At 45.8% G+C, this 288,358-nt stretch overlaps 2 protein-coding genes and 1 long non-coding RNA gene across 4 annotated transcripts in view; 1 reads left to right on the forward strand and 2 right to left on the reverse strand.

Annotated features, from left to right (window-relative positions):
- Nucleotides 1-22,606: 22,606 nt before the first annotated feature.
- On the reverse strand, nt 22,607-172,689 carry LOC141046767 (uncharacterized). Its single transcript, XR_012219650.1, has 4 exons — nt 172,519-172,689; nt 110,396-110,426; nt 24,960-25,109; nt 22,607-22,831 (listed from the first exon to the last, which is right to left on the reverse strand). It is a non-coding gene; the product is annotated as an uncharacterized lncRNA (long non-coding RNA).
- Nucleotides 172,690-201,406: 28,717 nt separating this feature from the next.
- STXBP1 (syntaxin binding protein 1) lies at nt 201,407-278,693 on the forward strand. 2 transcript variants are annotated; one of them, XM_073590859.1, is made up of 20 exons: nt 201,407-201,531; nt 227,196-227,245; nt 227,571-227,652; nt 229,417-229,493; nt 238,639-238,717; nt 238,830-238,933; nt 239,672-239,820; nt 240,452-240,536; nt 241,362-241,492; nt 244,031-244,138; nt 244,227-244,287; nt 244,372-244,437; nt 246,917-246,997; nt 263,155-263,293; nt 263,411-263,520; nt 264,819-264,920; nt 265,410-265,495; nt 265,608-265,762; nt 270,571-270,705; nt 277,402-278,693. In XM_073590859.1, exons 1-19 carry the CDS (start codon nt 201,495-201,497, stop codon nt 270,678-270,680), a joined length of 1,812 nt encoding a protein of 603 aa, XP_073446960.1. In that variant the 5' UTR covers nt 201,407-201,494; the 3' UTR covers nt 270,681-270,705; nt 277,402-278,693. The 2 variants fall into 2 exon arrangements, with proteins under 2 accessions (XP_073446960.1, XP_073446961.1); XM_073590860.1 differs by lacking the exon at nt 270,571-270,705 and having other exon boundaries at nt 201,408-201,531.
- Nucleotides 278,694-280,383: 1,690 nt separating this feature from the next.
- Nucleotides 280,384-288,358, reverse strand: part of PRICKLE3 (prickle planar cell polarity protein 3) — a 36,832-nt gene continuing 28,857 nt past the window's right edge. Inside the window, exons 4-8 of the mRNA XM_073590861.1 lie at nt 288,320-288,358; nt 284,336-284,476; nt 283,966-284,169; nt 283,684-283,870; nt 280,384-282,005 (exon numbers count right to left, since the gene is read on the reverse strand). The exon at nt 288,320-288,358 is cut by the window's right edge and continues 75 nt beyond it. Of these exons, the coding sequence (XP_073446962.1) occupies nt 281,317-282,005; nt 283,684-283,870; nt 283,966-284,169; nt 284,336-284,476; nt 288,320-288,358 (1,260 nt within the window). The 3' untranslated portion in view covers nt 280,384-281,316. The remainder of the gene's footprint in view (nt 282,006-283,683; nt 283,871-283,965; nt 284,170-284,335; nt 284,477-288,319) is intronic.

The following is a 288,358-nucleotide window of genomic DNA, read 5'->3' on the forward strand; positions in this document are numbered from 1 at the left end:
TCTTAACTTGTATTGAATTTATTGTCTGTACATGTCCCCGCTTAATTGTAAAGTGCTGCGGAATATGTTGGCGCTATATAAATAAAAATTATTATTATTATTATTATTATTAACATTATATAAAAATGATGTGCAGCACTGAGCTGAAACTCACAGTAAATAAGCTGAACAGTGAAAATTATCAGTTATGGAAAGATAAAGTAGAGATGTTATGTAAGGGTGATTTATGGAAAGTAATCATTACAGATAGACCTGATGAAGATAATCAGACAAGGGATAGAAAGAATAGAGAAGCGAGAGCCACCATTAGCTTATTAGTGGATGATGCTCAATTAATACACAAGGAATGAGGATACAGCGAAAGGAATGTGGGACGCATTCAAAAAATTACATGAAAGATTCAGTTTAAATCACAAGTTATTTCTATTAAGAAAGGTTTACAGTATGAGATTGAGTGCAAATGACGACATGCAGAAGCACCTATTCTCAATGATGGAAGTAATATCACAGCTAAGGTCTATTGGTGAAGACATTAAAGAAAGTATTGTAGCAGCAATATTATTATGCAGTTTACCAGATTCGTATACAGCCTTAATAAATGCCCTAGAGACAAGACCTGGAAAAGACATCACATTAGATTTAGTGAAAACAAGATTAATAGATGAATATCAGAGAAGAAAAGAACAAACGAATGATTCTCCTACTGAAAAGGACAGTGGAAACGCTCTTAAAGCTACAGAATTTAAAAAACCCTATAATAAAGAGACAAGAGTATGTTTCAAATGTAAGAAAAAAGGTCATTTAAAGAAAAACTGTACCATATGGAAAGCAGAACAACAAAAATTACAACATAAAGAGCATACACAGAAAGTGAAAAACACAATTTCCGATTCATGTGAGAATAATTGGAATAGCACATTTAAAGTAACAGACAAGGAATCATCACTTGGTTTGTTTATTGATTCAGGAGCAACGAGTCATATGACGAGTGACAAGAATTTCTTCACTGATCTTGATTTAGATAAGAAAGAAGCCATTTATCTTGCAGATGGGAGCAAAAACAGGATTTTGGTTGCTTACCGTAAAATCTGTTTCTCGGAGCCTTCATTGGGGGACACAGGACCCATGGATTGTATGCTGCTGCCACTAGGAGGCTGACACTATCACATAAAAAAGTTAGCTCCTCTTCCGCAGTATAAACCCCACCGACTGGCGCTCAATTAATCAGTTAGTGAGAAAGCAGTAGGAGAGGCAATAGAATAGAGAACAGACAACTCAACTGTAACTATAATACAGAAAACAGAAGTTGTGAACATGGGAGGGTGCTGTGTCCCCCAATGAAGGCTCTGATAAACAGATTTTACGGTAAGCAACCAAAATCCTGTTTTCTCCATCGCTTCATTGGGGGACACAGGAACCATGGGACATCCCAAAGCAGTCCCTGGGGAGGGAAAAGCAAACTTCCATCAGATCAGCGGACTCACCACCGCTGCCTGCAAGATCCTTCTTCCTAGGCTGGCATCCACCGAAGCGTAGGTGTGGACCCTGTAAAACTTTGCAAACGTGTGGACCGAAGACCAGGTTGCAGCCTTACAAAGCTGTAGCGCGGAAGCCCTGTGGTGCACCGCCCAGGAAGCACCCACTGCCCGGGTGGAGTGACCTTTAACCCCAGGAGGGGGCACTCTGTTCTTGACCCGGTAAGCCTCCAAGATTGCCGATTTAATCCAGCGAGCAATAGTCGCCTTGGAGGCCGGCAAGCCCTTTCGTGCACCATCTGGGATGACGAAAAGGGAGTCTGTCTTCCAGAACACATCCGTTCTAGCCAAATAGACCTTCGTCACCCTGACCAGGTCTAACTTGTTTAAAGAGCGTTCCCGGGGATGTATTGGAGCCGGACAAAATGAAGGTAGAACGATGTCTTCATTCAGGTGGAAAGTAGAAACCACCTTGGGGAGGAAGGAAGGTCGGAGACCGCAGTACCACCTTATCCTGGTGAATCACCAAGAAAGGGGGTCGACAAGAAAGGGCCACCAATTCCGAGACGCGCCGGATGGAAGTAATGGCCACGAGAAAGGCCACTTTCCAGGAAAGAAAAGATAGAGAGACTTCCCTGAGAGTCTCAAAGGGGGACTTTGTAGGGCCTCTGTGACAAGATTGAGATCCCAGGGGTCCACGGGAGCTCGATATGGCGGTGTTGCATGAGCTGCCCCCTGCAGAAAAGTTCTGACCTGCGGGTGAGAGGACATCTTCCGGAAAAGAATGGAAAGTGCTGAAACTTGACCCTTTAGAGAACTAAGGGCAAGACCAGCATCCAGACCCGCCTGGAGGAATGCCAGAACCGAAGGAAGCGAAAATGACATAGGCGGAATCTGATCGGACTCGCACCAACCGAAATAGGCCTTCCATGTTCGATAGTATATCCTGGAAGACGATGGCTTCCTAGCCCGGGTCATGGTGTGAATAACCCGATCTGAAAAGCCTGACCCCTTCAGAACTGAGGTCTCAACGGCCACGCCATCAAATTGAGCTACTGAGAATTGGGGTGGCAAATCGGACCCTGAGACAGCAGATCTGGTCTGTCTGGAAGCCCCCAATGAAGTGATGGAGAAATAACCACAGAAGGTATAGCACAAGGTATGCTAAACTGTTCAAACAAGTTCGGACAAGATTCAAAGATACTTGTACAGGATGTGTTGTATGTTCCAAAATTGGAAGGCGGATTGTTATCTGTGAAGCGTTTAACAGCCAATGGACTCACTGTAAAATTCAAAGACAATGTGTGCAATTCTAACAGGAAACAAGGTGATAACCAATGTCAAGGCAGATGAACAATTATATAATCCTGACACCCCAAAGGAACAGATGTAGGTATGTACACAAGATCACAAGAACTGTATTCACATGTGGCATAGACGTCTAGGACACAGACACCCTGACAGTATAAGGGAACTACAAAGAAAAGAATTGACAAAAGATCTAAAGATATCAGATTGCTCAATTACCATGAGATGTGAATGTTGTATAAAATCTAAAGCCACAAGAATATCTATTCCAAAGGAAAGTGAGATGAAAAGCAGAAGACCACTTGATTTGGTGCATACTGATGTATGTGGACCCATGAAAGTGACTACATCAGGAGGAAATAGATACATGGTGACTTTCATAGATGACTACTCAAGATACACAGTCACATACTTAATTAAGAACAAAAATGACGTTTTTCATAAACTTGTAGACTATGTAACAAGGTCGCGTAACAAATTTCAAAGGAAGCCAATTGTCATCAGAAGTGATAATGGAGGTGAATTTACAGGTCACAAAATAGAAAACTACTTAAGACAAAATGGTATAGAACACCAGAAAACTGTTCCGTACACACCTTACTCAAGATAACTTGCTCAGTGAAGTTCACTTGTGCATCGGTGGATTCTCAGAAGATACACTCTGCTACTTTCGTTACCCGTGCATCTTGTCTTATAAACTTCCTGCATCCATTTTATTTCTAATTATATAGATTCAAGGTTCCACTTTTGTGCCATCGTAGTGGATCACAGCACATAATATTTATAAAATAATATTGCCGTCCAACTTCTTGGCAGAACAACACGGAGGTGTTTTTGCTGTGACTGGCAAATTAATGTCACCACACATATCCCTGCCACATCAAAAAACAATGGTCATACCAGAAGCGGCTGTAGCCATGGCTCTAGAAATTTGCTCCCACTTGCTATCCATCTTGTACATTTCCATAATGACTACCAAAAGAATTGACGTATGCAAAATGTTATGTCAGGAATGCACTACTAATATTAGGTACAGGGCACACCAGCACTGCCATTTTACCTCAGATATGATACAATCTAAGTAACTTATACCACCTAGTAATGCATCTGGACAAACAGCCCTGGCACCATTTATTTCCCGCCACAATCCAGCCCCGTAGAGATAGGAGCCATTTACGCCATACAGCATGCGCCATCTAGTGGCCGCAGCGTGTAATCGCACCACTTGTGTGGCGAACTATAGAAGTCTTAGCATTCATCTTCCTACTTGTTTTCTATAGAAAGCAGAGCAGGGTTATTTAAGCAGATGGCTGCTTCGTGTTGCTGTGACATAAATTTCTGTACGTCAGAGAATAGAATGGGAGGGCGGACATGATTATTCTGAGGAAATGGCACAAACAAGAGGCAGTGACGCAACATAAGGAGGCAGGAATGTCAGGAATGAAGTCAGATTTGGGGATGAGAACACGCTGTATGAGCCATGACAGCTCCTTGTAAGAATGCAGGGTGACATTTACTGAGATAAGACACACAATGGAGGAGATAAGTGTGAAACATAACTGAGATAGAGGGGAAAATAAAAGAGATAACCCTGAGATAAACACACCAAAATGGAAGCCCACATGAGGTGGCTGGTTGCCCATAGCAACATGAGTATAGTTTTCATTGTTCCGAATTCTGGTTGCTATGGGCAACACGGCCTTTTTACTCAGACCAGACCTGGAGAATTTTCGTTTGTGCGCTTTTATTTTTCCAGTCGTATAAGTTTGTTATTTTGCAAAATCATTTGTAGTTTTTTTAAAGACCCCATCTTTACCATATAACTTCCTGAAAAATTAGAAAAAAAAAAAAAAACATTACAAGTGAGGGGAAAAATAAAATTCTTCCATTGCGTTTTGTTCGCATACAGTATGTCCGTCCCTGGTAAGACCAACATCTTATATGGCTAAGTCCACACAAGCATATTTAGAAAATGGTCCATTTTTCCCCCAGACGATTTTTCATCCGTATTGTCGTTCGTCTTCATACAGCAGCAGTGAATAACATTTACAAGACCAGCTACAATTTCCTATATTAATAAATGCAATGTATCCGTAAAAATTTCAATGCTATACGGGTGATTTATACGAGATCCAATTGTATTTATTTTTTTGCACCCGTTGACATGAAAAGCCGAGCCCCATCCGAAATACGGACCAGACTGGAGTACGCTGTGATTTTTTTCTCGCTTTGACGACATTCGGTCAGGAGTTGTCCTCATAGGCAAAGAGCAAATCACTTTGCATGCCTCTGGTCCAGCGGCCATGTCAGTAGTCCATGGTCCCAGGACAGGACCGCTTCAACCTGCCTCCTACATGCCGGCATCCTCGGCTCCTCTTCTAATTAATATGCCTGGTGTGACATCATCGTTGCGCGCTGGACGTTGCACCAGGCATACTAATCAGAATAGATGCCAGCAGGTAGGAAGAGGTTCACTGAGCTCCCATCAACTAGCCATGGACTACTGACGTGGCCGCTAGGTCAGGGTCCTGCATACTTTTTGGAACGTTTCGGATATGTTCACACGTTGCGTTTTTTTTCTTTTGCAGAATACAATATGCGCTTTTTTACATGCATTTTTTTTGCAGTATTTTTACTTGCATGAAATTTCCCCCATTTATTTGAATGGGTGAAAATCACTTAAAGGGCTGGCATGCCGCGTTTTGACAAAAATGCAGTGAGGCTCAAAATATGAGATGGAATAAAAAATGGCAGTGTGTAAATGAGATTTCAGAAATCTCACTGATCATGGTGGTGCTATATTACACGTAGCAAACGCGTCATATGTGGACATACCCTAAGGGTATGTGCACACGTTGCGGATTCTGCTGCGGCTCCTCAGCGGATTTGGGCCTGCGGATCCACAGCAGATTCTCCTGCGGTGTACAGTACCATTATTTTCAATGTAAAATGAAAAACACTGCCTACATGCTGCGGAATTTTCCGCACAGATTTGCTGTTTTGAATCCGCAGCATGTCAATTCTTTTTGCGGATTCCGCTGCATTTTTACACCTCTTCCATTATAGGAATCCGCAGGTGTAAAAACGCAGGGGAAATCCACACAAAAACTGCAGAAAATCCGCAGTAAATCTGCACTAAATCCGCAGGTAAAATGCAGGTCAAAATCCACGCGGAAAAATCCGCAGCAGAATCCGCAACGTGTGCACATACCCTTAAACACTCTTCTAGCTCCCATTAATACTAGTGCCTCATCTCCAATAGTTCTTTTTACATTGACTGCCCATTATATGACAATTACAGCTAATCACTGGCCTCAGTGGTCTTGGTCCGTATGCCACTTGATGTAAGAGGCTGGGTGCAGAGGTCACGTGGGGTATTCATCTATGATGTCTGCAGCCAATGTAAACAAAAGCATCAGGGGGGTACCTGCAATGCAGGAGCTGCTGGGAGATAGAAATGGGCAGCATTTTGTTATTTTGGACAACTCCTATAAAGTTTAACCTATTTACTGTGTTTTTAGGGCTAAAAGACACACTTTCTAGCAAGAAAAAAATCTTGCTTAAAAGTACGTACATCTAGTAGTCCACAGTCTAAGGCCAGGGTCACACTTGCGAGTGTGATATGAGTCTCTCGCATCAATACCCGGCACTGCCGCCGGCACTTGGGACCATGTATTTCTATGCAGCCGCACACTCCCGTCCGAGTGCCGGTGGCAGTGCCGTGTATTGATGCGAGTTTCTCGCATTGCACTCACAAGTGTGACCCCAGCCTAAGGGAGATTGGCATTGCCAGATATCCTTCACTGTCTTCTTAAAAGATTGAGCAGAGTGATCATTGCAGGTACCATGCGGTGTTCATAGCTGCTCAGTTCTCACTCTCACACCTGCCACTGATATGCATGAGGGCAGGCAGCAAGAGAAGCTGAACACCACATGCACAATGCATCCAAATTGCCATCTTGAATTTAGCTCATAGACCGGAGTCACACTGGCGAGGAATACGGGCGAGTGAGAGGCGCTAAAAGCACGCATTAGACACAGACAAATGATTCTCTATGGGGTCACTCGCACCAGGCGTATATTTCTCATCCGTATTCTACGCTCCGTGCCAATCGCAGCATACAAGTATTGGTATGTGCACAAGTGGTAGGGAGGACGGAACAAGGTACAGTGGGGAAAAAAAGTATTTAGTTAGTCAGCAATAGTGCAAGTTCCACCACTTAAAAAGATGAGAGGCGTCTGTAATTTACATCATAGGTAGACCTCAACTATGGGAGACAAACTGAGAAAAAAAAATCCAGAAAATCACATTGTCTGTTTTTTTTTTCATTTTATTTGCATATTATGGTGGAAAATAAGTATTTGGTCAGAAACAAAATTTCATCTCAATACTTTGTGATATATCCTTTGTTGGCAATGACAGAGGTCAAACGTTTTCTGTAAGTCTTCACAAGGTTGCCACACACTGTTGTTGGTATGTTGGCCCATTCCTCCATGCAGATCTCCTCTAGAGCAGTGATGTTTTTGGCTTTTCGTTGGCAACACGGACTTTCAACTCCCTCCAAAGGTTTTCTATAGGGTTGAGATCTGGAGACTGGCTAGGCCACTCCAGGACCTTGAAATGCTTCTTACGAAGCCACTCCTTCGTTGCCCTGGCGGTGTGCTTTGGATCATTGTCATGTTGAAAGACCCAGCCACGTTTCATCTTCAATACCCTTGCTGATGGAAGGAGGTTTGCACTCAAAATCTCACGATACATGGCCCCATTCATTCCTTCATGTACACGGATCAGTCGTCCTGGCCCCTTTGCAGAGAAACAGCCCCAAAGCATGATGTTTCCACCACCATGCTTTACAGTAGGTATGGTGTTTGATGGATGCAACTCAGTATTCTTTTTCCTCCAAACACGACAAGTTGTGTTTCTACCAAACAGTTCCAGTTTGGTTTCATCAGACCATAGGACATTCTCCCAAAACTCCTCTGGATCATCCAAATGCTCTCTAGCAAACTTCAGACGGGCCCGGACATGTACAGGCTTAAGCAGTGGGACACGTCTGGCACTGCAGGATCTGAGTCCATGGTGGCGTAGTGTGTTACTTATGGTAGGCCTTGTTACATTGGTCCCAGCTCTCTGCAGTTCATTCACTAGGTCCCCCCGCGTGGTTCTGGGATTTTTGCTCACCGTTCTTGTGATCATTCTGACCCCACGGGGTGGGATTTTGCGTGGAGCACCAGATCGAGGGAGATTATCAGTGGTCTTGTATGTCTTCCATTTTCTAATTATTGCTCCCACAGTTGATTTCTTCACTCCAAGCTGGTTGGCTATTGCAGATTCAGTCTTTCCAGCCTGGTGCAGGGCTACAATTTTGTTTCTGGTGTCCTTTGACAGCTCTTTGGTCTTCACCATAGTGGAGTTTGGAGTCAGACTGTTTGAGGGTGTGCACAGGTGTCTTTTTATACTGATAACAAGTTTAAACAGGTGCCATTACTACAGGTAATGAGTGGAGGAAAAAGGAGACTCTTAAAGAAGAAGTTACAGGTCTGTGAGAGCCAGAAATCTTGATTGCTTGTTTCTGACCAAATACTTATTTTCCACCATAATATGCAAATAAAATGAAAAAAAAAAACAGACAATGTGATTTTCTGGATTTTTTTTTCTCAGTTTGTCTCCCATAGTTGAGGTCTACCTATGATGTAAATTACAGACGCCTCTCATCTTTTTAAGTGCTGGAACTTGCACTATTGCTGACTGACTAAATACTTTTTTTCCCCACTGTATGTAGGAAATGTGGCTCATGGAAGGAAAAGAAACAGAAATACACATAAAAGTAAAAGAAAAGACATCAAACCTACCAAGACTGCTCCTATCTCTATAATTTTCTGGACATCTATGGTGAGACAAGATTTAAATCAATAAAATTATCCTGTTAAGAAGTAATCAATGGAGTCTATAACTGTAAAATATATATATACTCACTATATTGTATGACCAATAGTAAATTAGGTGCTATTGGAGGTGATACCATCCACCATGTAAGAACTGGTATATAAACCTGGTTCAAAAAAAAAATATATGTGTCTGTGAGCAAACATTACAGTAGTGTGGGAATATTACAATGTATGACGATACTGTAACTAACCTGTAGATTTCAATGAGAAGGGGTAGTAGAGAAATATTCCAAACGAGATCATATATAGGATCTAACATGAACACAGTATACCCTTAGAACTAATTTAACCTTAGGCGTTATAATGTATATCATGTTGAGATTTACTCACTATTAGATAGTTTGATCTAAAATTCGTAAGTGCAACCATAAAAACATCATTAATAGAGTTGAGCGACTTTTGTTTTTTTAGGGTCGAGTTTCGTTTCGTGAAACCCGACTTTTCCAAAAGTCGGGTCGAGCAAGATCGGCCGATTATAGGGAAAAGTCGGGGTCGTCCCGAAACACGAAACCCAATGTAAGTCAATGGGGAATAAAAGTCGGCAGTGAGAGGAGGACAGGAAACACACCTACAGTGCCCATTTGAATGCCAAAAGCATCAATTCTTCTTACTTAAGCTTGTCAACCTTAATTAACTTCATAATACAAGTTACGCACTGAAAAATGGGGGTTATTTGGCTAAAGTTGTGGGGGGTAGGGCTGGCTCCAGGTTTTCATGTGCTTTGGGCGAAAGAGCGCCCCTTTAACACATACCACAACTCATCATGCTCCGATACGGCAGAGAAATAGCGGTATAGTACAATGAAAAATACTTCACTTTTTATATCTCATGACGAGGCCCATCTATTTCTCCATACAGAATCATTGGTCCCATATAATGTTTGAAACAGTATATGATGAGCTCCACATAATGCTACAGTATATGTTGGTCCCCATGGATGAAGCTCCACTGTCTTATGGGCTCAAATAATGCTCCAAACATAATGGGCCCCATTTCTAATGCTCTAGTGTATAATGGGCCCTGTAAATGCTGCTCCAGTGTCTGATGTCCACCTTTGGAATGTTCCAGTGTATGGTGGGCCCCATCTATCATTCTCCAGAGTATAGTGCTCCCCAAAAATTGCTGTCCCAACATTGAAAACAATCAAATAAGTTTCCTTGCTAGGGAATCCCTGTACTAGTCTGGACTCCTCGTCGTCCCCATCTTCCATCTCACTGCACAGTATTTCAACCTTGCAAGTGCTGTGATCCTGAGCAAGCAGGGGGGGCCCACTCGTTGACGACGGCACTGGCACAGGGCCCCTGATAGTACGGTGGTGTGTCTGATGGCGGGTGGGCCGAACCTGCACTTTCATCTGCAGCTTCCTCTTTGTCACCGTGTAAGATGGAACTGTATATGGGAAGGGTAACCTGAGTTTCATCAGGGTCAGATTCAGGCCGTGTAGCGTGCGAGGGGAATGTAGTGGTCTGGGTCAATGTACCAGCAGATTCATCGAGCAGTGGCTGGGCATCAGTGCACTTGTGTCGCCCCCAGGAGTACGGTCGCCACAGTGGCATTACCTTCCTCCTAGGGAGTGTGATGTCATGCTTGGGAGCAACGAAGGATCTCTCTAGCAGGTTAACTGATTGGGCGGCGTTATACCCACGAGTCATGACCTCCAAACAGCGTTCATGAAGGCAAAGTGTTTGTTTTACGTGGGCAGTATGGTTGCAAAGCTGAACCTTAAAGGAATGTCCAGAAGGGCACCACCAGGAGTGGAGCCTACGGTTAAATTCGACTCCACCTGGGAAACCTCAACCATGCCAGCTACAGAACAGATGCACACATTGCAAGCTTAATTCCGTTAACGAACGAGACTCCGTCATGCCCCGCGGTCCGAGTCCGGCTTACTAGAGGGACACGTGAGGCTCTGGCACATGAGATTGGCCAATAACTGGTGTGTCATGCCCTTACATGTCCGTGGCTGCATGTGCGCTACACTGAAAAGGCCAGCGTTTGTTGCTTACAGGTGCAGATAACCCGCTGAACAACGTTAGTGATGGGGATCACTGATTACAATTATTACCCGCGAACGATGATTTCCCAGTAAGTGCAGGTCAACCGCAGTTCCGGAATTAGGCCTAACCGTCATTCCTGAAAAAATGAAAAACTTACGTGTGCAAACCACAGGTGCTGTAGCTTGCTTAACAGCTCGCCAGCCGTTCTCACGCCCAGTATGGATTACACGTGATTGCACAAAGGTGAGAAAGGGTACCGTATCCCAGGATAACATGTATGGATAGCGTACACATTCAAAATATATGTCTATACATCAGGAGGCAGGCTCAGACGGTGTTAGGCCCAGTATGGCTTGCACGTGATTGCACAAAGGTGAGAAAGGGTACCGTATCCCTGGATAACATGTATGGATAGCGTACACATTCAAAATATATGTCTATACATCAGGAGGCAGGCTCAGACGGTGTCAGGCACAGTATGGATTTGACGGCCCAGACTACACAGCGGAGGAGCAGGGAGAGGTAAAGATTGCAAATGCTGGGGCCCTGCCCAAGCAAGGGGGGCCCACTCGTGGGCGTCGGTACTGGCACTGGGCCCCTCATAGTACGGCGGTGTGTCTGACGGCGGGTGTGCACCACCACCGTCAGAGACACTTGATTGCACTATGAGGGACCCTGTGCCAGTGCCCGCGCCCAAGAGTCGGCCTACCCACCTGTCCAGGGCAACGGCACTCGCACAGTGTCGTGCGCTAGGTGGTGACCCCGGCCATGGGGGGGGGAGGCAGCACAGTTAGGGAGTTTTAGAAAGTGGCATATGTTGATGTTGGACATTCAGCTGATGCAAAAGGCGAAATAGGTCAAGTCCCAGGAAGAGGTGGACCAAAGCAAGCCATTTTTCTGTCACCCTATGTGTCATTAGGGGAAGGTGGGACAAAATCCTTGGAAACCCATGCATGGTTCATTTTAATGAAGGTTAGATCATCCATATTTTGGGTTGACAGACGGGTCCTTTTTTCTGTCAGGATTGATCCAGCTGCACTGAAGACTCTTTCCGATAGCACACTTGCAGCTGGGCAAGCGAGCTCCTGTAAGGCATATTGTGCCAATTCAGGCCAGATGTCCAGTTTAGTGGCCCAGTAGTCAAAGGGGAATGACCTGTGTGGGAGAACATCGATATGGGAGGAAAAGTAGTTTGTAACCATAGTTGACAACTGCTGTCTCCTGTCACTTTCCATCGATGCAGTATTACCAGTTGTGTGAGCGGTCCGTGAAAAATCAGTCCACAACATTGTCATGAAACCCCTGTCTCCAACGCCACTTCTGCTGTATGCACCATGAACACCTCTGCCAAGCTGCCCCCAGCCCGTACGGCTCGTGTGAGAACCATCACCGCTGCTGTGTGCTGGGAATGCCTCAAGCAACCGATTTACCAGAGTTGCTTGTTTATTAGACAATATTAGGTCAAGGTTCTCCTGTGGCATGATGTTTTGTAATTTGCCTTTATAGCGTGGATCCAGGATGCTGGCCAACCAGTAGTCGCCATCGTTCATCATTTTTGCAATGCGGGGGTCCCTTTTTAGGATCTGCAAGGCATAATCTGACATGTGGGCCAATGTTCCCGGTGTCAATGATGCACTGCGAGTGCTGGGTGGAGGAGCACTTTCTGGAAAATCCACATCCCTCCAGTCACGCACAAACCCTGTACCAGACCTTGCCACGCCAACATTTTCACTTGCCCCACGAGATGCATCCTCCTTCCCTAAGTAATCATCCCCATCATCATCCTCCTCCTCCTCTTCTTCCTCCACCTCGTCCGGGAGAGGTCCCTGAGCAGACAATGGCTGAATGTCATCAAGGATTCCCTCCTCCTCTTCCTCCTCATCAACATTGGCTGCAGACGCCTGCTCCTTAAGGTGCGTCAAAGTTTGCATGAGCAGACGCATAAGTGGGATGCTCATGCTTAGGATGGCGTCGTCTGCGCTTACCAGCCGTATGCATTCCTCAAAACACTGAAGGACTTTACAGAGGTCTTTCAGCTTCGACCACTGCACACCTGTCAACTCCATGTCTGCTCTCAAAGTGCCTGGCCGTGTATCCTCCCACAAATGCATTATGGCCTGCCTCTGCTCGCACAGCCGCTCCACCATGTGCAGGGTGGAGTTCCACCTTGTTGCAATGTCGATAATGAGGCGGTGGTTGGGAAGGTGGAGCAATCGCTGCAGCTTCTGCATACGAACAGAGTGTACAGGCGACCGGCGGATGTGCGCGCACAGTCTTCGCACCTTCTGGAGCAGGGCTGTTAACTCCGGATAATTTTTGAGGAAGCACTGCACCACCAGGTTCAAGGTGTGAGCCAAGCAAGGTATGTGGCTGAGTTTTGAAAGGGCTATGGCTGCCACAAAATTACGGCCGTTATCACTAACTACCTTGCCTGCCTCAAGATGTACACTGCCCAGCCATGACTCAGTTTGTCGCTTCAAGTACTCGGCCAGCACCTCGGCGGTGTGTCTGTCGCCCAAACACATCATCTGCAACACAGCCTGCTGACTCTTTCCACTAGCTGCTCGATAAGGGGACACCTCGTGTGCAACAGTGGCAGCTGCAGATGGAGTGCTTGTACGACTGCGCTCTGTGGACGAGCTTTCGCTTCTGGAGGAGGAGGAGGAGGAGGGTCGAACGCCTACAGCCAACTGTTTCCTATACCGTGGGCTAGGCAGCACTGTCCCACCACCGCTGTCCCCTGTGGACCCTGCATCCACCACATTAACCCAGTGCGCAGTGATGGACACGTAACGGCCCTGGCCATGCCGACTGGACCATGCATCAGTTGTGAGGTGCACCTTTCCACTCACTGACTGCTTGAGTGCATGGACAATGCGGTCTTTTACATGATGGTGGAGGGCTGGGATGGCTTTGCGAGAGAAGAAGTGGCGACTGGGTAGGTCATAGCGTGGTACTGCATAGGCCATGAGTTCGCGGAAAGCTGCGCTTTCCACCAACCGATAGGGCATCATCTCAAACGAGATTAGTTTGGCAATGTGGGCGTTCAAACCCATTGTACGCAGATGAGAGACTGAGTACTTTCTTGACCTACTCATAGTGTCTGTGAGGGTGAGCTGGACTTGAGAGCTGCATATGGTGGAAGTAGCGGTGGACAGGGCAGACTGAGAGAGGGTTGATGATGGTGATGGAGTTGGTGTTCTTTCTGATGGCCTAGATTCAGTATTTCGTTGATATAACAGTGGGATTCCCTGACTGCTGTGGCCTTGCAACGACACCTCAACATTTGCTGCTGTGCTAACCGGTGGGCTTACAGTGGGGGAAACAATGTAGCGTTGTTGACTACCTTCTTTGTGATCAGTTGCACATGTGGCACTTGAGGTTTGGTGTTGTGTCCACGCTTGCAAGTGCATGCTGGTTAAATGTCTAAGCATGCAACTGGTATTCAAATTTTTCAGATTTTTCCCTTGGCTAAAGGTCTTTGCGCACTTCTTACAGATAACCTTGGCCTGATCATGAGGATTTTGTTCAAAAAAGTGCCACACTGCACTCTTCCTACTTTGGCAGACATTTTGCGGCCTAGCACGCTGTGATCTTTTGACCCTCTGGACAAGCTGTCCAGCAACTCTTTTGATTTTTGGAACCTGTCTTTGGAGTGCTCCGGGCCTGCCAGATAAGAGCTGTTGCGATGTCGATGTCTGCTGTGGATGCTCCTCCTCATCTGAGCTATTGGAAGCAGCACCCTCTTCCCCCAATGGATGCCAATCTGGGTCAACAACTGGGTCATCCATCACCTCCTCTTCTATGTCATGTGCACCTTCCTCTGTGTCACCGTGTATGGTGGTATAGTGTGCGGGAAGGGGCACCTGACTCTCATCAGGGTCAGAATCTGGCTCTGTACACTGCGAGGACAATGTAGTGCTCTGAGTGAATGTACCAGCAGAATCATCTATCAGCGGCTGTGCATCAGTGCACTCCATGTCAGATTCATCTTGGCCTGGGTAATTCACCATTTCACTTGATAATCCAGGCATGGTATGTGAAAACAGCTCCATGGAGTAATCAGTAGTATGGCCTGCGTCATCCTTCAATCTTGGTTGTGGTGAAGGACACAAGGAAAGGTGTGGTTCATGAACATGAGCCTCCAATGACGACTCAGTGCTTTTATTTTTTACAACTTCAGAAGAGGAGGCGATAGAGCTGGAGGCTGAGTCAGCAATGTAAGACAAAACTTTTTCCTGAAGCTCTGGCTTTAAAAGCGGTTTGCCAACTCCTAGAAAACTAAGCCTTCGAGGCCTTGTGGAGCCAGACGATGACGCAGGCTCAACACCTCCTGCATTCGGTCCTATTTTGCTTTTGCCACTACCATCAGATCCACCACCAACACCATCATTACCAGCTGCCAACCCCCGCCCAATTCCACGGCCTCTTCCACCAGCCTTCCTCATTTTTGGTAGAAATGTAGACAAAATCCAACAAACTATATAGTAATGTAAAACAAGGTACAAGGTGTCTATAGTACAGGGGAGATTTTGAATTTCTGCAGACACTTGTGGACACTGGACACTTTTGGATTGTGTGAGGCCCACTGAATATCAGAGCGCTATGTCACAGGCTCGATGGCACAGGTGTGAAAAAAGTGACTACAGGATAAGGGAGATTTTGAATTTCTGCAGACACTAGTGGACACTGGACACTTTTGGATTGTGTGAGGCCCACTGAATATCAGAGCGCTATGTCACAGGCTCGATGGCACAGGTGTGAAAAAAGTGACTACAGGATAAGGGAGATTTTGAATTTCTGTAGACACTAGTGGACACTGGACACTTTTGGATTGTGTGAGGCCCACTGAATATCAGAGCGCTATGTCACAGGCTCGATGGCACAGGTGTGAAAAAAGTGACTACAGGATAAGGGAGATTTTGAATTTCTGCAGACACTAGTGGACACTGGACACTTTTGGATTGTGTGAGGCCCACTGAATATCAGAGCGCTATGTCACAGGCTCGATGGCACAGGTGTGAAAAAAGTGACTACAGGATAAGGGAGATTTTGAATTTCTGCAGACACTAGTGGACACTGGACACTTTTAGATTGTGCGAGGCCCACTGAATATCAGAGCGCTATGTCACAGGCTCGATGGCACAGGTGTGAAAAAAGTGACTACAGGATAAGGGAAATTTTGAATTTCTGCAGACACTAGTGGACACTGGACACTTTTGGATTGTGTGAGGCCCACTGAATATCAGAGCGCTATGTCACAGGCTCGATGGCACAGGTGTGAAAAAAGTGACTACAGGATAAGGGAGATTTTGAATTTCTGCAGACACTTGTGGACACTGGACACTTTTGGATTGTGTGAGGCCCACTGAATATCAGAGCGCTATGTCACAGGCTCGATGGCACAGGTGTGAAAAAAGTGACTACAGGATAAGGGAGATTTTGAATTTCTGCAGACACTAGTGGACACTGGACACTTTTGGATTGTGTGAGGCCCACTGAATATCAGAGCGCTATGTCACAGGCTCGATGGCACAGGTGTGAAAAAAGTGACTACAGGATAAGGGAGATTTTGAATTTCTGCAGACACTAGTGGACACTGGACACTTTTAGATTGTGCGAGGCCCACTGAATATCAGAGCGCTATGTCACAGGCTCGATGGCACAGGTGTGAAAAAAGTGACTACAGGATAAGGGAGATTTTGAATTTCTGCAGACACTAGTGGACACTGGACACTTTTGAATTGTGTGAGGCCCACTGAATATCAGAGCGCTATGTCACAGGCTCGATGGCACAGGTGTGAAAAAAGTGACTACAGGATAAGGAAGATTTTGAATTTCTGCAGACACTAGTGGACACTGGACACTTTTGGATTGTGTGAGGCCCACTGACGCTGTATGGTGTGAAAAAATGCACGCTCAGTACCTCAGCAGGACAAAAAAAAAATTGGGATTGCTTTTAAAAAAGCAGTTTGCAGAGCAGTGGGTAAACAGCAATGCAGCTGTCAGGAAGCCTTAGAAGGCAGCCTAACAACCAACACCGCTGATCCACCACAATATAGCCTCCCCTTGCACTGCACACACAGTGACTGGTGTGTTGTACAGGCAAAATCGCTAGCAGCAGAAGCAGTTTTTTTTTCTTCTTCCCTGCCTAACGCTCTCCCTACAGAATCAGCAACCTCTCCCTATGCTAAGATCGGCAGAAGTAAGATGGCGGTCGGCGTGCACGCCCTTTTATAACCCCTGTGACGCCCACCAAAGCAAGCCAATCATCACTTGCATGCCCTTCTGAAAGATGGTGGTGACCCCTGTCTATGTCATCACGTTGCCCACAGTGTCCGTGGATCCTGATTGGCTGAAAAAGAGCGCAAAACAAACTTTTGAAACGCGACTTTGGCGCGTAAGTCGCCGACCTCGTGGCCGACCTCATCCTAGGGTCGGGTTTCGTTTCATGAAACCCGACTTTGCCAGAAGTCGGCGACTTTTGAAATTTTTCGACCCGTTTCGCTCAACTCTAATCATTAACCTTAGCGCACGCAAAAAAATGAATCTAGAATCAGCACCCCCCTTCCTGTGCATGTACTTTTATTAGCCTCATGAGGCCGTTACATTTGGATGTGACACGTGGCTTCACACAGCCATAATTTGGGGTTAGGCCACAAGCTCCTCATCCTCCTAGCCAAAAAAATTAGTTTAAGTGTAGCTAATGAGACCCTGTGTATCTGGCCAATTGCATATGCCACCATGGGTAGAACGCACACCCCAGAAGGCCCCATGCCTAGACTACTGTTAGAAAATGTGACCTCTCAAATATGTGAATTTTACAATATTTCCTGTCACATTGCAGTGGAAGATGTGATGAAACGCTGGCAAAGCATCCGGGACCAGTTCCGCCGGGAACGCCAGCCGCGGTCCAGGAGTGGGGATTCTGGATATGTCAAAAGAAAGTATATATACTATGACCGGCTGAACTTCCTCGCCCCAATTCTGGATCTGAGACCGTAAGTACATACCTCACACCACATTACACAAATACATTACACAAATACTTTACAGGGACAAAAATATTGATGTATTTTTGCCTCCGTTCTATTTCATAACAGAGCTCAATCCAACCTTACGGATCGAGGAACGGCCTCAGAGGCAGAGCCCATTATAGATCCTGTAGGGGATGAGGTGGCTGGCCCATCTTCTCCCCCTACAAGAAGGATGGCTGAAGATGAGGCATCACAAGACAACACAATGGCTGGCCTACACACAACACCACCAGGACGGTCTGCTGATGCCACATCACCCATCCTGGAAGAGCCGGGCAACTTGAGCAGCAGCCCAACTGCCCAGATCAGGTCCTCCCCACAGGCTGCTCTAACATCACGGCGAACAAGAAGAAGGCGCCAGGTCACTATTCAAGAGAGCAGGACCAATGTGGACACAGGGGTGCTCAATTATTTGTCTAGAGTAACTACAGATGATGGGGAGGAGGCCTATGCACGTAGCCTCACCCTTTATCTCCGTGCCCTTACCCGTGAGGTCCGGCTCTGTATTAGGGGATGTATTCAGATCCTGCTTGATGCAAGCACCCCCCCAATACCCCATATGAGGTTTTTGAATTTCTGGAGAGGTGGCAGCTCTCACCACGAAATTTAATGCGCATGAGACCATCCACACAGATGCTTGCTCAAGCAGGGTCCGAACAGCCCCTAATACGTGGGCCAACACCTCAACCCCTTCCTCCCCCTACCCAACCTTCTATTCCGCAGCCCCAAATGTTATCCTCAAGCCAACCCCACCAATATGGCCACTTGTACCCACCCAGTGTTGGAGGCTGGTCCCAACCTGGTTGGGGACGATCTGGCTATCTTGGTAGGTATGAGCCACGGGCCTACCAGAGCCAACAAGAAGCCCCTCACCATCATCATTGCTCTGGCCAGTATCCCCAACAGTCCCAGGAGGCAGGACAATTCCAGCATCATGGGCAACAGTATGGCCCCACACAGGGCGATGTTGGCCACAGTGTCCAGCAGCACCCACAGGCTGTTCTTGCACGTTCCCCTTCCCCAACCTATGAGGATTTATGATTCTGATGGGGGGAGATGTCCAGTGAGTTTTAACTGGTGCTCCTAATAGAAAGGAAAAAACAGGTGTTCTCCATCACCAACATTTAGAACATAATTTAACATTCACATTTTTAAGCAATGTTTTCCAAACATATGAAACAATCCATCATGACAGGCAACGCTACCTTACGCCTTTCAGACAGATATTACATGTGTGTACAAAAGAGAATATTTAAACGCGCTATACTGTAAAATGAAAGGATGAAAATACACTACTCACTTGCTAACGCCTAGGAAAGGCGTGCTGGTCTTAGTGAAGTAGTCACCTTTTTTGCTAGCAATCTCTCGTAAAAAAAATTCCAGGCGACCAGCATTCAGAATATCACGCTCTCTCTATGTCTTGACAAGTGAGTTTTGTATTTTCATCCTTTCCAGTATAGCATGCTTAAATATTATCTGTTCTACAGACAGGTAATATCTGTGTGAAAGCTGTGAGGTAGCCTTGCCTGTCATGGTGGAATCTTTCTATGATTGGATAACATTATGAGGAAATGTGAGTGTTATCTTGTAGCCTTTATTTTGGTGATGGAGATCACCTTTTGTTGGCAAATCTAGTTTAATCTAGTCATGCAGCAATGTTGTTATTGCCTAATCTTTGTTGGTGTTTTGTTATGTTATGTTAATTTGACAAAAAGTTAAAGAAGGCACAAAGGGTCATTTTGCCCATTGCCAAAATTTTCTTATGGCAATATTATGTTTGCCTTTAAGCAAAAAAAAAAAAAAAAAAAGGCAAAACTAAAAATTTGTCTACTCTAGTTAACGTCTCTGTGTGATTTTTCACAATCCCCCACAACATACTAACAGACACAAACCAATGCAGTGAAACACTCATAGAATCATAAGGGCTTGAGTAACATATATTTAGACACAATTAAAGAAACAAATTATAACATAGACACAGAATGCTCTTGCCAAGAAGTTGCCCCCTCAGGTGAGATAAAGTAATTAGTGAAAATATCACGCACTTTTAGGCCAGAGAGCGGTCTACGTTGAGGGTTCATAGGTGGTCTCACCCTGCGCACATTATCCGGCCTACGCACAACACCATCAGAGGAGGAACAATCATGTATCCTGGTGAAGTTATGCAGAACAACACAGGCTTTCACAACTTCATTCACATTTTGCTCACTCAACTGAATGGCAGACTGGAGTACCCGCCATTTGGCACAAAGAATCCCAAAGGAACACTCCACCAGTCGCCTAGCACGTGATAGGCGCAAGTTAAAAATTCTGCGCCTGTGGTCAAGGTTGCGCCGGGGATATGGCCTCATGACATTGCATGATAACTGAAAGGCCTCATCTGCCACAAGGACATAAGGGACTGATTGTTCGGGGGAGCCTGGTAGCTGGCGTGGTGGTGGTAGATCCAACTGGTTGGTGCGTAGCCGCCGAGCCATTATGGAAGTATTGAAGACTCTAGAGTCTCCCGTCCTTCCATAGGCCCCAATGTCAACAATTATAAACTTGTATTGAGGGTCTACCAGAGCCAACAATACAACAGAAAAGTATTGTTTATAATTGAAGAATTGGGAGCCAGAGTTTGGCGGCTTACGCACCCTGATATGTTTGCCATCCAGGGCCCCAATACAATTTGGAAACTGGCAGTCCTCCTCAAAGTCCCTTGATATCCTTAACCAGTCTTCCATTCTGGGCTCGGGCATGACCACTTGATGGAGTCTTGTCCAGATTTCTGTACATGTAGACCTCACTATGCCTGAAATGGTTGACTTTCCAATGAGAAACTCATGGTGGAGGGCGGCATAAGACAGGCCAGTGGACAGGAAGCTGTAGAACAACAGAAATAGTAAAGTTTAGAATGGCTAAAGTAAAAAAAAATCATTTACATGCCGACCAAACTTGTTAGGAAATGATAGAGAATAACACACACATATTTGGTGGCACAATGACTAAGTGATATGCAGGACATATTAGATGTAACATTCTGCTGTGTCAATTGAAACATATTTGGAGTAAGATGAGGGCATTAAACTTTGTCCAAGAAGGCCAAAAAACATAATTTAGCACACACATTATGAACATAGAGAATGTGGTTGTGTAGTACATACCGTATTGTGAGTAGAAGTCGCTCCTCTGCAGATATCGCTTTGCGCATCCTTGTGTCCTGAAAGGTTATCCCAGGGCGCACTGTCTCCAAGAGTCGATCAAATGTGGAAATGCTCATGCGACAGTACTGGTAAAATTTCTCCGGATGCTCCCGCAGAGAAGAATAGAGGCGGTGAAAATGACCTCTTGTGAGTCGTTGCCTCAAAAGTGGATGGACCCACATGCGTCTCCTCCTCCGCGGATCCACTATCACAGGATATGGTTGCCCAAAGCCCCGTGACAAAAGCCAGGTAAAGAGAACCTGCTCAGTTGTATTGAATCTCAGACCCTCTGCCATGCTGCACAAAGAACACCAACACACCTTGTGAAAGCAAGGTGACAAATGGACAGAATGTAGGCAGCCACCTGTTTCTGAGTATACAAAAACACATGGAGTAAAGACATCCACCAAGGATAATATAAAAAATAGTTTTATTCTGAAAAGTTAATAATATAGACAATGAAGTACATAAAGACGGGTCACATAATAAAAGAGCTCCATATGATAAGGAATTCAGGTACAGAAAAAACACACATGTAGCAATACTAACAGCAATGGAATGTGTATAATGGATATGCAGAGATAAGTAAAGTGCCAGTGCTTAAAGTCTTTCTTTCAGATATCCAGAGAATCCCACAAAGTGACCCCCTCACAGTAATAAACCATCACAACATAATAGCTCAAAATCTTAGTCTGGAGGCCACATAATGAAAAACCTGTTCAAAACCGCTTACCCATAGCTGATTAGTATGCCACACGTGTAGCCCCTACGCGCGTTTCGCGTGGGCTTCGTCGGGGGGCTGTGATGGCATGTTCTGTCCCACTCTCCCTTATATTACCCCATCACAGCTGTGGAGAGTCATCATAGATGGCGCATGTCATCACAACGGGACCCGGAGTTCGCGTCAATAAACGGTGCCAAAATGGCGGTGCGGCTCACCCAGAACAACTGGTGACGTCACTGAACCGCACACGTCATCAAACGGCGTCGGAAGTGGCACGCCGGTTATCTCAATGTGTAGGACATGCGCACTGATGATCTCCCAGAGCTGATCACCAGAACAACAGGTGAAGTCATCGGACCGCCCACATAATACAGCGGCACCTAAAGATGACGCATCCATCGTCTCAGGATATGCGTTCTACCCATCTGGCGGTGCAATCTAGCCACTGGAATCAAAAACAAATCCAAAGGCGCATCTCCAACAACAATACAGGAGATCTATACGCTATGAACCAATGCAATATTATATGCACCGCTAAACAAGATATAAAATATAATATTCACAAGACAGTAACGCATCAGTGCACAATTAGCCCAATCCAGACCATTATAGACACGAAAAACAAAAAATATATATATATGAGAAATAAAAAATAATAAATAATATAAAATATAAGTGTTATAGACATAAGTGTATAATACCATATGCACTAGAAACACGAGGTGAGAAAAACCTCAATATGTATGAATACAGCTTTTTTCACAAAACTATCTCGCAGGATTATACAATAAAAAAGTGAAAATCTGAAGTGAAAATATATATATATATATATATATATATACATACATATATATAATGTGAAGAAAATTCATTTAGAATATAAATCAATACCAAAAGTGAAGTGAAAACGTAAAAAGTGAAATACAAAAAAATTAAATATATTCAGACCACTATAAAATGGAAACTATACAAAATAGTGCAAAACTGGGAAAAAAAAAAAAAAAACCACATGTGTACATATATATATAGAAAGGTCGTGGATATATGGTCCAGGCGCTCCAACATGTGTGAAAGTCTTCTTCCCGAAACCGTTGCTCGATGTCAGGGGTCCAAGAGGGAGGATGCTCATAGATACTCATTCTCATATGGCAATAAACTATAAAAGACACAGAACATACAAAATAAAAATAAATCCAAAAAACACAAATATTATAAAAAGGAGGAAAAACTAATTTGCTCGTTTAAGCCTTTCGGTGTTACAGTGTCCAGAACTGCAATCCACTTGCATTCTCTCTGGGTGAGGAATCGCACCGCATCCCCACCTCTAATACCCAATTGGATACAGTCAATCCCATATATCTGCAAGTCATTTGGATTACAGTTATGTCTCAGTTTGAAGTGCCGGGGAAGCGACTTGAGTCCACCAACATCATCCACATCACGGGCGGCCATAATGTCCCTAACGTGTTCACGTGTCCTTACTCGTAACTCACGTGATGTTAATCCTACATATATTAGGTTACACTTGCACTTTGCGTAGTAAACAACATGTGTAGTTGTACATGTAATGAACATGTTGATGTTAAAGGTTTTAGAGCCGTCCGAAGATGTGAATGATGTGGCCCGTACATGGTTTTTACATGCCAGACAATTTTTACATGGAAAAAACCCCTTCCTCCTATCTGCATTTCCAAATAAGGATGGGGGCCTAGTCACATAGTGACTATTCACTAGCATGTCTTTAAGATTTCGACTACGACGGGCCGTCATTTGAGGCACCACTGGTAAATTTTTACTGAGAGTTTGGTCTGTCATAAGTATCGGCCAATGCTTTTTAAGGATCATCCGCATTGTTTCCCACTGTTGGTTTAATGTAGAAATAAACCTTAACCCGGCATCACATTCCTTTTTCTTATTCCGTGGAACTAAAAGATTCCTTCTCTCGGATTTCCTCGCTCTAGTATAACCTCTCTTAATACTCCGCCTGCTGTACCCACGCTCTTGAAATCTGTGCCCAAGGTCAATGGCCTGCTGCTCAAATAGGCTGTCCGATGAACAAATCCTCTGAGCCCGGAGAAATTGGCCTACTGGGATAGCCTTAATAGTTGAGCCCAGGTGTGCAGACGAGGCATGTAGTAATGCATTAACTGCAGTTTCTTTACGAAACATGTCTGTATGAACAGAACCATCAGAATGCACCCTGAGCTCAATATCTAAAAAGGATATCTTCTCATGATGGAAATTGTAGGTAAGCCTGATGTTGGAGTCGTTGCGATTCAGACCCCCCATAAATGAGTGTAGTTCATCAGTGGTACCCTGCCATATAAACAATATGTCGTCTATAAAGCGGAACCATCCAAGTATATTGGGAGAGGCATGTGCGCCGTCGCAAAACAAACCCCTCTCCCAAAAACCGAGAAAGAGGTTTGCATACGAGGGCGCACATGCCGCTCCCATTGCGGTACCACGCGTTTGTAAGTAATATCTATCCTTGAATGTAAAGAAATTATGGGTAAGAATGAACCGCAACAACTCCAACACCAGTCCCCTCAGGTCAGCATCCAAATTACTTGCCTCAAGATAAAATTGAGCAGCTCGTATACCATCTTCATGAGAAATGCTCGTATACAGAGACTCTACATCTGCCACCACAAATAGCATATCGGGTTCGAGGAATAGTCCATCAACACGTTTCAGGACGTCCATAGTGTCTCTGACATAGGAGGGCAAAGTCTCCACCTGTGGTTTAAGATAATATTCAATAAATTTACATATTGGGTCGCATAGCCCTCCTATGCCAGAGACAATAGGACGCCCAGGAGGTGAGATAGAGTCTTTGTGGACCTTGGGTAACAGATAGAACGTGGGCACAACAGGGAACCTTACAGACAGCCCATCAAGGATTTTCTTAGAGATGATTCCTCTCTCATGTGCAATCTCCAAAATATTAACCAAAGCACCCTTAAAGGAGACAAGCGGATTAGTTGTAAGTTGGGCATAAGTTTCCTTATCTTTGAGCTGTCTGAATGCTTCCCTCTCATATTTCTCTACCGGCCAGACCACCACATTCCCCCCCTTGTCCGCTGGTTTAATGACTACGTCACCCAGTTTTCTCAGGTCATTAAGAGCCTTCCTTTGTTGGTAAGATAAATTATCTCTTGCTCCATTGTTCTTAATTTTACGGAAATCCTCCACCACCAATCGTGTGAAGAGCTCCACCTGTGGACAAATAGACAAGGGAGGGAATGTGGTAGATCTGGGGCAGACTTGAGGAAAAGAGATACCTGAAATACCAGCAGTAGACTCTCTCTCCAATTCCTCCAATACTTCCAGGGCCTCTTGTTCTGATATTACCCCTCCCAAATCTTCAGAATTTCTGGAGTGAAGCTTTTTCAACACCAGCTTACGGGAAAATAGGTGTAAATCTTTTAGCGCTGTGAAGAAATTGAAATTGTTACATGGAGAAAAAGACAAACCCAACTCAAGAACTTCTATCTGCGTTTTAGTTAGAATATGTGGTGACAAGTTAATTACCTGCAAGGCATTAATTTTAGCTTTTTTATCAGCAGGAGGAGAGGATAAATTTTTACGTTTAGAATTGTTCTTAAAGCTACCCGACCGAGGGTCCTTGAAAAAGTCTCTTCTGTCCCACGGAATTTTTGAATGGTCAGAACCCTGAGGTCTTTCCTCAGTCGATAAGACAGATGAAAAGGAGACAGAACGTGTTCTAGACCGTGATCTAAAAGCTGAATTATTTTTGTTATTCCACCTATACATCCGACCATTTTGTGAATCAGCCACATCACGCTGATATTTCTTTGTCTTATTCTGTACTATCTCCTTTTCCCATTTGAGTGACTCTACATCTAATTCATTTTTATATCTCAACACTTCCTCTGGAGTGAGTTGTTGATTCATCTCATCCTGAACTACCTTGAGTTCTTCATCTAGTTCCTCCATTTTAGATTGATTAGATTTCGCTAATAATTCCATAAATGTTTTTGAACACAATAATGCTGCATCTTCCCATGATTTAATAAAAACCTCCTCATTTACAGGAAAGGAAGGGAAGACTTGAACTCTTAGTCCTCTCGGAATCAGACCACACGTGTTTCTGAGTGTCTAAATAGGGTGCAGGCTAATGATTTAAATTGTTTGCAGGCCTCAAAACCGTTAAATGTCCATTTTGCAAGGCTGCGAGAAAATCTCGCCATACGGATTGCATACGGATGCCACACGGATTACATACGGATGCAGACATGCGCAAAATACGCGACCTCACCTTGCTTACGGATGGCCTACGGAGCACTATTTAGGGGTCATTCATCCGTATTACGCATGTAAACTACGGACCGTATTTTGCGCAGGTTAGTGTGACTCCAGCCATAGGCTACTTTCACACTAGCGTCATGTGACGTACGTCGCAATGCGCCGTTTTGCAGAAAAAACACATCCTGCAAAGTTGCCCGCAGGATACGTTTTTTTCTCCATAGACTTGCATTAGCGACGCATTGCGACGTATGGCCACACGTCGCATCCATTGTGCGACGGATGCGTCGTGTTTTGGCGGCCGCGACGCACAAAAAAATGTTACATGTAACGTTTTTTGCTGCGTCGTGTCCGCCATTTTCAACCGCGCATGCGCGGCCGAAACTCCACCCCCTCCTCCCTGGACATTACAATGGGGCAGCGGATGCGTTGAAAAACTGCATCCGCTGCCCCCGTTGTGCAAATCTTTCACAACGTGCGTCGGTAAATCGGCCCGACGCATTGCGACGGGCCCGTACCGACGCTAGTGTGAAAGTCGCCTTAGCTCGAAAATTTCTTTAGCATTCCATGCCCATCAATGTAAGTACATGTTCACAAGTAGCCTCTTTGATGCTGTTTTTTTTTCTGTATGAAAAAAGCTAGCTATGGCCTCATAAAATGCAGAGGTTTTTTTTGTTGTTCTAACTCATTGTGATCTCAGTTGGGATAAAAACTGCAGCAAAAATGCTAAAAGAATTGACAATCATGCCTAAAAAAAGTATTACAGGACAAAAAGCGTAAAGAGAAAAAAAAAATCACTATGTGAATGAAATGTTAGAATTCTCATTTATTTTTCTGCTACTGTAAAATGCTGCTTTTTTCTTGCACACAAAAATGAATAAAATGGATCCAAAACGTAATGTGTGAATTAGCCCTAGGGCAGGATTGGAAGGTAAAAGTAATGTGCACTGTGTCTCCGCTACAATATTCAACTAATTCTGCTCTGATTAATATAATTTTCCTGCAGTTTTTATGTGTCTTCCCCAAATATTGATGTGTATTTGGTGAAGACTAGTCACTGTGTTTTTTTTTTAAATTTTTATGTATTTTTTAGATCAGAAATGCTGGTATCCAAAACAAAGTTGCAATATTACATGTATTTTTTTCAGACTCCCCATAGAAGCCTATAGGGAAAAAAACACACCAAAAAAACCACACAGTGCAACAGTATCCCTCGCACAGAGTTATCACCAAATCGCATCCACTTTGCTTGAACTGTTCAATACAACAAAATTTCTGCACAAAAGAATAAGAAAATCTCAGTGTTTAAACTATGTGGTTACGTGGCCCTTAGGATTATTTTAAAGTTAAGGATAACTATAGAAATATGCCAGACATAACTCCCTGCTATAGATGCTTCACTATTATGATTACTATGCTTCATTGTTGCTATCAATCCGACAATCGATCTGCTTCCTCCTCAGGTATGTGTTCTGACTGCTGCAATACCATAACCCATCTTTCCTGATCCCAATCACCCTCTATCTCTCTATTACTGGTATGTGTTCTGGCTGCTTTCTCACCTTATTTCCTTGATTCTAACACACAATTTGGCCTTATATGTCCATGTGAATCAATCTCCTTTTGCATTTTCTCTTCTGACTCCTAATTAATCGTCTCCTGTGTCCAGCCTTCCTGCTGCTCCTCCCTTCTGATCACACCTGGGCCTTTTCATGTGCTGTTAAGTTGCCATAAATTCAGAAGCACAGGGCTGTCTATTGTAAGGATAACTATAGAAATATGCCAGAAATGAGCCAGAAGTGACCAGAAGGTACGCCTAATCTCTGTTAAAATATGCAAATATTCTTTCTGTTAGCTCCACACTTACTCTTACCATGCTGAAATATGCTCTAATGATTTTGCTTCCATTACTCCTGACTCTCCTTCGCTATCCACAGACCCCAGCATCCTCTAACCAAGTAATAATCTCTCCTTTTTTATTGCCCCCCCACCTGACCTCCTCTGCTGACCTGCTGCTCAACCTGAGATCTCTCCTAATAACACACAAAACAAATTGCTTACTCTCCTCCCACCTGCTCTGCCTCTCCCTGCTTCTCCTCACTGCTGGCGACATATCTCCTAACCCTGGACCCCCAAAGCCCATACCTCCTATTATTACCCCCTTCTATCGTTCCCAAACCAGCACAAACACCAGAAATCTTTCCCACCTCAAATACGTGCCCTTGACGCCCACCACTCAGCTCCCTCTCTCTGGATCACTCTGGAATGCCCGCTCCATCTGCAATAAACTGCATATGATTCACAACATCTTTACCTCCCACAATTTTTTCTTTCTTGGCCTCACTGAAACATGGCTGACACTCTCCGACACTGCCTCCCCTGCTGCGCTATGCTATGGTGACCTCCACTTCACCCATACTCCTCACCCTGGCAACAGACATGGTGAAGGAGTGGGCCTTCTCTTTTCTTTCAATTGCATCTTCAACCCAATCCCACCTCTTCCCTCCCTTGTTGTCCCCTCTTTCAAAGCCCACTCTGTCCGCATCTACTCTCCCTACAACCTCCAAGTGGCTGTCATATACCAACCTCCAGGCCCAACCACTGCCTTCATTGACCAATTCTCTACCTGGCTCCTTCACTTTCTCTCTGCTGACATTCCCAACATCATCATGGGTGACTTCAACATCCCCATTGACACCCACCAGTCAGCAGCCTCAAAACTCCTGTCGCTCACTTCATCTTTTGGACTTACTCAGTGGTCCTCCTCAGACACCCACACAGACGGACATACATTAGACCTGGTCTTCACCCCTCCCTGCTCCCTATCTAACGTCACAACCTCCCCTCTCCCTCTATCTGACCACCATCTATTCACTTTCTCATCACTGTCCTCCTCACCTGTCACCCATGTCCAGCAACATGTGTATGCCCGCAGAAACCTTGCACATCTAGACACTCACATACTCTCTGACTCTATCCTACCACTGTCCTCCATATCTTCACTCCACGACACAGACACTGCCACTAGTTTCTACAATGCCACTCTTGCATCAGCCATCGACTCGGTCGCCCCTGTCATGCATAGCAGAGTGCGACGAATCAATAGACAACCCTGGCACAATAACACCACTAAAAAGCTTCGGCAAGTATCCAGAATTTCTGAACGGTGCTGGAAGAAAACGCATTCCCAAGACGACTTCACTGCACTCAAACAAGCAACACTTGCATTCAAATCAGCTCTCACCTCTGCTAAACAGGCCTACTTTACATCCCTTGTATCTTCCTTATCCCACAACCCCAAACAGTTGTTCAATACTTTTAACTCCCTCCTCCGCCCACCATTGCCCTCTCCAACCTCCCTAATCTCTGCTGAGGACTTCACCGCGCACTTCAAAAACAAGATAGCCCAAACACGGCAAGTCTTTATTATTCAGCCACCACAACCCCTTTGTATACCAGACCAATGCCCAAACCCCATAACCTCCTTATCCAACATCACCGAAGGGGAGCTTGCTCATCTTCTCTCCAAATCACACCTCACGACTTGTGCACTAGACCCCATCCCATCTCCTCCGCAACCTCGCCACCACTCTTATCCCATCCCTAACCCACCTCTTCAACTTACTTCCGGTACCTTCCCTTCTGTTTTCAAACATGCCACAATCACGCCTATCCTTAAAAAGCCAACTCTCGACCCAACAGCCATGTCCAGCTATCGCCCAATATCGCTGCTCCCATTTGCTTCTAAACTCCTGGAACAGCATGTCCACGCTGACCTTTCCTCCCACCTCTCATCTAACTTGCTCTTTGACAATCTGCAATCTGGTTTCCATCCCCATCATACCACTGAGACAGCCCTGACCAAAATTACCAACGACCTACTTACAGCCAAAGCTAACGGACAATACTCTGTACTCCTCCTTCTAGACCTGTCCTCTGCTTTCGACACAGTTGACCACTGCCTCCTACTACAGATCCTCTCCTCCTTTGGCATCAAAGACCTCACCCTATCCTGGATCTCCTCATACCTTTCCAACCACACATTCAGCATCTCCCACTCCCACACTACCTCCTCATCCCACCCTCTCTCTGTCGGAGTCCCCCAAGGCTCTGTTCTAGGACCCCTACTCTTCTCAATCTATACACTTGGCCTGGGGCAACTCAAAGTCCCATGGATTCCAATACCACCTTTATGCCGATGATACTCAGATCTACCTCTCTGGCCCAGACGTCACCTCTCTGCTGTCCAGAATCTTGGAGCGTCTATCAGCCATATCCTCCTTCTTCTCCTCTCACTTCCTCAAACTCAATGTAGACAAATCTGAACTGATCAACTTTCCCCCATCTCACAGATCTTGCTTACCCAACTTATCTATAACAATTGACGACATCACACTTTCCCCCGTACCAGAGGTCCGCTACCTCGGAGTAACCCTTGACTCTGCCCTGTCCTTCAAACCGCACATCCAAGCTCTCTCTATCTTCTGTCGCCTCCAGCTCAAAAGTATTTCCAGAATCCATCCCTTCCTCAACCCTCATTCTACTAAAATGCTTGTACATGCCCTCATCATCTCCCGCCTCGACTATTGCAACATCCTTTTCTGTGGCTTCCCTGCTAACACCCTTGCACCTCTCCAGTCCATCCTTAACTCTGCCGCCCGACTAATTCATCTCTCTCCTCGCTACTCCTCCGCTTCTCCCCTCTGCAAATCTCTTCACTGGCTCCCATTCCCTCAGCGTATCCAATTCAAATTACTAATACTGACCTACAAGGCCATCTATAACCTGTCTCCCCCATATGTCTCTGAACTAATCTCCCGATACCTTCCCTCACGTAATCTCCGGTCCTCTCAAGACCTCCTTCTCTCCTCCACACTTATTCGCTCCTCACCCAACCGCCTCCAAGACTTCTCCCGAATAGCCCCCATTGAATCATAGAATCATAGAATCATAGAATCGTAGAGTTGGAAGGGACCTCCTGGGCCATCTGGTCCAACCCCCTGCTCAAAGCAGGATTCGCTAAATCATCCCAGTCAGATGTCTGTCCAGCCTCTGTTTGAAGACTTCCATTGAAGGAGAACTCACCACTTCTCATGGCAGCCTGTTCCACTCATTGATCACTCTAACTGTCAAAAAGTTTTTTCTAATATCTAATCTGTGTCTCCTCCCATTCAGTTTCATCCCATTGCTTCTAGTCTTTCCTTGTGCAAATGAGAATAAAGTTGATCCTTCTACAATGTGACAGCCCTTTAGATATTTGTAGACAGCTATTAAGTCTCCTCTCAGTCTTCTCTTTTGCAAACTAAACATTCCCAAATCCTGCAACCTTTCCTCATAAGACAGGGTATCCAGACCGGTCACCATTCTGGTCGCTCTTTTCTGAACTTGCTCCAGTTTGTTGATGTCTTTTTTAAAATGTGGTGCCCAAAACTGGACACAATATTCCAGATGAGGTCTGACCAAAGAGGAGTAGAGGGAAATAATGACTTCACGTGATCTAGACTGTATGCTTCTGTTAATACATCCTAGAATTGCATTTGCCTTTTTTGCTGCTGCATCACACTGTTGACTCATATTCAGTCTGTGATCTATTAGTATACCCAAGTCTTTTTCACATGTGCTGTCACTTAGCCCTATTCCTCCCATTCTATATTTGCTTTTTTCATTTTTATTGCCCAGATGTAGTACTTTGCATTTCTCCCTGTTAAAAACCATTCTGTTAGTTGCTGCCCACTTCTCCAGTTTATTTAAATCTTTTTGAATCCTCTCTCTCTCTTCTCTAGTATTAGCTATCCCTCCTAGCTTTGTGTCATCAGCAAATTTAATCAGTTTACCCTCAATTCCTTCATCTAAATCGTTGATAAAGATGTTGAACAATACAGGGCCCAGGACAGAGCCCTGTGGTACCCCACTTGAGACATTCTTCCAACTGGATGTGCAGCCATTTACGACCACTCTTTGGGTCCGATCACTAAGCCAGTTATGAATCCACCTAACAGTTGCCTTGTCCATTCCATACTTAGTCATTTTTTCAATAAGGATTGTATGAGAGACTTTGTCAAATGCTTTGCTGAAGTCAAGATATACTATATCTACAGCATTTCCTTGATCCACCCAATCAGTGATACCATCATAGAAGGAAATTAAGTTAGTCTGACATGACTTATTAGTTACAAACCCATGCTGACTCTGTTTAATCACTTCATTCTTATCCAGGTATTGACATACATGTTGTTTAATAATTTGTTCAAAGATCTTTCCTGGTATAGAAGTCAGACTCACCGGCCTATAGTTGCCTGGGTCCACCTTCTTCCCCTTTTTGAAGATAGGAACAACATTTGCTCTTCTCCAGTCTTCTAGCACTTCTCCTGTTCTCCAAGAATTTTCAAAGATTATGGAGAGGGGTTCAAAAATTTCTTCTGCTATCTCCTTCAGTACTCTGGGGTGTAATTCATCTGGACCTGGAGACTTGAATTCATTTAGGTTAGCTAAGTGTTTCCTCACTATCTTTCTGTTTATAGATATCCTGGATTCTTCTATTCCCTTAATAGGACAGTGAATAACAGTTGATGTTACATTTCCTTTCTGAGAGAAAACAGATGCAAAATAGAAATTTAAAAGTTCAGTCTTCTCAACATCCTGTCTTACCATTTCATTATTTTCATCCTGTAAAAATCCTATAGCATCTTTGACTTTTCTTTTACTTTTGACATATCCCCAAAATCCTTTATTATTTCTTTTGACATCTCTTGCAAGCCTCAATTCATTTTCAGCTTTAGCTAATCTGATTTGTGCCCTGCAGGTTCTGCAGACAGCATTATATTCTTCTTTAGATATGCCTCCCTCTTTCCATTTTATAAACATTTTTTTCTTCCTTTTTAGCATGTGCTTAAGTTCTGTGTTTATCCATCCTGGTTTCCTTAAATGCTTCCTATTCTTCCCTCTTTTCGGAATTGTTAACAACTGTGCTTTGAGAATTTCATTTTTCAAGATTTCCCATCCTTCCTGGACATTTTTGTCTTTAAGGATATCCAGCCATTGGATCCCTCCAATTCTCTTTCTGAATCCCTTAAAATCCCTTGTTATGAGTTCATTTTCCCCTTCACCATTGAGGTCTGATGAACTCCCTCTTCTGGTGAAGGAAGGTAGTGAGGCTGATTACCAAGCACCTGAGCTGGGAGAGGATGACTGGGCGACGGGGATCTCTGACTGGATATAAGGCAGCCGACGCCCTTCTGCCTCGCTGGTGATTTCTCTGTGGAATTCTAGGAGACCAGTCTGATTCCTGCTCCTCAAAAGCTAAGTTTTCTGCTTTGCCTTTTTGCATTTGTGTTTTGGTTTTAGTTTGCCTTGCTTTTCTGGATTCTGCCATTCCCTGCTGGGGTGAGCTGAATTCCTTTTTGTCGGTTTGCTCTGTCTTCAGAAAATATCTGAGTACTGACATAGTCTTTTTGAAGCCTAGCATCTTCAGGGCCTTTTTCCCTGTCAGTCTGTTGGCTCTTATTTTGATAGGGTTTTTCGCGGATTGCAGACAGCACCCTTCCTATCCTGTCCTATCTAGTTAGCTTGGGCCCCATCATTTGCTCAGTCTATCTTTCTATCTGTGTTAGTGTTTTTTCTTCTTGCTTCACCGTCATTATATGTTGGGGGCTGCCTATTGCTTTGGGGTCTGCTCTGGGGCAGTTTAGATTTCCCTTTCTGTCTTTAGGCTAGGCAGTTCTCCGGCTGTGATCGAGGGGTCTAGGGCATCGTAGGAACCCCCCACGGCTACTGCTAGTTGTTGTTGATTGGTTCAGGGGTCTGCAATCCGATAGCTGCCAACTTCTCTGGTTTTCTGGACTTAGCTAGCATTTCTGTTTTTGCCTCCTACGGTGACTCATTCATAACACCCCATCCTCTGGAATTCTTTGCCCCAACACATCCGGCTATCAACCACACTCGGATCCTTCAGACGGAACCTGAAAACCCATCTCTTCAGGAAAGCTTACAGCCTGCAATGATCCCTGCTGTCTCCTCACCACTACAGGAGCTACCACCTTACCATCACTGGAGCTGCTGCAACCCCCCCAACCTACTGTCTCTTTCCCCACCATCCTGTAGAACGTAAGCCCGAAAGGGCAGGGTCTTCTTTCCCCTCTATATCAGTCTGTGATTGTTTGTTTACTGTAAGTGATATCTGTACTTTGTATGTTACCCCTTCTCATGTACAGCACCATGGAATCAATGGTGCTATATAAATAAATAATAATAATAATTCACATATTACACATTTTACAAATGAACTATAGGTGTCCAATCTCTTGGACCGCCACCAATCCTAAGAATGTATTAGCTGAATTATTGGTCTAGTGATACATCTCCTTTACTATTTATCCCTGCATAGTGGCATCCCAGACCACATCCTGTGCCAGTAACTACAGCTGGTCTCATTCGTAGTGATTGGACCACCATGATAAAGGCTCATTCAGACATTCGCATTATTTCCATCTCTGACCACAATTCATGGACTGGCTGACGATCTCTCGACCCGAGAGCTGTCACACTAGGGAGCCGTGGCCAGTCAGTGCTTTAGCGGTCTGTGATCTGACTGATTGGCAAGAACGGAGCCTTAACTCTGACGGCTGGCAGTGTGCGTGAAATTATTTTTCAAACCCCAACAGGGATGCCTCCTGCTGATCAAGGAGGGTCAGTCATAGATTGTAAGCTTGCGAGCAGGGCCCACATTCCTCTTGGTATCTGTTTAGATCTATGTGTTTATTGTTATGCTGTAATGACTATTGTATGTACAAGTCCCCTCTGAAATGTAAAGTGCTGCGGAATATGTAGGCGCTATAGAATTAAAATTATTATTATTATATGTGTATGACCATGTATAAGGTAAAGGGGGAGTGGAGCACTATAAGGCAATGGGGTACTGCAGCCCACCCTGTTTCTTTCCCTGATGTTACCATATTTTATATCCCCACACAGCGATTTATTTAGGGTTATTCCCATCATAAAATGTCAGGGGCTCACAGCTTGCCCTAGATGCCAGCTTCCTAAATCAGACCTATTACCTGGACTGTGGTCATACCGTTCTGTCACCCCTTTTTGGGATTCAATATCAGAGCTAATAACCAAATTATGGTGCACAGTAAAGCCGATGACTCCGTAGACGGCGATCCTGCACTCTTGGGATGGGCTGAAGAGGGAGGGAGGGGGAGAAAAGGGTCCCCCTAAACTTTTACACACTATACTGATTTTGGGGAAAAAAAACTAATCCTTAAACATTGGCTCAGCTCATCTGCCCCATTACTCTCTGACCTAGTAGTGCAATTACATCACTATGTGACGGTAGAGCAAGGGGATGCACTTATGAATAAAGAGACACAAGCAGGTAAATTTTTAACAAAATGGAGACAATTTATTGGTAAATTTTGCAGTACAGAAGAGAGACGGAAAATAATCGGATCTTCCACCTCAACAAGGTGGTACTTAATGGAGAGTCTTAGAGGCAGTCTAAGGTGCCTTCAAATACATGACTTAAGCCCCCTTTACATTTAGCGATGCACCAGCGATCCCGACAACGATATGACCCGTTCAGGATCGCTGGTGCATCGCTAAATGGTCGCTAGTGAGCTGCCAAACAGGCAGATCTCACCAGCGATGCAGCGACGCAGCAGCGGTCGTTACTTTCAGACGTGGCGATGACGTCCTTCCACCCGCGTCCACACGTCGCTTGTCAGAAGCAGCCGACGAGAAATGGACGTGGATGATCTCGCGCAATCAGCGATAGCCAGCGGGGGAGCCAGTCGGAGGTAAGTATCACACGTAGCGATATCGCTAGCAATATCGCTGCTGCGTCACAAAACCAGTGATGCTTTAGCGATATTGCTAGCGATATCGCTATGTGTAAAACCCCCTTAAAACTCCCAGGCTGGTTGTTGGGAAACCTCTAGTAGATGGGAGAGTGGTGAGTTAAGCGATGGATCTGGATAAGAGGCAAGATCAGAGGATTCCACCCCCCTTATCTTTTTCCATCCCCTTTCGTTTTTCTTTCTATGCCTTGATTTGTTATATAGGAAAGGGTGCATTATAAGGACAGTTTATCACTTCCATGAGATGGATGTTTTTGAATGTTCTCTCTCCTTATGCATGATTGGACGCTAATAGTCACGGTGATATTATTCCATTAAGTGCGAAAGTGAAATATTGCACTATTGTCTTGATAGTCATGATTGATGACATCTTCTTTATCTATGTTAATGTTAAAATTTTCAATAAAAATGTATATAAAAAAAAATGCCAGGGGCTGACATATCATTGGTGCAAGAAGTAAAGGGGCCCTTTTCTACCTCCAAAGCTGTAAAGGGGCCATATATTGTTCTTGCACAGGGGCCCTTTTCTGTCTGTGTCTGCCAGTGTAAAAAGCTATCAACTATCCAAAGAATGAGTGCTAAATTGCTGATCGATGGTGGTCCTGCAGTAGGACCTATACTGATCCCAAGAACGGACCTTTAAAAAATGCCCCGTCGGGATTGAGCATTCATTCTCTATGAGTGAGAAGGAGATAGCATGCCAATAGAAGATTTCTGACACTGTTTTGGGGCCTGTGGGGGTCCGATAGCTTTTGGATAGTTGGTACTTTTTAGTGATGGGAATAGCCCTGTAAATGTGATTAGTTCTTCATGCCACAAGGGAATGGCGCCCAGTCAGCATAAGGCAGCACATTGCTTATTGTGTACACAGTCCGCTAAAAACAATCTGTCTCATCCTCTCCTATAAAAAGCGATCACTAAAATATTCTACTTATTATGAACCAAGAACAGCTTCTACTTGGAGAAAATGTCCCGGTCACGCCATCTGCTCCTTTTACCAACAGAGAACTGGATCCGCTCCAGATAAAATACATTGAGGTTCTGTGTTTTGCACGGATGACACATACTGGACAGCACTCCGACTGTCTGCTAACAAAGAGGGTGAGCAAAAATGCTTCAAGCCGAAGCGTCGGAGAAATCAGCTGCCTTGTGATGAGCTATTGAGTATACATGGAAGCAATTAGCCATTTGGAAACCAGCGCCTTTCCTTTACTTAGTAAATGCAATTAATTGATGGAGCCATTGGGTTACATTATACTTCAAATGAATTTCCACCATTGAATAGTTACTTCTAAATTGGAGACCTGAATAACTATTAAATATATATTTCAATGTGAACTGTTATTTTGCAAACACTTTTTTTCCAAGATAAACAATCCCTTTAAATCTATGTTTCTGCAGTGAATTTGCAATAAAAATATACTAAGAAACTAATCAGAACAGAATATTGGAACTAAAAATGACACGATGATCAAACTTGTAATTCACTTTTTGACCTTGACTTGTGGACTTTATCGTAAGGCATAACCCGGTCACGCTTCTCAGCACAGTCTCCAATAGCAAATGTGTAGTGGAGGAGAAGCTGAGATACCGGAAACGTTGTACAAAACCTTTAGCAAAAGGGTCAGGAGAGGCGGCAATGGGCAACTCATGCAGGTCAGGGCAGGTGGAGGGAGGAAAGGCTGGGTTGGTAATGGGCCAGAAATAAGTAAAATAGTGCAATTTAGCAAATTACTCAGGAATGTTATAAAATTAATTCAGGGAACAGATTGGCACAGACAAGTTCTATGGCTTTATAGGCGATTGCATCATACTCACCAGGACAGACCCTTTACATGTAAAGTGATGTTAAGTGTATGGTGACCTCCCGACTATTAAGGTCCCCATATGATGGCTTCGGATGACAGTCTAATGTGTATAGGGGCACCGGCTGACTGATCAACGAGCAAGATGTCAAGCGGTGGGCGTGTGTTTTTTTTTGTTTCATTTCGGTTGTTTTAGCATCTAAGGAGGGGTTGTTGCATAGTGGACAATTCCTTTAAAACCATGAATTTATATGTATTGGGCATTCAGGAGCAATAGATGTCAACCAGTATTGATGGTATAGAGGTATCTGTAGTGTGACTAATATTAGTCAAATGGAGGAGACTGTTACCAAGAAAGTGAATTTCACTTCCTAGCTAAGAACAAATAACATAGTATTATAAAATGCACTTTTGTATATCCGATACAACAGTTTACATAACATGAGAAAATTCCTGATCTACAAATCATTCATTGCATCGTTGGTATGGAAGCGGCCAGAACAACATTGAAAAGCTCTGTAGCAAAGGCAGAGAATGAAGAAATTCTACTAAATAAGGAAAACTGCCGGCAGGCTCTGACTACATCAGAATAAGAACAATTTATTTTTAGTTTACCCCTTAACTGCACTATTTTTGGTGACAGGGGGATGACGATACAAGCGGTCCAAGACTGCAGAGAAATCCTGCGGAGTATATTAATAATGTTACTACTATGATTTCACTTATGTATTAATTCTAGTAGCTCAGTGGTTAGTTCTTTAGCCACTGGGGTCCTGGGTTCAAATCCCACCAAGGACAACATCTGCAAGGAGTTTCTATGTTCTACCCGTGTTTGTGTGGGTTTTCTCTGGTTTCACCGGTTTCCTCCCACATTCCAAAGACATACTGATAGGGAATCTAGATTGTGAGTCCCAATGGGGACAGCGATGGCAATGTCTGTAAAGTGTTGCGGAATATGATGGCAGTATATAAGTGAGTAAAATAAATAATACATAAAATCCCTGGACAGAACTAGAAAGCCATATGTTCACTTGGGGTTTATTACATTTCTCATCTAGATGGGACACTATGGCAGCTGCAGCACCTAAATTCCTAAAATGGACTGATTTAAAGTTCTCTATCAAAACTTTAATTGTTTTCCAAGGTTGTGAACACGTTTTTTTTGTAAATGAACAGATTAGTAGGAAAAGGTGACCATACACCTTCAGGCCATTTTGGCAGAAATAGCCCTAATCTAATGGGCATGTGTTTGGTCACTTTGAAAGATGAGCACTGTTGGGCCGGGGTCACACTAACCGACGCAAAATACGGTCAGTATTTTACATGCGTAATACAGGTGAATGGCCCCTAAATAGTGCTCCGTATGTCATCCGTAATCAAGGTGTGGTCGCGTATTTTGCGCATGTCAGCATCCGTATGTAATCCGTATGGCATCCGTATGGCGATTTTCTCGCAGGCTTGCAAAATGGACATATAATGGAGCCCTATGACAGGGTTTCTAGCAGAAACCAAAGAATAGATATAGACACATAGAATGTGTATATTTATATATATATATATATATATATATATATATATATATATATATATATATGTATTCTATGTGTCTATATCTTTTCTTTTGTTTCTTTATTAAACCTGTCAGTGTGAGTTTGCTGTATAGCGCACTGAATTGTCGGCATTGCTAAAAGACACCTGGCGCGTATTTCTCGCAAGTCACATGTGTGCTCCGTGTGTAATCCGTATTTTTTGCGCACCCATAGACTTGCATTGGCGTACTACGCTGACAATCGCAGCATGCTGCGAGTGGCACGGACCATAGAATACGGATGAGAAATATACGGCTGGTGCGAGGGACCCCATAGAGAATCATTGGTCCGTGTCTATTGCGTGCTTTTAGCGCCTCTCACTCGGCCGTATTCCTCGCCAGTGTGACCCCGGCCTTAGAAGTTTTCAGGGAGGGATACAGGAGAGTTGGAAAAGCTAGCAGTCAGACAATCAATCACTTGGCCTTTAGCTACTATGTGACTTGCTGATAATTGCGATGGTGAATAAATTGGATATTATATTGTCTTCATTAACATATAATAATAATAATCTTTATATAGCACTAACATATTACACAGCGCTTTACAGTTTGCACACATTATCATCACTGTCCCCGATGGGGCTCACAATCTAAATTCCCTATCAGTATGTCTTTGAAATGTGGGAAGAAACCGGAGTACCCGGAGGAAACCCACACAAACACGGGGAGAACATACAAACTCCTTGCAGATGTTGTCCTTGTGGGATGCAAACCCAGGACTCCAGCGCTGCAAGGCTGAAGTGCTATCCACTGAGCCACCGTGAACATATAAAGTAATATATAAAAAACACAACAAAACAGATTACAAATCATTTAAATTACAAGTAATTTAAGGCTCAGGAGAATCTATTAAAGCAGGGAGCTGGATTGGCACCAGTGCATTCTACCGATTTACCGAATCAGCTGTCATTTTAACAATCAGTGAGGATCAGCAACATCTCAACCAAATAACAACTTCATCTAAACTATTTTCCAGGACGTCCCTCCTGACAGCACAATGGAGGTTGTCCTTCCATCCTTATAGGGACAGGAAATACACAAGAAGTTAAAAGGACCCCTCTCACACCCCAGTGTTTTTCCTGTCCCTGTAAGGACGGGAACAGGAGAAGACGTGTAAGGTCAGAGAGGGAACTCCGGCACTTCCAGGATTACCTTGCAGGCTCAGGTTGATCGGGAGTCCAAGCTCTGCCTTCCCCCTGTCAAGTGGCCTGAGGCTGACACCCCCCCAAGGGGCGTTCCTCAGCTGTGTGTCCTCTCGAGCGGGGCTCTGGGACTTGGGGCCGCTTTCCTCCCAGCGGGGGCTCTCCAATGCCACCGCCGGCTGAAGACCGCCGCATCATTTCCGGGTGCCGCAGACATCGACTTCTGGTTGCGTTCCAGGCTGGGTTTAAGGGGCATGACCTGCCTGTGGCAGGAAAAACAGGAGTTAGTTAAACTTTGCTGTGCTTTACATTAGGGGGATACGGCACCAGTAGCTATGGCACCGACATCTAAGAGAACTGGCAAGTCCTCGGGAAAATCCAAGAAGTGCGCCATCTGTTCCGTTAAGCTACCAGAAGCATGGACTAAACAGCTATGTGATGGATGCACCCTTAAAGTTATTAAAGGCGAACAGGATTCCTTCTTAGCTGAAATGCGTACCATGGTCAGAGAGGAGGTTCAGGCCTCCATCTCACTTCTCCTACCTGCCCAGTCACCCAAACAGGGATCCCGTCCCAAGAGACCGAAGTGGGAGTTACAGCAATCCTCGGTTGAAGAGGTCCAGTCAATAAGTTCGGACCTTGAGGAAGAGGGTGAGATTACATTTGAACCTCCTGAGGTGGGGAAGAGGCACCTTTTTTCGTCAGAGAACACAGACAAGCTTCTGCGTGCTGTAAGGAACACAATGCAGATTGAGGAAACCCCTAAACCTCAGTCAATTCAGAACCAGATGTTTGGGGGCTTGAGAGCACGGATACGTCAAGTTTTCCCATTAAATGACCGCATCCGTGCGATGATTTTGGAGGAGTGGGAAGATGCAGAAAAGCGGCTGGTCATTCCTTGAGATTTCAGGCTCCGTCTACCATTTGAACCAGAGGATATTAGGACTTGGGATGAAATTACTAAGATCTATGTTCCGGTGGCCAGAGTATTGAAGAAGACTTCAATTCCCTTTTGAAGACTCTTCCAGCCTCAGAGAGTCCATGGACGGGAAAGCCAATGGACTCCTTAAGAGGGCTTGGGAGGCTTCAGCAGCAGTTATGAAAGCTAATATAGCTGCCACATTTGTTGCTAGATCCATGCACTTGTGGATTGATCAACTGGAGGACCAGTTAAAGGAGAAAGCTCCTAAGAGTGATAGCCTGGATATCCCCTTTTGAGACTCTCAACCGGGGTTTTAGCAGATGTTTCGGCAGAATCTGTACAGTTTGCGGCCAGAAATAACTCTTTGTCCAGTGCGGCTCGTAGAGCCATATGGATGAAGACCTGGTCCGGTGACTACCAATCAAAAAATAAATTGTGTGCCATACCTTTTTCAGGGTTAAAAGTGTTTGGACCGGTCCTAGATAATATTCTAGAGGAAACACTGTTCTAGAGAATGCTACTGAAAATAAGAAGGTTTCCTGCGGAAAAGTAAAAAAGATACTATCCCTTTCAGAGATCCCGCACTTCACATAGAGAGGAATATCGGGGGAAAGGGAAAATAGGTCATTGGGAAAACCCTAAAGGGGGGAAAAGAAGAGCCCCAATATCTCGCTCCGGACCAAGTTCCAGGAGCAGGAGGCAATGATGCCATACTCATGGGGGTGTCGCCTTGGAGAATTCTGATTCGTGGAGACTCATCTCTCAGAATCAGTGGGTCTTGAAGACCATATTCCAGGGGTATACCCTCGAGTTTGTCATTCCTCCCTCTGCAAGGTTCGTGGTCACAAATCCCCATTCCAAGACCTTCGTTTCCCCTATATGGACAGATGTAAGGGATCTGTTAAAGCCCCCGTCTTACATAGCGAGATCGCTAGCGAGATTGCTGTTGCATCACCGATTTTGTGACGCAACAGTGTTCTCACCTGCGATCTCGCTACCTGTGACACATAGCAGTGATCGGGCCCCTGCTGCGATGTCGCTGATCGTGCTCGAATGTCCCTGGGCCATTTTTTGATCGCTGGTGTCCTGCTTGCCAGCATGCATCACTGTGTTTGACAGGGACAACGACGAACAACCTCAATACTACAGGTCTGAGAGACAGGGTCACAACGACCGTTGTATCGTTCTGTATCGTTGCTACGTCGCTGTTGAGATCTGACTGTTTGACATCTCACCAGCGACCCGTAGCGACGCACCAGCGATCCCTACCAGGTCGCATCGTTGTCGGGATTGCTGGTGCGTCGCCAAGTGTGACGGTACCCTAAGATTAAACGTGGTGATCCCGGTTCCTTAACTAGAAGTGGGTTAGGGTCATTATTCAACCCTTTGCACGATAAGAAAACCATTGGGGGAGAGTCGCACCATTATAAATCTGAAACCTCTAAATCAGAGTATCAGTTACAAGAGATTCAGGATGGAGTCTCTAAAGACCACCATTCCTCTGATAGACCAAAATGCGGTAATGTGCACGATAGTACGCGCTCTTTAGGTCTATCATGTCCCTATTCACCCTCGCTCTCAAAAATTTCTGCGGGTTGCGCTAAAAATAAAAAACACCTGCTACCACTTTCAGTTTCGGGCTCTTCCTTTCAGTATGGCATCAAGCACATCGGTCTTTATGAAGCTGGTCGCCGAGATCGTGGCCTACCTAAGACAAAAAGGTGCAATCATTGTCGCATACTTGGACAAATTTTTCCTAATATCTCGTTCAACTTCCGAGCTAGAAGAGCAACTCAGCCTCGTGATTTCTACATTGGAAGATCTAGGTTGGATTCTGAACCGGGAGAAGTCGGACTTGCTACCTGGAACCAGGAAGAAGTTTCTAGGGGTTATTCTAGATTCCAGGCAAAGAATCTCTATATTGCCAGAAGAAAAGAAAGATGCAGTGAGGAACAAGATCTATCAACTTCTTCAGAGTTGAGTCTCCATAAGAACTGCGATGAGGGTCTTGAGTACATTAACAGCCTGCATATCGTGTATCAAATGGGGTCAGTTCCACATGAGGGGACTGCAGAGGGCGATCCTTTCAACATGGGACAGACAACAGACCTCTTTGGACAAAGAGATTCATCTTTCACCGGCACTAAAGTCATCACTGAAATGGTGGACCAGTTATATGAACATCAGTCAGGGAGTTCCCTGGATTCTGTCGCCATGCATGACTATCGTCACAGACGCCAGCAAGGAAAGATGGGGAGCCCATTTGGAAGGAAGATACCTTCAGGGAGGTTGGTCATCAAACATCAGGTCCCAATCCTAAAACTACAGAGAATTACGCGCGGTGTGGGAGATGCTGAAAAGAAGTCACTCACGTTTACAAGGTCGACATGTAAAGATCATGTCTGATAATGTAAGCAGTATCATTTCTTCGCCACCAGGGGGGCCCAAGGCATGGATCTCTTCAGAACCTGGCTGCACAGATCTTCGCCTGGGAAGAGAACAGCATTTGTTCAATATCAGCAGTGCATCTTGAAGGTTCCAGAAACACAGTGGCCGATTATTTGAGCAGACAAGAGATCTGAGCCACCGAGTGGGAGCTGAAGGAAGAGATATGTCGTCAGTGAGGAACTCCTCAGCTGGATCTCTTTGCAACATGGGGAAATGCCAAGGTGCAGAGATTCTACCCCCTCAATCCAGCAGACCACCCGGAAGGAATCTATGCCTTGAACCAGGTATGGGAAGGAGGTCTTCTATATGCCTTCCCCCCATTGCCATAATACCAAGAGTCCTCAAAAAGATCCAGGAGGAAGGAGCATGGGTGATACTGGTGGTATCATTTTGGCCCAGATGAAGTTGGTTTCCCTTGCTAAGGAAGATGGCTTGGGAAGACCCACTTAATTTACCGGCAACGGAAGATCTGCTCTCTCAGGGGCCAGTTCTGCATCCAAATCCAGAGAATCTGCAGTTATCATCGTGGATCCTGAAGGGAGATCTTAAGAACCAGAAGTCTCTCCGACCAGATATTCTCCATGATTGAGGCCAGCTGTAAACCCATTACGTGTGCGATCTACAGTGAGTTTTGGAAGAGGTTCTGTTTGGAATGTTGTAGCTCCTCTATAGACCAGTCCCAACCTAAAATCACTAAAATTCTTGATTTTCTCCAGGCTGGATTTAACAAAGGTTTGAGTCCAAGCACACTAAAAGTACAGATAGCGGCCCTAAGTATCTTTTTCGATTCCCTCTTGGTGTCTCATCCGTGCGTAGCATGTTTCTCTAAAGCCATCCAGAGGTTAAGGCCCACAATAAGAAGATCGGTTCCCCGTGGGATTTAAATCTATTTCTCAATGCTTTGTGCAAGGTCCCGTATGACATGGCAAAACTCACACTCAAAACAGTCTTTTTAGTGGCCATCACCTCAGCCAAAAGACTGGGTGAAATTCAGGCTCTGTCGATACAGAACCCCTATATTCAGATCTTTGAGGACCATATAATTCTAAAGCTTAACACTGGTTTTCTCCATAAAGTGGTTTCTCCCCAAAATTTAAATCAGGAAATAATACTGCCCTCATTTTGCCAGCACCCAAAGAACGCAAAAGAAAAATTCTTCCAGTCATTAGATGTCAGACGTATGGTTATTCACTACTTGGAAGCCACTCAGGAGTGGAGGCAGGCCACAAATTTATTTGTCCAATATGGCGGTAAAAATAGGGGAAAAAGGCGTCCAGGCATTCTTTAGCTAGATGGATAACATCTACCATCTCCTTAGTATACGAGGCCAAGAATTTAACTGTATCCGAGGGTCTTAGAACCCATTCCACCAGAGTGGTAGCAACCTCATGGGCTGAAAGGGCGGGTGCCTCGGTATAGCAGATCTGTAGAGCAGCCACCTGGTCTACGCTAAACACCTTCTAATAATAATAATAATAATAATCTTTATTTATATAGCGCCAACATATTCCACAGCGCTTTACAGTTTAACAGTTTAATCTTCTGTAAACAATACAACCTGGATATGTTGACAGGCAGCCAGATGGCCTTCGGCCGTAAGGTGCTGCATGCAGCAGTCCCACCCTAGTGAGATCTTCCTTTGGTATTCTCCTTCTTCTAGGAGGGACGTCTTGGAAAATGGGGTTTAGACCTACCAGTAATATTGTTTACAGGAGTCCATCCTGACAGCACTGGTAATTCCCTCCCTTAAATTTTGTATGTGTGATAATAAACTTGTACAGAATATCAATAAATAAGATTGCATTCATCCTGGTGTGGTACTTGGAAAATCACTGGGGTGTGGGTGTGTTAGGGGTCCTTTTAACCTCTCGTGTATTTCCTGTCTCTATAAGGATGGAAGGACAACCTCCATGGTGCTGTCAGGATGGACTCTTGGAAACAATATTACCGGTAGGTACAATCCTCGTTTTCACTACAGTCCTTATTTATTTTACATAGGGGGTATACTGTCTACATATAAAATATCTATTTTACCATTGGATAATCTGGGCTTTCCAAGCTCCTACAGTAATCGCTGTCTTGGTCTTTGAGATCGCATCACCTCCTTTTTCAAGCAATCTAAAAACATGACACTGAATTTGTATATTTGTATATTTGTATATTTGTATATTTTATACTGCCATGTTTGTATTTGACGACTTTATTTATTTGCAGTCACTTCTAAATTTGTATGGTGAACAGACATATCAGGCGAACTACAAGACTCCAGGCTCCTTTTGTAAAAATGTGATTTTGGAGTCACATTTTGTGCTAAGAAGGCTGTATGCCAATTTCCATGACTTGCTTCCAATTCTTATCCAGATTTTTTTTTTTGGTTGGGAGTTATTTTCACAGATCATGTTTTCCAGCTAACATTTAATGCTGCTATTATATGAGACTTCATGACACAGTACACAGCTGTCTGTGGTTTAGTTATGTCTATAATAAATGTGTCATTCTCATTGTACATATCTCATTTAATTTTATGTATAACCCTTTCTCACCAGTTAAGGTATCTTTAGAATGATGGATAGTCCTCCCGACTTCTCCATGCACATGCATGCTTGGTTTGTCTGAGCATACATGTGATTTCAATCTTGAGAGGGGAGTAAGCTGCTTCCAGGCATCTTTGGTGATGACTTATCTCATCTGGGTTGGGAGGAAATTCAACATGCCCAATACTTATCTCATTCAACATAATCTGTAAATGGAAAGTTTGGAAGCACCAATTGCCCGATCATGCAAAAATCTCTGGATTTGTATAATTTTGTTCTAATGTAAATGGGCACTGGTCTCATGGCTGCGACTGGGTTAACTACATCCTTCTCCCAACACTAGATGTGGAGCTATGGAATCAGTCGAGAGACCATGCTACATTGGTTCTTGAGAGGTACGAGCCCATGTAGTTGTGCCATTCTCGGCAAAACAATCCTTGGCTTTGTGGAGAGTAGTAGAACAAGACAGTAATTCTTTGGTGCTGCATATTAGTGATGATCGAGCACTAAAATGTTCTAGTACTCGCTACTGGAATCGAGCAGGTCAGACGCTCAGATGGGCTCTACTCGAGTAACGAGTATAACGGACATCAATGGGAAACTTGAGCATTTTTCCGGAAGACCCTAACAGGACGGCTGTGGGGTTGGGTGGAGGGGCAGAAAATCCCTGAAATGGCTTGAAACAGCCTTCAAATGGAATGGGAACAGCATAGGGAAGACGCTTGGATGCATCTCTGACTCCCAAGTCGCTGCTGGGAACAATGTTGTCAGTGTCACAGTTCCACCCCTCAGGGTGTCTGGGATGCAGTTATTGTCAGCTCTGCCGTCCAATCTGGTACAAGGGTGTGCTGAAGCTGTCAGTACTTTGATTGACAGCATGACCATCCATTCTGGTTCAGGGGCGTGCTGAGCTGTCAGTGTGTATATTGACAGCTCGACTAGCCAATCTGTGACTGGGAGGTGTCAGCTGTCTCAGGTGTTCACTATCCCGGGTAATTGCAATGCCTACTTAACTGAGCATCTTCTCCCAGACCACGGCCAGACATACATTCATCTTGTGAGGTTTGTGCTTTGTGCTTTCCTGTGCCTTGAGTTCTATATGCTTGATCTGTTGCCTGACCTTGGACTTCGTTCTGACCACCCGCCTGTTTAGCCCTTCAGCTCTGATCCGTTATCCTCCCGGTACTCTGGCCTTGGAACGCTACCTGACTATGCTTAGCCGTGAGAAGTGACTAGCGTAACATTCAAAGTATTACTCCAAAGATAAAATGGATTTTACAGGAAAAAATGTTAGGAAACATTCATTCCTGCATAATGACTTGTATAAAAGGCAAAATTAAAAGGAGAAAAAAAACTGCCTCCTCCACACTTTAATAGTCGGGCCATCTCTCACCATATTTCCCCGTTTTTTCTTACTACAGTACATGACATATTAGAGGGGGAAATAAAACTACACTAAAAGAAGAAATTATAAACCATATACTCTTTTTTTGCATGAGAAGGGGTGCATTAGAGTACACCAGAATAAAAGTGACATTTGAATTGGCTTTACATTCTGCTGCTGTCATCGGCCTCTGCATGCACCATCAGCAGCACGTCCACTTCCCCGTCCCTTACCGCATGCCTTGCGCATTTTAAATTAGGTATATGATATATGCCTGCAAACTTTTCCTTTATTGATAGAGAAAAGAAAATATGTAGCCCTGAAATGGACATTTGTTTTTAGATTTCAGTTGCAGTATACAGAAGCACTATAAGGGAATAAACCCTGCCTATATGCCTTTAATGCAAAACTATCCCTCCTCCACCAGCTATCCTTACACTGAATACAGGTAATATGGTTTTACTAGAGAAAGGACAGTATGTAACCCCAAAAAGGACTTTTAATTTAATGCTGCAGAAGTGGTGTACAAGTACTGCAATAGCAGTTAAATACTGCCTATATGCCTGCTCTAATCTAAGCTCTCCATCCTAGATTAACTAACTCTCCCTGAACTGCTTCCTGAAAACTGTGTGCCAAGGATCGTGTCTTATATAAGATGTGATGCAACCAGCCAATCAAAGTAATGCCAGTAGCCAACATGGCAGGCAATCCTCGCATGTTTATTGGCTGTCTAACAGCCACAATACATGTGGGTAGGGCACTGCACTCGAGTATCCGCAATACTCGATCGAGTAACAAGTGGTGGCAAGCACGCTCACTCAACACTACTATTTATAATTGTCAAAGACCAAAAACAAGATTTATATTCACCAGCAAACCCTACAGAGAAGAGTAGACTTGACTACATGTAAACCCTTATGCCACAGTTCTCAAAATTGGCGCACAGGGCTAGGAAAAGGAAAATTTACCTTCATTATTGGGTAGTAAGAGGCCAGCAACACCAAATCTGCAACCACAAGGAAGATGAAAAGTAAGTTCAAGAGCATGGTAGGATTGCAGAGACCGTCCACCCACTTCTGACTTTTAACAAAATTGACCCCTCCCATGATATGACACACTAAAGAATATACATTACATTATTCTATTTTGTATAGAGTAAGATACAGCTTTATTTTTTTTTTTTTGTATAACCCATTTCTTTAACCATAGAACTCATGAACATCCGGAATCCGAAACTGTATACACCACCGGACTCCAGGTGGGCAAGTCTATCTACAGCTCCATACTCTCCTAACAACAAAATTTTACCACCAGCTGTGACTTTATTCCATCTCACTAAAAATTATAAAATCATATCAGTACACGACTAACAGCATAGAAAATGTTTATAACGAGGGAGTGAGCGCTCCTTCAGCAGGTACCGGAGAAGGGGCTACAAAAACATGGGAAGGGGAATTTATAATAGTGTGTACCACTTTCAAACGAACCAGCAAGGAGTGGGGCTCCACACTTCTAACAACAACTTCTCACTACATCAGCCATGAGGGAAAAAGGGGGATTAGCAAATATAAAGAAGGGACAGGAAAAAGGGGGAAAAAGGCACATCGCCCGACATTGCCCAGAGCATCAGCAGTTAAGGACCCCTACCCTGTGCGGCTTGTGGTCCACAGGTCATCCAGGTAAAACAGAATGTAAAAAACAAAGCATGCTACATTTAAGAAAATCTTTTGTGACTAGTGTTGAGCATTCCGATACCGCAAGTATCGGGTATCGGCGGCCGATATTCACTGTATCGGAATTCCGATACTGAGTTCCGATACTTTTAGCATATCGAATACCGGAATCGGAAGTTCCCATAATGCTATGAGCCAGTTTGATTTGATTCAGCCAATGACAATCCTCAGAAGTGTGGGCACATCCTGTTAGGCATGTAGGCATGTTAACTAATGGCATGGCTGTGATTGGCTGCTGAAATGATGTCATGATGCACTATAAAAGCCGCCGCCATTTTGGGTTCACTCTGCTGTGAATTCAGTTAGGGACAGGCTGCTGTTCAAGACTCTGAGGGACAGTTAGAGATAGCGATTTTCAAAATCATATTGTGCTTTACCCAGGCTACATAATCAACCACTGTAGCTTTCTTTTGCCTTGCAGCAGTGTTCACAACTGTCTGCAAGGTCTGTGTGAGTGCAGCTCACGCTGTGTAGTGTGTCCTGCAGCCACGTCTGGTTGAAGGCCGCTTAGCGTGTGTCACTGCCTCATACATATTTTTCTGTTTTTGCTGCTCATTTTTCATTCTCCTATCAGTGTGCATCCATCCGTATCCATCTACATTGGTTGGTTGCAAACACTATAGGAGTAGAAAGCGGAGCCTCTCTGCAGCCTTTCAGTGCTAGTGCCCAGTTTTCTGCACTGTTCACGGCTGTCTGAGAGGTCTCTGTGTGTGAGTGCAGCTCACGCTGTTGTGTGTCCTGCAGCTACGTCTGGTTGTACGCCGCTCAGCGTGCGTCACTGCCTCACACATATTTTTATTTTATTGCAGCTCATTTTTCACTCTCCTATTAATGTGCATCCATCCGTATTCATATACGTTGGTTGCAAACACTATAGGAGTAGACAACGGAGCCTTTCTGCAGCCTTTCAGTGCTAGTGCCCACTTTTCTGCACTGTTCACGGCTGTCTGAGAGGTCTTTGTGTGTGAGTGCAGCTCACGCTGTAGTGTGTCCTACAGCTACGTCTGGTTGTAGGCCGCTCAGCGTGCGTCACTGCCTCACACATATTTTTGTTTTATTGCAGCTCATTTTTCATTCTCCTATTAGTGTGCATCCATCCGTATCCATCTACATTGGTTGGTTGCAAACACTATATAGGAGTAGATAGAGGAGCCTTTTTTCTAGCTTGTGCCATTCAGCCGCAGCCAGATTAGTATTACCCTATTTTTGGGAGCCTCATCTTTTGCATTGTAGGTTACCTTCCTGCATTGTAATAGCTCCAAAAAGTGATACTATCGCTTTCAAATCTTTGGTCACATCCTTTTTGTTTTTTTGAAAAAAACAAACAAAATAAAGTTCACCAAACACTACATTTGACAGTTGTGTAGGCCACATTAGTTCATATTAAAGTGTAGTCCACACACACACTTTATAAAATCAGTGTTTCTTATACCTGTTAGCAGCTGTTCAGGAATAAGCACACTAAGCCCCCCCTTGTACTTTTCTGCCTATCTTTATCAGTCTACCAAGATGAAGAAGGCAGGGAGTAAGGCACGTGGGTGTGGTGTTTCAGCAGGGAGAGGACGTGGGGATTCTGCAGGGAGAGGACGTGGGGATTCTGTGCCTGCTGCGGGCACCAGTGAGTCAGCATCCCCCAGTTTTACCAGGCAACAGTTCTTTATGCGCAGCTTTGTAGGACCTCGCTGTACCCCACTGCTGCGGGAGGAACAAATTGAAGCCGTTGTCGGATGGATGGAAGCTAACGCATCGACTTCAATGACTTCCACATCCACTCAGGGCCAGAGCACTGAAGAGCAACCATCTGTCTCTTTACCACCTGCCAAAGTGCCCAGGAAGTCAGAGAGCCCTGGACAGGAGCCATCACAGTCTCTACTTCTGTTCTCTGAATCTGTTGGCTTGGAAAGAGGGGGCCAGCCAAGCAGCATTCAAGAATGTGAAGAAGAGGGAGTATGCAGTGATGCGCAACTGCTTTGTCCCTCTGAATCTGAAGAGGCGGGTGGGCCAGTGCCTATGGTCAGCACACCTCAGTACGCATCAGATGATGACGAGACTCAGGTGCCACTTTCTGGTGAGTACGGTGCTGGCGAGACTACCCAGGAGAAGCAGGTGTTTGAAGAGGGGAGTGTAGATGATGAGGTCCTTGACCCATCATGGCATGAGGAACAGGAAGGTGGTGGGAGCAGCTCTGAGGAAGAGATTCCCCGAATGGCCAAAACAGTAGGGAGAGGGAGGGGGCAGACTTGGTTGCCTGTAGCCTCCACTTCGGCACCCGTTAGGAGCATTCCTCTTCCAAAAGCCAAAACGGGCGCTCCCAAGACTTGCAGTCGGTGGTCCTTTTTTGACACAGTTGCAGATGACATTTGGTTTGTCAAATGCAAGCTGTGTCATCAGAAAGTCAAAAGAGGAAAAAATGTCAGCAACCACAATACCACAAATATGTGGAAACATGTGCGGACCAAGTACGAGCTGGAGTTACACAGACACACTGAAGACGTAGGCCAACGTACAGCACCACCTACCACCTCTTCAGCTCGTGTTGGGGCCTCTTCCTCCAGCTCACACACAGCTGGTTCGGCTTCCTCACAGGATCGCCAAGGAAGAACCTCTGGCACTGTTGTCCAGAGACCCAGTGACATTCCACCCACAGCACCGTGTTCCCAGTCATCCTCACACTCCCAGGCCACTCTACAGCCATCGGTAGCACAGGCATGGGAGAAAAGGCGGCCATACTCGGCAAACCATCCCCGAGCACAGGCTCTGAATGCTGGCATTGACAAACTACTGGCCCTTGAAATGCTCTCATTCAGGCTGGTGGAACTGACACCTTCCGGAACTTCATGGCATTGGCAGTCCCACAATACACCGTGCCCAGCCGGTTTTATTTCAGCAGGCAAGCCGTCCCTGCCCTGCAAAAGCATGTGGAGGGAAAAATAAAACATGCGCTACTAAACGCCGTCAGTAGCAAGGTCCACCTGACCACCGATGCGTGGACCAGTAACCATGGACAGGGACGATACCTTTCCCTCACTGCCCATTGGGTCAATGTTGTGGAGCCGGGTACAGATCTGGAGAGTGGCGCTGTACGTGTTCTGCCAACTCCACGGATTGCAGGAATCCAGTCTGTACACATTGACTCCTCCTCCTACTCAAGTTCCTCAGAATCAGCGCTGCAGGAGCCTGTTACGACCGATATGAGCACAGCCGTGGCCAAACGTCAACAGGCCGTACTGAAATTAATTTCTTTGGGGAATCGAAGCCACACAGCGCAGGAGCTCTGGAATGCCATCAAGCAGAAGAGCGACGTGTGGTTTCTGCCAGCGAATCTCCAGCCAGGCTTGGTAGTGTGTGACAATGGCTGAAATCTGGTGGCAGCTCTGGGCCTAGGCAACCTCACTCACATCCCATGTCTGGCACATGTGCTGAACTTGGTCGTGCAGAGCTTTCTGAGGGACTATCCGGATCTTGATGCACTTCTGCACAAGGTCCGCATAGAGTGCGCTCACGTGCGGCGTTCCAGCACGGCAAGATCGCGCTTTGCAGCTCTGCAGCGCCGATTACGCCTTCCGGAACATCGCATCATATGTGACCTACCCACCAGGTGGAATTCAACGTTACATATGTTGGAGCAGTTGTGTGAACAGCAGGCAGCAGTAATGGAGTACCAGCTGCATCAGGCGCAAACAAGTCGCACTGTGCGCCGGTCACACTTCAGCACCACTGAGTAGGCCTCTATGAAGGACATCTGCCTCGTTTTGCGTGCCTTCGATGATTCCATGCAGATGGCGAGTGCAGATGATGCATTAGTCAGCATGACTGTCCCCCTTATCTGCCTGCTTCAAAACCACTGCAAGCACTAAGGGAGGAAGTTTTGGAAGAGGTGGAGGATGAGGAGTCACAAATGCCATCTGCTTCTGGACAGTCTGCGCTACGTGGTTCCTCACAAAGGCCTAGGCAGGGGACACTTTGTGAGGAGGAGGATGAGGAGGAGTCAGTGGAGGATGAAGACATCTCTCCAGGGGAGGGAGGCACACAATGCTCTAGTCAGTATGTACAGCGAGGGTGGGGTGATGCAGAGCAGGCAGAGATGACGCCTCAAGCAGGGGACAGCGTTTCTTGGGCAGTTGGGAGTCTGCAGCAAATGGTTGATTTCATGCTGCAGTGCTTGAAAAACGACCGCCGCATCGCCCACATTCTCAACACGGCTGATTATTGGGTGTACACCCTCCTAGATCCTCGCTACCGGGACAACTTACAAAGCCTCAACACCGTTGAACCGGGAGCGTAAAGTGCGGGAGTACCAAGACACACTGGTGCAGTCCATCATGTTCTCCATTCCACCCGAGAGCAGTGCTGCTAGTGCTTTACAAAGCAGCTCTGTGCGTCGAGGCAGTGGAGGAGGCTCTGCACAAAGAGGGAGCAGAGGCAGCGCCTCAGCACAAGACAAGACCAGTATGGCCCAAATGTGGCAAAGTTTTGTGTGTCCGCCACAAATGTCTACACCATCACAGACAGCTCCAGTCAGCAGGAGGCAACGTTTCTGTCAGATGGTGACAGACTACATGTCCTGCCCTGTCAGTGTACTCCCAGACGGCTCTTCCCCCTTCAAGTTTTGGGTCTCTAAGCTGGATACATGGCCAGAGCTTAGCCAGTATGCATTGGAGGTGCTGGCTTGCCCTGCTGCCAGTGTATTATCGGAACGCATCTTTAGTGCCGCAGGTGGTGTACTAACAGACCGTCGCACGCGACTATCCTCCGATAACGTTGACCGGCTTACTTTTACTTTTGTGCAGACGCCACTTCAGAGCAGCAACTGGCGGGGTTGGAGGCCAGGGTAAATACTAGAGACAGTGGAGCCAGAGGCCTAAGTGGAGCACGGTTACAATCAGTAGTAGTCTACAACCTATATAAAACTTGATGCAATTAGGCCTCAGCCTGCTGCATGATTGATCCTGGGCTTCAACACAGCCAGTTGTCGCTCGGAAGTGCTGTCCGCACAGAGAAAAACACTAGCTCCTGTGTTAGTGGGGTTCAGTAACGCCAGTTGCTCCCCTGCTGTGTGGACGGCAAAGTCTCCTGCTGCCTCCACATTGACACAACATCCGATTTTCTACTTGTTCCAAGTAGGCCTCAGCCTGCTGCATGATTGATCCTGGGCTTCAACACAGCCAGTTGTCGCTCGGAAGTGCTGTCCGCATGGAGAAAAACACTAACTCCTGTGTTAGTGGGGTTCAGTAACGTCAGCTGCTCCCCTGCTGTTTGGACGGCAATATCTCCTGCTGCCACCACATTCAAACTATATCACCTATAAAACTTGCTGCAATTAGGCCTCAGCCTGCTGCATGATTGATCCTGGGCTTCAACACAGCCAGTTGTCGCTCGGAAGTGCTGTCCGCACAGAGAAAAACACTAGCTCCTGTGTTTTAGTGGGGTTCAGTAACGTCAGCTGCTCCCCTGCTGTGTGGACGGCAAAGTCTCCTGCTGCCTCCACATTGACACAACATCCGATTTTCTACTTGTTCCAAGTAGGCCTCAGCCTGCTGCATGATTGATCCTGGGCTTCAACACAGCCAGTTGTTGCTCAGAAGTGCCGTCGGCACAGAGAAAAACACTAGCTCCTGTGTTAGTGGGGTTCAGTAACACCAGCTGCTCCCCTGCTGTGTGGACGGCACAGTCTCCAGCTGCCTCCACATTCAAACTACTACTGATTTTTAACCGTGCTCCACTTAGGCCTCTGGCTCCACTGCCTCTAGTATTTCCCCTGGCCTCCAACCCAGCCAGTTGCTGCTCAGAAGTGGCGTCTGCACAATCCACACTTGTTCCTGTGTTACTGGGGCTCAGTCACATCAGTTGATCCCCTGATGTGTGTCCGGCAATGTCTCCTGCTCTGTCCACATTCCTATTACTAGTAGTGGGAATGTGGACAGAGCAGGAGACATTGCCGGACACACATCAGGGGATCAACTTACGTGACTGAGCTCCAGTAACACAGGAACATGTGTGGATTGTGCAGACGCCACTTCTGAGCAGCAACTGGTGGGGTTGGAGGCCAGGGGAAATACTAGAGACAGTGGAGCCAGAGGCCTAAGTGGAGCACGGTTACAATCAGTAGTAGTCTACAACCTATATAAAACTTGCTGCAATTAGGCCTCAGCCTGCTGCATGATTGATCCTGGGCTTCAACACAGCCAGTTGTCGCTCGGAAGTGCTGTCCGCACAGAGAAAAACACTGGCTCCTGTGTTAGTGGGGTTCAGTAACGCCAGCTGCTCCCCTGCTGTGTGGACGGCAAAGTCTCCTGCTGCCTCCACATTGACACAACATTCGATTTTCTACTTGTTCCAAGTAGGCCTCAGCCTGCTGCATGATTGATCCTGGGCTTCAACACAGCCAGTTGTCGCTCGGAAGTGCTGTCCGCATGGAGAAAAACACTAGCTCCTGTGTTAGTGGGGTTCAGTAACGTCAGCTGCTCCCCTGCTGTGTGGACGGCAAAGTCTCCTGCTGCCTCCACATTGACACAACATCCGATTTTCTACTTGTTCCAAGTAGGCCTCTGTCTAATAGTAGTGGGAATGTGGACAGAGCAGGAGACATTGCCGGACACACATCAGGGGAACAGCTGACGTTACTGAACTCCAGTAACACAGGAACAAGTGTTGATTGTGCAGACGCCACTTCTGAGCAGCAACTGGCAGGGTTGGAGGCCAGGGGAAATACTAGAGACAGAGTGGAGCCAGAGGCCTAGTTGGAACACGTTTGAAATCAGTAGTAGTCTACAACAGATATTAAACTTGATGAAATTAGGCCTCAGCCTACACCCTGATTGACCTTGGGCTCCAACATCGCCAGTTGCTGCTCAGAAGTGTCTTTGGCACGGGTACTCCCTCCTGCCCATCCTGGTTCCAGCACGCCTGCTGTTTCCGGGGAGTGTCAAAGTCACTTTGCCACCAATACGTTGTCCTGTCGTGTTGCGGTCGGGTTAGCCGAGCCTATGGTGCCTGCAGTTTAGGTGCTTCCTATGTGGGCTGTGGGTTCTGGTAATAAAGGCTGGTTCCGTAGTGCCAATAGGACAAGCACCCCCTGTAGGACTGTGGGTTTCGGTAACTGCGGCCGGCTCGCGGCCTTGCAACTTTGTTTATCATGGGTACTTTCTGCTACCCATCCGGGTTCCAGCACCGTCAGCTGGTTCTCGGCAGTGCCTTTGGCCGAGGTGCCTCGTTCTCGGTATCCGAGTTCCAGCAACGTCTGCTGGTCCTTGGTAGTGCTTTGTAGCACAGGTACCTCCTGCTTAGTAACCATGTTCCATTCTCCGTCAGCTGGTCCACGGTTGTGCCATTGGCTCTTGTTCCTTCTGCTGCCCCTCTGGGTTCCAGCACCGTCAGCTGGTCCTCGCTAGTTCCATTTGCTCTTGCAGCTTCTGCTACCCATCCGGGTTCCAGCACCGTCAGCTGGTTCTCGGCAGTGTTTTTGGCACAGGTACTCCCTCCTGCCCAGCCTGGTTCCAGCACGCCTGCTGTTTCCGGGTAGTGTCAACATCACTTTGCCACCGACTCGTTGTCCTGTCGTGCTGCGGTCGGGTTAGCCGAGTCTATGGTGCCTGCAGTTTAGGTGCTTCCTATGTGGGCTGCGGGTTCTGGTAATAAAGGCTGGTTCCGTAGTGCCAATAGGACAAGCACCCCCTGTAGGACTGTGGGTTTCGGTAACTGCGGCCGTCTCGCGGCCTTGCAACTTTGTCTTTTTCATGGGTACCTTCTGCTACCCATCCGGGTTCCAGTACCATCAGCTGGTTCTCGGCAGTGCCTTTGGCCTAGCTGCCTCCTTCTCGGTATCCGAGTTCCAGCAACGTCTGCTGGTCCTTGGTAGTGCTTTCTAGCACAGGTACCTCCTGCTTAGTAACCATGTTCCAGCACCGTCAGCTGGTCCACGGTTGTGCCATTGGCTCTTGTTCCTTATGCTGCCCCTCCGGGTTCCAGCACCGTCAGCTGGTCCACGGTTGTGCCATTGGCTCTTGTTCCTTCTGCTGCCCCTCCGGGTTCCAGCACCGTCAGCTGGTCCTCGCTAGTTCCATTGGCTCTTGTAGCTTCTGCTACCCATCCTGGTTCCAGCACCGTCAGCTGGTTCTCGGCAGTGCCTTTGGCCTAGGTGCCTCCTTCTCTGTATCTGAGTTCCAGCAACGTCTGCTGGTCCTTGGTAGTGCTTTCTAGCACATTTACCTCCTGCTTAGTAACCGTGTTCCAGCACCGTCAGTTGGTCCACGGTTGTGCCATTGGCTCTTGTTCCTTCTGTTGCCCCTCCGGGTTCCAGCACCGTCAGCTGGTCCTCGCTAGTTCCATTTGCTCTTGTTCCTTCTGCTAACCATCCGGGTTCCAGTACCATCAGCTGGTTCTCAGCAGTTCCTCAGCCTTCTTGTACCTTCTGCTACTTTTCCAAGTTCGAGCTTGTGGAAATAGTTTTTGGTTCTCACTCTGGATCTCCCTGACGACGACCCTGAAGACGACGACCCTGAAGACCACACCGAAGAAGACCAAAAAGATGACCCTGAAGAAGATGACCAAGAGGACAAAGAACATGAAGACAACCACCAAGATGCAGAACAACAAGAGACAGAAGACCAAGTTGCAGAAAAACCAAAAGCAGAAGAACATTAAGCAAAAGACTAAAAATCAGAGCAAATGATATTATCTAAATTATAAGCAGAAGAAGACTAAGCAGTGTATGGGGGTGAGTCCGTTCCTCCTCGTGGTGCCCCTGGAAAATGCCTGCTGCTGCAGGCCAAACTGTACGCGGACAAATCCTGTTGTAAATCTTTTGTGACAGGCAGAACGGAAGGTGTAATCTTCAAACTTTTCTAGATAATAACTACAGGAATACCTGTCACAAATAAGAATATGATGAAGAAGAAGAATAGGAAGAAGATGAAGAAGTAGAATATGAAGAAGAATAATAGTTGAATAAGAAGAATATGAAGAATGTAAAAAAAGAATAATAGGAAGAAAGTGAAGAAGAAGAAGATGAATAAGGTGAAGAAGAAGTTGATGAAAAAGATGCTGCTGCTGAGGATGATGAAGGAGAAAGTGTGGGAGAAGTAAAAAAGAAGATGAAGCGCATGGAAGTAGTGAAACATACATATCTGACAAAATATAAAAGAGGTTAACATAGTCAATATCTTTGTAACTCCGAACGTCTTTAAAAAAAAAAAAATTATTCCTGCTATTCCATTTGATTGGGCTAAACCTCTATGGCTTTAATGTCTCCTCCACCTCCCCGAATACATTCTACATTATTATTAGTTGTTTTTCTTCATGTAGAATTAACCTACAAGGAAAGAAAGTTTTTTTTTTTATTCCGATATTTCGGTCCCATTGACTTGAATGGGACTTCTGGGATCGGAATCGGCGATACCCGATACTTTTGGATATCGGCCGATCCAATCCGATCCGATATTTTTCAATATCGGATGGTATCGCTCAACACTATTTGTGACACAAAATAGACTAGGGTGATGTCTAATCAAGTCCTGGTTTTAACCTTGCTGACGAGATAACTGAAGTCAATCCAGAGATGCAAGTCAAGGCAAAGAAGAGGATGAACTGAATCAGACGGCAATAAAAGGATACAGCGATAATACAGGAAAGAAGGTTACAGTCAAGAGCACTTTGACAAACTTAAATATAGGTGTGCTAAACTTAATATTTTAAGGAAGTCCTTAAGCATGGGACATTCGCCAGGTTGGAATTACAGAATGGTGGAGGAAGAAAGAGAAGCTTCCACTCTCATTTACACCCAATAACTGGGGCATCATGATTGTGATAGATTATTTTTAAGGTTCACTTTTGTGTTTTATATAAGCTAATCTACATTAAAAAAGTTGAAAAAACTATTTACATATATTGCCTTATTTTTTCTTGCTTTGATCCTGTTACAGCCTGTACTGTCTTTCACTTGCTTTTTGACAGACAGATCCATGTAACATCATTTTCTATATTGTGGGATGAGAATTGACTCTCAAAACCAAGTTGCAAGAGATTTACAGACACTCCACTGCAAATGGAAACATTCTTGTCTTCTTCTCCTAGCACAAATTAGTCTCCTTCAAAGACTAAGAAAAAACTAAAAACTCCTCACTAAATGGCATGAATTCCCACGGTTTGTAAGAAGAGTCTTCTGGACCATACAATACAAGCACTTTTTACCATTCTCGTTTCATGTCTCCCCTATTTCCATAGATTGTAGCTTGGGAGCAGGGCCCTCACTCCTCTTGGTATCTGATGAATTATGCTTTACTAGAGCTGAAGCAGCCGCACTCACAGGTGAATTGAAATAATAGTAAATTTATTTGGTTAATCACACTCTAAAGTATTACATTAGATTATGATTCAATAAGCGATATGTAATGTTTTGACCCAACCCTGGGTCTTTCTCAAGCATCGCTACAAGAGAAGTATACAAAAATTAGTGTGGATATTTTCCTTTACAATGAATTCCAGGGTCTTAACTCCATAGGTTGATAATATTTTGATTTAATATTATTTTTAACAAAGATCACTCCCCTTTTTTATGCCATATCCCACTCATTCCTTTCCTATATATAATACCTCATCCAATAGTTAGATGGAGAACCATGTACTCAATAAAACTGTTATTTTCACAACTTCAATAATAATGGATAGGTGATATCCTAAGAACCATACTTTTCTGGGAATGTCTGCTCACCTCTCACATACTCCCACAAAACTTAATTCTCTGTGCTTCCCTTTTATTTACTTATGTTACACATATTACCATGCTCCAATTGGATTGTTCTTGTGCTGTTGTCGTATTGTTTATGGTCCTCTAACAATATTTTTAATTATAGTAGTGTTGTTATACTTTGTATTTTGTATTCATTTTGTTTGCTTATATGACACACTAATTTTTGTATACTTCTCCTTTAGCAATGCTTGAGAAAGTGAAGCGATGGCCGGGGGACCACCACAATGTAGGGGGACTACAGTACAAAAGATGAGGTGCAAACAACAAAGGGTTAAATTTATTTACAGGCAAGGAATGCAGTGTTAGGAAAGTGTAAACAGGGGTATGCAATGACATAAAACAATTTACAAAAGTGATATTCTCTAGCTGGGCCGTACAAATGGCACAGAGCACCAACTATTACAGATCAGTGTATTTTTCAAAAGGCAAAACAATGCAATAAAGAAGATTATGCAGCTACTCTAACTGTAGCCTGACTGGCCGCTGCTACTTCGGCCGCACGGCTACCGTGCTCTGTCTATTGCAGCCTATCCTAAGCCCTAAAAATGTGCGCACACGGGGTTAACACTCACGGTAAAGTTGGTGTCTCAGTTCCTTCCTGGGGGCCCAATGCAGTTCTCTGCAAGATGATGCGATGTCCTCCCTGGAAGCTCTGTGCAAAGTGGTCCTGTCCTTGTGTGACGATTCCGAACCTGTTCTTAGAAACGGTGAACTCCCTCTTCTGAATTCCTTCCTTGTAGATCTTCGTGGCTCCTCGCAGTAACACAGGAAAATCTCCTTCGTTATCCCCAGAAGGGTATACACAATCCCACAAGTCAGTCAGTTCTAAGCTGCACGTTTTTCTCCTCATGTCAGTCTCCTGCAGACTCCCAGCTCCAAAACACTCTCTGGGAAAACAGCCCCTCCTCTCTCCATAGGTGGAAGAGCATACCAAAGAAGACTTTTGAAGGGTAGAATAGAATGTACCATCGCATCAGCCAGCGTGTCTCTTCTGTCAATAGCAATGTCAGCCCCTTACAAAAGACCCAGGGTTGGGTTGAAACGTTGCATATCGCTTATTGAATCATCATTTAATGTAATATTTTACAGTGTGGTGAATATTGTAAACCAAATAAATGTACTATTATTTGCATTCACCTGTGACTGCAGCTGTTTCAGTTCTATTGAAGCCTTGGATTATTCCAGTCCAGTCGGCACCCTCACCTTGCTGAGTGTGCACCTTCTCTATTATCTATTAAAATTATGCCTTACTGGCGTATGGGGCCCCAGGGGCAAGATTCACTCAGTAACTGAACCTGCGTTCTAGGACGAACGTTCAATTGAAATCTGTTGCTGTGCCAGACCTGCTTCCTGCACTGCAGTAGGAGCAGTCAGCCAATCAGATGCCAGCAGCTGACGTTGGCAGGCACTTCGGCGTATGACATCACTGTCATGTGCCTGCGCATGTAAGCCTCAGATGGTTGAGGAAGAAGACACTGCTGGCCTGCAGTCAGGTAAGGAGAACCTTTTTTTGTAGTGAAATCTGCAATATGGAGGTACAGGAGGAAGACATATGTGAGGGCAGGATGGAGACATATGGGGGGCAATATGGAGACATATAGGGAGCAGGTGAGACATATGGGGCCAAGGTAAGAGAACATATGGGGGGCAGAATGGGAGGACATATGGGAGGGTATTGGACGCATATAGTGAAGAAAATAATTATTTGATCCCTTGCAACATCGATCTGGGGCACCATGCAAAATCTCACCTCTTGGGGTATCCTTGATCATGAGGAAGGTGAGAGATTAGTCTAAAACTAAACGGGGGGAACTTGTTAATGATCTCAAGGCAGTTGGGACCACAGTCACCAACAAAACCATTGGTAACACATTACTCCGTAAAGATTTAAAATCCTGCAGTGCCTGCAAGGTCTCTCTGCTCAAGAAGGCACATGTGCAGACCCATCTGAAGATTGCCAATAAACACCTGGATGATTCTGTGAGTGATTGGGAGAAGGTGCTATGGTCAGATGACACAAAAATTGAGCTCTCTTCTGTATTAGCTCAACATGTTTGGAGGAAGAGAAATGCTGCCTATGACCCAAAGAACACCATCCCCATTGTCAAGCATGGAGGTAGAAACATTATGTTTTGGGGTTGTTTATCTGCTAAAGGCACAGGACTACTTCACCGCAACAATTGGAGAATGGATGGAACCATGTACTGTAAAATCCTGAGTGACAATCTCCTTCCCTCTGCCAGGACATTAAAAATGGGTCGTGGCTGGGTTTTCCAGCAAGACAATGACCCAAAACATACAGCCAAGGCAACAAAGGAGTGGCTCAAAAAGAAGCACATTAAGGTCACGGTAATTATTTCCTTCGCTGTATGGGGGGGCAGGATGGGAGGACATATGGGGACTGGATGGAGACACATGGGGCCATGATGGCAGGACACAAGGGGCCAGGAATGAGACACATGGAGGCCAGGATGGGGACGTTATTACAGGAAGGGACCAGGATGTAGGACATTATTACTGTAGGGGCTAATTAAGGTATATTATTAATACTGTGATGTATTTTATTTTAAACTGTCGCTTTTTTTCTTCATTTGGCGTAGTGTAGAAGTTGGGGAAAATGGGGAATGTGTGAAAGATAACTGTTATTTTCTGCAGAATTGAGTCCTGGCTGTAAGAAGTGATGGCAGTCTGCTCTAGATAAAGAAGAAAGCGAAGATTAATATCTTCAAATAAAGATATCACTGGTGAGTCAGTGTCTTACTTGTACACTACACTACACACTGACACTATATGCATAGCTCCTGTGCATAATGTCACCGGTGATCATTGTATTACCTGTGCACTGACACTATATACAGAGCTCCTGTGTATTATGTCACTGGTAATCACTGTATTATCTGTACATTATACACTATAGACAGAGCCCCTGTGTACAATGTCACCAGTGATTCCTGTATTACCTGTACACTGCCACTAGATACATACTATAGGTCCTGTGTATAATGTCACTGGGGAGTCATTATTACCTGTACACTGACACTATACACTGTATACTATGTACAGAGCTCCTGGGTATATTGGCACTTAGGATAATGATAGTATTGTGTGTTTTTTTTTAATGATCAGTATTGTAGTATTCAGTCACTATGTGGTTATAATATGTGGTCTGGTCATAGTGTTGTTGTATTTGTCCCTGCATGTGGTATTATTCGGTTGCTATGTGGTCGTAATATGTGGTCCAGCCACGGTGTGACGGTATTTGTCCCTTGTACCTGGTATTATTGGTCATTTAAAAAAAAAAATGTATGTGACACATTCCCTAAAACAAAAATAGCTAAATATATAGCTGTAAAAAGTATTGGGTATTTTAATAAATGTTTAATAGGTTAGAGTAGAGTATGACCATGCCAAAAGAGTCTACCTTGTTGTGGTGGCGGCTTAAAAAATCTTTTGGCCTAAACAAAAGTTGCTGACTATGTATGTGATATGGTGTTCCATGGGAACTTTTAAGTGTGATTGGTGAGCAGGTGGTGCAGAAGTGGAGTTTTTCCAAAAGTGGGTGGTGAGACTCTGGAAGGTTCAATCAAGGGCTGGAGCCAGGGCAGAGTCTCAAGGGACTGGAAATTTTGCTAGTATGGGACCCTCCTGAAATTCCTGTTGTCAACACTGTAATTATGTGTTTACTCTGTTACGTCTTTATTGTCTGTACAAGACCCCTCTGAAATGTAAAGTGCTGCAGAATATGTTGGTGCTATAGAAATAAAAATTATTAATATTCTAAATAAAAGAAGGTGTCATCTTGCATTTCTTCTAGTCCTTTCTCCACCCTTGCTCCTTCTTGACCATGAATCAGATCACTGGGTGCTCTCTGCTGATCAACGTGGAGCTCATCCTTCTCCATCAAAACAAAATTGGCCTTCAAAAATATAATTGTTCATTTCTCAGAAATCTTCTCACTGTCACTAAGCCATGCATGCCGGCCCTCTGGAAATCCTTATATCCACCAGCTATCTCCTAGTGGTTGCCCCCAGTTAGTGAGCTCACGCACCTATAATAATTGATAACATCCTTAACTGAAAACTTTTCAATTGTTGATAAAACTTGTTTTCTCTGGCTTTAGTATCTATTCTCCTACCCATCTGTGCTTCTTTCCCAACTTTAGTTCTCTCAGCTACATCTTACTACTGGGTCCAACACATTGTGAATAATGAATGAACAATTTTCTGGCTCTTGGGCCATGACTATTTCAATGTTATGTTTGCAATGCTGTTTTTTTAATTCAGTGTTTTTTTTCTTTTCCGAGTGAATTAACTTTTGTTATTGCTTATATCGTCAAATTGACTACAATGACATCCTATTTGATAAATGTTAGCCAGTGAGTCAACAAGAAATGTTGGAAGATTTTATCTCTGAAGAATAAAATATTGTGAATGGAGAGAATTCTCGTAAAAAAAAAAAATTAAATTGAAAAAAAAAGTTATAGACCTGCAATAGAAAGCTTGTATGGTCAACCTAGGGCTTGGGTATCTCTGCCAGAGCCATAGAAAATAAAAGGATGAAACTAGGGTGGAACTCGGAAGTACAAAATCTTCCAGATTTCATCCATGTGTCACGGATCCCTATAATCTTTAAAGGTGGAGTCTGATCTTCAAAACAGACACGCTCTGAATCTCATGGATTGGTTTTTAAAATTGATGTGTCATGTGTATAGATCAGTGAAACTCTATGGGTCCATGTGCTGTCCAAGAAAAAAAAGGATAGCGCTAGACCGTGTCACACGGATGTGTGAATGCAGCTTTAACCAACTATCTTCAAGTGCCCTTATATTGAAAACTAGCTGTGGTAAGAGGTAAGAGCTTGTTAGAGCATGGACATGTGGCTGTAAGGAGATGGAAAAGTGAAAAGACTGTAACGGTCACTGGCAAAGTGCTGTAGCGGAGATACATTTCACTGAGGCTATTAGTTTCAGTGATTTGAAATCCAGAAGTTTACTCCAGCACACTATGAGGGGTTAATCGGCCATTTTAAGGGCTGTTTTTTTTTGTGGTCAACCATAGAGCAGGTGGAAGGTTGTCTATCTTATCTCCACCCCAGTGTGTGGTCTGGGGTTCAAATAGTCGGCCTCCTGAGGCTTTTGGTGTTCAATGTGCCTGAAGAGGCTAACTTCAGAGAATTGTTCATGCTAATGTAGAGGAGAAACTGTGGATGCTGACAGGGCACCGGGTCCGGAACTGCTGGGGCCGAACCTACTGTTGCATGGGGGATGGAGATTGGAGACAGAGCAGACCCTCAACCTGTGCAGAAGGGGCATGACGAGCCGGGTAGGTATAAAAGGGTTGCGCGGGAAAAGATGGGGCTTCCCACCAGAGAGAGGAGTCAGATAGCATCGGCGCTGGGCTGCAAGGAAAGATAGGCGGCACAGCAGCAATTACACCCAGGTGCGGCAAGGACTCTCAGACCTCATCAGGCGTGCAAAGGAATGCACTCCGAGTGGAGGATTGCAGTGGATTCCTCTTTGCTGTGCTGCAGCATAATGGACTAGGTTTTCAGTGGGTAAGACTGGTGACCGCCTACTGCCACCAGAAGTGAGTCCAACTTGTTAGGCGGGGAAGCCGGAAGAACCCAGCACCAGCCTCAGCCGGCAACCAACCATCCAACCCAAGAATAGAGGAAGACAACCGAGTCACGCTAAGTGGAGTTGATATACTGATATAAACTGCCATTGTTTTTTAGCTACTCTTTCCCTTTGTATCCCTCAGCCTTTACATGTTTATTCCCTGTTGCTCCCTGCGAGGAGGTTACCCCTGTATCTATTAAACAAGAAGTTGTTATCCCTTGTTAACCCCTGCTCTGTGCCTACTGCATCCTAATGCCTGTGTTACATTTGACGTAATCGGCAATTATTAGCACGGGCCAGACCAGTAAAGCATAGCCTCATCTTTAAGTGAGAAATCGAGATGACCCAAGAGAAAGAGATGACCAGAGAAATCAAGACGACCTGAATAAGAGAGCCCGATCAAAGGAATGAAATTGGAGAGAGACAACCAGAGGAACTTCGGCAACTGTGATTTAAATTACAGTACAGAGGGGACTTGGGACCGCGCTTCAGGAAACGAAGGGACCAGAGTAAAGGCATCGCTGAAGCAACTAGTTGATAAGAGACTTGCGGCTACGGAGTAGCATTACTGACTACCGTTAGGGCCTGTACTGTGATTGTTACTTCCGACGTACTAAGTGACGATAGTGAAAAGCCCGTGACTGCCTGTGGTGCACTATAAACCAGGGTATTGGGACTAAGATGCCATTACCCATCATTGTTTGTTGCCTTGTAAGTTAGAGTTTTATTGTTACAATTTTTATAGGAACTTCCACCCTCAAAAGGGGTATACATTTCCAATTGTAGGGATTCACTCTCTCAGTTAGGAATTAGGCCTTAGGTAGCGTTCACACAGACAATGCAGTTTTGGTCCAAACGTGTGCAGCTTTTATTGCTTTCCACAGTTTGCACAGCACCAAAACAAACTCCTAAACATAAATCCCCAGCCTTGTCCAGGCGCTAACTATATAGAACAGCCTCTGGCTACTCATAAATGGTGACCAAACCCCCAACTCGATCAAACAAAACAGTTATTGTGCATCGCAACCACTGATACTTCCGGTTCTCTTCTCATGGCCTGTGCAGGCTCTTCACAGAGAGGCATTCTGGCTTTCCAACACTTTTTAGCTCCAAGACACATCCAGCCTGGTGCAAGCGGTCTGTCCATTCACCAGTTAACCCATTTTCCACTGCTACCCCAGCAGGTCTCTGTCAGCTACAGCGCACATCTTGGCTTGTGCCACAATGAATCTACTTCCTTCTTGAATGCACCTTGCAGGTGCTTCTAATCAAACACTGCAGAGCAGCTGAGATTTAACCCTGTCTTTCCCAGCTATGCTACAATTGTAAAATACTTCCCTGCATTTCAATAATTCCTCAAACCTTATTACTTATGTATCCTAATTACCGAAACTGTTGTGTTAGATAAATAAATAATTTTGGTTAAGTTACCACTGTGACCTCATTTTCTGTGCTGTTGCATCCGATCACTTGCTTACATGGCCCTATAACGTATAGACTACTGCGAGCCCATAAGATGCCTCCAAATGAGTTTGAGTTTATACCAATGTAATGATAAAGTAAGATATGTCTTCTCCGGAACATTCCAGAATCTTCCATTCTCTACCCACAGAGGAGACTTTTGCCTGTCAGCCCCTGTGATCCCCCTTCTTCACCCATGGCTCACACACTGTGCAGCTCTGTGTAATCTGAGATCCCAGTGAGGATTCCCCCTTCTCCCTCCTCCTTCCTCAGCTCACACACAAAACCAGTCTAACGTGAATTCCCAGTGTGAGCTCCTTCCTGCCTCATGGCGGGGGGTCACTTTGTCTCTGAAACATGTGCAGCTTCTCATTGACAGTAATGGGGATCTAATCATTTGGTCATAAAACGCGGCGCATTTATGGTAAAACCACGAAACTTACATTTCTGCAAAATGTGCTGACCCAGCATCCTAGCCCATGTTTTTCACGATTCCAGCGCCGTCAGAATCCAAGAAATGGATTTCTCCTAAATGGTGTGACATAATTACTGCATGTTTGGTCTTGAATTATTGCCTTTGACAGGCCGGAAAAGATGATACTATGTGCGTGTTTATACGAAGTACCCTCTGCGAAATATAGTTATTATAAGTTTGGTAGTCAGATTCTAACTCCAAGAGCAGGGGGAAGAACCATCACCAGACAGCCCCTTTTATGATGTCATGACCCAGAACTATAGAGACACTCACTCAGTTGGGAGGTCATTCGAGCTGGAGATACCATGCCAAAAGGACCTCAGATGAGTGGAGACGTTTGGCTCCACATTCTCCCCACATGGTTAGCCTAAGACCATCTAAGCACATGTAAGTGTTAATTTCTCTTTTTAAACCCGTTTATTTTATATTTGCATTGTACATATCTAATGTCTCAACTTTATAAATTCTTTTATCTCTGTAGTCACTGCCCGTCTTTTGGGAATAAATTATAACTTTATTAGTCTGTCTTCATGCTCTAAGATGAATTTACGTGCCTTTAAGATAATTACGCTACTGAATTAGGTTGGCTTCAAACCCCTCTATTAAGTTTATAAATTAATAAGATAAATTTGAAGCTGGTGGCGGCGAAGTGTGGTCTGGGTCCCATGTACTGCTGACTGTGACAGAAATAGATTTTATAAGCTAATTGGGTGGCTGTGGCCAGAGCATTTTATAATTACCTCAATGTAGCGTGCCAGGTGGCCAGACCTCATTGAAGCAGCTGGCCGGTGACCAATTACCCAGGTGTAGTTCCCTGACTGACTTGAGGGTAAGTGGGGAACCGGAGAGCTGCGAGTTCCAAAGTGGAACTGAAAAGTTTCGTGAAGTATTGTGGACAGTGGTGGGACAACCAAAATAAACCCCCCTGCGGTAAATTGTTAGGGCAAGACTAGCTTGCTGTTTTTTTATCACATGGTGCCAGCGGTGGGATAACTAAGATAAGCCACCCTGTGCCTGTGATAGCCATGTGTTGGCAGTATGTCGCATCCCTCTGCCTGTGACAAACAGGTGTCTGCGGCGGGATCGTGACATATTGGTGGCAGCGGTGGCATGAATATAGAGCATTAGTGATCTGGTTTTAGCAACATTCCTCTCACTAAAAACCTGCACGATTCCTACGGGGATCCTACATCATAGGTTTTGGAGAACAGACTCAGTGTTTACTAGTCCTGAGACAATTGTGTGTACTTGCGAGTATCCCCTCCCCCCTATTCGTTTTTCTTTCCTATCTTTTATTTGGCAATCATGCTACACGGAGAGCAGCCTATTATAAGCGGCTGAACAAGGACACCCTTATGGCCCTGTGCACGGCAAACCAGATTGATACCGCCGACAAAACCAGAGACCAGTTGATTGCTGAGCTGGTACAATGGGAGGCGAGCCTGGGCCCAGCGGATACAGAAGGTGGTGCTGCTGCAGAGGTTCAGCTGGTGCAGGACGGTCCTGACCGGTGATCAGGAAGTCGTGGACCGCTATCTGCAAATGGCCCTGCAACAGATATCCGCCGACGATACGGACAGGCGCCTACAGCTGATCCTGGCAGCTCAAGAGAGTGCTGAGCGCCAAGTGGAGGCCCAGAGAGCCGAGCGGGAGGCCCAATCTCAGAGAGCCCATGAACTGCAGCCAGTCCGGCTGAGGGAAACACCCTCCACAGCCTGGAGCAGTGAGCCTAGCAGCGCTCAGAGTCCTAAACCCCGACCAGAGCATTTTCCCGTGATGGAAAAGGACGGAGACTTGGACATGTTTCTGCGGGCCTTTGAGAAAGCCTGCAGACAGCACCAGCTGCCTATGGATCAATGGGCCAGGTACTTGACCCCAGGGCTAAAGGGCAAAGCCCTGGAGGCGTTTGCTTCTCTCCCGCAAGTGCACAATGACGATTATGATGCCATAAAGCAAGCCCTGATAGCCAAATATCGGCTAACACCTTAGGTTTACCGTAGAAAGTTCCGGAACCTCCAACGTGGCCCACATGACAGCCATGCTGATGTGGTGCAAGGACTCATGACCCACTTTGACCAGTGGATCCACGGACTGTCAGTGGACACCTTTGACCTGCTGAAAGACCTGATGATCAAAGACCAGTTCCTGCATCATTGCCCAGCTGAGGTCCGACAGTTCATCCTGGACTGAGAACCAACGTGTCATGATCTGCTTAGTTCATGGGATTAGGTAGTTCAGAGGTTAATCTGGACAGCCTCACTCTGAGATTCTGGGAGGCTTTTTATAGCCTCATTGTGGACTCATTCCTCATCGCTTATACTCAGATCCTTGGCCGAGTGTTTGTGACCCTGGTGTGCTTTGTGACTGTGATACTTTATGCTTGTTTGGCTTTAACCCGGTTCTGTCCCTGTTACAAGTTCTGCCTGTTCCTTTTGTATTGCGTTGCTATCTCTGTGTATGACTCATTGCCTACGTTCTGACTATTCTCTGCTTGCTCCTCTGGTACCATGTTGCCCTCTCTGTGTATGACCCCCCCGCTTGTCTGACCTGAGTTCCCCTAATCTTTACTCCAGGATTCCTGTAATAGAATCCTACAGTCATCTACTGCAGCAGGACGCTAAGCCACGCCCCCTGTGGTCACATGATCGTAGGTCCTTGTACTCTTTACTACCTTTAATGTTGCAGGTCCTGTTCTCAGAACTTTCCCTGCAGTTTTGGACCCCGGGCCTTCCCGTAGTCTGGGTAAGTGACCCTGCTCAGCTGCGGCAGTCCGCCGGCGCTGACAGGATCCTGATATTACGAATATGGACAAAGCAGCACAGATCGCCAACAACTATGAGGCCAACTGGAAACCGGAGACTCGGAAGCCAGTCACCGCCAGCTGGAGAGGAGGTAAGCCTGCAATCAACCCCAATGCCCCTGCCAGCCGTCCCTCCGGAGGCCCTGTCCGTGTTGCCAACACCAGGCCTACTACTGACAGTCACAAGTGTTTCACCTGCAGTCAGACTGGTCATATCAGTGCCACCTGTCCGGAAAAGCCGAAGAACCCCCCAGCCAAGGCCTCTGGGCCCAACACCTCTGTTCTTTTGGTGGGAGGTGTGGTTGAGAGGATTGATGAAAACGTGCAGCATGTCCGGGTGGGGGCCAGTCTTGCTACAGGCCTCATGGACACCGGGGCTGAACGAACCCTCATCCGCCCTGGACTGGCGGCCCCTGAAGAGTTTATTGAGGGGAAAACCCTAACTGTCACCGGGATTGGAGGCACCTGCTGTCCCTTGCCAGTGGCCCGGGTTTTTCTTGATCGGGGTACTGGGAGCGGGGTGAGGGAAGTGGGAGTGTCCGAAAACCTGCCCACTGATGTTTTATTGGGGAAGATGGTTGCATACTACGTCCCTGACACCCCTCCCCAATCCGATAATAAGGGTAACGTTAACCCTGATGATGATGATGTTGATGATGGGAAACTGAATGTGTTACCTGCCAATGCCTTGATGAGTAATGATGCAACTAATAACCATTCTTTCCCTAGGAATGACGCCGATGATGTTGTCAATGTGCCAACCGAAATTAATAACCATTCTTTCCCTAGGAAGGATGCTGATGATGATATATCTGTGTCAACTAAATCTGATAACCATTTTTCTGCAAAGGGTGATGTGTCCACAGGTACAGGAATGCTCAGCCCCGTCGCTCTGTGGATCCAGACGGCTGAGGAACCCCTAGCAGGGGCAAGCGACGGTGCTACAGGAAATGGGGAGGTGCATGGGAACCGTGAGGAAGGTGATGCCATGCCACTGACCAGTGCCACCGAGGAAGGTAACTGGCCCATAAGTAGCACTGCTCCTGAAATGTTGGGGGTGGATGGGGAGGTAGAGCCCATAGCAGCACCGGCTGATGGGTCTGTAGAAATCCCCAGGGAGACAGCATGCGTTGCCGCTGTCATACGCAGTCAGAGTGCCCGGATCGCAGGTAGCGCCCTGCCTTCTGGACCCTCTTCCACTACAGGAGAGACTGAACTAGAGGTGAACCCAGAGCAGGTTCCAGAGGGTCCCAGTGAGGAAGGAACCCTGACATCACTTCTGCCTCCAGCCAGGAGTTCCAGTCTGCTCTGCACTCAGATGTGAGCCTGGAGACATTGAGACACCTCGCCGAGACGCCCACCTCCGGGACTGATAAGGAGAGGGTGTTCTGGGAACGAGAAAGGTTATACCGGGAGACAGTACCCAGAGAATCCCAAAAGGAGTGGTTGAGGGAAAGACAGCTGGTCGTCTCCTATCAGTTCAGAAATGAGTTGTTGCGGATTGCCCATGAGATTCCACTTGCTGGACACTTGGGGGTCAGCAAAACTAAGGCACGGCTGTCTCAACACTTCTATTGGCCCAAGACGGGGACAGATGTAACAAACTACTGCCACTCCTGTACCACCTGTCAAAGAGTGGGTAAGGTGGGGCCAGCTCTTAAGTCTCCCCTTATCCCTTTGCCAGTGATAGAGGAGCCTTTCCAGAGAATCGGGGTGGACATTGTGGGCCCGCTGGCTGTCCCCAGCAGCTCTGGAAAGCAATACATTCTCACCGTGGTAGACTACGCTACCCAGTAGCCAGAGGCAGTAGCTCTGTCCTCAACCAGGGCAGATAAGGTGGCGGATGCACTGGTGACCATCTTTTCAAGGATAAGATTTCCCAGGGAGATGCTTACCGATTAAGGGACCCAATTCATGTCTCGCCTAATGGAGGCTCTCTGTGAGAAAATGCAGGTGAGGCACCTGGTATCGAGTGCGTATCACCCACAGACCAATGGCTTGTGTGAATGCTTCAACGGTACCCTCAAACAGATGCTCCGCATGCTGGTTGAGACCCATGGGCGCGACTGGGAGCAGTACCTCCCACACCTGCTGTTCGCTTACAGAGAAGTTCCGCAGGCCTCGATGGGTTCTCCCCCTTCAAGCTCCTGTATGGCAGGCGAGTCTGGGGACCTCTTGGGTTGATAAGAGAATCTTGGGAAGATGAGCCAAACCCCACTGAAGTGTCCATCGTGGACTATGTCATGCGCTTCTGTGACAAGATGCAGACCTTGACGCAGTTGGTACATGACAACATGGTGCAGGCTCAGGCTGACCAGAAGCACTGGTACGACCAGAACGCCCGGGAGCGGACCTACCAGGTAGGTCAAAAGGTGTGGCTGCTGGTCACCGTACCAATGGATAAGCTTCAGGCAGCCTGGGAAGGCCCATACGTCATCCACCAACAGCTCAACCCGGTCACCTACGTGGTCACGCTTGACCACGCACGGGGTAGGCACAAGGCCTTTCACGTCAACATGATGAAGGCTCATCACGAACGGGAAGCCTGTGTCCTACCTGTCTGCAACCTGCCCGAGGATGGGGAGGAATATCCCCTCCTGGATATGCTGGTCCAAGCCAAGGCCGGTGGGTCCATCGAGGACATGGAGATAAGTGATTTGTTAACCGTACCCCAGCAGGCGCAGTTGTTGGACACCCTGGAACCCTTCCGGGCCGTATTCTCCAACCGACCTGGGAGGACGGAGTTAGCAGTTCATGAGGTGGACACTGGAAATCATGCCCCACTACGGCGAACACCTTATCGGATCTCTGAGGACGTGCAACAGGTCATGCGCCATGAGATCAATGAGATGTTACAGTTGGCGGTGATTCGACGGTCCAAGAGCGCGTGGGACTCACCTGTAGTCCTCGTGCCTAAAAAGGATCGGACCACCCGGTTCTGTGTGGACTACAGTGGGCTCAACGCCATCACAACCTCTGATGCACACCCGATGCCACGCATCGAGGATCTGCTTGAGCGGGTGGCAAACGCAAAATACCTATCCATCATGGATTTGAGTCAGGGATACTGGCAGATTCCCCTGAGCCCTAAGCCGCAGGAGAAATCCGCCTTTATCACCCCCTTTGGACTGTACGAGTCCACGGTCATGCCCTTCGGCATGAAAAATGCCCCTGCCACTTTCCAGTGGATGGTCAACCACCTGCTCCAGGGACTGGAGGAGTACGCAGTGGCGTACCTGGATTACATTGCCATCTTCAGTTCCACCTGGGAGGAACACCTTCAGCATCTCCAGGAGATGCTCAAGCATCTTCACCAGGCAGGCCTGACCATCAATCCGGGAAAGTGCCAGATGGGCATGAGCAAGGTCCACTACCTGGGGCACCGGGTATGCGGGGGATCCATGAGTCTGGAGCTCCTTCCTGCCTCACGGTGGGGGGTCCCTTTGTCTCTGAAACATGTGCAGCTTCTCATTGACAGTAATGGGGATCTAATCATTTGGTCATAAAATGCGGCGCGTTTATGGTAAAACCAAGAAAATTACATTTCTGCAAAATGTGTCGACCCAGCGTCATAGCCCATGTTTTTCATGGTTCCAGCGCCGACAGAATCCGAGAAATGGATTTCTCCTAAATGGTGTGACATAATTACTGTATGTTTGGTCTTGAATTATTGCCTTCGACAGGCCTTGAAAAGATGATACTATGTGCGTGCTTATACGAAGTACCCTCTGCGAGATATAGTTATTATAAGTTTGGTATTCGGATTCTAACTCCAAGAGCAGGGGGAAGGACCATCACCATACAGCCCCTTTTATGATTTCATGACCCAGAACTATAGATTCCATGCAAAAGGAACTCAGATGAGTGGAGACGTTTGGCTCCGCCTTCTCCCCACATGGTTAGCCTAAGACCATCTAAGCACATGTACTGCTGACTGTGACGGAAAGGGATTTTATAAGCTAATTGGGTGGCTGCCGCCAGAGCATTTTATAATTCCCTCACTGTAGTGTGTCGGGTGTCCAGACCTCATTGAAGCAGCCGGCCGGCGACCAATTATCCCAGGTGTAGTTCCCTGACTGACCTGAGGGTAAGGGGGGCGCTGGAGAGCTGCGAGTTCCAAAGTGGAACTCAAAAGTTTCGTGAAGTATTGTGGGAAGTGGTGGGACAACCAAAATAACCCCCCCTGCGGTAAATTGTTAGGGCAAGAGTAGCTTGCTGTTTTTTTTATCACATGGTGCCAGCAGTGGGATAACTAAGATAAGCCCCCCCCCTGTGCCTGTGATAGCCGTGTGTTGGTAGTACGTTGCGCCCCTCCGTCCGTGACATACTGGTGTCAGCGGCGGAATCGTGACAACCAAGGCAAACATTTTAATTGATTTATGCAGAATCTTGATTTGCATGTGGAGCAGAATGCAATGCCATTATAAGGCAGCACATGGCGAACCTACGGGTCCATGTGCCACTATACTGTGTGTGAATGCGCACTCACAATGCAAGCCACATACATCAAAATCTCATTAACAAACTATGACATCCCTTCATCCTCCCTCTGCACTTACACTGACATAACTTATAAAATGAAAGACAAATGGAGAAGTTCCAAGTAAGACAGCGATCTTTATCAGCTCCGTAAGGAGGGCAGAAGCCATGTCACCTCTGTTTCAACATGTTGGTTGGGCAGATTGTACAAAACATGATCTCATGCCATAAAAACTTATGAGTTTGCATTTGCATGTGAGAGGGCTTGTTGCAATCTCTGTGTAGATGATATTTTTCCTTACAGACCTTGCACACAATTAATGATTAGTGCTCCAAGTCCAAATGGCGATGGAATTATGAAATTTCAGCATTGACTTGAGGGGTCGTAGGAGAAGAGGCTGAACTCAGGACCCTCTGGATACATCTCTGTTTATCAGTTACCGGGGTTGTCTAATAAAAACAAGTTATCACCTATCCTCATGATAAGTGATCAGCGGAGGATCTGCACCGATCGGTAGAAAGGGGAATCGTGATATGCCACTAGCAAACAGAGACCTAGGAAATGCTAAGAAATTGAAAGACAAATTATTCTAAAACATCAGAGGATTCTGCAATGTGCAGTGATGCGGTGCACTACTTAATAAGGTTGTCATTTCTGTGACATGTTCACCTCGGAGAGGATTATTTCCTTGCTCGTTACTTTGCATCAACAGAGGATTATATAAATACCTGGAGAGGAATGTCTGTCACCGGTGCTACCCTGATACTAGGAAGGAATGAATAAAATCCAGTGTTGGTTTCAAGCGGCATGAATCAGCCTAGTATTATTTATTGCAGCATAGTTCTATTTAAATGAAGCAGATAGTATGGTGACATAATAGCATAAATGTATAACAGAAGTACTATGGGTACTACTAGATCCATAATTAAGGTGTGGCATGTGGCTGAATATTTTGCATGTACGCCGTAATTTAATATAGTTACTATGTAATACATGTAAACAGGTTGTCTCATCAAAGCAACCACTTATAAAATGCTCTCGATACAGATGTAAGCTATTTCAGGTAGCCATGGGTGAGCACTATAGGTGTTGGAACCTCCTTTCTCTTGTGGCGCCCCTGAGGCTCAGTCACCACAGAGGTACTACACCTTCTCCTAAGGTGTGGTGCCCCACCATCCGGGTAAGGTGGGAACTCCTTTCCACACTCCAACACTCGCATCCCACACGACAGGGTAGTTCAGCACAACCACATTGAGGTCTTTCTCTCCTCCTAGACATTAGGAGTGCCTTGGTGGTTCCCTGTTTGGAACGCTGGATGTGCTGGGAGGTGGGTGGAGTTGAGATCCATATAAAAGAGTGGGAAGGTTTAGAATTACAGGTCAGTCTGACGGGAGGTCAGACGAGGGAAGGACAGTCAGTCAGGAGAGTCTGAGGACGGGTCTGAGAAGAAGGAGTGCTGCAGCTGCCTCAGTGATCTGAGCCAGCTGGCACGGGAAAGGAACAGAAGGAGAAAGACGTAGAACTGCAATCTAAGCTTCCATAAGAGAGAGAAAGAACAGTGCGGAACAAAGTAGGAGAACAGAGAGGAGACATGTGTTGGAAGAGGAACCCTGCCTATAGGTTCTCAGCGCAAGGCCGGGGCCCGGTCCCCGAGGTTGTATGGACACTTATGATTCTGCAGCAGACACCGGTGGAGTAGTTGGCTGTAAATGCACTACTCCCATCTAAGACTTGGGGCACAACAGCAACTGAATAGAGAGCCAGGACTCTGGAGAAGGGAGTCCCCGAGAGAGGCTTCAGCTGTCTGCCATACGAGTAGAGTTGGGAACATCTGACAGGAGGAACTCCAGAGTACCATGGTACTGGAGTTCTTCACACCTTGAGGCGCAGTAGAGGAGTCGTTCAGGAAAGGTACATGTTGGCGGAGTGTTGGAGAGGAGAATCTTGACTTGCCTGGGAGGTTGATTGAGTCTCTGCCCCGGAGGACACGGCACGGAGGCAGGCACCAGTGTGTACCACGGACTGTGAGTAAAGCTTTGGAACTGCAAGCCCTGGTGTCTTCCATTCATTTGTGCGCTAACACCGTCAGCACCGCTACATCTGGGTACCAGCATTCCTCACACCGCCTGCGCCTATCCTCATCTATTGCAATTACACTGCCCTGGGGTTACAGCTTCACCTGTGGGGAGCTACACCATCTTTGCTGCAACACACCATCAGCCCCAGAGGATCTGCATGCAGCGTTGGCTTAACATTTTGCTTGCCAAGCACAGGTGGCGTCACGAACTATTCCATTCCACTTAAACTACATCTCATTCCACCATTGCTTGGGCGCCCAGGGCCACAGACCGGGTCACCGCTGCTGTGACACATCCCACTGACACCGGCCCGGTACCGAGTACCCCACAGCCCTGGGAGGGCGACCCACTCTAACTTCCCAGCATGCATTGCTCCTGCATTTGTCCAGTGGATTGCTAGCTCAGAGCGGAATGACTGCCTCTCTATTATGTTTGTATACAGCTTCACAGACAAGAAAGCAGGAGGAAAGACACAAAGACTCACCCACCACTTCCTATCATCTCTCTAGACAAAGTCCCGCCCCCACTTCCCATAATGTATCTAGACAAAGACCCACCCCTACTTCCCGTAATCCATCTAGACAAAGACCCACCCCCACTTCCTGTAATCTGTCTAGACAAAGACCCACCCCCACTTCCTGTAATCTGTCTAGACAAAGACCCACCCCCACTTCCTGTAATCCGTCTAGACAAAGACCCGCCACCACTTCCTTTAATCTATCTCTTTGCGAGATTATTACACCTGACAACAGGCAGTGGACATGCAATTTATACCAAAGGAGAACACCTAGTGGCTGCCATTTTTTGCAGGTAAGACAACAAAGTTTTTGCTCCTCCATCTGGGAGCAGCATGATGTAGGGAAGCGACCCTGATTCCAGGAATGTGTCACTTACTGGGCTGCCTGCTGCAGTTTTGATAAGGCCCCTGAGTTCTCTAAATGCTGAACTCTGTATAACCCCAGCAACATCACTGATTGGCAGCTTTCTGTGTACACAGAATTTTACGCAGAAAATTGCCAATCAATGGTTGGGGAGGTTTTAAACACAGCTAATGAATATGGAGGACTACATGTCAACAGGTTTACAAGTCCTACAGGGATAATCTCATGCTGATAAAAATGTGATTTTATCAAAACTACAGCAAGCAGCCAAGTAAATGACACATCAATGGAATCTGGGTTTCTGACTCTAGATTATGCTGCTCTTAGATTGGGTGACAAGTTCCCTTTATATAAAGTGAGGTGCCAGGGGAACAAGCAGGATTCAGGAAAGATAGAGGAATAAGAGATGTGATCAGAGGCGTAGCTAGGGTTTTGGTTCAGGGGGGTGAAACTTCTGAGTGGGCCCCTAACCAAGTAACCTTGATTACAACTGGGTTACGCACACTAATAGTGGATAAGGGAGAACCTCAGCAGATGACTGCGCTGTTGCTGAAAATAATCTCTATATAAAGACCAATATTGATAATACCACCATGGTCAGTGGTAGATACCAGTCCTACAGAACATATAAGAGATTACAGCACAGTTACAGATATTGACTTATCTCACTGATGCCCTTTCTGATGGAGTCATTCACTTTTCACATCTTTTCCATCTGGCCCAGACCAACATGACAACTTCTCCAGCCAGGACTCGGCTGCAGAGATTACAACAAAGACACATTTAACTTCTCACATTTTCAGCACTGACCCCAATGGGACTATTCCCAACCTGCGCAAACCCCTCATCCTACTGATACCCCAATACTGAGCCGCTGCTGCCGTATGTGTCCCTATTACTGCACCTGCTGTGTGGCTTTCTGTGCCCTCTAAATTCTAAAGCAACCCTCTAGAATATAGTAATGCCGGGTGCAAGTGCCCTAGAAAACATTGCCCACATTTTGTTCCCTGAAAAGTAATATTGCCCTGTGTGACCCTTTGACAGTCACAGTAACCTGAGTTCCCCTATAACAATAAGTGCCCACTTTACATTTAATAATGTCCCGAGCCTCCCCCTGTACAGCTCCCCTATACATAGTATGATGCTCTCTTATACACAGTATAATGCCCCCTCACCCTATAAATACTGACCCATTAATATCCGCCAAACTGTTTAATGGCTCCAACACTGAATGACCCCTGTCACTATAATCTCCACACTGTATGATGGCCCCCTGGTAGCCTCCATATAGCATAATACACCAGATAGTCCTCATTATAGTATAATGCACTCCCCATAGGCAGAGTCTACAGTATAGTATAATGCACTCCCCAAAGGCAGAGTCTATAGTATAATGCACTCCCCATATGTCTCCATATAATATAATGCACTCCACAAAGGCAGAGTCTATAGTATAATGCACTCCCCATAGGAACAGTCTATAGTATAATGCACTTCCCATAGGCATCCTCTATATTATAATAAACCCCATAGGCAGCCTCTGTGTTATAATGCACCCCCATTAAAAAAAATAATAAATACTCACCTCTCTTCCTCCTGGTTCCTGCGCTGCTCCGAGCTCTCGTTCATCTCCTGACAGTGGGTGCTGGGTAGTGACGTCATCGCTCCCGCTGTCAGTGTCTGCGTCAGACGCTGAGCGAGGGAGCGTAGCGCTCCTTCTCTCATCAATGCAGCCAGCTGTATCGGCTAGATGCAATGACGAGCGTGGGCCCACTGCTGGCACCGGGCCCCCCCCCCCCGTCTGCTCAGGGGCCCCATAGCGACCGGGCGTCAGAGCAGGGAGATCGATTCTCCCTGCACTGCCGCAGAATGTAACTGTACCGGCGAGCTGTGCACGCCGATACAGTTACAGTAGCGTAGCTCCGAGGTTACAGTAGCGTAGCTCCTGGGCGACCGCCCCCCCCCCCCCGGTAGCTCTGCTACTGGATGTGATTGATAACAGATAGATGATGGAGAAGGTCACGGCTCGTTCATAGTCTGGTCTTTTCTATGGTAACATATGGATGTGAAACCTGGACAATAAACAAGACAATGAAAGAATCAACTCTTTCAAAATGTGGTGCTGGAGATGGGTCATGGCCGGTGTTAAGGGATTAAAGCTGGGCACTTGCCCATGGCCTCCACCAGCTTGGGGGCCCCCAGCATCTACACTAGGAGTTACACTGATAAAAGCATTAACACAATAAAAACAAAAAACAAAATACACATATTTGGTATCGCTGCGTTCGTAAACAGTCAGATCTATCAAAATGTAAAGTAAATTAATTTGATTGGTAGACGGCATAACGAGATCAAAAAATTATATCTGGTCTGAAATTGTATCAGTAAAAATGTCAGCTCAGGGCACAAAAAAAAAGCCCTCACACAGCCCCGTATCCCGAAAAAAGAAAACGTTTCGAATCTCGGAAAATGGCGATAAAAGCTATTTTTTTTATTTCAGAAATGTTTTCACCACTTACGGTAAATAAAAAAAGAAACTATACATGTTTGGCATCAGCGTACTCGTACTGACCTGGAGAATTAGGGTATGTTTCCATGGGCCGGATTGCCGGCACTTTGGACGCTGCGGATACTCCGCTCTGCCCAAAGCGCCGCCCCCTTTTGCACGCGCGGTGATACCCCATGTGTTCATTGAACACATGGGGTATCACCGCATCGTATCCATAGACTGGGTTATTTATCTTGCGGAGACGAAGACACGCTGTGGTCTATAAAGACGTGCCGCATGTCCAGATACGCAGGGCCGCCGGATGCAGCCCTGCACTCATAGTGGAGATGGGATTTCATAAAATCCCCTCCACTATGCTGTAACATCTGGACGCTGCGGAATAGACGCTGCAGCTGTATGCATCGTCCAATCTGCAGCAAATACTGATGTAATCTGGCCTGTGGAAGCATACCCTGATATTGCCAGGTCAGTTTTACCATATAATGAACATGTTAAATATAAAACTAAAAAAAAAACATTGTGGAATTGCACTTTTTTTTTCCAATTTCAATGCACTTGGATTTTTTCCCCTGTTTTCCAGGACACTATGTGTTGAAATGAATGGTGCCATTCAAAAGTATTACTCATTCTGCAAAAACCTAGCCCAAATACGGCCGTATGGCCTGAAAAAAAAAATGATGGCTCTTGGAAGAAGAGGAAGAAAAAACAAAAAAGAAAAAAATGGAAAATCGCTTGGGATGAAGGGGTTAAAATACGCAAAATAGTCATATAATAGCAGCACGAGTGCCCCCTGCAGCCTTCACTCTTTGGATGTTCATGAAGGTTTTACTAAAAAAGTAAAAAACATAATCATATCTATAAAATGTAATTAGGGTTAGGGTGCCTCCTTAATTTCTAAATGTGTAGACAGTTATCAGTCAGAACTTACAAGACATTTCAACTAGTGAGCACCCAAGTGACCCCATAACAACACAAGACAGGAAGTGTTGACATATGGATTTTGGAATACCAGGATGGTGCGTAATAATTCAAATTTAACTTGTTGTGCAAAATAGACTTTTTTATGAAGTATATAGGAACTGTTTGTTAAAAATTATAGTGAAGTACATGATCCTAGGAAAACGTTCTTATTGACTCTTCAGTTTGTAAAACCTACTTTATTAAACATTTTTATGTCAGTCTTAATTCATATAAGCAGTCCTGTGTTCAGAATTCCCACCCCTTGGTCACAGTATAAAAGGTTACAAAGAGGATCTCTCTCTGTACTGTATGACACAGACTGTCCAATGGTGTGAGTGTGTGCATGGATGTGTGTGTGTGTCTGTGTGTCTCTGTCTGTGTGATAAGCCTAAAATGTGGTGGTGTATAAATAAATATATATATACGTATATATTTATATGTGTGTGTGTGAAGACATATATTGGTATGTATGTGCTCTGTATACATGTATGTATGTGCTCTGTGTATACATGTGTGTGCTATGTGTGTGTAACATACAATGTTTGTGTCACATATGGTGTATGTATGTAGCATCCACATTTATAAATATTGGCAGCATAGACAACAGTTTATAGGTATAAATATGTCAGCAATCACCGAACGAACGAGCAAAATACTGATTGTTCTGCCTTCATACAAGTTGACATGGTGTGCACTCTAGCATACAGCATAAACCACCTTTTATCTTCCAAAATAAGCAGACTGTTCTCTGTAGTCTAACTTGTTTATTTATGAAGAGTATAGAACATGCGAGCGAGCAGTAAAACAGATGTGCTTTACCCGAATAACGAACTCAAGTTGGAGAGTTAACAGGAGGACATTTAAACAACGTGCGCCCTATGATATACGCAGAATAAAATGGCACCTTCTTTATCCCAGAATACATTGCTTCCTTCCCACAAAGCATTGCTTCAATCCCATAGTGCATTGCTTCTGTTAAAGTCACAGACTGTAAATGCTATTGCAGACACAGCTATAAATTCAACCACCACTAGATGGTGCTAACTAAACCAGCACATAATACAAACACATTTGCCCTATTCAGAGGGCAGAACACTGATCATTCATCAGGTGATCGAATTGTTTATGGGGGAACAAAAATGATTGTTCTCAAAGCACATCTCCTGGTGTAAACTGTAGATGTGCTGCTGATAATAACATCATACTGTATGGGGACAGACTGATCTACTAGCGATCATTCTGTACCTATCATTCTTCCTCAGCAGGTGTAAAGAGTCCGGGAAACAAGTATCGAGCGACTTCAATATTGTCGATCGTGCTCGTTTAACAGTCTAAACTCAGTAGATGTAAATGTTTCTGTGTGATGGTAAAATATGTGAGCGTTTAGGCCCCCACTTTTGCCCAGGGCCCCACTTTGTGTAAAACTGGTTCTGAGAATGAGGTAATCAATACCATGGATGGCAAGAAAAACAAACAAATCAGTTTGGGGAAAAAAAAATAAGCCAGACATGTCACTTGAAGCAAAGATCATCAAGCTATCTTCCAGGTGCAAAAGTTAAAGATGTGTCTGACAGGATATCAGGACTCTTCAGACCTACAGATGACTACCCATTCCTGCTACTATATGTGGGGACAAATGACACCGCAAGAAATGACCTGGAAACCATCTGCAGAGACTATGAAGACTTAGGCAAGAAAGTGAAAGAACTGGGAGCACAGGTGGTCTTCTCTTCCATCCTCCCAGTGGATGGCCATGGAACAAGGAGGTGGAATAAGATTCTGCAGGTGAACAACTGGCTACGCCGATGGTGCCGTCAGCAACGATTTGGATTTCTGGATCACGGAGTGAATTACTTATACGATGGACTACTTGCTAGAGATGGGGTGCACCTTACGAAGACTGGAAAGCATGTATTTGGAAGTTGCCTTGCTACACTTGTAAGGAGAGCTTTAAACTAGAACAACATGGGAAGGAAAGCAAAAGACCAGAAAAAGCCATACACCTGACAAATGCTATTGAGAACTCTGCTATTAGAAGTGGAAAGGAAGAACAAAGACGAAAGAATCTAATTAATAAAAATATTGGAGAAAGAGAAACCAATCACAAACTAAAATGTTTCTATACTAATGCACAAAGCATGGGCAACAAACAAGGAGAATTGGAACTACTAACACAGGAAAAGAAATATGATGTCATTGGAATCACTGAAACTTGGTGGGACAATACACATGATTGGAATACAAGACTAGAAGGATACAACTTATTTGCAAGAAACAGACTTGATAAACGAGGAGGGGGTGTCGCACTGTATGTTAGAAACGCGTATATCTGCACAGAGATTGAAGCTTCAGAGACTGGGAGTTCTGTGGAAACTGTTTGGGTAAGAATACAAGGACAGAACAATGGAAAGGACACCATTGTAGGCATTTACTACAGGCCGCCTGTGCAAGCTGAAGATATGGATGAACTCTTTATGCATCAAATGGCCAAGTTCTCCAAAAAATATGACATAGTTGTCATGGGAGATTTCAACTATCCAGACATTTGTTGGGAATCTCTCTCAGGCAAAACTAACAGGTCAAGGAAATTTTTATCCTCTCTTGCTGACAACTTTATCTTCCAAAAGGTAGGGGAGAAAACAAGGGGAACTGCTACCTTGGATCTAATCCTTATAAACAGGGAGGAAATGGTTGAGGAGGTAAAAGTGGCTGGGACCCTAGGAGGTAGCGACCATGCTATTTTAGAATTTTGGATAACTAGAGGCGGAAGACCTGTGAAGACTCAGACGTCAAGGTTAGATTTCAGAAAGGCAGATTTTAAGGGATTCAAAAAGAGAATTGGAGGGATCCAATGGCTGGATATCCTTAAAGACAAAAATGTCCAGGAAGGATGGGAAATCTTGAAAAATGAAATTCTCAAAGCACGGTTGTTAACAATTCCGAAAAGAGGGAAGAATAGGAAGCATTTAAGGAAACCAGGATGGATGAACACAGAACTTAAGCACATGCTAAAAAGGAAGAAAAAATGTTTATAAAATGGAAAGAGGGAGGCATATCTAAAGAAGAATATAATGCTGTCTGCAGAACCTGCAGGGCACAAATCAGATTATCTAAAGCTGAAAATGAATTGAGGCTTGCAAGAGATGTCAAAAGCAATAATAAAGGATTTTGGGGATATGTCAAAAGTAAAAGAAAAGTCAAAGATGCTATAGGATTTTTACAGGATGAAAATAATGAAATGGTAAGACAGGATGTTGAGAAGGCTGAACTTTTAAATTCCTATTTTGCATCTGTTTTCTCTCAGAAAGGAAATATAACATCAACAGTTATTCACTGTCCTAGTAAGGGAATAGAAGAATCCAGGATATCTATAAACAGAAAGATAGTGAGGAAACACTTAGCTAACCTAAATGAATTCAAGTCTCCAGGTCCAGATGAATTACACCCCAGAGTACTGAAGGAGATAGCAGAAGAAATTTTTGAACCCCTCTCCATAATCTTTGAAAATTCTTGGAGAACAGGAGAAGTGCCAGAAGACTGGAGAAGAGCAAATGTTGTTCCTATCTTCAAAAAGGGGAAGAAGGTGGACCCAGGCAACTATAGGCCGGTGAGTCTGACTTCTATACCAGGAAAGATCTTTGAACAAATTATTAAACAACATGTATGTCAATACCTGGATAAGAATGAAGTGATTAAACAGAGTCAGCATGGGTTTGTAACTAATAAGTCATGTCAGACTAACTTAATTTCCTTCTATGACGGTATCACTGATTGGGTGGATCAAGGAAATGCTGTAGATATAGTATATCTTGACTTCAGCAAAGCATTTGACAAAGTCTCTCATACAATCCTTATTGAAAAAATGACTAAGTATGGAATGGACAAGGCAACTGTTAGGTGGATTCATAACTGGCTTAGTGATCGGACCCAAAGAGTGGTCGTAAATGGCTGCACATCCAGTTGGAAGAATGTCTCAAGTGGGGTACCACAGGGCTCTGTCCTGGGCCCTGTATTGTTCAACATCTTTATCAACGATTTAGATGAAGGAATTGAGGGTAAACTGATTAAATTTGCTGATGACACAAAGCTAGGAGGGATAGCTAATACTAGAGAAGAGAGAGAGAGGATTCAAAAAGATTTAAATAAACTGGAGAAGTGGGCAGCAACTAACAGAATGGTTTTTAACAGGGAGAAATGCAAAGTACTACATCTGGGCAATAAAAATGAAAAAAGCATATAAGAATGGGAGGAATAGGGCTAAGTGACAGCACATGTGAAAAAGACTTGGGTATACTAATAGATCACAGACTGAATATGAGTCAACAGTGTGATGCAGCAGCAAAAAAGGCAAATGCAATTCTAGGATGTATTAACAGAAGCATACAGTCTAGATCACGTGAAGTCATTATTTCCCTCTACTCCTCTTTGGTGAGACCTCATCTGGAATATTGTGTCCAGTTTTGGGCACCACATTTTAAAAAAGACATCAACAAACTGGAGCAAGTTTGTCTTATGAGGAAAGGTTGCAGGATTTGGGAATGTTTAGTTTGCAAAAGAGAAGACTGAGAGGAGACTTAATAGCTGTCTACAAATATCTAAAGGGCTGTCACATTGTAGAAGGATCAACTTTATTCTCATTTGCACAAGGAAAGACTAGAAGCAATGGGATGAAACTGAAGGGGAGGAGACACAGATTAGATATTAGAAAAAACTTTTTGACAGTTAGAGTGGTCAACGAGTGGAACAAGCTGCCACGAGAAGTGGTGAGTTCTCCTTCAATGGAAGTCTTCAAACAGAGGCTGGGCAGACATCTGACTGGGATAATTTAGCGAATCCTGCTTTGAGCAGGGGGTTGGACCAGATGGCCCAGGAGGTCCCTTCCAACTCTACGATTCTATGATTCTATGAGCTATGACTTTCCTACTTCGGACACATCATGCGACGAGAGCAATCACTGGAGAAGGACATCATGGTCGGAAAGGAACAAGGTAACAAGAAGACCAGAAACCCAATGGCTTGATACTATGAAGATAACGGCGGAGAAGACAATGGTGGACCTATCTACGTAGGCTTGCACAGGATTGATCTTCTTAGGCTAGTTTCACACTTGCTTTTTTTTGCAGCGCGTTTTTCCCGCAAAAAAACGCATTGAAAAAACGCATACATAAGCATACAACTGCTGCGTTTTTTTCAAGCATTTTTATGAGCATGCATGAAAAAAACGCAGCGTTTTTATGCGTTTGTATGCGTTTTTAGCGCGTTTTTACCGCGTTTGCGTTTTTTTCCAACATTTTTAGGTGGCCCCTCACACTACCCAAACCATGACTTTACTAACCCTAACCCTGACCCTAACCCTAACCCTAACCCTGACCCTAACCCTAACCCTAACCCTGACCCTAACCCTTAACCAAATCATACTTAACCCTAACCCAAACCCTAAACCCTAACTAACCCTAACCCTAACCCTAACCCTGACCCTAACCCTAACCCTGACCCTAACCCTGACCCTAACCCTAACCCTAACCCTAACCCTGACCCTAACCCTAACCCTAACCCTAACCCTAACCCTGACCCTAATCCTTAACAAAACCATACTTAACCCTAATCCTGACCCTAACCCTGACCCTAATCCTTAACAAAACCATACTTAACCCTAACCCTGACCCTAACCCTAACCCTGACCCTAACCCTAACCCTAACCCTGACCCTAACCCTAACCCTAACCCTAACCCTGACCCTAACCCTTAACAAAACCATACTTAACCCTAATCCTGACCCTAACCCTGACCCTAATCCTTAACAAAACCATACTTAACCCTAACCCTGACCCTAACCCTAACCCTGACCCTAACCCTAACCCTAACCCTGACCCTAACCCTAACCCTAACCCTGACCCTAACCCTTAACAAAACCATACTTAACCCTAATCCTGACCCTAACCCTGACCCTAACCCTTAACCAAACCATACTAAACCCTAACCCTGACCCAAAACCCAACCCTAACCCTGACCCTGACCCTAACCCTAACCCTAAACCCCCTTAACTAACCCTAACTCTAACTCAAACCCATAAATTCCATGGTTAAAAAAAAAAACGCATATGCAAAAAAACGCTTACATGAGCATGCCAGTGCGCACATATGCGCATCCATAGGCTATAATGGCCCTTTTTAGCGCAAAACGTGCGCATATGTGCGCATGCGCTTTTTTGCAGGGCCAAAAAATGCAACATGATGCGTCTGGAAAATCCAATCGCACACCCCAAAAAAACGCAGCGCATGAAAATCGCATACATGCGCTTACAAGCGCGCAAGTATGCGCACCCATGTTAAAGATAGGGGAAAAAACGCATGCGCAGGTTAGCGTTTTTTTCCAGCGCTAAAAAACGCAAATGTGAAACCAGCCTTAGGCCTCTTTCACACATCCGGTTTCAGGGTTCCGGCAGCGTGCGGCAAAAAGCCGTGCAGCCGGAACCGGCCTGTAGCGGTGACACCGGATGTGGATGCGTCGCCAGATGCGGCCTGGATAAAATTTAAAGGAGCCACAGCACCGGGCGACGAGAGCCAGCTGTAGAGACGGGAGCCGCGCTGTAGAGACGGGAGCCGCAGCGATGAGAGCCATCTGGAGAGAGCGGGGGGACGAGTGAGTCAGACAAAGAAACGTATGGAGAGAGAGAGAGAGTCTTGCGCTTGCCGGGCACCTGTGGGGTTAAATAACAGTGTCCGCGCATGCTCACTTTAAAAAGCTGTTCCGGCGCTGCCAAAAAACGTTGCAGGGAACGTTTTTTGCAGACGCCGGACGGCGCATTTTTGCCGTATCCGGAAGGAACCGGGGCCACCGCATGTACATCCGGCACGATGCGTCGATTATTACTTTCTGTGTGACAAAACCGGATCTAATTCCGGATCTGGTTTTGACACTTTTCGCCGCATCGTGCCGGATTCAAAAAGACGGATGTGTGAAAGCAGCCTTACAGATCATTCATCCATCAAGACACCATGGCTGGAGATTGAGCTGAAGGCTGTTAAATAAAATAATAAATAAAAATGTCTATGTTCTGCCTTTATACACGTTGTCACGGTGTGCAATTGTGCAATTCAGCATTCAGCATAAACCACTGTTCTGTGTTCCAAATAAGCAGACTGTTCTCTGTAGTCTAACTTGTTTATTGGTGAACAGTATAGAACATGCGCGGTAAAACTACAAGGAATACAAAATGACATAGGTAAGTATTCGGCAGATGATGACACAGCTAACACATTTACAGAAAGTGTATGGTGATGCAAACATTACATGAGAATACATGAGTCCCTGATTACATTCACTGTGAACTGGTAGCTAAACAGTTAATGACATTTCCTAGCTTCTAGACAGTAATAACACCTCTGTAAATCACTGCATTGCAAGAAAACACTGATTCTTACCAGATATGCTTTACCCAGATAGCGAGTCAAGTCACAGGAAAACAAAGATAAACAGGAGGACAAAATTCACATGTGTAGCCTATGAGATACACAAAAAGAAGATGGAGTCTCCCTCATCCCAGAATACACTGCTTAGTTCCCACAATGCATTTCTTCAATCCCATAGTTCATGGCTTCTGTTAAAGGCACAGGCTGTGAATGCTTTTTAAGATGTAGCTATAAATTCAGCCACCACTAGATGATGCTATAATTAACCCAGCACATAATACAAACAGATTGCTTTATTCAGCACATAACACAACAGACTGCCCTATAACCAGAGGGCAGAACAGTCTATTTGCCACATTATTGAGAATGAGTTGTCTTTAACCACACATGATTATCTAAGTGATACAGTGCGTAAAATCAGAGACTAAAGTGTTCCCATGCCTTACCCCGATAGATTATCCTCACCAATGAGAAGTCTCAAAATTTAATTTATAAGTACTAAACTATCCATATACATTCACTGATCAGAACATCGTTCCCTTTGGGACACTAAGTATAATCTGCACGTACTGATGTGCCTATAACATAACAGATAAGATGCATTTAATTAGTAATGACTGATAAGACAGCTAGGATGGGCTGATGATTGATCTCATCCAGCTGTATTTTTATCGATTGTTGTGTCTGTCGACACCTTTACCTCTTCATTTGAGTCCTGTGTTTTGGAGACCTATAAGATCCTCTTCCCAAAAGATGACTCCTAAGTGCCATGTTCACCTGCTATCTAAGAGGCTGCCTAGGAGATACTCGCAGGGGAATTTACCATACAGACGCCCTAGAGACTGATGACTAAAGGACAGATCAGAAATAGATATTTTCCTCTGCTGACAATTAGATAACTGCAGTTAAACATAAATTTTGTACTTGTATTTTGTTTTTTTCTGTCCCGTTGGTTTATCTAAAGCCTGATACATAAGTATGCATGTAGATAGATGTATGCTTTTATTAGACCAGTTAAGAGGAATCTGTCAGCAGGTTTTTGCTATGTAATCTGAGGACGGGGTGCAGTAGGGACTGAGACACTGATTTCAGCAATGTGTTACTTATTAGGCTGCTTGTGGTTCTTTTAATACAATCAGGATTTTTTCAGCAGGAGATTATCACTACAGAACTAGGTGTCTGGTGCCTCCTAGTCCAACCTCGCCCCCACACTGTCAGTGTACACCATAAGCTGCCAATCAATTATGTGAGCAAGGTTAGCTTTCTGAGCTCTGCTACATGCTACATCTAAAAATTCTGATTGTATCACTAAGGTATCACTAAGTGATACATCGCTGCAATCAGGGTCTATTTCTCTACATTATACCGCTCTCAGATGAGGTATCAAGAACCTGGTGACAGATTCTTTTTACAGACTATGTCTACCTTTCACTAACATTTTTTTCTATTCTCTTACTGCATATAAAATAAAAAGTGAAGGAATTTTGCAGAAGATCCTGATTACAACTTTCCTCTTATTTTGTTTCTACAGCTCCTATACAAACTAAGCATCTCCATGCCAACAAACAGCAAACAAACTGTAGTGCATCTCTGAAGTCACGCTCCTTGTATCTGTCCTCTATTTCAGGCATGTTAGGATGAAGCCTGGGACAGATGAAAGAAGGTACAAGACTACAAGTCTGCAGGGCCTGCAGGAATACACTATACAGAATTTTTTGTCCATTACCATGGATTGGTCATAGTCTGTGTGTGAGTAGTAGTGCTGCGACGCTGGGCAGTGCTACATGAAAAAGTGGGTTCTGGCTGGGAATTGGTGTTGTGGGGGCCTTGTGCCTGTTCAGGCTGCCTGTGGCCGATGGTGTTGGCCGGCCAGGACCATAGGCATTAACATTGTCAGGGTCCTGTCAGCGCCGGTGTGCAGCCTCCGCAGAGCAGGGACTCACCCACACTGTAGGGTGGCCCAGGGTCAGGCACGGCTGGGAAGCTCAGACAAACAGGACCTGGGGACGCTGAAGTTTAGCAAACAGTGAAGGACCTATGGTCATGTGACTGCAAGGGGCGGGGCTTAGCGTCCTGCTGCCAGAGATCGGCAGGACAAAACTACAGGAATGCTCAAAGTCAGGCAAACGGGGGTCATACACAGAGATAGCAGTAAAGTACCAGGGATGAGACACAACGGATAGTCAGGGCCAAGCAGAGGTCAAAACCAAACAGACATAGAAGGTACCAAGCAGAGTCCAACAAGCAGTATCCAGAGAACAGACCGAGTCAAAACCAAAGTATCAGGCAACCAGAACACAGCACAAACACACTCAGGGGTCAACACACACTCTGCCAAGGGCGAAAGTATAACTGACGGGGATTGGAGCTTCCTGAGGCTATAAGAAGCCTTCCAAGAACCAAGGAGAGGCCACAATAATAAGCCCCAGGTGTGCAGGTAAGAGTCTGCACTGAGATCATAACATTAACCCCAGAAGTGCAGATCCACCAGCACTGGTTCCAGACATTAACCCCAAGCATGCGGGTCCAACCTGCACTGGGATCATGACAAACGTTCAATGAAGGAGACTTCTGTTCAAACATAGGGTCTTTACTTAAAGGGTACCTGTCAGGTCCCCCATGCCCTCCAACCCAGCAGCATTCACTTATTTATGCGTAAATTCCCTGCCCTGTATAGTGTTTTTTTTCTGTACAAAAGAGGCTTAAAAAAAGCATTTATATTGTCTCCATTTCCTACGTTAATTAGGTCTTTGACTAGTTGATGGATCGTTAGTTGCCCAAGACTTATCAGCCCTCTTTCCATATTATCACGCCCCTGTGGGTGTGATAACATAATTTGCATGAACTGAGTCATCCCCGCTCATGCATATCTAGCGCATGCTTGCCGCTCATTCTGGCAGCATCACTGCACCTCTGAAGCCGGGTATACGCTTCTTGGCTTCAGAGGTGTGCACTGTGCATGACCGGAAGCCATGTTCTGAGATTCCAGTCATGCGCAGATGGTGGTTCTGGTGGTGTATACATGTACTGGTGTTGTATTTATTTACTGAAGGTGTTTCTCATGATGTATTCATGTAATGATTTTGGTTGTGATGACTCAATGTACTGATGGTGGTTATTCTGATGTATTAATGTACTGATGGTGGTTTTGGTTTTGGTGCCATATTCATGTAGTGATGGTTGTTTTAGTGACTTATTTATTTACTGATTATAATTATAGTGCTGTATTTATGTACTATTGATGGCTCTGGTGTTCTATTCATGTACTAATGATTTTTTTTAATTTCGTATTCATGTACTTATGATGCTTCTAGTGATGAATCCACCAGAACAGTCACCACTACATGAATATATCACCAGAATCACCAACAGAACAGGAATACGACATAAGAACCACCATCAATACAGGAATATAACATAGTAACATAGTAACAGTTAGTAAGGCTGAAAAAAGACATTAGTTCATCCAGTTCAGCCTATATTCTGTCAGAATAAATCCCCAGATCTACGTCCTTCTAAAGAACCTAACAATAACTGTAAGATACAAAATTGTTACGCTCCAGGAAGACATCCAGACCTCTCTTGAACCCCTCGACTGAGTTCGCCATCACTACCTCCTCAGGCAGGGAATTCAAGATTCTCACTGCCCAAACAGTAAATATAGCAACAGAACCACCATCAATTTTGTTGTAAATTGTATTTGTCGCAAGACGGACATAAAGCCATCATAAGTATCCCTTTTTCTATAATTGGGTCTGTTTAGTTTCCTTAGAGTACCTGGACACCTTAATTGCAACCAATTGGCCCCTATTATAGTGAAGTTATATTAGTTTCCATACCTGTTGTTGTGTCTGACATATAAGATATAAGATATCAGGGATGAATATCACTGTTTGCCCATGGTATTGTGTAAATGGTCCCCAAACAATCAATGATTCTATATCTAACTTTGAAAACGCACTCTTTGTGAAGTCTCACCCCTAAAATACAACACTTTTCTTTCTTTTGACTGTATTATTTGATGAAAATGCTAACAATTGTAGTGGAAGTGGTCATCAGTTCTTGTTACCTGACCCATTGGAGGGTGAGGGGGTGCATAAGGAGTACTTCTTTTACTTTAGACTCCGACTTATTTCTTTACTTGGGGGCTGAGAGTTAATCGGGGAGGGATGGGGCCGTCATGCACACAGTGGTCTTATCGCGCACTTTCACTGCCAAGGGCAGAGCAAAGTACTGTACGACACATGCGCCAGTTTCACCTTTGGGTCATCAGTGTACTTTGGCCTTCTGCGACGCATGCACACTACAGTACTTTGCGCTGATCGCGGCAGGGCAGAGAAACATGCACCAGACCAGAAGTGTAATGGGACCACTGTGTGGATGAAGGGTAGGAGGCATCATCCACACAAACCAGGGTTGGAAGACGGCAGTCGCAAGAAGACAGGAGCTGCCAGATGAAGACTAGAGATGCTCATCGGACCGGTTCGCCCTATAGGTGAGTATAACATAAACTCTCTTTTTGGGATCTGCAGACTGGATTGGGAACTATTTTTACAGCATTACAGTATGCCATAAAAAAGGCCTTAATGATGGTGGCTGTGCTTAATTTTTTTATTGCTTTTTAAGGCAGAGTCCACCTGAAAAAGACACCATGTACACCTACTTTAATAGGGTGGCAATGCAGACCAGTGAAACACTTCCAAGAAGTAAAGAAGCAGTAGTCAGTACACTGTAATGTGGCTTTCTGAGGCACTTGGGCATTGAACGAGCTGTCTTCCTCTTATCTGCTTTCCGACCTTGTGAAATTGTAAAACGTTAATCTGACCAGAATAAGGAACAATAGAAGAATCGGCGCTTTGTAACAAGTAGTGAAACTGTCACATTTTTCTAAATAATAGTTTGCATTTCTCTAAGGTCAGGTTCAGACTATGGCAGTGGCTATGTTAATTGCTCCTTTCTATCCAAACCCATACAGTGCAAATAACAGTACCATGGTGGGTGCCCATACCACTTTAATAACTGTTGGCCAGATTGTCTTACCGCCTATAGCTATTTCACCATGCGTGCTCGGTTTAGCTAAGTGTGCATTTTTTTTTCTCAGTGGGGAGAGATGTATATGCGGCTGGTGAGGCCTCTGAGAATAAAATTATTAGTCACTAATATTCACCATGTCAGATTAAAGATGAGCCATTTGATTCTCGATGCCCTGGTCTGGTGTCCGGTCTAGTCTCCTGTAGCAGTTGGGTTTCACTTCTGAGCTTCGTAGATCCCAGTAAGTGCAAGAGGAGCCTAGGATGCCACACCAAGGATGCCGTGGGCAGAAGTGAAGACCGGCAGCCATGGAGAACAAGACAGGATGCTGGACTAGGGCATTGTGAATAGAATTCCTCCTTCCCACAACATGGGATATAGTGTAGAGGAAAGACCAGTTCCTCCCACGTCACCAATGTGATGTAACTACACAGGCACAGCTCTCCGGCGCCCCTTTTGTCTCTCAGGTCAGTAAGGGAACTGCACCTAGAGAAAATGGCCGCCGGGGAGGATGTCCTGTTACCCACTAGGTATTCTAAGATTTGTAATCAGAGTAAAAGCATCAAACCAAGATTAATTTTATGATTTAATTGCCTTTAGGGCGCACTAGATAATTACAGAAATATACAGTAAGCTATACAATGGAATTACAGTGGATTTGCAGTCAGAGTAAAATATAACAATAAGGGTACAAGACTTCGAGATATTAAGCTGGAGGTCAATTTACCAGGTTGTAGATTGCATGTGGATGCCGGGAGTTCTGCAGTACACAGGTATAAGAATCTTAGTTGCCAGACAGACCCCAAAGTGCGGGCTGCTGCTCCCTTGGCAGATCTGTCCCCAGGTCCTTCTTAGATCATCATCATCTGGTTCTTTGGTGAGAGTGAGGCTGTCTGCCATGTGCTGCCAGTTCTTAAGCATGCTGGGTTCCTCCCCCTGTGTCAGAGGGTGGGTTAATAATCTCCACCCTTTAGCTCCCTGCATAACTTATTCCCAATATCTAAGAAAGAGTGTAACTTCCTCCAGGATGATCGGATCAGCACACGAGAGGTACCAGTGAATGCGGTTTGTTTTGCCTGTCGTGTGGAGAGCAAACATGGCCCCATTGGGTTGCTGTGGAGGGCCAATCTCTATATCTCAGGTCCCAGAGCCCTCACCAACTCAGGAGTCGCACCGCCAGATGCTCGATTTCCTCAGGGTCACGTGGATATTTTTTATGAGTCTATAACTCGAAAGGTGTGCACATAATCCATGATCCTAGGATGGAGTCAAAGAGGCAGGGAGAGACAATGGATGTGTATTCCTGTGTCCAGCTGACAGGTATATTCTAATTGAAGCCCCCAGGCACCTTCCTGCCCCGTGCTGGCGTGGCTCCTACTCAAGCTTTGAAGTTCTGCTTTGGCTTTATCTCATTATCATACTAAAAGACCTTGCTATTCAACATTGGAGCACTAAATCCTGTTTTCTTCAATATGCTTACAGGTCCTGGGGGGTAGGAGCAGTTAGCTGCCTGTAATTCTTGTGAACTCAGACCAAAATGGACAGGCCAAGCTCAGACATGAGGCGAACATTAGGCCCCATATCCAAGATGGAGGCTGCTCCTTCATCACACCTCCCTGCTTTAGAGGGCGCTAGGGGGTATCACATTCCTGTGTTCCCCCATGCGCCCTTCCGCACCCTCTCCTTGCCGGGACAACCCATCAGCGTTACCATGGTCCCTGCCTCTTTTGTGGCGAATGGGGAAGTGATACTGCTGGAGAGCGAGTCTCCAGCGTAGCAACCTCCCATTCGTCCCAGAGACTGTGTGTATCCAGCTGAGGGGGTTGTGGTCTGTTTCCACGGTGAATTGGCGTCCGTACAAGTATGGCAGCAGACGCTGCAGGGCCCACACAATTGCCAGACATTCCTTCTTCATCGTGGAATAGGCCACTTCCCTCGGCAGGAGCTTCCAGCTCAGGTACAGAACGGGTTGTTCATGTCCCGTAGTGTCGACCGGGCTGAGCACAGCACCGAGGCCGAAGTTGCTGGTGTCGGTCTGCACTACGAACGGCCGCGTGAAGTCGGCTGCCTGTAGTACAGGAGAGCTAGAAAGGGCGGTCTTGAGCGCCTGGAAAGCTGTCTCGCAGGCGACTTTCCAGTCAACTGCGACGGGCAGCTTCTTCTTGGTGAGATCCGTCAGGAGCTTGGCCAGGGCACTATAGTGTGGAACAAGCCTCCTATAGTACCCGGCAGTCCCCAAGAAGGACATCACCTGCTTCTTGGTCCTGGGGGTGGGCCAGGATGCAATGGCATCCACCTTCCCGCGCTCTGGCTTCAGAACTCCCCCACCTACCTGGTGTCCCAGGTAGTGGACCTCACTCATACCCAGCTGGCATTTTTCCAGCTTAATGGTCAAGCCTGCTCGCTGGATCCGCCCGAGAACTTGCGCCAGGTGCTCTAGGTGATCCTCCCAGGTGGGACTGAAGATGGCAATGTCATCTAGGTATGCGGTCGCATACCCTTCCAGTCCCTCGAGCAGCATGTTGACCATCCTCTGAAAAGTGTCAGGGGCATTCTTCATGCTGAATGTCATCACCGTAGACTCGTACAGTCCGAATGGGATGATAAAGGCAGAGCGTTCCCGTGCCCCAGGGGTCAGGGGAATCTGCCAATACCCCCTGCTCAGATCCATGATGGTCAGGTACTTGACCCCAGCCAGCTGATCGAGCAGGTCATTGGTGAGCGGCATTGGGTATGCATCGGTGACCGTCACAGCGTTGAGCCCCCGGTAGTCCACGCAGAACCACGTAGTTCGGTCTTTTTTAGGGACGAGGACTACAGGCAAAGCCCACGCGCTGTTGTACACTTGGATCACCCCCAGCTTCAGCATCTCGTCTCTCTCTTGGTGCATGTGCTGCTGCACCTCAAAAGAGACCCGATACACTGAACGCCAGATCGGGGGGTGATTGCCGGTGTCCACGTCATGGACGGCTGTCTCAGTCCTTCCGGGCAGGCTGCTGAACAGCTCCCGAAAGGGGTGTAGGGTGACCCCCAGATGGGAACGTTGGTCCTCCGAGAGCTGGTGGCCAACCCCCACATCCTCGATGGATCCACCCGCCTTGGCTTGGGTGAGCAGATCCAGGAGGGTTTCTACCTCTCCTTCCTTGGGAAGGTTGCACACTGGGTGGGCACAAGCCTCCCGCTCATGATGGGCCTTCATCATGTTCACGTGGAAGGCCTTCCTCCTTCCACGGGCATGGTCCAGGGTGACCAGATAGGTGACAGCACTGAGCCGCTGGTGTACGAGGTATGGACACTCCCAGGCCTCCTGAAGCTTGTTTTGAGGTACAGGGACCAGTACCCACACCTTTTGACCCACCTGGTAGGTCCGCTCACAAGCATTCTGGTCGTAACCACCACTTCTGGTCAGCCTGGGCTTGGGCCATATTGTCAGGCACTAGCCGTGTCAAGGCCATCATTCTGTCCCGGAAGCGCACGACATTCTCAATGACCGACACTCCAGGGGTAGCCAAATCCCCTTCCCATGCTTCCTTCACCAGAGCAAGGGGCCCCTGTACACATCGCCCATACAAGAGCTCAAAGGGGGAGAACCCTGTTGAGGCCTGTGGGACCTCCCGGTAGGCAAACAGCAGGTGTGGGAGATACCGTTCCCAGTCTCTCCCATGGGAGTCGACCAACATCTTCAGCATCTGCTTTAAGGTGCCATTGAACCGCTCACACAGGCCATTGGTCTGTGGGTGGTACGGGCTGGCTACCAGATGTTGCACCTGTATCTGCTTACAGAGAGACTCCATCAGCTGCGACATGAACTGGGTCCCTTGGTCAGTGAGCATTTCCTGGGGGAACCCCACTCTGAAGAAAATCTCCAGTAAGGCAGTGGCCACTTTGTCGGCCCGAATGGACGACAAAGCTACCGCCTCCGGGTACCGGGTGGCATAGTCCACTACCGTTAGTATGAAGCATTTCCCGGAGCGGCTGGGAGTGGACAGAGGTCCAATGAGATCCACAGCCACCCTCGAGAAAGGCTCTTCGATGATGGGCAGAGTTACCAGTGGGGCTTTGGGGCGCCGCCCTGCCTTGCCCACCCTCTGACAGGTGTCACACTAACGGCAGTAGGCAATCACCTCGGTCCTCATTCCCGGCCAGTAGAAATGCTGAACTAGCCTGGCCCTGGTTTTAGTGATTCCTAGGTGTCCGGCCATGGGAACCTCATGTGCGATCCGCAACAATTCTGCCCTGAACGGATAGGGTAACACTAACTGTCGGTCCCTGGGCCACACCTCCGGTGAACCCTGCTGGACCGCTACCCGGTACAGCCGTCCCTGATCCCAGACCACTCGCTCGCGGTCGAACTCCAGGGGAGGCTGTGCCGCCTGCTCCTTGAGAGCTTTCAGGCTAGCGTCAGCTTCCAACGCTGCCTGAAATCCCTGACTCGATGTGGCAAGAATTGATGAAACTGCCACATCCTCTGTCAGCTCCCTGGGATCTCTCTCCTGGCTGCTGTCTGACTCGGCAGCCACTTGGTCGGAGGGGGGAAACCGTCAGACCTCCGCGAGGCCCCTTGGGCTCCGGCGCTCCTACTCCTGGTAACAGCGGCCACGACCGCTGAGACCACAGATAGCGCCTGTTTCCCCTCAGCCCCTGACCAAGTCGCCAGGTCAGGCAGACTTCCCTGGCCTCCTGACATCCCGGATGTGGGGAACTCCTGCCCTGGGGTCTTACTTGGTGGCTCCTCTCCCGGGACGCCCCCTCCCCCCATGGCCTGTTCCTCTTTCTGCAGAGGCCCTAGACTCAGCAGGCTGGATTCACTTAGGGGCCCTACACTGCCCATAGCAGCACCTCCCTCCACCTCTGAGCTCTCCCCTGAAGTCTTCTCACCTGTCCCCACTGTGAGCCCTGTGTGTAGTGTCAGTGCATGGCTTACCATCAGGTTTCACTCCCTCCTCCACTGTTGGAGGCACATTCAACACATTAACATTAGCATTCACAGTAGAGTCATGACATTCTTGGGGAGCCGGACTTGGAGGTTCAGTGGCCACATACTGAGACACTAGCCACCCCAAATCGGTCCCAAGCAACACATTGGCAGGAATATTTGGTGTTACTCCCACCTCCCGCATTCCCCTCCCGGTGCCCCAGTCCAAAAACACCTTGGCGACGGGCAGCGCCGGTTCAACGCCTCCAATTCCGGAGACGGAAAGGGTTTTCCCAGGCACCAAGTCTTGAGGGGACACCATCTCAGGACGTACCAGGGTTCGTTCAGCACCTGTGTCCCGCAGTCCCATGACCGCTGAGCGGCCGATGGTGACGGGTTGGTAATTGTCCAGGGACCTCCCACCACCCCCTCCCACACACAAAACAGTGGACGGTTTCTGGGACAGGGATGGGGCCTTATGGCGCTGGGGACGCGCAGCCTTAAAGTGTCCCAGCTGGTTGCAATGATGACAACGTCTGGGTTCTGCTCCTGGCCTGGAGAGGGCAGCAGGGGGGTACACCTCTTGCACTCTGGGGGCTGGGGGGACAGGGGCAGGATTGGGCTTACCCCCTCTCTAGGTGCTGCTGGCAGGCTTCTTTGGCTCAGACGCCCTGTTGTTGGCATACTCGTCTGCCAGGGCGGCTGTAGCAGAAGCCCCTTTGGTTTCCGGTCACGGAGGAACTGCTGGAGGTCCTCTGGGAAGTTCCACAAGAACTGCTCCGTGACGAACAGTTCCTGGACCTCCTGGTGGGTGGTGAGCTCTAGACCCGAGGTCCAGTGCTCCGCAGCTCTCAGCAGTGCCCGCATGTGGTCGGTTCAGGTGTCCTTTGAGCCCCTCTGCAGGCTCCAGAACTTCCTGCGGTACCACTCCGGGGTGAGGTTGTAGTGCTGGATCAGGGCCCGCTTGATGCTGTTGTAGTCCTGCTCCTCCCCAGCAGATAAGTCCTCCAAAACTTCCAGGGACTTACCCCTCAAATGGGGGGTCAGGTACCTTGCCCACTGATCCAGGGCCAGATGGTGTTTGAGGCAGGTTCTCTCAAAGGCCTGCAGAAAGAAATCCAGGTTTCCATCCTTTTCAAGCAGGGGGAAGTCCTCCGCCCAGACCTTGGAAGCCTTGGTCCCCGGTGGGGCTGGCGCATCCAGCGGGAGCCCGTGTTGAGCCATTTCCAGTCGGTGTCGGCGCGCCGCAGCTTCACGGCGTTCTGCAGCCTGCAGCACACGTTCAGCATGCTCACGCTCCGCTGCTTTCTCTGCCGCCACCAGGAGTCTGTCATGGGTGGCGTCGTTACCAGCCTCGAGCTGTGCCATAGCCGCTTGGAAAAGGGCCTCCAATCTGGACAGGCTGGGGAGGGCAGGTGGTGGACAGTCCACTGCGGGACTGAGCATGGGGGTCTGGCTCCTTGGGGAGCCCTGGCTGAGCTCCCCCTCACCTTCATTGGTATTGTCCTCCACCACCTCCTCATACACCATAGCATTGGTTTAATTGCCTTAAAGGCGCACTAGATAATTACAGAAATTTACAGTAAGCTATACAATGGAATTACAGTGGATTTGCAGTCAGAGTAAAATATAACAATAAGGGTACAAGACTTAGAGATATTAAGCTGGAGGTCAATTTACCAGGTTGTAGGTTGCATGTGGATGCCGGGAGCTCTGCAGTACACAGGTATAAGAATCTTAGTTGCCGGACAGACCCCAAAGCGCGGGCCGCTGCTCCCTTGGCAGATCTGTCCCCAGGTCCTTCTTAGATCATCATCATCTGGTTCTTTGGTGAGAGTGAGGCTGTCTGCCATGTGCTGCCAGTTCTTAAGCATGCTGGGTTCCTCCCCCCTGTGTCAGAGGGTGGGTTAATAATCTCCACCCTTTAGCTCCCTGCAGAACTTATTCCCAATATCTAAGAAAGAGTGTAACTTCCTCCAGGATGATCGGATCAGCACACGAGAGGTACCAGTGAATGCGGTTTGTTTTGCCTGTCGTGTGGAGAGCAAACATGGCCCCATTGGGTCGCTGTGGAGGGCCAATCTCTATATCTCAGGTCCCAGAGCCCTCACCAACTCAGGAGTCGCACCGCCAGATGCTCGATTTCCACAGGGTCACGTGGATATTTTTTTTGAGTCTATAACTCGAAAGGTGTGCTCATAATCCATGATCCTAGGATGGAGTCAAAGAGGCTGGGAGAGACAATGGATGTGTATTCCTGTGTCCAGCTGACAGGTATATTCTAATTGAATCCCCCAGGCACCTTCATGCCCCATGCTGGCGTGGCTCCTACTCAAGCTTTGAAGTTCTACTTTGGCTTTATCTCATTATCATACTAAAAGACCTTGCTATTCAACACTGGAGCACTAAATCCTGTTTTCTTCAATATGCTTACAGGCCGTGGGGGGGGTAGGAGCAGTTAGCTGCCTGTAATTCTTGTGAACTCAGACCAAAATGGACAGGCCAAGCTCAAACATGAGGCGAACATTAGGCCCCATATCCAAGATGGTGGCTGCTCCTTCATCACATATAGTCTGATGACCACCATACACATAAGATGGTGCGACCATTGTCATGCTCGCTGGTGGCATACGTGGTTTGTGGATCCACTGTGTCACAGGGTCAGTTTTGCCTAGAAGGGGTGTAGCTAACCGGCTACCTGGTGTTCACTGGAGTTCATGATGGTGGAGCCAGACTTGAGCGGCAGGTAGCCACCAGGTACCACTCCAAGTTAGTCCCCGATAATGCAGCTACCGATCCCAGAGGTCTTGTTCGCTGGACAGGGACAGGACTGACAGCACGGACAATGAGTACTTTGGGGATAGGTTCTCGTTCAGACACACATGTCTCGGGAAATGGTCCAAGTACCACTGATGCTGCTACAGTGTTCAGGTACCGCTGGAGAGGCTTCAGGGTCACTTACACACTAAACAAGACTACCGGGATGACAGTGGATAAGGGAATAATTTTAATAGACTAAGGATGGGGGACCTGGCAACATACAGTTGCACACACAAACTACTACTAAGTAACTAAAGGGGTTGCTCAGGCACCTCCCTATTGGGAAGTGTGCCTTAAATACAAGATTCCTCCCAGCTATTGGCTTGGGGCATCTGTGCAGGCCCCTTATAGAACAGGGGAACGTGCGTGCACTTGCGTGCTGCTGGAAGCCTGTGCAGCTGTAAGGAGGTGGCAGGGACCCTCACATGCCTTCTCTCTCCTGAACGCTGTTCATATGTGTCATATGTGTCACGTGCGGCACCCTGATGTTTTATTAATGTTGATCTACTGTGCAGTTTATTAATGTGAAATGTAATGTTTATGTACTGTAATGTCATGTGTCCATCAGGTACTGTGTATAGGCTTAGTGCTAGGATAGGATCTTTGATAGTATAGGACTGTAGGGGGATTAGAATAGAGGGGGACACATTAGAGAATAGAAAAGAATAGATAGGAGTGTTGGTTAGCATAGGGGTTTAGCAGCTGGGAGGAGCTATAGGGCAGGGCAGTGCAGAGCCTGGGATATAGTCAGGACACGTCCTGATTAGGCAGCAGAGCCCGGGCAGGCTTCCCCAGGGTGAGATGTAAGCAGCAGATGAAGCGGACGGACGGCCGTGGGGATAAAGATGTTACTGCAGTAAGGGACCCCGGGCGAAGAATAGTGCAGCCAGGCACCAGCTCAACAGGATCATCCGTAGGAAGGATCTGGGGTCTACGACCAGGGCGGGAGCGGAGGGGCTGGCAGGGAACTGGTAATGCTGGAAACACGGATGGGACACGGATTGTCCAAATAGGCTGCCTGGATGGCAGGGAAAAGGGAGACAGAGCTGCTAGTAAGGATCAAGGCCGCCCGGATGACAGGCAGACATAGGAAAAAGATGTCATTGTGTATAACCTGTGCTGCCATTGTAATGAATGCCCTCTTGACTAGTAAACTTCAACTGCTGGAAAAGAACTGTGACTCGGCGGAGTTTTGTGGAATGTGGAAACATGGAGCTAGAGTGACAGAACTGGAAAGGACTCTGACAGTGACCATAACCATAACTGTAATGCTGCGTACGCTGCACACGCAGCAAAAAGGACATTGCGTTTTATCTGTGGGACGCCAGGGTGTGGGAACCGTACAGCCCGTTGCCACGACTACCACCCTGGCCGCCTTACACAGCGTGCATAGGGAAAGGAAGTGCAACTGGGGCTGTGAGTATGTCAGCGTCCCTGCATGGAGAGGAGGAGCACCATACAGGTGTAGTAATCGCAGGCACGCGGGATGCGGTGACGAGACGGGAGCCGGAGTGAGCTTAGAACGGAACATTTTATATATATATATATATATATATATATATATATATATATATGTGTATCTATAGGGGCTATCTCGAGTAACCAACAAGCTAACAAAAGTTATCCTCGCAGGGATCAGAACAATAATACACATGTAATACGATAATAACTATCCGGTCGGAACTGGTAACTAAGAGGCCACGGAATGGACGACTACAGGTCGAGAAACTACGTTGGATTTAACTACAATGTGTCACTTATCCTCCTCTGACATCCGTCAGAGTGGTGGTCGGTGTTTCTTCGGTGTGTCAGCCGCTGGGCCCAGTAGCCGAGGAGCTGGTGCAAGTTTCTGGCGTTCCTACGCCAAGGCGGAGTGTGGGCACAACATGCCACTGAAGAGTTCCTCTGCATTGCGCCTCCCGGCGGAGGCGAAATAGGGACAGCCGGGGCCAGAGGCGTGTAGGCCCCAGCCGCAGGCTGGGGCCGGACAGTGGTGGCAGCGGGCAGGCCGCAGCAGCGTGCTGGAGTCGGGCAGTGGCGGCCGCGGGAGGTGGCACGCAGGCCGCAACTGCGGGCTGGAGTTGAGTGGCGGTGGCCGCGGGCGGAAGCAGGCAGGCCGCAGATGCGGGCCAGAGTCGGGCAGTGGCGGCCACGGGCGGCAGCGGACAGGCCGCAGCCACAGGCTGGAGTCGGGCAGCGGCGGCCGCGAGCGGCAGCGGACAGGCCGCAGCCGCGGGCTGGAGTCGGGCAGCGGTGGCCTCGAGCGGCAACGGACAGGCCGCAGCCGCGGGCTGGAGTCCGGCAGCGGTGGCCGCGAGCGACAACGGACAGGCCGCAGCTGCGGGCTGGAGTCGGGCAGCGGTGGCCGCGAGCGGCAACGGACAGGCCACAGCCGCGGGCTGGAGTCGGGCAGCGGTGGCCGCGAGCGGCAGCGGACAGGCCGTGGCCGCGAGCGGCAACGGACAGGCCGCAGCCGCGGGCTGGAGTCGGGCAGCGGTGGCCGCGTGCGGCAGCGGACAGGCCGCAGCCGCGGGCTGGAGTCGGGCAGCAGCGGCCGCGGAAGGTGGTGGACAGCGCGGTCGTTCGGTCGGTGCCCCGCTGCTGAGCTGCTCGAGGCTGTCTCCTCCTTGTCCGTGGTGAGTCTCTCCTCAGTCCCTCTGGTCGTCACACTCCTTCTGGCTGTGGCTCTCTGGCGCCACCTAGGCTCCCTGCTCCTTCTTTCCCACACTGTCGAGTGCCCCCTGCTGGCGTTCTCTTTATGCATCAAATGGCCAAGTTCTCCAAAAAATATGACATAGTTGTCATGGGAGATTACAACTATCCAGACATTTGTTGGGAATCTCTCTCAGGCAAAACTAACAGGTCAAGGAAATTCTTATCCTCTCTTGCTGACAACTTTATCTTCCAAAAGGTAGGGGAGAAAACAAGGGGAACTGCTACCTTGGATCTAATCCTTATAAACAGGGAGGAAATGGTTGAGGAGGTAAAAGTGGCTGGGACCCTAGGAGGTAGCGACCATGCTATTTTAGAATTTTGGATAACTAGAGGAGGAAGACCTGTGAAGACTCAGACGTCAAGGTTAGATTTCAGAAAGGCAGATTTTCAGGGATTCAGAAAGAGAATTGGAGGGATCCAATGGCTGGATATCCTTAAAGACAAAAATGTCCAGGAAGGATGGGAAATCTTGAAAAATGAAATTCTCAAAGCACAATTGTTAACAATTCCGAAAAGAGGGAAGAATAGGAAGCATTTAAGAAAACCAGGATGGATGAACACAGAACTTAAGCACATGCTAAAAAGGAAGAAAAAAAATGTTTATAAAATGGAAAGAGGGAGGCATATCTAAAGAAGAATATAATGCTGTCTGCAGAACCTGCAGGGCACAAATCAGATTATCTAAAGCTGAAAATGAATTGAGGCTTGCAAGAGATGTCAAAAGCAATAATAAAGGATTTTGGGGATATGTCAAAAGTAAAAGAAAAGTCAAAGATGCTATAGGATTTTTACAGGATGAAAATGATGAAATGGTAAGACAGGATTTTGAGAAGGCCGAACTTTTAAATTCCTATTTTGCATCTGTTTTCTCTCAGAAAGGAAATGTAACATCAACTGTTCTTCACTGTCCTATTAAGGGAATAGAAGAATCCAGGATATCTATAAACAGAAAGATAGTGAGAAAACACTTAGCTAACCTAAATGAATTCAAGTCTCCAGGTCCAGATGAATTACACCCCAGAGTACTGAAGGAGATAGCAGAAGAAATTTTTGAACCCCTCTCCATAATCTTTGAAAATTCTTGGAGAACAGGAGAAGTCCCAGAAGACTGGAGAAGAGCAAATGTTGTTCCTATCTTCAAAAAGGGGAAGAAGGTGGACCCAGGGAACTATAGGCCGGTGAGTCTGACTTCTATACCAGGAAAGATCTTTGAACAAATTATTAAAAAACATGTATGTCAGTACCTGGATAAGAATGAAGTGATTAAACAGAGTCAGCATGGGTTTGTAACTAATAAGTCATGTCAGACTAACTTAATATCCTTCTATGACGGAATCACTGATTGGGTGGATCAAGGAAATGCTGAATGCTGTAGATATAGTATATCTTGACTTCAGCAAAGCATTTGACAAAGTCTCTCATACAATCCTTATTGAAAAAATGACTAAGTATGGAATGGACAAGGCAACTGTTAGGTGGATTCATAACTGGCTTAGTGATCGGACCCAAAGAGTGGTTGTAAATGGCTGCACATCCAGTTGGAAGAATGTCTCAAGTGGGGTACCACAGGGCTCTGTCCTGGGCCCTGTATTGTTCAACATCTTTATCAATGATTTAGATGAAGGAATTGAGGGTAAACTGATTAAATTTGCTGATGACACAAAGCTAGGAGGGATAGCTAATACTAGAGAAGAGAGAGAGAGGATTCAAAAAGATATAAATAAACTGGAGAAGTGGGCAGCAACTAACAGAATGGTTTTTAACAGGGAAAAATGCAAAGTACTACATCTGGGCAATAAAAATGAAAAAAGCATATACAGAATGGGAGGAATAGGGCTAAGCAGCAGCACATGTGAAAAAGACTTGGGTATACTAATAGATCACAGACTGAATATGAGTCAACAGTGTGATGCAGCAGCAAAAAAGGCAAATGCAATTCTAGGATGTATTAACAGAAGCATACAGTCTAGATCACGTGAAGTCATTATTTCCCTCTACTCCTCTTTGGTCAGACCTCATCTGGAATATTGTGTCCAGTTTTGGGCACCACATTTTAAAAAAGACATCAACAAACTGGAGCAAGTTCAGAAAAGAGCGACCAGAATAGTGACCGGTCTGCAAACCCTGTCTTATGAGGAAAGGTTGCAGGATTTGGGAATGTTTAGTTTGCAAAAGAGAAGACTGAGAGGAGACTTAATAGCTGTCTACAAATATCTAAAGGGCTGTCACATTGTAGAAGGATCAACTTTATTCTCATTTGCACAAGGAAAGACTAGAAGCAATGGGATGAAACTGAATGGCAGGAGACACAGATTAGATATTAGAAAAAACTTTTTGACAGTTAGAGTGATCAATGAGTGGAACAGGCTGCCACGAGAAGTGGTGAGTTCTCCTTCAATGGAAGTCTTCAAACAGAGGCTGGACAGACATCTGACTGGGATGATTTAGCGAATCTTGCTTTGAGCAGGGGGTTGGACCAGATGGCCCAGGAGGTCCCTTCCAACTCTACGATTCTATGATTCCTTTTATACCTGCTCCGCCCCACTCTTTCTAGAACTGTCTGTTGTCCGTCCTTCAATTATGTCCCCCGGAAACAGTCTTCCTAGGAACCTTGATGACAGTCCCCTTGGTTCCGGTCCAGTTACACAGTGGGGACTCTTCCTCCTACACGGGGACGCAGGGCTGCCATCAAGGCATTACTGCCCTGACTGGCGTATGGGGCCCGGTAGGCAGAGGGGGCCCGCATCGGGCCTGATCTCCTCTGGTCACCGGGCCCCTACCGGTAGGTAAACCGGGCCCTCGACGCTGCCGCCAGCCCGCACGTCAATAGTTAACAGCTGCCAGCCAATAGGAGGCTGGCAGCTGACGTCAGCCGCAGCGCGCACCTCGCCGGCACTGTCAGTCGCCGGCTGGGACGCGCTGCAGTGTGTAGGGAGCGCGAGCGTCGCCCGCCGCTGGACCGCGGCCAGGTAAGAATAATTTTTTTCTATTTTTTAAAATTTTTAAGAGCGGCAATCCGGGGGGCCCGGGGGGAGACATTTGGGCAGAATGCTGGACATGAGCAGAATGCTGAACGCTGGGGCAGATTGCTGGACATGGGGCAGAATGATGAACACTGGGGCAGATTGCTGGACATGGGGCAGAATGCTGGGCACGATGGGGCAGATTGCTGGACACGATGGGGCAGATTGCTGGACACGATGGGGCAGATTGCTGGTCATGATGGGGGCAGAATGCTGGGCACGATGGGGCAGATTGCTTGACACGATGGGGCAGATTGCTGGTCATGATAGAGGCAGAATGCTGGGCATGATGGGGCAGATTGCTGGACACAATGGGGCAGATTGCTGGTCATGATGGGGGAAGAATACTGGGCACGATGGGGCAGAATGCTGGGCATGATGGGGCAGATTGCTGGACACGATGGGACAGATTGCTGGTCATGATAGGGGCAGATTACTTGGCACGATGGGGCAGATTGTTGGACACGATGGGGCAGACAGATTGCTGGACACGATGGGGGCAGAATGCTGTTCACGATGGGGGCAGAATGCGGGGCACGATGGGGCAGAATGCTGGGCATGATGGGGCAGATTGCTGGACACGATGGGGCAGATTGCTGGACACGATGGGGCAGATTGCTGGACACGATAGGGGCAGAATGTGACAGTGAGACACAAGAGGGGGCAGAACGGACACGGGGGCAGAATGTGACAGTGAGACACAGGAGGGGGCAGAATGTGAGGCACAGTGGCAGAATGTGACAGTGAGGCACAGGGGCAGAATGAGATACGGGGCATGATTGGAGATATGGGGCATGATTGGAGACACAGGGGGCAGGATCAAAGACATGGGGGCATGACTGGAGACACTGGGGGCAGGATTGGAGACAGATGGGGCAGGATTGGAGACAGATCGTGCAGGATCATGGGGCAGGATGGATACGGTGGAGACAGATGGGGCAGGATGGGGAGATCATATGGGGCAGAATGGATACTTATGAGGGCGGGATGGGAGAACGGATGACTGAAGCCAGGAATGAGACACACGGGGGCTAGGATGGGGGATATTATTACCACAGGGTCTAATTAAGGGATATTATTACTGCAGTGATGTATTTATTTTATTTTTTGAGTATAATGTTTTAAATGGGGGGAGGGCGGTTCTGTTACTGTGTAGTGTGACACTATGTTGCCTTTTTTTCTTCATGTGATGTAATGTAGAAGTTGGGAAAATTAAGTAATATGTTATGCAAGCGGAGCTCTAGGTAACTGTGCTATTTTCTGCAGAGACGAGCCCTGGCTGGAAGACGTGATGGCGGTCTGTGCTGGATGAAAGATGAAAAGCAAAGATGAAGGACTTCACCTAGAGACGTCACTGGTGAGTTAGTGTGTCACCTGTATACACCGACACTATGCACTGTATAGAGGCCTTGTGTATAATGTTATTGATCACTGTATTACCTGTACACAGACACTGTATACTAAGTACAGATCTCCTGTGTATAATGGCACTTATGGTGATAGTATTGTTTTTTTTTTTATTACTGATCAGTATTGTAGTATTCAGTCACTGTGGTGGTAATATGTGGTCTGGTCTTGGTGTGGTGCTGTTCCTTGTATGTGATATTATTCGGTCACTGTGGTGGTAATATGTGGTCTGGTCATGGTCTGGCGGTATTTGTTCCTTGTGTGTGGTATTATAGGTCACTATGTGGTCTGGACATGGTGCGGTGGTATTTTTCCCTTGTATGTGATATTATTGGTCATTTTAAAAATTGAAAAATAGAAAAAAACCTAAATTGTATCACATTTTAACAAATATTTAATAGGTTACAGTAGAATAGAGTTCGGCCAAAAGAGTCTATCCTGTTATGGTGGCGGCTTAAAAAATCTTTTGGCCAAAACAAAAGCTGCCGGCTATATGTGTGATCTGGTGATGGGAACTGTTAATGTGTGATTGGTGAGAAGTGGAGTTTTTCCAAGAGAGAGCGGTGGGACTTTGGACAGTTCGAGGGGTGGAGCCTGGGCGGAGTCTCAAGGGGGCCCCGAAAATTTTACCAGTATGGGGCCCCGAAATTCCTAGTGGCAGCCCTGCTGGTACGCCGGCAATGGGCGTTGCAACCATCCTGATAAAATCAGTGAACTTCATCCACTTTACTGCACAGTGTATGGGCAACGTAAATATTATTATTATTATTATTATTTATTTATATAGCACGATTGATTCCATGGTGCTGTACATGAGAAGCGGTTACATACAAATTACAGATATCACTTACAGAAAACAAACTAACAATGACAGACTGATACAGAAGGGAGAGGACCCTGTCCTTTCGGGCTTACATGCTACAGGATGGTGTGGAAGGAGACAGTAGGTTGGTGGGTTGCAGCAGTTCTGGTGTTGGTTGAGGTGATATCTCCGGTAGTGGTGAGAGAGAAGGCGATAGCGGGGTCATTGCAGGCTGTAGGCTTTCTTGAAGAGGTGGGTTTTCAGGTTCTGTCTGAAGGATCCAAATGTGGTTGATAGTCGGACATGTTGGGGCAAAGAATTCCAGTGATAGGGGCAATTCGGGAGAAGACTTGGACGCGGATGGGTGAGGAGCGAATAAGTGTGGAGGAAAGAAGGAGGTCTTGGGAGGACCGGAGATTACGTGAGGGAAGGTATCGGGAGATTAGTTCAGAGACATAAGGGGGAGACAGGTTATAGATGGCCTTGTAGGTCATCAAATATCAGTTTGTCTCTCTGCCCAATACTCAGGTCCCAATTTTCCAACCAAGTGTGACAAACTGGAAAATAAACCATCCATTCCTGTGACCTAGAATTCCAAAACCGGATGCCATCTCCTTAATCCATCTCCATAGCTAAGATTAAGGCCTAGGTAATGCCAGCTTTCAGATTTTATAGGATTAAAATTCAGCTAATTTGTAATTCTGTAGAATTAAAAGTAAAATAGTAAACTGAAAGCTTCTCCTATTGCTACCATCATTACCATCGTACACGTGCCCCCGCCAGCCACAGTATTATGAGATGCATGATAGACATAGACCGAGAAAGGAAGTGCCTGTCTTGTTGTGGTTAAGGGCAGATCTCCCTTTCCCATTACTAGTAAATATCGACATCCAGGAGAACACTTACTGCCATCACAATAAAGGAAAATTCTTCAGACCTGAGAAGATTAAAAAAGAAAGAAACAAAGTTAAAGTGAGAAACTGCATGTAACAAAGTAACACATGTACGGGCCGCGTCACTGAGGTTCCCCAAGTAGATGAGTCACTCGTGCTTTATTCAGCTATACATTGTTGCTATGATGACACTGGTGTTTAGAGGAAGCATACAGAATGTTGTAGCATGCAAACATTTTATTTTACAATGTCCTTCATTTCATATGGATGGAAAACCTGAGATTAACGTTCTTAGTCCCTGATTATGTCACGCGGTTCATGTATACAGCATTCATCACCTATAGACATTACTCATGTAACAAGAAGTGTATGTACTGTGTGTGTATATACAGTATATATATATATATATATGTGTGTGCGGGAAAACCAGGTAGGCTAGGGTTAAATCCTAGCACTACAGGTCCTGATTAAATGCACCTTGATATCTATGACTAAATTCAAGCCATGTGCTCACCGGTCAGTCAGCTGGGGAAGTGTAGCAGAGTGGATTGTATTGAAGCTGCAGAGAGGCAAGCAGAGACTGCAAGTATCACTGGTTGTTGTGAACAATGACTGTTTTGTGTGACCGAGTTGGCGACTAGCTCTGCCGTGTGTGAGTAGCCAGGGTCTGTGTTGTTTAGATAGCCCATCCTGGTATATACTTTTTATGTATCCCATCCTGGACTAATCCTGGTATATACAGCCATGGTCAAAAGTGCTGACACTCTTGAAAGTATTCCAGAAGATGAAGTATTTCTCCCAGAAAGTTATTGCAATTATACATACTTTGTTATAAATGTGTTTATTTCCTTGGTGTGTATTGGAACAACATAAAAACAGAGAAAAAAGGCAAATTGGACATAATTTCACCCAAAACTCCAAAAATGGGCTTGCCTTAATTGTTGGCACCCTCAACTTAATATTTGGCTGAACACCCTTTGGAATAAATAACTGCAATAAATCACTTCCTATATATATCAACAAGCTTCTTACACCTCTCAACTAAAAGTCCCGCACAAGTCCAGTGTAGGAGAAGTGGACTGACCTATGGACCTGTCTACAGCAGGAAAGTAAATTTACAATGTGCTTGGTGTGGACTGTTGTATATGAAGGTGGGAGACAGCTAGAGATAGAAGAAGTGGGTGAAGTACTGGGTTTGGCCACTAGGGGAGACCAAGGACAGCAGAAACAAAAGACGGTGTAATACTGTAGTTTGGCCACAAGATGGCAGCAGAGAGCAGTGAGGAAAGGGCTTAACATCAGCTTAAGGCTATGAAACCGCAGAGTCATGGGGGGGCGGAGTTACAGGAGCTCTAGAGGGGAATTCCCAGAGAGAGGGCTATAAGAAGGGGTAGATAGTTCCAGAAGGAGTCAGTCCAGGGAGAGGAGCTCAGGAGAGAAGACTGAAAGGAGACACCGACAGAGAAGAAGCTCCAGAAGGGACTGATAACGGAGATGGTCAGGAGGGTGGCCCTGACAGGAGAAGCCGCAGAACAGAGGAGGCCCGGGGGTACCAGACGGACGGACTCAGACAGGTGAAGCGCTGTGGTGGTAGGCCTAGGGCAGCCACAGTGAAAGAGCCGCGAGGGAAGTCAATTAGGAAAAGGAAGAAACTGAAGGTACCCGGGCCTGTGTGCGGAAGGTGTCAAGCAGCTTAACATCAGCTTAAGGCTACGAAACCGCAGAGTCATGGGGTGGAGTTACAGGAGCTCTAGAGGGGAATTCTGTTGTGAGTTCATTTTCCCCTTCACCATTGAGGTCTGATGAACTCCCTCTTCTGGTGAAGGAAGGTAGTGAGGCTGATTACCAAGCATTTGGGCAGGATGATGATGACTGGGTGACGGGAATTGCTGACTGGATATAAGGCAGCCGACGCCCTTCTGCCTTGCTGGTGATCTCTCTGAGGGATTCTAGGAGACCAGTCTGATTCCTGCTCCTCAAAAGATAAGTTTTCTGCTCTGCTTTTTGCATTTGTGTTTTGGTTTCGTTTTTCTGGATTTCTGCCTTCCCTGCTGGGGTGTGCTGAATTCCTTTTGCTCTGTCTTCAGAAAATACCTGAGTGCTGATATAGTCTTTTTGAAGCCTAGCGTCTTCAGGGCTTTTTTCCCTATCAGCTGTTGGCTCTTGTTTTGATAGGGTTTTGGCGGATTACAGACAGCAGCTTTTCTGTCCTGTCCTATGTAGTTAGCTTGGGCCCCATCGTTTGCTCAGCCTTTCTATCTGTGTGTGTGTTTTTTCATCTTGCTTCACCGTCATTATATGTTGGGGGCTGCTTATTGCTTTGGGGTCTGCTCTGGGGCAGTTTAGATTTCCCTTTCTGTCTTTAGGCTATGTAGTTCTCCGGCTGTGATCGAGGGGTCTAGGGCACCGTAGGAACCCCCCACGGCTACTGCTAGTTGTTGTTGATAGGTTCAGGGGTCTGTAATCCGATAGCTGCCAACTTCTCTGGTTTTCTGGACTTAACTAGTATTTCTGTTTTTGCCTCCTACGGTGACTCATTCATAACAGAATTCCCAGAGAGAGGGATATAAGAAGGGGTAGAGAGTTCCAGAAGAAGCCAGTCCAGGGAGAGGAGCTCAGGAGAGGAGAAGACTGAAAGGATAGACCGACCAAGAAGACGCTCCAGAAGGGACTGATAACAGAGACGGTCAGGGGGGTGGCCCTGACAGGAGAAGCTGCAGAAGAGGAGGTCCGGGGGTACCAGATGGACGTACTCGGACGGGTGAAGCACTGTGGTGGTAGGCATAGGGCAGCCACAGTGAAAGCCGCGAGGGAAGTCAATTAGGAAAAGGAAGAAACTGAAGGTACCCGGGCCTGTGTGCGGAAGGTGTCAAGCAGCTGCTGTGTGGTGCTGCGGTCGTTGAGAGGACGGCTAATAAAGAGGACCTGTTGAACGCACATCGGTGTCTGTTTCAAGTCTGTTAGCGGCGGGAAAAAGGACCACACCCAGTCGGCTCACATACCTAAACCAGCACCGCAGCCCAACAGACAGAGGCCTAGAGGAGATGGTGATGTCAGGATTCTTTACAGGCCACAGCAGATCCAGAAGCGAATAGTTCCACACTAGAAGTCCAGACAGTAGTTAAGCACAGACAACATCAGGGAGATGCACAGAGGACTGGAAGCAGCATAACATTGAGAGGCAGAGCACTGAGTAATGAGCAGCAGCAGCAGGGAGTCCACCAGTAGACAGGCAGGAGCTCAGGAGCCAACAGCAACAAAATACTCAGGCAAAGAGGAACACATGGCCCGGACTTAAATAATCAAAACAGACAAGTTGCTCCATGATAAGGCGAGATAAAAGACTCCATCTTGGATAAGGGTGAGTAGGCACAAAGGAAAGTCCGGAATCCTTACAAACTGCTCCATTTGCTCTCAACTCAGCAAGCTGTCGGGAAACGTCTAAGTCTGGGGGATATTCAAGGAGGTCACCAAGACTTCCAGGTACCCTTTTACTCCTCAGATAAAGTATTGCTGAACGTGGAACTTTGTTTTCAGAACCTGTGGTTATCTGTTCTTGCTTTCTTTGACTGTGGATCTGTTGCCAATTTCATTGATTCTGGACCAGTTCTTACATTTGGATTAGGGACAGTTAGATTGTAAAGACCCATTCAAATTGTCACTATTGACAGGACACCATTACTTCAGCACTTAGTCCAGCTGGTAACAGTGGAATTCACACTTAGAGTGGGAACTCTTAATTCTGAGTCCATCTCCTGCTATGTGTTGGATAATTTACCTGCTGGATTGTTTTTGGATTTCCATGGCTGCAAATCCATAATCCTGTTATTGATTGGTGTCGGAAGAATATTGTTAAACGGAGTTCCTACTGTCATAAGAAATGTCTTAGCGCTGTACAGATTTGCTCCACTAGATTGGAGGGTCTGCCAGCTTACCTGAAAGACTTCAGAGATGTGTTCTCGGAGAAAGAGGCTGAGATTTTACCGCCTCATCGTCCTTATGATTGTGCTATAAATCTTTTTCCTAATGCCAAATTGCCTAAAGCTCGGCTGTATAATTTGTCGGGACCTGAACGGACTGCTATGAAGGAACATGTATATGAAAGTTTACGGAAGGGTCATATCCGTCCTTCCTCCTTGCCTGTAGCTGTGGGGTTCTTTTTTGTGAAAAAGAAAGATGGTGGCCTCTGCCCTTGCCTCGATTTCCGTGAACTGAACAAAATTACAGTTAAGAATACTTACCCACTTCCACTTATCCCCGACCTATATAAACAGCTTACGGGGGCCAAATAGTTTTCCAAGCTTGACCTTAGAGGGGCATATAATATTATAATTATCCAGGAGGATATTGAGAGGAAATCGACATTTTTAACGTCGGAGGGTTTATTTGAAAATCTTGTCATGCCTTTTAGGTTGACCAATACACTTGCTCTCTGATATTATTGGAAGGTTTATTGTGGTATACTGTACCTGGATGACATTCTCATTTTTTCACCTGATCTCAATTCTCACTATGAGCACGTTCAATTAGTTTTACAGAAACTAAGGAAAATTCTTTGTTTGATAAATTGGAGAAATGCACTTTTTCTGTTCAGGAAATATCGATCCTGGGGTTCATTATGTCAGCTGAAGGGTTTAAAATGGACCCTGGGAAGGTGCAGGCAATAATTGATTGGGTTCAACCTCATGATCTGAAAACATTGCACCGATTCTTAGGGTTCGCTAATTACTATAGAAACTTAAGGGTTTTTCTCATATGGTGAAACCCCTTACTGAACTCACACAAAAGGGGACGAATCTTAAGGTTTGGTCATTGGATGCTGCTGGTGCCTTTGATTTAACCTGATCTCCAGAAACCATTCATTGTAGATGTGGATGCCTCTGAAGTTGGGGTAGGATTTGTTTTGGCTCAAGGTTCCAAAACTCTGACCAACTTACGTCCATGTGCATTTTTCTCCAGGAAATTTTCATCTGCTGAAAAAAATTATGATGTGGGGAATCGCGAGCTGCTCGCGGTCAAATTAGCTTCTGAAGAATGGAGACATTTTTTGAAGGGAGCTATTCATCCTGTTACTGTGGTAATTAGTGTTGAGCATTCCGATACCGCAAGTATCGGGTATCGGCCGATACTTGCTGTATCGGAATTCCGATACCGACTTCCGATATTTTTTCAATATCGGAATTCGGCATCGGAATCGGAAGTTCAGTTGATTGACGGCCTGACGTCATCATGATGCGCGGTGTGTGCGCATCATGATGCGCCGTCATTTCGGGCCTTCCGGGGGTCTCTGCCGGCCTGCCGGGGGGCTGTGCCGGCCTGCCGGGGGGCTGTGTGGACTGCCCGGGGTCTGTACCGGCCTGCCGGGGGGCTGTGCCGGCCTGCCGGTGGTCTGTGCACCCTGTGGGGGTCTGTACCGGCCTGCCGGGGGGCTGTGCCGGCCTGCCGGGGGGCTGCGCTGATGTCCGGGGGTCTGTGCAAGCATCGTCCGATGGGACTACAAGTCCCATCGGGCGATGCCTGCTACCATGACAGTGATTGACACATTAGCCAATGATGGGACAGTAGTAGTCCCATCATCCGGCTAATGTGTTAAATGTTAAAAAAAAAAAAAAAAAATACTACATACATACTACATGCATGCTACATACATACTACATGCTACATACATACTACATATATACTACATACATACTACATACATGCTACATACATACTACATGCATACTACATACATACTACATGCTACATACATACTACATGCATGCTACATACATACTACATACATGCTACATACATACTGCATGCTACATACATACTACATACATACTACATGCATGCTACATACATACTACATATATACTACATGCATGCTACATACATACTACATGCTACATACATACTACATATATACTACATACATACTACATACATGCTACATACATACTGCATGCTACATACATACTACATACATACTACATACATGCTACATACATACTACATGCATGCTACATACATACTACATGCATGCTACATGCATGCTACATACATACCACATACATACTACATACATACTACATACTACATATATACTACATGCATGCTACATACATACTACATGCTACATACATACCACATACATACTACATACATACTACATACATACTACATGCTACATACATACTACATATATACTACATGCATGCTACATACATACTACATGCTACATACATACCACATACATACTACATACATGCTACATATATACTACATGCATGCTACATACATACTACATATATACTACATGCATGCTACATACATACTACATGCTACATGCATGCTACATACATACTACATACATACTACATGCTACATACATACCACATATATACTACATACATACAATACATTCATACAATACATACATAGACATACAGTACATATAACATAGAGTAACATACTTACCAATACTTGTCACATTGTTCCCCGAAGCCATTGTCTTTTCCGGAATAAATATTAACATAACAAACCACAAAAATACTCACCCACGATCCGAAGCAGTCCACGAGTGTGTCCCACGACGATCTTGGGTAGAGAACTGCAGCATCAGATGATGCTGCCGTTCTCTACGGGCTGCAGGAATCCAATGACGGAAGGTAGGTATCCTTCCGCACTGTATTCCTCCGCCACTTAAAAAAAAAAAAGTCCCTAGTCTCACTTTATGCCATTGCTGCGTGGGAATTTCCCACACAGCAATGGCATAAAGTGAGACTAGGGACTTTTTTTTTTTTTAAGTGGCGGAGGAATACAGTGCGGAAGGATACCTACCTTCCGTCATTGGATTCCTGCAGCCCGTAGAGAATGGCAGCAACAGCTGATGCTGCAGTTCTCTACCCAAGATCGTCGTGGGACACACTCGTGGACTGCTTCGGATCGTGGGTGAGTATTTTTGTGGTTTGTTATGTTAATATTTATTCCGGAAAAGACAATGGCTTCGGGGAACAATGTGACAAGTATTGGTAAGTATGTTACTCTATGTTATATGTACTGTATGTCTATGTATGTATTGTATGAATGTATTGTATGTATGTAGTATATATGTGGTATGTATGTAGCATGTAGTATGTATGTAGTATGTATGTAGCATGCAGTATGTATGTAGCATGCATGTAGTATATATGTAGTATGTATGTGGTATGTATGTAGCATGTAGTATGTATGTAGCATGCATGTAGTATGTATGTAGCATGCATGTAGTATATATGTAGTATGTATGTAGCATGCATGTAGTATATATGTAGTATGTATGGAGTATGTATGTAGCATGTAGTATGTATGTAGCATGCATGTAGTATGTATGTGGTATGTATGTAGCATGCATGTAGCATGCATGTAGTATGTATGTAGTATGTATGTAGTATATATGTAGTATGTATGTAGCATGTAGTATGTATGTAGTATGTATGTAGCATGCATGTAGCATGCAGTATGTATGTAGCATGCATGTAGTATATATGTAGTATGTATGTAGCATGTAGTATGTAGCATGCATGTAGTATATATGTAGTATGTAGCATGTAGTATGTATGTAGCATGCATGTAGTATATATGTGTTATGTATGTAGCATGTAGCATGCATGTAGCATGCATGTAGTATGTATGTAGTATATATGTGGTATGTATGTAGCATGCAGTATGTATGTAGCATGCATGTAGTATATATGTAGTATGTATGTTGCATGTAGTATTTATGTAGTATGAATGTAGCATGTATGTAGTATGAATGTAGCATGTATGTAGTATGCATGTTGTATGTATGTAGCATGTAATTTTTTTTTTTTTTTTTTTACATTTAACACATTAGCCGGATGATGGGACTACTACTGTCCCATCATTGGCTAATGTGTCAATCACTGTCATGGTAGCAGGCATCGCCCGATGGGACTTGTAGTCCCATCGGACGATGCCTGCACAGACCCCCGGAGCCTGCACAGACCACCGGCAGGCCGGCACAGCCCCCCGGCAGGCCGGCACAGCCCCCCGGCAGGCCGGCACAGCCCCCCGGAGCCTGCACAGCCCCCCGGCAGGCCGGCACAGCCCCCCGGCAGGCCGGCACAGCCCCCCCGGAGCCTGCACAGACCACCGGCAGGCCGGCACAGACCACCGGAGCCTGCACAGACCCCCTGGCAGGCCGGCACAGCCCCCCGAAAGGCCCGTACAGACCACAGAGAGGCTGTACAAGGGCAGGAAAGGGTTTTTCTTATTCCGATACCGGAAGTCCCATAGACTTGAATGGGACTTCCGGTATCGGAATCGGCGATACCGATACTTTTTTTAAAGATCGGCCGATACCATCCGATACGATACTTTGAAGTATCGGACGGTATCGCTCAACTCTAGTGGTAATAGATCATAAAAATTTAGCCTATATTGAATCCGCTAAACGTTTAACCCCTAGACAGGCGAGATGGTCCTTATTTTTCTCTAGATTCAATTTTTCTTTAACAGTCACGTCAATCAAGCCACTGAAACCTCTCCTTTCTTTTGTAATTATGGTTTTCATCCTCATTTTGGTGAATTCTCTAGGATGCGTTCTGGATGCCCTGGAGTGGAGGTGACCATTCAGAAACTTAGGGATGTTTGGAGGGAGGTTCAGAGGAATATTGGGGTGGCTCAGTTTCGGCAAAAACGTAAGGCCGATAGGAAACGTTCGGCGGGTTTCACTTTCAAAGTTGGAGATAAAGTTTGGTTGTTGTTCAAGAATATAAGGTTAAAAGTACCTTCAGCAAAGTTGGGCAAGAAATTCATTGGTCAATAAGAGATTTTGGACGTTGCCTTTAGATTAAAGCTTCCATAGTCCCTTTGTGTCCCCAATGTTTTTCAAAAGTCCCTGTTCCTTCTGTGTTGTCTGTCTCTTTCCCTCATCCTCCAGTCTCTGTTGATGGAGATTTAGAGTACAAGGTGCAGAGAATTGTTGATTCTCTGAGGGTCTGAAATTCCCTTCAATATCTGGTTCACTGGAGGCGATATGGACCCGAGGAGAGACCTTGGGTTCCGGCTCATTCGTTGAAGGCTGATCGTTTGGTCAGAGCTTTTCACCGTTGGTTTCCTGGGATACCTGGGGGTCCGGTGGCCACCCCTTGAAGAGGGGGTACTGTCATGATTCCTCTACTCAGAATGTCTGGGACTCTGTGATGGGCAGCTCTGTCATCCTATCCTGTGCTGGGGCATGCTGAGTTGTCAGTGCTTTGATTGACAGCTCGGTTGACCTATCTGACTGGAATGTGCAGAGACTTCACCAGGTGCTCCCTGTTCTTGGTAATTTGCCCTGTTAGTTAGGTGAGCTGTCTGGCCCAGATCATTGCCAGTCAAAAGCTTGTTCTAAGCTTGTGCTCTCTGGTGTGTTCGCTATTACCCTGTGCTGTAATTTCTGATCTTCTGCTGCTGACATTTTGTACCGTGTTCAGACTACCTGTTATTTGCCCCTTTGCATCTGATATTCCGCTGCTGACCTTTGGACCATGTTCAGACTACCCATTTGTTATTTCCCCCTTTGTCTCTGATATTCGGCTGCTGACCTTTGGACCGTGTTCAGACTACCCGTTTATTATTACCCTTTTGCTTATTTGCTATTTCTATGGTATTCTGACTCTGGTATGTGACCTGACTTACCACTTCATATTTTCCCTTGGTTTACTATGTGATCTTTTGGTATTGACCCCGGAATGTCTGACTGTGCTGGTTCATGGCCTAGCTGTGGGTTGTGACTAGCGTCACAGCGAGCCATTGTAAATTCTTCAGCTTGCGCCTTTTGAGATCATCTATTGTGGATTTTTTTTTTAAACTGTAAATGTTTATTAACATTTTACAAATTTTAACAAATGGAATTAAATACAGACAAACATTTGCATCCAGAGGCATAAGAAATAAAAGAAATTACAATGACAAGGCAATGCGGCTAGCAATATAGGGAGGAACTCCCTAAAATTATAGAATGCTCAGATGCAAACTATAAGCTGAGCCAATGGGTATTCAATATACCGAGCAAAGTTAGGTATCATATATCCCCAACATTCCCCCAACAGTGGTATTGTAAGGGTCGGCCAGGACTATAGTCGTGGCCAGAGACACTAAAGCATCAGTGTCCAGGCCTTCCCTCACAGAAAATTGCAATCCACTATTCGGCATACCTGCGTCTCCAGGTTCAGGTCCCCCTGGGCACTTCCCAAGCGGCGATGGCCCCTCTCCGAGGTGACCCCCAGTAACTGAGGCACAGTCCATGATAACTTGAACAGTTTCTTTACTGATAACTTCACACAATATAGTCACAGTTGGCACATCGTAGATAACACATTCATCTTAATTGCTTCCTCAGGTCTCCCTACTTTGCTGATACTTCTATACGACACGTGCCTGGACCGGACTGTCTTAGACTTCTTCCCAGCTTCTTCCTGGCCTAACCTCTCCATGATGACAATTCCTTCTGCCTGTTTCGCCCCAGACTTGAAATCATCCGTCACCTGGTTTGGTTGCCTCTGGAAAAACATCTGACCGTCTGTACCGCTCCCTGCAAAGCTACAGCGTCCTTCTGTTCCTTACTCCATCCGACTCCCACCCTAAGAGCATCTGCAAGTTGCCACATCTTCTTTACTGCTTTGGTCCACTAAACTTATGTCCAATGGGCGTGGATAAATTGGACTGTCCCTGCTTAATGTTGCGTGACTGCCTATAACCCATGTGGACACTTCGGGCACCCTGGCCCCGTCTGAACTAACTTCCTTCTCATCTAACCTTAACTCCCGGCAGCCCCTCCTACAATTAACCCTATCCTAGTAAGAGTTTTATATACTAGAGTGCCCCCCTCTAGTGTCCAAAGGGAGCACTACGCTTTCCCTATTCTGTAAATGGCAAACCTTGAGATGCAGTAAATATTATCACAACAATGTGCAAATAAAAGCAAAAATAACAATAACACATGAATACAAACAATGGTAATACCCAGAAAGGAGTAGCACTACCATTCCATATTTGTGGTAATACATGTGAACATGTAGCAGTACCATTTAGCAAAGGATAATAAATACAACATTGAACATCTTACTTAACCCCTTTACAGTATCATGAATACAACCTCTTATGAAGGACAAAGAGACAAGACACACACATCAAGGAAGGGGAGAAAAATAGGGGAGTAAATAATCCAAGAAGAGAATGGACCAAGCATTTAGAAGATGACCTAATCATTACTCTGATTCCAGAAGTAATCCCACAGAGCCCAAACAGAATCAAAACAATTCACTCTTGCACTCAAAATAGCCGTCATATTCTTCTGATGTCATTAATTCTATATAATAATCGCTGATATGAGGGAGGGGAGATTTGTTTCCAGTTAAGAGCAATCAGGCACCTAGCTGCTGTGATAATGTGTAATAACATTTTGGCTGAATTTTTTCCCCATTCCCTTGGGAGTAATATTTATCAGATATATAGTTGGCTCCAGTCCCACCTCCACATAAAGAACCTTGGAAATTAACAGTCTCACTTCTTCCCAGAAAGCAGTGATCCCAGGACAAGACCAAAAAATATGATACTGTGTGCCCACATCAGAGTCACACTGCCAACACATATTTGAAATTGAGGGGTTCAATCTGTGGTGAAGGTCAGGAATATGATACCAGAACATTAGAATTTTTTATTGATTTTCCTTGTAAAGTGTGCAAATAGAGGACTTGATAGAGGTGATAGATCCCTTCCCAGAATAAACTCCGATTTGCACATATAGGAATGTTTCAATTGTTGTCCATTCTGGGGCAAACTCAATGTTTTCTAAATGTCTGATATTAATCCTTTAGTCGACAGCCCTCTCCTGCAGATCCTCTCAAATTCTGTCGGTAAGGAGACACCAGAAGATCCATAAAGATAAGAGGCAAAGTGTTTGATCTGTAAATACTGGCAAAATTCTTTATTAGTAAGAGCAAACTTGGACTTAACGTCATCAAATGTCAGGAGCTCCAGCGTGTCCCCGTCTATTAGGTCCGGGGTGAACCATTTCATGGTCCAAACTGTTTGGCAACAGGGGATGAAATATAAATGAAATCATCAGCGAGTTAGGGAAGGCCAAATTAAACCTCCTCATACAAGAAAGCCAAATCTCCCTCGTGAGCCGTATAGGACCCAATAGACTCTCCAGGGTTCTAATGGACTTATTTAACCTAATAGTGATTTAGTCTACTGTGGATTTTGTCGTGTTTAGGATCATTATCCGTTTGTAGAAGCTATCCTCTTTTCTACTTCAGATTTTTTACAGATAGTGCTATGTTTGTATCAAGAATTTGTTGAAATTTTAATTGAATTCATTCTTCCCTCTACATAATGTACTAAAAAAGTATAAGGCACTCCTGGTAGCTAGAGGAGGTGCCCAAGTGGGGTTCCAACCCATAGATAAGCAAATAAGGAACTTGGCAATCAAAATTGCAGTGAGTGAAACAATATTTTATTGGCAAGCCATATAGTTGTTAACGTTTCTGTTTTAAAATCAGACCTTCATCAGAACTGATTGGAATTTGATGTATTCTTATGATCCTCAAAGTGCAGCGCTATTGGCAATACTATTGAGTGGCACATTGTGCCCATTTTTCTCCACACATACCTTTGATCATTGTGGCCAAAGAGTTCTGGTTTAGCCTCATTGGTCCACATGACTTGTTTCCAAAATGCATCAGGCTTGTTTAGATGTTCCTTTGCATACTTCTGATGCTGAATTTTATGGTGAGGATGCAGGAGAGATTTTCTTTTGATGACTCTTCCATGAAGGCCATGTGCAGGTGTGTCTGAACAGTAGAACAATGTACACAACTCCAGAGTCTGCTAAATCTTTCTAAAGGTCTTTTGCAGTCAAGTGGCGGTCCTGATTTGCAATCCTACCAGCAGCTTTCACTGAAATTTAGCTTGGACTTCCAGATTTTATCTTGACCTCCACTGTTCCTGTTAGCTGCCTGTTGTGAACTCATTTTCTGGTTTACTTCTGGCTTCTGGTGAGGGTGGTGGAGCTGGATGTGTTGACAGAGGAGTTGTGAGTTCTCCATCCGGGCTCCCTCTAGTGGTAACAATAGGTAATGAAGCTGATCTAAATGGCATTGACCTGCCACCTGAGGAGGAGGACTGTGAGTGGACATCAGGAGTCTCTGACTGGATTTAAGACAGCCGACTCCCTAATTTTGTGCTGGTGATTTTTTCCTGCCCTGAGGTTCTGGTTTTCAGTTCTGTTCCTGTCTTCTCAAGCTAAGTGTGCTCTGCTATTTTTTATTTTTTCACATGAGATTTGGTCTTGTTTACTCAGTTTTTGTGGTCAGACAGCCCTGCTGGGGCTGTGCTGAATTTCCATTCTTATGTCTCTGTTTATGCCAGTTTGCTTTTTGTTCCTGATCAGATTGGTCTCTTTTTGCTCTGTCTTCAGAATATACCAGAGTGCTGATATAGGGAATTGAAATCTAGTGACTTCAGGGTTTTTGTTATCAGAAAGTGTTGGCCATTTTTTGGCAGGGTTTTGTGCGTGATTGCAGACAGCATCTTTCCTTTCCTGTCCTTTCCAGTTAGTGTGGGCCCCATCGTTTGCTCAGCCTATTTTTCTATCTGTGCTTGTGTTTTCATCTTGTCTCACCGACAATACATGTTTGGGGGCTGTCTATTGCTTTGGGGTCTGCTCTGTAGCAGTTTAGATTTCCCCTTTTCTTGCTTTAGGTTTATTTAGTTCTCCGGCTGTGACGAGGCGTCTAGGATCATCGTAGGTATGCTCCACGGCTACTGCTAGTTGTGTGGATAGGATCAGGGGTCTGCAATCCGCTTAGTTACCAACCTCTCTGGTTTTCTGTGGCTTAGCTTGTTTTTGTTTTTCCTCCTTGGTGACTCATTCATAACAGCTGCCATTTCTTAATAACATTTTGAACTAAGGAAAGGGCAACTTGAAAACGCTTTGCTATCATCTTATAGTCTTCTCCTGCTTTGTGGGCCTCCACCATTTTCAGAGTGCTAGGCAGCTGTTTAGAAGAAACCATGGCAGCTGATTTTTGGCACAAGGTTAGCCCCTTAGTGACAGAGCCAAATTTTTAAATTCTGACAAGTGTCCCTTTATGTGGTGATAACTCTGGAACACTTCTACAAATTCCAGTAATTTTGAGACCATTTCTTCGTGACACATTATACGCTATGATAATGGTAAATTTAGGTAGATATGTTTTGTGTTTATTTATAAAAAAAATATCAGAAATTTGCCAAAAATGTAAAAAAATTAGCAATTTTCAAACTTTGGATGATTATCCCTTTAATCCATATAGTCATACCACACAAAAACATTAATAAATAACATTTCTCACATGTCTGTTTTACATCTGCAACATTTGTAAAATGCTATTTTATTTTGTTAGCATTTTAGGAGGTTTAAAAATGTAGCAGCAATTTTTCATTTTTTCATGGAGATTTACAAAATTGTTTTTTTAGGGACCTATCCAGGTTTGAAGTGACTTTAGGGGTCCTATATATTGGAAAACCCACAAAAGTGATACAATTTTAAAAACGGCACCCCTCAACATATTGAAAACTGCTGCCAGGTAGCTTATTAACCCTTCAGGTGCTGTTCAGGAATTAATACAAAGTGGCATGATAGGAATTAAAAAGTTTGTTTATACCACCTAAATGTTGCTGACTTCTGAACAGGCCGTTAGAGCCAGCAGAAGCTAAAGGGCCCGTTACACTAAGCGATATCGCTAGCAATATCACTATAACGTCACTGGTTTTGTGACGCAGCAGCGATATTGCTAGCGATATCGCTATCTGTGATACTTACCTCCGACCGGCCCCCCCGCTGGTTATCGCTGATCGCGCGAGAACGTCCTGGGCCGTTTCTCATCGGGCGCTTCCTGCTGGGCTTCCTGCTGTGGCGACGAACGACACGTGGAGCCGGGCGGGAGGACGCAGGATCGCCTCGTCTGACAGGTAAGTAGCGATCCCCGTCCCCAGCGATGTTGCTGGTGAGATCTGCCTGTTTGGCAGCTCACTAGCGACCATTTAGTGATGCACCAGCGATCCTGACCGCGTCATATCGTTGTCGGGATCGCTGGTGCATCGGTAAGTGTAACAGTACCCTAAGGCCATTATTTGCTCATAAATTGCCATGGCAAATATCAGGACCACACAATCATGATCTCAGGGTGTCGATGGGGATAAAGAGGGAGAAGCCACACTCTTTTAAACATTTATATGACATAGTCATTTTTTACAGCAGCATCTAAGGGGTTAAATATATATGGACAATGACAACACTGATCATGGCTGATGCAGCAAGTTGTCAGCTATAGTGTACAGCCGACAGCTGCTGGATCATCACCTGTATGGAGAGGCTATTCTCTTATATCTCAGGTCAGTTAAAAGACGTTTTGGCTGTCATTAAGGGGTTAAAGAAGGCTGTGTTTTTATAAAGCTGAGAAATTTGCATCCTCCGCCCTTTCCTAACGATGATAGTGAACCAGTCATAACCCTAACAGGCTAATTAATGCCTGAAACCTTGGTCAAATTTATCGGAGCACACAAATCTCCAAAGGCGCCCAAACTTTTGCGTCTGCCCATTTTCCTTTTTTGTAATTGTTAAAATTAAAAAAAGACTTTTCTTTGTTTAAGATACAAATGAAATTAAATTTCAACTTGCCTAACTGTTCACAATAAGGGGTACCCAAACTTTTACAGTGTATATATGTATGTATATATATATACTGTATATATATATATATATATATGTGTATATATAATGTAACTATCAACTTTCAGACATGTGACTTTTATATATGTGTCAAGTAAAAATTAAAAAATATATTTAGTAGCTGATCTATCACAATATAAATTATCTAAGGGGATGTCCACTACTCAGACAGCCACTTTTCAATCCCTGTTTTCCACCTGTAAAATAACACTTATACTCGCCTCTGGTGCCGGCGCTGTTCCAGCAGTGTTGGTATTAGCTCTCCCGGGGCTCGCATGACATAACTGAGGTTAAAAGCGCTGGCTTCGCTTTCCCCTCCTTCGGACAAATTGGACATCCAGAGGGAGAGCTGTGGCTGCATAACGGTGTTACACAAGCCTCGAGATCTGGTGCAGGCAACGCTAGAACGGCTCCGATGGGGGAGGTGAACATTTAAGAAAGGGTTGTCCAAGAAGTTGGACAACCCCTTTACAAAAAAATCAGTGTAAGTTTGCTATCATTGTAATTCTACTGACCTGGAGATTCACGTTGCCAAATCATCTTTACTACAGAATAAGCCTAAAACGCAGTTGTCACATTTTTTGCATTTCACCAAACCTTTTTTTTTTTTCAGGATATCGTATGGAAAAAAGAAGGGTGTCAATAAAAACTGAAACTCATCCCACAAAAAAGCACAAGTCTTTGTATTGCTGTTTTGATGGAATGATAAATAAATGATGACTCTGGTGGAAGATTCACCAGGACAGCATTTGAAGAGTCATGAGTGACAGCAGATCAGAATTATGTATTTTTCCTGATCTATCTTCTGTCTCGGTGTCTACAGAATCACCTGTCCTTCTGACCTGTTCATTTGAACAGTTCAGCTGCTGCTCCTATCAAGTTACAACAACAAGAAGCTGTTATAACCAAATTCAATTTAGGAAGGGGAGGAGGAGACAACATGTGTATGGGTCCTGTAAGGAAATTGGATGATGTCACTGGGCATTTTGATCCAAGTCAGGGACCGAACTCACCATTCGGACATTACTCTGATGCCATCCATCCATGCACTGTCCGTTTTTTTACTGTTTGATAGAAGAAACTGGAATTTTCCATCATTTTTATTTTCTATCCTATATTTCTAAACTGGTGGTAAAAACAGAATGATGTCTGAATGCGCCCCTAGAGAGATGATGTGGGTGATAATCTCCCCATTTAAAAAAAATCCTTTATGTAGCGTCTAAGTAGTGATGAGCCAAATCCCCTTATGGGAATTATTTTCCTGTTTGTATTTTTCTACTTGTATCCCATCCCTGTAATTTGGAGAGCCAGATCAGTCCAATGTCATCATCTATCAGATTAGGAGATCTATAGCTGTATGAATGAGCAGGAGCTATGGAAATCAGGGTGTGGCGTGGTATCACGCCCAGGTCGGCTCTGCCCACTGCACTCACTGTGACCCAGGAGGATTGTTACATCCCTCCCTCCTTTGTTCCTCATTGCACCTTTTTTACCTGTATCATCCTGCCAAACCTTAAATTATTCTAATTGTCAAGATTCTATCATGGATCAGATACAACGCCCAGGCTGATTTATTTATTTTTTTTAATTTTCTAATCTGATTTCCCTCATAGGGACATTTACATTTTTATGGAGCAGATCTCGGTGTGTGATAATGGTGATAAAAATGCTTCTGCAGTTTTGTATTTATTTATTTTTTACTACTGCACTATTTATAATGTAATGAGTCAATTTTATGCAGACCAATACTCTCTGTTTCTTATGTAACCATCAACAAAGAGCCATATCTCAACTATTAAGTGAAAATTAAGGACCAAAAGAGTTTTAGCATAAAAAATATAAATTTTATTGCATAATAATTAAAAACAACAGCAGAGCAACAATGCTAAAACAGGCAGTGGTAGACATAAATGGTAGATGATATCTAGAAAAGAATCCAAGTGGAAAGGGCATTACTCCCTCAAAGTACTCAATGATAAATCACATCCATGTAGTGTAAATATAATCTAGAGTGCCTTATTCATGAATCTGCCATATTTTATATAGTAGAGGTAATAGAGAGTATATCTTTTGCCAAAGAATTTATTTTAATAAATTCACTAGAATGTTAATTCTCAGCTGAGAAAAAAATAGGACCAATATAGTGTAATGTACATGACGCCGTGAGCAGTAACCACCACACGGAGAATAGATTAAATAGGTTACAAAAAGCTGCACCAAACATATGAGCTCACATAAAGTGGCAAAAGTTACAAATAAATACAAGTAATTGCCACAATGTGAGCCGGCATATTCACGAAGAGCACATAAATAAACAGTTAGTTGCTCAGCAGAATAAACCACATATTAATGTGAATAAAACTGGGCGCAAATTGAAAAGAAAATGCAAATAATAACCTCAGCAAATATTGGCGCAGATAAGCCCATACAAATGACCAAACTAAGGCCAAAGCAAAGTATTCTCTACTAGGCAGAGAAAAAGACCTATTAATGCAAGTTGAGGAAGCCAAGGCGCAACGCGCGTAGAGGCGGCAGGCAGTGGCAGCACATAGTCACTTCATGTAAGTGTTACGTTACTCTATTTCTTAATTGTTATCCGGTTCAACTTGCATTAATAGGTCTTTTTCTCTGCCTAGTAGAGAATACTTTGCTTTGGCCTTAGTTTGGTCATTTGTATGGGCTTATCTGCGCCAATATTTGCTGAGGTTATTATTTGCATTTTCTTTTCAATTTGCGCCCAGTTTTATTCACATTAATATGTGGTTTATTCTGCTGAGCAACTAACTGTTTATTTATGTTGCTCTTCGTGAATATGCCGGCTCACATTGTGGCAATTACTTGTATTTATTTGTAACTTTTGCCACTTTATGTGAGCTCATATGTTTGGTGCAGCTTTTTGTAACCTATTTAATCTATTCTCCGTGTGGTGGTTACTGCTCACGGCGTCATGTACATTACACTATATTGGTCCTATTTTTTTCTCAGCTGAGAATTAACATTCTAGTGAATTTATTAAAATAAATTCTTTGGCAAAAGATATACTCTCTATTACCTCTACTATATAAAATATGGCAGATTCATGAATAAGGCACTCTAGATTATATTTACACTACATGGATGTGATTTATCATTGAGTACTTTGAGGGAGTAATGCCCTTTCCACTTGGATTCTTTTCTAGATATCATCTACCATTTATGTCTACCACTGCCTGTTTTAGCATTGTTGCTCTGCTGTTGTTTTTAATTATTATGCAATAAAATTTATATTTTTTATGCTAAAACTCTTTTGGTCCTTAATTTTCACTTAATAGTTGAGATATGGCTCTTTGTTGATATATACTGTTTTCTGAGTTATGCTATTACTTATTTCCCATTAACAGGGGATTTTTTTGGTACTTCTTATGTAACCAGTAGCAAAAATCACATTGCCCAATATATTTTCCCAATATACATGTTATTGGATAGTGCATTGAATTGCATGGCTCTTCTTGAGGTCAAGGGAGTTGTGAACAGACTGCCCCCTAGTGTAAGAAAGCAGTAATTCAAATGTGTGTATTATAAGGGAAAAAAATATTGAAAATTATTATTTCCACAGTTTGACTTTTAGCAGATTCCTGATCTCTCAGAGCTGATCTGATTATTTCCGGTGCTGGAATAAGAGTTCCCAGTGGTGGCTCTGGTCAGTAATGCAGAACACAGGCTGCCATATGCGGAGCGGCTATACATTTCCACAACCATTTTTTTTTTACTTGTAAAAGTAGTATCACAATATACAACCAAGTGCAGTCACTGTCACAATGAAGTGATCGATGCACAACTGCCCTTATTGATTTGAACAAGGGTCGGATGTGCCACCCCCATTAATCGGATAATGATGAACCATCTTAAGAATAGACTATTAATATAAAAGTCACAAACAGCCCCTTTAAGTTTACTTTTAAAAATGTTGATGCTTTCCCCATCAGTCTAAAAAAAACCCCAAATAATACTAAAATAATAATAAAAATAATCTGATATCTTGCAATTTTCACGCTGACCACTAGGCACCTAGTATTAGACTCACACTTCCGGTTCTTTTGAGCCACGTGGACACAAATAGCAGTAGACTGGCTCTGACCCTAGTGCGTTGTATTAATATACTTACTACTCATGTTCAAAAGTCATTATGCAGGGAGAGGGAGAAGGTGAGTTGTGATCACCTATGGGAAATTGCACATATTGTGTTATCTTCTGTGCTACCTGTCAGTGTCATCCTGCCTGTAAAGATAATGAGACTGCTGAAAAGTCATCTGGACAGATTGGGGAGAATATGTGGAATGGAAGCCTGCAAGATTTCAGGTTTATTTTTAATATACAAAAGTGATATGTAAAATTGTAAAAAAAAATAAAAATTGTACAAACCTAATGTAAACTCTTATTTTCTAATGACACATTACCTAAAGGGTTTTTCTCCTGGTTTCTGCATGACATTGTGGTGACGGATGCGTATATGACAGACAGGTATCGTGCACGTGTCCTATTCTGATGCCCAGCATGAGCGCTGCCCCCCCTCCCCCGATGCGTAAGGAGATGGAGATCCCCTTTATTTTTGTAATAACTGTAATTTTTGTTACATTTTATACAATTTTACAATCAGGAATGAGACAAAACAATCACAAATTGGCTTACAAATTAGAGGGTTAGAAAGAATGGGGTACAATCAGAATGAACTCTTGGAAGAGGAGATCCCCTTTAAATAGTGTCTGCAACTTCACTGCCAATTTTTTTTTTTACGCAAAAATGAAGCAACTTTGCAAAAAGTCTTAATTAAAAATTCCCAATCATTCTGCCTCTATAGAGCCTGTTCAGACTACGCGTCTCCAAGCTCAAAGACACTAATGTAATCAAAGTAGTGTTTTACTTCTCCGTTTTCCCGGGCATGTGGCCTCAGCTCAGGAAGCACTTGTCTGTCCCTTGGATCTGATTTTTTTTCTTGCAAAGCAGCTTAGTGCACTAAATATAGCGCAGCCTGGCAACGATGGCGTCACGCCAGGTATCTGAGCGTAATCGTTGCCCCATCACTTACACAAACAAAGCAGATTATTGCTGGCCTCTAGTGTCAGAAAGCAGTACTGCAGAACTACCATATAGTACAAAAAAAGGAAGGCTTTTTGCTGCGTTTTCTGAGCGGAAACTCTCCAAATCCTCCTCCAAATCTCAAAATTCAAAAACTTGGAGTTTCTCCTTATTTTCTGCTCTGAAAACAACTCACATGTGCACATAGCCAAAAAGTGCTTTCTAGGAAACTAGAAAAACTTCAAAAAAGTTCCATTTCCTGATGCGGTTTCCACTCGGAAATGTTTTTGTTTTTGATCACATCAAAATAAAAAATCATAAACTGAAGATATGTTCACACTGTGTTTTTAAGATGGCCGGAAATAAGGCGTTTTTCCTTCCTCCTGTTTTTTGTTAGCATTTTTGTAATGTCTCTGAAATGTTGTTTTTTTGTGGGGGTAATTTTTTCACACCTTTTTGAAATCTAATAAGCATTAAATAAAATTCTAAGTGTTTCATGAGGTTAAAATTCCTTGAAAACCCTCAATAAAAACTGCAGCATTTTCACAGCTTTCCCATTGTAAAGTATGGAGTGGCTTCAGAGCGGAAAACTCCTGATGAACGGACCAATCACTTCTTTTAGCCAACTGGAGATGACCCACTCCAAAAAAATGCTCAAAAAACCCAGTCTGAACATACCCCTATTCCCAGAATGAGCTTTTTGGTGAGTTTTTGTTGTTGCAGATTTTCTGCACTCATTAAGTTAAATAGGTCACATGCATTTTTTTGAAAATACGCAGCATAAAAAAACCATCATGGGAACACAACCTTACTTACGGTTTCTCGATGTGGATTTTTGAGCAGCTCCCATTCAAGTAAACTGGTCTGTCAAAAAATGAACAACACTCAGATCTCATCCCTGTGTCTTCTGAGTGCTGCTCTTTAAGCTAGGTGAAGTTTTTGAAACTTTTAAGACATTTTAGTACAAGTTTTTCTATCACTAATATAGGAGATGACAGTTGGTGCTCATTAAGTTCTATGGAGGACTGTAACTGCTATTTCAGAAGAACTTGTAGCTGAATCTCTATGTTGGCCTCTAGCTCCAACCCCCCCTTTACATAGAACTTTATGGGCACCAACTGTCATCTATCTCAGTAATGGGAAAATCTGTGTTCACAGGATTCACTCATAAATTGAGAAATTAGAGATTGAATCAACAGTCTGGGAGGAGAAGGAAGCAGATTTTGCTCATAAGATATATGACAAAGTTGTTTATTTTCACGTGCACCATTAATTTATGAAGTAAAAAGGAAAAATGACGGTGACTTAAAATTTTTTCTTTGCATACATGTAAAAAACAGATGTGCTGTGCTGCTTCTGCTGGTGGCATATGGAAGCTCTAGTAATGTCTCACTGACGTTACTAATTTTACAATAAAATATACACTTTTCCAAGTTCTGAAGGTTTCTTGGCTGTCACTCACCGGGACAGTAATGGGACCCCTTAAATCAAACTTGTAAACTTTTGAAAACTTCCTCCTGGGAGATTCAGCAATGCAGCCCACAACAACCACATTTTTGGCTCAACTCTTTCCCCTTTTGAGGTCTACATGTCTTTTTGAAGACCACACCCATTTATTTACCCCTTGTAATGTAATTAAAGGGGTATTGTATTAAATGGCTACAATTGCAAACTACACTTAAAAACAAGCAGCTATTCAATGTATCTCTCATTTAAAATCCTCCCCATTCTCAAGAACAGAGGGATTCCTAAGTAGTGCACAGTTCACTGATAAGGTTTGCCGCCACTTGAGAGGTGGCTGGTCACTGAGGCAACATGCACGAGATTGCAAACTGTTGGCTATACAGATGAGCATTGTGCTCACAGCCCAACACCGTGCAGGACGCTTGGCATTTGCCACAGAACACCAGGATTGGCAAATTCGCCACTGGCGTCCTGTGCTCTTCACAGATGAAAACAAGTTCACACTGAGCACATGTGACAGACGTCACAGAGTCTGGAGATGCCGTGGAGAGCGATCTGCTGCCTGCAACATTCTTCAGCATGACCGGTTTGGCAGTGGGTCAGTAATGGTGTGGGGTGGCATTTTTTTGGAGGGCCGCATGGTGTTGGACAACCCCCATCTGTGGCTATCGGGCACTCTGACTCCTCATGGAGTTGGTTTCTAACCGTTTGTGCAGACACATGCACATTTGTGGCCTGCTGGAGGTCATTTTGCAGGGCTCTGGCAGTGGTCCTCCTGTTACTCCTTGCACAAAGGCTGAGGTAGCGGTCCTGCTGCTGGGTTGTTGCCCTCCACGTCTCTGGTAGCTCTTCCAGCCTCTGGTCACTATGCTGACAGACAGCAAACCTTCTTGCCACAGCTCGCATTGATGTGCCATCTTGGATGAGCTGCACTACCTGAGCCACTTGTGTGGGTTGTAGAGTCCGTCTCATGCTACCATGAGTTTGAAACCACAACCAACATTCAAAAGTGACCAAAACATCAGTCAGAAAGCATTGGTACTGAGATCTGGTCTGTGGTCCCCACCTGCAGAACCACTCCTTTATTGAGGGTGTCTTGATAATTGCCAATAATTTCCATCTGTTGTCTATTCCATTTGCACAACAGCATGTGAAATTGATTGTCAATCAGTGTTGCTTCCTAAGTGGACAGTTTGATTTCACAGAAGTTTGATTTACTTGGAGTTATATTCTGTTGTTTAAGTGTTCCCTTTATTTTTTTTGAGCAGTGTATTTATTCAGGAACAAAAGTAACACAGCTTACAACTGGTATTTCTTATAGCTTAGGATCCTAGCATTTTGTCTCTCAGCTTGTAAAGTGGAAATAAAATGTGCTCCAGCTACACACACAGTGAACAGGAACTTCTTGGTTCCTTTATTTTTTTAGCAATGAATTATTGGCAAAATAACACTATTACTGTTAGGGCTGGCGGAACGCACCAAATTATAAAATAATAGTAGGTGCGTTCGCAGCCCGGGGTCCACCGTGCAGAGGTGGTACACTGCTGCTAAGTAATGGCGGAAGAATTAAGCGGTGTGAAACCAGTCACACGTGGGTTACGTCACCCAATGTGAACAGGGCAAACTCTGTTACTGCACAGAGCCGCACCACCGCTGAAAGTAGATGCCGGAGCCTGTTAACTCACAGAGCTCGGCCAAAAGGGCGCACAGTGTACGGCCACAGAACTCTATCCCAAGGACACGGGGTTAGAGTCCTTCTTGGCCCACTGAACGTGCGGCGTCGCTGCCCCGAGCGCCGGTATAGACGCTGGCTATGGAGCACGTGCACTGAGGCGTGCCGTGTCCCTGGTGAGGCCAGATGTCTGACTCAACCTCAGACCTACCTACACCTAAGCCTGGGCGCTAGCAGGCTAGGCTGCACAACACATGCGTACCAAGGGTAGGGGTTTCTTAATGAGTCATTCACCAGAGACATTCATACGTGCATACATCACTCACTCCACATAGTCTGTATATACAGTCTATACTAGCGCATGGGAGAGCAGCCATGCGACCCTTTTATAGCCACGGGCGTCCGGGACCTTCCTGGCTTCTCGGATGGGCCAATCTGAACACGAGCAGGACCTGAGCACGTGACCCTAGATCTCCAATGGGAGATCACTCCACGGGCATGCTCAGTGGCCCGACATGAGGAGTTAGTCCCTGGAGAATCTCGTTGCTGAGCAGCATGCATTGTCATTGCTGTGCCAGAGGTGGCAGCAGCAAGCAAACCCACGGAGTTAGCCTGGGCAGAGCACCGGGACCGACGAATCTGCAGAGCAGGCTCCACTGCGGTCGAAGAAGAATGGGAGACCGCTGGGTGCAAGGCTCTGGATTCCTGCTGTGCAGTGACAGGAACCCGACGCCTAACATTACCCCCCCTCCTAGGGCCCCCTCCCCTCTGAGCCTCGCTACGCTCAAACGCCGCTATGAGGAGCGGAGCGTGGATGTTCTCCACTGGCTCCCCGGTCCGAGCCTCTGGACCATGACCCTTCCAATCCACCAAATAAAACTTTTTGCCCCGCATCACCTTGCATCCCACGATGGCATTGACCTCAAACTCATCCGAAGACAAGTCTGATGTCCCAGCAGATGAGTCGGAGAACCGGGACAAGTGAACAGGCTTAAGGAGGAACACGTGGAATGTATCAGAGATAGCCAAGTGTGGTGGAAGGGCCAGACGGTAGACCACAGAGCTGATCTGCTCGAGGACCTTGAAGGGGCCAATGTAGCGCGGTGCGAACTTAGCGGACTCTACCCACAGCCTGATGTTTCGGGCGGAGAGCCACACCAAGTCGCTAGGGGGCAAAAGTTGGAGCAGGGCGCCGCTGTGCATCAGCGGAGGTCCTCATTCTCTCCTTGGAAGCCCGGATAGCATCCTGGGTGCGATCCCAAATGTCGCGTGCCTCCACCGCCCAGTCTGTCACCCTGGAGTCGGTGGATGACACGGGCATGGGCACAGAGACGCGCAGATGCTGGCCGTAATTTAGGAGGAATGGGGTCTGACCGGTGGAGTCGGCCACAGCATTATTCAAAGCGAACTCTGCCCACGGCAGCAAGGATGCCCAGTCATCCTGCCTGGCCGAGACAAAATGTCAAAGATATGTGATCAGGGTCTGGTTGGCTCTCTCTACCAACCCGTTCGTCTCGGGATGATAGGCCGAGGAGAGATTCAGCTCAATGTTGAGCAGGAAACAGAGCTCTCTCCAAAACGGGACGCAAACTGGGGACCCCGGTCACTGACGATCTTGTCCAGCATGCCATGCAGGCGGAAAACGTGCTTAATGAACAACACGGCCAGGCCCCGTGCAGAAGGTAACCGGGAGAGAGGTACCAGGTGCACCATCTTAGAGAAATGGTCGGTGACAACCCAAATGACTGTGCTGCCACTGGACTTGGGTAGCCCCACCACAAAATCCATACCGACCATCTCCCAGGGCCTGTCCGCTTCTGGCAGAGGAAAAAGAAGCCCAGCAGGCCGCTGCCGAGATGACCTATTCTGGGCGCAAGAGACGCACGCCTGAATATAGTCCCTGACGTCTCAGGCCATATGCGGCCACCAGTACGTCCTCGCCAGAAGCTCAGAGGTCCGTTTTATCCCGAAATGTCCACCCACCCTGGACGAATGAGCCCAAGAGAGGACCTCCGGTCGCAGACGGGCAGGGACAAATGTCTTGCCCGGAGGTACTGACTCAAGGGCAACCGGTGCCACTGTCCTCAGGCTCTCGGATGGGATGATCAGCCGAGGCTCCTCCTCCTCTTCCTCCAATGACACCACGGAGCAGAAGAGAGCATCGGCCCGGACGTTCTTCTCCCCGAAGAGAAAATGGAGGGTGAAGTGGAACCTGGAAAAGAACAAAGACCATCTGGCCTGGCAAGAATTTAGCCGCTGGGCTGTTTGTAAATACACCAAATTTTTGTGGTCAGTGAACACCTGGAAAGGATGGCGAGCCCCCTCCAGGAGGTGTCTCCTCTCTGAGAAGGCCAACTTCGTCGCTAGCAACTCCCTGTCCCCGATGGCATAATTCCTCTCGGCCGGTGTGAAGGTCTTGGAGAAAAAGAAGCATGGGTGCTTCCGACCTTGCGTGTCCTTCTGAAACAGGACCGCTCCAGCACCGACGGAAGAGGCATCCACTTCCAGAATGAAGGGCTTATCCACATCGGGGTGATGTAGAATGGGAGCGCTAGCGAAATGGGACTTAATGGAGGAGAAGGCCTTGGAGACCGGTTCCGACCACAACTTGGGGTTTGCACCCTTCTTGGTGAGGGCTACCAAGAGAGCTACCAAAGTCGAGAAGTGGGGGATGAATTGGCGATAGTAATTTATGAACCCCATAAAGCACTGCACCGCTTTGAGAGAATGAGGTTCCTGCCAATCCATCACCGCCTGTAGCTTGGCTGGATCCATGGCCAACCCCCGGGCGGAGATGATATAGCCCAGGAAAGGCAAGGACTCCTGCTCAAACACACACTTCTCCAACTTGACATAGAGGGAGTTTGCCCGCAGGCGATCGAAAACTTTGCAAACATCTCTCCGGTGGGAGTCAATATCTGGTGAGTAGATGAGAATATCATCCAGATAGACTACAACCGAGGTGGTAAGCATATCCCGGAAGATATCGTTCACAAAGTCTTGGAAGACGGCCGGGGCATTACAGAGGCCGAAGGGCATCACCGGGTATTCATAGTGCCCATCCCTGGTGTTAAATGCCGTCTTCCATTCGTCCCCATCACGGAAGCGAATCAGGTTGTAAACCCCCCGCAGATCAAGTTTGGTAAACACTCTCGCTCCCCGTAGCCTATCAAACAGCTCTGATATCAGGGGCAGAGGATACTTATTCTTAACGGTGATGGCATTAAGACCCCTGTAATCAATGCAAGGACGTAGTTCCCCACTCTTCTTCTGGACGAAGAAGAATCCCGCCCCCGCTGGTGACACTGATTTCCTAATGAATCCTCTTGCCAGATTCTCCCTGATGTATTGAGACATGGCCTCTGTCTCTGGGAGAGATAGGGGATGGACTCGACCCCGGTGAGGCTCAGCACCAGGCAAGAGGCCAATAGGACAGTCAGAGGGGTGATGCGGTGGAAGGGTCTCCGCTGCCTTTTTGGAGAACACGTCCACATACTGTCGATAGTGTTTGGGGAGCGAGGAGAGATCTGCGGGAACCTCGGTGGAGGCAACCTGAACGCACTCCCTCAGATATCTACCCTCACATGATTTACTCCATCCAATAATCCTCCTTGAGGACCACACTATATGGGGGGAGTGATATCGCAACCAGGGAACCCCTAGAAGTACCTGGTCAATACCCTTGGGCATGACGAGGAGGGATATCGTCTCCTGATGAGATGGAGCCATAGAGAGTAACAAGGGTGCGGTCTGGTGGGTTATCTGTGAGGGTAGAGTGGTGCCGTTCACCACTCTGACGGTGACTGGTGTAGACATCATAACCAGAGGTATAGCGTGCCATTGAGCGAAGGCTGAGGGCATAAAATTGCCCTCTGCCCTGGAATCCACGCAAACTTCCACCGCCAGTGGAAGAATCAACCTCAAGTGTCCCCTTAAAGGACAGCTTGGAGGAAAACGCTGCTGATTCTAGTGCGCCGCCTCCTACGGGCACTAGGCGCGAGCATTCTCCCAGCTGCTGTGGGCACCGGTTGACAAGGTGACCGGACTGCCGGCAAACATGACAGCTCACAGGAGCTCGAGCGGACCGGGGCCTGGATCCCTCACGGGAAGTCCCCTGACGCTCGGCCGCCCGATCGGAAGATTCCAGAGGTTTAGCAAAGAAAGGTGCCAACCTAAACCTCTGCCTACACTGGGCCCGCTCCAACCTTCGCTTGGCGAAGCGAAGATCAATACGGGTGGAGACCGTAATAAGCTCCTCCAGTGTAGCGAGAATCTCCCTGGTGGCCAAAGCGTCCTTCACATGGCCAGCCAAATCTCTCCAGAATGCCGGAATGAGGACCTTATCTGGCCACTCTAACTCTGAGGCCAGCGTCCGGAACTGGATGGCAAAGTGGCTGACCATGGACGAGCCCTGTGATAATGCCAGCAGCCGGAGCGCGGTGTCATGGGTGACTTGCGGTCCCAGGAAGACTTGCTTCAGAGTGTCCAAGAACCGAGATGCACTCTGCACCACATGATCACCACGCTCCCACAGCGGTGTGGCCCACTCCAAAGCCCTGCCCGACAAGATGGAAATAATAAATCCCACTTTGGCCCGCTCGGAGGGGAATCGTGCTGCCAGCAGCTCCAGCTGTATCGAGCACTGGCTCACGAAATCCCTACAAGAGGCACTATCACCCGAGAACTTCTCGGGCAGTGGGAGGCGGGACAAAGTCGGGGCAGGGATGGCAGTGGTCACACGGGAGACAGCCTCTGTGGCTGCCTGAACAGCGACCGCAGTAACATCTGCAGCTGAGGCTGGATGCTCAAGAGCCACCAACCTGCCCTGCAGCTGCCGGATGTGCTGCAGCAGCCGCTGTTCGTCCGCCATTACTAGCCAGACCCTGGCGCTAGTATAATGTTAGGGCTGGCGGAACGCACCAAATTATAAAATAATAGTAGGTGCGTTCACAGCCCGGGGTCCACCGTGCAGAGGTGGTACACTGCTGCTAAGTAATGGCGGAAGAATTAAGCGGTGTGAAACCAATCACACGTGGGTTATGTCACCCAATGTGAACAGGGCGAACTCTGTTACTGCACAGAGCCGCACCACCGCTGAAAGTACATGCCGGAGCCTGTTAACTCACAGAGCTCGGCCAAAAGGGCGCACAGTGTACGGCCACAGAAGTCTACCCCAAGGACACGAGGTTAGAGTCCTTCTAGGCCCACAGAACGCGCGGCGTCGCTGCCGCGAGCGCCGCTATAGACGTTGGCTGTGGAGCACGTGCACTGAGTCGTGCCGAGTCACTGGTGAGGCCAGATGCCTGACTCAACCTCAGACCTACCTACGCCTAAGCCTGGGCACTAGCAGGCTAGGCTGCACAACACATGCGTACCAAGGGTAGGGGTTTCTTAATGAGTCATTCAACAGAGACATTCATACGTGCATACATCACTCACTCCACACAGTCTGTAAATACAGTCTATACTAGCGCATGGGCGAGCAGCCGTGCAGACCTTTTATAGCCACGGGCGTCCGGGACCTTCCTGGCTTCTCGGATGGGCCAATCCGAACACGAGCAGGACCTGAGCACGTGACCCTCGATCTCCAATGGGAGATCACTCCACGGGCATGCTCAGTGACCCGACATGAGCACTTAGTCCCCAGAGAATCTTGCTGCTGAGCAGCATGCATTGTCATTGCAGTGCCAGAGGTGGCAGCAGAAAGCAAACCCACGGAGTTAGCCTGGGCAGAGCGCTGGGACCGACGAATCTGCTGAGCAGGCTCCAATGCGGCTGAACAAGAATGGGAGACCGCTGGGTGCAAGGCTACGGATTCCTGCTGTACAGTGGCAGGAACCCGACGCCTAACAATTACTGGAGTCAGAAACTGTTGCACTATTAAACTGTAGTAAATAGTAGTTGATGCAATATATACAATAATAAGTATTATACTAACAATTTCACTGAATAACTACTTATCCTGTTGATTCCATAGTGGTTCTGAATTCTTCAAATTTGACCCTTGGAAGTGGCTTTGTCCTACATCAGCAATCATCAGGTCAGTCTTGCAATAAACAATCTCAATTATGCCACAATCTATCAAATCACACAGAGGATGTTTAACGTCATTGTGTTTGGTTCTCACATTTATCTCACACTGCATGCAAGTTTAAAACATCCTTAAGTTGTCTTCATAAATCAATGAGTTGATGGCTTGCCAAGATCACCTAATAATTGGCTTAACCAAATGACCTCTTGACTTGCATGGACACATACTTTGCTTCTGCAGATGACAAGGCTACAGACACCTGTTTTCTGCTAGATCAGGAAATTGAACTTTCTCCTAGCTTGTACATTGGGCAGCTGTGGTGGGTACATCCAATCCTTCCCTATTCATGGGTAAGCATGCCATTTGGTACTGAATAGCACACGTCACTTTAACTTCACTTGCACGTTACATCTACATGACTTGAATTGTCGTGTTTAGCCATAATGGTTTACTACTGGGACTTATATAAATAAGCATTGGTTGATAATAATAATAATCTTTATTTATATCCAAGAAAAGTAAAAGACATTCAGTTAGGAGCGCCAGCCATGCATGAATTAGGGTATGAGATGCAGCTCCAGCCGGGTGCCTCAGAAGAAAAAAAAAAAGGGTTGCAGAGCTAGGTGACCCGGTCTAAAAGAGCGCAAAACAAGGGGGATGAGAATATTAGCAATTCTTATTTTTATTAGATAGTCCACTATCTAATAAAAATAAGAATTGCTACTATCTAATAAAAATAAGAAATGCTAATATTCTCATCCCCCTTGTTTTGCGCTCTTTTAGATCGGGTCACCTAGTGTGACCAACGCAGCTTGTTCTTTAAAGTCCAGATTGATAAATTAATTTTGTGGTTCTTCAGCATCATTAGATACAAATAGATCTTGATTTTCATCCAGTTGTAAATCATTCAAAAAATGTTTTTTTATTGTTAGATTCCTCATAAATTTATTTATGTCCAAAATGGTGGAAAACGGATCAAAATCCTGATCGGGCACAAAATTCAAGCCCAAGGACAGAACTTGTACTTGAGTTAAAGTTAAATTTCTTGAGGATAAATTCAGCACATTAGTATAATCCACTATTTGTTTAGATTTCTCCTCCTGCGTGTGATGACTCCCAGACCGTGTGCGGTGTTTTCTACCGCCACGCCTTTGATGTTTTTTGGATGTCGAAAATCTTTTCTCGGCGCCACTGAGGTACTCTCATTCATAGAGTTGTGGGAAGCACTCAGGTTATTATCCGTCGAGTCTGGGTCCGAGGATGTAAAATAAACATGCGGTTTAGTTGCTTTTCTGGAGTTTTTCCTCCTATATCGAGCATGGCTAGATTTTAAAATAGACTTGGGTGTTATGTGAGAGTTATCCCAATTCCCCCAGTCATAAACTTTGTTGGAGGCATAGTCATTAAGATCTCTAGTGAATTTTCTCCTCTTACGATCCATAATTTCTTCCTTTAATATTGTGATATTTTTATTCATTATCGCAACTGATGTATCAAACTGTGTCAAGGATTTAAATTCTGTCATAGAGGAATTTAATACTTCCATTTCATGCTGGACTTCTTTTAATTTTTCTTCCTCATACTTATTAAGCGCATTAGATTCAAAGAGCAGTTACTCAAGATCAAGTTCCATTCCTTGATAAAATCATCTGAGAACATAGTGGTAGGTGTCTTCTTAATGCGTAAACCCCTTGGGATCATGTCTTTAGCCAAATAGTTATTCAATGTAGCATGGTCCCACCAGACTTTAGTTTCATGTGTCATTAATTTCTCCAGCTTACTTAAACTCTCGCTGAAGCCTGAAACACCTGTGCCGGTGTCTGGCTGATCCGAGAAGACATGTGCTGCTTTACTAGACCAGTCTCTGGTCAAATCAGTAGCCATGGTACAAAATAAATGTCATAAAACATGGAATAAAAGAAACCGTCTTTCTGTGTAGGCAAATGAAATCAATTATGCGAATATATTCACTGGAGAGAATGCCAGGGGCACGGCTTTCAAAATGTAGAAACAAAAAAAATTGAATAGCCAGCTCACGCGTTTCGATCTGTGCGATCTTTATCAAAAGCCATGTCTATTGTACCACATAGCATATACTGTTATGAATGAGTCACCGGAGGAGAAGAAAACAAAAATACAAGCTAAGTCCAGAAAACCGGAGCGGTTGGAAGCTATCGGATTGCAGACCCCTGATCCTGTACACCACAACTAACAGTAGCCGTGGGGGGTTCCTACGGTGCCCTAGACCCCTCGTCACAGCCGGAGAACTGCATAAGCCTAAAGAAGGAAAGGGGAAATCTACACTGCCCCAGAGCAGACCCCAAAGCAATAGACAGCCCCCAGCATGTATTGTCGGTGAAATACAGATGAAAACACAAACACAGACAGAAAGACAGAGCGAGCAAACGATGGGGCCCAACTAACTAGATAGGACAGGACAGAAAAGATGCTGGCTGCAATCCGCAAAAAACCCTACCAAAAATGTCCCAACCGTCTGATAGGGAAAAAAGCCCTGAAGTCGCTAGACTTCAAAATCACTTTATCAGCACTCAGGTATATTCTGAAAACAGAGCAAAGAGATCAACTGATCAGAGACAAAAATGGAATTCAGCCAGTCCCAACCAGGACTGGCAGAATACAAACACTAAGGAAACTAGACAAAATCTCATGGAATAATAGCAGGGCAAAAACTTATCTTTTAACAGAAAGGAACTAAACTGGATGCAAGAGCTCAGAGCAGAAAGGATCACCAGCAGCCCTGCAGGGCGTCGGCTGCCTTATATCCACTCAGAAATTCCCTTCCCATCCCAATCAATTTCACTACCTCTCTTCACCAGCAGAGGGAGTTCATCAGACATCAAAGATGAAGGGGAGAATGAACTCACAACAATACCTCCCCCTTGAGGAGGGCTCACCTAAGATGGTAGCAGGTTTGGTCACAATAGGAGAATCAGCAAAGAAACTCCTAGAGAGGGCGTCTGCCTTGACATTCTTAGTGCCCGGAAGAAAAGAGACCACAAAATCAAAACGTGTGAAAAACAAGGCCCATCTAGCCTGTCTAGGATTCAAGCGTTTGGCTGACTCCAGGTAAATCAAATTCTTGTGGTCAGTAAGGACCACGACTTGATGTTTAGCTTCCTCCAACCAATGTCTCCACTCCTCAAATGCCCATTTCATGGCTAACAGTTCCCGATTCCCCACATCATAGTTACGTTCGGATGGGGATAACTTTCGGGAAAAGAAAGCACAGGGATTCATTTTAGATGTTACAGGATCTTTTTGGGACAAAACAGCTCCTGCACCAATCTCAGAAGCATCCACCTCTACCTGAAACGGGAGTGAGACATCAGGTTGCTGCAAAACCGGAGCAGAAGTGAACCTTCGCTTCAGCTCCTGAAAGGAAGAAACAGCCTCCAGAGACCAATCCAGCACATCAGCCCGCCTCTTAGTCAAACCAGTCAATGGTTTGGCAATACCAGAAAAATTAGCTATAAATTTACGATAAAAATTAGCAAAACCCAAAAACTTCTGGAGGGCCTTCAAAGAAGTGGGCTGAACCCAATCATAAATGGCCTGTACCTTGGCCGGGTCCATTTCAGTAGTTGACGGAGACAAAATAAATCCCAAAAATGAAATCCTCTGTACACCAAAAAGGCATTTCGATCCCTTGACATACAGGGAATTCTCCCTCAAAATCAGGAACACAGTCCGAACATGTTCCGAATGAGAGTCCCAATCCTTGTAAAAGATCAAAATATCATCCAGATAGATGATCAAAAATGTATCCACAAAGTCTCGGAAAATATCATTCATGAAGCACTGGAAGACAGAAGGGGCATTAGTGATCCCAAAAGGCATCACCAGGTACTCAAAATGTCCCTCCGGAGTATTAAAAGCCGTCTTCCATTCATCCCCCTGCTTAATGCGAATAAGATTATACGCCCCCCTGAGGTAAAGCTTGGTAAACCAGCAAGCACCTTTAACTCTGGAGAACAGATCAGAAATCAGGGGTAACGGATACTGATATTTAACAGTAATAATAATAATAATCTTTATTTATATAGCGCCAACATATTCCGCAGCGCTTTACAGTTTAACAGTTTCAAAACACAAGTCATAAGTAACAACGTTAACAATACAATAATTGAAGCAAAATAAGACGAAATGAGATGACCCTGCTCGTGAGAGCTTACAATCTACAATGAGGTGGGGGAGATACAAAGTACAGGTGTGTATTTACAATTGTGCATTTACAATGAAGGTCCAGCCATTTTCAGGGAGTGAAGGATGGATGGAGATAGTGAATGGGCTACACAAGCACACTTACACAGAGAATTACTTTGATCAGTGAACGTGATAGGCCGCTCTGAACAAGTGTGTTTTGAGGGAGCGCATAAAACTATGCAAATTGTGGATAGTCCTGATTTCTTGGGGTAGAGCATTCCAGAGGATAGGAGCAGCACGGGAGAAGTCTTGGAGTCGGGAGTGGGAGGTACGGATTAGTGCAGAGGTTAGTTGAAAGTCGTTGCAGAGCGCAGCGATCGGCTAGGCCGATAGACAGAAATGAGGGAAGAAATGTAAGGGGGTGCTGCACTGTGGAGAGCTTTGTGGGTGAGAACAAGTACTTTGAATTGGATCCTATAATGAATGGGCAGCCAATGTAAGGACTGGCGAAGAGCTGATGCGTCCGAGTACCGATTAGCCAGATGGACGATCCTGGCCGCTGCATTAAGTATGGACTGGAGGGGGGATAGTCGAGTGACGGGGAGGCCAATTAATAGAGCATTGCAGTAATCCAGGCGGGAGTGGATCAATGCAACAGTGAGGGTTTTTGTTGTTTCCATAGTGAAAAAAGGGCGGATTCTAGAGATGTTCTTTAGGTGTAAGCGGCAAGAGCGGGCAAGAGATTGTATATGGGATGTGAAGGAGAGATTGGTGTCAAACAAAACACCCAGACAGCGTGCCTGCTGCCGGGGTGTTATTGTGGTACCATCCACGGAGAGGGAAATGTCAGATTTAGGGAGGTTAGTAGACGGCGGGAGCAGAAGAAGTTCAGTTTTACAGAGGTTGAGTTTCAGATAGAGAGTGGACATGATACTGGAGACTGCGGACAGACAGTCACTGGCGTTCTATAGTACAGCGGGGGTGAGGACGGGGGAAGATGTGTATAGTTGTGTGTCATCAGCATAAAGATGGTACTGAAAGCCAAATCTGCTGATGGTCTGTCCAATTGGGGCTGTGTAGAGAGAGAAAAGAAGGGGACCAAGGACTGAGCCCTGAGGTACCCCAACAGCAAGAGGAAGAGGAGATGACGTGGAGCCAGAGAACAAAACACTGAAGGAGCGGTCAGAGAGATAGGAAGAGAACCAGGAGAGAGCAGTGTCCTTAATGCCTAGTGATTGGAGCCTAAAGAGTAGGAGATGGTGGTCAACAGTATCGAAAGCTGCCGATAGGTCAAGAAGAATGAGCAGAGAGTGGTCACCATTACGTTTTGCTGTCAGAAGGTCATTGGTCACTTTGATGAGTGCAGTTTCAGTCGAATGTAAGGGGCGGAAGCCAGACTGTGAAGGGTCTAGAAGGGAGTGAGTGGAGAGGTAACGGGTAAGGCGGGAGTAAACTAGGCGTTCCAAAAGTTTAGAGATGAAGGGGAGATTGGAGACTGGTCTGTAGTTGTTTGTGCAGGATGGGTCGAGAGCAGGTTTCTTTAGTAATGGAGTAACAATGGCGTGTTTGAAGGAGGATGGGAAAATGCCCGAGGAGAGGGAGAGATTAAAGATTGTAGTTAGGTGGGCTGTGACGACTGGAGAGAGAGACTGGAGGAGATGTGAGGGCATGGGGTCGGTAGTGCATGTAGTCGGACGAGAAGAAGAGAGGAGTCTGGAGACTTCTTCTTCTGTGATGGGATCAAATGTGGAAAGTGAGCCAGGGGAGATGCAGGAAGGGATGGGAGTCACAGCACTTGGTGGTTGGGAGCAGATTTCTTGACGGATATTATCTATTTTTTCTGTAAAGTGGGAGGCCAGGTCATCAGCACAAATGTCTGTGATAGGGGCTTGTGCTTTAGGCCTGAGGAGGGAGTGAAAAGTGTCAAAAAGTTGAGGGAACGATAGTCAATACAAGGCCTTAATGAACCATCTTTCTTGGCCACAAAAAACCCCCCAGCACCTAAGGGTGAAGAGGATGGTTTAATATGACCCTTCTCCAACGACTCCTTAATATAGGATCGCATAGCCTCGTGCTCGGGTACAGATAAATTGAAAAGTCGACCCTTGGGAAATTTACACCCAGGGCTCAGCTCAATTGCACAGTCATAACTCCTATGAGGAGGCAAAGACGCAGACTCATTCTCACTAAATACATCATAAAAATCAGCCAAATAGTCAGGAACATCATGCGACTGGGGAGAGGTGGAGAAAATAGGAGCGTCACTAAGGGCACACCGACAACCCCAACTCACCACAGACACAGATTTCCAATCCAAAACTGGATTATGGATCTGCAACCAGGGAAGCCTGTTATGATTGAGTCACCGTAGGAGGCAAAAACAGAAATGCTAGCTAAGTCCTGAAAACCAGAGAAGTTGGCAACTATCAGATTGCAGACCCCTGAACCTATCAACACAACTAGCAGTAGCCGTGGGGGGTTCCTACGATGACCTAGACCCCTCGATCACAGCCGGAGAGATACATAGACCTAAAGAAGGAAAGGGGAAATCTAACTGCCCCAAAGCAATAGGCAGCCCCCCACATATAATGACAGTGAAGCAAGATGAAAACACTTACACAGACAGAAAGACAGGCTGAGCAAAGACGGGGCCCAAAACTACCTAGATAGGAACGGATAGGAAGGCTGCTGTCTGCAATCTGCCAAAACCCTATCAGAGACAAAAGCCAACAAGCTGATATAAAAATGGCCCTGAAGCAACTAAGCTTCAAAAACTAAATCAGCACTCAGGTACTTTCAGAAAACAGAGCTCAAGGAACACTGCACACTCCAGCAGGGAGTGGCAGAATCCAAAAAGCAAGAAAAACAAAAACAAATCTTAGATGCAAAAAGGCAAAACAGCAAACTTAGCTTTAGGAGAGCAGGAATCAGACTGGTGTCCAAGAGTCCACAGAGAAATCACCCACAGGGCAGAAAGGGCGTAGGCTGCCTTAAATCCAGTCAGTGACTCCACTCAGCCAATCGGCTTCATTAGTCCCAGGTGCCTGATAATCAGGCTCACTACCTTCTTTCACTAGAATAGGGAGTTCACCAGGCCTCAGTGACGGAGGGGAAAATGAACTCACAACAGAAACCCCAGAACGATGGTATCATGCAAATTATGCAACACCAAAAATCTGCAATTTTCTTGATGGTCTGGGGCGACCCGCTTTACCACCTGGGTGCAAAACTGAGGTTTATTCTTTGCCAAAGAAGTAGCATCAATACCCCTCAAAGGGATAGGCGTCCACAGAGGTGTCATAGGAAACCCACAACGTTTAGCAAAATCCAAGTCCATCAGGTTCAGAGCTGCTCCCGAATCCACAAAAGCCTTAGCGGAAAATGTGGATAGGGAGCAGATCAGAGTAATTGCCAGAAGAAACTTAGGTTGAACACCACCCACAGCAAATGTGTGTGCAAAACGTTTCTCTCATTTAGGGCAGACAGAAATAATATGAGAGGCATCTCCACAGAAAAAAAACACAGCTTATTACGCCTTCTGAACTCCTGACGTTGCGCCCTAGACAAAACTCTATCACATTGCATAGGTTCAGACATTTGTTCAACAGGTGGCAACACCTCTCGTGCAGTTTTGCTTTCACGCAAACGCCGATCAACCTGAATGGATAATGACATAGAATCGTGAAGACCAGAGGGAACAGGAAATCCCACCATAGTATCTTTTACGGTTTCTGACAAACCCTTCCGAAAGAGAGCTGCCAAGGCACCATCATTCCAGGTAGTAAGGACCGCCCACTTTCGGAATTTTTGACAGTACAACTCTGCAGAATCCTGACCCTGGCTCAATGCCAACAGGGCCTTTTCAGCCTGATCAATAGCATTAGGTTCATCATACAACAACCCCAAGGCCTGAAAAAATGTGTTCACATCAGTCAGAATAGGATCATCAGGTTTCAAAGAAAACGCCCAATCCTGGGGATCGCCGCGCAGCAAAGAGTTGACAATTTTAACCTGCTGCACGGAGCTCCCCGATGAGTAAGGCTGGGGTCACACTAACCAACGCAAAATACAGTCAGTATTTTACATGCGTAATACGGATGAATGGCCCCTAAACAGTGCTCCGTATGTCATCCGTAATCAAGGTGTGGTCGCGTATTTTGCGCATGTAAGCATCCGTATGGAATCCGTATGGCATCCGTATGGCGAGAATTTCTCGCAGGCTTGTAAAATGGACATATAATGGAGCCCTATGACAGGGTTTATAACACAAACCAAAGAATAGATATAGACACATAGAATGCATATATATATATATATATATGTATATATGTATTCTATGTGTCTATATCTATTCTTTTGTTTCTTTATTAAAACTGTCAGTGTGAGTTTACTGTATCGCGCACTGTATTGCCGGCTTTTGTAAAGGACACCGGGTGCGTATTTCTCGCAAGTCACATGTGTGGTCCGTGTGTAATCCGTATTTTTTGCGCACCCATAGACTTGCATTGGCGTACTACGGCCGTAGTACGCTGACAATTGCAGCATGCTGCGATTGGCACGGAGCGTAGAATACGGATGAGAAATATACGGCTGGTGCGAGGGACCCCATAGAGAATCATTGGTCCGTGTCTAATGCGTGCTTTTAACGCCTCTCACTCGGCCGTATTCCTCGCCAGTGTGACCCCGGCCTTAGGCTTCAAGGCAAAAAATAATTTACAATTATTCTTAAAATTCAGAAATTTAGACCGATCCCCAAAAAACACATCAGGAGTAGGGATCTTTGGTTCAGCAGCATGTGAATGAGCAAGATAAGCGGAAATTCCCCGCACTTCAGCAGTAAGCTGCTCCACACGATCAGACAATTGCTTAATCTCCATTGAGAAAAAATTCCCACTACGGCCTCAGAGAAATAGAGGAAAAAATATACACAAAAAAAAATTCAGACACTTTTCTTTTTTTTTTTTTCTACAATTCTCCTAAAGAAGGAAAGGGGAAATCTAACTGCCCCAGAGCAGACCCCAAAGCAATAGGCAGCCCCCCACATATAATGACAGTGAAGCAAGATGAAAACACTTACACAGACAGAAAGACAGGCTGAGCAAAGACGGGGCCCAAAACTACCTAGATAGGAACGGATAGGAAGGCTGCTGTCTGCAATCTGCCAAAACCCTATCAGAGACAAAAGCCAACAAGCTGATATAAAAATGGCCCTGAAGCAACTAAGCTTCAAAAACTAAATCAGCACTCAGGTACTTTCAGAAAACAGAGCTCAAGGAACACTGCACACTCCAGCAGGGAGTGGCAGAATCCAAAAAGCAAGAAAAACAAAAACAAATCTTAGATGCAAAAAGGCAAAACAGCAAACTTAGCTTTAGGAGAGCAGGAATCAGACTGGTGTCCAAGAGTCCACAGAGAAATCACCCGCAGGGCAGAAAGGGCGTAGGCTGCCTTAAATCCAGTCAGTGACTCCACTCAGCCAATCGTCTTCATTAGTCCCAGGTGCCTGATAATCAGGCTCACTACCTTCCTTCACTAGAATAGGGAGTTCACCAGGCCTCAGTGACGGAGGGGAAAATGAACTCACAACAGTACCCCCCCTTGAGGAGGGGTCACCGAACCCTCAACAACGCTACCAGGGCGATCAGGGTGAGCCCGATGAAAGGCACGCACCAATCTTTTGGCATGAATATCAGAGGCAGAGACCCAGGAATTATCCTCCTGATCATAACCCTTCCACTTAACCAAATACTGGAGTCTCCGTCTAGCCAGACGGGAATCCAGAATTTTCTCTACCTCATATTCCAAGTTACCTTCAACCAATACAGGGTCCGGAGGTGCCACCTCAGGCACAACTGGTTCAACAAACCTCTTCAACAAGGACTTATGGAACACATTATGGATCTTAAATGTGACAGGAAGAGCCAAACGAAAAGAGACCGGATTAATAATCTCCAAAATCTTGTAAGGTCCAATAAATCTAGGCTTAAACTTAGGAGAAGCCACCTTCATAGCAATATTTTTTGATGATAACCACACCATATCACCAATCTTAAACTGGGGACCAATGGTCCTATGTCGATTGGAAAACCGCTGGGCCTTTTCCTGGGAGAGAGATAACTTATCCACCACTTGGTCCCAGATCTGGTGCATTCTCTCCACCACAGTGTCAACACCTGGGCAGGCAGAAGGCTCCACCTGCCCTGAAGAAAATCGAGGGTGAAAACCAAAGTTACAAAAAAAAGGTGACATCAAAGTGGCAGAACTAGCTCTATTATTTAAAGCAAATTCGGCCAAGGGCAAAAATGAAACCCAATCATCCTGATCAGCGGAAATAAAACATCTCAAATACGACTCCAAGGTCTGGTTTGTTCTCTCTGTCTGCCCATTGGTCTGAGGGTGAAAAGCAGAGGAGAAGGACAACTGAATTCCCAACTTGGAACAGAACGTCCTCCAAAATTTAGACACAAATTGAACTCCTCTGTCAGATACAATGTTCTCAGGAATCCCGTGCAAGCGAACCACCTGTTGCAAAAACAGAGGCACCAACTCAGAGGAAGATGGCAACTTAGGGAGTGGTACAAGATGAACCATCTTAGAGAACCTATCACAAATCACCCAAATAACAGTCATTCTTTGAGAGACCGGCATATCAGAAATGAAATCCATTGAAATATGGGTCCATGGCCTCCTGGGGACCGGCAAAGGCATCAACAACCAACTAGAGCGAGAACAAGATTTAGACCGGGAGCAAGTCCCACAGGACTGCACAAAATTCCTGACATCATGAGACAAGGTGGGCCACCAAAAAGAACGACTCACCAGATCTCTAGTACCAAAAATACCTGGATGACCAGCCAATGCAGAGCAATGAACTTCAGACATCACTCTCTTCTTCCACTGGTCAGGAACATACAACTTTCCACTGGGGCAACGCTCAGGTTTGTCCTCCTGGAACTCTTGCAGAGCAAGTCTCAAATCGGGCGAGATGGCAGAAAGAACTACCCCTTCGCCTAAGATGGTGGCAGGCTTGGTCACCACAGGAGAATCAGCAAAGAAACTCCTAGAGAGGGCGTCTGCCTTGACATTCTTAGTTCCAGGAAGGAAAGAGACCACAAAATCAAAACGTGTAAAAAACAAGGCCCACCTAGCCTGTCTAGGGTTCAAGCGCTTAGCCGACTCTAGGTAAATCAAATTTTTGTGGTCAGTGAGGACCACAACTTGATGTTTGGCTCCCTCCAACCAATGTCTCCACTCCTCAAATGCCCATTTCATGGCCAACAGTTCCCGATTCCCCACATCATAGTTACGTTCAGATGAAGAGAACTTACGGGAAAAGAAAGCACAGGGATTCATTTTAGATGTTACCGGATCCTTTTGGGACAACACCGCTCCTGCACCAATCTCAGAAGCATCCACCTCTACCTGGAACGGGAGTGAGACATCAGGTTGCCGCAGAACCGGGGCGGAGGTAAATCTACGCTTCAGCTCCTGAAAGGAAGCAACCGCCTCCGGAGACCAATTCAACACATCCGCACCCTTCCTGGTCAGGTCAGTCAATGGTTTGGCAATACTAGAAAATTTTGCTATAAATTTCCGATAAAAATTAGCAAAACCCAAAAACTTCTGGAGGGCCTTCAAAGAAGTGGGCTGAACCCAATCATAAATGGCCTGTACCTTGGCCGGGTCCATTTCAATAATTGACGGAGACAAAATAAATCCCAAAAAAGAAATTCTCTGTACTCCAAAAAGGCATTTTGATCCTTTGACATACAGAGAATTCTCTCTCAAGATCCGAAACACAGTCCGAATATGTTCCACATGAGAATCCCAATCCTTGGAGAAGATCAAAATATCATCCAGATAGATAATCAAAAATTTATCGACAAAGTCTCGGAAAATATCGTTCATGAAGCACTGGAAGACAGAAGGGGCATTAGTGAGCCCAAAAGGCATCACCAAGTACTCAAAATGTCCCTCCGGAGTATTAAACGCCGTCTTCCATTCATCCCCCTGCTTAATGCGGATAAGATTATAAGCCCCCCTGAGGTCAAGCTTGGTAAACCAGCAAGCACCTCTGACTCTAGAGAATAGATCCGAAATCAGGGGTAACGGATACTGATATTTAATAGTAATTTTATTGAGGGCACGATAATCAATACAAGGCCTTAAAGAACCATCCTTCTTGGCCACAAAAAAAAACCCGGCACCTAAGGGTGAAGAGGATGGTCTAATATGACCCTTCTCCAACGCCTCCTTAATATAGGACCGCATAGCCTCGTGCTCGGGTACAGATAAATTGAAGAGCCGACCCTTAGGAAATTTACACCCCGGGTTTAGTTCAATTGCACAGTCATAACTCCTATGAGGAGGCAAGGACGCAGACTCATTCTCACTAAATACATCATAGTAGTCCGCCAAATAGTCAGGAACCTCATGCGACTGAGGAGAGGTGGAAAAAACCAGAGCCTCACTAAAGGTACACCGGCAACCCCAACTCACCACAGACACAGACTTCCAATCCAAAACTGGATTATGAATCTGCAACCAGGGAAACCCCAGAACAACGGCATCATGCAGACCATGCAACACCAAAAATCTGCAATTTTCTTGGTGGTCTGGGGCGACCCGCATGACCAACTGGGTCCAAAACTGAGGTTTATTTTTAGCCAGAGGGGTAGCATCAATCCCCCTCAAAGGGATAGGCGTCTGCAGAGGTGTCAACGGAAATCCACAACGTTTAGCAAAATCCAAGTCCATTAGGTTTGGCGCTGCTCCCGAATCCACAAAAGCCTTGGCGGAAAATGTGGACAGGGAACAGATCAGAGTAATCGCCAAAAGAAACTTAGGCTGAACCCCACCAACAGAAAACGTGTGTGCAAAGCGTTTCTCACGTTTAGGACAAACAGAAATAACATGTGAGGCATCTCCACAGAAAAAACACAGCTTATTACGCCTTCTGAATTCCTGACGTTGCGCCTTAGACAAAACTCTATCACATTGCATAGGTTCAGACGTCTGTTCAACCGGTGGCAACACCTCTCGTGTAATCCTGCGTTCACGTAAACGCCGATCTACCTGAATGGCTAAAGACATAGAATCGTCCAGACCAGAGGGAACAGGAAATCCCACCATAGTATCTTTTACGGCTTCTGACAAACCCTTCCGAAAGAGAGCAGCCAAGGCACTATCATTCCAGTTAGTAGGGACCGCCCACTTTTGGAACTTTTGACAGTACAACTCTGCAGATTCTCGACCCTGGTTCAATGCTAACAGGGTCTTTTCAGCCTGATCAATAGCATTAGGTTCGTCGTACAGCAACCCCAAGGCTTGAAAAAATGCGTTCACATTAGTCAGAATAGGATCATCTGGTTTCAAAGAAAACGCCCAATCCTGGGGATCGCCGCGCAGCAAAGAGATGACAATTTTAACCTGCTGCGCGGGGCTCCCTGACGAGTTAGGCTTCATAGCAAAAAATAATTTACAATTATTTTTGAAACTCAAAAATTTAGATCGATCCCCAAAAAATACATCAGGTGTGGGGATCTTTGGTTCAACAGCATGTGAACGAGCAAGATAGGCGGAAATTCCTCGCACTTCAGCAGCGAGCTGCTCCACACGATCAGACACTTGCTTTATCTCCATTGAGAGAGAAAAAAAAATTCCCCCTACGGCCTCAGAGATATAGAGGAAAGAATATACACACACCTTTTTTTTTTTTTTTTTTAAACACAATTCTTTCCTGCTATTGAGTACCCCAGGATCTGCGGTTGGGCGGGTGATTCTGTTATGATTGAGTCACCGTAGGAGGCAAAAACAGAAATGCTAGCTAAGTCCTGAAAACCAGAGAAGTTGGCAACTATCAGATTGCAGACCCCTGAACCTATCAACACAACTAGCAGTAGCCGTGGGGGGTTCCTACGATGACCTAGACCCCTCGATCACAGCCGGAGAGATACATAGACCTAAAGAAGGAAAGGGGAAATCTAACTGCCCCAGAGCACACCCCAAAGCAATAGGCAGCCCCCCACATATAATGACAGTGAAGCAAGATGAAAACACTTACACAGACAGAAAGACAGGCTGAGCAAAGACGGGGCCCAAAACTACCTAGATAGGAACGGATAGGAAGGCTGCTGTCTGCAATCTGCCAAAACCCTATCAGAGACAAAAGCCAACAAGCTGATATAAAAATGGCCCTGAAGCAACTAAGCTTCAAAAACTAAATCAGCACTCAGGTACTTTCAGAAAACAGAGCTCAAGGAACACTGCACACTCCAGCAGGGAGTGGCAGAATCCAAAAAGCAAGAAAAACAAAAACAAATCTTAGATGCAAAAAGGCAAAACAGCAAACTTAGCTTTAGGAGAGCAGGAATCAGACTGGTGTCCAAGAGTCCACAGAGAAATCACCCGCAGGGCAGAAAGGGCGTAGGCTGCCTTAAATCCAGTCAGTGACTCCACTCAGCCAATCGTCTTCATTAGTCCCAGGTGCCTGATAATCAGGCTCACTACCTTCTTTCACTAGAATAGGGAGTTCACCAGGCCTCAGTGACGGAGGGGAAAATGAACTCACAACAGAAACCCCAGAATGATGGTATCATGCAAATTATGCAACACCAAAAATCTGCAATTTTCTTGATGGTCTGGGGCGACCCCCTTTACCACCTGGGTCCAAAACTGAGGTTTATTCTTTGCCAAAGAAGTAGCATCAATACCCCTCAAAGGGATAGGCGTCCACAGAGGTGTTATAGGAAACCCACAACGTTTAGCAAAATCCAAGTCCATCAGGTTCAGAGCTGCTCCCGAATCCACAAAAGCCTTAGCGGAAAATGTGGATAGGGAGCAGATCAGAGTAATTGCCAGAAGAAACTTAGGTTGAACACCACCCACAGCAAATGTGTGTGCAAAACGTTTCTCTCATTTAGGGCAGACAGAAATAATATGAGAGGCATCTCCACAGAAAAAAAACACAGCTTATTACGCCTTCTGAACTCCTGACGTTGCACCCTAGACAAAACTCTATCACATTGCATAGGTTCAGACATTTGTTCAACAGGTGGCAACACCTCTCGTGCAGTTTTGCGTTCACGCAAACGCCGATCAACCTGAATGGATAATGACATAGAATCGTGAAGACCAGAGGGAACAGGAAATCCCACCATAGTATCTTTTACGGTTTCTGACAAACCCTTCCGAAAGAGAGCTGCCAAGGCACCATCATTCCAGGTAGTAAGGACCGCCCACTTTCGGAATTTTTGACAGTACAACTCTGCAGAATCCTGACCCTGGCTCAATGCCAACAGGGCCTTTTCAGCCTGATCAATAGCATTAGGTTCATCATACAACAACCCCAAGGCCTGAAAAAATGTGTTCACATCAGTCAGAATAGGATCATCAGGTTTCAAAGAAAACGCCCAATCCTGGGGATCGCCGCGCAGCAAAGAGTTGACAATTTTAACCTGCTGCACGGAGCTCCCCGATGAGTAAGGCTGGGGTCACACTAACCAACGCAAAATACAGTCAGTATTTTACATGCGTAATACGGATGAATGGCCCCTAAACAGTGCTCCGTATGTCATCCGTAATCAAGGTGTGGTCGCGTATTTTGCGCATGTAAGCATCCGTATGGAATCCGTATGGCATCCGTATGGCGAGAATTTCTCGCAGGCTTGCAAAATGGACATATAATGGAGCCCTATGACAGGGTTTATAACACAAACCAAAGAATAGATATAGACACATAGAATGCATATATATATATATATATATATATATATATATATGTATATATGTATTCTATGTGTCTATATCTATTCTTTTGTTTCTTTATTAAAACTGTCAGTGTGAGTTTACTGTATCGCGCACTGTATTGCCGGCTTTTGTAAAGGACACCGGGTGCGTATTTCTCGCAAGTCACATGTGTGGTCCGTGTGTAATCTGTATTTTTTGCGCACCCATAGACTTGCATTGGCGTACTACGGCCGTAGTACGCTGACAATTGCAGCATGCTGCGATTGGCACGGAGCGTAGAATACGGATGAGAAATATACGGCTGGTGCGAGGGACCCCATAGAGAATCATTGGTCCATGTCTAATGCGTGCTTTTAACGCCTCTCACTCGGCCGTATTCCTCGCCAGTGTGACCCCGGCCTTAGGCTTCAAGGCAAAAAATAATTTACAATTATTCTTAAATTTCAGAAATTTAGACCGATCCCCAAAAAACACATCAGGAGTAGGGATCTTTGGTTCAGCAGCATGTGAATGAGCAAGATAAGCGGAAATTCCCCGCACTTCAGCAGTAAGCTGCTCCACATGATCAGACAATTGCTTAATCTCCATTGAGAAAAAATTCCCACTACGGCCTCAGAGAAATAGAGGAAAAAATATACACAAAAAAAAAATTCAGACACTTTTCTTTTTTTTTTTTCTACAATTCTCTCCTGCTATTGAGTACCCTAGAATCTGCGGTATGGCTGGTGATTCTGTTATGAATGAGTCACCGGAGGAGGAGAAAACAAAAATACAAGCTAAGTCCAGAAAACCGGAGAGGTTGGAAGCTATCGGATTGCAGACCCCTGATCCTATACACCACAACTAACAGTAGCCGTGGGGGGTTCCTACGGTGCCCTAGACTCCTCGTCACAGCCGGAGAACTACATAAGCTTAAAGAAGGAAAGGGGAAATCTAAACTGCCCCAGAGCAGACCCCAAAGCAATAGACAGCCCCCAACATGTATTGTCGGTGAAATACAGATGAAAACACAAACACAGACAGAGAGACAGGCTGAGCAAACGATGGGGCCCAACTAACTAGATAGGACAGGACAGAAAAGATGCTGGCTGCAATCCGCAAAAAACCCTACCAAAAATGTCCCAACCGTCTGATAGGGAAAAAGGCCCTGAAGTCGCTAGACTTCAAAATCACTATATCAGCACTCAGGTATATTCTGAAAACAGAGCAAAGAGATCAACTGATCAGAGACAAAAATGGAATTCAGCCAGTCCCAACCAGGACTGGCAGAATACAAACACTAAGGAAACCAGACAAAATCTCATGGAATAATAGCAGGGCAAAAACTTATCTTTTAGTAGACAGGAACTAAACTGGATGCAAGAGCTCAGAGCAGAAAGGATCACCAGCAGCCCTGCAGGGCGTCGTCTGCCTTATATCCACTCAGAAATTCCAGATGTCCAATCACACTCCGCCTGTTCAGATGACAGGTTCTTCCCATCCCAATCAATTTCACTACCTCTCTTCACCAGCAGAGGGAGTTCATCAGACATCAAAGGTGAAGGGGAGAATGAACTCATAACAATATACGCATTAATTTAATTATAATGAAGCGCTAAATCATTGCGTTTGTTTAAACCATACAGAAATCTCGTATTTAAATGATATATCCAATAGGCTTCTCTTGTGAGAAGTCATCTTCTGGCATTACCTCCCCTAACGGGAGTGTTAACAATTTCAATACCATGAACCTGAAAACTACTAGTACTCCTAGCATGTTGAGTAATAAAATGTTTGGAAGCCGCAGACACATTTCTGTCCGCAATTTTTGTGCTAGTGATGTCGTATAGATGTTCCCTGATGCGATCCTTCAGTTTCCTAGAAGTGCAACCAACATATGACAACTTGCACACTTTACAACAGATCCTGTAAACCACGTTAGTGGAATTACAGTTAATATAACTCTTAATTTTAAATTTACTTTGATCATTGCTCTGGAAACAATCCTTAGTAACTGCTGCATGTGTGCAAGTTTTGCACTTGTTAGAGCCACATTTATAAAAACCCACGCACTTTAACCAATTATGTGAGGGTTTTTTCTTCTGCGTAAAAAAACGTGCTAGAAGATATTTTATTGCCCAAAGTCGGTGCTCGTCTGGACACTACATTAACCCCCATACTAAGCATCTCTTTTAATTTATCATCCTCATATAGTATCGGTAGATACTTGTTTATAATTCCTTTAATCTGGATGAATTGGGGACTGTATTGAAAGCCTATTGGATATATCGTTTAAATACGAGATTTCCGTATGGTTTAAACAAATGCAATGATTTAGCGCTTCATTATAATTAAGTTAATGCGTATATGCTATGTGGCACAATAGGCCTGGATAATGGTTATTCTAGCCATTTTAATCAATTTTTGTTTGTTTCCTCTAGTTTTATATATGTGTTTGTCATGTGACTTTATGCTGCCGTACCATTGGTCTGTTCTTCTTATATAGAAGTTTGTGCAGAGGAACTGACATGGCTTTTGATAAAGATCGCACAGATCGAAACGCGTAAAGCCTGAAACCTGCCCTATGTGTATTGGCATTTCTTGGAGAGACGATATTGTCATTTGACATTCTGTTTTACTGAACATTAATAAAGCAAGTTGAAGTGGTTTTTACGCAGCTGGAACTACAGATTCTCCTTTACTCGTTATTGATTCCACGTCTGTCAGGACGAAGTTCCAAGGTTTCTGCGGTGGTTGCTGGTGAGCTGGCTATTCAATTTTTTTTGTTTCTACATGTTGACAGCCGTGCCCCTGGCATTCTCTCCAGTGAATATATTCGCATAATTGATTTCATTTGCCTACACAGAAAGACGGTTTCTTTTATTCCATGTTTTATGACATTTACTTTGTACCATGGCTACTGATTTGACCAGAGACCGGTCTAGTAAAGCAGCACATGTCTTCTCGGATCAGCCAGACACCGGCACAGGTGTTTCAGGCTTCAGCGAGAGTTTATGTAAGCTGGAGAAATTAATGACACATGAAACTAAAGTCTGGTGGGACCATGCTACATTGAATAACTATTTGGCTAAAGACATGATCCCAAGGGGTTTACACATTAAGAAGACACCTACCACTATGTTCTCAGATGATTTTATCAAGGAATGGAACTTGATCTTGAGTAACTGCTCTTTGAATCTAATGCGCTTAATAAGTATGAGGAAGAAAAATTAAAAGAAGTCCAGCATGAAATGGAAGTGTTAAATTCCTCTATGACAGAATTTAAATCCTTGACACAGTTTGATACATCAGTTGCGATAATGAATAAAAAATATCACAATATTAGAGGAAGAAAATTCACTAGAGATCTTAATGACTATGCCTCCAACAAAGTTTATGACTGGGGGAATTGGGATAACTCTCACATAACACCCAAGTCTATTTTAAAATCTAGCCATGCTCGATATAGGAGGAAAAACTCCAGAAAAGCAACTAAACCGCATGTTTATTTTACATCCTCGGACCCAGGCTCGACGGATAATAACCTGAGTGCTTCCCACAACTCTATGAATGATAGTACCTCAGTGGCGTCGAGAAAAGATTTTCGACATTCAAAAAACGTCAAAGGCGCGGCGGTAGAAAACACCGCACACGGTCTGGGAGTCATCACACGCAGGAGGAGAAATCTAAACAAATAGTGGATTATACTAATGTGCTGAATTTATCCTCAAGAAATTTAACTTTAACTCAAGTACAAGTTCTGTCCTTGGGCTTGAATTTTGTGCCCGATCAGGATTTTGATCCGTTTTCCACCATTTTGGACATAAATAAATTTATGAGGAATCTAACAATAAAAAAACATTTTTTGAATGATTTACAACTGGATGAAAATCGAGATCTATTTGTATCTAATGATGCTGAAGAACCACAAAATGAATTTATCAATCTGGACTTTAAAGAACAAGCTGCGTTGGTGACACTGCAGCTCTTGGACTCGGAATCTATAGTGAAAAATTATACTATTGATCAAACATATAGTTTTCCTATAAGAAACCTATATTTCTATCCTGTCAAGACTAGGTCAGATTGTATGGACCGTTTTCAGGATTTGGTTGAAAAGGAATTGCTCCTATTACATAACAATTTTAAATTTCAGAAGAGTAGAAGGAATTTCACAAAAGAGCAAAATTTAGCGCTTAAAGAGTTACAGGATATGACAGATTTAACAATAAAAATGTCTGATAAGGGTGGAATGGTAGTTGTTCTGAACTCCATTGATTACTATGACAGTATGATGCAATTATTATCTGATCAATCTGTATATGAAAAATTAAGTCATAATCCCCTATATGAATTCAGGGATAAAAGTATTATGGTTATACGGGATGGATTGGGCTTGGGAGTTTTGACCACTCAACAAGCAGAATTTTTAGAGGTTAAAGATCCAATTTTGCCCATTATTTATGGGGTCCCCAAAATTCATAAAAAAGAGGGAATACCTCCAATACGCCCGATAGTTATAGGCATAGGCTCTGCCAATGAACGATTGTGTCAATGGGTGGATACATTATTACAACCACTTGTAAAAAAAATCCCCTGGTTACATCAGAGATTCCAAACAAGTTTTGGAATTTTTTTCGGAAAAAACTTGGTTACCTACGTATACTTGGGTATGCTGTGATGTAGTATCCCTTTATACGTGCATCCCACATAAATTGGCTATTTAGGCGTTAAGTTTTTATTTGTGTAAATTTAGTGATTACACAGATGAATTGATCGAATATATTTTACAGGTAGTGAGTTTTTTGTTATCCCACACTTTTTTTGCAATTAATGGGGAGTACTATTTGCAAAAAACAGGCGTAGCAATGGGGGCAAAATTCTCACCTTCATTGGCAAACTTGGTGATGTCTTTCTGGGAGTTGCAGTATATTTTCTCAGCCTCCAATCCCTTTTTGGAATGCTTGATCTGGTATGGCAGATACATTGATGATACCCTTATTATTTGGGGTGGCGATGTATCTGCCATGCCCGATTTTGTGGAATACCTTAATTCCAATGAATTTAACATAAAATTTACGTATAAATATGATCCTAAACAAATAACATTCTTGGATTTGGAGTTGATGGGTATATCCAATCAGTTTATTTGTTCTAATACCCATCACAAACCGCTTAGTGGGAACACGGTCCTTCACGCTACTAGTAGCCATAGCAAACATACGATCAAATCTATCCCTGTGGGAGAGTATACCAGAATTAAACGTAATTGTAGTAGTAATTCTGATTTGGAGAAGGAATTCAAATAGGTTTCGGAAAAATTAAAAAATCGTAAATACCCAGTGTGGATGTTGAATAGAGCCCAAAATATAGTTAAAAAAAAAACCGTGCGGAACTAATTATGTCAAATACTGGTAAAAAATCTAATAAAGAATGGAATACCAAACCTTACATATGCTTTCAATACAGTCCCCAATTCACCCAGATTAAAGGAATTATAAACAAGTATCTACCGATACTATATGAGGATGATAAATTAAAAGAGATGCTTAGTATGGGGGTTAATGTAGTGTCCAGACGAGCACCGACTTTGGGCAATAAAATATCTTCTAGCACGTTTTTTTTGCAGAAGAAAAAACCCTCACATAATTGGTTAAAGTGCGTGGGTTTTTATAAATGTGGCTCTAACAAGTGCAAAACTTGCGCACATGCAGCAGTTACTAAGGATTGTTTCCAGAGCAATGATCAAAGTGAATTTAAAATTAAGAGTTATATTCACTGTAATTCCACTAACGTGGTTTACAGGATCTGTTGTAAAGTGTGCAAGTTGTCATATGTTGGTTGCACTTCTAGGAAACTGAAGGATCGCATCAGGGAACATCTATACGACATCACTAGCACAAAAATTGCGGACAGAAATGTGTCTGCGGCTTCCAAACATTTTATTACTCAACATGCTAGGAGTACTAGTAGTTTTCAGGTTCATGGTATTGAAATTGTTAACACTCCCGTTAGGGGAGGTAATGCCAGAAGATGACTTCTCACAAGAGAAGCCTATTGGATATATCGTTTAAATACGAGATTTCCGTATGGTTTAAACAAACGCAATGATTTAGCGCTTCACTATAATTAAATTAATGCTTATATGCTATGTGGTACAATAGGCATGGATAATGGTTAATCTAGCCATTTTAATTAATTTTTGCTTGTTTCCTCTAGTTTTATATATGTGTTTGTCATGTGACTTTATGCTGCCATACCATTGGTCTGTTCTTCTTATATAGAAGTTTGTGCAGAGGAACTGACATGGCTTTTGATAAAGATCGCACAGATCGAAACGCGTAAAGCCTGAAACCTGCCCTATGTGTATTGGCATTTTTTGGAGAGACGATATTGTCATTTGACATTCTGTTTTACTGAACATTAATAAAGCAAGTTGAAGTGGTTTTTACGCAGCTGGAACTACAGATTCTCCTTTACTCGTTATTGATTCCACGTCTGTCTGGACGAAGTTCCGAGGTTTCTGCGGTGGTTGCTGGTGAGCTGGCTATTCAATTTTTTTTTTAAAGGATTCTATATCTTTTCTAGGTTTCACTGTAGCCAACCAGGATACCTTCTTTTGCTTGAGGTTCCCAATTGATACATTTTTCTTTGAGAATATGTACAAATATTTTACTTCCAAATATTCTTATGTGTTGTAGTTCAGGCTCCTTGCTGTTTCATAGCTCAAAGCCAGTGTTCTCAATAGCTTTACCTGGTAGTCTGTTTTGAAGATACCAAACTGTCATGATTGCTTCACCCCAATATGTTGTTGGCAAATCTGCATCAAATAGCACAGTTCATATTTCTTCCACTTTCACAAAGTGTCCGGTTCCTTTTTTATGCTAAAACACTCTCTTTAGTGTTGTATGGTACAGTGGTCTGAAACAAGTTTCCATTTTTCCTTAAAACGCTTGTGTCTCATTACTTGTATATTCAGTTAAATTATCTGTATGCAGAATTTTCGCCATTCTCCCAAATTTGTTATATACCTGTACTTCAGCGATATATATTTCAATGTATTCTGGAACTTCATACTTGCTATGAAGCAGATATATAACTGCATATTTTCAATAGCCATCAATAAATGTGAGAAAATATCTCTTTTTTTCCAGCAGTTTGAGCACTCATTGGACCACAAACATCTGTGTGTATTAATATATAGCACAAGAATCCATAAAGTGAAAATAGCACAGCTCATGAGTATAATCAACCACAAAAGAACAAAAGAATGAGTATACCATGCCAGTAAAATCAATATATACTTTATTCCATAATCCAATGTTAAAAGATAATATGCAGAGTCCAAAAGACAAAAGTTTGTATAAGTCATGTAAATGTGGTCGGCTAATGCTGTCCTCCACCAGCGCCCCAACGCGCGTTTCGTCCCTTCGTCAGGACTCTGCATCCACTTTCAGATAGTATAACTGCAGCCTTTGCACTGCAACACTAATACATGGTCTATACAGATTGTGTTGATGTTTATGTACTACAATGGGCACTATTTTACATATTTAGTAGGTCAGGTTTTTGTCGGTGTTTACTCCTATGATAATTTTTGTAGTAGACTTGATACTGTGTTCTCGCATATTATCTTTTAACATTGGATTATGGAATAAAGTATATATTGATTTTACTGGCATGGTATACTCATTTTTTTGTTCTTTTGTGGTTGATCTGTGTGTATTAAGTCTAGAAGCTGTTCTGATTTTATAATACTATTCTTAGGAAAGGATTTTCTTGACATTTTCCATTTAACACAGCTAGCCCATTTCATTGTCTGATTACACAGATTGAATCTAATACCATAATCAAGTTGTTTTTTTAACTTCCTTGTTGCTTCTGGGTCTGTATGTGCACTGGTGTGTCACGCCTGCCATGCCTGTCATGCCGCTTTGCCCCCAGTGCCGGGTCCCTGCGGGTGCCCCGGAGGTCTCTCATGTCTTATGCTGCAAGATCCCTGGAGCAGTGTGCACATGCACCTCATGACTGTGGTGCTGCAAGATGCCTGGAGCAGTGTGCATGCGAACCTCACCTCGTGGCTGCATGCCGTGGCTGTGTGACGAGCTGTCTCTGCTCAGCCTGCAGTGATCCTCTCTGTGTTTCTGGAGCCCCTGATCATGTGACCTTTCCTATGTTCCAGCATTGTCTGACCCAGCTAACCTCTCAGTGTTTCTGGAGCCCCTGATCATGTGACCTTCTCTATGGTCGAGCCCAGTCTGATCTAGTAATGCTCTCTATGATCCTGGAGGATCTGAACCGGAAGTCCCCTCCTGGTCCTGACCCGGAAGTGCAGGTGCTAATGCCCTATATCAGACCACCCCTTCCTATGGTTGGGGCCTGATTTTTGTGTTGCTTCCCTGCTAGGCTGCTTGGTCTGCTCGGTTGCTCCCTGTAGTCTGTGCCCATGCACTTTGCCCTGTCGTGCTTCTTCGCACACGCTCAGTGCCTGTACTTCGTCTGGTGTCCTGTGTTTGTCCTTAGTCATGTCTGCGTCCTGTATTTAGTCTTATGTCTTGTTTGTCTCTTGCCTTGTTTCCTTTTTATGCCTTTGCTAGCCCTGTTCTCTGCATGTGCCTGCTTTGCCATTTCTCGCCTTTGCTATGCTTTGCCTTGTAGTTCTTCTGCTTCCTGTTTCTGCTTGGTTTTCCTCGTTCTGTCTTATGGTGCTCTTTTGTACCTCCTGGCACACGCACCATTCCTCTTCTTTTACCTATGGTGCTCTGTTGTGCCTCCTGGCACACGCACCATATCTGCTCTCTGACCTATGGTGCTCTTTAGTGCCTCCTGACACACGCACCATTCCTTCTCTCTGACCATGGTGCTTCTCCAGCACACTTCCAGGCTAGTCTCAAGGTTCTTCCTTGATCCGGCTCTGGGCTTCGGCCTACGCTCCGCTGCTAGCTCTGTACTCTGACTTGTGCTCTGTTGTGCCTCCTGGCACACTCTCCTTTCTTGTGTTCTGTACCTGGCTCCGTGCTGCTGCCTACGTTCCGCTCCTTGCTTTTTCCTTGCCTTCCCTTGTTACCCCACTTGTCTCCTAGCTCGCTTCCTGTGCCTTAGTCGTGCCGCTTGCTTGTGTCTCAGCCGTGTGCACTGGCCAGTGAGGCGTGTCTCCTGCCTAGCACGCACCCTGCCTTGAACCCTGGCATGGCTCCTAGCATGCACCCTGCCTCGATCCCTGGCGTGGCTCCTAGCATGCACCCTGCCTCAAACCCTAGCGTGGCTCCTAGCGCGCACCCTGCCTCGAACCCTGGCATGACTCCTAACCAGGGCTGTGGAGTCGGTAAGCCAAACCTGCGACTCCGACTCCTCAATTTCCCTTACACAGACTCCGACTCCAACTCCGACTCCGACTCCACGACTCCGACTCCCTCATATATGGCTTATATTTAAGTGAAAAATTTATTGTAGTACAATGTGAACATCAGACATTTAATCATTTCTATGATCCAATAATCAAGATATTTAGATAGAACATAATATCTATTTATTGGAATGCAACTTTAGAACACAAAAAACTGTAATAAATTGTAAATATGTAATACGCTGTATAATATCGATTACATACATACGGTACGGACCAAAGTTTGGACACACCTTCTCATTCAAAGAGTTTTCTTTATTTTCATTACTATGAAAATTGTAGATTCACTCTGAAGGCATCAAAACAATTAATTAACATATGTGGAATTATATAATTAACAAAAAAGTGTGAAACAACTGAAAATATGTCTTATATTCTAGGTTCTTCAAAGTAGCCACCTTTTGCTTTGATTACTGCTTTGCACACTCTTGGCATTCTCTTGATGAGCTTCCAGAGGCAGTCACTGGAAATGGTCTTCCAACAGTCTTGAAGGAGTTCCCAGAGATGCTTAGCACTTGTTGGCCCTTTTGCCTTCACTCTGCGGTCCAGCTCACCCCAAACCATCTCGATTGGGTTCAGGTCTTGTGTCTGTGGAGGCCAGGTCATCTGGCGTAGCACCCCATCACTCTCCTTCTTGGTAAAATAGCCCTTACACAGTCTGGAGGTGTGTTTGAGGTCATTGTCCTGTTGAAAAATAATTGATGATCCAACTAAACACAAACCGGATGGAATAGCATGCCACTGCAAGATGCTGTGGTAGCCATGCTGGTTCAGTATGCCTTCAATTTTGAATAAATCCCCAATGGTGTCACCAGCAAAGCACTCCCACACCATCTCACCTCCTCCTCCATGCTTCACGGTGGGAACCAGGCATGTAGAGTCCATCCATTCACCTTTTATGCGTCGCACAAAGACATGGTGGTTGGAGCCAAAGATCTCAAATTTGGACTCATCAGACCAAAGCACAGATTTCCACTGGTCTAATGTCCATTCCTTGTGTTCTTTAGCCCAAACAAGTCTCTTCTGCTTGTTGCCTGTCCTTAGCAGTGGTTTCCTAGCAGCTATTTTACCATGAAGGCCTGCTGCACAAAGTCTCCTCTTAACAGTTGTTGTAGAGATGTGTCTGCTGCTAGAACTCTGTGTGGCATTGACCTTGTCTCTAATCTGAGCTGCTGTTAACCTGCGATTTCTGAGGCTGGTGACTCGGATGAACTTATCCTCCACAGCAGAGGTGACTCTTGGTCTTCCTTTCCTGGGCTGGTCCTCATGTGAGCCAGTTTCTTTGTAGCGCTTGATGTTTTTTGCCACTGCACTTGGGGACACTTTCAAAGTTTTCCCAATTTTTCGGCCTGACTGACCTTCATTTCTTTAAAGTAATGATGGCCACTCATTTTTCTTTACTTAGCTGCTTTTTTCTTGCCATAATACAAATTCTAACAGTCTATTCAGTAGGACTATCACCTGTGTATCCTCCAGACTTCTGCACAACACAACTGATGGTCCCAACCTCATTTATAAGGCAAGAAATACCACTTATTAAACCTGACAGGGCACACCTGTGAAGTGAAAACCATTTCCGGTGACTACCTCTTGAAGCTCATCAAGAGATTGCCAAGAGTGTGCAAAGCAGAAATCAAAGCAAAAGGTGGCTACTTTGAAGAACCTAGAATATAAGACATACAGTATTTTCAGTTGTTTAACACTTTTTTGTTAATTATATAATTCCACATGTGTTAATTCATAGTTTTGATGCCTTCAGAGTGAATCTACAATTTTCATAGTCATGAAAATAAAGAAAACGTTTTGAGAAGGTGTATCCAAACTTTTGGTCTGTACTGTATATATATATATATATATATATATATATATACACAGTATATATATACTGTATGTCTATATATATATATATATACACACACACACTATGACTTAGCTCGGCTAAGATAAAGCCTAGATCCTCAGGCTACATTCACACTATGGGCGTAGCCAGGATCAAACCTGGGGGGGGCAGAACCTCATACTGTTCTGCAGAATTTCATACTGCACACCTCAGCTGCTGCAGAACCTCATACTGCACACCCCTACACTTGAAAATAAAGCCTGCACCTTAAGAAGATGCAGTCTATTTATTCCAACTATCAATTGATGTTGATGTGTTACTGAAGATGAGCAATGCCTGTCCTGGACGTCCTTTTGGGCAGCTATGAGGTGTACCTGAATGCTGCTAAATAAAAGGAGAGTTAGTCTGTGTGCTATCCGGCTTTCATTCTTTTTGGTACAGATATGATATGGATAGACAGATATGGATATATGGATAGACAGAGCAGATTTCTAATCTGCTTTTGCTATTGAAAACATTATCTATGAGCTCAAAAACCTTTCAGGGGATGCATTTTTTTAAAAAGCTGATCTGCTTTTGCAACTGAAAAACGTATACTCAAAAAACGCAGGAAAAACGCTGTGTGTGAATGTAGCCTTAGATCAGGAATAGAACAGTCATTTAAAGGACATGTCATAATTTTCCCAAATTCCTATGAAAAAATATTCAGCACATTCTGCATTGAACTACTGTACCCAATTTATTATATATTTTAGGAGTCAGAGTCTGTCCATTTTATACCGACTCCAACTCCGACTCTGACTCCACCAAAATGAGCACCGACTCGACTCCACAGCCCTGCTCCTAACATGCATCCTGCCTCGAACCCTGGCATGGCTCCTAGCACGCATCCTGCCTCGAACCCTGGCGTGGCTCCTAGCACGCACCCTGCCTTGAACCCTGGCTTGCCTGCCGGATTCGCGAAACCTGCCGACCGCTGCCAGAGCTCCGGAACCAGATGACTGCGGCCTGATGTCCGGAGCTGATTTCCGCAGCCTGATGCCTGGAACCTGTCGGTCGTTGCCAGTAGTCCGGAGTCCGATGCCATCGCACCCTGCCTTGGACCCTGGTGTGTCTTCTAGCACGCACCCTGCCTTGGACCCTGGCGTGTCTCCTAGCATGCACCCTGCCTTGGACTCTGGTGTGTCTCCTAGCACGCATCCTCTCTTGAACTCTGGCGTGTCTCCTAGCACGCATCCTCTCTTGAACTCTGGTGTCTCCTAGCACGCATCCTCTCTTGAACTCTGGAGTGTCTCCTAGCAGGCCTCCTGCCTTGAAACCCTGGTGTGTCTCCTAGCACGTACCTGTCATGATCCAGGTTTGATCTGACAGAGTAAATGCACTAAGTAGCCATTTTTTTTCCTTTGGCTGTGTGCCAAAGGTGGTTTTGCCCCCAGTGGCCATTAGGGTCATTGTACTGTGGTGATTTCAGTTGTAGTTTTCCCCTCGGTGGCCATTAGGGTCACTGCACTCTGGTTACCTTAGTTTGTGCCATTAATTATGTAACAGGTGTGATTGCTCTATAAGAGAGTATCAGGTGTGTTAATCACTGTTGGTGATAAGTTTCTCATTTGCAATCAAGCCTGGGTAAAGAATGGAGCTGAAGGAGAGTCACGGGCAGCCTAGTCAGAGTGCTGGAGTAGCAGCTATGGTGTCTGCAAGGAGGGCTGGCATGGATTGGTGGAGTGTCAGCTATGGTGTCTGCAAGGAGGGCTGGCATTGCTTGGTGGAGTGGTAGCTATGGTGTAGAGCTGCACTCAGAATGCTGGACTCAGTTGCGGAAAGCTGGACTCAAAATGTTGGACTCTTTGGCAGAGAAGGTGGACTCATTTGCTGGACTCTGTTTCGGGACAGCTGCACGCAGGTGTGGACTCTGTTTGCTCCAAGGCTGCACTATGGTGATGAGAAGATCCATTTCTGTTGCTGGGAGCGTAAGCAACAGAGCAAAGCTAAGTGGTGTTCCCCTGTTTTGTCACTTTTCCTTATGTGTGTTTAGTGCAGTGGTGGGATTAGTTTCCGCACCGACCAATTCCCTAGTGAGGGTTTAGGTGCAGGGCGAGTCAGGGTTTTGAGGTTCCTGATGGGTGCCCGGTGCGGAACCGGCCTAGGGAACGTTAGGAGTGTAGAGACACTGACTCAGGGGAGAGCAGGAGGTCTCCACTTCCCCGTTCCCTATCGCAGGGCCTCCATTGTTATTGTTACCCAGGTTTTCCCTATTCCCTTGTCTTATTGTATTAGTTACCGGGCCGTGTCACATAGGACAATTACACGTGCCGCATCCTGTTGTGTCAGTTACCGGCCTGCTGGCCATGTCACTCAGGACGGGGCACGTGACATAGGGTTAGGGCTAGGGCTAGAATTAGGGTTATGGTTGGAATTAGGGTTAGGGCTAGGGTTAGAATTAGGGTTAAGGTTAGAATTAGGGTTAGGGCGAATTAGGATTAGGGTTAGAACTAGGATTAGAATTAGGATTAGGGATTAGGGTTGGGGTTAGGGGTGTGTTGGGATTAGTGTTGGAGCAGGAATTGAGGGGTTTCCACCATTAACCAAATTTGGGGGTCTAATATCTCCTGTTACCCTTGAGAAAATAAAAAAATTGGGGGCTAAAAAAATCACTTTTGTAGAAAACAAAAAGACTTTTTTATTTTCACGGCTCTGCGTTCTAAACTTCTGTGAAGCACTTGGGAGTTCAAAGTGCTCACCACACATCTAGATAAGCTCTTTGGGGGGTCTAGTTTCCAAAATGGGGTCACTTGTGGGGGTTTATACTGTTTAGGCACATCAGGGGTTCTGCAAACGCAACATGACGCCCGCAGACCATTCCATCAAAGTCTGCATTCCAAAATGGCGCTCCTTCTCTTCCGAGCTCTCCTATGCGCCCAAACAGTGGTCCCCCCCCCACAAATGGGGTATCAGTGTACTCAGGACAAATTGCACAACAACTTTGGGGGTCCAATTTCTCCTGTTACCCTTTGGAAAATAAAAAAGAGCAGGCTAAAAAATCAGTTTTGAGGAAAAAAATTATTTTTTATTTTTACGGCTCTGCATTTAGAAACTTCTGTGAAGCATTTGGGGGTTCAAAGTGCTCACCACATATCTAGATAAGCTCCTTCGGGGGTCTAGTTTCCAAGATGGAGTCACTTGTGGGGGGTTTATACTGTTTTGGCACATCAAGGGCTCTGCAAACGCAACATGACGCCCGCAGACTATTCCATCAAAGTCTGAATTCCAAAATGGCACTCCTTCCCTTCTAAGCTCTCCCATGTGCCCAAACAGTGGTTACCCCCACATATGGGGTATCAGCGTACTCACGACAAATTGCACAACAACTTTTGTGGTCCAATTTCTCCTGTTACCCTTAGGAAAATAAAAAATAACGAGCTAAAAATCATTTTTGAGGAAAAAAAATGATTTTTAATTTTCACAGCTCTGCGACTATAAACTTCTGTGAAGCACTTGGGGGTTCAAAGTGCTCACCACATATCTAAATAAGCTCCTTCAGGGGTCTAGTTTCCAAAATGGGGTCACTTGTGGGGGGTTTATACTGTTTAGGAACATCAGGGGCTCTCCAAACGCAATATGGCATCCGATCTCAATTCCAGACAATTCTGCGTTGAAAAAGTCAAACGGTGCTCCCTCCCTTGCGAGCTCTGCCGTGCGCTGAAAAAGTGGTTTACCCCCACATTTTGGGTATCAGCGTATTCAGGAGAAATTGCACAACAAATTTTGTGTTTCATTTTCTCTTTTAACACTGGTGAAAATAAAAAAAATTGGTTCTGAAGTAAATTTTTTGCAAAAAAAGGTAAATGTTAACTTTTTCCTTCCACATTGCTTTAGTTCCTGTGAAGCACGTAAAGGGTTAATAAACTTCTTGAATGTGATTTTGAGCACCTTGAGGGGTCTAGTTTTTAGAATGGTGTCACTTTTGGGTATTTCCTGTCATGTACACCCCTCAAAATTACTTTAAATATGATGTGGTCCCTAAAAAATTGGTTTTGCAAATTTTGTTGTGAAAATGAGAAATCACTAGTCAACTTTTAACCCTTATAACTTCCTAACAAAAATAAATTTTGTTTCCAAAATTATGCTGATGTAAAGAAGACATGTGGGAAATGTTATTTATTAAGAAATTTGTGTGATACATCTCTCTGATTTAAGGGCATAAAAATTTAAAGTTTTAAAATTGCAAAATTTTCAAAATTTTTGCCATATTTCCGTTTTTCATAAATAAACACAAGACATATCGAAGAAATTTTACCACTAACATGAAGTACAATATGTCATAAAAAAACATTCTCAGAATCAACGGGATGTGTTAAAGCGTTCCAGAGTTATAACCTCATAAAGTGACAATGGTCAGAATTGTAAAAATTGACCTGGTCATTAAGCTGCAAACTGACTCTGTCACTAAGGGGTTAAACATCATCCAGCTGAAATATCAGAGAAGCAACACCAAAACAGAGAACCCCTGAGAAATTCACAACACTGCATGAGCGTCCCCACTTATGCAGGTATCACAACACTGTACACATATAAGTACAGGTACCCCAGTTTATGCTTCTGTCTTAGTCATGTTTCTCTTGCCTTATATAGTGATTTACACTATGTGTAACTCTAGTTTCACCCTGCCCTTCAAGTGGCCAGCTTTCAAGGTAGGATGAACCGAAATACCAGGCGAACATCAAACGATGAGAAAAGCCCACATGGATTTAGATAAAACCACCACATACAGAGGTTAAGTAGACCTTATTGTTTTACAATAACCAACAACAAACATATAGAAATGTAGAACTGTTTGTGAGGTAAAAGGGTTTCAGGTAATAAACAAACAGTTCTCAAGATTGTGTCACTATGAGCATTGTCTATCTGTCTGAACTGTATGACCAGAAATGCTCTGTAATTGTCTGAATGCATTCTGTATATTTCAATATGGACAGAAAATAGCCATTTTTATATTCACACTACATAAGTGTACAGGTAATACACTGACCGGTGACGTCTCTAGTCCTTCATCTTCGCTTTTCTTCTTCATCCAGCGCAGACCGCAATCAGTTCTTCCAGCCAGGACTCGTCTATGCAGAAAATAGCATACAGTTATCCAGAGCCTCGCTTCCAGAGAAGAGTCCCTACTGTTTCCCTTTATTCTACACTATACAGCTGAATATAGGTGTGTGTTATGAATGAGTCACCAAGGAGGAAAAAACAAAAAGCAAGCTAAGCCCAGAAAACCGGAGAGGTTGGTAACTAGCAGATTGCAGACCCCTGATCCTATCCACAACAACTAGCAGTAGCCGTGGAACGTGCCTACGGTGGTCCTAGACACTTCGTTCGTCACAGCCGGAGAGCTAAATAAGCCTAAAGAAAGAAAGGGAAAATCTAAACTGCCCCAGAGCAGACCCCAAAGCAATAGACAGCCCCCAACATGTATTGTCGGTGAAACAAGATGAAAACACAGACACAGGTAGAAAGATAGGCTGAGCAAACGATGGGGCCCTCGCTAACTAGAAAGGACAGGAAAGAAAAGCTTCTGTCTGCAATCACGCAAAAAACCTGCCAAAAAATGTCCAACACGTCTGATAGAAAAAAGCCCTGAAGTCGCTAGACTTCAAAACACTATATCAGCACTCAGATATATTCTGAAGACAGAGCAAAAGATATCAACTGATTAGAGACAAAATGGGGATTCAGCCCAGTCCCAGCCAGGGCTGGCTGAACACAAAAACTAAGTAAACCAGACAAAAACTCATAAGAACAATAGCAGAGAAAACTTAGCTTTAGGAAGGCAGGACCCAAACTGGAAACCAGGAGCCACAGTCAGGAAAAATCACCAGCAAGAAACTAGGGAGTCGGCTGCCTTAAATCCAATCAAAAACTCCTGATGTCCAATCACAATCCTCTTCCTCAGGTGGCCGGTCTCTGCCATTTAGATCAGCTTCATTACCTCCCTTAACCAACAGAGGGAGTCCAGATAGAGAACTCACTACTCCTCTGTCAGCACAGCCAGCTCCATAACCCTCACCAGAAGCCAGAGGCAAACCCGAAAATGAGCTCACAACAGTACCCCCCTTGAGGAGGAGGAGGGGTCACCGAACCCTCATCCACGCCACCGGGCCGATCAGGATGGGCCCGATGAAAAGCACGAACCAATCTATCGGCATGAATATCAGAGGCAGAGACCCAAGAATTGTCCTCCTGGCCATAACCCTTCCACTTGACCAAATACTGAAGTCTCCGTCTAGCCAGACGAGAATCCAGTATTTTCTCTACCTCATATTCCACATTAGTCAAAACAGGATCTTCAGGTGTCAAAGAAAATGCACAATCCTGGGGATCGCCGCCCAGCAAGGAGATGACAATTTTAACCTGCTGTGCAGAGCTCCCCAATGAGTTAGGCTTCAAGGCAAGAAATAATTTACAATTATTCTTAAAATTCAAAAATTTAGACCGATCCCCAGAAAACACATCAGGAGCAGGGATCTTTGGTTCAACAGCATGTGAATGAGTGAGATAGGTGGAAATTCCCCGCAATTCAGCAGCGAGCTGCTCCACATGATCAGACAATTGCTTAATCTCCATCAAGGAGAAAAAGAAAAAAAAAAAAAAGAATCCTCCTACGGCCCCAGAGAAAAAGAGGAGAAAATATACATATTAAAAAAAAAAAAATTCTGACACTTTTTTTTTTCTTTTTACAATTCTCTCCTGCTTTTGAGTACCCTAGAATCTGCGGTATGGCTGGTGATTTTGTTATGAATGAGTCACCGAGGAGGAAAAAACAAAAAGCAAGCTAAGCCCAGAAAACCGGAGAGGTTGGTAACTAGCGGATTGCAGACCCTGATCCTATCCACAATAACTAGCAGTAGCCGTGGAACGTGCCTACGGTGGTGCTAGACGCCTCGTCACAGCCGGAGAGCTAAATAAGCCTAAAGAAAGAAAGGGAAAATCTAAACTGCCCCAGAGCAGACCAAAAAAGCAATAGACAGCCCCCAACATGTATTGTCGGTGAAACAAGATGAAAACACAGACACAGGTAGAAAGATAGGCTGAGCAAATGATGGGGCCCTCACTAACTAGAAAGGACAGGAAAGAAAAGCTGCTGTCTGCAATCACGCAAAAAAACCCTGCCAAAAAATGTCCAACACGTCTGATAGAAAAAAGCCCTGAAGTCGCTAGACTTCAAAACACTATTTCAGCACTCAGGTATATTCTGAAGACAGAGCAAAAGAGATCAACTGATCAGAGACAAAATGGGGATTCAGCCCAGTCCCAGCCAGGGCTGGCTGAACACAAAAACTAAGTAAACCAGACAAAAACTCATAAGAACAATAGCAGAGAAAACTTAGCTTTAGGAAGGCAGGAAACAAACTGGAAACCAGGAGCCACAGTCAGGAAAAATCACCAGTAAGAAACTAGGGAGTCGGCTGCCTTAAATCCAATCAGAAACTCCTGATGTCCAATCGCAATCCTCTTCCTCAGGTGGCCGGTCTCTGCCATTTAGATCAGCTTCATTACCTCCCTTAACCAACAGAGGGAGTCCAGATAGAGAACTCACTACTCCTCTGTCAGCACAGCCAGCTCCATAACCCGCACCAGAAGCCAGAGGCAAACCCGAAAATGAGCTCACAACAGGCGTGCACCCAACATTAATACATAATTTTTTATTATGCAAACCACCATTCCAAATATAAATTATAATCCCCACTGCACACCACTAACTATAAATAGCCACTTTTCCAACCTAATAAATATAAAAATTAATTAGCACCTGTACTCCATTTCATTACCAGTCACTCTCCTGCTTCCTCAACACCTCCCACTCTGTACCTCCCGCTCCCCCAATTCATTATATTTACATGCCCCCCTCCGCCCCAATTCATTATGTCATGTCCTCTCTCCAACCCCCACCCTCAATTCATCACCATTTGGTCTCCCCTCATCCTCAACACAGCATCATTTGCTGTCACCCACACTCAATTCATCTTTTACTGTACCTCATCCCCCAGTCTCATTACATCATCATTTACTCTCACCACCCTCAATTCATTATCTTTTGTTGTTCCCATTCCCCTCCTTCAATTTATTATAATTTGTTCCCTCCCCACTCTCAATTCATTTGCTGTACCCCACCCTCGATTCATCATTATTTGTTGCCCCCGCCCCGCAATCTCAATTCATTTGTTGTCCCCCACCCCCAATTCATCATTATTTGGGCTCTCCCATCTCAATACATCATCATTAACTGTCCCCCATCCCAGAGGTGTATCTAGGCTTTCTGGCACCCAGGGCCGGGATTAATTTCGACTTCCCCCCAAGCACACATGCGATTTGCACACTTAGTCATGTACCGATGAGCTGCTCTCCCTAATGCTCTCAATGTTCAGTGATTAACTGAGAGAAGCAGGAAGAGAAGCTCGTTGTCACAGGGCCATAAGTATAATAGTGCATATGTGTGAAGTGTCCATGTCAGGGGCGTATCTAGGGGGGGGCAGCCGGGGAAGTTGCCCCGGGTGCAGTCGGGCCGCCTAATGCAGCGGTCCGCAGTGTCTCCCCTGGCGGCTGCGTTCTGCCGCCCCCCCGGCCTGAGAGTCGGCGGTTCTCTGTGTCAGCTGTCAAGCTGACAGCCGGCGCAGAGAAGGAGCGCATGCCGACTCCCAGGGAACAATTGTACTGGCGTCTATACAGATGCCAGTACAATTGAAGCTCTGACCGCCGGGCCAGAGCGACGTCAGCAGCGAGATCAGGTCATGTGATCACGCTGCTGACGTCACTCCCCGGCGCCCAAAGCAAACGCTAGTGGTAAGTGTGCTCCTCTGTGGAGCTGAAGAAACCACCGAAGATGGGAGATGAGGGGGAGTTAATGAGTGGAGATGGGGGGGATTTGTAGAGGAGATGGCGGTTAATGTGTGGGGGTATTTAGAGTAGGGATGGGGTTAATGAGTGGGGATGGGGGTTAATGTGTGTGGGATGCCATGGGGTTAATGTGTGGGGGGATTTGGAGTGGAGATGGGGGTTATTTAATGTGATGGGGGTTAATGAGTGGGGATTGGGTTAATGTGTGCGGGGGTTAATGAATGGGGATGGGGGTTAATGTGTGGGGGCGTTAATGAGTGGGGATGGGGGTTAATGTGTGTGGGGGTTAATGAGTGGGGATGCCATGGGGTTAATGTGTGGGGGGATTTGGAGTGGAGATGGGGGTTATTTAATGTGATGGGGGTTAATGAGTGGGGATTGGGTTAATGTGTGCGGGGGTTAATGAATGGGGATGGGGGTTAATGTGTGGGGGCGTTAATGAGTGGGGATGGGGGTTAATGTGTGTGGGAGTTAATGAGTGGGGATGCCATGGGGTTAATGTGTGGGGGGATTTGGAGTGGAGATGGGGGTTATTTAATGTGATGGGGGTTAATGAGTGGGGATGGGGGTTAATGTGTGTGGGGGTTAATGAATGGGGATGGGGGTTAATGTGTGGGGGCATTAATGAGTGGGGATTGGGGTTAATGTGTGTGGGGGTTAATGAATGGGGATGGGGGTTAATATGTGGGGGTATTTGGAGTGGAGATGGTTATTTAATGTGTGGGGGGATTTGGAGTGGTGATGGGGTTAATGAGTGGGGATTGGGTTAATGTGTGCGGGGGTTAATGAATGGGGATGGGGGTTAATGTATGGGGGCATTAATGAGTGGGGTTGGGGTTAATCTGTGGGGGGATTTGGAGTGCTGATGGGGGTTAATGAGTGGGGATTGGGTTAATGTGTGGGGGGATTTGGAGTGGGGATGGGGGTACTTAATGTGTGTGGGGGATTGGGGATGGGGGGATTTAATATGTGGGGAGATTTGAGGACACAAAATAAAGAGTATGTATGAGGAAACAGTATGGGGGATTGGTGCAGACAGTATGGGAAGCGAATGGGTTAATGTATGTGGATGGACACAGTATGGGGAGTCAGGGATATGTGTGAGCAGACAGTATAGAGAGTGAGGGGGTAAATATATGAGGAGACAGTATAGTGAACAGGTGGGATGCTAGAGGGGAATAGTGTGAGGAGACAGTATATTACAGATATTTTTATTTAGGAGCATTATAATGACACTTCTATCTTTAAGGGCGTCGTGTGGAGATTTGCTGCAGAAGATCGGAGAAGATGGACGTCTACAGAGACGAGATGTGGATGAGAAAACTCATCATGGGGTCTAGAAGAAAAGGTGACTGACTGCAGAGACGACGTCATCTATAAGGTACTTGGATGTAAATGTTATTTGTGATACTGACTAATTCTCATGTTTTTATTTGTTAGGAACATTATAGGGTTTGTCCAGGTTTGTGCTGAGTCTGCAGACATTCTATGTGACTGCAGACTTCTGAATTCTCACAGTGCTCACTGAACGCTGTTAGGATTTTCTTGTGCCGGTAATTTACATACATGCGGTCACATGCTGACTTGACGTGTGTGGCCTCACTCAATGAAAATGAACAGAGCGAGGCCGGGCACGTCTAGTCGGAATGTGGCCAGAAGTATACAAACCACATACTTGTGCTGACATGACTGTACATCGGCAAAGGAGAATCCTAAAAGTGTGCAGTGCATTCGTTGTGAGAATTCAGAAGCTGCAATGTCAGGATTCAGCTCTGCAGGTTGCCGTAGTCATCACATGGACACTTCACTCATATGTGATTTTCATAGGTATGGCCCTGTGACAACGAGCTTCTCTTCCTGCTTCTCTCAGTTTTTTACTGAACATTGAGAGCATTAGGAGGAGCAGCTCGCAGGTACATGGCTAAGTGTGCAAGTCGCATATGTACTTGGGGGGGGGCGCCGAACCGAATTCTTGCCCCGGGTGCCAGAAAGCCTAGATACGCCTCTGGTCCATGTGATGACTGCTGGAACCTACAGAGCTGAATCCGGACATTGCAGGCTTCTGAATTCTCACAACGAGTGCACTGCACATTTTTAGGATTCTCTTCAAGAGTACACGGTCATGTCAGCACAAGCATGTGATTTATATACTTCTGGCCACATTCTGACTAGATGTGACTGGCCACGCTGTGCTTATTTTCATTGAGTGAGGCCAAACATGTCTAGTCAGCATGTGACCGCATGTATGTAAATTACCGGCACAAGAGAATCCTGACAGCGTTCAGTGAGCACTGTGAGAATGCAGAAGTCTGCAGTCACATAGAATGACTGCAGACTCAGCACAAACCTGGAGAACCCCTGTAATGTTCCTAACAAATAAAACATGAGAATTAGTCAGTTCCACAAATAATATTTACATTCAGGTACCTTATAGATGCTATCATCTCTGGAGTCGCTCTCCTTCTTTTCTTCATCTTGCCCACACCACATGATGAGTTTTCTCATCCACATCTCGTCTCTGCAGACTTCCATCTTCTACAGTCTTCTGCAGCAAATCTCCACATGATGCCCTTAAAGACAGAAGTGTCATTATAATGCTCCTAAATAAAAATATCTGCCCTACACTGAGCCCCTGAATAAATAATTGCCCCTCACTATATTGAAAATATGACCCCACGCTGTCCCTCTTTTGGTACATGCTCTTCACACTGACCTCTCCTTTCCAAACTGGGATACCTTTTCACACTGTGTCCTCCCTATAGGGCAGAGGTGTAGCTAGGGGGGGGGCAGCCAGGGCATATGCCCCGGGCGCAACCGGCAGGGGGGCGCAGTCAGGCCGCCTAATGCGGCAGTCCGCAATGCCTCCCCTGGCGGCTGCAGTCTGCTGCCCCCACGGACTGTGAGTCGGCTGTTCTCTGTGTCGGCTGTCAAGCTGACAACCAGCACAGAGAAGCTGCGGTGCGCTGGCGAGTACAATTGATCCCTGGGAGCTGGCGCGCTGCAGCTTATCTGTGCCAGCTGTCAGCTTGACAACCGACACAGAGAATGGCCAACTCCCAGTCCGGTTCGGGACAATGCAGCTGCCGGGGGAGACACTGTGGACCACAGCATTAAGCGGCCCGACTGCGCCCCCTGCCGGCTGCGCCCGGGGCACATGCCTCAGCTGCCCCCCGTTAAAAAAACGCCTCTGCCCCGTCCCACCCCCTCAATTCATCATAATTTGCTTCCCCAAGGTCATTTAATTCACTTTATAAAAAAAAGTTTTTCATACTTACAGGCGCAGCTCCGCTTTTGGTGTGATGAGTGGTGCGTGTACATTCCAGCACGTATGCGATAATGTCATCGCATACGCGCCGTCACCATTGCTTCACAAAAGAGGTGGAGGGACACCCTTGGAGCTGCACAGCTGTTCTGTGCAGCTCCAGGATGGCTTCCTGCTCTGTCACTCAATGCTTCATTGTACCCTGGGACCCGGTGAGCGGAAGCACAGGAGGTGGGGCAAGGACCTCCTTTGCCCACCGGGCCTCTTACAACAGTAAAGGTAGTAATGCCTTGATGGTGACCCTGGCTAAAAGACTAAGAAACTGGACTCTAAGCCAGGCGGGCTAGGCAGCACTATTGCATGGACTTTTTTGCTTTTTTCACGATCCATTTTTGGATCTGTGTAAGATTCTGGATACTCATATATAAACTTTTTTCCTTTCAGGCCATCGGGGGTTAATATTAGTTTTTGCCACCGGTGGCCGCTGGTGTTACTACATGTTTGGTTAGTCTGAGGCTGCTGATGATGACCACTCCCACCTTCCTATAAAAGGTCACCTGAGGCATCACCTGGTGTTGCTGATACACTTCCTTTTGGACACTAACCATGGTCAAGACAAGAGCTGGCTGAGAACTGTGGTGCTTCTGCTGAATGCTGATCTGGTGCCTTACTCTGCTGTTCGGTGCATTGCAGCAGAGTTTTTTAGTTGATTTAACCCCGAGGTGTCTGTTGTATTTTTTCTTTTGTTATATTGGTGCAGTTCACCTATTCCCCTGTCTCACCTCCTGGAGAGGGGGTTGGGGGTTTAGCTCAGGGCTAAACAGGAGATAGGGACAGGTCGGTGACATGGGCCTCACTACCATCAAGTGTACCCCTAAGTTAAGGAAAGTCAGGGCACCCCCTTAGCCTGAGGGGCAGTTCAGGGGCCCAGGTTCCTCGTCCCCTGTTTTCCCACTACTGCCCCGTGACATTATCACCAACCATCCCATTTTGTCTGGTGAGCCATGGCCCAAATGCAGGCCTTTGCCCAACTGCTTCAGACCCTCACTGATGAGCTTAGGGTGCTGCGTGGTGAGGTGGTGCAGCAGCTGCAGCAGTTGTTAGGGTTTGGGGCCTTGGAGCAGGTGCAGGCTCAACCAGAACACAAGATATCTCTCCCTGACAGGTTTTCTGGAGGAAGAGATACATTTTTGGTTTTTCAGGAGGCCTGCAAGTTATACTTCAGGTTCCGTCCTCGTTCATCGGGGAGTGAGGAACAACGGGTGGGAATCATTATGTCCCTTCTTAAAGGTGATCCCCAATCCTGGGCCTTCTCCCTGCTGGCTGATTCACCATCTCTACGATCAGTGGATGAGTTTTTTGCAGCATTGGCGCTGGTGTATGGAGATCCTGATGGCGTCTTCCTGGTTGAAACCCGACTCCGTAAGATCAAGCAGGGGGGCCGGCCTGCTGAGGAGTACTGCTTGGAGTTTAGGAGGTGGGCCACTGACACACAGTTGAATGACCCTGCCCTTAGGAGTCATTTTGTGCAGGGTCTGTCCCCAAAGTTGCATGATACTCTGGTGCAGTACGCCGCCCCCAGGTCATTGGAGGCCGCCATGTCCCTTGCCATCTGGGTGGATAGACGCCTCAGGGAGAGGCATACAACAAATGTGCCCCCTTTAGTCCTTACTAGGGAGGAGGACACACCAGTCCTGACGGACGAATCCATGCAGGTGGGAGGAGCTAGTTCCCAAACGGTGTAGCCTGCGGTTCGTCGTGGTGTTCGTATAACATAGAATCATAGAATCGTAGAGTTGGAAGGGACCTCCTGGGCCATCTGGTCCAACCCCCTGCTCAAAGCAGGATTCGCTAAATCATTCCAGACAGATGTCTGTCCAGCCTCTGTTTGAAGACTTCTATTGAAGAACTCACCACCTCCTGTGACAGCCTGTTCCACTCATTGATCACTCTGTCAAAAAGTTTTTTCTAATATCTAATCTGTGTCTCCTCCCATTCAGTTTCATTACATTGCTTCTAGTCTTACCTTGTTCAAATGAGAATAAAGTTGATCCTTCTACAATGTGACAGTCCTTTAGATATTTGTAGACAGCTAATAAGTCTCCTCTCAGTCTTCTCTTTTGCAAGCTAAACATTCACAAATCCTGCAACCTTTCCTCATAAGACAGGGTTTGCAGACCGGTCACCATTCTGGTCGCTCTTTTCTGAACTTGCCCCAGGTGATGTCTTTTTTAAAATGTGGCACCCAAAACTGGACACAATATTCGAGATGAGGTCTGCCCAAAGAGGAATAGAGGGCAATAACGACCTCGGCGATCGTTGGTACCTTGTCACACAGCAGCTTTTTTGAAAATTCCCGCCTGCGTCCATGAGTTCTGCGTCGCCAATTAGGTCGCTCGTCGGCGTTAAACACAGCGATGCATGCTGGCCAGTGGGACACCGACAATGAAAGTATGGCCCAGGACATTTGATCACCATCAGCGATATCCAGCAGAGGGGCCGGTCGCCGCTATGTGTCACATGTAGTGAGATCGCTGGTGAGATCGCTGTTGCATCACAAAATCGGTGATGCTTCAGCGATCTCGCTAGCGATCTTGCTATGTGAGACGTGGCCTTAAGCCAGGAGGGCTAATCAGCACTATTGTATGGACTTTATGCTTTATGTCGTACTTTGAGCCGGAGAAGGGCTGTATTTGAGTTTTCTGTGATGTGGTTTATGAGGGCTGCAATAAACCAGCCTGACTTTTAAATAGAAATGGTTCCTGTGATACCTCAAATTGCTCCAAAGTGAGCAGCATTGTTACATTATTTGCACATATATATATTATATATATATATATATATATATAAGCCTACAACCTGCAGTAACCATCGATCCACCAAACCGCTGCACGACCAGCTCTACCCTCGCCTACTGTATCCTCACCCATCCCTTGTAGATTGTGAGCCCTCGCGGGCAGGGTCCTTTCTCTTCCTGTACCAGTCATGACTTGTATTGTTTAAGATTACTGTACTTGTATGTATTATGTATACCCCTCCTCACATGTAAAGCGCCATGGAATAAATGGTGCTATAATAATAAGTAATAATATTAATATTTCTCTGCTTGAGAAAGGCTCACACTTTGAGCCGAAATGTCACCATTTTGGGCCAAATAAATGGCACTTTTTTCACTTTGAACTGGTGTGCTGCCTCCATTTTTATCTATCTATTTATCTATCTATTTATCATCTACAGCAGGTGAAATAACTATTGAACACGTCACCAATTTTCTAAGTAAATATATTTCTAAAGGTACTATTGACGTGAAATTCTCACTAGATGTCGCTAACAACCCATCTAATCCACACAGGTAAAGAGATCAAATCATAGCTGTCCATAAATTAAGATATGTGTAATAATGAGAAATTACTTGGGAAAAAATATTGAACACTTGAAGAAAGAGAAGTGTAAGGGTGTGTGCACACGTTGCTGATTAGTCTGCGGATCCGCAGCGGATTTGATCCTGCGGATCCGCAGCAGTTTTCCAAGTGATGTACAGTACTATAGGATAACAAAAACTGCTGTGCACATGCTGCAGAAAAATCCGTGCGAAAACACAGTGGTTTATTTTCCGCAGCATGTCAATTGTTTATGCAGATTCCGCAGCGTTTTTACACCTATTCCATTATAGGAACCCGCAGGTGTAAAAACGCAGGCAAAATCCACACTAAATCCGCTAGAAATCCGCAGGTAAACGCAGGCATTTTGACCTGCGGATTCTGCAGATTCCGCGCGGAAAAATCCGCAGACGAATCCACAACGTGTGCACATAACCATTCCAAAGACATACTGGTAGGGAATTTAGATTGTGAGCCCCATCGGGGACAGTGATGATAATGTGTGCAAACTGTAAAGCGCTGCGGAATATGTTAGCGCTATATAAAAATAAAAAGAAAGATTATTATTTATTGTAGCCTAAAAAGCCATGGAAAGTCATGATATCAGCGGAAATCTATCAGTAATTTGAAAGAAATGCTGCCACTTTGAGAAAAATAATATCAGGTGGTTCAACTGATGGCTGTCACAACACAGCTGTCGGGTGACTCGGGACCAGGGGCTCCTTCCCTGTCCCTGACACTAGGGGGCATCCTAGCTCACCCTATTCCCCTGGATACTTCTGAAGTTGAAGAGGCCGGGGCCACCACTCTTGCTTTATTTCCTGAGCTGGCCTTCCATCTGTTCTCTTCCCCCACCCAGGGAAGAGGGGCGCTAACGTGCACCACAGTACACCAACCCAACAAAGAAGGCAACACAAACAAGGGTTAACAGAAAACACCAGGCATACAAAATATTCACTCACATATAACAGAGGAATGCACCTGGGAGTGAAGGAAGGAGAAGAAACCAAAGTAAAGGAGGGAAGGGAATTACCACACTTACAAACCATGCAACAGTCACAGATAACTCCTCCAGAACCTCTTCTCATATGAACTCCTCTCCTCATAAGCCATGAAGAAAATGCTAGCTCTGGCATGGATTTGAATCAGGAGCCAGATTATAAACGGAATGTGAGTGGCTAACTGAGCTCAGCTGAGAGCTCAGGGTTTTCCAATATGGGCAATTAACCCCAGTTCTGTCAACAGAAATAGACACCATTAAAATGAAGGAGACGTGCTTCTTCTCAGAGCAGGAGTAGGAGCAATCAGATGCTGCGGTCTTCTGGCTCCTCTCTGTTGCGGAAACCCCGTGACAGTACCCCCCTTTTACGAGGGGTGTGCCATGTGAAAGACCGGACCAGTCTGGCCGCATGAACATCAGATGCTGGTATCCACATCCTCTCCTCAGTACCATATCCCCTCCAATGTTCCAGATACTGAAGCGGCCGACGGACTAAACGAGAATCCATGATTTTTGCTATCTGAAACTCCAAATTTCCATCAACAATGACAGAAGATGGTGGTAGTGGTGATAGTACTGAAGAAGTGACATATTTTGAGGAGAGATCGATGAAATACATTTTGGATCCTAAGGCTATGTGCCCACGTATGCAGAAAATTTCTGCTTCAGAAACGGACTCCTTCCCAGAAAACGCGCGTTTTTGCTCAAAAAACGCCCGTTTTTGATGCGTTTTTTCCGCACGTCTTCTGGACTCATAGGAAATAGCTAAAAACATGAACTTTTCCGCAAAATTAATGAGCATGCTGTGTTTTTAACCGCTAAGCGTTTCCTATGCGGAAAAAACGCATCCATTGGCACAAAAAGGACAAAATGCATTCAAATGAATGGGATGCTTATTTTAAGCGTTTTTGAAGCTGTTTGACCCCGAAAAACGCTTAAAAAACGCTTAAAAAACGCTTACGTGGGCACACAGTCTCAAGGTGGGCGGTAAAGCAAGGCGAAATGCTACAGGATTGATGATGGCTATGATCTTCTAAGGACCGATAAACCTGGGACCCAGTTTCCAAGGTGAAACCTTCAATTTAATGTTCCTAGAGGACAACGACACCAAGTCACCAACACACAGGTCCGGACACACCAAACGTCTCCGATCAGCCACACTCTTATATTTGGATCTCATCTTCCTTAAATTATTAGTAACCCCCTGCCATACGAATGTAATAGATGATGAAAACTGTTCCTCTTCAGGTAAGCCAGAAGGACGATATTTATTAAATGAACTGAACTGAGGATGGAACCCATATGCCCCGAAAAACAGGGACTTACCAGTAGATTCATGAAAACGGTTATTTACAGCAAATTTGGCTAATGGTTAGTAAGTAACCCAATCCTCCTGATCCTGATTTTCAGACACAAAACACCTAAGATTCGTCTCCAGATTCTGGTTAACTTGCTCAGTCTGCCCATTAGACTGTGGGTGAAATGCCAAAGAAAATGACAGAAGAATCCCCAGACGGGTGCAAAATGCCCTCCTAAAGTTGTAAACAAACTGTATCCCCTGGTCAGAAACAATATTGGTCGGGATCCTATGTAACTTTACAATTTCCCTGAGGAAAATTTGAGCCAAGGGCATGGCGTTCAGTAAGGCTGGTAAAACAATAAAATTAGACCTCTTACCATACCTCCCAACTTTTGAAGAAGGGAAAGAGGGACAAAGGTTGCGGCAAATTTTAGGCCACGCCACAACCATACCCATTTCAGAACTAGTCACACCCACGTCCATGCCTCAACCACACCCAGAGAAAGAAAGAGAAAGAAAGAACAGAGAGAAAGAGAGAAAGAAAGATGAGAGAGAAAGAAAGTGGGGAAAGAAAGAGAGAACAGAGAGAAAGAAAGAGAACAGAGAGAGAAAAAAAGAAAGAGGGGAAAGAAAGAACAGAGAGGGAGAGAGAAAGAAAGAGTGGAAAGAAAGAACAGAGAGAGAAAGAAAGAAAAAGAGAAAGAACAGAGATAGAGAGAAAGAATGAACAGAGAGATAGAGAGAAAGAAAAAGAGGGGAAAGAAATAAAGAACAGAGAGAAAGAAAGAGAGGGGAAAGAAAGAAAGAACAGAGAGAAAGAAAGATGGGAAAGAAAGAACAGAGAGAGAAAGAAAGAGAGGAAAGAAAGAGAACAGAGAGAAAGAAAGAAAGAACAGAGAGAGAGAAAGAAAGATTAGAGAGAGAAAGAAAGAACAGAGCAAAAGAAAGAACAGAGAGAAAGAAAGAATAGAGAGAAAGAAAGAACACAGAGCGAAAGAACAAGAGGGGAAAGAAATAAAGAACAGAGAGAAAGAAAGAGAGGGGAAAGAAAGAAAGAAAGAATAGAGAGAAAGAAAGAGGGGAAAAAAAGAAAGAACAGAGAGAAAGAAAAGAGAAAGAAAGAGGGGAAAGAAAGAACAGAGAGAAAGAAAGAAAGAGGGGAAAGAAAGAACAGAGAGAAAGAAAGATTAGAGAGAGAAAGAAAGAGAATGAAAGAACAGAGCAAAAGAAAGAACAGAGAGAAAGAAAGAGGGGAAAGAAAGAACAGAGAGAAAGAAAAGAAAGAAAGAGGGGAATGAAAGAGAACAGAGAGAAATAAAGAGGGGAAAGAAAGAACAGAGAGAGAGAGAAAGAAAAAGATTAGAGAGAGAAAGAGAAAGAAAGAACAGAGCAACAGAAAGAACAGAAAGAAAGGAGAGAGAGAAAGTGGGGAAAGAAAGGAAGAACAGAGAGAAAGAAAAGAAAGAAAGAGGGGAAAGAACTAAAGAACAGAGAGAGAAAGAGGGGAAAGAAAGAACAGAGAGAAAGAGTGGACAGAAAAAAAGAACAGAGAGAGAGAAGAAAAAACAAAGAGAGGAAACAAAGAACAGAGAGGGAGAGAGAAAGAAAGAGGGGAAAGAAATAAAGAACAGAGAGAGAAAGAAAGAAAGATGAGGAAGAGAGCAAGAGAAAGAGAAAGAAAGAAAGAAAGAAAGAAAGAGGGGAAAGAAAGAAAGAACAGAGCGAAAGAAAGAACAGAGAGAGAAAGAAAGAAAGAAGAGAAAGAGGAAAGAACAGAGAGAGAAAAAAGAAAGATTAGAGAGCGAGAGAAAGAAAGAGAGAACAGAGAGAGAGAGAGAAAGAAACAAAGAGAGAAAGAAAGATTCTATAAAGATACTATAGCAGCCTGGCTCCCATTATAATGCCCACCTGAGCCTCCCGATGCAGGACATATCATGATCCGCTCACATGGCCGGCATCCCCAATTTCAAGGCGATCCCGCTGTCCGCGCTGTTGGAGGAAGACACGGTGATGGATCTGAAAGCATTCCCTGAAGTGCCTCCAAGGTTCCGTCACAACCTCCTCCCGAAATTACCTCATTTCCGGTCAGCTTCTAGCACGTCACTTTCGGTGGAACGTCACATGTGAATTTTAAAGTGATCCTTGGAGCTCAGCCGTGTACTCCTGTGTTCGCAGGAAAAGTAAGCTCCCGGCCGGGACAGACTCTCTGTCAAAATCGAGACTGTCCCGCTGGATCCGGGACGGTTGGGAGGTATGAATGCTCCCCACCATACACCTTGTACACGCATGACTCCGCACACCTCATACACACACCTCATACACACATGGTTCCGCTTTGTATACATCGTACACACACGGCTCCGCTCCGTACACCTCGCACACACACGGCTCCACTCAGTACACACATGGCTCCACTCCGTAAACCTCGTACACATGCGGCCACGCTCTGTACACCTTGTTCACAAATGGCTCCACTCCGTAAACCTTGTACACATGCGGCTTTGCTCCATACACCCTGTACACACGTGGCTCCACTCCGTACACCCCGTACACACATGGCTCTGCTCCGCTCCGTAAACACATGGATCAGCTCCATACACTTTGTACCCACAGGGCTCCATTCCATACACCTTGTACACACACGCCTCCGCTCCGTACACCTCATACACACACACACCTCCGCTCTGTACACATCTCCGCTCAGTACACCTCATACACATGTGGCTCCGCTCCGTACACCTTGTACACAGAAATCTCCACTCCGTACACCTCGTACACACGCGGCTCCACTCCATACACCTCATACACACACGTGGCTCCGCTCCATACACCTCATACACACGTGGCTCCGCACACCTCGTACATGCACGGCTCCACTCCGTACACCTCATACATGCACGACTCCGCTCCGTACACCTCTTACACGCACGGCTCAGCTCCGTACATCTCTTACACGCATGGATCAGCTCCGTACACCTCATACACACGTGGCTCAGCTCCGTACACCTCTTACACGCACGGCTCAGCTACGTACACCTCTTACACGCACGGCTCAGCTCCGTACACCTCATACACACGTGGCTCAGCTCCGTACACCTCATACACGTGGCTCTGCTCAATACACCTTGTACACACAAATCTCCACTCCGAACACCTCGTACACACGCGGCTCCGCTCCATACACCTCATACACACACGTGGCTCCTCTCCATACACCTCGTACAAGCACGGCTCCGCTCCGTACACCTCGTACACGCACGACTCCGCTTCGTGCACCTCTTACACGCACGGCTCAGCTCCGTACATCTCTTACACGCACGGCTCAGCTCCGTACACGTCTTACACGCATGGCTCAGCTCCGTACACCTCTTACACGCACAGCTCAGCTCCGTACACCTCATACACACATGGCTCAGCTCCGTACACCTCATACACACGTGGCTCAGCTCCGTACACCTCATACACATGTGGATCAGCTCCGTACACCTCATAAACACGTGGCTCAGCTCCGTACACCTCATACACACGTGGCTCAGCTCCATACACCTCATACACATGTGGCTCAGCTCCGTACACCTCATACACACACATGTGTTATGATTGAGTCACCGTAGGAGGCAAAAACAGAAATGCTAGCTAAGTCCTGAAAACCAGAGAAGTTGGCAACTATCAGATTGCAGACCCCTGAACCCATCAACACAACTAGCAGTAGCCGTGGGGGGTTCCTACGATGACCTAGACCCCTCGATCACAGCCGGAGAGATACATAGGCCTAAAGAAGGAAAGGGGAAATCTAACTGCCCCAGAGCAGACCCCAAAGCAATAGGCAGCCCCCCACATATAATGACAGTGAAGCAAGATGAAAACACTTACACAGACAGAAAGACAGGCTGAGCAAAGACGGGGCCCAAAAACTACCTAGATAAGAACGGATAGGAAGGCTGCTGTCTGCAATCTGCCAAAACCCTATCAGAGACAAAAGCCAACAAGCTGATATAAAAATGGCCCTGAAGCAACTAAGCTTCAAAAACTAAATCAGCACTCAGGTACTTTCAGAAGACAGAGCTCAAGGAACACTGCACACTCCAGCAGGGAGTGGCAGAATCCAAAAAGCAAGAAAGACAAAAACAAATCTTAGATGCAAAAAGGCAAAACAGAAAACTTAGCTTTAGGAGAGCAGGAATCAGACTGGTGTCCAAGAGTCCACAGAGAAATCACCCGCAGGGCAGAAAGGGCGTAGGCTGCCTTAAATCCAGTCAGTGACTCCACTCAGCCAATCGTCTTCATTAGTCCCAGGTGCCTGATAATCAGGCTCACTACCTTCCTTCACTAGAAATGGGAGTTCACCAGGCCTCAGTGACGGAGGGGAAAATGAACTCACAACAGTACCCCCCCTTGAGGAGGGGTCACCGAACCCTCAACAACGCTACCAGGGCGATCAGGGTGAGCCCGATGAAAGGCACGCACCAATCTTTTGGCATGAATATCAGAGGCAGAGACTCAGGAATTATCCTCCTGATCATAACCCTTCCACTTAACCAAATACTGGAGTCTCCGTCTAGCCAGACAGGAATCCAGAATTTTCTCTACCTCATATTCCAAGTTACCTTCAACCAATACAGGGTCCGGAGGTGCCACCTCAGGCACAACTGGCTCAACAAACCTCTTCAACAAGGACTTATGGAACACATTATGGATCTTAAATGTGACAGGAAGAGCCAAACGAAAAGAGACCGGATTAATAATCTCCAAAATCTTGTAAGGTCCAATAAATCTAGGCTTAAACTTAGGAGAAGCCACCTTCATAGCAATATTTTTTGATGATAACCACACCATATCACCAATCTTAAACTGGGGACCAATGGTCCTATGTCGATTGGAAAACCGCTGGGCCTTTCCTGGGAGAGAGATAACTTATCCACCACTTGGTCCCAGATCTGGTGCATTCTCTCCACCACAGTGTCAACACCTGGGCAGGCAGAAGGCTCCACCTGCCCTGAAGAAAATCGAGGGTGAAAACTAAAGTTACAAAAAAAAGGTGACATCAAAGTGGCAGAACTAGCTCTATTATTTAAAGCAAATTCGGCTAAGGGCAAAAATGAAACCCAATCATCCTGATCAGCGGAAATAAAACATCTCAAATACGACTCCAAGGTCTGGTTTGTTCTCAGCAGAGGAGAAGGACAACTGAATTCCCAACTTGGAACAGAACGTCCTCCAAAATTTAGACACAAATTGAACTCCTCTGTCAGATACAATGTTCTCAGGAATCCCGTGCAAGCGAACCACCTGTTGCAAAAACAGAGGCACCAACTCAGAGGAAGATGGCAACTTAGGGAGTGGTACAAGATGAACCATCTTAGAGAACCTATCACAAATCACCCAAATAACAGTCATTCTTTGAGAGACCGGCATATCAGAGATAAAATCCATTGAAATATGGGTCCATGGCCTCCTGGGGACCGGCAAAGGCATCAACAACCCACTAGAGCGAGAACAAGATTTAGACAGGGAGCAAGTCCCACAGGACTGCACAAAATTCCTGACATCATGAGACAAGGTGGGTCACCAAAAAGAGCGACTCACCAGATCTCTAGTACCAAAAATACCTGGATGACCAGCCAATGCAGAGCAATGAACTTCAGACATCACTCTCTTCTTCCACTGGTCAGGAATAGGGATGGGCGAATCTACTCGTTAGGACTCGTTACTCTGCGAGTAGTAGGGGACTCGCAGGAGTCGGTACTCTGCGAGTTTCCAAGCGATTACTCGCACAGTAACGAGTCCAATGCAAATGCTAGCGTTTTCCAAGCGATCTGTAGCATCGCTTGGAGAACTGATTGACAGGTTGGTCACACTCGTCAAACATAGTGTTTGACAAGTGTGACCAACTTTTTACTACTGAGGCTGCCTATGCAGCGTCAGTAGTAAAAGATAAAATGTAAAAAAAATAAAAAATATTGTTATTCTTACCCTCCGACGTCCCGCGCAGCCTTCCCGCCTCTCCACGCATCCGTTCCCAGTAGTCCTTTGCGAAAATGCCCGCGATGACGTCCGTTCTCGCGGGATCGCGATGTCTCGCGGTAATTCGCGATGACGTCGCGCGAATGACCGCGAGACTTCGCGATCCCGCGAGAACGGACGTCATCGCGGGCATTTTCGCAAAGGACTACTGGGAACGGATGCGTGGAGAGGCGGGAAGGCTGCGCGGGACGTCGGAGGGTAAGAATAACAATATTTTTTATTTTTAAATTCTATTTTTTACAGGGATATGGTGCCCAAAGCCCAGAGGACAGTCTCCTCTCCTCCGGACCGTGGGTACCATCCGCAATTGTTCTGCTTACTTTCCGCATGGTGTGCACAGCCACATGCGGGAAGTAAGCGGAACAAAAAAAATGGCAGCACAGGAATCGCTGCAATACTCGCATCCCCATTCATTAACATTGGACTCGCTAGACTCGCAACGAGTAGTGAGTTTCCGAGTCGGACTCGTTAGAGTCTAGCGATTCCGAGTATTTCAGGATTCGCCCATCCCTAGTCAGGAACATACAACTTTCCACTGAGGCAACGCTCAGGTTTGTCCTCCTGGAACTCTTGCAGAGCAAGTCTCAAATCGGGCGAGATGGCAGAAAGAACTACCCCTTCGCCTAAGATGGTGGCAGGCTTGGTCACCACAGGAGAATCAGCAAAGAAACTCCTAGAGAGGGCGTCTGCCTTGACATTCTTAGTTCCAGGAAGGAGACCACAAAATCAAAACGTGTAAAAAACAAGGCCCACCTAGCCTGTCTAGGGTTCAAGCGTTTAGCCGACTCTAGGTAAATCAAATTTTTGTGGTCAGTGAGGACCACAACTTGATGTTTGGCTCCCTCCAACCAATGTCTCCACTCCTCAAATGCCCATTTCATGGCCAACAGTTCCCGATTCCCCACATCATAGTTACGTTCAGATGAAGAGAGCTTACGGGAAAAGAAAGCACAGGGATTCATTTTAGATGTTACCGGATCCTTTTGGGACAACACCGCTCCTGCACCAATCTCAGAAGCATCCACCTCTACCTGGAACGGGAGTGAGACATCAGGTTGCCGCAGAACCGGGGCGGAGGTAAATCTACGCTTCAGCTCCTGAAAGGAAGCAACCGCCTCCGGAGACCAATTCAACACATCCGCACCCTTCCTGGTCAGGTCAGTCAATGGTTTGGCAATACTAGAAAATTTTGCTATAAATGTCCGATAAAAATTAGCAAAACCCAAAAACTTCTGGAGGGCCTTCAAAGAAGTGGGCTGAACCCAATCATAAATGGCCTGTACCTTGGCCGGGTCCATTTCAATAGTTGACGGAGACAAAATAAATCCCAAAAAAGAAATTCTCTGTACTCCAAAAAGGCATTTTGATCCTTTGACATACAGAGAATTCTCTCTCAAGATCCGGAACACAGTCCGAATATGTTCAACATGAGAATCCCAATCCTTGGAGAAGATCAAAATATCATCCAGATAGATAATCAAAAATTTATCGACAAAGTCTCGGAAAATATCATTCATGAAGCACTGGAAGACAGAAGGGGCATTAGTGAGCCCAAAAGGCATCACCAGGTACTCCAAATGTCCCTCCGGAGTATTAAACGCCGTCTTCCATTCATCCCCCTGCTTAATGCGGATAAGATTATACGCCCCCCCTGAGGTCAAGCTTGGTAAACCAGCAAGCACCTCTGACTCTAGAGAATAGATCCGAAATCAGGGGTAACGGATACTGATATTTAATAGTAATTTTATTGAGGGCACGATAATCAATACAAGGCCTTAAAGAACCATCCTTCTTGGCCACAAAAAAAAAACCCGGCACCTAAGGGTGAAGAGGATGGTCTAATATGACCCTTCTCCAACGCCTCCTTAATATAGGACCGCATAGCCTCGTGCTCGGGTACAGATAAATTGAAGAGCCGACCCTTAGGAAATTTACACCCCGGGTTTAGTTCAATTGCACAGTCATAACTCCTATGAGGAGGCAAGGACGCAGACTCATTCTCACTAAATACATCATAGTAGTCCACCAAATAGTCAGGAACCTCATGCGACTGAGGAGAGGTGGAAAAAACCGGAGCCTCACTAAAGGTACACCGGCAACCCCAACTCACCACAGACACAGACTTCCAATCCAAAACTGGATTATGAATCTGCAACCAGGGAAACCCCAGAACAACGGCATCATGCAGACCATGCAACACCAAAAATCTGCAATTTTCTTGGTGGTCTGGGGCGACCCGCATGACCAACTGGGTCCAAAACTGAGGTTTATTTTTAGCCAGAGGGGTAGCATCAATCCCCCTCAAAGGGATAGGCGTCTGCAGAGGTGTCAACGGAAATCCACAACGTTTAGCAAAATCCAAGTCCATTAGGTTTAGCGCTGCTCCCGAATCCACAAAAGCCTTGGCGGAAAATGTGGACAGGGAACAGATCAGAGTAATCGCCAAAAGAAACTTAGGCTGAGCCCCACCAACAGAAAACGTGTGTGCAAAGCGTTTCTCACGTTTAGGACAAACAGAAATAACATGTGAGGCATCTCCACAGAAAAAACACAGCTTATTACGCCTTCTGAATTCCTGACGTTGCACCTTAGACAAAACTCTATCACATTGCATAGGTTCAGACGTCTGTTCAACCGGTGGTAACACCTCTCGTGTAATCCTGTGTTCACGTAAACGCCGATCAACCTGAATGGCTAAAGACATAGAATCGTCCAGACCAGAGGGAACAGGAAATCCCACCATAGTATCCTTTACGGCTTCTGACAAACCCTTCCGAAAGAGTGCAGCCAAGGCACTATCATTCCAGGTAGTAAGGACCGCCCACTTTCGGAACTTTTGACAGTACAACTCTGCAGATTCTCGACCCTGGTTCAGTGCTAACAGGGTCTTTTCAGCCTGATCAATAGCATTAGGTTCTTTCCTGCTATTGAGTACCCCAGGATCTGCGGTTTGGGCGGGTGATTCTGTTATGATTGAGTCACCGTAGGAGGCAAAAACAGAAATGCTAGCTAAGTCCTGAAAACCAGAGAAGTTGGCAACTATCAGATTGCAGACCCCTGAACCTATCAACACAACTAGCAGTAGCCGTGGGGGGTTCCTACGATGACCTAGACCCCTCGATCACAGCCGGAGAGATACATAGGCCTAAAGAAGGAAAGGGGAAATCTAATTGCCCCAGAGCAGACCCCAAAGCAATAGGCAGCACCCCACATATAATGACGGTGAAGCAAGATGAAAACACTTACACAGACAGAAAGACAGGCTGAGCAAAGACGGGGCCCAAAAACTACCTAGATAGGAACGGATAGGAAGGCTGCTGTCTGCAATCTGCCAAAACCCTATCAGAGACAAAAGCCAACAAGCTGATATAAAAATGGCCCTGAAGCAACTAAGCTTCAAAAACTAAATCAGCACTCAGGCACTTTCAGAAGACAGAGCTCAAGGAACACTGCACACTCCAGCAGGGAGTGGCAGAATCCAAAAAGCAAGAAAGACAAAAACAAATCTTAGATGCAAAAAGGCAAAACAGAAAACTTAGCTTTAGGAGAGCAGGAATCAGACTGGTGTCCAAGAGTCCACAGAGAAATCACCCGCAGGGCAGAAAGGGCGTAGGCTGCCTTAAATCCAGTCAGTGACTCCACTCAGCCAATCGTCTTCATTAGTCCCAGGTGCCTGATAATCAGGCTCACTACCTTCCTTCACTAGAAATGGGAGTTCACCAGGCCTCAGTGACGGAGGGGAAATTGAACTCACAACACACATCGCTCCACTCCATACACACGCAGCTGGGCTCCGTACACCTCGTACACACACGGCTCTGCTCCATACACACGTGGCTCTTCTCTGTACACCTCGCACACACACGGCTCCGCTCCGTACACCTCGTACACACGCGGCTCCGCTACATACACCTCGTACACACGCGTCTCCGCTCCATACACCTCATATACACACGCGGCTCTGCTCATATACCTCATACACACACATGGCTCCGCTCCATACACACGTGGCTCCGCTCCGTAACCTCGTACACACGTGGCTCCGCTCCGTACACCTCGTACACACGCGGCTCCGCTCCGTACACCTCGTACACACGCGGCTCCGCTCCGTACACCTCATACACACTTGGCTCCGCTCCGTATACCTCGTACACACACGTGGCTCCGCTCCATAAACCTCGTACACACGTGGCTCCACACACCTCGTACACACACCGCTCCGCTCTGTACACCTCGTACACGCACGACTCCGCTCCGTACACCTCTTATACGCACAGCTCAGCTCCGTACATCTCTTACACGCACGGCTCAGCTCCGTACATCTCTTACACGCACGGCTCAGCTCCGTACACCTCTTACACGCACGGCTCAGCTCCGTACACCTCTTACACGCACGGCTCAGCTCCGTACACCTCTTACACGCACGGCTCAGCTCCGTACACCTCTTACACGCACAGCTCAGCTCCGTACATCTCATAAACACGTGGCTCAGCTCCGTACACCTCATACACACGTGGCTCAGCTCCGTACACCTCATACACACGTGGCTCAGCTCCGTACACCTCTTACACGCACAGCTCAGCTCCGTACATCTCATAAACACGTGGCTCAGCTCCATACACCTCATACACACGTGGCTCAGCTCCGCACACCTCATACACACGTGGCTCAGCTCCGTACACCTCATACACACGTGGCTCAGCTCCGTACACCTCATACACACGTGGCTCAGCTCCGTACACCTCATACACACACGCGGCTCTGCTCCGTACACCTCGTACACACACGGCTCTGCCCCATACACACGCAGCTCTGCTCTGTATACCTCGTACACACACTGCTCCGCTCCGTATACCTCGTACACACGCGGTCCGCTCCATACACCTCGTACACATGCATCTCCGCTCCGTACACCTCGTACACAAGCGGTCCTCTCCATACACCTCGTACACATGCATCTCCGCTCCGTACACCTCATACACACGTGGCTCCGCTCTGTATACCTCGTACACACACATGGCTTCGCTCCATACACACGTGGCTCTGCTCCGTACACCTCGCACACACTCGGCTCCGCTCCGTACACACGCGTCTCCGCTCCGTACACCTCATACACACGTGGCTCCGCTCCGTATACCTCGTACACACACATGGCTCTGCTCCATACACACGTGGTTCCCCTCCGTACACCTCGTACACACGTGGCTCCGCTCCGTACACCCCGTACACACATGGCTCCGCTCTGCATACCCCATACACACAGCTCTGCTACATCCACCCTGTAAACCCCTCCTGACCCCACACAGAAACTTTACCTCACCAGCATCATGACAACCTGCACAGCAGAGTCCTGCAGACACGGAGGCCCCTGATCATGTGACTCCTCCCCTCCTGTGACCTCATCACAGGTCCTGTGCTGCACAGAGGCAACAGACTATCAAGTCATCGCCGGCTGTAGGGGGGCGCTGCGGGGGGTTTCTCTGAGCGTGACGATGGGGTCGGTGCATGGGGGGCGTGGCGGCTCAGTGCAGTGCGGGAAACAAAGAGTCCCGCTCGGGACAGCGGGACAGGCAGTCAAAAACGGGACTGTCCCGCCATATCCGGGATGCTTGGGAGCTATGCCTTTTACTGAATCTACCACCACCAGAATTACAGTTTTCCCCGCCAACACGGGTAGATCTGTGATAAACTCGACCGACAAGTGAGTCCAAGGTCTGCTGGGAATCTTCAATGGTTGCAGAGCCCCTGAATGACAAGTATGAGAACACGCACAGACACTGCAGGTGGCTACATACTCCCGGACATCCTGATGATCACCTGGCACCCAAAAAAGGCAGCGTAAGAAGATCAGTGGTGGCTTTATTACCAGGATGTCTGGACAAAACTGAATCATGATGTTCACTAAGGACTCTGAGATGAAGATTAACAGGAAAAAAAAGTTTACCAAGTGGAAAGGCAGTAGGGGCATCACCCTGAGCGCTAACAACCTCTCTTTCCAGATCGGAGCATATAGACACCATTACCACCCTTTATTGAAGAATAGGTACCGGATCACACTTATCTCCTCCGCCAGGAAAACGGAGAGATAAGTCATCAGCCTTATTGCTTTTGTTCCTCTGTCTAAATGTGACAAAAAAGTTAAACCTGGTACAGAACAAATCCCATCTTGCCTATCGAGGCGTTAGACATTTAACCCATTCCAAATATACCAGAATGTTATGATCCGTGATTTCCATAACTGGATGAACCACCCCCCTTCAAAAATTGACGCCACTCTTCAAAAGCCAACTGATTGCTGAATTCCCTGTTACTGATGTCATAATTTTTCTCAGCCGATGACAGACAGTTTTTATTTTAAAAATAAGCACATGGTTGCAATTTACCAGGAGATGCACCCTGCGTCAACTCAGCCCCCACTAACACCTCAGACGCATCGACATCAACGATAAAAGGCTGAGAGACGTCAGGCTGTATAAGGATCGGAGCAGATGAAATACACCTCTTCAAAGTATCAAATGCCTCCCTCGCAGGACTGGACCACTTGAAGAAGTCCGTCCTGGTCATATCTGTCAGAGGTTTGACTACTACCAAAAAGTTTTTGATAAACTTGCGGTAATAGTTGGAGGAACCTAAAAACCTTTGTAACGCTTTCAAATTCTCTGGACAATCCCAATCCAATACTGTCTAGACTTTCGCCGGATCCTTGTGAAAACAGGTGGATGACAACACATATCCTAGGAAAGGATTCTCCTCAATCAAGAACATACACTTCTCGGGTTTGACATATAATTTATTGTCTCCTGACATGTACCTGATGTGACTAAGGTCAGGTGAAAAAATGAATATGTCATCCAGGTAGATAACAACAAATCTGCCTACCAGGTGACTAAAGATGCTATTTCTAAAGTGCTGAAAGATGGTGGGTGCGTTCGTCAACCCAAAATGCATCACCACAGGTTCTTATAGTGACACTCAGGCGTATTAAAATCAGTTTTCCACTTCTTAATGCGAACTAGGTTATATGTCCCCCCTGAGCTCCAGTTTTGAGAACCATTTTGCTCCTGTAAGGAGGTTGGGCCTTAAGCCCTGTAAAAATATTGTTAACACTGTTATCTTCCATACTTGCCATGTTTGAATATTCTGTACATACTTATCTGTGTATATGTTTCCACTGCCATACTGTATTATATAGGTGTATTAGGTAGAAACAGAGTAGTTAGAGAGAATGGACACAAGATGGGGGCACTGAGCACATCTATATTGGAGCCACTAGAAGGACACTAGAGGGTTAACTAGGGGGACATGAGAGGAGTGTTTAACTCCGAGCTGAGAGGAGATAAATTTCCTGGTTTGGTGAGTTCTGTTGGGGGAAGCCTCTGGTACTAGTCAGAAAGCAGAGTCCCTCAGCCATCCTTAGGAAAGGAGAAGAGTTTGGTGCCTACAGCCGCAGCCAGTGGTAGAGACACTGGGGAGACATCAGCCTGAGACTGGGAGCTGAGAAGACAGTCTGGAGCTGGGAGCTGTTGAGCCTGGGAGATCAGTGGAAGAGTACCTGTGGAGACGACAGCCAGCGTGAGGGAGCTGTTTAAGTAGTCAAGTGGGCCACCGGAGAGTGCACGGACAGGATAACCAAAAGGGGGTAGACGACCTTCGTGGGCTGAAGTCGGTCGCAGGAAGAGAAGTCGAAGTGCCATTTTCACCGGGCTCCTCGTTCCGTTGTCACTTTGTGGTCCACTCTATTGTAGCTGAAGAAGCTAGGTGCTGCTGTAGAAGACTATGTATTGCTGGTACGATGTTGAGAGTCCTAAAGGCATGTTGGATGTGCTGTGTCCTGAGGAAAATAAAGTTGAACTGTTTGTTTATTCTGGCCTCTGACTCCAGTCCTTTGAACACCAGGAGGAGCGAGCTACGTACCAGGAATGAAGCAGCCTCCGTCACAGTGAGTACTGGAGCAGCTGATGGGGCTACCCCCCCCCCCTGGCGGCAATCGTTAAAGAGGTCCGATGTGAGAGGGAGCGGATAAGGATCATGGACAGTGATCATATTGAGTTCACGGAATCCAAGCATGGGCGTAACCCCTCATCCTTTTTCTTTACAAAAAAGAATCCCGCGGTAACTGGGGATGAGGATGGTATGATATGACCCTTTGCCAGGCTTTCCACAATGTAGTCCTTCATGGCCTGCTAACCTGGACCAGAGTTGTTAGTCTGCTTTTAGGCAGCTTGGCACCAGGAACGAGATTAATGGCGCAATCATAAGGAGGATGGGGAGGAAGTCCTTGATTCCCCTGCTCAGAGAACACATCTCCAAAGTCTGACAAGAATTTCAGCACAGACTGGGTATCCACCCTAGCAAGCCGGGTACTCAGGCAGTGTCCTTGACAGTACTCACTCCACATAACCACTTCCTGAGTCTACCAATGTACTACAGGATTGTGAAGGGCGAGCCAAGGATATCCCAGTACTACAGGCGAGGGCAGACCCTTTAGCACATAACAGTCTATTACCTCAGTGTACATGGCCCCCACCTGAAGCTGTAAACCTCGGAAGACTTGAGTAAAGTGCCCGTCTTAAAGGGGTGGAGTCAATGGCAATTGTAGGTATTGGTCTGGACAGAGTATATGGCATGAGGCCTTGGACCTGGACGAACCTAGCGTCGATCAAGTTAAAACCCGCCCCACTGTCCAGAAAAGCCAACACGTCCACCTTGATCTCACCCGGGTTGATTTCAGCAGGTAGAAAAAATTGTGTCCTACCCACGAAGGTGATGAATACACCAGGGTTGCAAACCTCTCCTAAATCCGGGCCACCTAGTTTTCCGGCGGTTGTTTTACTGTGAGGTCGGGAAGGACACGTGCCCACAAAATGACCCTTTTTACTACAGTAGAAACACATTCCCCCTTTTCATCGAACAACAGACAGTTTACCAGAGAGAGATGCTGCACCCACCTGCATGGGTTCCTCAGATGACTCAGTACTGATCTCCCTTGACCCCGGAACTCCTGTACACAGTGGTGTCTCCCTATGACTCTGCCAAAGATGAAGATCAACCCGGATCGCCAGGGACATGGCTGCCTCAAGGGAGACTGGAGTCTCACACAGATAAAAAATAGATATATAATAGAGAGATAGATAATAGATATATAGATATATAATAGATAGATGATAGATGACAGATAGATGATAGATAGATAGATAATAGATAGATTAGATGATTGATAGATAGATAACAGACAAATTATAACAAACAAATAATTGATATATAATAGATAGATAGATAGATAGATAGATAATAGGTAAATAATAGATATGGGATAGATAATAGATAGACAGATACATAGATGATAGATACAGCTCTAGCAAAAATTAAGAGACCACCATCCTGCCATGACCAGCCCAATCTCCAGACCTGAACCCCATTGAAAACCTCTGGAATGTAATCTAGAGGAAGATGGATAGTCACAAGCCATCAAAGAGGAACTGCTTACATTTGTGTACCAGGAGAGGCATAAGGTCACCCAAAAGCAGTGTGAAAGACTGGAGGAAAGCCTGCCCAGACGCATGAAAGCTGTGGTTAAAAATCATGGTTATTCCACAAAATACTGATTTCTGATCTATTCCCGAGTTAAAACATTAGTATTGTTGTTTCTAAATGATTATGAACGTGTTTTCTTTGCATTATTTGAGGTCTGCAAGCACTGCATTTTTTGTTATTTTGACCATTTCTCATTTTCTGAAAATAAATACAAAATTTAGTGCTTGGAAATTCGAAGACCTGTTGTCAGTAGTTTATAGAATAAAAGAGCAATTTACATTTTACTCAAAAATATACCTATAAATAGAAAAATCAGACAAACTGAACATTTGGAAGTGGTCTCTTATTTTGCCGGAGCAATAGATGAGATTAATAGAGGGGTAACACAGCGGTGTTATAGGGATGTGTAATCCAGGGTGCTGATGATGGGAGCAGTAGTGTCCTGGTGATGACAGGGTGTTGGTACAGCTGTCACCCCTCCTCTGCTGCAGCACCCCCCCTCTCCGGTCAGCTGACAGCAGCCTCCTCCTCCTCCTCCTCCATCCTCAGCCTCCTCTCTACCTCCAGCTCTCTCCTCCCTCTCCCCTGCAGTCGGCTCTCTCTCTTGGATCGGGGCAGGATGGCACCCAGCGGGCTGAAGGCAGTGGTGGGAGAAAGTAAGCTGGAGTGGGCACTGGAGGGTGGGCGCAGGTGCGGGGGGAGTGCGGGTCTGTGGCAGGGAGACCCCTCCCTGTGTCCTGCGGATGTGTCAGCAGCTCTCAGCAGCCTCTTGTCTTCTTCTGCCCGTCCATCCTGCTGCTGCCCCCATCCCTGCCATGCCCGCACCACCATCATCCCTGTGGTCTGCTGCAGCATCAGCCATTCATCCGTGAAATCCCCTCCCCCAGACCACCATGCAGCTCACCCCACACTCCATTTTACCCTGCAGTTATCTGTGCCCTAGAAGATGCCAGGCGTTATGTGACGATCCCTGGTGATGGCATAAAATCCCCTACTACCACCCCCATCATCATCAATCGTGCGACCTGACTCCTCCCATCATCCCCCTCCTCACCCATTCCCCTATATCTCCTCATTCCCATCAGCCCTCTTCATGCATCGCTGCCCCCCACCCTAGTCTCCTATTATTATAAGCCCAAGGTGACGTCCCTATAATACCAGCTGCTGCAGAACCTCTTTTTAGTAGGAAGTTAGAAAAGGATTAATATCATTTCTTATAAAACCCCAGGCACTAAATTACCTTTTTATCAGGAAGGTTTTACTTTGTTGACTAATATAGATATAGCTTATAATATCCCAGCTGCTGAAGAACCTCTTTTTTATCAGAAAGGTGAAGCTTTATGGCAATTACTCTTTGATTAATATTTGTCTTTTCTTTAACAGGAAGGTATGTTATGTCATGTGAATTACACATTGATTAAATTAAAGCGCTTTGTGTTATGAGGTTCTGCAGCAGCTGGAAATATATAATTATAATATAAACGAATGGCACAACGTGGTGATACTGAATGCTGGGCAGTGTAGATGGCAGAATTGGAGGTGGACATAGACAATAAGGAAACATTTTTATCCGAGGGATTTTTTATGCCCTCTTTTATTTTTTGAATAGACCCCTTTGCCCATAAGGGCCCTTGTGCAATTAAATAGATAGCATGTGTGGTCTGTCCACCCCTATAATGGTCCTAGTGCAGTCACAGACTCTATATGTATGTATGGTATATCCCCCTGTATAGTACAGGTTGCATGCATGGTATATCCACCTGTGTAACATAGGATGAATGGTATGTCCACCCCTATAATGGACCTTTTGCAATTGCATAGGTTTCAACTATGGTTTGTCTGCCTCTATAATATAAGAACCCTTGTGCTGATGCACAGACTGCACCTATGGTATGTCTTCCTGGTGAGTTGCTCAGGCTGCACTTATGGTATGTTGTCCTATTCGGGTACTTTTGTGTTGTGCGGCTGCACAGTATCTCTTCCTCTTCCCCTATTCGGGTACTTTTGTGTTGTGCGGCTGCACAGTATCTCTTCCTCTTCCCCTATTTGGGTACTGGTGTATTGTGCGGCTGCACAGTATCTCTTTGTCTTCCCCTATTCGGGTACTGGTGTGTTGTGCGGCTGCACAGTATCTCTTTGTCTTCCCCTATTCGGGTACTGGTGTGTTGTGTGGCTGCACCTAAAGTATCTCTTCCTCTTCCCCTATTTGGGTACTGGTGAGTTGTGCAGCTGCACAGTATCTCTTCCTCTTCTGCTATTTGGGTACTGGTGTGTTGTGCGGTTGCACCTACAGTATGTCTTCCTCTTCCCCTATTCGAGCTCTGGTGAGTTGCGCAGGTTGCAACTACGGTATGTCTTCCTGGTGAGTTGCACAGACTGCACCTATGGTGTGTCTTCCTCTTCCCCTTTTCGGGTCCTGGTGAGTTGTGCGGCTGCACTGTATCTCTTCCCCTTCCCCTCTTCGGCTACTGGTGTGTTGTGCGGCTGCACCTACAGTATCTCTTCCTCTTCCCCTATTTGGGCTCTGGTGAGTTGCGCAGGCTGCCCCTATGGTATGTCTTCCTCTTCCCCTATTCTGGCTCTGGTGAGTTGTGCAAGCTGCACCTACGGTATGTCATCCTCTTCCCCTATTCTGGCTCTGGTGAGTTGCGCAGGCTGCACCTACGGTATGTCTTCCTCTTCCCCTATTCTGGTCCTGGTGAGTTGCGCAGGCTGCACCTACAGTATGTCTTCCTCTTCCCCTATTCTGGCTCTGGTGAGTTGCGCAGGCTGCACCTACGGTATGTCTTCCTCTTCCCCTATTCTGGTCCTGGTGAGTTGCGCAGGCTGCACCTACAGTATGTCTTCCTCTTCCCCATTCGGGTCCTGGTGAGTTGCGCAGGCTGCACCTACGGTATGTCATCCTCTTCCCCTATTCTGGCTCTGGTGAGTTGCGCAGGCTGCACCTACAGTATGTCTTCCTCTTCCCCTATTCGGGCTTTGGTGAGTTGCGCAGGCTGCACCTACGGTATCTCTTCTTCTTCCCCTATTCGGGTCCTGGTGAGTTGCGCAGGCTGCCCCTATGGTATGTCTTCCTCTTCCCCTACTCGGGCTCTGGTGAGTTGCGCAGGCTGCACCTACGGTATGTCTTCCTCTTCCCCTATTCGGGTCCTGGTGAGTTGCGCAGGCTGCACCTACGGTATCTCTTCTTCTTCCCCTATTCGGGTCCTGGTGAGTTGCGCAGGCTGCCCCTATGGTATGTCTTCCTCTTCCCTTACTCGGGCTCTGGTGAGTTGCGCAGGCTGCACCTACGGTATGTCTTCCTCTTCCCCTATTCGGGTCCTGGTGAGTTGCGCAGGCTGCACATATGGTATGTTTTCCTCAGTGACGAATACTATGACAATCATTGCACTCCCAGATCTTATTTGCTTTCTCCACAAAAGTTGCAGGTCCTGAGGCAGGTTACACAGATGTTCTCCTTGTCCATAATTTATGACATGGGAAGAACATGTTCAGTATAGTGATAGTGTGTGCACATGACAAGATCTCCACCACTAGGCACTACACTGAGGATGGTGACATCGATGGGCTATCATCTGAGCTCTGTAACATAACAAAGTATCTTAAAGGGGTATTTCAGACTTAGCAAATAAATCTCATTTATTATACAATAAAATGTAATACAATTTTTTCATTTACTTTGTGCATCAATTTCTTATGGTCTCAAGACCTCTGCTTGCCTGTCTTTAAATCAGATATAATCTGTGGATGATCCCTCCCTCAAGTGTTAGATGCTCCTACAGCACTCCCGTAGGAGAAACTAGGTATTACACAGTCACTTTGGAATCAGTGCACTGTCATTATAATGTATGTGTTTTTCCGGTACTCTTTGCAGCTATTTTCTGCTATGGTTAATAATAAAACCCCTTTCTCTGATCTCAGATATTTTAGGCATATCCAGTATCCCTTTCTTGAGATTGCTTTTTTTAATTAACTTGCTCCTGAAATAATACTGAAGAATAGAGATAACACCTATGTCTATCAAACATTGCCTTAAATGTATTGGATTAGAATACCCTTTTAACTCAGAAAACCCCTTTAAAGGAAACCTCACTCATTTTTATAAAATCTTTTTTTCTTTCAATATTTGCTAGGTAAAATTTTATTTATCAATATAATTAAAATCTCCATATTTCCTGATAGCAATGCACTGTGGGAGCTCAGGCGACATTGTACACATTTAAACCCAATTGACTCAGTCACATGTCTGGCAATGGGGCGAAGCTTAACTGCTGTCTCTTTCCGGGAGCAGTCAGCAGGGGTTTGAGGCAATAGAAAAAAAAAGACATAAAGTAAATCAAAATCACTGCAAAAAAAGTTTTAATTTTTTAAATTAATATTCTAATAATTAATTAAAATTTGTAATTTTAATACAATTTAAGATATGGAAAAAAAGCCAAAAATGTATGTGAACACATTGAGTATTTGTAGCAGATTTTTTTTGATGCAAAAAACAGTGTTTTGGCAGGAAAAACATTGTGCAAAAGATATTGCATATTTTCCCCATTCATTAAGATAGGTGAAAAACACTGAAAGAATTGACATGGGATTCCATCCCCTATTCATCTGTATAGGGAATGACTTGATCAGCGCCATTGCGTGATCGTTGCCATTTTTTTATACCTATGGGACAAGCGATGTACTAGGTTTTCTCTGCCTCCGCAGGTCCAACAGACTTATATTAAAAATTGTGTGCAACCATTCCACTCCAATCAGTCCCAATGCAGGGAGCAGGAAAGATGGATCCGAAATTGTTGGGAGTCCCAGCAGTCAGGAGTTTATCACCTATCCTCCACTAACCGGCCTCCGTGACCGCTGTATAGTCTGTCTGAATGACATTACTGAAAACTGAGCAGCAGATGAATTCTGTAATTTACAAGAGGAGGAATATGACCGCAGCTGGAATGTGACGTCCATGTGTAAAATGATATTGTGGGTGACGCCATTGTGACTATGGAGAAGGCCCCAGAGCAAGGCATGGAGGCCTATATTGGGCTGGGTTCACACATAGCAGATTTGATATTTATGCATTGAAAAATTCTATAAAAAGATGTATTCATTATTTTTTTGTCTTTGATTGTATGAGCTGCTTTGTAGGTAGACAACACAAGAACAGCTGCGTCCAAGCCTCTTCACCACGACACAATCATATTACCCTCCATCAACCCCATTAATGACGGATTGTAAGTGGTTAATCAGCTTGTGCTCAGAGGACAGAGCAATTAATCACTTATATAGGGCCTTCCCTTCACTCTGCATTCATGGCCGCCTCGGATAACACTGCGCAATGACAGCATTTCTTACAAGGAGCTCGTCCCTTGGCTGCATGTAACAAATCGCTGCGTGCACTATGGGAGCGCAGAAAAAAAATGAATCGTCCATATTGTATACATTTTTTTACGGGTACATTGCCATTATTAACGTAGGAAACTGTATTTGGTACATTTTATTAACTGATGATGTACAGTATAAAAAACGGATGCCACACGGATTTGTATCAAAATCGTATAGTCTGAACCCCACCTAAGGCTATGTGCACACGCTGCGGATTCACCTGCGGGTTTTTCCGCGCGGATCCGCAGGTAAAACCGCAGGTAAAGTGACCTGCGGATTAGCCTGCGGTTGTGCCCTGCGGTTTCACACCTCTACTATGTTAAAGGTGTGAAACCGCAGCGGAATCCGCACAAACAATTGACATGCTACGGTTTGTAAACCGCAGCAAAACCGCACGGAAAAAAACCGCAGCGTGAGCACAGCAGATTTGAAATGCCATAGGGTAACATGGTACTGTACCATGTCTGCGGAACTGCTGCGTTTCCCCAGGGCCAAAAACGCTGCGGAAACGCATCAGAATCCGCAACGTGTGCACATAGCCTAAGGGCTCTAACAGACGGACGTATCGCATTCGGAGAGCTCATGGACCCATTATAGTGCACATGGCCGATTTTCTACATGGACAGAAATGGAGCCAGTCACATCCTCGACTTATGGTTGTGACTGGCCCGATTTTCAATATAGCAGTCTGAACCCGCTCTAAAGTAATCATTAGCGAGATCGCTGAAACGTCACAGACTTTGTGATGCAACAGCGACCTCGCCAGCGATCTTGCTACATGTGACACATAGCGGTGACCAGGCCCCCGCTGCAATCTCGCTGCCCGTGCTCGAATGTCATGGGCCATTTTTTGATTGCTGGTGTCCCGCTGGCCAGCATGCATTTTTGTGTTTGACACCGACGAGTGACCTCGTTGGCGACTCAGAACTCAGGGACGCAGGCGGGAATCGTCAGAATAGCTGCTTTGTGACAAAGTCCCAACGACCGCTGAGGTCGTTATACAGATCGCTGGATCGTTGCTGCGTCGCTGAGTAGATCTGTCTGTTTGACAGCTTACTAGCGACCATGTAGCGACATACCAGCGATCCTTACCAGGTCGTATCGTTGTCGGGATCGCTGGTGCATCGCATAGTGTAATGCTACCCTAAGAAGCCCTATAGGGATAAGAAACCCACACTATAGATTAGCCAGAGGAGTAAATGGAGTAAATGGACCCTATTCAAGGGATGCAATAAAACATGACTTTTATTCATTTTAATTAAAAAGCGGTCTATGCTGTTTAAAATTACTAGAGAGTGATCCTGTATTTTTTCAATATTTAACCAGATTCCTACAATTAGAGAACCTTCCCCATTTAGCTAAATGTATTAAACACCTTACTGAGATTATGCTATCCTGCCTACTAAGGGCTCATACTCATCTGCAAGGAAAACGGACGAGTGCAATTCGATAAAAAAATCGGACTGCACTCTGACCAATGTTAATCTATGAGTAGCTGCTCATCTGCGATTTTTCTTAGCTCAGATCGGGATGAGAAAAAAATTGTATCATGCTGCAATTGTCCTCGTATCTCGGACAAGACTCGCCAATGTAAGTCAAAGGGTGCAATAAAAAAAATCACATGACACGTGGACCATGCGAGTCCTTTGAAAAGCTGGCAATTCATCTGCTGCGTACAGTAAAATCACAGCTTGACCCGACAGAAAAGAATAGATATATACACATACTGTAAAATAGATATATATAAAGATGTCAGTGACATATATAATGAATACATTGCTTGTGTAGCTTACTGGACATGTATTTTATTACTTACTAAATTATTTTCTGAAAAAAATAGCATGCGATCCCCGACATTTTCTTAATCAGCAGAGGGAAAGTGGACAGCTGGGGCAGATTTTTATAGCCTGGGAAGGGGGTAATAACCATGGAGCTTCCTAGGCTATTAACATCAGCTCACTATTCTGTACCTAGGCTAGGAAGGGATCATGGATATTGGCGCCATACCAGACTAAAAACATCAGCTCTGAGCCGCCACAAAAATGGTGCATCCATAAGATGCGCCAATTCTGCCACTTAACCTCGCTCTTCCCACCTGCCCTAATGCAGCAAGCCCAGAGGTTATTAATGGAGAGGTGTCTATAAGATAACCCCATTACTAACCCCATAGTGATATTGTATAAAAAACACACACCCACACAGTCCTTTAACTGAAAAAATGACACAGAATCCTTTAATGAAACTGCATTTACCAAAAACACGTATACTCACATCAGTGCCCAAGCCACTGAAGCCAATGTCTCCTGTAACAGAATTAAAATAATAAACAACCATATTCCTCACCTGTCTGCCAAGAAGATAATAATCCTTTTGTCTCACGACAAATGATGGCAGGGTGCATTGTTGCATGATACGACTATACAGTCTGCCATCCGGCAAAGACACTGAGCGTGCAATCGGATCACATTCACATCTAAATCGGATGATAGGTCTTAAATATCGGATTTGCTCACATGAAAATCGCATGACGCTTATCACACTTTTCTGAACCGAAATCGGACTTTTTTTTTTTCATGGTGATGAGTATGAGCTCAAAGAGATATACACCCGTATAGTGCAGCCGTGGCTTAGGTAGGATAGTATAACTGCAGTAAGGCATTTAATACATTCAGCCAAATGGGGAAGGTTCTCTCCTTGTATGAATCTGGTTAAATATTGAAAAAATACAGGATCATGCTAGTATTTTTAAAACAGTATCGACCACTCTTTAATAAAAATTAAAAAGTCATGTTTTAATAAATTAGTCACATCTTACTCCAGCGTGCTATTTTATTAAGACCTCTGTAAAGAATGACAATCTTAATAAATTCCCCCCAGTGTTTTATAACCTACTACAGACATTAAAATCACATTGGATGCTATAATAATCTCTTAAAAATACAGTAAAAAAACACCAAAAAACAGTATGGGGCAGATTTAATTAAAACTGTCGAGAGTGTCTGTTACCCTAACCAACCAATCACAGCAAATCTTTCATTATTCCAAAGCAGCTTTAGAAATGAAAGCTGCACTGTGATTAGTTGCTAGGAGCAACAGACACAGTTTTACAATTTTGATAAACTGTGAAACCATGTAGGCCTGACCTTTTAATAGGGGATTCCTTTAAGTATCTTCAGGTCACCAAATAACCACATTTAAGGCATCTTTATACCCAAACTGTTGTTGGTGCTTCAATAAGACGCCTCTTGTCTAGTCAGGCTGTGAGGCCTTACAATTTACATATAGTACATATTATGCCCAAGAGCATTAAAAGAGGCACCGTGGTAAAAAAACAAATAATGATCTTATAAACATAAATTTGATATGCATGTGGGGAAGGTGACCGGATGAACAGACTTGTCAGAAGGAAGAAGGGACGGTTTGTGCACTTTGGACAGATGTTAGTAATGACAGAAGGGAAACAGCTGGGAAAAAGTGTAGAATGAGTGCAGTACCTTAGTTTGACCACAAGATGGCAGGGGGGAGTGTGAGTACAGGACTTGACAGCAGCTTTTGGCTCTAGAAACCGTTAGTCATGGGGGGCGGGGTTACAGGGACCCGGGAAGGAGATAAATAGGACAGGAGGGTTCCAGAAAGTTCCAGTCCCGGGAGGAGCTCAGTAGGAGAGGAGTCAGTGAAGGAGTACGAACAGTGTGGGGAGCTCAACTAGGGGACTGAGGAGAAAAGAAGTCAGGGGGGTGGCCCCGACACGAAGAACCGCAGAACAGACGAGGCCCCGGGGGGTACCAAATTGACGACGACCTCTGACCGGTGAAGTGCTGGCGGTAGATAGGCCTAGGGCGGCCCCAGTGACAGAGCCGTGAGGAACGTCACTACAACAGAAGAAAGGTGTAGGTACCCGGGCCTGAATACGGAGAGCTGTGGAAGTACTGCGGTATATTGCTGCGGTCGTCAGGAGGAAGGCCAATAAACTCGGACCTGTTGTACCGAAAATCTGCCTCCGTCTCGTGTCTGTGACGTCTGTTCGCGGTAAACAGGGGACCACCCCCCAAGCTTGGCCACCTTACTACATTTGGCATAGTCGGCAGGATCGCTGCCGCCATGGGTCGCCCTCCCAGAGCTGTGGGGTACTCGGTACCGGGCCGGTATCAGCGGGATGTGTCACAGCAGCAGTGACCCGGTCCGTGGCCCTGGGCGCCCAAATAATAGGGAGATTGAATAGTGGAATGTAGTGAATTGAATGAATAGTTCGTGACGCCACCTGTGGTGTTCGGCAATTGAGGTGTTAAGCCGACGCTGCATGCAGATCCGCTGGGACTGATGGTATGGTGCAGCAAAGATGTAAAAGCTCCCCACAGGTGAAGCTGTAGTCCCAGGGCAGTGTAGATGTGGTTGGCACGGGGATGTAGTGGTGCCGGAAAGGTAGGAAGCAGACAAAGACATAGCGGGGTGCAGTTTCTGTACCTTTACTTGGCAAATGCAGTCCAGGGTCCTGATTACAGATGGTACCAGAGCAGGCTAGCCTGGAAGCAACTCAGGGATTCTCTCTCAGCAGATGGGCTGTGCAGTCTCCTTCCTAGCGCTTAATTGAGGTGTCTCCAGTACCGAGTTACACTGAAGTTCCTCCTAATTCTCTTCTAGCACTCCTTGTATGGCAGACAGCTGTAGCCGCTATTCCTCTCTTGGCTCACTCCGTGCTGTTGTGCCTCCGAGTCTTAGATGGGAGTAGTAAATTTACAGCCTCTACTCCTCTAGTGTCTGTTGCAGGACCATTAGTATCCATACAACCGTGGAGACCAGGCTCCAGTTCATGCGCTCTCGATGGAGATGAGCCTTCCCTCGTTGCTCAATCTCCGCGCTTCTTCCTCACGTCTGCACACTTCACCCTCCTCTGACTAACTACTACTCCTCCCTTTTGGCCCTCAGAGAGCACTCCTCCCCTTAATTCCGGTTCAGAGTCCCCCCTGCTGGCATGGAGTGGAACTGTGTTGCATGTATAGGTTAACTGCGAGAGAGACCCTTCACTGCTTCCAAGCCTGGCATTACCCTACCTGGAGGAAGGCAAAGCCACTGTGGCGGCCATACTCCTGGGGGTGCCACATTCCCCCCTAGTGCAAGTCAGCACTACTGGGCTGAACAAAACATGAAAACATATAAACAGTCAAACAAGGTGAACAGTTATAATTGTACAAGATTTGAAAAAGGAAAAATTTACAAGAACCAAGAGCTCCAAAAATAGTCCTATAATGATAAGTCCAGCATCAATGTCCATGGTCCATTCCTGGGCAAATGGTAAACTATTTACAAAGGTAAGTTTTGACCACACACAGTCCTGTGGTTCAGTGTCCATGAAACAAGGTAAAAAACTGGAAAATTCAAAGGAAACTCTTACAGATTACCTGTAGGCACAAAACTTGAAAACAGTTACATATATACATACAATTTCAACATTTACATTTACTTATCTATACACGATATCTGATGGGTGGTATACCTTGTGTAGTACGGGTAGACCTGCGTAACACTGGTGTGACTGGAAATCTCTGTTTGTCCGGTGCTAACTACTGGAGTAGTGTGTGATGTACTGGATACACTACTGGTGGTTCTGTGTAGCACAGGGATACTAGATTGTCTAGGAACTCTTAGACTCACCATGGGTATAACAGATTCACCACTGGCAGGGCGAGGGTTCTCTGGCTCCACTGCTGGTGTGGCATCTGCTGCCTGATTTTCCTGATCTTCAGGATTTTCTTGAGTCACGTCTTCTTGTGCTACCAGTTGGGGAAATGTCAACAACACGGGCACCACTATTGCATCATTTACTTTAGTCCAATTTGCAGGGATTTCTCCAAGTATAGTGCTGACCTTTTCTTCTTTCTCTAAGGGTTGGATGTTGCTTTGTTCTTCCATTCTTTCTTTTAACTGGTCAGGGCATAATTTCAAATGATCCCTTGATGTTGCTGCTGAAGTTTCTCCTCCATCTTTACTAACAAGGCATACTTTGATGTTGTCAAAGTTTGAGGGCAGAATGGTGTAAGGTTCAGCTTCCCATTGGTCATCCAATTTCTGCAATCTTCTTTTCCTTTTTAAGACTTGTTCTCCTGGTGACAAAGGAACGGCAGGCGCATTTTGATTGTAAAGCTTTTCCTGCTTTTGTCTTGCCTGAGCAAGACTCTTTTCCACACACTCTTGAACTCTTCTGTATCGTTGTTGTCTTTCTGTATCCCAATCAGCATCTTGTGATGTTACTTCAGGCGTAAGGACTCCCATGTCAAAATCAATAGGCAGCTTACCAGGTCTTGCTCTCATTAGATAGGCTGGGGTACAGTTGGTGGAATTCACCGGAATGTGATTGTAAAGGTCTACCAGATCTGGTAACTTTTCTGGCCACAGATTTCTTTCTTCCAAAGGCAATGTCTTCAGGAGATCTATCACTACCTGGTTCATCTTTTCACACATGCCATTGGTCTGTGGATGGTATGGAGTTGTCCGGATCTTCTTACAACCATACAAGTTACAGAATTCCTGGAATACTTCTGCTTCAAAAGCGGGACCTTGATCAGTAAGCACTCTCTCAGGGTAACCATGTGGTCTGCAAAAGTGCTGTTGGAATGCTCTGGCTGCTGTCCTGGCCGTTTGATCTTTGACAGGCACAACTACCAGGAATCTTGAGTAGTGGTCCACGATGGTGAGAGCATAGATCTAGCCTGAACGGCTTGGGACCAGCTTCACATGGACCAACTCAAGGGGCTGTTTGGTTACTATTGGCTGCAGAGGAGCTCTCTGGCTGTTTCGATCCTTTCTGCGCAGGTTACATTGTCCACTCTCCCGGCACCACTTTTCAATGGCTTTCCTCATACCAGCCCAGTAGAACCTCTCCCGGAGCAATGCTTCCAACTTCTTCCATCCAAAGTGTCCAGCTCCATTGTGGTATGCTTCCAAGACCATTGATGCCTCTCTCTTTGGGACTACCACCTGCCAGACCAGCTTATGAGTGCGGGCATTGATACTCCTCCGGCACAATTTTCCTTCATAGATGACCAGCCGGCCTCTTTCCTTCCACAGCTGCTGGGTTTCTTCAGGAGCATCCGACTCTGGGCGTGAGTCAGCTTGTGACAGTAGCTCCTTCACCATGTGGAGTGCGGGGTCACTATCTTGCGTTTCTGCCCAGTCATGATGAGGCAATGGGTTTAAGGTGACCTCTTTCAAGCCAGACCTTCTGTTTCTCACTCCTTGAGCACGTTGGGCTGCAAGTGGCCGGTGGAAGGGAGGCAACTCTATTTCTTCAAGAGCCTCCGGGTCTTCTCCTGCATCTGGCAGATTAGGCATTCTGGACAGCGCATCAGCATTGGCATTCTTGTGCCCTGCTCGGTACTTGATGGTGAATTCATAGTTGGATAGCCGAGCCAACCATCGCTGCTCCAGTGCACCTAGTTTTGCAGTTTCTAGGTGAGTCAGCGAGTTATTGTCCGTGAAGATGGTAAACTTGGCTGAAGCTAGGTAATGCTTGAATCTCTCCGTCACAGCCCAGACTATGGCCAAGAACTCCAGCTTGAAAGAACTGTAATTGTCAGAGTTCCTTTCAGTGGGTCGAAGCTTCCTGCTGGCTTAGGAGATTACTCTTTCTTTGCCATTCTGTATCTGTGACAGCACTGCTCCAAGTCCCACGTTGCTGGCATCAGTGTACAACACAAAGGGTTTGTCATAATCTGGGTAGGCCAGAACTTCATCACCTGTGAGAGCCATCTTCAGTCGGGTGAAGGACCTCTCCAACTCCTCAGTCCATTCAAAGGTGGAACTTTTCTGTTTGGTCTTCTTGGACTGCCCCACCAGAAGATTTTGCATAGGGGTGGCTATTTCAGTAAAGCCTTTGATGAATCTGCGGTAGTAGCCTACCAGTCCAAGGAACTGGCGTACTTCATGGAGGTTGCTGGGTTTCGGCCAGTCCCGGATGACTGTGACCTTGTCAGGATCCGGTGCCACACCTTCTGCACTCATCACATGACCGAGGTACTGTACCTTGGGCTTCAGGAGGTGGCATTTTGAAGGCTTCACCTTCAGGCCAAAGTTGGACAAGGCTTCAAACAACAGGTGTTCCAGATGGTCTTCATAAGTCTTGGAGAAAACAATAATATCATCAAGGTACAACAGGACTGTCTCAAAGTTCATGTGTCCCAGGCAGCACTCCATCAGCAGTTGAAATGTTCCTGGGGCGGAGCAGAGCCCGAATGGCATATAGTCGAACTCACAGAGACCCATTGGGGTGGTAAATGCTGTTTTCTCCTTGTCTGCCTCTGCCACGGGAACCTGCCAATACCCACTAGTGAGATCCAAGGTGGAAAAGTAATTAGCAGTTTTAAGTGCAGCTAATGATTCCTCAATTCTAGGTAATGGGTAGGCATCTTTATGTGTAATGCTGCTAATTTTCCTGTAATCAACACACATTCTCATGGTACCATCCTTTTTCTTTACAAAAACTATTGGAGCTGCCCAGGGGCTACAACTGTCTCTGATAACCCCTGCTTCCTTCATCTCTCTCAACATACCTTTAGCACATTGGTATTGTGTTGGGGTATAGGCCGGTACCTTTCTTTTATGGGTGGATGATTCCCAGTGGGGATATGATGTTGAACCCCTTTTGCCTTCCCAAAATCTAGGGGGTGTTTACTGAATACCCGCTCATACTCCTGGGTCACCCTGTAAACCCCATTTTTCTGGTATGAAGTTGTAGCGTCAGTCCCCACCTGCAGTTGCTGGCACCACTCCTCCAGCTGCTTCACAGAGCCGTTGTCCTCCACCTGATCGGATAAGACCAAGGGCTCTGCTGCCTGCAATGAGTTGTTATTAACAGTGAGCAGCTTAGCAACTGTGGCATACCGAGGTATTGTGGCCTCCACCTCCCCACAATTCAAGAGGCGTACAGGTACTCTCCCTTTTCCTACATCAACTACCCCTCTGGCTGTCAGGACAGTGGGCCTGCTATCAAAATACAATGGCTCTACCAATGCCTGGTAACCTTCCCTCTGAGACCTATAGCTGCCCGACACCAAATCAACATTTCACATCTGGGGGGTATTGCAATGGGGAAAGCATCACTCACTCTGACGCTGCCAATTTCTCCGCCAGAGAGTTCTACCTGTTGTCTTTGCATCAGGGCTCTGATCTCCTTCTGCCGGACTCATTGTTCACCGGAACCAGCAGTCTCAGCCACCTGATGCAACAAGACAATAACCTCGGAAAGACAATTTTCAATTACATTGGTACCAAGAGTCATCATGGGATTACATTCACGTCGATCAGTATCCACTACTATCAGACCTTGAGATTTTAACTCTACTCTACCCACTTTAACAGTAATTTCTTTACATCCTACTTGGGGTAAAGACTGGCCATTACTGGCAACTACTGTCAGTTCATCAGTTGGGCCATGGGTGAGTTCAGAGTCAGCCCAATACCTCTTGTAGAGAATGTACGGCATGGTGGTCACCTGGGAGCCAGTGTCCAGCAAAGCGTTCATGGGGATGCCGTCAATCACCACTGGAAGGATCGGTCTCCCTCCAAAACATATTTGGCTCTGCAGTTCTTTGGGACTGGGGATCCTATTCCTGGGGGTTGGCCCTCTGCCCCAGGGGTTGCGTGTTTAAATGACAGAACCTGGCGATGTGGCCTGTCCGGCGGCAGTTACGACACATGGGACGTCCGTCCTGGTCATAGCGATTTTTGTTCCTTCCTCGGAGTGGCGGAATCCTCTTCTTACGGAGCCACGGGACATCCTCTGGACTGGAGGCGAGCTGGATCTTCTCCTTGGAGGGCACTTGCAGGGACTGCACAGTTTTAGTAAGTGCAGCCATTCCTTTGGTCAACTCCTGGACCTGAAGGCGTAGATCTGCAGATGGGTCTTTATCCAGAGTCTGGGCATCAGCCTCCACAGGGATGGAAGGGAAAGATGTTGCTTCCTGGTGGTAGGTGATCGCTGGGCGCCTCGGGGGCGCTGGACGGCTGTCAGTCGGCTCCTGCAGTACCCGAATAGCCCTGTCCTTGAAATCAGCTAAGTCCAGATCAGGGTTTTGCAGGGTTATGATGCGCAACTGTCCTCTGTGGGTACTGGATAGGAGTCCTTCAATGAACTGCTCCTTTAACAGTTTATCTTCCTCCTTCACACTGTCAGGATCCATTTGCTTAACTGCTCGCAGCGCCTCCTGCAGGTTAAGAGCATAGTCCCTTACACTGTCCTGCGCCTTCTGTTTACACCCAAAGAATCTCATCTTGATTTCAGCTGCAGTGCGGGTGTCAAAGGTGCTCCTTAGCTTGGCCAGAATCTTTGCCACAGTCTCTTTATCAGCGTCCTGCCAGGCTTTCAACTCTCTCTGTGCTGCACCCGTTAGCTGTCCAATAAGGATGTTCACTTTCTGGCTTTCAGACAGGGGGTATACTTCAAACAAACTGCACAGTCTCTCTTTGAATTCACTCAGGGTATGTGACTCCCCTGAATACTGCGGTAGCCATGCTGCTCCCGGAATGTAGGGCATAGACAGCGGCATTATGGGGACCGCTGCGGTGGGCGCTACTCCTTGCGACGCTGAGGGGTTAGCAGCGGCGTCCGCCGCTGCATTGCTGCGTGGCGCAGACATTCTCTTCCCCCCCTAGTTAACGTTAGCCAGGGCCGGGGGTTGAGCAAGCTTACCGGCGGCCTCTTCGCAGGCTCGATGCACCGGGCTGTAGGCAATCCCCAGGATTGGGCGTTTTCTTTGACACCTGAAGATCCTGTTTTGACTAATGTGGATGCATTTTTTCAAGCCTTGGGGTTGTTATATGATGAACCTAATGCTATTGATCAAGCTGAGAGAGCCCTGTTGGCAATGAACCAGGGTCAGGATCCTGCAGAATTATACTGTCAGAAATTGGGCGGTCCTTACTACATGGAATGATAGTGCATTGGCAGCTCTCTTTTGGAGGGGTTTGTCTGAAACTTTGAAAGATACTATGGTGGGATTTCCTGTTCCCTCTGGTCTTGACGATTCTATGTCATTAGCCATTCAAGTTGATCGGCGTTTACGTGAACGCAAGACTACACGGGAGGCGCTGCCACCTTTTGAACAAATGTCTGAACCTATGCAATGTGATAGAGTTTTGTCTAGGGCGCAACGTCAGGAGTTTAGAAGGTGTAATAAGCTGTGTTTTTTCTGTGGAGATGCTTCTCATGTTATTTCTGTCTGCGCTAAACGAGAGAAGCGTTTTGCACACACATTTGTTGTGGGTGGTGTACAACCTAAGTTTCTTTTGGCAATTACTCTGATCTGCTCCTTATCCACATTTTCCGCGAAGGTTTTTGTGGATTCAGGAGCGGCCTTGAATCTGATGGACTTGGATTTTGCTAAACGTTGTGGTTTTCCTATGACACCTCTGCAGACGCCTATTCCTTTGAGGGGTATTGATGCTGCTCCTTTGGCGAAGAATAAACCTCAGTTTTGGACCCAGGTGATAATGCGGGTCGCCCCAGACCACCAAGAAAATTGCAGATTTTTGGTGTTGCATAATTTACATGATACCATTGTTCTGGGTTTTCCCTGGTTGCAAATCCAGAATCCGTTTTTTGATTGGAAATCTGTGTCTGTGGTGAGTTGGGGTTGTCGGTGTGCTCTTGGCGACACTCCTGTTTTCTCCACCTCTCCCCAGTCGCATGATGTTCCTGACTATTTGGCTGATTTTTATGATGTATTTAGTGAGAGCAAGTCTGCATCTTTGCCTCCTCATAGGAGTTATGACTGTGCAATTGAGTTGAGACCTAGGTGTAAATTTCCCAAGGGTCGACTTTTCAATTTATCTGTACACGAACACGAGGCTATGCGATCTTATATTAAGGAGTCGTTGGAGAAGGGTCATATTAGACCATCCTCTTCACCCTTAGGTGCTGTTTTTTTTTTCGTAGCCAAGAAAGATGGTTCATTATGGCCTTGTAAATGACTATCGTTCCCTCAACAAAATTACGGTTAAATATCAGTATCCGTTACCCCTGATTTCTGATTTATTCTCCAGAGTTAAAGGTGCTTGCTGGTTTACTAAGCTTGACCTCAGGGGGGCGTATAATCTCATTCGCATCAAGCATGGGGATGAATGGAAGACGGCGTTTAATACTCCGGAGGGACATTTTGAGTACCTGGTGATGCCTTTTGGGCTCACTAATGCCCCTTCTGTCTTCCAATCCTTCATGAATGATATTTTCCGGGACTTTGTGGATACGTTTTTGATCATCTATCTGGATGATATTTTGATCTTTTCCAGGGATTGGGATTCTCATGTGGAACATGTTCGGACTGTGTTCCAGATTTTTGAGAGTGAATTCCTTGTATGTTAATGGATCGAAGTGCCTTTTTGGAGTACAGAGGATTTCATTTTTGGGATTTATTTTGTCTCCGTCAACTATTGAAATGGACCCGGCCAAGGTACAGGCCATTTATGATTGGGTTCAACCCACTTCTTTGAAGGCTCTCCAGAAGTTTTTGGGTTTTGCTAATTTTTATCGTAAATTTATAGCTTATTTTTCTGGTATTGCTAAACCACTGACTGATTTAACTAAGAAGGGTGCTGATGTGCTGAATTGGTCTTCAGAGGCTGTTTCGGCCTTTCAGGAGCTGAAGCGGAGGTTCACTTCTGCTCCGGTTTTGCGGCAACCTGATGTCTCACTTCCTTTTCAGGTGGAGGTAGACGCTTCAGAGATTGGTGCAGGAGCTGTTTTGTCCCCAAAAGATCCGGTGACGTCTAAAATGAATCCCTGTGCCTTCTTTTCCCAAAAGTTCTCCCCATCTGAACGCAACTATGATGTGGGGAATCGGGAATTGTTAGCCATGAAATGGGCATTTGAGGAGTGGAGACATTGGTTGAAGGGAGCTAGACATCAAGTTGTGGTCCTCACTGACCACAAGAATTTGATTTACCTTGAGTCGGCCAAACGCTTGAATCCTAGACAGGCTAGGTGGGCCTTGTTTTTTACGCGTTTTGATTTTGTGGTCTCCTTTCTTCCAGGCACTAAGAATGTTAAGGCAGATGCGCTTTCTAGGAGTTTCTTTGCTGATTCTCCTATTGTGGCCAAGCCTACTACCATCCTAGGTGAGGGGGTAGTTCTTTCTGCCATCTCGCCCGATTTGAGACGTGCTCTGGAAGAATTCCAGGAGGACAAACCTGAGCGTTGTCCTATGGGAAAATTGTATATTCCTGACCAGTGGAGGAAGAGAGTGATGTCTGAAGTTCATTGCTCCGCATTGGCTGGTCATCCAGGTATTTTTGGTACCAGAGATTTGGTGAGTCGGTCTTTTTGGTGGCCTGCCTTATCTCGTGATGTCAGGAATTTTGTGCAGTCCTGTGGGACTTGTTCCCGGTCTAAACCCTGTTCTCGCTCTAGTGGGTTGTTGATGCCCTTGCCGGTGCCCAAGAGGCCATGTACCCATATCTCATTGGATTTTATTTCTGATCTTCCTGTCTCTCAGAGAATGACTGTTATCTGGGTGATTTGTGATAGATTCTCTAAGATGGTCCATCTTGTACCACTCCCAAAGTTGCCATCTTCCTCAGAGTTGGTACCCTTGTTTTTACAACAGGTGGTTCGGTTGCATGGGATTCCTGAGAACATTGTATCGGACAGAGGAGTTCAGTTTGTTTCCAGATTCTGGAAAGCCTTTTGTTCCAAGCTGGGAATTCAGTTGTCCTTCTCCTCTGCGTTTCACCCTCAGACCAATGGGCAGACGGAGAGAACAAACCAGACTTTGGAGTCCTATTTGAGATGTTTTATATTTGCTGATCAGGATGATTGGGTTTCATTTTTGCCCTTGGCCGAATTCGCTTTAATTAATAGAGCTAGTTCTGCCACCTTGATGTCCCCCTTTTTCCGTAACTTTGGGTTTCATCCTCGATTTTCTTCAGGGCAAGTGGAATCTTCAGCCTGCCCAGGTGTTGACACTGTGGTAGAGAGAATGCAGCAGATTTGGGACCAAGTAGTGGATAAGTTGTCTCTCTCCCAGGAAAAGGCCCAGCGGTTTTCTAACCGGCATAGGAACATTGGTCCCCGGTTTAAAGTGGGTGATATGGTTTGGTTGTCATCAAAGAATATCTCTATGAAGGTGGCTTCTCCAGAGTTCAAGCCAAGATTTATTGGACCTTACAAGATTTTGGAGATTCTAAATACGGTTTCTTTTCGATTGGCTCTTCCTGTTATGTTTAAGATCCATAACGTGTTTCATAAGTCGCTGTTGAAGAGATATGTTGAGCCAGTAGTTTCTATGGCGGCACCTCCTGACCCTGTATTGGTTAAAGGTAATGTGGAATATGAGGTAGAGAAAATACTGGATTCTCGTCTGGCTAGACGGAGACTCCAGTATTTGGTCAAGTGGAAGGGTTATGGCCAGGAGGACAATTCTTGGGTCTCTGCCTCTGATTTTCATGCCGATAGATTGGTTCATGCTTTTCATCGGGCCCATCCTGATCAGCTCGGTGGCGTGGATGAGGGTTTGGTGACCCCTCCTCAAGGGGGGGTACTGTTGTGAGCTCATTTTCGGGTTTGCCTCTGGCTTCTGGTGAGGATTATGGAGCTGGCTGTGCTGACAGAGGAGTAGTGAGTTCTCTATCTGGACTCCCTCTGTTGGTGAAGGGAGGTAATGAAGCTGATCTAAATGGCAGAAACCAGCCACCTGAGGAAGAGGACTGTGATTGGACATCAGGAATTTCTGAATGGATTTAAGGCAGCCGACTCCCTAGTTTCTTGCTGGTGATTTCTCCTGACTGTGGCTTCTGGTTTCCAGTTTGGTTCCTGCCTTCTTAAAGCTAAGTTTTCTCTGCTATTGTTCATATGAGTTTGCATCTGGTTTACTTAGTTTTTGTGTTCAGCCAGCCCTTGCTGGGACTGGGCTGAATCTCCATTTTGTCTCTGATCAGTTGATCTATTTTGCTCTGTCTTCAGAATATACCTGAGTGCTGATATAGGGAATTGAAGTCTAGCGACTTCAGGGCCTTTTTCTATCAGACGTGTTGGACATTTTTTGGCAGGGTTTTTTGCGTGATTGCAGACAGCAGCTTTTCTTTCCTGTCCTTTCTAGTTAGTGAGGGCCCCATCATTTGCTCAGCTTATCTATCTGTCTTTGTGTTTTCATCTTGTTTCACCGACAATGCATGTTGGGGGCTGTCTATTGCTTTGGGGTCTGCTCTGGGGCAGTTTAGATTTTCCCTTTCTTTCTTTAGGCTTATTTAGTTCTCTGGCCGTGACGAGGCGTCTAGGACCACCGTAGGCACGCTCCACGGCTACTGCTAGTTGTTGTGGATAGGATCAGGGGTCTGCAATCTGCTAGTTACCAACCTCTCCGGTTTTCTGGGCTTTGCTTGCTTTTTGTTTTTTCCTCCTCGGTGACTCATTCATAACAGACTTCCATCCGTCGCGGACGGGCTCTGCAGGAGGGAGACTTGGTCTCCTACTATAAGGAGTACTGCCCCGCGGCTACTACGCTGTTGCAGTGGTCGCCTACCCTGAAGACTACGAGCCCCCGTAAAAGGACTCACAGAGACACCTCAAGTATCCCGGGGACTTCATGGCTGTGGAGTCCCCTGCTGAATTGGCGGAACATTGGCTGTCAGGAGATGGCCCGGACTCCCGGGATTGTCGTGCACTTTTGTGCAGTCTACAGGACAGTTTTACGTCCACGTTAAGGGAAATGTTTTTTGTTGTTGTTTGTTGTTTTCTCCTCACACAGTGGGGATGCATATGGGAAAGTGCTTATGTTAAAGGAAGGGGGAGTATGCCTGTTTTGTTTTTTATGTTGGTTTAAAGAAAAAGTAAAAAAAAAAAAGAGGTTACTTTTTAAATTGAAGGACAAAGAGATGGAAGATATAGAATCAGACAGTGGTCCCAAGCGAGGTCCCTTACACCATGGACACCCCAGAACAATAGGCGGATGCTGACAATGACCTGGTAGGCGTAAGGCCTTGGTCATGGCGTTCCGGACAGTTGAGGGTGACAGAAGAGGAGAGTAGTGGGAGGTACATGCCGTAGAGTAATCCGGGTGTACCTAGCCCAATTTGAAAGAAGTTGTCATGTGGCGTGCGTGCCGGCGAGTAGCAGTAGGCTGCTCGGAGAATGGTGCTCCCGGTTTGGTTCGGCCCCCGCATGTGGCGGGTTTGGCCCAAGAAACGGTCCGATAACAGAATGTGGAAAAGCTTCAGGACAACGAAGGTAGGGACGATTGTCAAGGACGACAATAGACAAAGGAAGGGGGAGTGTGGGGAAGGTGACCGGACAAACGGACTTGTCAGAAGGAAGAAGGGACAGTTTGTGCACTTTAGACAGATGTTAGCAATGACAGAAGGGAAACAGCTGGGAAAAAGTGTAGAATGAGTGCAGTACCTTGGTTTGACCACAAGATGGCAGGGGGGAGTGTGAGTACAGGACTTGACAGCAGCTTATGGCTCTAGAAACCGTTAGTCATGGGGGCGGGGTTACTACATGCAAATGAGTTAATACAGTTATAGGATGACGAAAAGGGAAAGAGCGGGACTTTGACATGCCTCATAAAGCATTGGATGGTGTGTGGTAAAAAACAACAAATCCTCTTCTGTAAAAGGCCCTAAAAATTCTATTCTTCCGTCTTTATAATGGGTAGGGTACATGTCCGTCACTCACCGTGCCACTAAATGGATTTGTCCACATCTGCTGAGCTGGATAATGTAGGGCACTCCGATTGATTAGGCAGAGTTTAGTTCAGATTAACTACTAAAACAATTAACGTGGATTTATCTGGGTAATTTAATTCTGGCTTTTAACTGGCGATGTGTACACTTTGGCCCCGAGCAACTGTTTGATTTTACACAATTTAATTTTATTTCTATTATTATTTTTTTTTTAGGAACAAGCGAATTTAAAATAATCCTCATTCTCCTAACCTACATAATGCTAAATTTCCCTTTTGCAAAGGCATCATCAGTCACACAAGCCGTGGTTTGTGAAACTGTATGGTGTGAAAATTGTAAGAAATTAATTTTCCTGTAATTATTAAAAGAAAAATAGAAAACATTAAGTAAGTCGAGTCCAGGGGGGCCTGGATGCCAAATTTCTAAGGCTGTGTTCACACACAGCGTTTTTTAGCGGTTTTTACTGCGGTTTACCGCTATAAAACCGCTAAAAATAAGCTGCACAGTCATTTCTATGCATTTTGCACTTTTTGTGCACATTGATGCGTTTTTTACCGCGAAAAAAAAGCATCGCGGTAAAAAACGCAGCATGCACATTAATTTTGCGGATTTTTCCGCGGTTTTGGCTTCTTCCATGCGTTTAGAAACCGCTGCGGTAAAAAACGCATCAAAACCGCGCAAAAACCGCCGCGGAAAAATAGGTGCGGTTTCTGGGAAGGGATTCAGGTTTTTGTGCAGAAATTTTCTGCAACGTGTGCACTTAGCCTAAGGGGCTCACTGTGTACACACTAGAAATCCACACCTACTATCAGAAGATAGAGCTTGCTATTTTGGTAGGCCTAGAAAACGGTCTAGCTAAATTTGTTAATAAATGCCCCCCCATAGTTTTTACAGTGATTTTAACTGGGGTCTATGAATTAATAACAATTCGGACATGTCAAAGTCATATGTCAGAAGCTTTCATTCAGGGCAGGATCAGCTCCAGCAGACGCTTGGAGAACAGGGTCTGAATTGGTCCCTCTTAACTTTCAATTTGAATTCCTCGCCTTCCATAAGCTACAGTATAGGTTTTTCGGGATCAATAGACTTGTTGTAAGGCTTATTTTGCAATGCAAACTGTAATTTTTATTTGTAGCATTTTTTGGTTCTTACGACTTTTTAAATTTTTGTATTTCTTTTTTTGAGGAGACAAAATGACCAAAAAACAATAATGAGGCAATTTTGATGGGTTTTTTTACATTCATTTTAGTGTTCATTGTGTGAGCTAAATACATCATTTGATTAATTTGGTTCTAGCCCCAATCACAATGGTTAGGTTCTCGGTGACGGCTGTATAACCCAGCCTACACCCCTGCTGTATGGAATTCATGAGTCTGCTTCATGCATGCAGTACACACAGGGCACAGTGGGTCTCCCAAACACCACGTGCCCAGGTTGGTCGGTTTCTGGTGCTGGCACTGGGTGGGCCCTACAGCCTTCACAGTCCTGTCATATGAAACTTTTCTGTCTGACAAAATTGTGACGGCTGCAGCTAATCAGTATCCAGTGGACAGGCTGCAGCGCTCACATGATATAACAATGTCACGAGAGCACCAGAAAAGGCACCATTTAGGGAAGTATGCATTGTTCTTATTTTACATGTGGCACTGTCGCATATAAGAGAGAGTTGTCAAGTAGTGGACATCCCCTTTAAGGATAAGACAATATACTCTCAGCTCCATAGCTCCCTCAAGTGGTGACTGCAGGCAGACAGAATTGTCTGTGCAGAAGACTTGGCGCTCTGTATTTTTCACAGTGCTTGATTTGAACCAATTTATAATGCAGGAGGGTAAGGTATCATTTTTGTATGTAAGCGAAGTTCCTCCTTAGTAGAAATAATACCTTAAAATAATAAGCCCTCTAAGATGCCCAGCTGCATTGTAAATTGTAGTGTAGAGAAATGTTATGTCATCTCTAGTTTGTGTGGGAGGGACACGGAGTCAGGATGAGAAATAATGAGGCCATGTATTAGCATAGCTACACAGCACAGTCAGATTAGGGGAGCAAAATGCCAGAAATGTGACCTTCTCTATACTGTCTATTATGGTAGGATGGCAAAACTTGTGCCCAGGATGCTGGACTTATCTACCTGAATTTTATCTACTGTCCCATCTTCTTCGATTATGGATCACTTGTGAATGTATTCTTACACTTTCTATACATGGTCAATTTTTATTACGGCAGATACAGTTTATGGAACGAGAGGCTTATACAGAGTTTTATTATTGGTGACCTTGCAAACTAGTGTATTTTGCAAAACCTGATTATAGTTAATAGGGTCCATTAATTACCGCAGCTATCACAACTCTGTTGTTGGAATAGCCGGGGCCAGGGGCTCCTGCTTTGTCCCTAACGCTAGGGGTGCCCTAGTTATCCCTTCTCATATTACTTCTGATGGTGAAGATGCCGGGGTCACGTACCTTGCTGAATTCCTGAATTAACCTGTATCAGTCCCCCTTCCCCACCCAGGGAAGTGGGGAGTAATAGTGTATGTATATACACAAACCAGACTAACAAGGGAGGACATACAAGGATAAATGAAAATACCACTCACAGACAACAGAGAGGAACACCATGGAGAAAAGGAAGGAAAACCAAATAGGAGAGGATGAGGGTTTGCATGCAGTCAAAACAGCACGCAACAGTTGCAGATCAACACTCCAAACACCTCTACCAATAACTGACTCCTCCACTCCACACCACGCAGTACAAGACTAAAGGGCCTGTCACACTAAGCGATACCACTAGCAATATCGCTATAACGTCACTGGTTTTGTGACGTTATAGCGATATTGCTAGCGATATCACTATGTCTGATACTTACCTCCGACCGGGTCCCCCGCTGGTTATCGCTGATCGCGCGAGAACGTACTGGGCCGTTTCTCGTCGTCAGCTTCCTGCTGGGCTTCCTGTACGTGGGCGGGAGGACGTGAGTATCGCCTTGTCTGACAGGTAAGTAGCGACCGCCGCTATGTCGCTGGTGAGATCTGCCTGTGTGGCAGCTCACTAGCGACCACTTAGCGATGCACCAGCGATCCTGACCGCGTCATATCGTTTATCGGGATTGCTGGTGCATCGCTAAGTGTGACAGTACCTTAAGACCGGCAATCCAGATTGCCAGAGGCAAGTACCATATATATTGGAGAGAGGAGTGTCCAGCACTGAACAGCTGAGATCATCCAAGCAGGAAAGCTTGAGAGACTCTAAGCCGAACAGTTTAACTCCTATTAAGTGCTTCTAATCAGTGCTTCTAATGTAACAGAATAACAATGAAATTGAGGACCTACGATCAAGATTTGTCATCAATATCAGATTGGTGGAAGTCATACCCGGTATCCCCACTGATCAGCTGTTGTTAGCTGGATGTAAACATTGAACTGTACTGCGCTGTTTCTTCCAATGTTTGATGGCCGCTGCAAGGTACTGCAGATTCAAGGATAAGTCACTCATAAAATATATGGCCAGAGAACCTTATTAATTTAGATGTATGGAAAAAGCAGGGAATTTGTAACCCTATATCACAAAAGAAGTGAGAAAGAGTTTTGGACGTACAGTAAAAAAAAACTTTTGTAGCACTGTAATGTCACTGTTTATAGAGGAGACCTTGAGGACACTGTTTTTGGAGGAGACTGATGGCACAGCTTATAATGGAGCACTCTTATTGACCTGTTTATTGTGGGGACCCTGATGACATTGTTAATTGGTAACACTCTGATGGCAGTTTATGAAGTGGCACTCTAATGGCACAGTTTATGGAGTGGAACACGGATGACACTGGATATGGTTTGGCATTATTTATGGGATGGCATTTTGATGGATGAACTCTGACGGCACTGTTTATGAGGGGCACTCTGAAATATTTCTAGGGTGCCAGTCTGATAGCAAGGATTATGTGGGCACTTTGATGACACTGTTTATAAGTGGCAGTCTGATGGCACTGCTTATGGGTTGGTATCGTGATGGCACTATTTATTAGGGGCAGTGTAATGGCATTGTTTATGGGGTGGCATTCTTGTGGCACTATCTTTAATGGTCAGTAATGGCCCTGATTATGGTATTCCAATGGCACTATTTGTGAAGGGCACTCTAATGGCATGGGCTGGCACTATGATGGCACTGTTAATGGAGACACAATGATTCACAATTATTGTTTGTGTTGGTATACCATCCTAGATATAGCACTTAGTATGTATAATCTACGCATCTTTGATATGACCACAAATATCTGTTTCTCCTGCAGAGATCATGCACGATGTGATCCGGAAGGTTAAGAAGAAAGGAGAGTGGAAGGTGAGCCTTTTAGTAACCTTAGAGGCTGGTATTTGGGGGGAAAATATACAACTGCCCTGATTTCCAGAAACAAAGAGCTTTAAACATTAATCAGACCACTTTGACATGGAACAGAGATTTCTGCTACTTGAAATCTACCATACATTTTCATGTGGCAAGAACATGTCTGCTCTCCAGTAGCAGAAGTTTCTAAGCCATGCCAAAGGGTTTGGTTGCTGTATAGAGCCCTTATATTCAGGAAATTAGTGTTGGACTGAACGTTTTACTGCTGTGCGACTTGAGATTTTCCTCTACTTTTTGTAATGTTGTCATCCTGTTCCCGCAGGTGCTGGTGGTGGATCAGCTCAGTACACGCATGTTATCCTCCTGCTGCAAGATGACTGACATTATGACGGAGGGAATTACAAGTGAGTGGTGGCATTGGATGATTGTACAATAAGCTGACCGGGACCGAAGACACATGAAATCTAACATTTACTGTACACTATGTCCATCTTGTTGAGCAGGCGACTACATTCTGTGGTTCCCTGTTATCAGCCATTTCAGATTAAGAGACTGGCTGTAGTCCCATTTAATAGCAGGGACTTGCAGTGGATCGGCTCACTCGGCTGTACACGGAGGTAGACACAGGTACACTGTCTCTTTAAATCTTACACTTGTTTATTATACATGCGTCATAAACCAGTGCGAAGTGAAAAATAAACACGGCCCTTCAGGTAAAACAGAATAGCAATACAAAATGTTATACAGTGTCTGCAGCTGCCGGGATCCGCCGGCTCAGGATATAACAACCAGGTTCAGTACAGTTTAACACAAAACCACTTCTCTGGAGCTCCCAGCTCCAGACCCACTGAACACAGAATGTCTCAGGAGGCCGACTATTTAAACCCCAGACCAAAACCCTGGGGTGGAGATAAGGTAGACAACCTCCCTCCCTTTATGGTTGTCCACAAAAACCCAATCCTTAAAATGGCCAATTAACCCTTCTCAACACATAGCGGGCTGGAGCAAACTTCTTGGTTTCAAATCACTGAAGCTAATAGCCTCAGTGAAACATATCTCCCTTCCAGCACTTTGCCAATGACTTTGTCACAGGCCCTATACTTATGGAATTCCTATGACCATAGTATGGCAGTGAAGGCAAAAACAAAATGGTAAAATGGCCCTGCATGTGTACAGGTTCCTCGACTGAAGTCAATGGTATACAAAACAGCTTGTAAGGGCTGTGCTCCTTGTGTAAAAGACTGCAGAGGTGGCTGGTAATTCAGGCAATGAGAAGAAAACTATAAAATTAAAAGTTGCTCCGTCCATAAATTGCAATTTCATAACTTGAGATAACCCCTTTCAGGGAAGTTATTTAGAAAAACCGTAAATTATGTTTTTGTATTAAATGTATTTTTTTAAAAATTATTTATTTTTTTTAATATCACAATCTTTATTTATACATACTTCCTATACTTTCAGGAAGAGTTTGTCAGCATGCTCCGTATCAGCAGAGGCAGGATCACAATGACTGATAACACTTGTCTACACACCCCATAACACAGGATCCACCAATCACAAGGAGCAATGTCACAGCTGACCCTGGTCCTATTGCACTCTCTCATTAGATGCATCAATACAAAATATAGGGTCACGGGTCAACCATTGTGGCTAATGTACATGTGTTGTTTCCTGAAACAAAAGGAAGTTAGGGTCTGAAAAACCCCAGTGGCCATTGTGAAAAAAAAAACTTCCAAATTTTTTTGAAGGTACAATTAACACAAAAATCATTTTCTGATGATGGCTTCCCTTTGAAAAGACCAAAAGTGCCCTAATGCATATTAACAGTGAAACTTAGATAATTTAGGAATTTGGATGTCAGTCTTAGTAAGGGCTGTAATTCATGGACTGTCCACAGGGCTCCTGACCCAAATTTGACAACCTCATGTATTCTTATAAGGCAGTGAAGTTCAAGTCAGGTGGTCCGTACACGACCATGTTACACTGACGTCTGATTTTGGCTTAAGCGGTTGAGTAGTGGGCGCAGACATACCCTCTATTACACTTTCTAAACCATCAGACTTAAAGGGACATGTCCCGGTCACAGTTCGGCTACTTATACTGTGCATGGTCTCCAAAATCAATAGCAAACAATTTTTTGAATTTCCATCTTATTTTTTATTTTCCAGTTGTTGAAGACATTAATAAGCGAAGGGAGCCACTTCCTAGCCTGGAAGCCGTGTACTTGATCACACCCTCTGAAAAGGTAAATTACACAGTATATAGTAACCGACAGTATATAATAACCTGATGATAACAAATGGCTATTACATTAATATAGTCTCCAGTCTGTGCTTTGAATGCATAAGAGAAAATTACATTGTGATTAAAGGGGTATTCCTATGTTATATAGTATTATTATAGAAGGATAGGGAAAATGAAGGGAGGTCAGCTCACCAGTCTCGGTTGCGATCCATAATCCTCCTGCGCACGGAGTCACCTTGATCAGGGGTGTTGACTGAAGCAAAATAAAGGATGGAATCTCCAGCGCTGGACTTCAGTTAAAAATACATCATTTATTGTAAATTCTTAAAATCGAACAGAAAAAGTGTGGATAAGGACATACAGGCAGATGGGGTCTCTGGTGGTCTCCAACCAACGCGTTTCGACCTAGAGGGTCTTACTCATGGTTCACACTAGACCAATACTGACGACTACAAATAGTACAAAAACTAGTAAATCACAGGTGTTGGACAAAAGAATTAATGAAAATAGGGAGTATCCCTACCAGTTAACTCTTGCAAACACTCAGCCTAATGTGGAGCTGAAACAAAAACTAGTCGGAAAAACAGGAAAAAAAAAAAAAAAAAAAAAACCTAATAAAAAGATATCATAAGAATATAATAACAATCACAAAAATTATCAGAATAACCAGAATTGAATAGGACTAAGTAGAATGTAAATATACAGAAGAAAATATCAATCTAATTGCAATATTAAATCAAGTCGTTTGTTCAGACCTAATGGTACTCTTGTATTTAATTTAAAAATCCAAAAGGATTCACGATTTAATAATTTTCTCCTGAAATCACCTCCCCTAGTAGATCTATAGACTTTCTCTATTGCTATAATTTTGAGGCTATCAGTTTTACCTCCATGAACAGTTTTACAATGATAAGAAACTGCTGAAATATTATAATTGCTACTAGTAGCTTCTGACAAGTGTTTTCTAATTCTCTTTTTAAGAGGTCCTATTGTACAGCCTACATATTGTAGGTTACAAAAAACGCATTCAATAACATATATTACTCCTTCTGAATTACAATTTATGTGAGACTGAATAGGGTATGATATGCCAGTAACACTAGAAGTAAATCTGCTGGTTTTAACCACATAGTTGCAGACTTTACAGGGATGATGTCCACATTTGGAAAAGCCTTTATATGACAACCAAGTATTATTTTTAGTTCTCCTATTACTGATAAAAAGACTGGGGGATAAGATATCGCTCAAAGCAGGAGCTTTCCTGGCTATGTATCGTATCTGGGTATTGTCCAGAATTTGACCAAGTTTATTATCATTGTGTAAAATAGGTAAGTATTTTTTGACAATGTCCGTTATCTTATTGAATTGTGGACTGTACATGGTAGAAAAACTAACTATAGGACGGTCATAATTATTACAGGGGGCCCGTGTGCGATTCTTTTTCTTGCTAGCAGTAACTCCAGTGTGTACAAGGCTCAAAGGAGATTCATTCAGCAGGGTGTGTCTATCGATCCTGCTGACAATATTATCAGCTTTCCTTAGCATCCAATTAGCATATCCTCTGTCCTTAAGTCTAGAGAGGGTTTTGTTTGATTCTTTAGCAAATATTATAGGTGAACTACAATTCCTTTTTAACCTAATTAATTCTCCCACTGGAATGTTTTTAACCACGTGCTTGGGGTGACAAGAATAAGCTTGTAAAATTGAATTTATATCTGTGGGTTTTCTGAAAGGAAAAACGCAGACCTTTTGGCTGTCAGAATTCACAGACAAAGTCACATCCAGATAACTGATAGAAAAATCCGACACTGTAAATGTAAATGAAAGATTAAAATCATTCATATTAATATAGCTAATGAAATCACTAATCCCTGAGATGTCTCCCTTCCAAATCAAAATCAGGTCATCTATAAAGCGGCCATATAGTTGTATATTTTGTGAAAAGGGATTATTGTTACATAAGATATATTTCTCTTCCCAAACAGCTACTGTAATATTAGCTAAAGCTGGGGAACATTTACCCCCCATACTTACTCCTTGTTTTTGTAAGAAAAAAATTCCATCAAATGAAAAATAATTATGTGAGAGAAGAAAGGAAACTGCATCCACAATGAAGGATTGAATTTCTATCACATATGTGCTATATTTGTCCAAAAAGAATGTGAGACTAGAGATAATCACATTATGTGGTATGGACGGGTATAAACCCACCACATCACAGGTAATCCATGAATATTCTGGTGACCAATGATAATCATCCAAGGCAGAGATTAACATTTTGGTGTCTCTGATATATCCTGGAAGATCAATGACCAAAGGTTGTAGGTAATGATCAACCCACTCTGCCAATTTCTCTGAAAAAGACCCTATCCCCGAAATTATAGTTCTAAAGGGGGGGGGGGAACAAATCCTTGTGGATTTTAGGAAACGCATGATAAATGGGAATCACAGGGTTCTTGATATTAACATAATCATAAATTTTCTGTGTTATGGCCCCTGTGACTAAACCATCGTTTAATAATTTTGACAAATCACACTGAAATTTAGACGTGGGATCACTAGAAATCTTGGAATAGGTAGCAGAATCATTCAAAATGCGCAGATTTTCTGAATAATACAGGCCAGCATTAAGCACGACTACTCCACCCCCTTTATCTGCCTGTCTCACCAGAATGTCAGCATTATCTTTTAACTCTTTCATTGCTACTCTCTCTTGTGCTGTTAAATTGTCATATGTCATTTCTGTTATTTTATCAAGCTCCACTAAATCTTTCTCTATTAGTTCTTGGAATATATCTAGAATAGCAGGTCTGGACTGAACTGGATAAAACCCTGGATTGGGCATTTTAAAGAGATCATTTAAAGTCCTATTTTTTGGTAAGGAATGTGATTGTAAGTCTCTAAGAGTGGAATAGCCTATAAGATCTTTAAAAGAAAAATTTCCATAGGGAAAAATTAACTCAGGAATATTTGTAGATCCAGACAGTGACAAGGTCTCTGAAGAGGTGGACTGGTAGTCAAAATGACATTTCAAAGTTAAATTTCTGGCAAACTTATTCACATCTAGAAGAGTCTGATAAATATCAAATTTGTTGACTGGACTAAATCCCAAGCCTTTGCTCAAGAGAGTCATATGAGCTTCTGATAGGATATAGCTTGAAAGATTTATTACAGGGCATGTTGATATCTCCTCCGGTTTCTGAAGTGGTAGTTTCTTTTTATGTTTCCTCCCCGCTCTTCTCCGTCGTTTTTTGATCTCCTTACGATAATTCCATCACTACGGATATCCTCAGAATGATTAGTGTTGAAGGAAGCATCTAAGAACTCTTCTGACGTATTCAGATTAGAACTGGAAGACGCTGTTGAATCATGAGACCTGGTGAAGCTGACCCTGCGATCTCTATGGTGAAAGCCTGAAAAACCATGCTGATATCGTTTTTTACCTTCTTGAAAAGGACGGCTTTTCTTCCAGGAATAGACCTGGTTCAATTCAAAGTCGCGTTTGTCTCTTGTGAATTTACTGCGTTTTATATCTGCAATATATTCTTCCAGTTTGGAAAGATTTTTTTCCATTCTTGAATTAAATTTGTCAAAGTCTTTCACATTATTGTGTTTGTTCAGAGAAGTCTGCATCTTAGTGATCTCTTCTTTAACACAAGTCATCTCCAGTTCCTCATATTTAATAATCAACTCCATTAATTTGAAAGAACTTTGTGTAAGAATCTGCTCCCACTCTAATCTGAAAGTGTCTGAGTAGATGAAGGTAGGTCTTTTATTCAGTCTCAATCCCCTAGGGATAAGTTTTTTCGTCAGATAAGATTTTAGAGAGGTCATGTCCCACCATAATCTGGTTTCCTTATTTTTCCGATTTTCCAGTTTATTAAAAAGGTTTTCTAAAGACTCTACCTGAGAGACCCCACTGCTCACATTAGTAACATCATCTGTAGAGTCAAAAATGGCTGCAAAGATATGCTGCCTATTTCTGTCCAAATCCATGTCCATAGAATTAGTGTTTACAAGCGTCCACAACAATTGTAGAGTAAGGGAGCAGGACTAGATCATAAATATAATTATAGAAGGATAGGGAAAATGAAGGGAGGTTAGTTCACCTATAATATTTGCTAAAGAATCAAACAAAACCCTTTCTAGACTTAAGGACAGAGGATATGCTAATTGGATGCTAAGGAAAGCTGATAATATTGTCAGCAGGATCGATAGACACACCCTGCTGAATGAATCTCCTTTGAGCCTTGTACACACTGGAGTTACTGCTAGCAAGAAAAAGAATCGCACACGGGCCCCCTGTAATAATTATGACCGTCCTATAGTTAGTTTTTCTACCATGTACAGTCCACAATTCAATAAGATAACGGACATTGTCAAAAAATATTTACCTATTTTACACAATGATAATAAACTTGGTCAAATTCTGGACAATACCCAGATACGATACATAGCCAGGAAAGCTCCTGCTTTGAGCGATATCTTATCCCCCAGTCTTTTTATCAGTAATAGGAGAACTAAAAATAATACTTGGTTGTCATATAAAGGCTTTTCCAAATGTGGACATCATCCCTGTAAAGTCTGCAACTATGTGGTTAAAACCAGCAGATTTACTTCTAGTGTTACTGGCATATCATACCCTATTCAGTCTCACATAAATTGTAATTCAGAAGGAGTAATATATGTTATTGAATGCGTTTTTTGTAACCTACAATATGTAGGCTGCACAATAGGACCTCTTAAAAAGAGAATTAGGAAACACTTGTCAGAAGCTACTAGTAGTAATTATAATATTTCAGCAGTTTCTTATCATTGTAAAACTGTTCATGGAGGTAAAACTGATAGCCTCAAAATTATAGCAATAGAGAAAGTCTATAGATCTACTAGGGGAGGTGATTTCAGGAGAAAATTATTAAATCGTGAATCCTTTTGGATTTTTAAATTAAATACAAGAGTACCATTAGGTCTGAACAAACGACTTGATTTAATATTGCAATTAGATTGATATTTTCTTCTGTATATTTACATTCTACTTAGTCCTATTCAATTCTGGTTATTCTGATAATTTTTGTGATTGTTATTATATTCTTATGATATCTTTTTATTAGGTTTTGTTTTTTTTTTTTTCCTGTTTTTCCGACTAGTTTTTGTTTCAGCTCCACATTAGGCTGAGTGTTTGCAAGAGTTAACTGGTAGGGATACTCCCTATTTTCATTAATTCTTTTGTCCAACACCTGTGATTTACTAGTTTTTGTACTATTTGTAGTCGTCAGTATTGGTCTAGTGTGAACCATGAGTAAGACCCTCTAGGTCGAAACGCGTTGGTTGGAGACCACCAGAGACCCCATCTGCCTGTATGTCCTTATCCACACTTTTTCTGTTCGATTTTAAGAATTTACAATAAATGATGTATTTTTAACTGAAGTCCAGCGCTGGAGATTCCATCCTTTATTATGTTATATAGTGATGGCTGTTATGAATGAGTCACCGTAGGAGGCAAAAACAGAAATACAAGCTAAGTCCAGAAAACCAGAGAAGTTGGCAACTATCAGATTGCAGACCCCTGAACCTATCAACACAACTAGCAGTAGCCGTGGGGGGTTCCTACGATGCCCTAGACCCCTCGATCACAGCCGGAGAATTAAATAGGCCTAAAGAAAGAAAGGGGAAATCTAAACTGCCCCAGAGCAGACCCCAAAGCAATAGGCAGCCCCCAACATATAATGACGGTGAAGCAAGATGAAAACACCAACACAGACAGAAAGACAGACTGAGCAAAGACGGGGCCCAAAACTACCTAGATAGGAAAGGACAGGAAGGCTGCTGTCTGCAATCTGCCAAAACCCTATCAAAGACATAAGCCAACAAGCTGATATGAAAAAGGCCCTGAAGCAGCTAGGCTTCAAAAACTAAATCAGCACTCAGGTATTATCAGAAGACAGAGCTAAAGGAATTCAGCACACCCCAGCAGGGAATGGCAGAAATCCAGAAAAACAAAGCAAAACAAAGTCAAAGCACCAATGCAAAAAGCCGAGCAGCAAACTTAGCTTTAGAGGAGCAGGAATTCAGACTGGTCTCCAAGGATCCCACAGAGAAATCACCCGCAGGGCAGAAGGGCATCGGCAGCCTTATATCCAGTCAGTAACTCCACTCAGCCAGTCATCATCATCAGCCTCAGGTGTTTGATAATCAGGCTCACTACCTTTCTTTACCAGAAGAGGGAGTTCCCCGGGCCTCAGTAGTGAAGGGGAAAATGAACTCACAACAGATGGCATATCGCTAGACAATTAGGGGGTTCAACCGTTGGGAACTTTACTGATCCTGAGAATGAAAGGACCCCTAATTCATAGAATCCTTCTAAGTTTTCCTTGTCCAGCAGCGATCCTGGCCACCTGCTGTGATGGGAAATGCAACCAGTCCTGTTTCTCTATCTCTTCATTGGAGGACACAGGAAACCATGCTGTGTCCCTTAGTGATCCATCTGGGAATGTTTTCCCCTCACTAAACGATGTCAATGTGGTGCTTGCAGGTACGCAGGATGCAGTGACGAGTCGCGAGACGGTTTGGTGCTTTTTATAATAACGTTTATAGGCCTAGAGGTAACTATCCTCAGTCACAGCCTGACCAACAAAAAGGGGTAACAAGGGTTGCCCTCGCAGGCAAGCAAACACAAATGGGGTAGAACACGACTACGTCCGGCAATAGCCGGTCACTATAGGGCCGCGGTATGGCCGACTCCGGGTCCTTAATTATATAGTCAACCTGGCCGTCCAGACGTCCCTCGCCGTTCGGGATGGTGGTCTTTTGGCGTAGCAGTCGCTGGGCCCAGTTACTGAAGCGTTGACAAAGTCAGTGGTCCGGCGCTCTGATGACACTGGAGCACCACAGGCCCCGGCGGAGTCCTTGGACGGATGGGCCGCAGCCCCCGGACTGGGGCAATCGGCAGCGATGTGGGGTGGCGAGGGGCAGGCCACCTGTGCAGCTATCAGCTGCAACGGGGAATCCGCAGGAAGCAGAGACTCGGACCCTGCCGCGAACCGGAGCGGGACAGTGGTGGCCGCCAAAGGCACTGGACTTGCCGCAACCACGGGTGAGGGGCTGTGGGCAGCGGGAGACAGGCCTCAGCCGCGTGCTGGAGTGAGGCAGCAGCGGCCGCTGGGGTCCGCGGGCAGGCCGCGGGCAGGAGCGAGGCGGCAATGGCCGCTGGTGACCGCGGGCAGGCTGTAGCCGTGGGCAGGAGGAAGGCGGCGGTGGCCGCTGGTCGTTGCGGGGCAGCGGTTCTCGGACGGTCGTCTCGGCGCCGTCCCACTGATGTCCAGGGGAAGTATCTCTCCTGTCTCTGGCCTCCTTCCTGGCTCGGGTGAGTCGCTCTGGCTCTCAGTCGCTCCCACGATCTCCTGCTCCTTCTGTCTCGTTCTGCTGACTCCCTGTGACTCGCGTTCCCCGCCCCTTTTATATTGGCTCCTCCCCCAGTCCACCTGTCAGTCTCCACGGTCCATCCCTGAACTCTGTCCCCCGGAAACAGTTTCCCCCGGAACCCAGGTGATGGTCCCCTTGGTTCCCACCCGGACACTTGATGGGGACCCTCTCTCCCACATCTCAGATAGTCTCGACCCCTGGGATTACTTTGCAGGGGGCACCATACCACCCATCCCAGGAGTGACAGGTACCTTTGTAATTGTCAGTTGTGTTCAATCAAGCTAGTTTGTGCTACATTGACAATTCAGTTCAGGGTAAGACCAGACATCGCGTTTGCGTCGATGCCAAAAATTGCAGCCGCCGGTTATCTCTGAGTTTTGCAAGTTTCCTATTGGGTTACATTTACAAAGTAAGCGCCACTTCGGGCCTGACCTTTACATTATTTTGGTTCTCCATTTTGTCTTGTTTTCATCTTTGCTCACGGTTTAACACCTTACTCTTGACAACTCACTAACTTTCACTTAACATCTTCACCATTTAAGGGGACACTACACCCTGGGAAGGCGGTGACTCTTGTGTTCTCATGTGTATCTGAGATATGTCCGTTTTTTAGAATCTACATTTACATCCATGTTCATGGATGATGTAGTTACTAAAATTGAAAAAGGAAGAGAGATTGCATGTGGTTACGGTGTTCCAGGCTGTCCTCTATATTGATATCAGAGAAGCTAGCTACTTCCTCCCTGATGGAAAAATAAACTTTTGTCTATAAAAGAGGATTACATTTCACATCCTACAGTCACATGTCTGTACAATAAGAAGAGCTTCCTCTTATACTTGAATGTCAACAGTGTGAGTGAAATTCTGGATAGCCAGGTGACAGAAAAATAAGTCCCTTGAAAGCTTATATGGCTGACAGGAAGTTGATGCAGTTACTTCCTGTCTCAGAAACTGAAGGCAGAAATGTAAAATGATTCTGAAGGACAGTCTCTTATACAAAATGTAGAGTTAAAGACTTTTCCAACATAATTGTCACAAGGGCTCTGTGCATGGAAGTCTGACAGCAATTGATAGAGCTTCCACGGACAGGCTTAGGGCTAGTCACTCCATCTACTAGATCCTTCATCCTTTAACCCCTGTTCAGGGATCTGAACATACACAGGGGCCCCTGGGTTGTGGCCACAGAGTATCTGCAGGCTGACAACAAGAAGAGAGATCAAGCTGAGTTGTTTCCAGGAGGTCAAAGTCAGGGATAGAATTGAAATGCAAGCGAATAGACAGAATTTAAGCCGAGGTCAGAAAACAGGTAATCAAAATTAGCACTACAGGAGCAGAGAGTAGGGATGTGGACCAGGTAAAGCTTAATTTATAACTGGCAAAGAGACAGGGACACAGAGGATTATATAGTGAGCCATCATGCTCTAGGCTCACAGAAGGAAGTAATTAAGAATCAATGCAAGGAATTAGCTCCCAGCTCCCTGTCTGGACAGCACTACAAGTCCCAGAGAATTAAACAGAACAGTCCTGTTGTCGGTAACAAGGGTAGTGTGGCACCATCATAAACGGTAAAAGAGTTGGCGGATAACAATATGGATGTTACAAATGTCTTGTAAGTTATGAGATGCTTCTGATGTGAACCCCCACAGACCCAAATCCTTGCCTCCGATGACATGTGCTTTCCTTGCGCTCCTGGCTCTTTCTTACACTGCCTCATTCTCTTGCAGTCTGTTCATTCTCTTATCAATGACTTCAAAGATCCTCCTTCCGCTAAGTACAAAGCCGCACACGTCTTCTTTACTGACTGTAAGTGCATCACTAACACCTCCCCACGATCTCCTTTCAGTCTCCGTCCTTGTATTGTGTCTTCGTTAGCGCTTTCTTCCATAGTTGACTTTGGGTAACATTCTCTCCTCAGCATGTCCAGACACTCTGTTCAATGAGCTGGTGAAGTCACGAGCGTCCAAGGTCATCAAGACCTTAACTGAGATCAACATTGCTTTCCTTCCGTACGAGTCCCAGGTAAGCGCTGTATGCCACCCTCATATCACAAGCGAAGGGGGAAAAGTATATTCTAATCTCCAGGCTTGGTGATCAGGGATGATCCATTTTCATTCCTTTTTCATGCAGGGGTACACAAAAATAGTGCTTCCAATCAGTGGTGGGGGCAGGGTTACACAGATTATCTGGACTGCCTGGCATGCAACAACTAGTCTGGGAGTGATAATCTCCTGCTGATAAACCACTGATTGTATTGAAACTGCAGCAAGCTGCTGAGCAAGTGACACATCGCTAGAATCAGGCTCTCTGCCCTTACTGCTCTCAAATTGCAAAACCCTGCTGGCAGATTCCTTTTAGGCTGATATATAGACAAATGACAGCTATCACTTTTGAACCCCCACACGTGTTTTCCATGACGATTGAAGAATAATCTGCTGTCAGATACCTCTAGCATCAGCTTGCCTCTGGTGAGAACAAAATGATTGGGCATGTTGAAGTTCAACATGCTCCATACTTTTCTCCCTTGACATCGGTTGCTGGGGTGAAAGTCAGGACATCGCCATACATACTGTATTAGATGGTCAACGTATCTTGGAGATATTGGTGGGTTCAGACGGCATTCATCTATTGTGTATGTTGACCTTTTGTCAAGGCTTTACTCAACATTCCTCTGGCTGAGCAGCACCCACCTTCTGTAACTCTACTGCCAAAGATGCAGAAAAAAAATGATTATTTCAATTATTGTTTTATGTATTCTAGGTTTTCTCTTTGGATTACCCTGACTCCTTCCACAGTTTTTACAGCCCCCATAAGGCTCAGATGAAGAATCCCATCCTGGAACGTCTTGCAGAACAACTTGCCACCTTGTGTGCTACATTGAAAGAGTATCCGGCTGTACGCTACCGTGGGTGAGTGTGCGCTGAAAGCCATGAGTGTGCTTTCCCTTGAAATCAGAGGTCAACTATACAATAGTTCAATTGGAGTGTGCCTTTTAGAAAGTCGGTTGTTTGAGTAGCAGTTTGTGCTCCAGAGCTGGTCTTCCTACAATAACTGGGGTCACTTTGCCACCTAGGATGCACCTCATAGGCATATATGAGACTACTGAGTTCAGGTCAGGAGACCCACGGCCGGTCTGTGCTGAGACCCTTTTTCACGGACGTCTGAAGCAGCCAGTAGAAGTGTGATATTTTGGATAGGCAAGACACGGAGGCCATAGAAGTGCAGAGCAACCCTCTGTCTGGTTCATCATCCCTCCGTGTCTGCAGGACCGGTGGAGACAGTCGCCTTCAGTTCTTATCACCCATTTGGAAACCCAGATGCATCTTCTCCAAGCTTTCTCCCCGTGCCTTGTGACAGCTTCATGATCAGACTATGGGATGAGAATAAAACAATGGTGTTATATATATGTGGGTGGGGGCAGAAGGTGAACGTGGACTGCGTGATATGGTTGGAGCTCTGTGCGCCATGTGTAACGGAGGTTCATGTGTAAACTCGGGTGGTTATATAAGTGCAGTAATTACCCCATGTTTTTCTCCGCAGAGATTACAAGGATAATGCAATGCTTGCACAGCTGATCCAAGATAAGCTCGATGCATACAAGGCTGATGATCCAACTATGGGGGAGGTGAGGCATGGATTCTGCAGAATGTAAAAAAAAAGAACTGTGCCATTTTTATTAAATTGTAGGTCATTGTTGGACTAAATATTCAACTACTGCAGAACAATATAACTTTTTAGCCCTATAGGGGCCCGTACACTGTAGAGTAGGGCTTTTTCTGATCCAAGAGCCACACTGTAATGAGATCGAGCTCACACACCGGCGCTCCATGCAATGCAAGATGGGACACTGGTTCACGGGATCCAGAACTCCCATCTCAGGATTGCTGGGGGTCAGACACCATGCAGTCAGTAAGTTATTCCCTATACCCATAGATAGGGGGTGGCCTATAATTCTGAAAATGACCCTTTAATACAGTGCATGCAACAAAAGTCTCATTACAATGCATGTCGCCTGCCACAGAATGGCCATACTACTGCCCACCAGTGTGCTAACATGAAAGCCATAGCCTCCGAGGCATAAACCACCCGCCTAATTCATAATATATCGTGTGATTCCTCTTCATGATCTTCTTATCATTTGTGGTTTCACAAGTGGGTATACTGGTGGGGTGACCAAGGTAAAAAAAAAAGCCAAAATTTGGTGTAAAATCTGCCATCTTGACATCTTATTCATAGAAATGGAAAATCCCATTGGTGCACCATTGTCCAACCCTATACAGCGGGGAATGCCGGACTTATCTCACCATTACAGCTCCCCCTTGTGGCAGGATGTATGTCAGGGCTTTTGTAAAATGAGCTTTGGAACTAGTACTGGAGCGAGTACTGGGCATTACACTGGTTTTGATAACGCTCGTCCGTAGATCTTACTATTGTTGTTTTCTATGCACAGGGACCGGACAAAGCTCGCTCACAGCTCATCATCTTGGATCGTGGCTTTGATCCTGCCTCTCCAGTCCTGCATGAGTTAACGTTCCAAGCCATGAGTTACGATCTTCTTCCAGTGGAGAACGATGTCTATAAGTAAGGCAGGACATCCCCATTTCTGGCTGCCATACTTTGACATACTGAGCAGTTGTTTTACCATATGGATTCTTTTTTTTAATCTTTTTCTATTTGCTCCATTGTAAAATATCTGCCAGAATGTGCTTAGATCATTGAAAATCCAAATGGAGGCATCAAGATACAACATCAAATCTCCATCCACCATTGAGAGTAACTATCTGTCTTAGGCCACGTTCACATATTCACAATTTGGTCAGTATTTTACACCAGTATTTGTAAGACAAAACCAGGAGTGGGTGATAAATCCACAAATTGTGTACATGTTTCTATTATACTTTTCCTGTGATTGCTCCTCTCCTGGTTTTGTCTTACAAATACTGATGAAAAATTCTGGCAAAATACTGAACGTGTGAACGTGGCCTTAGGCCGGGGTCACACTGGCGAGGAATACGGCCGAGTGAGAGGCGCTAAAAGCACGCATTACACACAGACCAATGATTCTCTATGGGGTCACTCGCACCAGCCGTATATTTCTCATCCGTATTCTACGCTCCGTGCCAATCGCAGCATACTGTGATTATCAGCATACTACGCCCGTAGTACGCCAATGCAAGTCTATGGGTGTGCAAAAAATACGGATTACACACGGACCACACATGTGACTTGCGAGAAATACGCACCCGGTGTCTTTTAGCAAAGCCGGCAATTCAGTGCACTATACAGTAAACTCACACTGACAGGTTTAATAAAGAAAGAAAAAATAGATATAGACACATAGAATACATATATATATACAGTATATATATATATATATATATATATGCATTCTATGTGTCTATATCTATCCTTTGGTTTCTGTTATAAAACCTGTCATAGGGCTCCATTATATGTCCATTTTGCAAGCCTGCGAGAAAATCTCGCCATACGGATGCCATACGGATTACATACGGATGCTGACATGCGCAAAATACGCGACCACACCTTGATTACGGATGACATACGGAGCACTGTTTAGGGGTCTGTCATCCGTATTACGCATGTAAAATACTGACCGTATTTTGCGCTGGTTAGTGTGACTCCAGCCTTAGGCTGGTTCTACAGGGCTGGCAATCACAGTCCGAGTATGGGCTGCAATGTCTGGACCCGCCGCAAGGCTCCTAACCCAAACTCAACAGCTGGTCATGTATGAGTCTTTCAGCGCACCCACCGCTGCTCCAGGTATTGGATCTGTGCTCTGGTTGTAAATGTCAGACCTGTAGAACCAATGATTCTGAATAGTAGATGGAGATCTGATGGTGTCCGACACCGGCCTAAGTCAGGATTGCCAATCTGTGCATCAAACCAGACCACTGCTATTCCTCCCTATCTCCACATCCATTCTCCGGGCCTGTGCTCTAATGGGGAGAGGGGAGTAAGCTGCAGCCTGATGCCTACAGCGGCAACTTATCTCCTGAGACCAAAACGATCGGGCATGTTTAAATCCAATATGCCTAATCTTTCTTTCCCTTGATATATGCTATTGGAGCAAAATCATGAAACCCCCAAACACATTAATAGGCTCAGCTGATATTAATCTAAGCAATCCTATCAGGGATATTCCCATCTCAGTAAGTGTCGTGATATTATATCACTAGAATATATGATCACCTAATGATCACTGTGGGACCCCTAATGATCCTGAGAATGAAGGGGCCTCAGCGTGGCGTCCCCTGACTTGCGCAGTGATGCTCATACAAAAATGACACCGCTGTAAACAGGCAAAGCTGAAAATGGGAAACAGCGCTGAGACCCATTCATTCTTAGCATCGCTGGGGGTCCCAGTGGTTCGACCTAGCATGAAGTGGGCAGTGGCATTTTCTAGCTGTTTGCTTTATTAACACAGATGGGAACTCCCCTTCAAGTCAGTGATTGCATAGACTGATACCATTTATATATTTCAGAGAACTTCTCGGAGACTTAGGCTACTTTCACACTAGCGTCGTGTTACGTATGTCGCAATGCGTCGGGCCGACGTACCGACGCACGTTGTGAAAGATTTGCACAACGGGGGCAGCGGATGCAGTTTTTCAACGCATCCGCTGCCCCATTGTAATGTCCAGGGAGGAGGGGGCGGAGTTTCGGCCGCGCATGCGCGGTCGAAAAATGGCGGACACGACGCACAAAAAAGCGTTACATGTAACGTTTTTGTGGGCATCGCGGCCGCCAAGCACGACGCTTCCATCGCACGATGGATGCGACGTGTGGCCATACGTCGCAATGCGTCGCTAATGCAAGTCTATGGAGAAAAAACGCATCCTGCGGGCAACTTTGCAGGATGTGTTTTTTCTCCAAAACGGCGCATTGCGACGTACGTCACACGACGCTAGTGTGAAAGTAGCCTTACACTGTTTATTACTCATAACAAGGTGTACGGTGAACCAAAGCTGCTGCAGAACCTCATTTATAATACAATGCAATGCACCATCGATTGATATAAAACACGCTTTTCCTTTTAATAAACCAGGGGTTATGTATTATATACGCGCTATTATGTCCCAACTCCCGTTGTTTCCGCAGGTATGAGACCAGTGGTATTGGTGAGCAGCGTGTCAAGGAGGTCCTGCTAGACGAAGACGATGACCTCTGGGTGGGCTTGCGTCACAAGCACATTGCCGAGGTGTCTCAGTAAGTATTTTCATTTCCATCACTATCAAAAGATAAAAAGATTCATTAAGTGTGACCTGATGAGATATTGCTCTTGTCGCCCATCTAGAGAAGTGACTCGGTCTCTAAAGGATTTCTCATCCAGTAAGCGGATGAACACGGGCGACAAGGTCAGTGATCCCTCACACTGCTGTGCATGGGGGGCTTCACTGGACGGTAGTGCCAAGTAATGGATATTATTCTGCTTTCCCCAGACCACCATGAGAGATCTCTCCCAAATGCTGAAGAAGATGCCGCAGTATCAGAAGGAGCTGAGCAAGGTGAGCAAATGACATACATAGAAAGTATGGGAGGAATTTACTAAGGCCGGTGTGTAATTCTCCAGTCATAATCTATAAATTGTGCTGGAGTAAGATGTGCCTAATTTATTAAAGGCTCTGCTCCATCTGAGACATTTATGGTATATCGATAGGATATAGTTTAAAGAGGGTTTTTTTTTTGTTTAAGAACACCCCTGTCCCTAGGTACACTTTTTTTAAAAAAATAATAATAATTAAACGCCTTACTCACCCTCCCCAGGTCCATCATGGAGTCTCTGCCACTACTCCCAGGGTCTGATTATTGTCTGCAGCTCTGACATTATGTCGACCACACTGCAGCCAGTCAGCGTGCTAAGTTATCTGCTGCAGCGTTGTCGATCAGTGCTGCAGACTATAACAGACATCGGGAGCAGAGGTGGAGAATAAGTGTTGGACCTAGCAAGGGTGAGTAAGGCAATATGTTTTTTTTTTATTTTTTTTACAAACTACAGCTAAGGGGACACTGGGATCCTAATCTTGAGAATGGGGCCCAACGTCACAAGCAAACTGATCTGTCATACTTTGCTCTTTCCATTCCAGAGCTCCAAAAATTGCTTTTCAGAATCAAAATTTGCACATTTTCTCCACCATAATGTTTACCCAGTACCCAGCCTTTACTAAATTCCACCCCATATATTATTTTGCACAACTACTTGTTGAGCCCATTCATTTCTAGCCAGTGCTGGGTCAGGATACTCTCTAGGCGTTGTCCATCCCAGATATATATTGGGTACATACAGTTGTGGCCAAAAGTATTGACACCCCTGCAATTCTGTCAGATAATACTCAGTTTCTTCCTGAAAATGATTGCAAACACAAATTCTTTGTTATTATTAACTTCATTTAATTTGTCTTAAATGAAAAAACACAAAAAGAATTGTCCTAAAGCCAAATTGGATATAATTCCACACCAAACATAAAAAAGAGGGTGGATAAAAGTATTGGCACTGTTCGAAAAATCATGTGATGCTTCTCTAATTTGTGTAATTAACAGCACCCGTAACTTACCTGTGGCACCTAACAGGTGTTGGCAATAACTAAATCACAATTGCAGCCAGTTGACATGGATTAAAGTTGACTCAACCTCTGTCCTGTGTCCTTGTGTGTACCACATTGAGCATGGAGAAAAGAAAGAAGACCAAAGAACTGTCTGAGGACTTGAGAAACCAAATTGTGAGGAAGCATGAGCAATCTCAAGGCTACAAGTCCATCTCCAAAGACCTGAATGTTCCTGTGTCTACCGTGCGCAGTGTCATCAAGAAGTTTAAAGCCCATGGCATTATGGCTAACCTCCCTAGATGTGGACGGAAAAGAAAAATTGACAAGAGATTTCAATGCAAGATTGTGCGGCTGTTGGATAAAGAACCTCGACTAACATCCAAAAAAGTTCAAGCTGCCCTGCAGTCCCAGGGTACAACAGTGTCAACCCGTACTATCCGTCGGCTTCTGAATGAAAAGGGACTGTATGGTAGGAGACCCAGGAAGCCCCCACTTCTTACCCCGAGACATAAAAAAGCCAGGCTGGAGTTTGCCAAAACTTACCTGAAAAAGCCTAAAACGTTTCGTTTTGGAAGAATGTTCTCTGGTCAGATGAGACAAAAGTAGAGCTTTTGGGGCAAAGGCATCAACATAGAGTTTACAGGAGTAAAAAAAGAGGCATTCAAATAAAAGAACACGGTCCCTACAGTCAAACATGGCGGAGGTTCCCTGATGTTTTGGGGTTGCTTTGCTGCCTCTGGCACTGCACTGCTTGACCGTGTGCATGGCATTATGAAGTCTGAAGACTACCAACAAATTTTACAGCATAATGTAGGGCCCAGTGTGAGACAGCTGGGTCTCCCTCAGAGGTCATGGGTCTTCCAGCAGGACAATGACCCAAAACACACTTCAAAAAGCACTAGAAAATGGTTTGAGAGAAAGCACTGGAGACTTCTAAGGTGACCAGCAATGAGTCCAGACCTGAATCCCATAGAACACCGGTGGAGATATCTAAAAATGGCAGTTCATATCAGGGACCTGGAGCAGTTTGCCAAAGAAGAATGGTCTAAAATTCCAGCAGAGCATTGTAAGAAACTCATTGATGGTTACCGGAAGCGGTTGGTCGCAGTTATTTTGGCTAAAGGTTGTGCAACCAAGTATTAGGCTGAGGGTGCCAATACTTTTGTCTCGCCCATTTTTGGAGTTTTGTGTGAAATGATCAATGTTTTGCTTTTTGATTCATTCTCTTTTGTGTTTTTCATTTAAGACAAATTAAATGAAGATAATAATACCAAAGAAATTGTGTTTGCAATCATTTTCAGGAAGAAACTGAGTATTATCTGACAGAATTGCAGGGGTGTCAATACTTTTGGCCACAACTGTATATACTCTATATCCGCACTGTAATGTCTGCCCGTATACCAATCCTTATGCCAAAGTTAACCCATTCATCTCTTCACAGTACTCCACTCACCTTCATCTAGCGGAGGACTGCATGAAACACTATCAGGGAACTGTGGATAAACTTTGCCGTGTGGAACAGGTGAGAAATATCAACGTCTCACATACAGTACATAACGGGATGATGAATTTCTGCAGTGTGTGTGTGGGGGGTACTGTCATTAAAGTGTTTTTTCCAATCTTCGTAGGTGGATATTTTTTGATAGGGCTTGTAAAAATATGTACTTTTGCAACTTACTACTTATTAAAATTTGAAGCTGTTCTTGAGATATTACATTTTTTTTGTCTTGTATACAGCTCGTTGCCTAGGAGACCGACCACCTCTGCTGTCTAGATTATAAGCATGGCAATGAAGCTAGCTGGGGTTTAGGAAGTAACAGCGCGCTCCAGTGATACTGGCCCAGCTCAAAACAATGCTCACAAACTCAATAGAAAAGAGCTTGTAAGCACTGCGCATGTTCTGCTGTCGAGCTGCGACTGTCGGTCTCCAAGGCAACGAGCTGTAAACAAAAGAAAAGTGTTAATATCTGAAAAATGGCTGAAAATTTTAATAAGCAGTAAATTTCAAAATTGCTTGTATTTAGAAGCTCTTTCCAACAATACCAATGTATGAAAATGGGAACAATTTAACAATCTGCAATACCTACATGATATTTTCTGCCGCAAGTCACATGTAAAAATTGCAGGGTATGTTAATTCTGTGACTCACAGTAAAGGATATAAGCCAGGGGTCTCGAGCTCGGCAGAGTACATGGGCCGCACATAAAAAAATTCCTTTCAAACTTAATACATCCCGTACACGCGTGGCTCCGCTCCATACACCTCGTACACACGCAGCTCTGCTAAGTACAACTCATACACACAGGACTCCGCTCCGTATAACTCGTACACACAGAGCTCCGCTCCGTACACCTCGTACACACAGGGCTCCGCTCCGTACACCTCGTACACACAGAGCTCCGCTCCATACACCTCATATACACAAGGCTCCGTACACCTCGTACACACAGGGCTCCGCTCCGTACACCTCGTACACACAGAGCTCCGCTCCATACACCTCATATACACAGGGCTCTGTACACCTCATACACACAGGGCTCCGCTCCGTACACCTCGTACACACAGAGCTCCGCTCCGTACACCTCGTACACACAGAGCTCCGCTCCATACACCTCATATACACAGGGCTCCGCACACCTCGTACACACAGGGCTCCGCTCCATACACCTCGTACACACAGAGCTCTGCTCCATACACCTCATATACACAAGGCTCCGCACACCTCGTACACACAGGGCTCCGCTCCGTACACCTCGTACACACAGGGCTCCGCTCCGTACACCTCGTACACACAGAGCTCCGCTCCATACACCTCATATACACAAGGCTCCGTACACCTCGTACACACAGGGCTCCGCTCCGTACACCTCGTACACACAGAGCTCCGCTCCATACACCTCATATACTCAAGGCTCCGTACACCTCGAACTCACAGGGCTCCGTACACCTCGTACACACAGGGCTCCGCTCCGTACACCTCGTACACACAGAGCTCTGCTCCATACACCTCATATACACAAGGCTCCGTACTCCTCGAACACACAGGGCTCCGTACACCTCGTACACACAGGGCTCCGCTCCGTACATCTCGTACACACAGAGCTCCGCTCCGTACACCTCATATACACAAGGCTCCGTACACCTCGAACACACAGGGCTCCGCACACCTCGTACACACAGGGCTCCGCTCCGTACACCTCGTACACACAGAGCTCTGCTCCATACACCTCATATACACAAGGCTCCGTACACCTCGTACACACAGGGCTCCGCTCCGTACACCTCGTACACACAGAGCTCCGCTCCATACACCTCATATACACAAGGCTCCGTACACCTCGAACACACAGGGCTCCGCACACCTCATACACACAGGGCTCCGCTCCGTAAACCTTGTACACACAGGGCTCCGCTCCGTACACCTCGTACACACAGAGCTCCGCTCCATACACCTCATATACACAAGGCTCCGTACACCTCGAACACACAGGGCTCCGCACACCTCGTACACACAGGGCTCCGCTCCGTACACCTCGTACACACAGAGCTCTGCTCCATACACCTCATATACACAAGGCTCCGTACTCCTCGAACACACAGGGCTCCGTACACCTCGCACACACAGGGCTCCGCTCCGTACATCTCGTACACACAGAGCTCCGCTCCATACACCTCATATACACAAGGCTCCGTACACCTCGAACACACAGGGCTCCGTACACCTCGTACACACAGGGCTCCGCTCCGTACACCTCGTACACACAGGGCTCCGCTCCGTACATCTCGTACACACAGAGCTCCGCTCCATACACCTCATATACACAAGGCTCCGTACACCTCGAACACACAGGGCTCCGTACACCTCATACACACAGGGCTCCGCTCCGTACACCTCGTACACACAGGGCTCCGCACACCTCATACACACAGGGCTCCGCTCCGTACACCTCGTACACACAGAGCTCTGCTCCATACACCACATATACACAAGGCTCCGTACTCCTCGAACACACAGGGCTCCGCACACCTCATACACACAGGGCTCCGCTCCGTACACCTCGTACACACAGAGCTCTGCTCCATACACCTCATATACACAAGGCTCCGTACACCTCGAACACACAGGGCTCCGTACACCTCGTACACACGGCTCCGCTCCGTACACCTCGTACACACAGAGCTCCGCTCCATACACCTCGTACACACAGAGCTCTGCTCCATACACCTCATATACACAAGGCTCCGTACACCTCGAACACACAGGGCTCCGCACACCTCATACACACAGGGCTCCGCTCCGTACACCTCGTACACACAGAGCTCTGCTCCATACACCACATATACACAAGGCTCCGTACTCCTCGAACACACAGGGCTCCGTACACCTCGTACACACAGGGCTCCGCTCCGTACACCTCATACACACAGAGCTCTGCTCCGTACACCTCGAACACACAGGGCTCCGTACACCTCGTACACACAGAGCTCCGCTCCGTACACCTCGTACACACAGGGCTCCGCACACCTCATACACACAGGGCTCCGCTCCGTACACCTCGTACACACAGAGCTCTGCTCCATACACCACATATACACAAGGCTCCGTACTCCTCGAACACACAGGGCTCCGTACACCTCGTACACACGGCTCCGCTCCGTACACCTCGTACACACAGAGCTCCGCTCCGTACACCTCGTACACACAGGGCTCCGCTCCATACACCTCATATACACAAGGCTCCGTACACCTCGAACACACAGGGCTCCGCACACCTCATACACACAGGGCTCCGCTCCGTACACCTCGTACACACAGAGCTCTGCTCCATACACCACATATACACAAGGCTCCGTACTCCTCGAACACACAGGGCTCCGTACACCTCGTACACACAGGGCTCCGCTCCGTACACCTCGTACACACAGAGCTCTGCTCCGTACACCTCGAACACACAGGGCTCCGTACACCTCGTACACACAGAGCTCCGCTCCGTACACCTCGTACACAGAGCTCTGCTCCATACACCTCATATACACAAGGCTCCGTACTCCTCGAACACACAGGGCTCCGTACACCTCGTACACACAGGGCTCCGCTCCGTACACCTCGTACACACAGAGCTCCGCTCCGTACACCTCGAACACACAGGGCTCCGCTCCGTACACCTCGTACACACAGGGCTCCGTACACCTCGTACACACAGAGCTCCGCTCCGTACACCTCGTACACACAGAGCTCTGCTCCATACACCTCATATACACAAGGCTCCGTACTCCTCGAACACACAGGGCTCCGTACACCTCGTACACACAGGGCTCCGCTCCGTACACCTCGTACACACAGAGCTCCGCTCCGTACACCTCGAACACACAGGGCTCTGCTCCGTACACCTCGAACACACAGGGCTCCGTACACCTCGTACACACAGAGCTCCGCTCCGTACACCTCGTACACACAGAGCTCTGCTCCATACACCTCATATACACAAGGCTCCGTACTCCTCGAACACACAGGGCTCCGTACACCTCGTACACACAGGGCTCCGCTCCGTACACCTCGTACACACAGAGCTCCGCTCCGTACACCTCGAACACACAGGGCTCCGCTCCGTACACCTCGTACACACAGAGCTCTGCTCCGTACACCTCGAACACACAGGGCTCCGTACACCTCGTACACACAGAGCTCCGCTCCGTACACCTCGTACACACAGAGCTCTGCTCCATACACCTCATATACACAAGGCTCCGTACTCCTCGAACACACAGGGCTCCGTACACCTCGTACACACAGAGCTCCGCTCCGTACACCTCGTACACACAGAGCTCCGCTCCATACACCTCATATATACAAGGCTCCGTACACCTCGAACACACAGGGCTCCGCACACCTCATACACACAGGGCTCCGCTCCGTACACCTCGTACACACAGAGCTCTGCTCCATACACCACATATACACAAGGCTCCGTACTCCTCGAACACACAGGGCTCCGTACACCTCGTACACACAGAGCTCCGCTCCGTACACCTCGTACACACAGAGCTCCGCTCCATACACCTCATATATACAAGGCTCCGTACACCTCGAACACACAGGGCTCCGCACACCTCATACACACAGGGCTCCGCTCCGTACACCTCGTACACACAGAGCTCTGCTCCATACACCACATATACACAAGGCTCCGTACTCCTCGAACACACAGGGCTCCGTACATCTCGTACACACAGAGCTCCGCTCCATACACCTCATATACACAAGGCTCCGTACACCTCATACACACAGGGCTCCGCTCCGTACACCTCGTACACACAGGGCTCCGCACACCTCATACACACAGGGCTCCGCTCCGTACACCTCGTACACACAGAGCTCTGCTCCATACACCACATATACACAAGGCTCCGTACTCCTCGAACACACAGGGCTCCGCACACCTCATACACACAGGGCTCCGCTCCGTACACCTCGTACACACAGAGCTCTGCTCCATACACCTCATATACACAAGGCTCCGTACACCTCGAACACACAGGGCTCCGTACACCTCGTACACACGGCTCCGCTCCGTACACCTCGTACACACAGAGCTCCGCTCCGTACACCTCGTACACACAGAGCTCTGCTCCATACACCTCATATACACAAGGCTCCGTACACCTCGAACACACAGGGCTCCGTACACCTCGTACACACGGCTCCGCTCCGTACACCTCGTACACACAGAGCTCCGCTCCGTACACCTCGTACACACAGAGCTCTGCTCCATACACCTCATATACACAAGGCTCCGTACACCTCGAACACACAGGGCTCCGCACACCTCATACACACAGGGCTCCGCTCCGTACACCTCGTACACACAGAGCTCTGCTCCATACACCACATATACACAAGGCTCCGTACTCCTCGAACACACAGGGCTCCGTACACCTCGTACACACAGGGCTCCGCTCCGTACACCTCGAACACACAGAGCTCTGCTCCGTACACCTCGAACACACAGGGCTCCGTACACCTCGTACACACAGAGCTCCGCTCCGTACACCTCGTACACACAGAGCTCCGCTCCATACACCTCATATACACAAGGCTCCGTACACCTCGAACTCACAGGGCTCCGTACACCTCGTACACACAGGGCTCCGTACACCTCGTACACACAGGGCTCCGTACACCTCGTACACACAGGGCTCCGCTCCGTACACCTCGTACACACAGAGCTCTGCTCCATACACCTCATATACACAAGGCTCCGTACTCCTCGAACACACAGGGCTCCGTACACCTCGTACACACAGGGCTCCGCTCCGTACACCTCGTACACACAGAGCTCCGCTCCGTACACCTCGTACACACAGAGCTCTGCTCCGTACACCTCGAACACACAGGGCTCCGCACACCTCATACACACAGGGCTCCGCTCCATACACCTCATATACACAAGGCTCCGTACACCTCGAACACACAGGGCTCCGTACACCTCATACACACAGGGCTCCGCTCCGTACACCTCGTACACACAGAGCTCTGCTCCATACACCACATATACACAAGGCTCCGTACTCCTCGAACACACAGGGCTCCGCACACCTCATACACACAGGGCTCCGCTCCGTACACCTCGTACACACAGAGCTCTGCTCCATACACCTCATATACACAAGGCTCCGTACACCTCGAACACACAGGGCTCCGCACACCTCATACACACAGGGCTCCGCTCCGTACACCTCGTACACACAGAGCTCTGCTCCATACACCACATATACACAAGGCTCCGTACTCCTCGAACACACAGGGCTCCGTACACCTCGTACACACAGGGCTCCGCTCCGTACATCTCGTACACACAGAGCTCTGCTCCATACACCACATATACACAAGGCTCCGTACTCCTCGAACACACAGGGCTCCGCACACCTCATACACACAGGGCTCCGCTCCGTACACCTCGTACACACAGAGCTCTGCTCCATACACCTCATATACACAAGGCTCCGTACACCTCGAACACACAGGGCTCCGCACACCTCATACACACAGGGCTCCGCTCCGTACACCTCGTACACACAGAGCTCTGCTCCATACACCACATATACACAAGGCTCCGTACTCCTCGAACACACAGGGCTCCGTACATCTCGTACACACAGAGCTCCGCTCCATACACCTCATATACACAAGGCTCCGTACACCTCGAACACACAGGGCTCCGCACACCTCATACACACAGGGCTCCGCTCCGTACACCTCGTACACACAGAGCTCTGCTCCATACACCACATATACACAAGGCTCCGTACTCCTCGAACACACAGGGCTCCGTACACCTCGTACACACAGGGCTCCGCTCCGTACACCTCGTACACACAGAGCTCCGCTCCGTACACCTCGTACACACAGAGCTCTGCTCCGTACACCTGGAACACACAGGGCTCCGCACACCTCATACACACAGGGCTCCCCTCCGTACACCTCGTACACACAGAGCTCTGCTCCATACACCACATATACACAAGGCTCCGTACTCCTCGAACACACAGGGCTCCGTACACCTCGTACACACAGAGCTCCGCTCCGTACACCTCGTACACATAGAGCTCCGCTCCGTACACCTCATATACACAAGGCTCCGTACACCTCGTACACACAGGGCTCCGCACACCTCATACACACAGGGCTCCGCTCCATACACCTCATATACACAAGGCTCCGTACACCTCGAACACACAGGGCTCCGTACACCTCATACACACAGGGCTCCGCTCCGTACACCTCGTACACACAGAGCTCTGCTCCATACACCACATATACACAAGGCTCCGTACTCCTCGAACACACAGGGCTCCGCACACCTCATACACACAGGGCTCCGCTCCGTACACCTCGTACACACAGAGCTCTGCTCCATACACCTCATATACACAAGGCTCCGTACACCTCGAACACACAGGGCTCCGCACACCTCATACACACAGGGCTCCGCTCCGTACACCTCGTACACACAGAGCTCTGCTCCATACACCACATATACACAAGGCTCCGTACTCCTCGAACACACAGGGCTCCGTACACCTCGTACACACAGGGCTCCGCTCCGTACATCTCGTACACACAGAGCTCTGCTCCATACACCACATATACACAGGGCTCCGTACTCCTCGAACACACAGGGCTCCGCACACCTCATACACACAGGGCTCCGCTCCGTACACCTCGTACACACAGAGCTCTGCTCCATACACCTCATATACACAAGGCTCCGTACACCTCGAACACACAGGGCTCCGCACACCTCATACACACAGGGCTCCGCTCCGTACACCTCGTACACACAGAGCTCTGCTCCATACACCTCATATACACAAGGCTCCGTACACCTCGAACACACAGGGCTCCGCACACCTCATACACACAGGGCTCCGCTCCGTACACCTCGTACACACAGAGCTCTGCTCCATACACCTCATATACACAAGGCTCCGTACACCTCGAACACACAGGGCTCCGCACACCTCATACACACAGGGCTCCGCTCCGTACACCTCGTACACACAGAGCTCTGCTCCATACACCACATATACACAAGGCTCCGTACTCCTCGAACACACAGGGCTCCGTACATCTCGTACACACAGAGCTCCGCTCCATACACCTCATATACAAAAGGCTCCGTACACCTCGAACACACAGGGCTCCGTACACCTCATACACACAGGGCTCCGCTCCGTACACCTCGTACACACAGAGCTCTGCTCCATACACCACATATACACAAGGCTCCGTACACCTCGAACACACAGGGCTCCGCACACCTCATACACACAGGGCTCCGCTCCGTACACCTCGTACACACAGAGCTCTGCTCCATACACCTCATATACACAAGGCTCCGTACACCTCGAACACACAGGGCTCCGCACACCTCATACACACAGGGCTCCGCTCCGTACACCTCGTACACACAGAGCTCTGCTCCATACACCTCATATACACAAGGCTCCGTACACCTCGAACACACAGGGCTCCGCACACCTCATACACACAGGGCTCCGCTCCGTACACCTCGTACACACAGAGCTCTGCTCCATACACCACATATACACAAGGCTCCGTACTCCTCGAACACACAGGGCTCCGTACATCTCGTACACACAGAGCTCCGCTCCATACACCTCATATACACAAGGCTCCGTACACCTCGAACACACAGGGCTCCGTACACCTCATACACACAGGGCTCCGCTCCGTACACCTCGTACACACAGAGCTCTGCTCCATACACCACATATACACAAGGCTCCGTACACCTCGAACACACAGGGCTCCGCACACCTCATACACACAGGGCTCCGCTCCGTACACCTCGTACACACAGAGCTCTGCTCCATACACCTTATATACACAAGGCTCCGTACAACTCGAACACACAGGGCTCCGCACACCTCATACACACAGGGCTCCGCTCCGTACACCTCGTACACACAGAGCTCTGCTCCATACACCACATATACACAAGGCTCCGTACTCCTCGAACACACAGGGCTCCGTACATCTCGTACACACAGAGCTCCGCTCCATACACCTCATATACACAAGGCTCCGTACACCTCGAACACACAGGGCTCCGTACACCTCATACACACAGGGCTCCGCTCCGTACACCTCGTACACACAGAGCTCTGCTCCATACACCACATATACACAAGGCTCCGTACACCTCGAACACACAGGGCTCCGCACACCTCATACACACAGGGCTCCGCTCCGTACACCTCGTACACACAGAGCTCTGCTCCATACACCTCATATACACAAGGCTCCGTACACCTCGAACACACAGGGCTCCGCACACCTCATACACACAGGGCTCCGCTCCGTACACCTCGTACACACAGAGCTCTGCTCCATACACCTCATATACACAAGGCTCCGTACACCTCGAACACACAGGGCTCCGCACACCTCATACACACAGGGCTCCGCTCCATACACCTCATATACACAAGGCTCCGTACACCTCGAACACACAGGGCTCCGTACACCTCATACACACAGGGCTCCGCTCCGTACACCTCGTACATACAGAGCTCTGCTCCATACACCACATATACACAAGGCTCCGTACACCTCGAACACACAGGGCTCCGTACACCTCATACACACAGGGCTCCGCTCCGTACACCTCGTACACACAGGGCTCCGTACACCTCATACACACAGGGCTCCGCTCCGTACACCTCGTACACACAGAGCTCTGCTCCATACACCACATATACACAAGGCTCCGTACACCTCGAACACACAGGGCTCCGTACACCTCATACACACAGGGCTCCGCTCCGTACACCTCGTACACACAGAGCTCTGCTCCATACACCACATATACACAAGGCTCCGTACACCTCGAACACACAGGGCTCCGCACACCTCATACACACAGGGCTCCGCTCCGTACACCTCGTACACACAGAGCTCTGCTCCATACACCTCATATACACAAGGCTCCGTACACCTCGAACACACAGGGCTCCGCACACCTCATACACACAGGGCTCCGCTCCGTACACCTCGTACACACAGAGCTCTGCTCCATACACCTCATATACACAAGGCTCCGTACACCTCGAACACACAGGGCTCCGCACACCTCATACACACAGGGCTCCGCTCCATACACCTCATATACACAAGGCTCCGTACACCTCGAACACACAGGGCTCCGTACACCTCATACACACAGGGCTCCGCTCCGTACACCTCGTACACACAGAGCTCTGCTCCATACACCACATATACACAAGGCTCCGTACTCCTCGAACACACAGGGCTCCGTACACCTCGTACACACAGAGCTCCGCTCCGTACACCTCGTACACATAGAGCTCCGCTCCGTACACCTCATATACACAAGGCTCCGTACACCTCGTACACACAGGGCTCCGCACACCTCATACACACAGGGCTCCGCTCCATACACCTCATATACACAAGGCTCCGTACACCTCGAACACACAGGGCTCCGTACACCTCATACACACAGGGCTCCGCTCCGTACACCTCGTACACACAGAGCTCTGCTCCATACACCACATATACACAAGGCTCCGTACTCCTCGAACACACAGGGCTCCGCACACCTCATACACACAGGGCTCCGCTCCGTACACCTCGTACACACAGAGCTCTGCTCCATACACCTCATATACACAAGGCTCCGTACACCTCGAACACACAGGGCTCCGCACACCTCATACACACAGGGCTCCGCTCCGTACACCTCGTACACACAGAGCTCTGCTCCATACACCACATATACACAAGGCTCCGTACTCCTCGAACACACAGGGCTCCGCTCCGTACATCTCGTACACACAGAGCTCTGCTCCATACACCACATATATACAAGGCTCCGTACTCCTCGAACACACAGGGCTCCGCACACCTCATACACACAGGGCTCCGCTCCGTACACCTCGTACACACAGAGCTCTGCTCCATACACCTCATATACACAAGGCTCCGTACACCTCGAACACACAGGGCTCCGCACACCTCATACACACAGGGCTCCGCTCCGTACACCTCGTACACACAGAGCTCTGCTCCATACACCTCATATACACAAGGCTCCGTACACCTCGAACACACAGGGCTCCGCACACCTCATACACACAGGGCTCCGCTCCGTACACCTCGTACACACAGAGCTCTGCTCCATACACCTCATATACACAAGGCTCCGTACACCTCGAACACACAGGGCTCCGCACACCTCATACACACAGGGCTCCGCTCCGTACACCTCGTACACACAGAGCTCTGCTCCATACACCACATATACACAAGGCTCCGTACTCCTCGAACACACAGGGCTCCGTACATCTCGTACACACAGAGCTCCGCTCCATACACCTCATATACACAAGGCTCCGTACACCTCGAACACACAGGGCTCCGTACACCTCATACACACAGGGCTCCGCTCCGTACACCTCGTACACACAGAGCTCTGCTCCATACACCACATATACACAAGGCTCCGTACACCTCGAACACACAGGGCTCCGCACACCTCATACACACAGGGCTCCGCTCCGTACACCTCGTACACACAGAGCTCTGCTCCATACACCTCATATACACAAGGCTCCGTACACCTCGAACACACAGGGCTCCGCACACCTCATACACACAGGGCTCCACTCCGTACACCTCGTACACACAGAGCTCTGCTCCATACACCTCATATACACAAGGCTCCGTACACCTCGAACACACAGGGCTCCGCACACCTCATACACACAGGGCTCCGCTCCGTACACCTCGTACACACAGAGCTCTGCTCCATACACCACATATACACAAGGCTCCGTACTCCTCGAACACACAGGGCTCCGTACATCTCGTACACACAGAGCTCCGCTCCATACACCTCATATACACAAGGCTCCGTACACCTCGAACACACAGGGCTCCGTACACCTCATACACACAGGGCTCCGCTCCGTACACCTCGTACACACAGAGCTCTGCTCCATACACCACATATACACAAGGCTCCGTACACCTCGAACACACAGGGCTCCGCACACCTCATACACACAGGGCTCCGCTCCGTACACCTCGTACACACAGAGCTCTGCTCCATACACCTCATATACACAAGGCTCCGTACACCTCGAACACACAGGGCTCCGCACACCTCATACACACAGGGCTCCGCTCCGTACACCTCGTACACACAGAGCTCTGCTCCATACACCTCATATACACAAGGCTCCGTACACCTCGAACACACAGGGCTCCGCACACCTCATACACACAGGGCTCCGCTCCATACACCTCATATACACAAGGCTCCGTACACCTCGAACACACAGGGCTCCGTACACCTCATACACACAGGGCTCCGCTCCGTACACCTCGTACACACAGAGCTCTGCTCCATACACCACATATACACAAGGCTCCGTACACCTCGAACACACAGGGCTCCGTACACCTCATACACACAGGGCTCCGCTCCGTACACCTCGTACACACAGGGCTCCGTACACCTCATACACACAGGGCTCCGCTCCGTACACCTCGTACACACAGAGCTCTGCTCCATACACCACATATACACAAGGCTCCGTACACCTCGAACACACAGGGCTCCGTACACCTCATACACACAGGGCTCCGCTCCGTACACCTCGTACACACAGAGCTCTGCTCCATACACCACATATACACAAGGCTCCGTACACCTCGAACACACAGGGCTCCGCACACCTCATACACACAGGGCTCCGCTCCGTACACCTCGTACACACAGAGCTCTGCTCCATACACCTCATATACACAAGGCTCCGTACAACTCGAACACACAGGGCTCCGCACACCTCATACACACAGGGCTCCGCTCCGTACACCTCGTACACACAGAGCTCTGCTCCATACACCACATATACACAAGGCTCCGTACTCCTCGAACACACAGGGCTCCGTACATCTCGTACACACAGAGCTCCGCTCCATACACCTCATATACACAAGGCTCCGTACACCTCGAACACACAGGGCTCCGTACACCTCATACACACAGGGCTCCGCTCCGTACACCTCGTACACACAGAGCTCTGCTCCATACACCACATATACACAAGGCTCCGTACACCTCGAACACACAGGGCTCCGCACACCTCATACACACAGGGCTCCGCTCCGTACACCTCGTACACACAGAGCTCTGCTCCATACACCTCATATACACAAGGCTCCGTACACCTCGAACACACAGGGCTCCGCACACCTCATACACACAGGGCTCCGCTCCGTACACCTCGTACACACAGAGCTCTGCTCCATACACCTCATATACACAAGGCTCCGTACACCTCGAACACACAGGGCTCCGCACACCTCATACACACAGGGCTCCGCTCCATACACGTCATATACACAAGGCTCCGTACACCTCGAACACACAGGGCTCCGTACACCTCATACACACAGGGCTCCGCTCCGTACACCTCGTACACACAGAGCTCTGCTCCATACACCACATATACACAAGGCTCCGTACACCTCAAACACACAGGGCTCCGCACACCTCATACACACAGGGCTCCGCTCCGTACACCTCGTACACACAGAGCTCTGCTCCATACACCTCATATACACAAGGCTCCGTACACCTCGAACACACAGGGCTCCGCACACCTCATACACACAGGGCTCCGCTCCATACACGTCATATACACAAGGCTCCGTACACCTCGAACACACAGGGCTCCGTACACCTCATACACACAGGGCTCCGCTCCGTACACCTCGTACACACAGAGCTCTGCTCCATACACCACATATACACAAGGCTCCGTACACCTCGAACACACAGGGCTCCGCACACCTCATACACACAGGGCTCCGCTCCGTACACCTCATACACACAGGGCTCCGCTCCGTACACCTCGTACACACAGGGCTCCGTACACCTCATACACACAGGGCTCCGCTCCGTACACCTCGTACACACAGAGCTCTGCTCCATACACCACATATACACAAGGCTCCGTACACCTCGAACACACAGGGCTCCGCACACCTCATACACACAGGGCTCCGCTCCGTACACCTCGTACACACAGAGCTCTGCTCCATACACCACATATACACAAGGCTCCGTACTCCTCGAACACACAGGGCTCCGTACACCTCGTACACACAGGGCTCCGCTCCGTACACCTCGAACACACAGAGCTCTGCTCCGTACACCTCGAACACACAGGGCTCCGTACACCTCGTACACACAGAGCTCTGCTCCATACACCACATATACACAAGGCTCCGTACTCCTCGAACACACAGGGCTCCGTACATCTCGTACACACAGAGCTCCGCTCCATACACCTCATATACACAAGGCTCCGTACACCTCGAACACACAGGGCTCCGTACACCTCATACACACAGGGCTCCGCTCCGTACACCTCGTACACACAGAGCTCTGCTCCATACACCACATATACACAAGGCTCCGTACACCTCGAACACACAGGGCTCCGCACACCTCATACACACAGGGCTCCGCTCCGTACACCTCGTACACACAGAGCTCTGCTCCATACACCTCATATACACAAGGCTCCGTACACCTCGAACACACAGGGCTCCGCACACCTCATACACACAGGGCTCCGCTCCGTACACCTCGTACACACAGAGCTCTGCTCCATACACCTCATATACACAAGGCTCCGTACACCTCGAACACACAGGGCTCCGTACACCTCATACACACAGGGCTCCGCTCCGTACACCTCGTACACACAGAGCTCTGCTCCATACACCACATATACACAAGGCTCCGTACTCCTCGAACACACAGGGCTCCGCACACCTCATACACACAGGGCTCCGCTCCGTACACCTCGTACACACAGAGCTCTGCTCCATACACCTCATATACACAAGGCTCCGTACACCTCGAACACACAGGGCTCCGCACACCTCATACACACAGGGCTCCGCTCCGTACACCTCGTACACACAGAGCTCTGCTCCATACACCTCATATACACAAGGCTCCGTACACCTCGAACACACAGGGCTCCGCACACCTCATACACACAGGGCTCCGCTCCATACACCTCATATACACAAGGCTCCGTACACCTCGAACACACAGGGCTCCGTACACCTCATACACACAGGGCTCCGCTCCGTACACCTCGTACACACAGAGCTCTGCTCCATACACCACATATACACAAGGCTCCGTACACCTCGAACACACAGGGCTCCGTACACCTCATACACACAGGGCTCCGCTCCGTACACCTCGTACACACAGGGCTCCGTACACCTCATACACACAGGGCTCCGCTCCGTACACCTCGTACACACAGAGCTCTGCTCCATACACCACATATACACAAGGCTCCGTACACCTCGAACACACAGGGCTCCGTACACCTCGTACACACAGAGCTCCGCTCCGTACACCTCGTACACACAGAGCTCCGCTCCATACACCTCATATACACAAGGCTCCGTACACCTCGTACACACAGGGTTCCGTACACCTCGTACACACAGGGCTCCGCTCCGTACACCTCGTACACACAGAGCTCCGCTCCATACACCTCATATACACAAGGCTCCGTACACCTCGTACACACAGGGTTCCGTACACCTCGTACACACAGGGTTCCGTACACCTCGTACACACAGGGCTCCACTCCGTACACCTCGTACACACAGGGCTCCACTCCGTACAGCTCGTACACACAGGGCTCCGCTCCGTACACCTCGTACACACAGGGCTCCGCTCCGTACACCTCGTACACCTCGTACACAGCAGCGTCTGGCACACACTGAGGTCCCTGATCATGTGACCCCTGACTCCTCCCCCTCCTGTGACCTCATCACAGGTCCTGTGCAGTGTGTGCACACAGAACAAGCCAATGCTATCGCCGCTCCTGAATGCGTGCCTTCCCCATGCCTCAGGGAGTGAGACATGTGGTGCACCGTGGGCCGCAGATGCCTGCCTCGGGGCCGCGTGTTTGAGACCCCTGATCTAAGCGGTAACATTTTTCTTTGTGGAGAATGACGTGTCAAGCCTGACATGCCCAGGTGAGGACACTTTTAAACTTTTAATTTACTGTGCCATCTTTCCTTAGGACCTTGCGATGGGCACAGATGCAGAGGGGGAGAAGATTAAGGATCCAATGAGGGCCATCGTTCCTATTCTGCTGGATGGAAATGTCACTACATATGATAAAATCCGCATCATTCTTCTGTACATCTTCCTTAAGAATGGTAAGTGCAAGCCTTCTTACCCTACTCAATAGTGAGACCGCCAAGTTGTATGGAGCCCATAAATGAGGGAATGACTACAAGGAGACCCTGTAAATTTTTGTTTTCCTGTTAATTCAGGGATCACTGAGGAGAATCTGAACAAGTTGATCCAGCATGCCCAGATCCCTCCAGAAGATAGCGAGATCATCACCAACATGGGGCATTTAGGTGTTCCCATCATCACTGACGTATGTTTACTTCTCAGCGGTAACGACTGGGAGGGTACAGAGGACTAACGGGCACGGCCACTAACATAACTGAAGAACTGGAATCATGTGACAGACATGTAGGGTCACAGTTTTTAAGGTTGAAGGTAGACGTAAGTCCTTCAAGTTCAACCCATAACCTAGGAATGCAAAAACCCAAGAAACAGATGCTGACTGCGCCATACTAGGAGGAAAAATTCCCTCCCGGCTCCACAGACTAGTTCCTTGGATCATCGTCCCTTGAGAGAATCTAGTATCCATTACCTGTAATATTATATGTATCAAAAAAGGCAGCCAGGCCCATAATCTCCCTGCTTTTACAGTAAAGAACGCCATAGTCTCACTATTCGTACAGTAAAGAATCCCTAGTCTCACTGCTTGTACAGTAAAGAAAACAGTCTCACTGCTTTTACAGTAAAGAATCCCTAGTCTCACTGCATGTACAGTAAAGAATCCATAGTCTCACTGCTTGTACAGTAATGAATCCATAGTCTGCTTCTCATAAGTAAAGAATCCATACTCTGCTCGGACATTAAAGAATCCATAGTCTCACTACTTTTACAGTAAAGACTCCATAGTCTCACTGCTCGTACAGTAAAGAATCCATAGTCTCTGCTCATAAGTAAAGAATCCATAGTCTCACTGTTCATAAGTAAATAATCCATACTCTGCTCATACATTAAAGAATCCATAGTCTCACTACTTTTACAGTAAAGAATCCATAGTCTCACTACTTTTACAGTAAAGAATCCATAGTCTCACTACTTTTACAGTAAAGACTCCATAATCTCACTGCTCGTACAGTAAAGAATCCATAGACTCACTGCTGTTACCGTAAAGAATCCATAGTCGCACTGCTGGTACAGTAAAGAATCCCTAGTCTCACTGCTCGTATGTAAAGAATCCATAGTCTCAGTGCTAGTACAGTAGAGATTTCATAGTCTCACTGCTCGTATGTAAAGAATCCATAGTTTCACCTTCTTTCCTCAAGACGTAGAGAATGCCCCCTTGTCCCCGTCACAAGCCTAAGTTGAAAAAGACCATTCCACAGATCTCTGTGCTGTCCCCTCATGCATTGTAATAAGCCTGGGCTTTTCTGGTTAATATTCCGGACACCTTTATTACAATAGATTAGTTTACCTGGTGGAATAGTTCCACAATTCAGCAATGAAGAATTGGAGGCAGAGGAAAATCCGAGGAGGTATTTGGTTTGGGAAATTATCATACGTATCTTGTAGAATGACACTTTGGCAAATATTAACAATTTATTCAATCTTTAGTCGACACTTCGTCGCAGGAGCAAACCAGACCGCAAGGAGAGGATCAGTGAGCAGACCTATCAGCTGTCCAGATGGACACCAGTGGTGAAGGACATCATGGAGGTAAGTGGACAGGCGCAGAGACGGCCATGTTATATGGTGCCTTTAGGCTCTTGGTATCTATGTGCTGCGGAATATGTTAGCGCTATATAAAAATAAAGATTATTATTATGCAGGAAGGTGGTAATGGAACGAAACAGAAATCTAGAGCTTTGATTGAAGAATGGAAATAGAAATCCCAGCTGTAACATATTCACGATCCATACAATTTCTGCCATTTTTTTCTATGTGTACAAGGGGGGCTGCAGCTCATACAAAATGATTACGCGCCTCCCAATGCAAGCAGGTTAAGCAAGCAATGGCATGGCCGCTATCGGGGAATACCTGTAGCCCTAATATGACCAGCTCACTCCATAGCAGCTGATTCTCAGTGTCGGACCTGCTGCCATCAGCAATTGAAAAAAAGAGAAGAATAAATTATTTTTAGTTATTTTTTTTTTTTTTTATCCTTTTTTTTCTTACCCTCTTATTTCCAACATGCGGCTGACCTAGGACACGATTGATGACAAGCTGGACACCAAGCATTACCCGTACATCTCCACACGCTCCTCTGCCTCTTTTAGTACAACGGCTGTAAGGTGGGTGCCGGTCTTACTTATGAGAAATGGAAACAATATATCATCTAAAACCAGATGAATTCCAAAAAATATTGGAAAATAAAGGCAGAATAAATGAATGTTCTCTTCGCAGTGCCCGCTATGGACACTGGCACAAGAACAAGGCCCCGGGGGAGTACCGCGCCGGCCCCCGTCTGATCATCTTCATCCTGGGAGGAGTGGGTCTCAGCGAAATGCGCTGTGCATATGAGGTATCACAGGCCAGTGGCAAGTGGGAAGTGCTCATAGGTGAGTGGCGGAATATATCATCTGCGCACACGGGGCGGTTTATTGGGGTCATCCAGTGACTGTATATAAGGCTTCCTTTACTGTGTGTATGTTACTTCGTATGTCTGCCTATTAATATACACCTGGCGCTTCCCACTATGTAAGTATATGTAAGTCCTGTGTGCATTATTCTGCTCGTGTGTCTGCTGTGTGTCCCGTGTTTTATATATCGTATGTGTTATGTGAGTCTGTTCTGCTTATGTCTGGCTGCTAATAGATTACATTTCGGCCCCCGCTTTACCTACACACTACTAAACCCTGTTCCCCTATATACAGCATCAATAAGGTAATAGAGCTGATAGTGGCCACTTTCCATGCAGCTATTGCCATAAATGACTCTCCTCCAGAGAGAGCAGCTCTCCTTCTTTTCTAGCTTTATATACAGTATATCATTGTTAGCAGAATTACTCTTGTTTGGGGGCTCACGTAGATTTGGGACCTAGCACGGATTGTCCGCGGATCTCCCACCCTAGGAGACTGTCTAGACTTGGGTAGGGAGGCCTGCGGACAGACTGTGCATTGCATCTCGTGCCCGGACCATGTTTCACAGACGTCTGCATGAGCCCTTAAACAGAGGAGTGTGAAGATAAGGCCAGGGTCACACTTGCAACTGCAGTGCGAGAAACTCTCGTGAGTCTCTCGCCTCAATTCCCGGCACTGCGCCGGTACTCGGACCGGAGCGTTCAGCTGCATACATATACATGCAGCGCACACTCTGGTCCCGAGTGCCGGCGGCAGTGCCTGGAATTTAGGCGAGAAATTCGCGCAAGTTTCTCGCATTGCAGTTGCAAGTGTTACCTCGGCCTAAGACTCTAATACTCTACTGTGAGTCTGTCAGCAACATACATGATGCCGTTTACAGCAGCCTGTATTCTGTCTATAGTCTCGATACGGTCCCACAATGTTTGAGTCTGTATTACCCATTGGTACATTCCTCATAGGACAGACCAATGATCAGTGGCTCTGGCTCAGCAGCGCTGCTTAGTGTAGTCTATTGGGGTCATGAATTAGCTTCTTTCCAATGACCCCATAAGTTGGCCATATACAGGATATCGCTCACGACCCCCCATACACATGGATTCTCGCCTCTGCCAAGTGTTCGTGATTTCAACAGGAGAAAGTCACTAATAGATGCCTGCAACATAACAACGGCTTTTCTACCCCAACATCACCTGTTGGGGAGCACCCCATATTATATGAATTAATTCACACGTCCCAGTGCATCGGCCAAAACTTTGGATTGGGGTTGCTGAATGGGAGCAGGAAAACTCCTCTCGACGTCATCATTGCAGCATGTCGGCTATTCCCATCTAGCGGCCACATATCACTCCCCTAGCCGATAGACCTTGAGGTGCACGCCAATTTGAGCGGATGCCATCACGTATGAGGTGGCTGTACCAATACCGCTCAGTAGCCAGAGACCAATGTCGTGGCCGAAGGACTGGACTGTGCAGATGGATTTGCACCAACTCTACCCCATACACATCAGATGGTCGGCTGGTCACATCGTAAACGGCAAATTCCACCAATTTGTCTCTAAAGTGTATGGGGCCTTTACTCTCTCCTTGCCTCTGCAGTTTATGCCTTAGCTGCCATACCAGGAATGGCCAAGGAGAACGGTTGGTGCTGTATCTAGAAAACCTCTCTAGTATATTGCAACTATCTCAATAGTAGTTTTCCTGAACGGACCAAACAGCGGGCGCACTGTTTCCAGTCCGCTCACATGGATGGGTCAGAAATACTTGTGTGCCTGTAGCTGCAGGGTGAATGGATGTGTGTTGGCGCATGTGCCCAGCCGCGTGTATGCTGTACGGGTCTCGTGCCTGCCTCCATGTTGGTCTCTTTCTTACTGAAACTCCTGTGTAAAGTCTGTCTGTTCTCTATACTTCTGGTTTTGACTGTCTCTTTTGCTGTCTCTGACATTTTTCACAAGGTGAGAAAACGACGCCTTTTTTCCGTTGTTTTTTTATGTAGAAAACTTGCTGTGTTTTACAGTTCAGGAAATAAATGTGATTTCATGAAAATTCTTACTTTTAAAGACTGTTTGAACAGTGTGAGATTTTTTTGGTGCATTTTCTTTTCCCTGTAAACTTCTGAAAAAATGCATGTAAAAAAAATATATATTTTTAAGTGCAAAATTCCAGCATTTCTGCACTAAAAAGCACCCAAATTGTGCATCAGATCTGCACAAAAATGCAGAAAAAAAACAGCAAAAAATCAATATGCATCGGTGGAATCATGGCCTAAGTTGTTGTTTTTTTCCCTCAGTATAAAGGTACAGGGAAAAAAATCTACAGCAAAGAATGCCTTACTTCCATGCGAATTTGTCATGGATTTGACTGTAGATTTGCTGTGGACATCGCCCCATGTTTTGCAAAAAGTGATGAAATCTGCAGTATCCTCAGCATAAATTGAGAATTCCTCCAGATTTACGATGATTTTTCCAAGCTTAGTCCTTGCAAAAATTTTTCTGCAATGTGTGGATGATATTTGGCAATATTTTATCTATTTTGCTGATACTAACAAGCTGCAAATTTCCTGCCTGAAAATCCATAAAGTTTTTGCCCACTACATAAGAAATGGAAAAGTGTCCGGTCCCTGTCGAGAGCGAGAGCGCCGTTTTCTCACCTCTCGGGAAGTGTCTGTCTGAAGTCTCTTATATGACCCTTGTTTGTTCCTTTCTGTTTTGTGCAGAGTTTCGTCTTTCGCTGTCCTTTGTGCGCTTCTGTCTGTTTCAATCACCTTTCCCCCTCTGCTAATCACCATTTCATCCACTTTTGACCATCGATCACATTCTTTCTGCTGTTTTATTTTTGTCTTACATGCTTCTGACATATTATCCTACGTGTGCCCCCAATCTTCTGCTGCACCCGTATACTCTTGGGGTTTGCACCTTTAGTGGCTTAAAGGGATTTCCCGGGATTGGAAAACCCCTGTCCCCTGGCTGTGGGTTTAAAACCCAGCGCCGAATCCCACCGCTGCTCCCGCTGTCAGTTATTGTCTGCAGTGCTGATATCATATCAACAGCGCTGCAGACAATCAGTGAGCTCAGCAGCTCTCGAGTCTCTCAGATCACTGATTGGTTGCAGCGCTGCAATAACAGATGTCAGGAGCAGCGGCTAGCGCTCAGCAGTGGACCCAAGGAGGGAGAGTAAACAGAGTTTTCTGAAACCGGAACATGCCTTGGGCTACTTGCACACTTCAGTTTATTGTGAATCACGGGGTTGCTGCCTTTTCTTCATCCTATGGGGACCTGAAGGAAGGCTATGTGCACATGTCCGGAATTCTCGCGGAAATTTCTGTGGGAATTCCACAACTCCCTGCCGTGGGAAATATGCGAGAAATCCGCATGCGTAATTCCCATGAAAAACTAGCGTTTTGCAAGCGTAATTAGCTTGCAGAATGCTAGCATTTTCCAAGCGATCTGTAGCATCGCTTGTAAAACTTATTGACAGGTTGGTCACACTCGTCAAGTGTCTTGTGTGACCAACCTGTCAATCAGATTTCCATGCGATGCTACAGATCGCTTGGAAAATGCTAGTATTCTGCAAGCTAATTACACTTGCAAAACGCTCGTTTTTCACGGGAAATACGCGGGAATTACGCATGTTGATTTCTCGCGTATTTCCCGCAGCAGGGAGTTGCAGAATTGCCGCGGAAATTTCCGCGGGAATTCCGGACGTGGGAACATAGCCTTAGCCTTCTTCTTTGAGCTTCCCCAAGTGACATAAGAAGTAATGTTTCGATAATGTAACTGGTGCCAAAACTTTTGGAGTAATAGAGAAGAGCCTAAAGCATCACTGCAGTTTCAGAATAAGCAGTTGGGTGCAAATGAGGAATAACACTATTTCTGGCCATTACATGACTCATAACCTGCATTTTTAGCAGTTATTTCATGTCTTGGTACAAATCGGTTTGTAGGACCTGGTCCATTTTTTTGTGGCCACTGGAGAGGAACCCTTAAACCTGGCTGGTAAGATTCAGTTTTATCTTTTGATTAGCTGGCCTAGCACAACATCATGCCGTCAGGTAAGACGCGGTTTTCAGGGCTCCCGTCCCACGGCCACCAAATTTAGTTGTTCCCTGTACACTGGAAGCCTCAGTAGTTTCAACGTGTGGGTTTCTTCTTTTGGTTACCCTCCAGCTTCTCCCACCTTCCCTATCTATGCAGTTTAATAGCAGCAGTTGTGGTTTGATCCATCACTGCAGGGCAGGCAGATTCGTAGACAGATTTGAGCAATGGAATAATGAGTGCAGGGATGAATAGGAAGCTACAGGCCACATAAAATTCCCAATCAATCTTCTCTTGACATCGGCCATTGAGCAAGACCCGAGAGAGGGGGGCCCATAAACATTAGATAGTCGTATGATGACTATTCATCTAGTATACATGGATACGGTATATAGAAGTTTGACAGTCAAAAGGAGATAGCGGTAGGCTAGAATTTTCTCTAACGTACCTCCACGTGCTTTTTGGCATGGTTTCTATCGGTTTTTTTCCTTTGTCTTTCATTCTCAGCTTTATCACTACATTCAGTTTCTTCTTTTATGCTTTCTTCCATCCACAGTCTCTCTTCTGGATTTTTCTCTCCATTCTTTCTTCTCTGTCATCCGACTTGCAGCCGTAGCATCATTGCTCTGGACCTCTGGTCACCCATAACTTTCTATATTGTGTTATTTCTTCTTCCGCAGTCCCCTCTCTCCTTCCCTTCCCCTGCTCCTCCCTATCCGTGTTAGGCCTTTGTCAGCCCCCCTCTCTTCTCTCACAGGTTCCACTCACATATTAACACCCATCAAATTCCTTCAAGACCTCAGACACCCAGACTTCCGAGACAGCAGTCGGGTGTCATTCGAGGACCCGGCTCCCATCATGGAGTGAGGTCTAACGAGCTGGGACAAAAAAAGTAAAGAGAGACTTTAATTCCCCACCCCAAACACCCCACCCTTCGTGGATTTCTCTGCCCCACTCACCCTCAGCTCGGACATCACCGATTATTTTCACTTGTTTGTTACAATAAGAAAATGCTTGCTGGTTTTATTTTTATTTTTTTTTAATTTGTGTTTGAAAATGTCATTATGGTAATTATTGAAAATGTTTCCTTTCATCTATCGCTGATCATGATACTTGGTGATTGATCTGTGCCGCCATCTTTCCATTGTGCTTGTTGGATCATGATCTCATACCGCTTGCACCAACTCTGCTTTCAGGTCGCTGTTCCACTATGGCTTCTGTTGTTCTTCCCGTCCTCATCATATGAACTTTCCATTTCCATAAAATCATTCATTCATCACTATAGTATCTTGCAATGTCCTTTGCAAGAACTGGGATCTCATTACCCTTGTTCACCAACTGGAAGAGACCGCCATAATCAGTGGAGGGGTGGTCCCGTTTATGAGCTTTCCTTCCATTGAGATCTAAAGTAGGTAAAGTTGGCCATAGACTCAAAGGGGTATTCCCATCTCAAGATCCTATCCCAATATGTAGTAGGTGTGATAATAATAATATTAGAAAATATCTCCAATTAGAAATGTAGTATAGTTTTTCTATGTCTTTCCTCATGTGCAGGCATTGCAGGACCTTAGGTATCCATGATTACAACCACTAGCTAACTAACTGTCCTTATATCAGTGGTCGTAACCATGGATACCTAAGGTCCTGCAATGCCTGCACATGAGGAAAGACACAAATCAGAAGAACTATACTACATTTCTAATTGAAGATATATGCTAATATTATTATTACCATCTCCAAGATTGTATCCCAATATGTAGTAGGTGTAATACCTACTACATATTGGGATAGGATCATAGAGATGGGAATACCCCTTTAAGATACCTATTGAGCCAACTGCTTTTCCTCCTGACTCCTTTATACACATGCACATTACGGAGCATTGTGTATGCACATTTATTTTGAGGTTAGAGGGAAATAAGCCGGTGTTAGACACCTCTGTCTTCAGCTTATTGCCAGTTGCTGCAAAAGGATCGGGCATGTTGAAATCGAATATGTGTGATCCATATTCCCTTGACATCTGGGAGAGATTTTGTGGTCCCCATAAAAGTTAGATGACTATTTGTCCAATATGTATGGGTACCTTAAAGGGTTTCACTGGTCAATTGGTAAATTTAGCAGTAACAATAAAATAATGTATACTCACCCCCTGGAATGTCTTACTGACTCAAGCGCTGCCAAGCCATGATTGGTGACCTGTGGCCTGACTGCTGCAGACACTCAGTCAGCGGCTGTGGCAGTCTTGTCACTGGTGGTCCGTGAGGTCACTGATCCTGCAGAGAGATGAAGCCGGGGGTGAGTATACATTCTTTTATTGTTTTAACTCCTTGACTGTCCACTGCCGAGTTTACCTTAAGAGTGGAGAACCCCTTTAAAGCAATCAAAATATACAATCATACCCAAAATCTAAGTGATTTATGTTCTTACCACATGCCCCTTTCCCAGTAGCAAAGAAATTCAGAACATCTGTCAAATTGAGAAAATTCTGTCTATCTCCATCTTAAAGGGGTCGACCACCACTCCGTTTACTTCTGTGGAATTATCAGAACGCTAAATCCATCAGTCCCATAGAAGTAACTGTATTGGTGGTGCACGTATGCCCTACAGGGTGACTTTAGGACCCTCCATTCTCTGGATCATGGGAGTTTCTGCAGTCAAACCTGTGTTCGGATATGTGTACACTGACTTTTGGAGCTGTTTAGAGGAATTTTGCATTTTTGATAACTTTGCTCCAAAACTCCGCAAACAGACTCGGTGTGCCCATACCCTAAAGGGTTTTTGTCTGTGATCTTAAGGCTAGGGCATCAATGTATGATCAGTTCTGATCACTTGGACCTCCACAGATCAGCTAATGGGTTGACTTTGGACCTCTGTTACTGTGACTGGTGAAGGGTCCCAGCAGTCGGACCCCCGCCATTCACACATTTATGGAAAAGATATGCTCCACAAGATTATTGATGACTCTCCCCAAATTTAACTTATGGTCTCCTTTCTGCCTTAACCCATTACCATCCCTTCTCCATCTTTCATCCGTGAACCCCCTTGTTTCATCCTTTACAAACATTTTCAAGCATTTTGCTCAGCCAGCGGTTCACTTGTCAGCCCCACGACAATCTGTGTAAGTTGTAATATACAGTGGGGCGGGTGCAGCTCCCCCCCCCCCCCCCCAAAAAAAAAAAAACATTGCCACTGGTTGCATGAAGTCATGTTTCACCAATTAAGGCAAGGAACGCTTGCTCTTAACCTGCTATGGCAGAGAAGAGGTTAATGTCCGAGATGTCAAGTTGTCAGTACAAGACCAGTCTAACCTGCGCCTGTCACCTGCACGAATAAGGAGGGAAATGAACCGGCGCCAAATTTTATTCTTCAGAGGATTTAATAAAGACTAATGACCTCAGTGATCGAGTACGCCGTCCGTCCTCAGTGAATTAGTAATGGGATCGCGATGGTCTCCAATGCGCGGTGACAGGCGCATTTTAATTGGTCCCCGTTAATGTATGCCAGACTGAATGTCACCTTTTCTTACACAACCTATTTGTACGTCTTTATATTATTTGGCTATTACTTCAATCTGGTCTAAAAAAATATATATATAACCCATAAGGGAGGAATCGTGGTCAATTTTTCCGGTAAAGGTGCCAGTCTCCTGGTTCGTGCTACCATCTCCTCATTTACCCAGTGACATCTGTTCCATTAACCCCTTCTCTCCACGGGGAGGTGGCAGGTATTGGGCTCACGCAAGTCACTTTTTAAGTTTTTCGCTCGTTCACGGGATCTGTGCATGTCATGGATTCCACGTCAGCAAGCATTGAATTTATTGGGGGTGATGGTGGGGGTGGTTGGTTTGCAAAAAAAAATGTTTTGTATTTTTATCTTACAGGGGAGTAGGGTGGGATATCCAAAAGGACATTGCATGCTGGGAATTATGGGAAGGCTTTTAATGTTCACCTAGTTATGTGGTTTGTATATGACGCTGTCAGTCACACTTAGGACATGTAAAATGCATTATCCTGGCCAAAAAGAAGCAAAAATACAGTAAAAGGTTTGGGTCTTTTGTGAGATACCTCCTATGCAAGTTCTAATTATTTGCTATGGGCACCTGTACAGTTGCTGCACTTGTTTAAAGGGAATGTGTCATCAAAAAACTACCCATTGTTTAAATTAAGTTTTTGTCTTAAATGCCTTTTTTAATCATTTTTGGTGAGGTTTTTTCATTTCACAATCTTTATTAAAAGTGAAAAATCTTGCAATTCTGACACCAGCCACTAGAGCTTTTTTAGACTGTACTTTCCTGTTTCAAGAAACAACACATGCACATTAGCCACAAAAGTCAGATTGTATCTTTTGTGCTGACGCATTTAATGAGCGTATGCGTCATTGTGAAGAGAGGGGAAGGAGATCAGCCATGAGATCACCTATTGTGATTGATAGATCCTGTCTTATCAGCTGTTTGATAGATGCTGTGTTACCAGCTGTGTATACCAGTAATTGTAATCCTGCCTCTGCTGATAACAAGTCTTCTGAAAACTCTTCCTGAAAGGACAGGACACATGAGATGAAAATAGCCCTTGTGGTCAGTGGGAAAATTGTAAGATTATTAATTTAAATTATTAATAAACAACATTACAAAAATATTTTAAAAAATCCATGCATCACAAAAACCTGATTTAAACAATAGGTAATTCCGTTTAAGGGCTCATGGAAATGAAAATCACAGCTCTCAGAGTCCTAAAAGGGTTGTCTCCGTTGAATATACCAGTTGGATATGCTGTAAATGTCCAGCAGATGGGGTCCCACCTCTGGGTTCTTCATCTATTTTGAGAACAGGGGCTTGGTGCACTGTGTGGAATAGAGAAGTGCCTGTCCTTGTGCACCTCATTAATTTATCCTGCAATCTCTGAATCTTTCATAGAAATGAATAGAGAAAGAGACGCACATTCACAACCCCGTCTCTGTCATACAGAATGTACCAGAGCCTCGTTTCTTGAGATAAATGTGACATGGCATATCCTATCAATATGCAAGCCCTAAGGAATCCATAGATAGTCCATGCGCTGCTGTACAGTACCTTCAGATTTTAATATAGCATATGGGACATGCCGCATCAGAAGGCATTCTGTATTAGCCCATAGCGGTCCCTCAGCACCATGTTATGGATCCATATAAAACCAACTTGCGATGCAGCCATGAGCACGAGCCCTTAGAAGTAGTTTTTCCTCAGTTAATGAAAATTTAACATATGGTTGAGGAAAACTTTATTGCTGATTTATTTGTGGTAAAATGTGGTCCTAAGTGAGTCTGACACCTACTATAATACATGACCTATGATCTTCAGTTTTGAATTATGACATCCCTTATTAATATCAAGAGGGGGATACCAGATTCAGCTACATAGTATCGTACGTTAAAAAAAAAATCCTAACTGGCACTGTTATAATACCACAGAAAGAAAAAGTGGCTGGCTAATTAATCATATAAAAAGAAAATAGGTGGAAAACTACTTGCAGATTCATATAAGAGTTGACAGAAGACCATTTAGTTCTTGATCTAAGGCCCCTTCTCTGAAGATAATGGATCGCATGCAAAAAGGACACACTTATAGGGGCAGACTTATGCCCATAATGTGCACGGATTGGGAGTATAACAAGTTGATCGTCACTATCTAATGTCCAAAATGGGGATTAACATTTGTGACGTGGGCAGATGTGCTGCCAACAATGATTTTTTTTCTTTTTATAGATAATTGTAAGTAATTGATTGGTGGAACCTGCACCGATCAGCAACACAACTAATTTTTATCTCTAGCGGGGCACTTTTGTCACCATTATAATGAAGCAGCAGGATGGTCTCCTGACTGCTGCTTCATCATTCGTTCTCTAGTTCCACCATAGAGAATAAATGGAGCAGAGGTATCGCATGTGGGATGAGCACTCATGCTACATTGCCGATAGGTATCGCGTACCGCCAGTAGGTGTAGGTTGCAAACCAGCTCTGTCAATCATCAGTGAGAAAGGCGAGGCATGCAAATCCAATAGGCAGAGAAGTGCACTGAGGCTGTTGGTCAATGCCAGAGTGCACTGAGCACCCTAATTATCATATTTGGTTAAACTCAAGATTTCTGCAGATTGAAGGCCACAGCTAGAGCACTAAAGGTTTTTAAAGGAGCTATATTCTTTACAAGACAATGTGCTTAGTTTGCTATGTCGATTTGGGCTGACACACTCCCTTTAAAAGTAACCTTCAAGGAAAATGGTTCATTAAAAAAAACAAACCAAAAAGAATCACAAACTTTAAGTTTTTGGATCAGCCCTGCTTTCTGTGATATTATCCAGTATTAAATTGGTCGTACACCTGAGATAATTGTCGGCCCAACGTTCGATTGTCAGACAGTTCTCTCTGCTGATTCCCCCCATACACAGCTCAGCTCTCATGTGAAAGCTTATGATAGACTCCTCTAACAGCGGCTCATCTCCTGTGAAAGCAGCAGGATTGGCTTTGAAAGTCTAACAGCTTGCTCCTTTTCTCTCCCGACATCAGGTAAGGATGTCACCATACGCATCAGATGGTCAGATAGTCTTAAAAAAGGCCTCCGTACACATTAGACTAATATTAGCCAAACTCGCCATGTCGGTTGGGTTCGGCTGGCAGTCTAATGTGTGTGTGTGTAGGGGGACCCCAACATAGGATGTTGGTGGAAATATAGGGATCCAGCATGTCTGATTTTGGAGTGCCAATCCTTTTTTTCTCTAGGCTACTTTCACACATCAGTTTTTTGCCGTCAGGCAGGATCCGGCTATTTTTAGAAAAAACGGATCCGGCATAAATTTTGGAGAACTGTAGAAACGGATCCGTTTTTCTGCTGGATCCGTCTAGCAGGTTATATCTGTTTCCTGGGGGCTGGCCAATTGGATCTGAGCATGCGCAGACTTAAAAAAAACGGATCCGGTGGCTGGATCCGTCTTTTTCTGGATCCGGCGCATTCCGGCGCCCATAGACTTTCATTGTGGCAAAAAGCCGGAAGCGTCGGATCCAGCGCTTCCGGCTTTTTCGCCGGAGACAAAAAACGTTACAGTAGCCGTTTTTTCCAGATGCCGGAATGAGACAAGTAGCCGGATCCGGCAAAAAACGGATGAAACGCAATGCCATCCGGCACGATCCGGCGCTAATGCAAGTCAATGGGGAAAAACTGGATCCGGCATTGCATTTCGCCGGATCCGGTTTTGCAAAAAAAAGCCGGATCGCGCCTGACGGCAAAAAACTGATGTGTGAAAGAGGCCTAAGAGATAAGCTAGCATCGGAGAACACAGCTTTTGGCAGAGCGAGTGCTCTGAGAGAGTGAGAAGAGAGGAACCATTGTTCATCCGACAGCAATCTAAAGTGTATGGGGGGAGGCTTCTTTAGACCGACCTTTATCTAATGTGTCTGGGGGGCCTTTAGCTTAGGTGGTTCCTCTATCACCACTGTCCAGGATGTCGTGCCCGTCACGACTCACTCCTAGAGGTTGCATAGTGTAACGTCAGCAGATGTCTCTCCTGATCTATACTTATTTGTGTTTCTCTCTCTTTCTTCTCATTTTATTCTGTTGCAGGTTCCACCCATGTCCTCACCCCTCAGAAACTCCTGGACACCCTGAAGAGATTGAATAAGACAGACGACGAAATCAGCAGTTAGGTTCCCCCCTAAACTCCCCAAACTGTCATAGCTTTCCCCCGATTTCATCTTAACCGTTCCTGCCCACCTGTTGATGATCGGTCTTCTTCAGTTCTATGCCCCACCAGCAAAAAGGGAGTGTCCACCCCCCAAAACACTCTTCACAACCCTACCCTTCTTTTAAACCTAATTTTTTGGCCTTTGAACGAGGCTTCTTAACATTAAGGCATGGATGTATTTTTGGCCATTTTCTACTCCCCTCACACCCAATCCGTCCCACATTGTGGAGATTGTATCTGTTCGTCCTGGACTTGTAATGACACCAGTGAATTCTGACTCTTGTATTTTTGGATTTCTTGCTTAATTTTAATGGGTTACATCCGGGGTCCAGTACACTGTATATGTACACGTGTCGCCTCCCGCTCGCGATTTGCACCCTTGACCCTTCTCGATGTGTACTGAAGCATTCCGGCATCATATATTGCTTCCATTTACGTCTTTTATGCAGTTTCCCCACACGGCACTTTGCTTATTTGTTTTTGATAGACAGGCAGAGGAGCATTGCCCCCCATGTGGTAAAACCCAACCGTTGATGCCATCTCGCTCCACCACAGTCTAGAACATGCTGTGTCCAATGCTCTTCTTCTCCACCTAGCCATAAAAGCCCCAACTGACCCTTCCCGACCATCGACCCCAACCCCCGATTTGTTATCTGTTCAGGAAATGCGTGTTTCTGTATTTGAGTGAGCTTGTCCTGCCCCACTACATGGAAATGAATGCTTGCATCCTTACTGTGTGTAGCAACCTAAGTGTCCGAGTTTGGTTTCTGTCCTATATATATAATATATAAAGAGATATTTATGTTTCTAGATAGAAGGGGTGAGGCTAAGGCCTGGACTGTGACTTTAACTTATTATCACTAGTTTATGTATTTCATGTAAATAATATCCATGAAGGAAATGCCCATGAGGGGCCTTGTAGAAATGGCATATTGTGAAGGGTAATACAGTCTGTGATATGATACTCGCTCACTCCATGCTTCTGATAGAACATCCCTACAAGCTTAATCCCTCCTCCGTAGATTATAGACTGACGGGTAAGAGAAAAGATAGAAACGTACGGCCGGACCCTCAGCCTCACTCCTCACCTTCCTGTAATATTTGTTCTGTGATACAGTTTGTCCTTTTTGCCTGCAAATAATAAAGAGATTTTAAAAAGCATGAAAAATAATGTCTCGTTAATAACGTACGATATAGATAGATAGATAATAGATAGATGGATGGATAATAGGTAAATAGATAATAGATGATAGATAGATAATAGATAGATAAATCCTTGAGAAAGGCTCTGCCATTGAGTTTTTTTCCTCTGACTTTGGGGTATTGCCCCCATTTTTCTGATTTTTATATCTCTAAATAGAGGGATTAAAGATAATTTGCTATATGATCTGACAGCAGCATAATGTAGAGACAGAGACCATGATTCCAGCAATGTGTCACTTAGTTTACTGTGTGAAGTAGTTGTGATAGAATGTCTGCTGACTAGTCCGGCGTTGCCCCCCGGTTGGCTCTTCCCAGTGCTGCTGCAGGTGATTGACAGGTTTGTCCCTATGTACACACGAGGGAGAGAGCTGTCAGTCACCTGCAGCAGCACTAGTAAGAGTCGATCAGGTTGAAATGCTGGACTAGTCTGGTTCTTTAGAGAATCAGGATACTTTGGCATTTTTGTCCTGAATTGTATCTTTGGTTGTTCTCTGATCGCTTACTTTGACGTTTTTGACCACCGGCAGTCTTTTCGAGCTTTCTTCTATTGCTTTTGGGTTGTATCTTTTATGGGTCGTGTTCCAGTTGTTTTTTTTCCCCCATTAGTAAGGAACGCCTGTGATCTAAGCTTCCTCCAGAAAAACTGCTAAATAGAGATCTTAATAAAAAAATGGCCACATTACAGCTGCATGAAAAATTAGGTTAGGTTGGTTAGGTTTTGAAAAGGATTTTAAAGCAGATCCGCTCCAAAATCCACCTTAAAAAAAACCAAAAAACATTCTTTGAAATACTCTTCCTACTTTTTTCAGTTGAAAATTCCCTTTCCTGTTCATATGAAAAAATTTTTAGCCATCAGGTTTTGAAAAACAGCCTTCGTGAAAAAAAAAAAAAAAAAAAAGTAGCATGTCACTTTCTTTGACATGGATTCCTCGTGGGTAGGGTCACACAGATTTTTGAATTTTTTACGCTGAAAAACCAACAACAAAAAGCACTTTTTTTTACATATTTTTTGTTTAGGTTTTTTTGTTCAATTCATTCAGTATCCAAATCTACAGAATTGCCATGTCGCTTCTTTTCACATGTGGAAAAATCAGTACCATGTGCACCATAAGCGTGTTTTCTAATTAAAAGGAATTAAAAGCCTATTAAAAAAAAGTATTTGAAGTAGTTTTTTGAGCAAAATCTGCTCCCATATCCAAAGAAAAAAAACTCCATGTGAACATATTCTTTAAGTCAAAAGCCTCCAAAGTACCATGAAGGGAAAAAACACTTATAGAGAAAGAAAAAAAACAGAAAAAAAACCTTTTTTTCATGAAGTAGATTCCATTTATAAAACTTGTGTAATTTTTACACCTCCAAAAAAATCTGTAGCCTTATAGCGGTTGTCTAGGCTTGTGAATCCTCACAGGGCACAATGTGCACTGTCAGCGATTTGCATACTTACAGTCACATGCCGACTAGACATACACGGCCTCGCTCAATTCACTTGACACTTCTAGTCGGAATGTGGCTGGAAGTATGCCAATCCTGATAGCGCACACTGTGTGCACTGTGAGGTTTCAGAAGTCTGCAGTCACACAGAGTGAGAGCAGACTTGTACCCCAATCCTGGAAATCCCCTTGAACTATCCAAATATATAAGGAATTACTCTTTAACCCTTGTGTATATTTCAAAAGATAGATATTTTTATAGCCCATGGCAACACATCACAACAATTAACAATATCGCAATATATCCTAGTGCAAATCAGGACACAAGAAGATTAGCACAATAAAAATGGATCTCTTTCACATTTTAGCTGTTTAACCAGGTTTAAAGCAGGTATAACCATATTCTATTCTATCAAACAGGGGTATTTGGAGCTGTCAGCAAAAGTCTCCATGGCAGATCTTATGCAATCACATATTTATCGTCTGTTATACTAAAAATGGCTGCTATTATCCAAATTGTTTTCACTGCCAGGCAGCTCCTTGTGAGAGGGACTGCAGTATGATTGACAGCTTTACTCTCAAGCATTAGCAATTCTTCTGCAATGTGTTTCCTCTGGGATCATAAGTATCAGGTCATTGGTGGTCCGACATCTAGCACCCCCACGAGAATGACCACTATACAGTGTAAGGAGCTGTGTTGTTCCACCTCTGTAGATTGTACTTCCTTTACCCACAGCATCCTGTGTTACCTGATTACTGGAGGTGCTGGTTGTTGGACCCCCACTGATTGATTGATGATGACCATTTCTACAGAGAGTGTGGTCAATATCTCAGTTGTGGACAACTCCTTTAAGCTTTATTTTTGACTGGACATTCCCTTTAAAAGATACTTCAAAATTTTTAGTTAAGGAATAACATCATTACTAGGGATTAGGTGTCCTTTACCACTTATCTTTACATAGAATATGGCATGTAAGTCATTGTATCTATCCTGAATCTCTTCAAACCCGCATGGCAAATACATAGACTGCTTCCACATCGCTGATGACAATATCTCACTGAATATCAGGTATCCAAAAGTTACAGTCAGTTTTTGCAAAAATGTTTGAGACTGAGTTTAGACGGTGACATTGGTGACATACAATGGCCTCCACAGGTGGTTCAGGACAGGTTGCAATTCTTGTCTTTCTTCTTTGGTGTTGGGGGAGGTTTGGGAGGAGTAGGATGTCCTGGAGGTCTCATAAAAGCAGGCAAAGGAATTGGTTCTCCTAAAAAATATCCATACTCCTCTTCATCTGAAGATGAAGAAGATGTGGAGGAGAATGACGGGCAGGTGAAATGTATGGGTTCTTTTAGTTCAGTACTAAGGGGAATCTTAAAGGTAACTCGAGGGCCGGTTCGATTTTGACCCCTGAGGTCGGGCAGAGAACGTCTTTGAGAACATTCGCGGGAGAATTCGCGAGGTGCTCCTCTTAGGCTGGAATGTATGGACCTCGGAGGAGTTATATATGAGTTACAATGCTGGGGCGTCCTTGTTTGGTCAATCATAGACATGGCTCTTCTTCCTCCTCCCATTCGTCTTTCTTCAAAATTTTCTCCCTCTGGTTCTATGTTGGTAGATGTGCCAATATCTCTTGTTTCCTTACGTACAGATACATCTGATTGTGCCGGGCTGATAGAGCGCTCACTGTTTGTGCGTGGCAGACTGCATGCCCGGGAGCAATAAATTTGTCCATGACGTGGTAGGAATGGTCTGCCCAGAAGAGATGACCCACACCTATCGCAACAGAAGCAGCGTTCAGATGCATGCCAGTGCTGTCCTCCGTGAGATAGCTGTCCTTCGTCGACACCTGGGGGCAAAGACACCATTTGTTAGCTTGTGAAAGACTGGTACAAGTCCTAGAGATGCCCTCTTCTGCCCATAGAGATGCCCTCTTCTACTCACGGCGATGCCTTGTTCTACTCCCGGAAATGCCCTCTACTCCCCTCAGAGATACGCTATTCTGCACACATGTGAAATCCAACTAGCTATTCACTTATACAGAAGAGGATGATATCGCAATGTGTATTTAATTCAGTTTGTCATTTAGGAGATGAAAACCTTAGGTGAGAATCCCTTTGAGGGTAGCCATATTGTTTCTCATCCAGCTTTGTAAAGGGGTTGTACGCTTTGAACATCTCCTGCGTGCTACGAGTTTCCTTTGACAAAATAGTCATCACAAAGTGTATCTCGGATCTGACTCCCAGTGATCAGCTGTGATCTGTGGGAAAACCTTCTAAGAGGTGTTCAATTTCCCTACACTACCCCCATAGGAGAAATTAGGCATTACACAGAGGACGTTCAAATCAACTTGTTGCCTGTGTAATGCAGTACAGTATCGTTTCTCCAGAGTAAAAGACACTTGTAGCCAAGAGATAAGGGTCATCTGGCTATTAACTCAAAATTTCCTAATGGGGTACATAACAATACTGTAATGTCACGTGTGACTGGATACACCGCTTCCAGCAGGGCGAATTTCTATAACACCCGTGAACCTGGATACACCGCCTCCAGCAGGGCGAATTTAAACAGAGTTAAGGGAAACACCGGGGAAACCGTTACAATGGAGGGCTCTGCAATAGGGAACGGGGACGTGGAGACCTCCTGCACTCCCCTGAGTCAGTGTCCCTACACTCCTGATGATCCCTAGGCAGGTTCCGCACCTGGCGACGAGCTGGATACCTCCAAATCCCTAGCTCGCCCTGCACCTATCCCTTTCTAGTGAACTGGACGGTGCAGAAACTAATCCCACCACTGCACTGATACACACACAAGGAAACTCACAAACAGGGAAAAACACCACTTTGCTTAGCTCTGTTACTATTTCTCCCAGCAACAGAGTACGACACTAAAGTTTAGCTTCACCCCTGAAGCTCGACACCTGAATTCAACTTCCGCCTGAAGCTATTACACCAGAGCTCCCCTCCTCTCTGTAGTTCCTTCACCAGACTTGGTTGGAAATGAGCAATATCACCAACAGTGAGTGAGGCCACCTGCAACTCCTTTATAGGTAGGAGCCAGGGAATCACACCTGCTTCATAATCACGTGCAATAACACTAGCGGCCACCGGGGGCAACTAAACTAAAGTAACCAGAGTGTAATGACCCTAATGGTCACCGGGGGCAAAACTAGAACTGAAACAACCACAGTGTAATGACCCTAATGGCCACCAGGGGCAAAACTAACTTTAAGCAAACAGCTTAAAGGAAAAAAAAAAAGGTTACTTGTGCAAAATCTGTCATAATCCAACCTGGATCATGACAAATACTCAATCAACAGGACGGAATGGAGGAATTTAAGGGGGTTGAGCACTATTTGTTGTAACCCGTTAAATGTAATAGTATTCCATGTAAAATAAGAAAAAAATCTCAGGGATGTGAGCATAAGTTTTTTTTCATTTCCTTGGTACTCTTGAGTGCGATATGAGCTTGACCAAGTAGTGGACAATCCCTTGAAGGACTTTATTTACAGATTATTTTTTTCTTACCTATGATCTCACTGCAGCTGTCACAGTACTGTGCGTAGAGTCTCTCATAGCAGGCAGAGCAGTATGGCCGCTTATCTTTCATTACATGGCGGTGTCCTACAACAGAACATTCACACTCAAAGCAGCAGAAGTGCCTGGTGTGCCAGTGGAAACCCTCAGCCTGTGTGCATTCCACCGAGAAAATTATCTAAAAGACAAAACATCCAGAAACCACAAGAAAATAGTAAATATTAAATTAGCAATTAGTAGGTAAACTACTTGGCAGATGAAGGGGGCACTCACCTCGTCACATGCCAAGCATCGTGGACGCTGAAGTTCAGCATGGTGCCGGCCACAGTACACTTGTCCTCCATGGTAGAAGTAGATGAGGTCACAAAGTAGCTCCGAGCACTGGGTACAGGAGAAACACTGTGGATGCCAGCAAGAGCCTAGTCCTGCTCTGGATGCAAAAACCGCCACATCACCTCCACCAATTTGGTGTCCACACTGCACAATGATGAGATTTTGTTATCGTATGATTGTTACGTTTTTGGTAGAATTAGTCAATCAACTAAGTTACCATCTATGTGAGATTGGGGTTCACAAAAAGTCAAACTAACAATCCAGGATCAAATTATGACTCTATAATTAGTTACATTATGTGTCCTCTTACCTTCTGGCAGACTGTGCCGCTCATGGTTCTGGAGACCGGACGTACAGACCCACGACCCAAATTTTCAAGTTTCCGCTTCTGGCTGAAAAGTATTAGTAACTCCTCTTCTTCCTCTCCCTGCAAAGAGCAGCAGTACCGGGCCTGGGACAGGACCGGCTTACAACTAACAGCGGTACTGGGCCTAGCACAGAACAAACAGTGGTACTGGGCCTAGCACAGAACAAACAGCAGCACTGGGTCTGCCACAGAACCACGTGAGGGGTAACACAGAAAGTAGAGAGGAAAGGAGCAAAGTGTGAAGAACTTAAAGAACCCTAGGGATCTAGAATTGAAGGCACAGAGGAAGTATCTCTAGCATGGGCTTTACAACATAGAATGGGAAATAATGTGGCCCAGAGGCAGATTAGGGTTAATCCAAACATATTTTGTTATCTGACATAAAAAAGAGAAACCAATATCACTGCGCTTACCCGCAAAGGCCAATAAATGGTGAGCAGTACAACGCCGATACCAATCCTAAGGAGGACCGTGAGAGAGCAAACTGGTAAATTGCAATCAACTCACTGTTGCATACAGCTAACATATAAAAGGAGTGAGCACTTACTCTGCTGGCCAGGCTGTGAATGGAGACGCCGTTCTTCAGTTGATAGCGTGCAGGTATAGTTACCAAACGTGACGTCACGTGTAAGGATGGGTGCTTAGAAGGGTCAAATTCAACCAATGTGTTTCAAGGGACTCAGTCCCTCCTGTCTCCTCAGCTAACCACGGGTAGCTGCGGCGGTGCTTCCAGCCGGAGCCCGCCGGCACCCTCTGCCCTGACGCACCTCTATCTGAGCCACGGCACACTTACACCAGTTACCAGCACTGGAGGACGCTCCCTAACATTTGGTAATTATATCTGCATCCTATCAACTGAAGCCCGGCGTCTCCATTCACAGCCTGGCCAGCAGAGTAAGTACCTTACTGCCTTTATATGTTAGCTGTATGCAACAGTGAGTTGACCGCAATTTGCCAGTTTGCTCTCTCACGGTCCTCCTTAGGATTGTTATCGGCGTATTGCTCACCATTTATTGGCCTTTGAGGGTAAGCGCAGTGATATTGTTTTCTCTTTTTATGTCAATTTTTACAGTAGGATTGGCACAGAATCTACTTTTATCATCTGCAGCTATCCATTATTGTTTAGGTAGGAGCGCCAATGTATATATATTTTTGGTATATTTTTATTATCTTTCCTGTGTATTGTCCTGCTCACAGATCTGGCTATCAACATATCGAACCCTGGTGGCCACCAAGTATCCAACTAGCAAGGAATTGCAGCATACAAAACGCTCCCACCAATGGAGGGAGACATTAAATCATATTCTTCTTGCTTGTGATGTGGCCCATTGCCCATGTGTCTCGCAAACTATATATTGTACGCCTAAATCTAGTTCATGCCTATGCAATATCCATCACCTGCCACTACATTAGCATTCTTCTGCTTGTGGTCTGATGTCCACACTGTGAACTTCTGTAGATGAACTATTTTTCAATTTGAAGGTCTTCAGGTCAATACATGAGGACAAAGAAAGGTCCAAGTTGAACATCAACACAACAAAGCTCCATTAGATCAACTACTCAAGAGCATGGATGATCCCACTATCCGCCTCCTTGAAAACCGCCGTGTTTTGTAGACTGAGCGTTATATACAGGTGCTTCTCACAAAATTAGAATATCATCAAAAAGTTAATTTATTTCAGTTCTTCAATACAAAAAGTGAAACTCATATAGAGTCATTACAAACAGAGTGATCTATTTCAAGTGTTTATGTCTGTTAATGTTGATGATTATGGCTTAAAACCAATGAAAACCCAAAAGTCATTATCTCAGTAAATTAGAATACTTTATAACATCAGCTTGAAAAATGATGTTAAAATCCGAAATGTTGGCCTACTGAAATGTATGTTCAGTAAATGCACTCAATACTTGGTGGGGGCTCCTTTTGCATCAATTACTGCATCAATGCGGCGTGGCATGGAGGTGATCAGCCTGTGGCACTACTGAGGTGTTATGGAAGCCCAGGTTGCTTTGATAGCAGCCTTCAGCTTGTCTGCATTGTTGGGTCTGGTGTCTCTCATCTTCCTCTTGACAATATCCCATAGATTCTCTATGGGGTTAGGTGAGGCGAGTTTGCTGGCCAATCAAGCACAGTGACACTGTTGTTTTTAAACCAGGTATTGGTGCTTTTGGCAGTTTGGACAGGTGCCAAGTCCTGCTGGAGAATGAAATTTCCATCTGTAAAAAGCATGTCGGCAGAGGGAAGCATAAAGTTCTCTAAAATGTTCTACACCAGCAGATGACATGGCTGCCCAAACCATCACTGATTGTGGAAACTTCACACTAGACCTCAAGCAGCTTGGATTGTGGCCTCTCCACTCTTCCTTCAGACTCTGGGACCTTGATTTCCAAATGAAGTGCAAAATTTACTTTCATCTGAAAACAACACTTTGGACCACTGAGCAACAGTCCGGTTCTTTTTCTCCTTGGCCCGGGTAAGACGCTTCTGGTGTTGTCTATTTTTTCATGAGTGGCTTGACACAAGGAATGCGACACTTGTAGCCCATGTCCTGGATACGTCTGTGTGTGGTGGCTCTTGAAGCAATGACCCCAGCAGCATTCCACTCCTTGTGAATCTCCCCCCAAAATTTTTTAATGGCCTTTTCTTAACAATCCTTTCAAGGCTGCGGTTATCCCAGCTGCTTGTGCACCTTTTTCTACCACACTTTTTCCTTCCACTCAACTTCCATTAATATTGTCATGGTTTGGACAGGATTCTTGCCCTGCACTCACAGGGTTAAGTGTATGTTGCCTCTTTCTGGATCTGGGAGGGATATTTATACTCACTCTTTACCAGGGTTCTCGGTCAGCTATACTTTTGCCCTTGGCTTAGTTTAAGTGAACCCTGTGCGTTTGTGCCTTGGGCAGTGTGCATTCTTCTGTGTTTGATATCTTGGCTTCTGACCCGATCTGTCTCTGTTGTGCGCTTACCTGCCATTTCTGTACCATCTATTGCCCGTTCTGGTTTACTGATCTCTTGCTAAGTCCTGACTATCCGTTCTGCCTGCTGATTCGGTACTGTGTGTCTATTTTCCTGGTTCCTGACTTTGGCTACGTGTCTGGTGATTTTCCTGTCTACGCCCCTGGTACTTCTGCTGTCCATACGGTTTGACTCTTAGCCTATCCCTGACATCCCTCATCAGCGCTTCTGTTTGTGCTATACCTGCTGGTAGGATCTTTATTTCTGGCCGGCATCTCTCTCTGCTTCTGCTCCCTCTGGGAGACCTGCAGCCGGCTCAGTCCCTTGACATTCACATGCTTCAGGTCCTGTTTGCCTGAAGCATGCATCTCCACCGCTGATGCCCAGCTCCACAGGTATCTTTTAGCATAGTTTGTTCTACTCAGGACACGCGCACTGGCTCAGTGAGCAAGTGCAGTGTGGTGTTCCTGACAAATATGCTTGGATACAGCACTCTGTGAACAGCCAGCTTCTTTAGCAATGACCTTTTGTGGCTTACCCTCCTTGTGGAGTGTGTCAATGACTGCCTTCTGGACATCTGTCAAGTCAGAAGTCTTGCCCATGATTGTGAAGCCTACTGAAACAGACTAAGGGACCTTTTTAGACACTTAGGAAGCCTTTGCAGGTTTTTTTGTTAATTATTCTAAATTCCTGAAATAATGACTTTTGGGTTTTCATTGGCTGTAAGCCATAATCATAAACATTAACAGAAATAAACACTTGAAATAGATCACTCTTCAATGAGTCTATATAATGTATGAGTTTAACTTTTTGCATTGAAGAACAGAAATAAATTATCTTTATGATTATATTCTAATTTTATGACAAGCACCTCTAGAAACCACTATATAAAATGCTAGCTAATATTGGTACTAAGAAACAAAAAGAAGGGGAGATGTTTTAGTTTAATCCTCAACCATTCTACTTACCTCACAGTCATGTGGGGGTAGTTGACGTAGAAGTTGCCT

The sequence above is a fragment of the Dendrobates tinctorius genome, unplaced genomic scaffold (genome assembly GCF_039654945.1).
Source record: "Dendrobates tinctorius isolate UK_male_01 unplaced genomic scaffold, ASM3965494v1 ptg000120l, whole genome shotgun sequence".
NCBI classification, from domain to species: domain Eukaryota; kingdom Metazoa; phylum Chordata; class Amphibia; order Anura; family Dendrobatidae; genus Dendrobates; species Dendrobates tinctorius.

What these genes read in the sequence shown, in the direction of transcription:
- STXBP1 (XM_073590859.1), top strand. Translation starts at nt 201,495, where the DNA reads ATGGCACCCAGCGGGCTGAAGGCAGTGGTGGGAGAAA. An exon ending in ACACGTCTTCTTTACTGACT is followed by an intron (nt 238,718 to 238,829) that starts GTAAGTGCATCA and finishes TTCTCTCCTCAG; the next exon opens with CATGTCCAGACACTCTGTTC. An exon ending in CCGGCTGTACGCTACCGTGG is followed by an intron (nt 239,821 to 240,451) that starts GTGAGTGTGCGC and finishes TTTTCTCCGCAG; the next exon opens with AGATTACAAGGATAATGCAA.